Source organism: Cryptomeria japonica, chromosome 10 (genome assembly GCF_030272615.1).
Source record: "Cryptomeria japonica chromosome 10, Sugi_1.0, whole genome shotgun sequence".
Classification (NCBI taxonomy): Eukaryota; Viridiplantae; Streptophyta; class Pinopsida; order Cupressales; family Cupressaceae; genus Cryptomeria; species Cryptomeria japonica.
In genome coordinates, this window is record NC_081414.1 from 8,493,373 (window position 1) to 8,781,730 (window position 288,358).

Sequence of the window (288,358 nt, forward strand, 5' to 3'; positions counted from 1 at the left end):
TAGTCAATTTCATCTTTGACTCATCAATCAAATTAGTTAACTAATTAGTTGATCAAGGTAACTCTTAATCAAATTAGCTGATTAAACAATCAAATCAGTTGATTAATATTGGTAAACATATTTGTTACTGTAATAATGTGTAATCAAATGACTTGATTTATCCAACGACTAGTGACAATGTTAACAATAGTTGAATAAATTGTTATCAGCTTACAATCTTCCTTTACATTTGAGAAGGGTGGCTTCATCATAAAATATGTTCAGTTTTTCAAAGGGGTATATTTTTAACATGAAAGTAGGAAAGGTATACAAATCAAAACAAATACATATTTGAATAAATAGCCACTAGATATAGCTTTATCATAAGAAATTATATATATATATTGTGTGTGTGTGTGTGTGTGAGAGAGAGAGAGAGAGAGAGAGAGAGAGAGCTCTTTGTGACGCACCCTTCAATACCACGAGGAGTGGTGGGGAATGGACCTCTTGCCTGCAACAAAATATTGTAGTCAATTGATTTAGGATCCTTGTTGAATATTATACCATATAATTAAAACTAAGATTGTACCTTAAATATTTGTAATTTAATATACAAAAGAAAAATGGAATCTATTGGAATGTAAAGAAACTTTATATATGTAGTTGCAATTTAAAGTAAGAAATACATAATATAAAAGAATCAATGACCCAAAGTACATCTAGATCTTTATTACTCCAAAATTACTTGAGAGTTTAAAGTATCTCCCCTAAATTTCAATATAATGCTTGTAAAGGTATTTCTCAAGAAGAAGAAATAAAGGAGGGAAAACCCTTTCGTAAAGAAAAGACTAGAAACTAGTGGGAAAAAAAGAAGAGAGTTCCTTACATACATAATCATACAAAATATAACTAATCTTTGAGTGTAACTGCTTCTTGAAAAGACATTTTAAAAATAAACTCTATTCATATTTTCCTTTTGTTTCAATAAATCTACCTTTATATTTTATTATAAAGTAATAACAAAAGTTACTTAAAAAATATAAAGACAAAAATCAACAAAAATATTCTCATATGTTTATCTTTCTTCTAGTTGGGCACACTATCTTTGTCTTTTTTCTAAGTGTTGCATGTGCAAAAGAAAGTCTTGTTTTGTATCATATGAATTTCACTAAAATTGGGGGCAAAGCCATGTCATTAGGAATAGACACACTATTTAATTTTGATTTCCATGTCAACATGTCTTCTTATATTTCATCCAATTTTTTGTATAAACTAGAGAATTCTTTCTTGAAAGTGATCAAATTTGTTGACACACTTCTCAAATTTTTTATTGCATTACAATCAAAAGTATCTTTGTTACATAGTTCCTTTGATGCCATATCTTTGCAAGCTTTATTAACAACATTATCATATGACAAACTAGCTTCATTATCATTCATCATTTCAACATCAAACTATAAGAAATTGATTTTGATGTCACCTAGCAATCTTTTGTATTCTAAAATGGATTGTCTCAAGATCATATTGTCTATTGATGCTCTTTGACCAACTAGGAAAATCATTTTTTTTTAGATCATTAAAAGCCTATTCATTTGTCAAAATATTCACGTTTATTTTCATCATGTCTTGAATCTCTTTCAACAACAATGTATAGACACCATCTTCCTTCCTTGCAACTTGATATTAAATGTCATTTTCCATGTGTTTATTTTGAATTCTCTCACATAGTTTCATAGCTTCCTCAACATATAACAAGGCATTAAGAGTAATTTTCTTTGCCCAAGCTTTTGTTACTCTTCCATAATTTTGATACTTAGTGATGTTTTCAGTGATATTTGAGCTTATCCCAACATGAGACACATTGGGTGAGGTTGCTAGTAAAATATTAGGTGCTGGCACAAAAGTATCATAAAAGGTTTGATATATGAAGTAAGAGAATTTACTTGTTCTTCTAATTTTTTCCTTGGCTTCTTTTTCCTTCTCTACTCTTTTAATAAATTTTCCAAACGATAAATGGGAATTATGAATATCTCCCTTATGTGTAGATGGGTCTACTTCAACTCTAATAATATTAAAATATATATTTTTGTAATATCTTCTTCATTTTTGGTCCATTGCAGGTTCAACAATTTCAACAAGTTGATTTAAAGAGGAATCAAACATCAACTAAGAAGTCATATGAACCTTCTGTGGTTGAGGTTAGCTCTTAGCAATCTAGCCACTACATCAAAAATTGGGTCATCTACCTAAGAACACCTTCTTAGTACAATTTATTTAATTCAAGGGTAGAAAAATTATAATGTTTGGGTTCTTAAGTTCAAGGGAGGCAAAATAGTTCTAGGAACCAAATCAATATTAGTATTCAATGGTGGGGTAGATGAGGGAGGATTAGGAGTATGAGGACATGTGAATGGAGGAGAAGGATGTGAATGAGAAGAGGGTGAAGGGGTGAGGATATGAATTACCTATGGTTGTTCTTCAATATGAGCTTGAGAAGAATCCACCTCTTTCTACAGAAAAGGCCTCTTAATTTCCAATTTATTTCTTGGAGCCTAACTTTCTTCTTCACTTGATTTTTTGTAGATCAACTTCCCTCTTTGGATCATCATAACCACTTTCAACAATGTACCATACCTAGACTTGGTAGTTGTAATGGAGGAAATTCACTACCTCAAGGATGATGAATTATAGAGAACAAATCAACACTCTGATACCTCAATTAAACTAGCGCTAAGGGTGAGCCAGGGGATGAAAATAACAAACTGAATAAACTAACTGCAGTTCGAAGCTCTCAAATGACCCTAGCAAGCCTCTATCTAGAGGACGAGCGCGTAGGTCTAGGACACCAACATGACGCCCTATCATTTTGGATGAACAAGGTACAAAGATCGTACTCAAAATACCAAACGCGATTATAATGCAATAAAAACACATAAAACGATAAAACTAAGCTAATGAATACAAAATAAGAAATGACCAGGATAAAGTAAAAGGAGAAAAGATGAGAGAGACTCGCAACTAGTCCACAATAGGAGCCTCTCGCAAAGTGACTATTCTTCCACGATTATTCACCTACATACAGACAAGAGGGAAAATGTTGGGGGTTGTGTTTTGGAGCTTGCCTAAGTTAGACCCCCGTTTTGGTGTCTCCACTGCTACAAACAACCCAGGTTAAGCCATGGGGAAATAAATGATGAAGTTGATGGAAAGTCAATGCAAGATAAAAGAGTGTTAATGCATAAAATGAATGAAAAAGAGAATGAGTAAACTCCCCTTTCCAAAGTGCTATGAAGATGGTGCTGTGAGCTATCTGGAGAGCTGCAACAATGGTAGTCTTTGTGAGAAAAGCTATGAACACTGTCCAAAGAGATTGCCAAAAGATCCAACCTGCAAGAAGTGATATCAAAATGCCAAAAGATCCCCAAAATGCCATCAAACAGGAGAGATATAGGCTCTAGACCAAAAAACGACGTCAGTGGGCGCATGCAGGGGCATTAGGATTCCTTCCAAGTGTAGACGTAACGCTCAAACGACCACCTGTGAACTGTCATATTCCTAGGACGCTAGCGCACCACGTGGACGTCTCTGCGCTGCGCTATAGTCCTGAAAGTGACAAGTTAACAGAGTTAGTAAAGTTCTAGTTTGAAGCTGACGAAGCGATCCTGATGGACAAAATGACAAAGATGGCAGTAGATGACCTCCGATGACATGGAGGAAGGCGCCATTTGTCGCATTGAATTAAACAAGATGCAATTTTTGATATTACCTTTTTCCCCCACTTTAGTGAGCATGCCTTTGTTGAGAGATGCGAAGCTAAAGTAGAGGAAGATAAAGAGTTATGACGAGAAGGCAAAATTTCGTTGATTACACGACATTGCTCCCACCAAAATGAAGCTGAGATTTTGAAATAGATATTTTTATAACGGATGCATCGTAAACATGCTAGCTGCAGACTAACATGTCAGATGGTAAGATAAATGATAGATTTAGATGGATGATACGATAGCGTAATAGAAATGAACCTTGCTTTGGAGGAAAGCCCCTTATTACGAAAAAGATACAAGATAAGCGGCTGCTGTGATATGAGCTACGTCAATATGGATAACAAAGTGTGTTATGCTAGATAGCCATATGATAGGGCGATGATATATACCGATATGGGTAGCCATACGATAGGGTGGGATTTTGCTAGAGTGGGTTGCGATATGCTAGATAGCCATGTGATTGGGCTATCAAAGATAGATGATAAGTAGTAGATTGGCCCCTACCAAGGCAAACAAAAGAGATAGGTTAAATGGTTTGGCCCCCATCGAGGCAAAATAGATCAAGTGGTTTGGCCTCCACCTAGGCAAACATGATAAGGAAAAGATCAAGTGGTTTGGCCCCCACCTAGGCAAACATATAAAAGCAATCAACAAGAAAAATAAATGCAAGAAGCTAAAAGACAAAATGTAGATATTGCAGAAATGCAGATATGATGGCCCCCCCTTAGAATGATATGCATGAAAGGCATGTTATTTTAAGGAGAAGAGTAGTTGTGGCACATCAACATAGAAAGATGTTTCCGTGGAATGCCACCAATAGCTAGTGACACATAAATGTCCACTGCATAAAAAATGAAATGCAAGAGGATAGGGGGATCTGATAGTTTGGCATCATAACCCATAACATGTTAGGGGTCCCACAGATACTGAGAGGGGGGGTGAATTAGTATCTAACCGGTAATAAGAATTTCTTAAGTTAAAACATGTAGAACATAATATAACAGTGTACCGGTATGCAAGACATAATGCAATACACAGAATCAAGAATATCCACATGAAAAGTACACCATAACACAAGATGTTTAATGAGGAAACCCAATGTGGGAAAAACCTCGGTGGGATTTGTGACCCACAATACTCACTCATTGGCCAATAAGAGAATATTACTTACAATAGGGGCCTGCACATGTAGGAAGGCCAACTGCCTAGAGCTCACTGCTCAATGGGAAGTCACACTGACTTACAAATAAGGATTATACTAATCCAATAACTTGTACTACTTTACAATAGCATCTTCAATGCCAGATTCAGTACCGGTTCCTGCTTTGTTCTTTACATATACCATTTGACCTATATTTCACACATTAGGTCTGCCTAATATTTTCTTTATGCTCCTTACATCACTTTTTTAAATGTCTACAATGATCTCCGTTATATATAAGAGTCATTTTACAATTTGCCAAGTCGGCTTACAATAATAAACAAAATATTACAAAACAAAAATCCTATCGGCCTCTGTGCTGGTATACTTGTTTTCTTCTGTGCCGGTGCCAGTGTCTCGAGTGATCTGCTCTTGCCGATGTAATGCTTTGCCAGTATAATGTCTTGCCGGTGCCATAGGATTGCAAGGTTGCCATCAATGACAAAACCTTCAATCACATACAATGTCTCATTGGAGTGTGAATATGCCAACAATCTCCCCCTTTGGCATTGATGACAACACTCATGAGAAATTTCAAAAAGTATTCAAAAGTGTGCAGTCCAAAAAAAATGTTACCAAAAACGTGAGAGCTCCCCCTGAGCATATGATTCCCGTGTTTTGAACTTTCTCATCCCACTACTCCCCCTTTGGCATCAATGACAAAGGTTGTCAAGATGTCAGTAGAGTTTGTAGTTTCATCTATCCATAACCTCAACCTTGTAGCTGGGTAGTTATTATCTGAAAAAAATCTCCCAAAATTAAGTTTATACTATCCATAAACTTCTATCTTTTATTGCTGTCTCAGTTCTCTTCAGAGTATCGATGAGATGCTGCAAATGCTCTACCGGTGTTTTGCTGCCCTATGTTAGTGCCTCAGAAATTTCCTTCCGCAGAAATGCTAAATAGTCCAATCTTGGACTTAGTTTAGATCTCAAATGTTTTGTCTTATTTATTGTCCTTTCTTTCTCCCTTTCCAATTTGAGTAGTTCTTCCTCAAAATTTGCTATCTTCTCTTCAAAAACTGATAGTGAATCAGGTGAGTTGAGAAAGTTGTCTGCAAGTTTATTTATCTCATCCTGTGCCTTGCTTATTTTCTTGTCAATATCTACAGTCAAAAAGTTTGTTTTACATGTATCTTTATACATATTTTTGTATTCTTTCAACAAACTACATAGTTCTGGTAGAAGTGTGTCAAAAATTCTGTTACACTTCTTTATTTCCTCATTAAAGAATTTCTGTTTTTCAATTTCTACCTTATCCTTCACTGAATCTTCCTTTATTTTCTCAATATTTTCTGAAATGTATTTACACAATGTATCCAATTGTCCTAACGAATCTTTATTATCTATATTACACTTAGGTGCAATTGCCTTCAAAATTGGTATGGAATCATCAATTGCTTTATAAGCCTGTGAGTTGCAGTCAGTTATTTTCTTGATAGAGTCAAGTAATACCTCAGTCACATTTGTTGACTTGAATGTTGATGATGATCCAACAATCTGAGTACCGGTGGTAGTAACCATGCTTGTATTGACCTCTGGTAGGTCAGTTTGTGTCTGCATTTCTTTAAGCACTGGTTTTCCTACTTCACTAGTTACCAGTGACACTGTTTCCTTATGTACCTATTCCAGAGCCTTTAGCTTTGTTGGTTTCTCTGTATGTTCTGTTGTCTCTGTCAGTGACTCAGTTTCTACCTTTTTCTCTGTAACTTCTGCCGGTTTCTCTGTTTCCCCTACTATCGGAGGCTCATTAGCCATATCTGACTTTTCAGTTGTATCCTTGTCCACTATTATGTTGATCTTCTGAGTATCAACATTTACAGTATATAGGACTTCAGAATTAGGATTTCTATCCTCTACATTCATATTTTCTACTGCCGGTTGATCTTCAGTAGTTGTTGTTTTCACAGGTGGAGGTAGGTTGTCTTTAACTTTGATGCTTGGTGGTCCACCAACTTTGCCTTTCCCCTTGTCTCTATCTTTCTGATATACCTTTATAGGTTTAGGGTTCCTGTACTCTTCTTGTTTTTCTTTGTCAACTAGGAATATATCCCATCCATATTCTATTTCCTTTGTTACTTCATTGACTCTTCTTGCCATTAGTGAAATATGCCGGTGTGCAGTAGAGAATACTGACCGGTTTGCTTGAGCAATCAAGTCATCAATTTCCTTTGGAGAGTTTACCAGATATACAACAAGTAGTTTCTCAATTTTTATTTTCTTGTCTAATTCTATCACTACTTGTCTTCTGGCCTCAAGTCTTTTGAATAAATCATTAGGAATTTCATTTGCTACTTCCATCAAAAATTTCTTGTACATGTCCATATGCAATATAACACTATTCTCAACTTGCTCTTTCTCATCAGCTATTAGAGTGTCATAGATTTTCCCTATGTTCTTCAGTTTTCCTTCCTCTGTGATTTCATTTAGCAGTACATCAAGAGGTGCCAAGTCTTTGTTTGACCTTTTCTTCTTCTTAGGTGTCAGCTTCTTCTTAGGTGTGGCCTTTCTGACTGGAGATCTCACTGCTTGTTGCTTTTGCCTTGTTCTTCTAGGTGAAGGAGTGGTTGCCGGTAAGGGATCTCTTTTTCTTACAACTCTTTTAAAAGTTGCTGGCATGTCACCTTCCGAAGAGGTACCTATTGGTGATAGATGAGTTCAAGTTGTGGAGCTTCCAACTCATCCTCTGTTATGCCGGTTTTCTTTAATACATCTTCCTTAATGGCTTTTGCTTACCTGGATCCTTTCCTTAAAAATTCCTCAACCTTCTTTACTCTTTTCTTTGATTGTATTTGGCTTTCTATAGTCTCAACACTACCAAATACTTCTTCCTTAGGTTCATTGGGGGCTTCTAGAAGTGCTTTAGCGTATGTTTCAACTATGTGGTCATTTGTTTCATAGCCCATCTTAGTTACCCAAATTGTCCTTGGGATGACTGCTTCCATCCAGATTTCATCTTTCTTAATGACAAAGCATATATCATCTTTGTATTTGTCTACTATTTTCTGAGATAACCTTATTCTTTTCTTCATTTTGGTCTTTAATGCTTGAAAGAAGTCATTAATATTGTTCTCCTTGTTCTCACCCATGTTATTGAACAATTCAGTCAATTGCTTTCCTACCTGTATGTCATATCCAAGTTCTTTATAACCTATACTGGGAACCTGTTTTGTTATGTGTAGCATTAGGCATACTAACAGATTTCCAAATCTAAAAGTTTCTTTCTTGTCCTTCTTGATTTTTCCAAGGTTGTCAATTAGTTCATCCTTTAACCATTCACATATGTCGATTTTTGCATTGTCTGTTACCATATCATAAGCACTCTTAATGCATAAACTTGAAACTGAGTTAAGTCTATTAGCATGAGTGGCTTTATAACCTAATATCATACTGATGAATCTCACATTGACATCTTTTACATCATCAACCCTTAGAGATCTTTTGTCAAATGTTGCACCAGTTAGTTTTGTAACTAGGTCATTTGGAACCTTCTTGGTTTTATCTGGCCTCTTACCGGTGGTCGGTAACCTTGTGACAACTTTCACAGCTTCCTTGGTGATCTTATGGATTGCATCTAACCAGAAAAATTCTCCATGTACTCTGCTTAAAACTATCCTAATCACATCCTTAGGAAATTCAGGAATGCTAAGGATTTCTGTAAATCCTAGGGTTTCAATAATCTTGTGTTCATCTTTAACATTGTCGGTATCATCACATATCATGGTTTTATACATGGTTTTGATTTCCTCATCTCCTAACTCTTCAATGTTGCAGTGGATGTACATTATGGGGTCTTCAGCATATACAACTCCCTTAGGAATTTGAGAAAATGCACCTAAGGTATCATCCTTCTTGGCTATCTTGGGAACTAACTGAAATATGGGCCTAGGTCTTTTTATTACCTCAACAACAATAGGGTTTTCTATGTATTCAATTGCAGAGGTGGATGCCATGATTAAATACCTTTTACTGCCTTGGATCGATGATTGCTTGGAGTGTGCTTGCTTCTTGCTCGAAATGCCTTAGCTCAGAATCTTCGCGCTCTCTGAAAATTTGAAATCACCATGAAATGAAATGGAGCCAAAACCTTAACTTTATAATGTCTTTTCGCCATCTATCACACTAATTGCATGCCGATTAAGTATTCACTTAACATTGTCTACTAGTAATAAGTAATTTTCAACTTCTTATCTCTAACCAAGGGAATAATTAGCACATGTGTCATTAGATTGCCAAATCCTCAAGGAAATTTTCTTCAATTAGATGAAGAACTTCCTACCGGTGGAGCACTGCTCTGTCCTTCCGATGAAGTATCACTTTGTCCTATCGGTGAAGCATTGGTTGGTTCTACCGGTGGAGAAGTATTCCCAATATTTAGATCATCTTTTCTAATCCATTGTTTTGAGAATTCTTGCTTAACCTCTTCAACTTTCAAGCTAGCACTTTTGTTGTCTACCGGTGTCCCTTTACTTATACAAAATTTAGCAATATGCCCAATCTTGTTACATGCATAACAAGTTACATTATTCTTCTGAATAGCTTTCCCATAACCTATGCCGGTTTGTGTTCTACATTGATTTGATAAGTGTCCAAATCTTCCACAAACATAACATCTCACATTCATTCTGCAGTTTTCAGAGTTGTGACCAACTTTGTTGCATTTTGAACATTGACTGGTGGGTGTGTTGATATTTTGATAATTCCTAGATCTACATTCATTTTCTCTATGACCATACTTATTATAGTCAAAGCATTTTCCATTGAATTTATAAGCATTAGGTTGTCTTACCGGTTTGCTGTGATCCTGAGTATTTGTAGTATCGGAGCTTTCACCAACTTCAAAGCCAATTCTAGAAGTGTCACCTTTAGGTTTTTGATTCTTCAGCAAGGTACCAAGTTCTTTTGAGCTTTTCTTGAATTTTTCTTTATGTTGATTTGCAGTTTCCAGTTCTCTTTCCAAGATTTCTTTTTGTCTCATCAGTTCATTTGAGTCATTTTGAGTATGCATCAGATCTGTCTTCAACATGTCATTTTCATAGCTAAGTTTTGTGTTCTCATTTGTTGCATCACTTAGTCTTCTGGTCAATTCTTCTTCATTCTTCTTCCTATCCTCAATCTCTTTGCAAAATCTCATAGTCATATCCTTTCATTTTTTGTTGTCATGATCTCTTGTTTCAACTTGCTTATCATATCATTGAGCGATTCTTTTTCATCATTCTCATTTTGCAGTTTTTCACAAAGTTCTCTTCTCTTATTTCTTGCAACAGTAAAATTTTCTTGAAGTGCCTGAATGATATCCCGAGCTGCCCTTAAATCATCTTCTAATTTGATATTTTTCAATTTCTCTGCATCATAGTCTGTAAGAGCTCCTTCAAGTTGCTTCATCATATTTTCCATCTTTACCAGTGTCAAGATCTTCCTCAAGCTGTTAGGCTTCTGAAAATAGAGGACCAAGCTCTAATACCAATTGTTAGGGGTCCCATAGATACTGAGAGGGGGGGGGGGGGAGGGGGAGGGTGAATCAGTATCTAACTGGTAATAAGAATTTCTTAAGTTAAAACATGCAGAACATAATATAGCAGTGTACCGGTATGCAAGAAATAATGCAATAAACAGAATCAAGAATATCCACATGAAAAGTACACCATAACACAAGATGTTTAACGAGGAAACCTAGTGTGGGAAAAACTTCGGTGAGATTTGTGACCCACAATATTCACTCATTGGCCAATAAGAGAATATTACTTACAATAGGGGCCTGCACATGTAGGAAGGCCAACTGCCTAGAGCTCACTGCTCAATGGGAAGTCACACTAACTTACAAATAAGGATTATACTAATCCAATAACTTGTACTACTTTACAATAGCATCTTCAATGCCAGATTCAGTACTGGTTCCTGCTCTGTTCTTTACCTATACCCTTTGACCTATATTTTGCACATTAGGTCTGCCTAATATTTTCTTTATGCTCCTTACATCACTTTTTTAAATGTCTACAATGATCTCCTTTATATATAAGAGTCATTTTACAATTTGCCAAGTTGGCTTACAATAATAAACAAAATATTACAAAACAAAAATCTTGTCGACCTCTGTGCCAGTATACTTGTTTTCTTCTGTGCCGGTGCCGGTGTCCCGAGTGATCTGCTCTTTCCGGTGTAATGCTTTGCCGATATAATGTCTTGTCGGTGCCATATGATTGCAAGGTTTCCATCAATGAAAAAACCTTCAATCACATACAATGTCTCATTGGAGTGTGCATATGCCAACATAACAGTGAGAATAGATATGCATACAATTGTGAAATGCGTATATCATCATAGCACCAAAGTTATCAGATTTGAAAAAGAGAACACAAAGAGAAAGATAAAAATAAAAATTCGGGTTCAACATGGAAGAAGGCTCACAATGCCCCAACGCTTTGCATCATCCCCAATTTCAAAAAAGTAAGATACAATAGATAGAAGAAGTAGAGAGACAAATAGAAGAAGATGTACGACAAAAATTCTACCGTATTTGAGCACCTATGGAGTAACTCGGGTCCTTTGAGAGAGCGCAACAGATAAAGACAATCAACCTACCATATTGAGGTACCTAAAGAGTAACCTAGGTCCTCCGGGAGGGAACAAACATATAAAGCAAACATGAGGGAACATAATGAAACATGCACACACAAAAAGATGGAGGTAAGAGATAAATATCCTAAAGGTCATCCTGTAGGAGATCATCATCCTCCCAATCTATATTATAGGGAGAAGGGGGATGAGCTTAGAAAGGGACCACCGTAAGAGCTTCACCAAGTGCCTCACCAGCAACGAGGGCAAGGGACGAAGAAACAACATCTATGTCCACAGGCTCAAAGGAGGTAAGGGTCAACAATTGCATGAAGATCGTAGACAAGGTCGAGATATCATCCAAGGAGTTGAACAAGAAAGCCTCCATAGAGGAAGAAGGTGACTCACTCAAAGAGGATGAGATGATAACATGATTTCCAGCCTCTAGAAGAGTGGCAGTGACAAACTCAGGAGAAGGCGAGACCTTTGCGATCATGCACATAGAAACAGGCAAACTAACAAGCATTGAAACAGACATAGAAGAGGGTGAGGAACATACCTGCAAGGATTTCTGCTGTCAAAAATCTGGAATGGGGCCCTGCTCAAGCTTGTGTTTGGGTTGGACATGAGAAGTATGTCTCTGATCAATTGTAGCAGGCTGAAGGACTCTAGGAAATCTCTGATGCTGGAATGACTGCGAAACAGGGGGAGCAGACAAAGTTGCGCTAGGCACCACCTATGTATGCAACATATCAATGGGTCAGGACAATGGAGGTATGTCTGACAAAGAGGTGATGAGGGGTTGCTCCAAAGGAGCGATGAAAACCTGCACCCATTTAGGGAGACGCTTATCAACAGGCCTCAAAGCAATGAGAAGCAAAACTAAAGATGATGCTGGAACATGAGCACCTGATGAAACAAGAGTTGAGGAGATAGGACTGGGTGTTGAAGATGCACCAACAGAGTGTAAAGAAACCTCACGTTCATGGGATTTGGATCATCAAAAATGTTTACACTAACGTGCATGCTGATTACGACAGAGATGAGGGCCGCCTAGTGAATCCTGAGAGGATTTAGGAGCATCATGCTCCATGGGAGAGACCTCTAGAACTATGTCAAGGATAAGATGAGGCCCAATTGATGGAACAAGAGGTGCACCCAAAATAGGCACGACATTGATAACAACTAGCGCTTGACTCTGCTTCGCACGAGGAGCAATGGGAGGAACATACGGAGCCGATGTAGGCTGAGAAATAAGAGCGAGCAGAGACAGATGAACACTTCCCTTTCTCATAGAGAGAAGGTAGAGTGATGTTAGCCATGATCGAGGTCTTGAAGGAAGGGTGGGCCACACACTTTGACAGTGTGGGTGCCTTTCCCTTGTCTGCACTAGGCGCAATTGCAGGAATAGAAGACACCACCGGAGGCTATGCAGGCCTAGGCGGATGGGATGGTCTATTTGGAGGAATAGGCTTATCCTCGACCCTTGATGATGAGGGGACGTAGGGCACTACTTGCTCCAACATAGGAATAGATGGAGTAGAGGTTGATGCAGGAAGAGGCAATGAATAACTAGATTGAACAGACTTAGGGGCTAACTCCCTTGTCTTATATTGGTAATATGCACGATACATCAAATCACCACGAGGAAGCATGGGCTCCACTGGGGTAGGCCATAAATAGTCTAGTGAAAAATCCCCATGGGCTACCAGGGGTCAACATCCAGTATCCTGGATGACATACATCGAACTCTCATGAGATAACTTAATGCATTTATGAATTACTGAAGGAACTGCTTCCATAACAATCAACTAGATTTAGTTCAAAATAGGTCTGACTTAGGAATGATCACAAATGTAGAAGATACCGCCTTAGGTCCCACGAGGACCGTTAAGGCGATGCTACCCAAATGAGAGATAGAAAAACCATCATGTGTTCTTAGGATTGCCTGACATTCATCATATGCAGGTCTATGCTAACCATTCACGAATAGAGTTCCCTTCGTGAAAACATCAACTCTTCAGGATGGGTCAACGATCACACCCGTGACAATTTGACCGTTCAACTTAGTAGGCATGTATAAAGGAGTAGGCTCTCCATAGTACGAGGCATCTAGAGGGGTGAAAAAAATGTTAGACATCTTCTCCTTTTGGCTAGGAGGCAAACAAATGGGAGTGATGGTGATCATGTTCACAAATGAACCATCATCCAAAGAAGGATCCAATGTAGAAATGAAATTTGTTGAATGCGAGGGAAATGGATCAGTGTAGATCTACAAATCCTTGTTAGTTTGATCAACAAATTTGTTCGACTTATGTTTCTGTGCATCCACTTTAATTGCCCCACCATCAATGTGGTCTTGGATAATATTCTGAAGATGATAACATCACTCGGTGTCATGACCAGGCACATGATGCAAATGGCAAAATTTTGCCCCATCAAACTAGCACGGATAGAGTATTATTGGGCAACGGTCGAACCTCGGGAAGGGTAATCAGATTATCTTTTACTAATCATTACATAATGCTCAAGTAAGAATCATTCAATTTGGTGAAGGCTCTATTCTGTTGTGATCCTTGTGGGATAGCCACAATATTAGCGACAACCTTGTTCATTCTAGACCCTTTCGTATACATGCCTGCAAAAGACCCACCGCGAGAGTTTGAGGTAGAATCTCTAAATTGAGTCATGGTGTGCTAGTAGTCGGTAAGTGCAGAGCACATATTAGAAAAGTTATGGTAATGATTAAGAGATAGTTTCTCCCTCAATGCCAGCTCTAGATTGTCAATGAAAATCCTCTGTAGATCGCTATTTGGCAGGGTAAAGGGGATTCTAGTACAGATCGATTGATACCTTGAGATAAAATCTATGATCTTTTCATTAGGCTTCTGCTTACAGTGAAAAAGGTCAGTGATAGTGACCCTGCTGCCAATGTTACCCTGAAACCGTCTAAGAAACAAATCCATGAGCTGATCAAAGGTACACATATAATGATCCAATAAGGAGCTATACCATTCTAATGTGTTCCCTTAAGGGATCGTGAGAATGGTTTGAGCAACACAAAATCTAGGTTGTGATAGTCACTACACCTGGTCATGAAGGAACCTGGTCATGAAGGAATCGATGTGCACATTAGGGTCCCCATCACCATTGAATCTATCAAACTTTAATGTTTCTGCTGTAGGAGGAAGGATGGTGTTCATGATAGTGATATCAAGGGGACTCTTCCTATAATATGCAGACATAGACAATTGACTGTAAGCGGAGGTCAGGTTTGTGAGTTGCAACTGCAACTGTCCCATGTTTTGTAAGATGGTGTTCAAGACTGGATTAGTGGGCGGAGGAGGCGAAGGTGGGCCAGATGCGCCACCACCTCCACTGACACCACCAAGAGAAATAATTCCACTGATAGAGGTAGTACTAGTGCTGACCATATAGACCTGAGCTGCAACAGAGGCAAAGGTCAAACTACTAGACATACTTGTATACCCCAACGGAGTCGTCTAGGCATTGATGCTAGGGATGGTGGGCCCGGGGTTGACCATGTGCACTATCAAACTACGTATGTCAACACCCAATTGAGAACAACAAATGTCAAACTATACATCCTGTGGGGGCACATCTACCAATGGTACATGGTTTTTCACAATGATAGATAATGCCCTCAACATCTCTAAACCTTTCTTATCCGAGATAAGATTATCTCTCAAAGTATTAACTACACTTTCGACTTGAGAGAGGAAATTCTCTCAGTTGAGGAACCCTTCAAAATCTCTTAGGTTCTCCTCTAGAGACTAAATACAATCAAAGTCAATAATGACAATAGAATCATGGTCAACAACAAGAGGAGAAGGCGGCAAATAGTTCCTCGGGGAATTGTTCTAAGAACTAGTAGTTGATGAGCCTCCCATGAAAGGTATCAGGAGAGTATAAGAAGGGAAAGGCTTGCTGGAGTCAGGAAAAGCATTTTTGATCATCACGTTAGATAGAGGAGAAATGTAATGATCAGGAGGGAAACTACGTCTAGATGACCTCCTGACTACGACTCCTATGGCAGTTTGGGTCATAAAGCTCATAGACAAGCCTCACGACACTAAGACTACACTACAGGGACACAAAGGATCTTATCTTCTACTAAACCTTACTAATCAAAGAGATGAATAAAATAATGCAAATGCCAGGACAATGACAAAAACTATGTTTTAGATTTTAAAATTTTGGATTTTAAATGTATGCAATGAGCTATATGATAAAAACATGATGTAGACAAAAAATTGAGTTTCACGTTAGGTTCACCAAAATGTAACAAAGGAAATTTGCTACCTCAAGGATGATGAATCCTAGAGAACAAATCGACCCTTTGATACCTCACTTAAACTGGCGCTAAGGGTGAGCCAGGGGTTGTAAATAAAAAACTTAATAAACTAACCGCAATCCAAGGCTCTTAGACGACCCTGCCAAGCCTCTATCCAAAGGATGAGCGCACAAGTCTGGGACACCAGCCTAATGCGTTGTCATCCTGTATGGATTGTTGGATATTGCTACTGCTAGGATTTGTTGTTGTCATTGATGTCAACATATTCCTATGTTTTGGTGTTGCAGAGAATTGTTTTGGTGATTCGGTGATTGCAGTGAGTTGATTTGGTTGGTTTATCTGATTGGGATGCTGAATCAACTAGAGATACTTCATTCTTTATTTGTTTCATGATGCTATGTGATGATTTGGTCGAGTTGTGGATTCTGATATGGAGAATGGTTTTCTGTGTTCAGTGTTGCAGTATTCTGGTGTTTGATTTGTTGTGCTCCAGTATGATCATATCTTGTGTTGCGAATTTGGGAGAGTGTTTGGGATGCTTGTGTGTATCTTCATCTCAGATGGTTCATGATTTGGTGCACGAGAAGCTATCTTTCTTGTCCGAGTTGTTGCTCTTAAGAGTTCTTGAGTGTTGCATGTTGATCGATGAAGATTTGAATTAGTGGTGTTGGTGCAACTATTGCAGATGGTTCTAACGTGCTTGTTGATGTTTCCTAATCATGTCCTATTTGTTTTGGTGGTCTGCATTGATTATTGTGCGAGTTCTTGTTGATCTTCTTGGTCCAGTGATATTCTTTGTGTTATGCAGTATTTTGGTGGTGTAACGTGTTGTGGTTGATCTTGGCAAGATTTCCAGTGGTGTTGCATGTTTGAAGTGTTGGTTTAGGTCCATGTTATGATGTCTATGACATTGTATTGATCTGGTGGTTGATTTATGTATCTTGTGATGTAATTTTGTAATTAAGTGATATGGGTTTGGCCAACCTTGTAGTCAAGGTTGATAATTTGTATAAATGGGTGTAATATTCATGTAATTTGGTGTCAATGGTTGAGTCTGCATTATCAAAGAGTGGTGTATGTGTGATCCAGTGAATTCATCTTTTGGTGTGGTGTGTTGAGCAGAGATTGGTGAAGGGAAGGAATTTGAGCTTAACCAAAACTGTCATCAGGCATTAGCCGATGCTATTTTTGCAGTTCATTCTTTTTGGATTGTAGTCTAAATATTTTTGTAAGGTAGTGAACCTTCCCTGAGCATTGGAGCCTTATGGGTCATTGTAATTTGAGCAATGAGATCTATGAAGTGTTCCCGAATGTATGTGCATTCCCCATTGTAATATTTACACATACTACTGTAGAGTATCATCTCATTATGGGTAGGTTCCCATCGGGGTTTTTCCCTTAACCAGGTTTTCCACGTCAAAAATATTGGTGTTATGTGTGTTGTTGTTATTGCTGTTATCTTTTTGTTGTTGTTGCAATTGATCAGTTATGAGATTGTGCTTAATTGGTTTAATCCAGTAAAAACTGATTCACCCCCCCTCTCAGTTTTCCTTCCTTGTTGTTGCCAATAAGTGGTATCAGAGCTAGATCCTTCGGAAGAAGCTTAACCGCTTGAGGAGATCCGGGATGGCAACTTATGTGTTTAAGAAGGAGAGTCCTAGATTTGATGGAAATAATTATACTGTTTGGAAGAACTAGATGGAAGTTCATTTGAAGTATCTTGGAGAAGATTATTGGAAGATTACAAAGAATGTCTACAATGTTCCTTTGAATGGATCGATTACTGCTGATGAAATCAAGGAAGCTGAACATAAAATAAGGGCTACGGAAGAATCATTGAGTTGTTTGACCGATTCAGAGATGACTAATGTGATGGGACTCCAGACTGCATATGAGATATGGAAAAATCTAGAGGTCTTATATGAAGGTGATGCACAAGTTAAAGTTGCTAAGTTGTAGAGTTTGAAGGGAAAATATGAGACATTGAAGATGAGAGAAGATGAGAACATAACTTCCTTTATGGCTAAAGTAAATGAGCTTGTTATGAACATCAGATGTGCCAATGGAACTCTTGAAGAAGATGAGATTGTTGCTAAGGTGTTGAGATCTTTTCCTTCTACTTATAAAGCTAAATTTGCCGCTATTGATGAGATCTAGAGTGTGACTACTATGACTAGAGATATGTTGGTTGGTAAGCTAGATGTATTTGAGTTGAGCAAATTTGGAGAATCACATGGTAAATATGAGGCTGTATTTAAAGCCTATGTATTCGGGAAGCAATTGTATGATCTGGGAGAGAGTTCATCTAGGGTTTCAAGATATGAGAGAGAGATGAGAGAGATGGAAGAGAAGGAGAAAGAGTTGGATGAGCTTGAAGCACTTATTGCTTGGAGACTAGCTAAGGGAGCTGACAAGTATGATGGAAAGTTACCTTTGAAACGTTTCTATTGTAATAAGATAGGATATTTTGCTTCTAGGTGTCCTAAAACAATGTCTAGGTATAATAAGAATGAAATACATGATAGATTTGATAAGCATGATAGATATAAGAAGCATGATAAGCATGATAAGCCCTACAAGCCCTACCAGAAGTACAAAAATAAGAAGAGATTCTATTATGCTGCTGATGAATGTGTGACAAATGAGGAATCCGACAATGGGAATTCAAGAGATGAATTTGTATTTATTTCTATCAAAGAAGGTGATTTGGTACCACTGAATCCTACAAATTACATTGTGAGGAGAAAGATTTGGTTGCTAAGATTGAAAATAAAGATGAATGGGTAATTGAAAGCGGGTGTTCACATCATATGGGAAGTGATAAAAGTAAATTTGTGAATATGGAGAGGTATGATGGCGATATAGTAAGATTTGTAGATGATAAAGCTTGTGTGATTCATGGTAGAGGTTCTATATCTTTTGATGGTATGAATAATATTGATGATGTCTTATATCTTGAAGATTTAAAGCATAATCTTTTGAGTGTTGGACAAATGGTTGACAAGGGATATGATTTGCAATTCAATAATGGTAAATGCAATATTTTGAATGCCTCAGGTGTAGAGATTGCAATAGGGATTAAATAAAAAGGTAATATCTTTCACTTGAATGCCTATGAGAAAAGTTGTTCGATTGCTCAAATAGATGAAAGTTGGATGTGGCATAGGAGGATGTGTCATGTTAATTTTGACTGTATGATAAGGATAAGTTCTACTCAAGCTGTTAGAGATTTGCCTAAGATTGTGAAGCCTTCTAATCCAATATGTAAAGAATGTCAGTTGGGAAAACAAACAAGAACATCATTTAAAAGCAAGTTGTTATATCTAATGGGCTGTTAGATCTTGTGCATACTAACTTGTGTGGTCTTACAAGAGTGAGAAGCATTCAGGGTGCTACGTATTTCATGTTGTTTATTGATGACTACTCTAGAATGATGTGGGTGAATTTTCTAAGGGAGAAATCAAAAGCATTGGAGAAATTCAAGATATTCAAAACAAAGGTGGAGACTGTGATAGGGCTAAAGTTGAAGTGTCTGAGACTATAATGTACTATACACATACAGAAGCACAACCTTGTTGTACAATCAACAACCTCTACCCCGTACAGACAACACACCCACCACTGTATGATCAAATCAAGCTATACCATATGACCAACACTATACGACCCTCCACCATACACTCCACACAGCCTCCACCGTACGGTCCTCCACTCGTATGCTCCTTGCCTTTCGTATGGACAATTGACTCTCTTGTGCGAAACTAATAATCTCGGCCTCAGAAAGATGGTTCCATTATATGCAATATGTCAGACAATATAATTAGTTTAACATGATTTGGCACATGAATGAACACACCAAGCAAGTAGAAATTTAGATTTAATAATGTTAACACTTCATATTACAAAATCTCGGACTGAGGGCAGAGCAGAGTAGGGCGAGGAGTTACTCTCACCGAAATTGCGAATGCCAAGTAGGGACAATCTTCCACCTCCAAAATGGCAGATGACTAAACTCCAACATGAATTCACACATACCTACAACTAAGCCAAACTCGGCCATATAAATGGGCTCTAGGAAGTTTCCCAAAGGGTTACAAATGGGCCGACACCAAAAAGTTTATAACTAACTAATTAATAAAAAGGGCCCGAAAGATGTATTAAGTGCGGGGCCATACAATAAATTATTTAAATTGACTATTTAATTATATCAGGGATATTACAGTCCTCCCGACCCAAAGATTACTTGCCCTTGAGCATTCCATAACTATTTGCCATCTGACAAGCTCTAGGATCCTAGACCATGCATGAATGTTGGTAGTCATATCCGCTGAAAGCTTGACGCCACACCATGGCTATGAGAACCACCTGCAAATCCCCAATCAACTTGCACGACTCCACTCTGATATTAAAATTTCCTTACTCGGAGTTGAGGAATAACTCATCAAAATCCAACTTGCTTTCTTCATATAGACGCCACTCACAAGGAGAGATGACAATCATGCACGCCTCATGCCCAACCAAAGGGTAAATTTTGTATTCAGTGAACTGTAGAGATTGCTCCTATAAGGGATCATTGCTAGAGTTCACATCTCCATGAAGTTGATCAACCACTGTTAGCTTGACCAAATTCATACAAACATCTTCATCCTTGCAGTTGTCATGAAAGTTTAAGTGTTCTCCACTTGAAGGGACAATTGTTGTCTCTGGCTTGTCCATATCCTCCTGTCGCTGGAGTGAACATGTGAACTTGTCTTCTTCTTTCTTTGATTCCCATTGAGTTCCTAATTCAGGATCCAACTCCTCTTTTCTTTTCTTACATATAACCTATCAAAAGATTCAATAGCCTTGATCTCCTCAGGTTCACTTGAGTATTCATCAAAGATTCTGATAACCTCATCATGCATAGGTATACATTTTCCTATCAGAACTAGATATTCTTGAAATGTTAGAGAATTCTTCCTCTTTTGATATTTGTTATACTACTTGGAGATTTTATTGGTAGAAATTTCATTATCCCTTTCTTCCATTTATGTAGTCATCCCAAGCATTCCACAGGCTGATAGGATTTTGGCTTTGATACCACTGTAATGTCCTAACAGCATCCCAGTCGTACGACACCTCCCCCAAAGACTCTCACTTCGTAAGGTGGATAAGAACTCAGTATACAGTACTATACCATACTATACGACAAACCTAGGCTATGCTACTCCATAGGAAAACAATTCGCATAGTGACTACACTCAACATATAGGTCTGTACTGTGGCTAAACTCCACCCATACAGTGAATGGGTTCTAATACTTCACTCGTACGATGAAGTCTTATTGCACCTTCATACTGGGTACTATACAACTACCACTCCCGACCACGTATAGTATGCATCGTGCTCCATATGGTCACTTTTCCACCCATGCAACAATCTTTTCTGGAAGCACTTTTGAATTTGATGTCGAGTACAGAGATATACACAATATACTCTTCGGATATATATACATTTATATTAGTTTAGTGCATAGAATGAAAACTCTAGGAACCGATATTTCATCTATAATTTGATGACATATGTGTATTCAAATAAAAGCATTACAAATTCAGACCATAAGCATAATAGGGTGAGAAGGTACTCCCACCAAAACTGCAAATACAGAATATGGAGGATCTTGAACCTCCGAAATTGTAACAAAACCTAACTCCAACTGGAATTTGCAAATACAAAGAAAACATCAAATTCACCATGCCTACAACTATGCCAAACTCAGCCTTATAAATGGGCTTCAGGAAGTTTCTCGAAGGGTTACAAGTAGGCCAACAATAGTTTATTATTCTATTAATTTGAGCCCCTTTATTTAAAAATTAAATCAATTAATTAAATAAGTCCTTATGATATTATTTAAAATATAGGACCACTTAATTAATTAACTTAATATACCGTATGCATACGACATCACAACCTTCCCGTATAGTCAACAACCTCTGCTCCATACAAACAAAACACCGACCATCGTATGATCAACTCAAGTTGTACCATACGACCCTCCACCGTACGCTCCACACAGCCTCCACCGTATGGTTCTCCACTAGTATGCTCCTTGCCTTCCGTACACACAATTGACTCTCTTGTGTGAAACTAATAATTTGGGCCTCAGAAAGATGATTCCGTTATATGCAATATGTCAGACAATATAATTAGTTTAACATGATTTGGCACAGGAATGAACACACCAGGGAAGTACAAATTCAGATTCAATAATGTTAACACTTCAAATTACAAAATCTCGGATTGAGGGTAGAGTAGAGTAGGGTGAGGAGTTACTCCCCCTGAAACTATGGATGCCAAGTAGGGAGGATCTTCCACCTCCGAAATGGCAGATGGATAAACTCCAATAGGAATTCTCACATACAGAGCACAAATACCAAATTCACACATACCTACAACTAAGCCAAACTCGGCCATATAAATGGGCTCCAGGAAGTTTCCCGAAGGGTTACAAATGGGCCGACACCAAAAAGTTCATAACTAACTAACTAATAAAAAGGGCTTGAAAGATATTATTAAGTGCGGGGTACAATAAATTATTTAAATTGACTATTTAATTATATCGAGGACATTACAGAGACCTGAAAAAGTAGGAGAATTCATGTCCAATGAGTTTGATACATTCTGTGAAAGGAATGGAATTAGAAGACAAAAATATGCTCTTAGAACCCCTCAACAAAATGGAGTTGTTGAAAGGAAGAACAAAATAATCTTGGATGCTGCTATAACGATGTTGATTGAACGAAATGTTGCGCAAACCTTTTGGAAGGAAGTTGTTAGCACTGTTGTTTACATATTCAACTGGGTGCATATAAAGGTGATTCTGGTAAGACACCTTATGAGATATGGTTTGGTAATATTCCTACAGTTAGATATTTCAGAGTTTTTGGAAGCAAATGTTATATTAAAAGAGATGAGGATATAGGAAAGTTTGATGCAAGATGTTATGAAGGAATCTTCTTGGGATATTCTACTAAGAACAAGGCCTATCGGTGCTACAATAAGAGGTTGAAGAAGATAGTGGAAAGTAGAGATGTGAAGAATGATGAATGTTTTGAAAAGTAGATCAGAGCATGTGGATATGAGATTGATGATCATGATATTATTTCAAAGCCTGCACAAACTGAGATCTTGAAGCAGATTAATCTGGTAGAGACAATTAATCCGAATATTTCTACTACCAGTAAAGAAGTTCAAGAGCTTGAGAATCAGAATAATCCGAAGACTCTGAGGTATGTGAAATTGAGTCATTCTAAGAATCAGATTATTGGTAATAAGAAAAAGGGTGTGATGACTAGAAGAAGACTTGCTGCTGAAGAGATATGCCTGATTTTTAAGATTGAACTTCAAGATGTTGTTGAAGCATGTAAGGATGAGAATTGGATAAAATCTATGGAGGAAGAGTTGAATCGGTTTGTGAAGAATAACTCTTGGGAGTTTGTTTCGAGACCTAAAGACAAGAATGTGATTGGTACTAAATGGGTGTTTCAAAATAAACTGAATGAAGCTAGTGAAGTGGTAAGGAACAAAGAAAGATTGGTATGTAAGGGATGCTCTTAGATGGAAGGTATTGATTATGGAGAAACTTTTGCTCTTGTAGCTAGAATTGAAGCTGTTAGATTTCTGCTTGCATATACTGCTTACAAGAATTTCAAGGTTTATCAGATGGATGTCAAGTCAACCTTTTTGAATGGTGATCTTGAGGAGGAAGTCTACATTGAGCAACCAGAAGGATTTTCTTTATTAGATAAAGGAGACATGGTATTCAGATTGAAGAAAGCACTGTATGGACTGAAGAAAGCCCCTTGAGACTGGTATGCAAGGTTAGATAAGTATTGGATGAAGTTGGGATTTTGTAAAGGTATTGCTGATAGTAACTTATACTTTAAGGTTGAAAATGATAAATTTTGATTGTTGAAGTATTTGTGGATGACATTATTTTTGGAGGAGATGATGATTTGAGTATGAAGTTTGCTGATGATATGAAAATGGAATTTGAGATGTCTATGATAGGTGAGATGCAATTCTTCTTAGGATTGCAGATTACTCAGACTGGTAATGGTATTTTCATTTCTCAATCTAAGTATGTGAAGGAACTGTTAACGAAATTTGGGCAAGCTGATTCTAAACCAATTGGAACTCCTACAATGACTAGATGCAAGTTGTCTAAGAATGATGAATCTCATAAAGTTAATCAGACCTTGTATAGATCTATGGTTGGTGCACTGTTGTGCCCGACTCAAATTAGACTAGATATTATGCATGTTGTTTGTCTTTGTGCCAGATTTCAAGATGATGCTAAAGAGACTCATGTTATTGTAGTTAAAAGGATTTTTAGATATTTGAAGGGAACTGTTGATTATGGGTTGTGCTATCTGAAGAATGATGATTTCATGCTATGTGCTTATACTGATGCTGATTGGGTAGGTGATGTAGATGACCAGAAGAGGACTGCCAATGGAGCTTTCTTTTTAAGGAAGAAATTGGTTTTATGGGCAAGAAAGAAACAAGATGCTATATCTCTATCCACCGTTGAAGCTAAATACATTGCTGTTGCTAGCAACTGTACTCAGGTAGTTTGGATGAAGTAGATGTTGAAAGACATTAGAGTTGTGTATGATGAACCTACTATTATTTATTGTGACAATTCAAGTGCTATTAGTATTTTTAAAAATCCGATACTACACTCTAAAATGAAGCATATATCAATTAAGTATCGTTTCTTGAGGGAGAAAGTTAGTGATGAAGAAGTAAAACTGGAGTATGTATCTACAAAAGATCATATTGCAGCTATTTTCACTAAGAATTTTCTTGTAGATACATTTTGTTGACATTGCATGAAGATTTGATTGATGAAGTATAGTGTTGTCATTGATGTCAATAGTAACCGATAATGATGTTGTATTTGATAGGGAGAGGACCTCAAGGAGAGTTTCACCTTGCTCAATACGTAGTTGGGTGATATTTTAGTGGGCTCCTTTCACTCTTCACTTGTCTTTTAACAAACCAAAACACTCAAACTCTCTTGGAGTGCTCCCTATCAAGTTGTGCTCAATAGTTGCTTCAAACATGGTTGAGATTCACAAGGGTAAATCCAACCTTTAAACTATGAAATCCTCTAACATGTACTTGCAAGGGTTGTAATGGGTGTTCTAAAGGTTTTTCCATGCCATTCAACTGGTTCTTCAGGTGGCTTTCCATCATTTCTTCATTGTTCCCTCTTTCTCCTATTTTCTAGGCCTAGTAGCCCTAGAGCTCTAATTAGCCCTACCTTGCCGGTTTTTGGGCAATTATTCAGAAATCACTCAAAGAACCTTCCAACATATTTGGTGATTTGAGTACCCTTTTGGATGAAATTTTGGATCCACTAGATGAGATAGTTAGGTCTATCTGTACTGGTATGGATCCCAAGAATGACATTTATAGAGGGCTTAGAACTTAGCAGTCTTCTCCAATGGGTTTTGTTGTTTTCTCTATTCTGTCATACCTCCACCTTTTCACATAGAATCTTCCACACACCACTCTCTCATGCCAAAAACTTTACACCTTCACAACTGATCATCCCTACAAGCATATGCAATATTTCAATCATTTTCCTAACTGGGCCATGATTGAGCTTGCCTAGGAAATGATGACAAGTTACTTCCAAATGACTTCTAGGCCCTTATAAAGCATATATGCACTATAAAAGGGTTCCATAACTTGAGTCCCAAGGGTTATTGAGAAAAAATCAAGGGATTTTAAGTTGGAACCATGACTGGGCTCTTGAACCCTTGCTCAAGTCGAGAGCAAAGAAAATTTAAAAACACACTTCAAACCTGCACTAAAAGCAATTAAAAAAACCTTCTGAGCACTACAATTTCATTCACTAAAAAATCATGAAATAACAGTAGCAGGATCAATCCATTTGGTATAGACTGTTGCTCCAAAAATGATAAAATTACAAGGTATAATCTGGAAAGTGTCTTCTAAATCTATTCAAACTTGCTCAAGGATTTTTCCAACCCATGTACAATAATTCTTAGAGAATTTTATATGCCACATTGATCCTAACCAACTCTTTATCAGTTTCCTAACCACCTATTTGCTAAAAAATGCAAAGTTGCTCAAAAGTTGCAAAAAGTTGTCGAGCAACAATGACAACTTTTGCTCAAATGTGCATTTTTGCATTTTATGCATTGATACTCATCCTAAACCTCCTAGGATGACTACATAGCATTAATGAAATTCCTAAATCCCTAATGAGTCTTTACAAGACATTTTACATCAAAATGCAAATTTATGCCATTTTAGGCTTACAAGGGCTCACAGGCCAAATTTTGAGCAAACAAACAACCTAGGGGACAATCACCCTTCAAATGACTATCCAACACACATGTGGACCTCTGAGTAGTCCATTATTCACAAACCTAATCCAAAATAAGGACTATCACACCAAAATGGCTAGAAGCTAGGTGCTCTTGTACCATACTCCCCAAATAAAAAGGAAGTCAAGTGACTCCTTTAGGCAAAAAAGAAAGGGGAATTACAAGATTAGAAAATTTTTCTTTAGGTACCCAAGTAACCTCAGATGCTAGAAGGTGCTGCCATTTGATCAAATGCTCCATATAGGTGGTGTGCCTTGTCTTCTTGGGAATCCTAGAATCCCATACTTTCTTAGCTTGTGGCATGGTTGCAGGTAGTAAGGGCAGGTCTGAAGGTGCTTGAGAGACCTCCAAGACTCTACTACATTCCTCTAGAAGTGTGCCCTTATACTACACCATGTCTGCAACATTGAATATAGGAGATAAAGCCATGTCTCCAGGAAGGTCTAGTTTGTAGGCATTGTTTCCATACTTGGCCAAGACCTTACAAGGTCCAATCCTCCTCATCTGAAGTTTACTAAGGGCACCTTTGTGAAGCCTTTATTTGTTCAAATGGACCATGACTAAGTCCCCAACAACAAATTGTATATCCTTTCTCTTTTCATCCACTTTATCTTTGATCCTTTGAGAGGTGTCTAGTAAAGCTATCCTAACCTACTCATGAATCTCTTGCGTGGACCGAGCCATGTCCATAGCATATCCACTCTACTGTCCCATCTTCCCAACATCTCTGAGATCCAAAACACCTCTAGGATGAAGGTCGTAAACCATCTCAAAAGGGCTCTTATCGGTTGATCTATTCACACTGTCATTGTAGGCAAACTCAACTTGATGGATGATCTAATCACAAGCTTGTCCATACTCCTTTGTCAAACATCTGAAAAGGTTTCCAAGTGTTTTATTGACCACCTCTATTTGGCCATCCGTTTGGGGATGGTAGGCTGAACTGAAAGACAAATTAGTACCCAATCTCTGCCACAAAGTCTTCCAAAAATGACCAATAAACTTTGCATCTCTATCTGATACTATACTGATAGGTAAGCCATGAATCCTAATTACTTCCTAGAATAACAAATGATCAATATGACTAGCATCATGAGTCACCTTATATGGAATAAAATGGGCCATTTTTCTAAATCTATCTACCATAACATAGATGCTGTCAAATCCTAATTTGGTCTTAGGCAAACCAACAACAAAATCCATACTTACACAATCCCATGGACGGTTTGGGATAGATAAAGGCTGATAAAGACCAGCATTAGAAGAAGTACCCTTGGCTCTTTGGCAAACCACACATTGCTCCACATATTTCCTGATATCCCTTTGCATTTTAGGCCAATAGTAGAATCTTTGGACAAGTTCCAAAGTCTTGTTCTAGCCAAAATGTCCACTTAGGCAACCATTATGCTTCTCTTACATCAAATTTTCTCTCATAGACCCTTTAGGTACACAAAGTTGTTCTCCTTTAGAAAAACACCATCTTGTAAGGTGAAATATGTATATTCACTATGAAAATTATTTCTAAAGTCTTGACAAACCTTGTAGGCAATAGCAAAGTCTTCATCATCTTGATATAACCCCTTGAAACTTTCCACTCCAATACTTTTGAGCTCCACTTCTTCAACTGTTAGCAACCTTCTACTTAATGCATCAACAACTTTATTACATTGTCCCTTCTTGTGTTTAATGGTAAAGGTACATGACTGCAAATACTCTACCCATTTAATATGCCTATGATTCAACTTTTTTTGTGAATTGAGATAGCTAAGAGCTTGATTATCAGTATAAACCACAAATTCTTTGGGCAACAAATAATGCCTCCACTTCCTAAGAAATTGAACAAGTACATACAAATCCAAATCATAAGAGGAATAACTTTTCTTGGCATCATTGAGCTTATCACTGAAAAATGCAACCAGTCTATTGTCTTGACTTAATACTGCTCCAACTGCTATGTTGCTTGCATCACATTTAATGGTGAAGAGCTTGTCAAAGCTTGGAAGAACTAGTACCTGTTGAGTAGCCACCTTTATCTTCAAGAGATCAAATCCTCTTTGTGCTTCTTTTGTCCATTGGAACTTAGTCTTCACACCTCCTTAGATTGTGTAAAGCATGGGTACACATATCTCACTGAACCCTCTGATGAACTTCCTATAGAATTGTGCCAAGCCATGAAAACTCCTTACTTCACTTGTTGTCTTAGGTGTAGGCCAACTGATTATGGCTTCCACTTTAGAAGTATCCATCTTCAAATCACCTCTTGAGATTACAAAACTAAGATATATCAACTCCTGTTTCATGAACTCACATTTCTCCAAGTTGATGGTTAGTTGCTCATCACAAAGTTTGTTTAATACAACCTTTATATGCTTAAGATGTTCATCTTTACACTTGATAAAAATCAAGATGTCATCTAAGTAAACAACAACAAATTTACCAATGTAATCCTTGAGTACTTCATTCATGAGTCTCATGAATGTGATAGGGGCATTTGTGAGTCCAAATGGCATAACAAGCCATTCATAAAGTCCTTATGTGGTTTTGAATGTTGTCTTCCATTCATCTCCCTCCTTGATTCTGATTTGATGGCAACCACTCTTGAGGTCTATCTTGGTGAAGTACTCAGCACCTCCTAAGAAATCCATCAAATCTTCAATCCTTGGAATGGGAAATCTATACCTGATTGTAATCCGGTTGATAGCTCTAGAATTAGTGCAAAGTCTCCAAGTACCTCCCTTCTTTGGGGCCAAAACAGTGGGAACTGCACATGGGCCGATGCTCTTCCTTATCAGTCCAATATCCAAAATTTCTTGTATTTTCTTAACTACCTCTTTATTTTGCTCCAATGACATTTTATAAGCTACCTTATTAGGCAATGAGGCTCTTGGTATGAAGTCAATTTGGTGACATGGAACATTGAGGAGGTAAGGTTGTAGGTGTTCCATCACTGATAATATCTTTAAATTGATTTAGAATCTGTTGCACTTCATTGGGAATGCATTCTTTCTTATCCTTGCTTTCTTCTTTTGGTTTTACTACAAGTGCAAACCCCACTCCTTCTCCTTCCTTGAGTGTGTTAATGAACTCCTTCTCACCAAATAGAAACACATTAGGACCCTTAGATCTGCCCTCTTCTTGGTCTCCTATGGACTGAATTTTATAGGCGATCCCATCTTTTTGAAAAGTATAGGCATTCTTTTCCCCATGGTGTATTGCTTTTCTATCAAATTGCCAAGGCCTACCTAGGAGTAGGTGGCAAGCATACATTGGTAGGATGTCACACAATATTTTGTCCTTGTATCCTCCTATAGTGAACTCCACCCAAGTTTGTTCATTCACTAGAACATGCTACCCCTTGTTGAGCCAAGTAACCCTATAAGGATCACTATGTGGGATTCTTTGTAGGTTAAGCTTACTCACTGCTTCTTCTGATACTATGTTATCAGTGGAACCTGAATCCACCACCACTCTACATACTTTACCCATGATCTTTTATTTTATCCTAAACAAGGATATCCTTTGGTTATGTTCCTCCTTAACCGGTTCTTTAATCAAGACTCTTCTTATCATGAAATTCTCTCCAACCTCTAAATCTAAACTCAATTATGATGCCTTCATGTTTTCTGCATCTTCTTGAACATAACTTACTCTCCTCTCACCTCCTTGGGATGAAGAAGACTTCTTAGGACATCTATACGTAGGGTGTCCAAGTTGATGGCAATTGTATCACTTCATTGTGGCGAAATAGGATCCTCTTCCTGATCCACTAGACCTTCCTCTACTAGAGTTGCTAGATCCCCTTCCTCTATAGCTTCTCTTGCTATTGGAATCCCCACTTTTCCCTGCCAACTTGGATTCCCCTTGGGATCTTTGGTATACACTCCTTCCACCATAGCTACCTCTTTGACCTTTGCCATCTCTTCCCCTACCTCTACCTCTATTGCTTTGCTCTTGTTTCTTTTTTCTCTTCTCTTCCACCTTGAGTGCCAATTGATAGCACTTATGAATAGTAATAGGACACACCAAACTCAAATCTTCTTGTATATTCCATATCAAGCTATTCAAGTACCTGGCTACCTTGATGCTTTCATCTTCCACCACCTTGGATCTCAAACACAACTTCTGATATTCCTCAGTGTAGCTTCTCACATCTAGTTCTCTTTGTCTCAAGTTTTGTCTCCTCTTGTGCAATTGAATTTCATAGTCTTCAAGGATATATGCTTCTTTCACCTTGGCTAGCATTCCTTTCCAAGTGGCAATTGGGTTCTTACCTTCCTTTTTCTCTCCTCTTGGATGAACTTCCACTAAGTCAAGACTGCTCCTCTCAATCTAGATTTGGCTACCTTCACCTTTTGTACTTCACTAATCCTATCACATTTAAAGTGATTCTCCAATCCTTCAATCCATTCCATGACTACTTCTGGTTCAATTTTTCCACAAAAAAGTGGCACTCATTCTAAGGAATTTCCTCCTAAGGCTTTGATGGCTCTAAGGAAATGTTCTTCAGGTAGAATTGGATCTAGTTCTGGTGTGCTATCCTCTTCTACTACTTCTTTACCCTTTTGTTCATTGACTTTGATTGTCACCTTCTCAGTCTTGTCTTCAACTACGTCTAGTTTACTCTCCAATTGATGTAATCTTACCTCGAGGAGTCTATTCTCTTCCTCTTGGTCTTCTACCTTCTTGGATAACTCTACATTGGTCACCATCTTGAGACTATTTTCTCCTATTGACTCAGTTTCTGACATGAACTGGCTTCTTCCCAAATCTTAGGTGGCTCTGATACCACTTTGATAGGGAGAGGACCTCAAGGAGAGTTTCACCATGCTTAATAGGTAGTCGGGTGATTTTTTAGTGGGCTCCTTTCACTCTTCACTTGTCTTTTAACAAACCAAAACACTCAAACTCTCTTGGAGTGCTCCCTATCAAGTTGTGCTCAATAATTGCTTCAAACATGGTTGAGATTCACAAGGGTAAATCCAACCTTTAAACTATGCAATCCTCTAACATGTACTTGCAGGGGTTGTAATGGGTGTTCTAAAGGTGTTTCCATACCATTCAACTAGTTCTTCAATTGTCTTTCCATCATTTCTCCATCATTCCCTCTTTCTCCTATTTTCTAGGCCTAGTAGCCCTAGAGCCCCAATCAGCCCTACCTTGCCGGTTTTTGGGAAATTATTCAAAAATCACTCAAATAACCTTCCAACATCTTTGGTGATCTGAGTACCCTTTTGGATCCACTAGGTGAGACAGTCAGGTCTATCCATACTGGTATAGATCCCAAAATGGGCATTTATAGAGAGCTTAGGACTTAGCAGTCTTCTCCAATGGGTTTTATTATTTTATCTATTCTTTCACACCTCCACCTTTTCACATAGACTCTTCCACATACCACTCTCTCATTCCAAACACTTGGCACCTTTACAACTGATCATCCATGCAAGCATATGCAAGATTTCAATCATTTTCCTAACCGGGCTATGACTGAGCTCGCCTAGGAAATGATGACAAGTTGCTTCCAAATGACTTCTAGGCCCTTATAAAGAATATATACACTATACAAGGGTTCCGTAACTTGAGTCCCAAGGGTTATTGAGCAAAACTCAAGTGCTTTTAAGTTGGAACCATGACTAGGCTCTTGAACCCTTGCTTAGGCCGAGAGCAAAAAAAATTTGAAAACACACTTCAAACCTGGACTAAAAGAAATTACAAACACCTTCTGAGCACTAAAATGTCATGCACCAAACAATAATGAAAGAACAATAGCAGGATCAATCCATTTGGTACAGACTGCTGCTCCAAAAATGAGAAAATTACAAGGTAAAATCTGGAAAGTGTCTTCTAAATCTATTCAAACTTGCTCAAGGCTTTTTCCAATCCATGTACAATCATTCTTAGATCATTTTATATTCCATATTTATCCTAACCAACTCTTTATCGGTTGCCTAACCACCGATTTGCTCAAAAATGCAAAGTTGCTCAAAAGTTGCAAAAAGTTATCGAGTAACAATGATAACTTTTGCTCAAATGTGCATTTTTGCATTTTATACATTTCTACTCATCCTAAACCTCCTAAGATGACTACATAACATTAACATGACATGCCTAAATTCCTAATGAGGCTTTACAAGACATTTTACATCAAAATGCAAATTTATGCCATTTTAGGCTTTCAAGGGCTCATAGGCCAAATTTTGAGCAAACAAACAACCTAGGGGACAATCACCCTTCAAATGACTATCCAAAACACATGTGGACCTCTGAGTAGTCCATTATTCACAAACCTAATTCAAAATAAGGACTATCACACCAAAATCTGGAAAGTGCATCAACAAAATGGCTAGAAGCTAGGTGCTCCTGCACTAGTATTGTAACCGATAATGATGCAGCAAAGCAACCGATTGTAAAGCAGTGATGAAAACCGGTATTGGTATTTCAAGTAGAGTGATCAAATGGTAACCCTAACCATTTGATATGTAGAACCCTAACAGATGGAGCTTGGAGAATTGGTTGTGATGATCTATGATCGAATGATGATTGGAGATGAAGATGCCATGTATGCATGATGCACGTGATGAGTTTCAAAGTGGTTTTGGCACATGAAGATAACCGTTTATCTTGGGAATGAGAAAATGCATAGCATGAAGTAAAAAATGTGTGATGAGCTACAAGATCCAATGTGCGGTGATCCAGGAGTGATTCATGTTGTCTAGAACAATGTGTAGTTGATTGCTATGTAATCTAACGGTCATGATTGAACCAATATGTTTTTAATCTCTATGAGATTTGTAGTTTTTGTGATATGTTTTTAATCTCTATGAGATTTGTAGTTTTTGTGATGTGTTACCGACCTATTGTATTTGTATTTAAGGTCGATGAGTTGTTTGTAATTGTGTTGGCAATTTGCTTAAGTGTGGTAGTATGATTGTTGCCGATCAAAGATTGACTGCAGAATATTGTGAGGGCAAATAGGAGCAAAAAAGGATCTGACTAAGCAAGATAATGCTATTACCAGATCAAAAAAGACCCTGTTGTTCTCTAACCATTACAATAGTTAAATCCCCTAACCAGGTAAGCTTTAACAGGCTTGGTGTTGTTTAAATCCTCTAACCAAGTGATCCATTAGCTAGGTGTTATTTCTTTTATGCGTGGGTTTTTTCCTTTTCATCCGTGGATTATGTCGGGTGATTTCAATGCCATCTTAGAGTTGAGTGAGAAGAAGGGTGGTGTTATGCGGTTGGAGCCTTCTTCCTTCCTTCTTTAGGATAGTATATCAACCTTGAATCCAATTGACATCAAGCCTAGTAATGGTCTGTTCACTTGGAACAACAAGAGACTAGGGGAGTATTGGATTGCAGAGAGGCTAGATCTCTTTTTGGTTTCTAGTTTTTGGATTGGTGGGGGATGGTCCACATGCTCCGAGATTTTAGACTGGAAAGGTTTGGAGCATTGGCCCATCAAGTTGGTGTCCTCTTCTACTTGGGTCACTCACACTCTTTCATTCAAATTCAAGCTTATGTGGTTGCGATATTCTTCTTTGTGGGTTCATGTTGTAGAGTGGTGGAAGAAAGGGAGGCTAGCCTTTGGCACTGCCATGTACACTTTTGCCAAGCAGCTGAAATTTGTTAAGTTTTAGCTTAAGTGATGGAATTGTTAGTGTTTTGGTCATATCTTTCATGCCAAGACAACTGCTCAATTAGAGTTGAATGATATTACTAGAGAGATTAGAGAGCATGGATTGTCAGAAGCCTTGCTTAGGGAGGAAGTCAGGGCAATCAAGGTTTTAGAGGAATGGGAGCTTGGGGAGGAAATCTATTGGGAATAGAGAGATCGTATTGATTGGCTTCAAGCGGGGGATAAGAATACTACATTCTTTTTCAATTCGGTGAAAGTAAGAAGGCGTGGCAATTCCATCCCTATTCTTCTTAATGATAGAGGTGAGCAGTATTTATCCTTGCAGGAGATTTCTAGGGAGTCTTTGTAGTATTTTCAATCCCTTTTTAGTGAGGATTTTCAAGGGGAATCGGAAGAGGAAAATCAGGTTCTTGCTTGTATCCCTTCTCTAGTTACTAGGGAGATGAATGAGAAGCTTATGGGACCTATTTTGTTGGATGAACTTGAGAGGATTTTTTTTCACATGAAGAAGGGGAAAGTGCCTGGACCAAATGGGTTTCCGATTGAGTTCTATCAAGAATTCTGGGATATTATCAAATTGGTCTTATTGGAGGTGGTCCAAGAGTCCTAGAGGAGTAAGCAAATGCTTCAGGCTTTGATTGTGACTTTCATTGCGCTCATCCCCAAGTGTGATGGGGCTGACCGGTTAGGCGAGTTCAATCCTATTTCTCTTTGTAATGTGATTTATAAGATTATTTCTAAGCTGATAGTGGAAAGGTTGAAGAATTGACTTGGGAGGGTAATTTCTGAAGAGTAGAGTGGGTTTGTGCAGGGCCGCCAAATCTTGGATGGAGTGGTCATTGCTATTGAGACCATTCATTCTATGGCAGCTTCCAAGGAAAAAGCTATCTTTATCAAGCTGGACATGGCAAAGGCTTATGATAGAGTCTGATGGTTCTTTCTCCAAAAGATTCTTAGGGCTTTTGGTTTTGCTGATGAATGGATCCAATGGGTTATGAGTTGCATTTCATCTACCTCATTCTCTGTGCTAATTAATGGAGATCATATTGAGTTGTTTGGTGCGTCCAGGGGCCTTCGTCAAGGGGACCCTCTTTCCCCGTACTTATTCATTATTCTGGTTGAGGGTTTGGGGATATTGATTAAGTATAATGTGGGACTAGGTACTATTCATGGTTGGAGTTGGGGTAACGACATACCTCCTCAGTCCCATTTGCAGTTTGTGGATGATACGACCCTAATGGGACTTGCTAGGATCAGAGAAGCTATAAATCTACATAAAATCTTGGATGTCTATCTTGGGGCTTCTGGCCAGTTGATTAATGAGGAAAAATATCCCATTATCTTCTTCAACACAATTGGAACTATTCAATTGAGGATTGCTCATATATTGAGATTCCAGGTCGGGTCTCTTCCCTTGAATTACCTGGGTATTCCTATCTTTGTTGGTAATCCTCCCAGTGACTCTTGGCAGGGTATTCTGGACAAATTTCGTATGAAGGTTGAACATTAGACTCATAGATGGTTATCCTTTGTTGGGTGGGTTCAATTGATTCAGTCGGTGGTCCATGCTCTTTTGATTTATAGGTGTATGCTCCAAGTGGCCCCAAAGTGGCTTGTGAAGGAATTGGATTCTTTGGCAAGGCAATTATTATGGGTAGGCAACCTGTCCTACCATAAATGAAGTCTTGTCAAATGGGACTTGGTGTGTAGCTCGAAGTAGTTGGGTGGGCTTGGCTTAAGGCAGTCTTCTTTATTTGGGGAGGCTTTGGCAGCTAAATTGTACTGGAGGTGTTGTGTTGAATAGGATCGAGGTTGGGCTAGGATTTTGTCTTTCAAGTATATGCAGAGGATCCCGAAGGAAGAAATTACAAGATATCCACTTGCGGGAAAAGGCTCTACAATTTGGAGTACTCTTAAGAAAGGGGCTACACTGATAAAAGAAGGTCTTTTTTGGATCTATAAGAATGGAGAAGAGGTGCTTTTTTGGTTCGATTCTTGGGATGGCTATCCCCCCCATCATTGATCAGTTTCTTAATTTAGTGAATCTTTGCTAGAGGTTCCTGGAGGTAGGGTGGTCTAGAGTGAGTGACTTTAAGTCTGTTTATAGGCGTGGGCAACTCGAGATGGTGCAGTGGAAGGTTCCTAATGAATGACCGGTTGATGATATGGAGGAAGACTGCGTTGAGCTTCATGGTATTTTGGCTAGTAGACACTGTAGTTCCCTTAAAGGATAGGGATAGACTTGCTTGGTCCCCAAGTTGTTGTTCTGTCGTTTGTAGGGGAGGGAGGTGCACTGGTGGAAATATGTTTGGAACAATTTCTCTTGGCCGAACTGTAACTGTTTTGCTTGGAATTTGGCTTTGAATAAGTGTCTTACCTAGGACAATATTCGCAAGTGTGGGTTCCATGGGCCTTCCATCTATGTTTTGTGTGGTAATGGAGAGGAGGATTCCTCTCACCTTTTCTTCAGATGCTCTTTCTCGTTGCTACTCTGACATTACTGATGGGGGGTGTGGAAGCACTCCTGTGTTCACATGAATTCTTTGGTGGAGTTTTGGAGCAGTTTGGGCAAGCCTCCTATTTTGTCCTCTTTTCTCTAGACTGTCTGACACATTGGGCCCATTTTTATACTTTGGCAGATCTGGTTAGAGAGGAATAGGAGGATCTTTAGGGATGTCAGACTGTTGGTTCAACAAGTGTGGAATAGAATCATTGGCATGATCCAGGTGATGGTGGAAGGTAAATGTGAGGTGAATTTTCCTCTCGCTAGAGGAGAGGCTGATATTGTGAGTAGGTTGGGTTTGTAGGAGATGTCTCATGTCTCAACTTGTGTCAAGAGAGGTAGACATGCCAAGAAGAAGGTTCAAAGGGTGGGATCTTGGTTGCCCCCTCAGGATGATTTCATTAAGATTAACACCGATGTCTCCTCTCGGGGTAATTTGGGTCTTGCTGAGATTGGGGGGCTTGGTAGGGATTGTATGGGGGTTGTGTCTTCTTCTTTTTCAATTCATAAAGGGTAACAGTCTAATAATTTTATGGAGGGACTTGCAATTTTATATGCCCTGGAGCGTGCATATGAGCTAGGGTGGCGTAAGGTTATCTGTGAATCAAATTCACAGATTATTGTTAATCTATTGATTGAGTAGAAGGTGAGTGGGATTAACTGGCAGCTGGTAGGGATTGTGCACCAGATTTTGCAAATTAGTGTTATGATGGAGAGGGTGTCTTTCATCCACATTCCTCGTGAATGGCATAGAGCTACAGATTGTTTGGCTAAGTGGGGCTTCAGAACATGGTGATGTTTGGAAAGTTGAGGGTTGGGAGCATCTTTACCCAGATTACTACCAGGACTTACATAAGATCTTCGCCAAGGATATGGATAGTTATGAAGCTGGATGATTTCTGGTTGGGTATGTTGTTCTCTTCTAGAGCCTTGTGGCTCTGGCTTTCATGTGTAATGTTAGTTTCTGATTATTAATAAAGTTTTTACCCCTTTATTAAAAAAAAGGGATTAGTGTGCCTCAAATAGGTAAGAACATGGGTGGGTGCAAAAAGTTGGGTCCCAATTCTGCGGAAGTCCACGAGAAAAATAGTTTGCCACTAGAAACGAGCACATGTTTTTTAAGAAATGGACACCCGTTTAGCTTCGGGGCCTCGACCCATAAAAATAAAAGGGGCACACATTTTCAAAAATGGGTTCTTGTTTAGGATTGGACCACTGCAAAGAAATGGGTGCACGATTTTTAGAAATGGGCACACATTTCTAAAAATGGGCACACATTTCTTAAAATGCTACAAATTTCAAAACGGGTGCTCGTTTTTTGAATTTTAAATAATGGGCGCTGGTGGGACCAAGCCTATGTTTGGACCCCTAAAAAAATGGCTAAGGCACTAAAATACCAGATTTCCGCCTTGTTGTAATTTTTTGAAGGTCTTCTTGATCATATTTTTTGATGAAACGAAAACCCATTAGAGTTATCACTGTCCTGATTTCAAAAATGTAAATTTCATAGTGATATGATTATTTTTACTATTTTTGAATTATTTATTAATCAAAAGTGGTACCTAAATGTAAAATAGTGAGGTTCAGTAAAACTTTAATAACTTTTTGTTTTTTAGGTTTTTTGAAAAATAAATTATATGACATCAATCTAAATACAATTCTTTTGAAGATTAAAAAAAATAAAAATAAAAATATGAAATTTTCATCAAATTATGGTGGCCGTACACTAGATGTTTTGAAAATGTACTTTATAGTCAATTAAAAATTAATAAAAAATAAGAAAAAATATTTTCATCAATATTTGGTGTCTTAGGTATCTTTTCCCTGAAGGATTTGCAAAAAATTATTTATTTACATCAAAATATGGTGGTCGTGCACATGTGTGGTATGGTCCTGAAATAGGGATTTTGAAAAAGTGGTTTTTAAACATGCCAACTAAAAAACAATTTCTACGATGTGGGTATTGAAATAAATTACCTATTTGAAAATTAGACTTTGAGCACTACATTTTCTATTACTGAAGTTTTTTGAGATTCAATCTCTAAGTGCCTCAAATTTTGCAATCAATCGACAAAAAAATTGAAAAATAGGGAAAACAATTCCCCTTTTTGCCCAAAAGTGGGACTCAACTTCTTGGAGCCATCCATATATTAGAATAATTTAGGCATGGATATGTAATTGATGAAAATGCAATTACCTATTAGTCATGATAATTGATATATAGTAAGGATACACAATCCAACAATGATGGGTGGGATCAAATAGACGTGTCACACTAAAGCTCTCAAACCCCAATCAAGTTATGATCATGAAGCTAAACAATGGTAGATCTAAACCCTAATATAAACTAATATATTAGGAATGCAATGAGAAAAATTAGATGAAAATCCTAACTGGAAAGAAAGATACATCCTAGGTCATGTAGGCATGTAACTAGGTCAAATAAATAAAATAAATTTTTTTACTGTAATTTATTGATTAAAAAATAATTTAACAATAAATATTTATCTTAGAATTTAGAAGACCACATTCGTATCAAATAATAAATTAATGTTGTAATAAATAAATAATAATTAAATGTAAAATTACTTAACTCTAGATTTGATGTAGATATATGTGTACAAATATCAAAATTTCAATTGTTATGATATCAAAATAAAAAAAGCCTATAAACAATTATTGTTGATCTAGAAATTTAATTGGACACTATTTTCATTCATTTTCGTGAGTGTGAAAGTATCTTTGAAAATGCGTATTTGAAAATACTTGGAAGACTAAACTTCTTATTTTAATTGTACACTAATGAATTTAAATCAAGATAGTAAATAAAAATCTAGAGACGTTAATACTAAGATTTAAATATGATAACATATTTGTCAACTTTACACAAAAACCTAAAATCTTATAGACAAATCAATATGCATAAATAACAAACAAATGAGTATGGATAAGAAAGATAAGAAAAAGGTGCATAACTATGCAATTTTCATTCCATATCATAAGTTTTATAGTGTTTAGTTTGCTTTAAAAATAATGAACGTGTTAATTGTACATCAACTGCCTATTAAGATTCAGAATGTTGTTTCCCATTTTTCTGAGCTGCAGACGGAAAAGCTTCACCATCAATCCCGCTCAGAGTTGCAGAGGTTGATAATCTGGAAGATGTTGAGTTGGCAATGCACAAAAGTCAATTCATATGGGCCCAATTACAAACTTAAATTCAACAAACGATTACTTCAATCCTACTCATAAATTGGCTGTGAAGATTAATCCCACTCTGAAAATGAAATACAAGACCTTTGGATTTGAGTGTTGTAAACTCCATTGACAATGCTAAAAGCAACGTGAATTGCAAGTGCACCCCAATCCATATATCACGACGACAAATCCACTCCCATTCATACAAATGATAAGAAATCACTTTTCAAGATTGTATTTACTCTGCTGTTAGTTTTTGGATTTGATTGTGTAAGTTTTTTTTTTCGCATCAATGTTTTCCATCGCATTCCGTGATACATCATCAGAATGTTTGAGAGAGCATGAAATGTTGATGATGGATCATGGAGTGTGATCCAAAACGTTGATGCCAAAAAGCTTACACAATCAAATCCAGAAACTAACAACATAATATCTCTTAGATAGTGGAAACTTGATGATTTTGATTGCATTTATTCGTTTGTTTTCTTTGGGTCAAACTATTGCAATTCTGGACAAGGAGGGTCGTTAACAGAACTACTCATAATCACCACTATAGTCTATGCATGTTATTGGAGGTGTTGCTGCTACGATTAAAGTAAGAAATAATTTGGCATAGACAATACGTTCTAAGTATTGATTTGTTCAGATGATTCATTTGAAATCATACAAATTGATAGATTCTTTTGGAAAAACTAAAATAATTTCAAATGAACCACATAAATAAATTAAAACTTAAAATATGTAAAAACAATTCCCTCTTTCTAAAAAGTACAGTATTTGATCTTCTTTGATTTTCTTGCCGCTTAAGAATAGGATTTTGGCTATTGTTGTCCCATCATGTTGATTTTTATTGTTTTCATCAAAACATCATTTCAGATGAGTAGTAAATGTAAAAGAGAAGCATTCATTTTGGATTTCAGTCGTCACCATGCTGAATTTTCAAAATGTTGATAGAAGCCAATTGTTTAACTATCATTCGTTCAAGAATATAAAAAGCCTGAAAAGGGGGCTTTAAATGTGTGTTATCTTCTCAAGTCAAAAAATTCGGCCAGAAGATGCTTCTCAAGTCAAGACCAAAACTGATCCTTGAATTACATGAATGAGAACATTGAAAAATATTGAATATTATTAATTTGTTGTTATATATTCATTGCTTAGGAACCAAGTATCCAATATCCAAGAACAGTGACTTGCTACTCACAACTTTACTCTTCACATTATCCCCAAATTTTGTCGGAAATGAATTAATAATCCAATAATGATTCAATGGTGGAAAGTACTTGCATTTGGTCACGCAGGGATGGGTTATATTCGATGGTTGTATAATTGTATTGAGTTTCATTATAAAATACAGTTAGTTTTTTTTAGAAGTTTAGTTGAAATTTTGAAATCTCTATTTAATAGTTATTTTTTATTTAATCATCAATATAAATTATTTTAAATTTTCTCTCTTAATCATAGTTTATGATGTTTTAAAACTTCAACGATGATGTTAGATAAAGATGGTTGTTCAAATTTCACAAATATGACTATGATGATAGTCAAAGATACATTTCTTGAAAATTTCATGCGAAAGGTACTCTTCATTAATTTGACTTACACAATTATTATTAAAGAAACAATGAGAGTTTCAACACAAACACACATACATACATTCATATGTGTAGATATAGGTGTGTATATATATACACACATATATCTACACATATGTATGTATGTGTGTGTGCGCGTCTCTCTCTCTCTCTCTATATATATGTGTGTGTGTGTGTGTGGACACATGTATATGCATATATGTATATGTATATCTATGTATGTATGTATGTACACATGTATATGTATATATATATATGTATGTATGTATGTATGTATATATACATACATATACATACATACATACATATATGTATATATGTATATACATATTGTAAGGACCTGCTTGTCCTAACCTTAGTTTAACCATTATAGTAACTGAGAGTTAATTTAACATTAATGCATATGTGATGAACACGATAACTGGCATGCAAATATTAAGTGAAATTTTAATATTCATGCAATTAACATGCGAAACTCACATGTAGATCATGATTAATATGCAACTAAAATTCGACATAGCAAAAAAAAAAAAGAGTTTACATGCGCATGATGAATAAGTAACATGTATAAATTGTAAATATCAACGATATCGAATTAAGCATGTGCATGCGTAGAAGTAATTATGTGCATGAAATTATTGCAAGTTAAATTAACATGCAAAACACATAATTAAATCAACTAATTAAATATAACCATGCATGCATGCAGAAAAGTAAAACTAAACTAGTCTAAAGAAAGTAATCCATGCATGTTAGTGGGTTAGTATGTTAGTAGCTTTTTATCTTCTTTTTATCTTCTTTTGCTGAAATTTTCACAGAAATTATAAATCTTTGAAATTCAAAAACCTAGTAAATTTTCTTTAAACCCAGTTTCTATTTTTAAAGATACGTGCCACAGAATTAATAAGTCAAAGGAAGTTGTCTATAAATGTTGAATGCAACAATAAGAATTTCTATTTTGTCTTGAAATTTATGAACTTAAAAGGCATTGGATGGCAGGGAGAGCTTAATGTGGCTACAAAATTTCATTGCCCATCTTTCTCCAATTTGCTATTGTCTTCAAACCCAAACATATGGAGAAGGTGTGGTAGGGTGGAGGAGAGAAGAGGGATAGCAGCAGACCAGAAATTTATGGCAGACAAAGCATATTCTTATTCAGTCGCTACTCTTATATTCCTATGCTTCGACATACACTTAGAATTAAAGATTTGAGATCATGGCCCATCTTTCCCCAATTTGCTATTGTCTTCAAACCCAAACACATGGAGAAGGCGTGGTAGGGTGCACGAGAGAAGAGGGATAGTAGCAGACCAGAAATTTATGGCAGACAAAGCATATTCTAATTCAGTCGCTACTCTTATTTTCCTATGCTTCGACATACACTCAGAATTAAAGATTTGAGATTATGAAATCAATTAAGTTTATTTGCAGACATAAAGAAATAGTTAAATGAAGACTCTATTAAACATGTCAGAAAATAAAACCTGGATGAAAGAAGATGGGGAGAGATACACTCACAATTGGAAGACGTCCTTCTTCACACAATGGCTTCCAAAATTTGTAGAGAGAAATTGAGATTTCCAACCAACTTGATGTGGAATAAGAAAATCTTCCCTGTATTTATAAACATGTAGGCTAAGTTATGAAGGAATAAATTTTATTTTTTTTATACAATTATGATGCATGATTCCAGTTTTAAATAAAAGTTAAGTTCTAATCATAGAACTCTCAAAAATAAGATTCTAAATAAATCACAAATTCATGTCCATACCTCATGCATTTAGTTTTTCTAAATTTAACTAATTGTATTAAGTTTTTGAAAAATAGATTAATTTTATAAATTTAGGAAATACCAAATTTAACTAATTTTTAGAAGTCAAATGCATGACCATTGTATTCATAATTTATTTTAATTTAAAATCTAATTTAATTACTAAAATATATATTTAGCTCTCTAATTATGCATGTCTCCTTTTTTTTTATCTCTCAACTAATACTTTCTAATTTAACGGTAATTCTAATTTATTTACAAACTCAATTGCATGTTTTAATTATTCAAGATTTGGTCTTTCTTGAAACTCTACTAATTACGCATGATTAACTAATTTCATGCAACACCAATTTGCATGTCATTTATATTCTTAATAAATAATTTCTTCTAAATATTTATATTACGCATGTCAATATTAATATTTACTTTTTATCAATTTAATAAATTGATCACTTCTATTTAATTTATTTCTATTATAATTATTACTTTAATACTCATTTATTTTTATAAATTAAACCATTGAATATTCTCCTCAAGGAATTATTTTCTTTAATTTATCTCTTATTTATCATATTTTAATTAGTCCACTAATTTAATTACTCAATTAATTTCAATCTTTGATTATTTATTTTTGATTAATTATATTTTATTCATTTAATTCTCTAATCAATTTAAATTAATCATCTAATTAATATTTTTGCAAAAGGTTCCATTCCTTAGGTCATTGCCGATGAGTGAGAAAGCTCCTCCTCGGTCATATGTTCGCCTTCGACGGTTAACCTGCTACCAACTTATACTTGATAGAAGTTATTAGATCATAATATTATTATCATTTTCACATAAAAATCTAATAAAACATTTTCATCATTCAATACCGATATTAATCATAGCATCATCATAAATAACTAACCACCATTAATGTCATTAAATACCATCCAACATTATTAAAAAAACTAATCAAACCATCATGTGCAAATACCAACAGTAGCAGTGTCTGATACAACAAGTAAATCCAACTAGGGTTTGGATCGAGTCGTCAAACACACACACACACACACATGTATATGTGTATATGTTTATGTCTATGTCTATGTCTATGTCTATGTCTATGTCTATGTATATGTATATGTATATGTATACACACACAGACATGTATGTATATACGTATATATATACATTTATATTGTAGCGTCGTAAATTACATAACTTTGTATAATTTACACCATCTTTTGTGCCCCCACTTTAGTGTGACCCATCCTAGTTCTCCTTTAAGCTCGTTTTAGCCCATTTTTACCTCAAATTTGATGTCACTTGGTTGCACGAGTGGACCACATCTCAAAATTGTACCCTCCTAATTGATTGTTTGTTTGCCCTACTTTGGGAGGACAAGGGCGCTTGGGGAACCCATGTCTAGACTAGGAACCCTAAGTGCCATGGTCTTCCTTAAAAATTGCCAGGCTAATTCAAATGGGTTTGTGCACTTTCCCTCCTCTATTGTAATCAACATACTGAGATTCCTTTATTCATACAATTCTATTTCTAAAAGTGTACTACTGTATCTTTCCCTGTTGGAGTTAGCATCGGTGTGCAAGTCCTCTTACTATATCCTGCCCCAAGAGCAGTTAGCCTTAGGCTTGTATTTTCATTGGGCATCCAACCCAAAGGCTTGGATGCACTTCTTAGGCCTAAGACACATTTTCCAACAAACATTAAAAAATTTCTAACTTTTTTGTTTGTTCTCTTCGTCAGGTTTGCACGTGTTTCAATGCAAACAAAATAAAACACCATATAATTGTCAAGATCTCTCTTAGCTATCCAACCATATAACTCTTTTCAAATTTTGATAATGTTAAGGTCTTCATCTCTAATTTCTTTTTTTAGTGTGTTTGTATTTTGTCAAAAACCAACATGCCATATTTTGGGCATATTTTTTTACTCGTTTATCGATTTTTGTAACAATAACATTTTTAGAAACTAGACTCCATTCTACACAATTGTTTTTATTTAATCTGATTTTTTATTAGTTTTAATAAGTTTTTGAGGGGAGCATGCTCAAATTTCCATTTTTTAGGATGTGTCCACTTCAAAAATTTATAAAAATTCAAATATTCACCAAAAAATTAGCTAAAAAATTTGGCATAAACTTCAATGTGGTAGCTACTTTCTCACCAAAGCAATTTGCATAGTTCTAAAAAACGTTAATGTTTTAGGGGCACCACATTTGGTGCTATGTTATGTGTTTCTAAAAAAATGACCAATAAATGTGGTGTCTCTTTTTGAAACCCTAAATCTTCACCATTTAAAAAAAATAGCAGTTTAGAAAGTAGATTCAAAGAACTTCAACTTTTTTTCTTGTTGCATCTTTAAATTTTGAGTGCACCTATCTTCAATTTCTCGTCGAAGTTCAAACTTTGCTGATTTCTGAAAAAAGTGACATCTTCAGACCTCTATTTGGTACCCCTATTGGGTTCACTAGCTTATATGGGCAAACTAGGAAGCTTAGGCCTATTTTCACTTTAATTACACTAAGAGGGAGAATGTGTAGAACACAAGATATCACTGAGAGGGGGGTGAATCAGTGATTATAAACAATTTCAAACAATGTGTGCAAATAGTAGGATAATGAAAGAAATAACAAGCAACCACACATAAGAGAACATCACATAACACCGAATATACGAGGAAAAACCAATGTGGGAAAAACCTCGGTGAGAAATGCTGCTAGAGATTTACTTCTCTAATCCAGCCTCACAATGAAATAACAATTTTACAATGTTTAGGGCACCAACCCAAGGAGCACCAACCCCTAGAAATTTATGGGCACCTACCCAAAGGAGCACCAACCCCTATTCTATTCTAAGCACCAACTCAAGGAGCACCGATCCCTGCATCGAGCACCTACTCAGTAAAATACAATGCTATATAAAATTGATACAATGATAAACACCTAGTTACAAATGAGTTTTGTAACACTTAGAAACTATTTACTCTTCCAGTTAAACTCTTTTCTGTTACAGTGCTTCTCTTTCCTATCAGTCCTCTGTTCTTACTGTCTGAATCCTCTACAACTCAATTTCTACCTTGTCGGATCTTCTCTAAAACTCACTCTTCTCTCCTTCACTCTCTACTGCTATCTTACTGGTTCAGACACTGTCGGTTTAATAGACTATTATGCTCTGTAATGGTTTACCGGTTACCTTAAACCTTGCTGGTTAAGCCTTCCTCACCGATTCTTCAACTAACACTTAGTCACTTCAAGATTATGCTATCAACACTTAGACTGATCAACTTGGCAGAATCACACTTCATCCAACATTCTCTCTTTTCTACCAACAACTCAAGTCTTAGATTTGCAGATTTATATATAGGCTTTCTCGCCAAAATAAAACTCAAACTTCACGCACTTAGGATTTTATTCACCGACCTTGATCCGTATCAAATCGAATCTCATCTTCTTGAATCGATAACCTGCAATAGTTCAGAAACAAGCTCTATCCTCTTTTTATTCTTCCTATAAACATTTACTATATTTAGCAAACTAGTCTCTGTTCATCAGTCTTGATTTTGTCGATCACAATAAATGATCTAGCAGATTCCTTCTCCATGATCAGTAAGATGATCAGATATCCTACTTCGATCATAATGTCAAAGAATAAAATATTTTCCCTTCGATCTTCTTTGAGCCGCAATCCTCTGCAATCAATCCATGTTTTTCACAATCATCATTTAATATTGGCCTAGTGGTGCAGGAGCACCCTCCAAAGGGCTCCCACCATTTTCTTTTGTTTGTGTTCATGCTTCTTTAAGAAGCGATTGTATATAAAATAAAGAGCCATGTGCTCATTGGTCCTAGTTAGGGTCCTAGTTGAGGTCTTAGGGTCATAAGTCAAGATTGAGATTTTCTTGAAAATAGAGGGCATGTGTGTCTTTGAGGTGTTTAGGGGTCATTCTTAGCATGGTGGTGTCTGTAGGTTAGCCCAATGTGGGTCTAGGAGTCAAGAAAAGCAACATTGGGAAATTTGCTCAAAAGTTGCAAAAGTTGCATGACAACTTTTAAAAGTTGTCAAGCAACTTCCCCACCATGAGGTCAAAATATTTAATGTAGCATGGACAACCCTAATATGGGTACACAGACCAAGGAAAAGGTGCTATAAGTAATTTCAAACCCTAAGTTAATGGGTTGGATGTCAAATGTTGTACGACCCAAGCAAGTGACTTGACTGTGACTGCAACTTTGTTGCCAGTCGACACAAATGGAGTAAAGAAAGATCATTAATGGATCGATTTGCATGCAAAACTATGTGGAGTGTCTTCTATGGTGTAAATAATTTCATTTTGAGCATATAGATTAGGTTTTTGTTTGGCAAGTGTGGTGTGTTTGTAAATCTTTTGTAAAATTGCTTCTCACTGTCCAGTTTTGGACTAGTTTGTGTAAATGGATTCATAACTCCATTCACCATTGTGGAACCACCATGAAACCATGGGGAATGAGAGTGTATACCTTGTACTATAATTTAATGCAAGCAGGGCCCTTGAAGATGCAAGGAGGCCATTTAAAGACCCACTCCTAGGCGAGACTGGACAATGCCCGACTAGGAAGGGTTAAGTTGTAGAGGTCTTGGAGAGAAAGGAAGGTCAGAGGAGGAGGCACCCTTTGGAGGAGTTGTAGAGGGGTGAGTGAAGCACCATTAGTGTGAAGGAGGAGCTTCCACCAATCCAAACAAGGTGTCAAGAGCATCAAACCTACACTATGACCCTGGCAGACCTAAAACCCTCCTAAAAACCCTTAAAAACCTTAAAATCCACCTAAGGCAGTGTACGGACACTTGGAGACCTAAAACCTAAAAAATCCTTGAGTCCTTGCCAAATTAATGGCAGGTCTTTTGGGAGGTTTCACAAGAAAATGCATTGTTTGCAAGAGGGATCCCTAAAGGATCGGGTAGGAGGCCTAATTGGTCACAAATCCTTGTAGCCCTATTTTGCAGGCAAAAAGACCAAATTGTGAAATCGGTAAGGGGTAGGAAGCTTGAAACCTCTTGGGGGCACATCAATGGGTGGAAAAACCATGTATTAGACCTGACCTATCCTTGTTAAGACCTAGGAAGGTGTGGAACAAGCCTAACCCTTATTAGCTTAAGTAAGGGTTTCTTGAATCTCATGAGTAGGTGAGACCTTAGGAGTAGCTTTTCAACTTGTTGGTTGGTGGATTGGGTAGGGTCAGGGATTCCACAAGCAAGGGAAGTCCTAGAGACCCTAGGGTGTGGTTAGAGCACTTGGTGATCCAAGGAAAGGATTCAAGAGCACAAACTAGGCTAGTCTATCCCAAACCCCATCCCATCAGATTGGTATCAGAGCAAGTTAAAGGTTTGGAGGACCGTGTATGTCTCTGTATTCTAGTGAATCAGTAGGGGAAATCACAATGGTCACTAATGCAGAGCTGTGTAGGGAGGTAGAAGAGCAAAAGGAGAAGAATAGACTCCTTGAAGAAGCTATGAGTGAGATAAGGGATAAGCCGTAGGAAGTGGTGGATCAGAGGACACAAGGACCTTGGGGTGAAGACACGAAGGATAAAGGCAAGAAAACCAATGAAATAGATGACATTATACCTAAACTAGATCCCTTGTTCAATGAAGAACCTTTTGTAAAGGCTATTAAGGCTTTGAACACCAAAGCTTTTGAAGGATTGCCACATTTCAGTGGAAGGATGGACATTGACACTATCATGGAATGGATTAAGGGTATGGAGAACCACTTTGAGTGTGAGGGAGTGATAGAGGCTCAAAAGGTTAAGGTTGCCAAATCAAGATTAAGGGGAGCAACTTTAACATGGTGGATATACCTGCAAGAAGAGAGAGTTAGCATGGGGAAGCTACCTATTGCCAATTGGAAGGCCATGGTGAGTAAGATCAAGGAGAACTACTTGCCAGAGGATTATGAAGTCCAAATTCATAAGAAGAGACAAGGATTGAAGCAGAAAGACCTTGATGTAACCTCTTACACTGAAGAATTTCAAAAGCTTTGTCTTAGATCCAAAGTCCAAGAAGATGAATCTATCAAGGTGGCTAGGTATCTAAGCGGCCTAAAGTGGAACATTCAGGAGGAGATAAGCCTATGGACTCTTACTACTGTTCAAAAGTGTCATCAGCTTGCTACCAAGGTGGAAGAGAGGAACAAAAGGAAAGGAGACTCCAATAACAGGGGTAGAGGCAGAGGTAGAAAACAAATGAATCACCGAGGTGGTTACCAAAGCAAGGCAAATGAGCAGAGGAACCAAGGAGAAGCCAAGTTGACTGAGCACAACAGTGAAGCCAATCTTAGAGGGGGCCATTCTAGAGGAAGAGGTGCACAAGGTGGTCCAAGTAGGGGTAGAGGTACCGGTGGGGGTAACTCCTACTTTGCAACCATGAAATGTTACAATTGTGGTCAATTGGGACACCCAGCCTATAGATGCCCTAACAAGCCTACATCCTCAAACAATGGAAAGAGGGTTTCTTATGCACATGAAGACTCTTCTAGCAGCAAGACACCTAAGGTGGATCATATTGAATTAGAGATTGGAGAAAATCTGATGTTCAATAGGGTCTTGATAAGACAGCCAGTCAAGAATGAACCTAAGCATAGGAGAGCATTGTTTAGGGTGAGATTCAAGATCCTTGGTAAGGTTTGCAAGGTGATAGTTGATTCAGGGTCAACTGATAACATAATATCAGAGGAGGCAACTAAGAAGTTGAAACTCACAAGGATACCCCACACTAATCCATATAAGGTGACATGGTTGAATCATGAGCAGAGTGTGCTTGTCAATGAACAGACTTGGGTGGAGTTTTCTATTGGAGGATACAAGGATAAGATCCTTTGTGATGTGTTACCCATGGCTGCCTGTCACCTATTACTAGGTAGACCATAGAAATTTGATAGGAAGGCGATCTATGATGGAGAGGAGAACTCCATTTCCTTCAAGAAGGACAACAAGACCTTTAAGATTCAGTCTTTGACAGAGACTGAAGAGGGAACTTCAAGAACACCTAGTGTCTTATTGGCTACTGGTAAATAGTTCTTACACTTGCTACATGAGGAGGAGGTAGTGAAGTGTGCCATCTTTGTGAAGCCAGCTGCCAAAGGAGGAAGAAGACAAGTTGCAGGCAGAGGTACCCAAGGAGGTGAAGCAAATGTTGCAAGAGTATAAGGACACAGTGAGTGATGGAGCACCTACAACACTCCCACCAAGAAGGTCTATAAGCCATCAAATAGACTTTGTTCCTGGTGCATCCCTACCTAACAAAGCTGCATATAAGCTCACACCTGATCAAAACAAGGAGGTAGCAAGGCAAGTGCAGGAGTTATTGGAACTAGGACTGATTAAGAAGAGCATCAACCCATGTATAGTCCTGGTAGTGCTAGCATCAAACAAGGGAGGCAAGTGGAGACTTTGCACCAACTCAAGGGCAATCAATAGGATCACCATAAGGTATAGGTTTCCTATTCCTAGAATAGAGGATTTGATGGATTGTTTAGGAGGTGCTATGTATTTTACTAAGTTGGACCTTAAAAGTGGTTATCACCAGATTAGAATTAAGAAGGTAGATGAGTGGAAGACTGCTTTCAAGACCACAGAAGGATTGTATGAATGGCTTGTGATGCCATTTGGACTCACCAATGCCCCAAGCACCTTCATGAGATTGATGAATGAGGTGTTAAAAGACTTCACAGGAAGGTTTGTGGTGGTGTACCTAGATGACATTCTCATCTATAGCAGAACCAAAGAGGAGCACCTTGAGCATTTGAGGTTAGTCTTAGAGAGGTTGCATGAGGAGAAGTTATCCATCAACCTAGAGAAGTGTGACTTCTTGAAGCAAGAGCTGGTCTACTTAGGATTTGTGGTGTCTAAGGGAACCTTGAAGATGGATCGAAGCAAAGTGGAGGCAATCTTGAATTGGCCTGCACCTAGAACAGGGACTGAAGTTAGGAGTTTCCATGGTTTAGCCCAATTCTATAGGAAGTTTGTGAGGAACTTCAGTGGCATATGTGCACCAGTCCTTGACACCATAAAAGGAGGCCTTAAAACTAAGTTTAAATGGACTGAGCAGGCTGACAAAGCATTTCAATAATTGAAGCAAGAAGTAGCCACAAAACCTGTCCTTCTCCTACCTACTTTTGATAAGCTATTCACATTGGAGTGTGATGCAAGTGGAATTGCAGTAGGGGGTGTATTGAGTCAAGAGGGAAGACCTGTGGCATTTTTCAGTGAGAAGCTTAATGAAGCAAAGAAGAAGTACTCATCCTATGACCTAGAGTTGTATGCACTAGCGCAGTCTCTTAAAAAATGGAGGCATTACCTACTTCCAAAGGAATTTGTGGTGTTCACAGACAACCAAGATTTGAGTTACATTAACACTCAAGAGAAGCTTAGCAATAGGCATTTGAAATGGATGGAATACCTCCAATCCTTCACCTTCACCATCAAGCATAAGAAGGGGCAACTCAACAAGGTGGCAGATGCTTTAAGTAGGAAGTTGTTGATAGTTCAAGAACTACAGTTGCAGAGCATAGGAATAGAAGGTTTCAAGGACCTCTATGAAGGAGATGAAGACTTCTCATCAGCTTACAAGGTTTGCAAGGAGTTTGAGAACCATTTCCATGGTGAGTATGCATATTACACTCTCCAAAATGGTCTCTTGTTTAAAGGTAATCAGTTGTGTGTGCCTAGAGGATCCATGAGGGAAAACCTCATCCAAGAGAAACACAATGGTAGTTTAAGTGGATAGTTTGGAGTCAACAAAACCTTGGATTTAGTACAGAGGTACTACTATTGGCCAAAGTTGCTAAGAGATGTGAAAAGGTATGTAGAACAATTTGGTGTGTGTCAAAGAGAAAAAGGAGGATCAAGCAATGCTAGTCTCTATCAACCATTACCAGTCCCAAATAGGCATTGGGAATGTTTAAGCATGGACTTTGTAGTAGGACTTCCCAAGACAAAGACAGGTATGGACAACATCTATGTTGTAGTAGATAGATTTTCCAAGATGAGCCATTTCATTCCATGTAAAACTACACATGATGCTATCTATGTTGCACATCTCTTCTTTAAAGAGATTGTTAGGATTCATGGACTCCCTTTAAGCATTGTTTCCAATAGGGACAACAAGTTCATGGGCCATTTTTGGCAAACATTATGGAGGAGACTTGGAACTAATCTCTCATTTAGCTCAACTTACCATTCACAAACTGATGGTCAGACTGAAGTCATCAATAGGGTGCTAGGCAACTTGTTGAGGTGTTTAACTAAGGAGTATGGACATACATGGGACCTAATCATTCCTCAAGCAGAGTATGCATATAATGACAGTGTGAATATGACCACTGGAAAGAGTCCATTTGAGGTTGTCTATGGTAGACATCCAAGAGGAGTGTCGGAACTCAGGGAACTTAGTTCCATGGAGATGAAGAGTGGGAAAGTAGAGGACTTCACTCAAACCATCAAGGAAGTCCAAGAGAAAGTTAAGAAAGCCATCCTTGAATCCACTAAAAAACTGAAGGCCAAAATGGATGAGAAAAGGAGAGAGGTTCAGTTCAAGGTGGTTGACTATGTGATGGTCCATTTGAGCAAAGCTAGAATGCAAAGTGGCAAGCCTACTAAACTGCAAATGAAGAGGGTAGGACCTTGTAGAATTCTGGCAAAATATGGTGAGAATGAATATAAGGTTGAACTTCCTTCAGATTTAGCCATTTCACCAGTCTTCAATGTTGTTGATCTGATCTTGTACAAGGGTGAGATAGAAGGGCAGACTGAGAACAAAGGCAAGGTATTCCAAGACTTAGATGTGAATGCCTTACCCCAAGTGAAGCAGCCTATAGCAGAGGATATTTTGGAGTCAAGGGTGAAGAATTATACTAGACACTAGGTCTACATGGAGCATTTGGTGAAATGGGCAGACCAACCTGTATTTGAAGCTACTTGGGTGGAGGAGAGCAAGTTCAAGAAGCTTGGCATTGATCCGGCTCTTCTCACTCCCCTAGTTCCTTAGTTTGTTGAAGAGGGGGAGTATGGTGCTAGAGCACCCTTCAAAGGGCTCCCACCATTTTCTTTTGTTTGTGTTCATGCTTCTTTAAGAAGCTAGCCATTGTATATAAAATAAAGAACCATGTGCTCATTGGTCCTAGTTAGGGTCCTAGTTGAGGTCTTAGGGTCATAAGTCAAGACTGAGATTTTCTTGAAAATGGAGGGTATGTGTGTCTTTGAGGTGTTTAGGGATCCTTCTTATCATGGTGGTGTCCGTAGGTTATCCCAATGTGGGTCTAGGAGTCAAGAAAAGCAACATTGGGAAAGTTGCTCAAAAGTTGCAAAAGTTGCATGCCAACTTTTAAAAGTTGTCAAGCAACTTCTCCACCATGAGGTCAAAATATTTAATGTAGCATGGAAAAACATAATATGGGTACATATATTGAGGCAAAGGTGCTATAAGTAATTTCAAACCCTAAGTTAATGGGTTGGATGTCAAATGTTGTACGACCCAAGCAAGTGACTTGACTGTGACTGCAATTTTGTTGCCAGTTAGCACAAATGGAGTAAAGAAAGATCATTAATGGATCGATTTGCATGAAAAACTATGTGGAGTGTCTTCTATGGTGTAAATAATTTCATTTTTAGCATATTTATTAGGTTTTCTTTTGGCAAGTGTGGTGTGTTTGTAAATCTTTTGTAAAATTGCTTCTCACTGTCTAGTTTTGGACTGGTTTGTGTAAATGGATTCATAACGCCATTCCCCATTATGGAACCACCATGAAACTATGGGGAATGAGAGTGTAGACATTGGAATATAATTAAATGCAATCAGGGCCCTTGAATATTCAAGGAGGCCATTTAAAGACCCACTCCTAGGCGAGACTGGATAGTGCCTGACTAGGAAGGGTTAAGTTGCAGAGGTCTTGGAGAGCAAGTAAGGTTAGAGGAGGAGGCACCCTTTGGAGGAGTTGTAGAGGGGTTAGTGAAGCACCATTGGTGTGAAGGAGGAGCTTCCACCAATCCAAAAAAGGTGGAAAGAGCATCAAACCTACACTATGACCTTGGCAGGCCTAAAACCCTCCTAAAAACCCTTAAAAACCTTAAAATCCACCTAAGGCAGTGTACAGACACTTGGAGGCCTAAAACCTAAAAAATCCATGAGTCCTTGCCAAATTAATGGCAAGTATTTTGGGAGGTTTCACAAGCAAATGCATCATTTTCAAGAGGGAGCCCTAAAGGATCGGGTAGGAGGCCTAATTGGTCACAAATCCTTGTAGCCCTATTTTGTAGGCAAAAAGACCAAATTGTGAAATCGGTAAGGGGTAGGAAGCTTGAAACCTCTTGGGGGCACATAAATGGGTGGAAAAATCATGTATTAGACCTGACCTATCCTTTCTAAGACCTAGTAAGGTGTGGAACAAGCCTAACCCTTATTAGCCTAAGTAAGGGTTTCTTGAATCTCGTGAGTAAGTGAGACCTTAGGAGTAGCTTTTCAACTTGTTGGTGGGTGGATTGGGCAAGGTCAGGGGATTCCACAGGTAGGGGAATTCCTAGAGACCCTAGGGTGTGGTTAAAGCACTTGGTGATTCAAGGAAAGGATCCAAGAGCATAGACTAGGCTAGTCTATCCCAAACCCCATCCCATCACTTAGTCGGCAAACTACCTCACTGACGCACCATTCACCTACCATTGCATGTTCACCACTTGGAGTCCATGTGACATCTATATCAGCATCCAAATCACTTGATTATGTTTGTTCAAACTTAGTCATCGACCGAACATGCTATCCGTATACTCTAACTGGTTAACCTTCATATCATGCACTTCTCTGTTCTGTCGGTTAGAACAAGCTATCTTGAACCACACTTACCGAGTTTCTTGCTTATCGATTGTCAGACTTACCATTTGACATCCCATACTGGTTGACATCAACATGCCAACAACCTCCAATGTTGGTAACAACATCTTGCATATCGGTTGACATGCTTACCGGTTGACATCAATGACAATACAATGCCAACAATCTCCCCCTTTGGCATTAATGTCAACACCCATATTATCGGGTTAACCTCCACAACCTGGACTCACAATATGCACTATCTCCAACTATGTTCTTTCTCCCCCTTTGACAACAATGATAAAAGGCTCAAACAACAATTTTTGGTAGGCCAAACCACTCTACCCTGTCTCCTGAAAGGAAAATTTTGATTTTTGTACATAGACAAAGTGAATAGACAACTATAAAACTCATAAATGAGGATTGATGATTAATTCCCCCCCCCCTATGAAGATACTCTCGCGAACAAGCTGATGACAACTTTGGTAAATAAACAAATTGAATAGAAAACTTCCCAAAGCTCCAAACCAGTCAGTTCTGCCATACAAACATCTAATCTCCCCCTGTGTCTAGCATATGGTTCAAGAGTAAAAATGTATGGCAATGAACTCCCCCTGAACCACAGACCTCCAAACACATTTAAGTGTATAAAGCTAGTGAGAAAACACCTAACTTGTGTCTTAGATATTCAAATGTGTTTATCGGTAGAGTTTTTCTGAAGATATCAACAACTTGTTCACTTGTAGGAACATATTATACCTTCACTTCTTGTTCTGCAACCATCTCTCTAAGAAAGTGGTGTTTGATGGCAATGTGCTTTGTCCTTGAGTGCATAACCAAATTCTTTGAAATGTTGATTGCACTTGAGTTATCACATCGGATTGAAATAGGGTCAAATATTTCTATCTGAATGTCCTTGAGGGTCTACTTCATCCATAACACCTAAGAACAACATGTAGCAGCAACAATATATTCTGCTTTTAAAGTAGATAGGGAGACTGAATCTTGCTTCTTGTTGTGCCATGAAACTAACCGGTCACCTAAAATGAATGCGCCACTGCTTGTGCTTTTCTGATCATCAATGCAGCCTGCCCAATCAACATCAGTGCAGGCCTGTAAAGTGAAATATCCTTGCTTTGGATACCATAAGCCATAATAAAGTGTTCCTAGTAGGTACCTGGAGATTATTCTAACTGCATTGTCATGTGTCTGTTTAGGTGCAGCTTGAAATCTTGCCACCATACATACTACCTGCACTATATTCATTCTTGAGATAGTAAGGTATAACAGACTACCAATCATGGATCTATATAGGGTTTGATCAACTTCTGATTACTCATCAACCTTGCTCAACTTGTATCCGGTCACCATGGGGGTACTTACCAGTTGGTTGTCTTCCATCTGAAACTTCTTCAACATATCTCTGGCATACTTGGTTTGAGAGATAAATATTCTGTTATTTTGCTATGAAATTTGTAAACCAAGAAAATAAGACAACTCTCCAAGCATTGACATCTCAAACTTTGATTGCATCTAATCAACAAACACTTTACACAAGATATCCTTGTTGCCTCCAAATATTATATCATCGACATATACAACAACAATAATCAAGTGATTTACATCTACTTTGATGTACACATTACTATCTGCACTTCCCTTTCGGAAACCCTTCTTCTTAAGATACTTATCCAACTTTGAATACCGTGCTCTTGGAGCTTGCTTTAAACCATACAATGCTTTCTTCAATTGGCATACAAAAGTTTCATCATCATGCAACAAGAAACCTCTAGTTGTTCTATGTAGACTTTTTCTTCAAAATTTCCATTCAAGAAAGCAGAATTGACGTCCATTTGATATACCTTGTATCCTTTGAAGGCAAAGAATGAGCAAGAACATTCTAATAGGCTCAAGTCTTGCAACCAGTGCAAATATTTCTTCAAAATCAATTCCTTCTACTTGAGAAAACCCTTTGCACAATAACTTATAGGGAGGTTGCTAGGTAAGTGCTCAAAAGGCCAATTTGAGTCAAAAGGCCATAAAAGGAAACAAGAGGTATTGTTTATGTCTACTCCTTATGTTTGCCAATATCAAGTTTAGTTGCAATAGTCAAGTCTCTCTATGAGTCTTCACCAACAACCTCCTTTTTTGGTGATAGCTCACACCCATGCTCAAACATACTCTAACTACTCACCTCTCCCATCTACACTTTTCTCAATCCCTGATTCTCTTGACATTCAACTTATGTTTTTAGTGTGCATAGGGCAATTCCAACATGGACATGTAGGGGCAGCAAGGTTTTATTCAATTTTGACCACCAACTTAGTTTAAGGCTCATAGCCCTTAGCCTACTCAATTCACCAACTAAAGGTCAAAACCCCCAAATGAGGCTACACACTATCCAAGGTTCCAAATGTCACTTGTTTTACTATTTTAGAATGTTCTCGCTAAGTTTCATGAGCCCCAAACTCCTCCTTGCAATTGGTTTCTGAAAAGTGTGTGTTATGCAGTAAAAAAAAAGTCTACTAGCCCGTGGAGGGGTAATTGACACCTTTTTACTCACCCTGCCCAACAATGGGCTTCTCCTCCAACAAAATCAATTTTGATGGTGTTTTAGAGGTATTTGCTGATGGATTTTCATGGTTTAGGCCTCTGCTATTGAAAAATGAGGATTGTCTACTATTTGTGGCACTTTTGTAGGGTTTGGTAGGGTTTAGAACCAGTCACTTAGGAAAGTCATTGCAACTCTATTAATCAAGCTTCCAAAATGGCTTAGGACTTCTACCACACCAAATTAAACCTTCCCCTATTACTGCCCTACAAACATAATTCCAAACACTTGGCACACATCTGAGAAAGGAAGTGGAATACCACTCTCACTATCAAAATGTTGTCTTTTACCAGTCAGTTGCTGCCACCTCTTTAGACCTGCATAACAAGGGGATTGAACTAGAAGTACACCTCAATGAGGTCTGAAAAGCACTAATGAACTTCCCTATTACATATCCTTCATGGTTATAAGGCTTGGATTATGCTTTGAAGCATTCCTTGAGCATTTTGACAAACATAATTTACAAAAAATGTGAACTCACTGTTTTGTTTACAAAGTGAGAATGTTTAATAGGAACAAGATACTCTAACAAACCAAGGTGAAATTCAAAACCCTTGGCCATATATCCAGACCTCTGCCTCATACATTTGTTCACTCCAAATTTCTTTTGGGTGCAAATCTTGAGTTTTTGATCATGCTACTAGCCGAGTAATCAATACTTGCCTAGTATTCACTCAAGTCCTCCTTCCAAACATAATTTTGGCATAAAGTAAAACATATGTACACTATATACATGAGTGCCAACTTTAATAAATCCATTTTGTGGGATCCTAGACCTAGATTAGTGAAGTTGTGGCATTTTTCCACTCCAAACCCTTAACAGGGCAGTGAGCACACAAAAGTGAAAATAATTTTGTATAATCAAATCGCCAAAGGAAACTAGAACAAAAATCACCTAGAGAGAATTGTACAACTATTATGAACACTTTCCAAAGGTACATTATGGACTATGAAAGCTACAATATGAACTGTTACTCCAAGGAAGGAAAAACCAGTCATAAAATCCAAAATTTCCTAGTTTTTATTAGGAATATCTTGCTCATACAATCACCAAACTTTCTCTAGGAAAAGGGAGGCCTTTTTATAGAATTTATAATTATTTACCAAGCCCTGTAGGGACATGAGGCTTCCACAATTGCATTTTGCTAGAAAAACCCAAAAATGACAACTTTTACAAGCCCAAATGACAACATTTCTTTCTCCAAAAGACATTTTTGACAATATAACCTTATCAACTTGTCTAAACACCTTAAAAATGATTTAAAAAACTTATCAAACATGTTTCAATGCTTTGGAAAGCATTAGAAGACCTTTTTGGCAATTTTGCACATTTTTGTCAAAAATTGTCAACTCAAAGCTTGAAATGCAAAACTTGACCTCTTGAGCCCAAAATGAGATCAAAACCACTAAACAAGACACACAAAAACCTAAAAAAACATTATAAACTTGACACAAGACATTAAAAACATTAAAGCATTAAATACTCAAAAAGGAGAGTTTTGGTCAATTAGGTGCTCCTGCACCACTAACCTTGCTTTATGCCTAGCAATCTTACCTTCTTCATTCATCTTGTTCCGGTAGACCCATTTAGTACCAATGAAATTTTTATCTTCTTGTCTAGGAACTAATTCCCAAGTATTGTTCTTTTCAATCTTTTGTAGCTCTTCTTCCATAGCATCCATCCATTTATCACTTTTGCTGGCTTCATTGAATGTCTTGGGTTCCATTTCAGTCATGAGGTAGAAATTCACTTCTTCATTGTTCCAGATAAGTATTCTTCTTTTCTATACACCATCACTTTTATTTCCTATAATCTACTCTTCTGGGTGATTTTTTTGCACATATCTGTTAGTGGTCTTGTTGGGTGCCTCTCTTGGTTCATGTTCTGATTGAACTTCATCATCATCACATGAATCATTATACCAATTTACTTGTGCTTGTTTGCCTTTATGCAAATCTTCATTAACTCTTACATACACACTTTCAATGACTCTTCTCAGTCTTTTACTGTAGCGTTTGTATGCCTTGTTGTGAGTAAAGTAACCCAAGAAAACACCTTCATCACTCCTAGAATCAAAACCACCTAAACTATCTTCATCTCTCTTGATGGAGCATTTACTTCAAAACACTTTGAAATATTTAACTGATGGCTTTCGATTATACTACAATTCATAAGGTGTCATTCTGCTATTTGTTCTCAGCTGAACCCAGTTCAGTATATATACATGAGTATGAACTGCTTCCTTCCAGTACATATCCAGTATGTTTGCTTCTTTCAACATAGTTCTCGCCATCTCCTTGATAGTCTGATTTTTCCTTTCTACTGTTGGTTAATAGATTTGCCAAAAATCTTTGCACTTAAACACTTTGCAAGACTAATAGTAAACTAGTAAAATAGTTTAGCAAACAAACCGGTTAACACACATGCAAACCAAATAGCTAATAATGCATTCACCCACATAAGCAAAAACACCATAACACAAGAGATTTTAACGTGGAAAACCAAATGGGAAAAACACGGTGAGATGGAACTCACAAGTAACTATCTGCAGAATAGGAACCAGATCGATTAAGGTCTTACAATGTTCTTTACCAGAACAGATCCTGTTAGGAATCTCAATCTCTATTAGGAGATAAGTCTGATTAAAGACTACCTTGCTAGAGGATTTTAGATCCACAGATATGAATCATCTTGTTAGAGGATTTACAAAAGGCTTTTGGGCCTACCCGGTTAAGGGCTACAGACTTGTCAAAGATGTGAGTAATCAACAAGTGTTTGATCTAGCTAATAGCATAGACTGCTCGGTTAGATCCTTGATAGCTCCTTCCTAATGCACTCCAACATTACTTCACTCTTCTACACATTCATATTCTTTCCAACTCCTCAACCACCTTAAAACCTAGCAAAAACATAAACTTTTGCTACAACCACATCAACAACTAAAACCCTAGACATGATGTCCTTATAAAGGAATCTGATTTCATGTCGGTCCAATAGGATTACATTACAATTTCCTAGGTTCAATGAACCTGGACATACTTGGTAACATGACACAAAAAGCATCGATAATGTGTCGGCACCGTCAAACAATCGGTGGATGGTAACTCATCACAAAATGCCGGTTGGTAACTCATCATAGAGTATTACCGGTTCATACAAAATGCCGGTTGCCGGTTTGACAAAAATGAAGACTAGTAAAAATGTGTTATGCCACTTTAATCCCTCCTACCACTTGGTATCCATGAACCGCTTGGGGTCAACATGCCGCTTCAGACTGGGAAAGACATTCTGCAAAACATCAATAGTCTAAAGACTATAATACAACATACCGGTTGGAACAAATACCGGTTGTGCTTTAACTCATACATATAAATAGGATCTCAATGCAAGTGTGTGTCCATCAATGATAATCACAACATAAACATCAAAAATGACAACAATCTCCCCCTTTGGCATTGATGGCAACACTTAGGAAAATAAAATTTTGACATCTAAGTGTTTTACAACAAAATCATGCCATTAGCAAAATTGCTCCCCCTAAGCATATACATTATCCCTTTGGCAATACAATGTATGTCAATTTTGCATAAAGAGCATAAACATTGAGATATTTAGAGCATATATCAAAATTTTGATTACCAGATACTTCTCCCAAATAGAATTCTTCTCCCCCTTTGCCAACAATGACAAAGTACAACCCTGTTTCCATTTGATATTAAAATAATAAAAGTTTATGACAATAAGGAATGATACTTGTCAAAAACATATTTAAAGTCCCGCAAGAATTGTTTCAACGACAAAGACCAGGACTCAAGTAGGGAGGTGGCTACTTCTTTTTCTGTCTACATCTGGGAGACCTGTTCTTCCATGGCATCAATTATGCTCATCTCCTATGTAACTGTTAAGGCATCCAGGTTTAGATAGTACTTCTGAAGAATTTGCAATCATGGGAGTAGAACCATTTGTAGCTCCTGCAAATCTCTAGACCAGGTGCTGATCTCTTGCTCCATTTTTGCTGACTGGATGTGAAATCGATGAACGGTTTGCCCATAAGTTGTAAAGGAATCATAAGGTGGCTTGAATGTGCTCATGTAGTACTGCAAGTCCATTTGAAGTTTTTTCTTCTGAGCTAGCACATCATCATAGAACATATGGGGTTGGCAGATCTTGCTGAGTAGAAGATTCCCCTCATCCAGAGCATCCCTTATATCCTTTTGTTATTTCTTCAATTCAGACTGAAGCTCATTCAACTGTTACTACTTATCAAATTGCCATTAGTTTCATATCCAAAGTCATACTATATTCTAGTCAGTTAGTATTACCGATTCATGCAGTCGGTACACACAGAGAAGTCGGTATGGACAGTCTAGTCGGTTACTGAAGAAAGCAGTCACAAAACACAGTATTCACCAAGCTATTTATCGAGTAAAGGTTCATGGCCACCAAGTGGTATAATTAACTCACCGAGTTGATATTCACCGGGTAAAACGTCTTACTAGATACATTGAACCTAGACGTGCACATGAAAACATGTTACAAGATCGAGGCACATCTAACCATTTTTGTGTTGGAAATTGCACTAGGAGATTGTGTATGATTACAAGATCAATCTAACCTATGAGATATTTTGTTTAATCGAAGAATCTTTTTGTAAGATTGAAGCAATAAATCAGATCACCGCTGTAAGAGATCTATATATACAACATGATTATAGGGTTAGATATATGACACGATATGATGTGATAAGAGATGCAATGAGATAGCAGTGTGTATGCATGAAGGAATACTATTACAGAGACACAGAGAGGTCACCGAGAAGGTTATCAGTGAACAGTCGAAGAACAGAGTAAACATAAGGGTTTACCGAGTTTCATTATGGGTTATCGAGGTATGCTACAAGCTAGGTAATCTTATTCAGAGCACATAGAATCTGCTTTAGCATTTCAGATGTAAAGTTGCAGATATTTGTAATGAATATATTGTAATATTTTGAAGTTGTAAGAGAAACCTTTAATAGGGTAAAAGACTCTAACCAAGCCTATAAATTGTAAATCCTTTAACCATGCGCTACACTTATATAGTGTTGTATAAATCCTTTAGTAAGGTAGATCTAACTGATCTTAATACTCCTAACAGGGTAAGCTATCAGAAATAGCTAAATGTAGCTCTAACCGAGCATTCTTTATTATTGCAGTAGTGAAGTTGTTGGTGCCATCCCCATTGCAGTTTTTCTCTCTAACCAAAAGTTTCTGCGTGACCAAAATATATGTGTTATGGAGTGAATCATGTATGAATGTTATCTGTTGATTATAGTTTTGTTTTATATTACTGCACTATTCTATTTATGCATAACAGTAAGGTTATTACAAAAGAAAAGTTTTGGAATACTGAGTCACCCCTCCCCTCTTAGTACATTAGCTTTCTATATTGGGCCTAACAATTGGTATCAGAGCTTGAATCTTGGAAAAGGGTTTAACCACCTGAAGAGAAAGATCTTAGCAAAGGAAGGCTACAAACAATCTTGGAGGATTGTGCATCTTCAAGAAGAGCTGGATAATGCAAATCAAGTGATTGCAGACATGCAGAGGCAAATGCAAAAATCTCTGAAAGTAAGGAGAAGATTATCTGATGACTTGTAGGATTCTCAAGAGCTAGTGGAACAAATTGAGACATCATCTGAGAATAGTATATCTGAAGAAACTGAAGAAATGATTGGAATGTTGAAAGAAAAGAACAAAGCATTGGCTGATCAACTAAAAGCAATGAAAAGAGAACATGAACATTTCAGTACACAAATGACTGAAAATCTAGATGCATTAAGGAGAGTTGAGGATAAAGCAAGAGATCTACAAAGAGAGAAACAACAACTTGAAGCACTAGTATCTGATAAGGATGATGAAATCATAAGGTTAACTGGTATTCAACAAAATATGACAGATCAACTAGGTTATGCACATCATGAAGCAATTCTGAAGAATGATGAAAAACAATCTTTGAAACTTGAAGTATCAAGGTTGACTGGTGAACTTGAAATAGAAAAGAAATCCAAAGAATCATTGGAGAAGAGTTATGAAGCATCAAAGATGTTGGTTGAGCAACTGAATACAAGAAGACTCTACAAAGATGGAAGACTCAGTTATAAAGGAAATAATACTACCGAGAAAGGAGAATCATCAAAACAAGTTGAAAAAAGAAATAACATCAAAGGAAGAAGCCTATTCGCTACTACTGTGGAAATCAAGGTCATACTGCCAACATATGCCAGATCAGAAAAAGTAAGCAACCGAATATCTCTAAGTCCAATGGACATTGTTATAATTGCAATAAATATGGTCACATACCTAATCAATGTAGAACAAAGTATGTTAACAACCATCAGAAGGCAAAAATCAAAGGGTTTTGTAAAAACTGCAATAGATATGGACATAGTACCGAGAGATGCTGGTTTAAGCAAAAGAACAACATGAAGTATCCACACCAAGAAAACACTGGAGGTTACCGAATTTACACAGATTCTCATCGACAATATGCAGTAGTACCATGGGATTACAATATGAGGATATGGTGCGAATGTTGTGGAAGATATGGACATATAAGTGCAAACTATTTTATAAGGTTTGGAATGAACAACCGGAGATCATGGAGAAATCCCAGTATGGCATGTTTTCATTGTCACAAAATTGGACATTTAGCTGGAGATTGCAGAGATCAACCAAGAAGAGACACTGAGGAGATAAAAGAAAAATTCAAGATGATTTGGAAAAAGAAAGAAATTATGTCTAATGAAGAAAGCACCTTACCTACCGAGTTAGGTGCACCTATTTCAAATTAGCCAAGAAAAGGTATGAAGGGACTGCATTCTTTAAATGTTAAATCATAACAGTTCCTATTTTATTATGAACAAGAATTCAAAATTTGCATAGTTAAGATACAATTAGTCAGTTAGTATACTATACAGGAAACCTGTCAAGTCGGTGTATACAGGAAACCTGTCAAGTTGGCTATCAAAGCAAAGTTGAATACTCGGTGAAAATAGAAAATGAATTAAATCGGTAAAAGGTGAACCGAGTGCATTTAATACCATGACCTAACCTGCACGGAGCCCAATAAGGTATTTTTGAGTACTTAAAAGTATTTTTGCGGTCATTTTCATTCACCCAAGTTTTCGAGAAGCAGAGCAAAGTGAATCAAAGCGACCAAATTTCATTCAGAGTGAATTTTCAAGGTATTTACATCAATCTATTCACACTGTTTAGCTGGTTTCTAATCTAGTCAAATTGCTAGTGTCTACCAAGTGTGAAGAGTAAGCTACTTGTAAACCCTAAGGATAACCTGTCGAATTTTTACTCGATATCTACCATGGCGCCCAAGATCCAAGACCCTGTAGTTGTCCAAAATGTGGAGAAGCCATCTCTGAAGTATTCCCTAACTCCTAAAGTCGCCTCAGAACTGGATGATAAAATGACATTTTCACTCATCCTAGATCGAGTCTTATTGGTAGAAGATGTCAGATTCTTTACCAAGTGTCGTGTTGAGGAACTCGGTCATGTAGAGATTAGTAACACATATGATGAACTGTGCACTGACGACAAACTAGATAGTAAATTTGAACATATCAGAATCAAGGGATTAACTGAAGCCCTAGTCTATCCTCGTGTGTTCAAACCCCAATGGGTTAAGTTTGTACTGAGCAGAGTACTTGACGATTTCATGTGGCTACAAGAGCAACCATTCAAGATCATGAAGGAAGTCATTCACCTGATCATCGGATATCCCATCTACGATCATGCTCATGCACAGAAAATGATATCACAAAATGAGCTAATCAGTCTAACTGGAGTAGAATCTGATTACCAAGGACTGAAATTGAATAATGTCACTGATGCTGAATTGAAATTTGCAGTCAGAGTCATTGGTTACTGTTTCTTCCAATCTGCAAGGGAAAACAGTGTACCATGTGCTGTAGTGGACCTGGCCTACAAAATGGTAAAGAAGGGAATGAAAGTAGACTTGTGTGAAGTACTACTAAAGAACCTATTTGAGAACCTAAACACCATAAGGAAGCCGAAGAAGAACAACTCGACAAACAAACTCAAGTTCAGTTCACTACTTGTCTATATGTTTTTCTATGTTGAAAAGTTCTTTCCCTCAGTCGGTAAAGTAGTATGGGAGCTACACTGACCTATCACCCATCAGATCAATGATTACATCAAGAAGTTAGGAGATAAATTTAATGATGTCATGGATGATTACTGTAGCAAATTGCAAGAGAAAATACACAACAGGTACAAGATCCCACCACAACTGGTTGAAAAATACAAGGACAATATTTGTTTTGAAGTCGACACTGATTACGGCTATGTAAATGCTGTTGAACCAAGGATTCTGTCATTACAACCAATGGGTTATGAAATTGATTATGACATCATACAACAACAAATTTATGCCTACCTATCATTTCCAAGGCATGGAACTGAACTAAGGTATGGAACCTATGAAGAGGTAAAGGAGGAAGTAAAAATGAGCATTGTAGTTCCTAAGGCTACAAGGAAAGCAACAAAGATGATAAAAGCTTTGTCTGAGAAATTCAGAGAAGAATCTTCATCTACACCTGTCAAAGGCAATCTTGCCATTACTGAGGAAGAATCAAAAGCATAGGAGGCTGCAATAACATTGAGCATAGAGTTTCCAAAGGGAAAAGCTCTAAAAAGAAAGAAACGGGACATTACAAAGGCCCTACCGACTCCACCAACAAAGAGACCAAACACTAGAGCATCAGCTGCATCACCGAGCAAGAAACAAAAGACTGTTGCCGCTCCTAAGGTAACAAAGACTTACAAGAAATCTACTCGGAGACTCATTTTGGCAAAAGAGTTGAGTGATACAGAGTCTAATGATGCTAACAAATTCCAGATTGTGAAGAGCAAAAAGGAAAACATTCACAGTGTTGAAAACTTTTGTGCCAATCTTAAGGAATACGGTGGATTTGCAGGATTCAGATATGTTAAGTATGAGTCTAGGAACAATGATGAGAAATGACAGATTGAAGAAGCTGTCATATGTACACTTCTAAAGTTTCGGTTAGCACCATTGGAACTAGCAAAGTCACTTCCAAGTGAACTCTACTCACATATTGATAACAGATGGAAATATGCAATGGATTCAGAGAGATAAATAAGAGAAAGAAGTCTTGTCCACTTATTTCCTGACATGTCCGTAGCTGAAATCAAGGAGCATTTGTCCACATACAATTCAAAATTTCTTGTGAAACAGAGAGCCTTAAAATTGATGAATGGGCTATATATTGACATGGAGAACGAGACTAAGGCAAAGTGGCAAGAGATCTTCAAACAAAAGGATGTCAGTGAACAATCTCAAATTGAAATTGTTGATGCCACTGAGCAAGGTCCAGACCCGATTGACACAATACAAATTGATGAAGATGTAATGGATGAAGTCGCACCGGAGCAAGAAATGATTGAAGGCACCACTTATGCAAAACTTGTGTCTAGTGAATTAGTCTTAGAACAAGTTCAGCCTTATCCGCCGGTGAAGCCAATAGTACCAACTGAAGCCCCCAGGGACACCAAACAAGTTACCGAAGGTAACAAATCTGAAGCTACAGAAGATACAGGTAACAAGTCTGAAGCTGCAGTAGACACAACAAAAGATCAATCATCTCAGGGATAGACAAGCACAACAAATATTACAGCAGAGACCCCTAGTACCGAGCCATCCAAAGACACTGCAACTACTATAGGAACAGTGCAAAGTGTTGCATCTACCGAGCAACCTACCGAGGGACAGCAAGCCTCACAAGCACTTGTCTTAGTGCCCCAGACAAAAGGAAAAGAGAAAAAGGTGAGAAAGCATGGTTTTAAATTTGACATATCTAGACTGATCGTGTTGCCTAATGTTGACATCTCCAAATTAAAAGGGCAAGCACTCACTGAATTCGATGAACTATGCAAAGAAAAGGCTGAACAAGAGAAACAACTGGCAATACAGAAAAAGAACAAGGTACTTCAAAAGGTTAGAACACTGCTCACAGAAATGCTACCATCAACAATAGTGTCAACTGATGCAGCCATCCATATTCAATTGGATGAACTCCTTAATCAGATTGAAACATCTGGAGTTGATGCATCCAAATACCTAAGCAAGCTCAAGGATAAAGAGCTCACAACAAAAATGATAGAGGAAGTCCAAAAATCAATTGCTGTTGGCAAGGTAAAACTTGTCAAATTCATTACTGAGTTGACCCCTCAACTCAAGCACATTCTTTATTTATTCTAGAAATTGTGTACATTTTCTTTATTTATTAAAGACATCAAAAATAAAACTGATGCAATTGAGAAAGAGATCACTGATCTCTCCTCCAAGTTGACCACTGAGCCTAATTCAGTTCAGACCTTTTTCAAAAAGCTACAACAACTCATGGCTCAACAGTTAGAACTGAGGAATGAAGAGCATAAAATTAGGATGGATCTAATGACCCTTCAAACATTATTCCTTCCTCATCTCTCATCAATCCAAGAGCAACTTAACCGAGCTACAAGCTTATCAACTACCCAAGAGGGAAGCACTCTTGATGGCTTGATATCACTCTTATTTGATATTCAAGCACAAAACTCATTAATGGAAAGTCTCAAGGACTCACTCTCAGTCGCCCTCACTAACGCCTGGACCAAGTATAAAACTATTTTTGATCAGTTACCACCTCCAGATGCAAATTAAGTTTTTAATGTTTGTCAAAAAGGGGGAGTAATTTTATGTTACTACATAGGAGAGGAAAGCCCAGCAAAGGGGGAGTAATTCTACACTTGGAGACTAGTACAGTTTTGATAACACAATTTTGAGTATTATATACAAGGGGAGTCTACCGAGCAGAATATACAGAGCATTCAGCATACACAAGTACAGTATAGAACTAAACCGAACATGCAAATTCAAAGTTATGTACAGGATAATGATAAGGGGAGTATATCTACATATACTATTGACTATTGTACATATTGTCAAGTATAGTCATTTTGTCTAGAATTTTTTTTTAGTTATGACTTTGTAAGTAGTTTTTGTCAAACATCTCAACTAATGTCAAGAGGGGAGATTGTTACTACTTATCAAATTTCCATTAGTTTCATATCCAAAGTCATACTATATTCTAGTCGATTAGTATTACTGAATCATGCAATTGGTACACATAGAGAAGTTGGTATGGACAGTCTAGTCGGTTATTGAAGAAAGTAGTCACATAACACAATATTCACCGAGCTGTTTATTGAGTAAAGGTTCATGGCTACCCAGTGGTATAATTAACTCACTGAGTTGATATTCACCAAGTAAAACATCTTACTATATACATTGAACCTGGACATGCACATGAAAATGTGTTACAAGATCGAGGCACATCTAATTGTTTTTGTGTTGGAAATTGCACTAGGAGATTGTGTATGATTACAAGATCAATCTAACCTATGAGATATTTTGTTTAATCGAAGAATCTTTTTGTAAGATCGAAGCAATAAATCATATCACTACTGTAAGAGATCTATATATATAGCATGATTCTAGGGTTAGATATGTGACACGATATGATGTGATAAGAGATGCAATGAGATAGCAGTGTGTATGCATGAAGGAAGACTGTTACAGAGACACAAAGAGGTCATCGAGAAGGTTATCAATGAACAGTCAAAGAACAGAGTAAATAGAAGGGTTTACCGAGTTTCATTATGGGTTACCGAGGTATGCTAAAAGCTAGGTAATCTTATTCAGAGCACATAGAATCTGCTTTAGCATTTCAGATGTAAAGTTGCAGATATTTGTAATGATTATATTGTAATATTTTGAAGTTGTAAGAGAAAACTTTAATAGGGTAAAAGACTCTAACCAAGTCTATAAATTATAAATCCTTTAACCATGTGCTACACTTATATAGTTTTGTATAAATCCTTTAGTAAGGTAGATCTAACTGATCTTAATACTCCTAACAGGGTAAGCTATCAGAAATAGCTAAATGTAGCTCTAACCAAGCATTCTTTATTATTGTAGTAGTGAAGTTGTGGGTGCCATCCCCACCGCAGTTTTTCTCTCTAACCAAGAGTTTTTGCATGACCAAAATATGTGTTATGGAGTGAATCATGTATGAATGTTATCTGTTGATTATAGTTTTGTTTTATATTACTGCACTATTCTATTTATGCATAACAGTAAGGTTATTACAAAAGAAAAGTTTTGGAGTACTGATTCACCCCTCCCCTCTCAGTACATTAGCTTTCTATATTGGGCCTAACATCAACTTCTTCACCAGAGCTATATTAAGAGCTTTTTGATGCTCCTTCTTGACATTTGCCTCTGCTGCCTCTTTTAGGCTCTGCACTTGATCATCCACTACTGTGCATAGGAGCTTAAGTTTAGCTAGTGATGAATCGGTATTGGGAAGATTTGTACCGGGTATGAAATCGGTAAGAGTTTCCATAGCCGCTTGAATTACATCCTACTCCTTCGTCCTTCGAATGATTTCAAGGCGCTCTTGAGCAACCTTGATGCTCTGCATTAGCTCCGTTTCACTTGCAGACTGGAGATCGATAGGATTGGTGAGATCAGCTAGTTTGGCTTGACTCTCGGTTGCCTTCGGAGTCTCCATCCGGGTGCTCTTCTCTACTTCTCCTGCCTTGTCCTCTTTCGCTTTCTTCTTATCCGCTTCTCTCCTCTTCTCCGCTTCCTTATCCTCCTCTACTTTTTTTTTTTTCTGCTTCCTTCCGCTTCTCCTCTTCTTTCTCTTCCTCTTCCTTCTTCTTTTTCTTTGCTTCTCTCCTCTTTTCCTCTGCTTTGTCTTCCTCTGCCTTCTTCCTCTCTGCTTCCTTCTTTTTCTCCTATTCCTTATCATCCTCTTCTTTCTTTTTCTTTTCATCTTCTTGCTTCTTTTTCTCTTCTTCATCCTTCTTCTTCTTCTCCTCTTCATCTATGTTCTTCTTCTCCTCTTCATCCTTCTTCATCCTTTTTCTTCTTCTCTTCTTCATCCTTTTTCCTTTGTTCAGCCTGTTCCTTTGCCGCTTCCTGACTGTCCTCAGCTTGTTTGTCAACCTGTTCAACCTGTTGCTCCTATCTTGTTGCTGTAGATGGTGTTTCCTGAGTAACATCTTCTACATCTAGGGCATCGACATAAATAGTTTCGACCGGTTCATCAACTGGGTTTCCTTCATCATCAAATGCTTCATCCGGTTTTGTTATAACCAGTTCTTTCTCAACTTGCCGGTTGGCTTCAACCACTCAATGCATCTTCAGAGCTTGTAGAGAACGAGTGTGTGTATCCTCGAGCACTTCCTTACCCTTCCCTTCTAGTAACAAGAGTCTTTTTCTTCTCATGAAGAAAAGACCTTTGAATTTGTTCATTACATCGAACAATTCCAAATTTGATACATCAGGAAAATGTTCAGCAAAAACTTTTTCTCCCATTTCCTATTCCTGCTCTATGGCAATGCACTATTTATTGTCTAAGGACTTATACAAAGAATCTGGTGTTTTAGATCTAATTTCTGAAGGTGACAGGTCATTAACACATAAATACTGAATTATTTCCTTTTCGACCACTTCCTTTTCATCATTATTAAAGTCATCAAAATACTCAATTAAATCATGTAGCAATTTTCTCCTAATATTATTTATTGTTCTTTGATAATGTGTCAAAGGTTTATAGGAGGAGATATCAATATTTACCGGTGCAGATGATGCCGGTTCATTCTTTGTCTTCTTGCTTATCTGTCTCACCTTCTTGGGCTACTCCTCAGACACAGTTTCTTCTGAGTCCAGTGTATTGCTTTTAGTCTTCCTTTTTCTCTTGAAGACTTTAGCCGGTGCTGCTTCCGGTTTCTTCTTGGCTGGCGACTACTTGGTCACTTTTGGAGTTGCAGTAGTAACCGGTGTTGATGTTGCAGACGCTGCCTTTGCCTTCTTTACTACAAGTTCTTTTCCTTTCTTTGCAAAGGGTTCCTTGACCGGTGTAACCCTTTCCAGATAGGTTCTGGTCCTCTTTGCCTTAGGATCAAGAGGTGAGGCAATAAGGGTAGAGCCATACCCTTCCAACATATCGTACATGACCTCATAGCCCATTGGCTCCACTTCTTCCTATCTGGGCTCAACAACCTCCATTATGCATTGATCCACCTTGATGGTGAAACAAATATCGTCCTCATATTTCTTGATGATGTCACTTGATATTCTCATTCTTTGGCTCATTTTCCATCTGAACTCATCAAAATACTTGTTTAGAACATCTGGGTAACCGGTTCCAATTGCTTCAATGCTTTCCTTGATTTGCTTGGTCACCGATTGGTCAGCAGACCACTAGACATCTCCTACTCCTAGAAAGTAGCCTTGGAAATAGAAGAACAACCCAACCAGTAGTTGTCCAAACTTGAACCTTAGTGCATTATCCTATTTGATCGACTTCATATTCAATAGGAGTTGTCTCTACATACAGGTGCACAAGTCAAATGATGCATCCTCCTTTATCATCTGGTAAGTGGCATTTATCGCTACAACATATACAGAGTTAATTCTGCTGGCAGAGAATCTCCAGTAGCCTATCACCATGCAGGCATACTTAACTAGATTATCCTTGATAGAATTGACTGTCATGCCTCATGAGTCACTCACTGAACTGGTGAGCTTGGACATTTTAGTTTTGCTTACCATCCTTAGGGTTGGCACTTCCCCTATGTTGTAGAATCCAATGATTGTATGAATTACCTATGGCATGATATCATGTGTTCTTTCCAGGTACATCTTGTCACCATGGACTCTGTTCAGAATGATCCTTATATGATCCTTTGTGAAATCCTCCAAGAAGTAAACAACATTGTGGAGCTTCTTCTTCTCCAAAATATCATACTCCGGTTTGATCTTCTTATCCTTTCCACAAAATAAACCTAACTAGCAGTGGATGGCTAGAGACCCTAGGTCTTCAATCTTGCAATCTATGTAGTCAGAAATTCCCTCTTCTACTATCACACCAGCCGGGACTTGTGATAGGGCATTATACTTAGACTTTCATTGAATAAAACTTGCAGACTCGATAGATGCACTAGAACTGGTATGAGATGTGGAAGCCATGATAGAAATTTTAAGAAATCAAGAAATACCTTTTGAAACAAATGAATTTAGGGATTGCAAATTCTCCTTCATTTCACACTCTGTCGGTTGATGAATCACCACTTTGTGTTCTCCACTTGACCGTTTGTAGTTTGAATTTGAATCTCCTTCGTGGTTTCTCAATTTCTTAAAATCTCAGGTCAAATCGCCTTTTCATCGCTCTGCTCTTTGAAAAACTTTTCTTCGCTCGAAAACTGATAGTGAGAAATGATTTGAAAAATCCTTTTAAGCATATTTCTCACCTACCACAATTAATGCTCCTCTATTAGGGCGTAAACCCTAATTTTTCTTTTCACCATTTCTGGTCTTCTACCAAAGGATAGGTATCACATACCGGTTAAGGTCTTTTACCGGTGTAAACTGGGGGTTTGAAACATTTCGCCGTTTGCTCCCCCTAAGCTTTTCTAAAGCTTAGTTTGCTGGTTCCGTGATTTCCACACTAGGTGCAGAAATCGGTTCCTCTTGTAACACCGCTGGTTTCTTCTTCCAGGTTTTGTTCATGTCTGCTTAAATAGTGTCAACATCAATGTTTCCTTCTGGAGTGACTGGTATATCATCAGATATGTTCTTTACTGATCTACAAAATTTGGCAATGTGACCCAGTTTGTTGCAGTGATAGCAGACCAATCCAGGTGCTCTCCAAGGTCCATTGTTCATGTTTCCATTCTTCCTTCTACATGTTGCAGCAGTGTGACCATGACCATGATAGACCATACAGTTTGCTCTCCATCCGGTTGCCTCTTGATAGCCACCACTTCTTTGCCGATGATTGAAGGCGTTAAACTGGTTGTGATTCTGGTTCACAAAAGGTTCAGGACCAGCTCTTTGGGTCCTCTGAGGATATCTATCAATGTTGTTCATCACTGACTTGCATTCAGATGCTCTATGCCCATACTTGTTGCATGCATAACAGTTACCATTGAATCTAAAGGATCTAGGCTTATCATTTAGGAAATAAGGAAAATTGTTGTAAGCCTTACTCCTACACACATTTGCAGTATGTCCTTCTTTAAGACAGTTGAAGCAAACAGGTTTAAACTTTTGCTTACCTTTATCCTTTGATGCTAGTTGTTTCTTTGATGTTCCAACATTTGTACCAAAGGTCTCACCTTCCTCATGACCGGAATAACCAAGTCCATTGGTATTCTTGACCGGTTTAGCAAATTCAAGCTTTTGCTCTAGCTTGATAGTACTGTTATTGAACTTAGCAAGTATTTCCTTTAACTCAAAGAGTTCTTTGGAAATAGAAGCATTAGTTTCCAACAGGTTTTCATTCCCAGAGATGGCAATGTTCAGTTCTCCTTGCATGTCTTCCTTTTCCACTTTGCTTGCATGGAGTTGAGTAGTTAGGGCACTAATCTCTTGTTTCAGCTTGGAGATCTCATGATCTCTTTCTTTCACCAGACCTTCAGCTTTCCTCTGGTTCTCAAGCTCTTGACACATCTGGATAGTCAGTCCTTCCAATTCCTTTCTCAGGTTGGAGTTTGATTCATTCAACTTATTTACTTCTGAAATTAGGGCTTCCATGTCTACTTCATCTGAAGAACTATTTTCAAATAGCTCCATCAGTTTTTCTGCATATTCTCTCCTTTTTTCTTGAGATGCCTTGTATTTGACCATAAGATCATCATAGGCTTGCTCAGACTGAGTGAGCTAATCAGTAAGTTCCCTTATAGAGTATTCCCCCATATCTCTTTCCAAGTGGTTAAACTTATAGAAAGGTAGGCTTGATACCAATTGATGAATACTAAGAGGGGGGGGTGAATTAGTATGCCAAAAATCTTTGCACTTAAACACTTTGCAAGACTAATAGTAAACCGGTAAAACAATTTAGCAGACAAACCGGTTAACACACATGCAAACCAAATAGCTAATAATGCATTCACCCACAGAAGAAAAAACACCATAACACAAGAGATTTTGATGTGGAAACCCAAATGGGAAAAACCACGGTGAGATGGAACTCACAAGTAACTATTTGCAGAATAGGAACCAGACCGGTTAAGGTCAGACCGGTTAAGGTCTTACAATGTTCTTTACCAGAACAGATCCTATTAGGAATCTCAATCTCTATTAGGAGATAAGTTTGATTAAAGACTACCTTGCTAGAGGATTCTAGATCCACAGATGTGAATCACCTTGTTAGAGGATTTACAAAAGGCTTTTGGGCCTACCCGGTTAAGGGCTAAAGACTTGTCAAAGATGTGAGTAATCAACAAGTGTTTGATCTAGCTAATAGCACAGACTGTTTGATTAGATCCTTGATAGCTCATTCCTAATGCACTCCAACATTACTTCAGTCTTCTACACATTCATATTATTTCCAACTCCTCAACCACCTTAAACCCTAGCAACAACATAAACTTTCGCTACAACCACATCAACAACTAAAACCCTAGACATGATGTCCTTGTAAAGGAATCTGATTTCATGTCGGTCCAATAGGATTACATTACAATTTCCTAGGTTCAATGAACCTGGACATACTTGGTAACATGACACAAAAAACACCGTTAATGTGTTGGCACCGTCAAACAATCGGTGGATGGTAACTCATCTCAAAATGCCGGTTGGTAACTCATCACAGAGTATTACCGGTTTGACAAAAATGAAGACTGGTAAAAATGTGTTATGCCGCTTTAATCCCTCATACCACTTGGGATCCACAAACTGCTTGGGGTCAACATGCCGCTTCAGACTGAGAAACACATTCTGCAAAACATCAATAGTCTAAAGACTATAATACAACATACCGGTTGGAACAAATACCGGTTGTGCTTTAACTCATACATATAAATAGGATCTCAATGCAAGTGTCTGTCCATCAATGACAATCACAACATAAACATAAAAAATGCCAACATATACTACAAGTGGGCTTGTAAGGAGCTTTTGATTGCTCTTCTTACTATGAGATCTGGTAACACGAGAAAGGGAGGAGCTCAGAGAGGATTCTCCTAAGCTTGCAATCTTGATTTTCTCCATCCTCTATTTCTCATTACCTACAATATCAATAGCAATGTCAGAAGAGGGAAGAGATACTTGAGAATTTGCACGAGTTCGACCAACTTTTCTACTTTTAGGTGCAGGCATGGGGTGTTGTCCAAAATGATAGTCTTTTAAATATCTTTTTATCTGTCTAATTACATTGAAGGTTCGAGCTTGAATATTGTCATCCCCTTTTCTATCCCAATCAACTTCTCTAATAGGCTGCTCATGTATCTTCTTGTTGAACTCAGGATCAACAAATTCCTCGCCTTCGTCCTCTTGTATGTTAGAGATATTCATAGACAAACCCATTGACACAATCTGTTGAACTGTGAACCTTGACCACAATCTTCTTCTGACTTCAAATTCATCATCGTAGTTCTCCTAGTAATCTTCTCGCTGAGGTTCATGACAAAAATCATCATCAACATTTAAGTTCTCTATGGAAAACCTTCGGCTATCAAATTTATGTCTACCAACATATAACTGCAGATTGAACTTCTTGAATTCAACTTCAAGGTTCAAGGCATCTAAATGGATCTACAACTATAGTATCCTAGGTCCACTGGAAATACAGCTCCAGACTTTCCTCCACTTCTCTTATCAATATAAGCTATCTATCGACTGAATTCAATCAAAATATAGCTATCTAGAGCATACCCAGGTAACCTAAAAGGTTCACCCTGAAAGCTGCCAACTCTAATGTAGGTGAAATGAGAAAACTGGATGAAGAAACTATCATAAATACCTACAAATTCCATTTCTTCTATTGACAATATCCTATTTATGTTACCCTACAACTCATGAACCAATCTTCCCACAAAAATATCATTCCACCTCATGAATTTTTCTGCATATCTCTACAGCTGCAGGTAAGGATAGTATTCATAGACTCTTATCCCATCAATCCAGGGTTCATGGTGTAATCCATTCCAATCTCGAGTGTAGGAAAGCATATAAAACAGGTATGAGGACATATAAAAACCACTCATCCCTGCAAATTTTTTTAAACTCTCATGTAGTCTCTTTGCAGCAACTTGTCCCCAATCTAGGTACGCACTTCCATTCAACATGACTTGAATGTAGAAATAAATTCAGTCTTCCCAATAAAAGGCATGAGCATTTCCCTTCAATCTGTTTAACATATCAACAATATCACGTACTTCTATTATGAAATTCTCTTTGGTGAGTGGCCTTGGTAACCTGGAACCTCCTTTTTGAATTTTCAATAACCAATTTCTAGAAATTACGATTCTATAAGTGCTCTTCTTCTCAGAAAAGGAGTATGAAGTACAAATGGTCCAATATTCATATGACTCCTTATGAGGAATGCCCATGGCTGCCATTACAATCTCCCTGTCAATTTTCAATAGCACTTTACCATTGATGGCCCTAATACACCTATGTCCTGCATCATACCAGTTCATTTATTCTAAAACCAGCTCTGGGCATGGTGCAGTAACAGGAAATGCAACGGCCTCAACCAGACCACTTCTTACAATTTTCTCCATCATGGAATTTTGGGTTGAATTCTTAACTCTTTCAAGGAAATTAGAGAGGTTTGCTTGTGCTAGTGAAGTATCACCCATCTCTGGAAGTGAGCTAACCAAATAGAAAGTTTGCCCCAATTTCGACAGAGTCAGCCTCATGATGGCCCCTCTCATATTTATCAAATAATTTCAAGAATAAAATGAATTCCTCTACACAACAAAGGGAACATACAACAACTAGCTTCTGAACAAGTAAATAAAACAAAAGAAGAAATAATTGTAACTTACCTGATACCGATAGAAAATTCTCGAAAACCTTCTGAATGCAGATACAATACCTCTGACTTCCTTCACTTCGGGTACTGAGAAGGTACTAGAAAGATTGCTATCTTTTGCAAAAAAAATGGACAAAATCTCACTCAAATCCTAGCTAACTATACTAATTAAGTAAGCTTGTGTGAATTGACACCTAATTTGATGGATAACCGACATGCATTTAATATCGGGTCATTCCATCACACGACACACGAATTACCATGATTATTTGCCATAATTAGAAACTAACATTTTGAACTCCCCAGAATATTCCCCTTTCTCGCCGCCATTTCCCTCCATGATACACGCACCACTTTTATATGAAGCCTTAGACTATGAATTTCGAACTTCGAACCTTGAACCCAGACCTGAAAGGTTGAAAGGTTCAAGTTCAACTTTGAGAAAACATATAACATAATATAAAACAATCTTCGTGACATAACAACCAAAGGACAATGAACGAGCAAAGATATAACTGACACATGATCAACTTTGAACCTTGAACCTTGAACCGAATGGTTCAAAGGTTCAAGTTCAATATAAATTTTCAACAAAGTGTTTGCCTTTACCATGAAACAAAGTCGCGAAGACAACTATCTTTGAAGTGCGCTTTGAACTAAGGGAAGGTTTGATGACTTGAGTTCAAAGGGATGAAATATACAACCGAAAAGGGAAAATAAAATTAAAGGGCGACCTTCAAATTGAACTCTAAGAAAAGAAGGGAGGACTAACATCTACAACACCATTTTGTTGTGGTGTTTTTGGGGCTGAATACTGTCTTCTAATTCCATGTCTCTCACAGTAGTCTACAAGCTCATTTGATGTGAACTCACCACCGTAGTATGATCTCAGACACCTTAGCTTGCATCCACTTTCCCTCTCAACCATCTTTTGAAAGATCTTGAACCTCTCATATGCTTGTGATTTTTCATGTAGAAAGGTGACCCATGTCATTCTTGAAAAATCATCAATGAACATCATGAAGTATCTTTCACAAACTAAAGCTCTTGTTCTAGTTGGACCACACAGATCTATATGCATAAGTTTTAAGGGCCTTGAGGTATTATGTCCTTTGATCTTGAAGGTTACCTTAGTCTTCTTGCCTCTTAGACATTCATCACAAAAAATACTTGTCCGTTTGATAATTGGTGGTATATGTCTCACATAACCTTTCTTGCTCACCTTAACCAGATTATCAAAATTTATATGGCCTAATCTTATGTGCCACAACTAGCTTTCATCTACTTATCCCATCATGCATTGGGACTCAAAGCATTCCTTTAGATTGTACATATTTCCATATGTCTATTTACCTTCTGCAACAATATGTCCGGTACTATGCTTCCTTATCTGACAATCGGTAGAGTCAAATGTGAATTTGTATCCTTTATCACACTTCTGAATCACACTTAGAAAATTATGTTTTAGTCCTTCCACATAGTATACATCATGTGCTTTTAATTAAATGCCATCTATGTTCATAGTACCTTTTCCTTTTATCTTGATGGAAGAGTTGTCTCCGAACCTCACCGAACCTCCATTCTAATCATCAATCTTGATGAACTTCTTTTTGTCTCTGGTCATGTGATTGGAACATCCATCGTCTAAAACCCATAAATTTATTCTTTCTGCATGCAAGGAAGTCTGGACAATTAGACTTGATTCTTCTTTTTTCTCATCCTTCTCAACCCAAACTGAGTTGGCTTCCTTCTTCTTGTCAATTGCACTTATCTTCTTTGGTTTTGCTTCTGGTCTCTCATCTAGTATTGACTTATTTTGCTTAGAAGTCCTGAGTTTAAAGTTATTTTCAATGTGGCCAACACTTTGACAATGATAGCATGTCACATTGATATTGAAAGACAAACTTAAAAAATTATTGTAGGATACTAGATGACTTCTCCTACAATCATAACTCTTATGACCAAACTCATTGTTGGCATTTTTGATGATGATGTTGTGATTGTCATTGATGGACACACACTTTCTTTGAGATCACTTTTTGTATGTATGAGTTATGCTCAACCGATATTTGTTCCAACCGGTATTATGTATTATAGTCTTTAGACTATTAGTGTTTTGTAGAAAGTGTTTACCGATCTCAAGCAGTATGAAGACTCAAGCGGTTTGAGGATCCCAAAGTGGTACGAAGGAACAAAGCGGTTGTTATCATTTTTTCCAGTCTTAATTTTGACAAACCGGTAATTGGTAAAATGTGTGAACTGGTAATTGGTAAATGTATGAACCGGTATTACTCTGTGATGAGTTACCAACTGGTATTTTTGTGATGAGTTATCAATCACCGACACTTTGGTGGTGATTCTGTGTCGTGTTACCAAATGTGTCCAGATGCACTAAACCTAGAAACTTGCAATGTAATCCTATTGGACCGACATGAAATTAGATTCCTTTATAAAGACATCATGTCTAGGGTTTTAGTTGTTGTTAGGGTTTTTAGGTGGTTGATGATGTTTTTGTATGTGCGATCACAAAAGAAGTTTAGGTATGTTTGAAGAAACAGAGTGTGGAGATTTTGAAGACTGAAGTAATGCTGAAATGCATTAACAATGAGCTATCAAGGATCTAACCAAGCATACTGTGCTAGTATTTAGATCACTCACTTGTTGATTACTCACATCTTTGACAAGTCTGAAACCCTTAACTGGGTAGGCTTGGCAAAGCCTTTGTAAGTCCTTTGACAAGGTGGTTCACAACTGTGGATCTGAAATCCTCTCACAAGGTAGTCTTTAATCGGACTTATCTCGTGATAGAGATTGAGATTCCTAACAGGATTTGTTCTGGTGAAGAACGTTGTATGACCTTAACTGGTCTGGTTACTATTCTGCAGATAGTTACTTGTGAGTTTCATCTCACCGTGGTTTTTCCCATTTGGGTTTCCATGTCAAAATATCTTATGTTATGGTGATTGTGCTCTTGCGAGTGAATGCCTTATTTGTTGTTTGGTTTGCATTTGTCTTAACCGGTTTGTTAGTAAAATTGTTATACCGGTTTACTGCTAAACTGTTTAAGTGTTTGAGTTCAGTATTTTTTTGTATACTAATTCACCCCCCTCTTAGTATTCATCAATTGGTATCAGAGCCAACCTTTCTATAAGTTTAACCACTTGGAAGGAGATATGGGGAAATACACTGTGAGGGAACTTACTCATCATCTCACTCAGACCAAGAAAGCCTTTGATGAACTCAAAGTCAAATGTAAAGCCTCTCTAGTAAAGAGAAGAGAGCATGCTGAGAAATTGATGGAGCTTACTAAAAATAGTTCTTTTGATGAAGCAGACATGGAAGCCCTAGTTGAAGAAGTTGAAAAATTGAATGAATCTAATGCTAACCTAAGAAGGGAACTGGAAGGAATGACTATCATAATGTGTCAAGAGCTTGAGAACCAGAGGAAAGATGAAGATCTATTAAAAGACAAAGATCATGAGATCTCCAAGCTGAAGCAAGAAATCAGTGCACTTACCACTCATCTCCAAGAGAGTAAAGTGGAAAAAGAAGAAATGCAAGGTGAACTAAACATGGCTATTTCTGAGAATGCAACCTTGAAGGAATCTAATGCTTCTATTTCCAAAGAACTCATTGAGTCAAAGGAAATACTTGCCAAATTCAATAAGAGTACTGTTAAGCTAGAACAAAAGCTTGAATCAGCAAAACCGATAAAGAATACCACTGGACTTGGTTTTTCTGGTTATGAGGAAGGTGAGACCTTTGGAACAAAAGATGGAGCATCAAAGAAGCAACTGGAACCAAAGGATAAAGGTAAGCAAAAGTTCAAACCTGTTTGCTTTAATTGTCTCAAGGAAGGACACACTACCAATGTATGTATAAGTAAGGCTTACAATAATTTTCCCTACTTTCTAAACAATAAGCCTAGATCCAATAGATTCAATGGTAACTGTTATGCATGCAACAAGTTTGGGAATAGAGCATTTGAGTGTAGGTATATTATACACAACACTAGAAGATATCCTTAAAGGAGTCAAGGAGTTTTTCTTGAATCCTCTATGAACTGGAATCCAAACCAGTATAGTGCCTCTGACCATCAGTCAGGTGGTGGTGGCTATCAAGTGGCAACCGGTTGGAGAGCAACGTATTTGATTTGCCATGGTAGCGGTCACACTATTGCAACATGCAGGAGGAAGAATGGTAGAATGAACAATGGACCATGGAGAACACCTAGAGTGGTATGCTATCATTGCAACAAACCGAGACACCCTGCCAAAACCTGCAGAATGAGAAAGAACATATCAGATGATATACCGGTCACTCCTGAAGGAAAGATTGATTTTGAAATTGTTCAAGCAGATATGAAGACAACATAGAAGAAGAAACCTGAAGAAGTATCACAAGAAGAACCGGTTTCTGCACCTAGTGTGGAAGTCGCTAAACCGACAAACTAAGCTTCAGAAAAGCTTAGGGGGAGAAAATTGGTGAAATGTTTTGAACCCTCGGTTTATATCAGTAAAAGAACTTAACTAGTATGTGATACCTATCAATTGAAAGAAGACTGGAAAATGATAAAAGGAAAATTAGGGTTTATGCCCTAATGGTGGAGCATTTATTATGGTAGGTGAAGAATTCATTTAAATAGGATTTTCAAGTCATTTTCACTTATCAATTTGTGAGAGAAGAAACTTTCAAGTGCAAAGCGACAAAAGGCGATTTGTCTTGCGATTTAGAGATATTTCAAAACTTTGAAGAAGAATCCATAGATAATATCAATCAGTCAGGTGAAGAACACAAAGTGGTATTCCAACAACCAAAGTAGTGTGTGGCAAAGCTGAAGTTGCAAACCCTAAATTAAGGATTTTTGAAGGTATTTATCAAAATTCTTGTTTATCTATTTATCATGGCTTCTGCATCGCACTCCAGTTCTAGTGCACCTGTTGATTTAGTAGATTTCATCCAACAAAAGGCAAAATACAATGCCCTATCCTAGATACTAGTTGGTGTTATAATTGAGGAAGGTATTTCAGATTATATTGATTGCAAAATAGAAAACCTAGGATCTCTAGTGATCCATTCTCAGTTAAGCTTATTCTGCGGGAATGACAAGAAGATCAAACTGGTATACAACATCTTGGAAAGAAGGAAACTTCACAATGTAGTCTATTTTCTTGAAGAAGTTATAGAAGATCACATCCACATCATTCTAAGTAGAGTGCATAGTGACAAAATGTATCTTGAGCAGACACATGATATCACACCAGAAGCGATTCATGCCATCACCAGTTTCTATAACGTTAGAGAAGTGCCAGCCCTAAGGAAAGTGATTAAGACAGAGATGACCAAACTCACCGATTCTATGAGCGACCAACAGGGAATGACCGTTAACACCATCAAGGATGATCTGGTCAAGTATGCTTGTATGGTGATAGGTTACCAGATGTTCTATGCTAGCAGAATTAACTTTGTCTTTGCTGCAGTAGTAAATGCCACCTACGTGATGATCATGGAAGATGTCTCGTTTGATTTATGCACCTGTATGCAAAGGCAACTTCTGGTGAACCTGAAGTCTATTAAATAGGGCAATGCCTTAAGATTTAAATTTGGACAACTATTGGTAGGATTTTTTTTCTACTTTCAAGTCTATTTCCTAGGAGTCGGTGATATACAATGGTCTGCTAACCAATCAGTTACCAAGCAAATCAAAGAAAGCCTCCAAGTGGTAGGAACCGGTTATCCTGAAGTATTGAACAAATACTTTGATGAGTTTAAGTGGAAGATGAGCCAGCGGATGAGGATATCTGGCGATATTGTCCAGAAGTATGAAGAGGGCATCTGCTTTACCATCAGATTAGATGAGTGCATAATGGAGGTGGTTGAGCCTAGAAAAGAAAAGGTGGAACCCATGGGATATGAGGCAATGTATGACATGCTAGATGGGTATGCCTCTACCCTACTTGCCTCACCTCTTGATCCTAAGAAGAAGAGAACTGACACCTATCTGGAAAGGGTAACACCGGTTGAAAAACCTTTAGTAAAGAAGGGAAAGGTAGTGCCATCTGTATCGGCACTCGGTACCTCAGCAAGTCTTGAAGTGACCAAGCAGTCACCGACAAAGAAGAAACTGGAAGTTGCACCCGCCAATGTATTTGAGAGGAAGCGGAAGATCAAAGGCAACACACCAGACTCTGAGGACATAGAACCTAAAGAACTACCTAAGAAGACTAGGCAAACAAGGAAAAAGACAAAGACAACTAGCAATGAACCAACACCATCAGTAGTGGTAGATATAGACATTTCCTCCTACAAACCATGGACACATTGTTAAAGAACTATCAAGAATATTAGGAGAAAAGTGCTAAGTGATTTAATAGATCATTTTGATGATTTTAATGACAATGAAAAGGAGGAAGTTGAACAGGAAGTTATTCAATATTTATGTATTAATGACCAGTTGCCATCAGAAATTAGATCTGTGACACCAGATTATTTATACAATTCTTTAGATAACAAGTGGCACATTGCCATAGAAAAGGAACACGAAATAAGAGAGGTAATATTTGCTCAATATTTTCCTAATGTGTCAAATTCAGAACTTTATGAAGTTATGGAAAAGTACAAAGGCATCTTCTTCATGAGAAGAAGAAGACTCTTGTTATTGGAAGGAAAAGTCCCTGAAGTGGTAAAAGATACCCACTCACATGCCAAAGCCATTCTAAGATTGCACCAAGTATCAAAAGACAACAAGAAGGTTGAACAAGAACTGAAAACTAAAAAACTGGATGAGGTGTGTGACAGTGAAGGAGAACCGGTCACTGAACAAATGGACCCTATTGACATTGATGCTTTGGATGGTGAAAATGTCACTTGAGATACATCAAAGGAAAATACTGACAAAGATCAGGAAGAAGAGAGGAGGAAACAAGAAGAATAGGAGAAAAAGAAATAGGAGGAGGAGAAGAGAAAAGGAAATAGGAAGAGGAGAAAAAGAAACAGGAAGAGGAGAAGAGAAAAGAGGAAGAGAAAAGGAAATAGGAAGAGGAGAAGAAGAAAAAGGAAGAGGAGAAGAAGAAACATGAAGAGGAGAAGAAGAAAAAGGAAGAGGAGAAGAAGAAATAGGAAGAGGAGAAGAAGAAAGAAGAAGAGAAGCAGAAAGAAGAAGATAGAAAGAAGGAAGAAGAAAAGAGAAAGAAAGAAGCAGAGGAGAAAAAGAAGGCTGAAGAGGAAAAACAAAGAGCCAAAGAGAAAGAGGAAGAGGCAAAGAGCACACAAGTGGAGACCCCAAAGGCAACTGGTGGTCAAGATAAATCGGCTAACATCACTAGTCCCATTGACCTCCAATCTGTGAATGAATCAGAGCTACTACAAAGCATTAAGCTTTCCCAAGAGTGACTAGAAGCACTAAGGAGGAAGAAGGAGCAAGATGTTATTCAAAATGTAGTGGAAACTCTTACCAATTTGATTCCCGGTACCAACCTCCCCAGTACCGATTCCTCTCTGGCCTAACTGAAACTTTTATGCATAGTTGTAGAGGACGAGGTGCAATGCCTGGAAGATGTTGTTGAAGCCAATGCACAAAAGAAGCATCAAAAGGCACTGAACACTGCCTTAGTGAAGAAATTAAACAAGCTCCAGTCTAAACTTCAGAAAGCATAGAAGGACATAAGAGATGCTCTGGATGAGGGGAAAATACTACTCAGTAAGATATGCCAACCCCATCTATTTTGTGATGATGTGCTTGCACAAAAGGAAAAGCTACAATCTGACTTGCAGGAATATATAAGAACCTTCAAGATGCCCTATGATTCCTTCACCACATATGGGCAAACTATTCACTGGTTTCAACTCCAGACTGCCAGAATAGAGTTGGAGATCAGCAACCAGACCCGAGATTTGTATGAACTTTAATTGGTTCTACTACCTCGACTGCAAATACTTCAGAAATGCTATCTCAATCTGGATGCCTTAACGACCACTCAAGAGATGAGCACCATTGATGCCATGGAAGAACAAGTATCCCAGATGCAAATAGAAAGTGAGGTGGCTACCTAATTACTTGAATCATGGTCCTTATCCATGAAGACCTTCATGCAAGATTTTAAATTGGTTTTTGATAAGTTTCACTCATTATTGTCATAAAAATTTATTATTTTAATGATAATGAGAAACAAGGGTTATTCTACAACACTTTGTCATTGTTGGCAAAGGGGGAGTAGTATTTTGTATTTAAAGTTTTGGTGAATGCCATGTATGCTTTCATGTTATCTCTTTAAGGGACTAGTATACATTGTATTTTCTGCAAAAGGGATAGTGTATATGCTCAGGGGGAGTAATTTTTATTATGGCATGTTTTTGTTGTAAAACACTTAGACGTCAAAATTTTTCCTAAGTGTTGCCATCAATGCCAAAGGGGAGATTGTTGGCATTTTTTATGATGATGTTGTGATTGTCATTGATGGACACACACTTGCTTTGAGATCACCTTTTGTATGTATGAGTTATGCTCAACTGGTATTTGTTCCAACTGGTATTATGTATTATAGTCTTTAGACTATCGGTATTTTGTAGAAAGTGTTTACCGATCTCAAGTGGTATGAAGACTCAAGTAGTATGAAGACTCAAGCAGCTTGAGGATCCCAAAGTGGTACGAAGGAACAAAGTGGTTGTTATCATTTTTCCTAGTCTTCATTTTGACAAACCGGTAATTGGTAAAATGTGTGAACTGGTAATCGGTAAATGTATGAACCGGTATTACTCTGTGATGAGTTACCAACCGGTATTTTTGTGATGAGTTATCAATCACCGACACTTTGGTGGTGATTCTGTGTCGTGTTACCAAATATGTCCAGATGCACTAAACCTAGGAACTTGCAATGTAATCCTATTGGACCGACATGAAATCAAATTCCTTTATAAGGACATCATGTCTAGGGTTTTAGTTGTTGTTAGGGTTTTTAGGTGGTTGATGAGGTTTTTGTATGTGCGATCATAGAAGAAGTTTAGGTCTGTGTGAAGGAACAGAGTGTGGAGATTTTGAAGACTGAAGTAATGCTGGAATGCATTAACAATGAGCTATCAAGGATCTAACCAAGCATACTCTGCTAGTATTTAGATCACTCACTTGTTGATTACTCACATCTTTGACAAGTCTGAAACCCTTAATCGGGTAGGCCTGGCAAAGCCTTTGTAAATACTCTAACAAGGTGGTTCACAACTGTGGATCTGAAATCCTCTCACAAGGTAGTCTTTAATTAGACTTATCTCGTGATAGAGATTGAGATTCCTAACAGGATTTGTTCTAGTGAAGGAAAATTGTATGACCTTAACTGGTCTAGTTACTATTTTGCAGATAGTTACTTTTGAGTTTCATCTCACTGTGGTTTTTCCCATTTGGGTTTCCACATCAAAATCTCTTGTGTTATGGTGATTGTGTTCCTGTGGGTGAATGCCTTATTTGCTGTTTGGTTTGCATTTGTCTTAATTGGTTTGTTAGTAAAATTGTTATACCGGTTTACTGCTAAACTGTTTAAGTGTTTGAGTTCAGTATTTTTTTGTATACTAATTCACCCCCCCGCTCTTAGTATTCATCACTCATTACATTGATAAAAAATAACATTCCTCTCCTAGAGTGCAGCATATGAATTTCTACTTTCAATACTAGTAGGGGGCTTATGCATCAAGCTATAGTCAACAATTCTATGACCAAACTTATTACACTGGTAACAATAACCATGGAATTTGGGTACATACCAATCTTGTTACTTTGGAATGGAAAACCTTTGTCTCATCGAGTGTCTTCTACTCACATCATAGGGTCTAGTGAACCCTTCATTATCAGCCTTGGGCTTTCCTTTAGGATTTTCATTCTGGTACAAAGAGTGAGCCTTCCGGTTCAAGTTTTGAGCATTCTGGTTCACAGGCTGATTTCTTGTGCCTTCAGCATAGGTCTTTTTATTGGTAGCTTTGTTGATAGTAAAGTTTTGTTTTTCCTTACTTTCACTTGAAGAGATAAAATGTATTTACTTGTTGGATGTGTCTTTGCTATTTGAATTTTGTCCCTCTTCAAATCCTAAACCTTCAGTATCTTTTGAGTGCTTCTGATTACTCAACATCTTGTCCAAGGCTTGAGTGTTGCCCTCATACTTGCTCCTCATCTTCAACTCACCCTTTCTCTTTTCAATCTCCTTTCCGAGCCTTACAATTTCTTCTTCCAAATTATGATGATCCTTCTCCTTCTTCATCAAATCGAAGGATGTAACTTTACATATTCTCTTAGCCTCTTCCAATTGGAGTTTCAAATCAGAAATTGTTTTCTTGGACTCATCTAGGGATTGCTTCAAATGGTCTTGTTCTTCAGCAACATCACACTTAACTGTAGCGTCGTAAATTGTATGCACTTGCTAGGGTGGTACAATTTCACACCTAGTTTAGCACCCGCCTTGGTGCATTTTGCATCTTGCATTGCATTTCCCCTTTAGCACTTAATTAATTAAATTAATTAGGTCTAAGGTTCTATTTTATCATCTCCTATATCATAAAATTGGGCTCTTTTCATTAAAGTGTGCCCCTTTCATTTTATTCCTCCTATACATCATTTAATCAAAAACCCTAATTAAGTCCTATTTTGAACTTGGGGGCTTGATTTCGGGGGTCAAAACATCTTGAAATCACCTGTAACTTCGGGATTCTCTCTAAAATCATCATATCCGACGGCCCTGAAAATTTGGTGAAAAGTTGTCGGGACCATGGCGCCCGGAGTGCACATGGTCCCGGACATTTTTCCTGAAATTTTAGGAGCGCGATCCAATCATAAAATAAAGCTTAACCCCAAGAAATTGGCGGGATATTCAATCTCTAGGTCGGCCAAAAGTCGAAATTAAGACCTAGGGTTTCATACATAAGAGCTCTCTTTCTTCATTTGAAAGGATCCAATTTTTGATTTTCAGGACCTCATATGCAGTGAAAGAGCAGATCTTTGAAGACTTCAACAACATTCAACATCCATTCATCAAGAATTCATCAATTTCATTCATCCATTTAGGGCTTTGAAGACATTGAAGAGCAATAGGAGATTACCGACTGAAGATTGGCTTGTACTCCTCCCTTGAGGGTTGGGTATGATTTCATGTTGTTTTCATGTCTTTGCATAAGCTTCAATATATCCTTTATTCATGCTTTAGATCACTTTGCATCTTGATTTAGAGCCTTTACATTATCATTTACAAGCAATTAGGGTTTACTTTCTAGGTTGCTCTAGTTTGCTTTCTTGCATTTTAGGACCTTGCACACACACTAGGTCTGCACACACAATACATTTTACAAAACAACTTGGCTATTCGTGGAGGTGGAAATCACCGAAGCGGGGGTTTGACTAAGGCAAAACCCTATATAGCCACCCACAACACCTTTTCAGATATAAGTGCAGGTTTCGGAATTCGGACGACGCCGCAAGTTACAGATCCGGAAGAAGCAGACGGAGACCGAACTTCACACCAAATCTCAGAGCAAAAGACCAGGACAGGGGCGTGGGGTGCCCTGGTCCCTGGGACAGGGGCGCTGGGCGCCCTGGTCCTCCTGACAGACAGCATTTTCAGCATTTTTGACAGCTTTTCCAGGTTGCAAAACAGCAGTTTCCGGAGCAGTTTCAGGGGCAGAATCAGGACAGTGGCGCCCGCGCCCCCGTCCCGAACATTTTCACTCAGATTTTAACACTGGGTATGCATTTGCATTCTTTCCTTGTCCTTGTGTTTACAGCTTTCCATTGTTTAAGTTCAATTCTGCAATCTTGTTATTAGTTCATACTTGCACTTTGGGGTTAGGGATTGAACTTGCATCATTTCATCTTTCAATTGCAATAAAGGAATAGAAATCCTAATAGGTAGCCCGTGGCTCTCTCTTCCACAAGAAGAAGTAGCCAATTGTGTGATACCTCTAGGCTCTTTCGTATTCCACAAGTGTGTGGTTGAAAGTGAGATTAGGGTATGTTTGCTTAGTGTCACTTTTTCTCCCACACATTAACCTTCTTGAGATCTCTTCTTGTTTTACTCAACTCCTCAAGAGCACTTATGAGCTCACCTTCCATGTCCACTTCAGCTTCAATATCTTCATCTTCACTAGCTTCATCAACTGGTTCATCTAGTGCCATAAAGAGATTTGTTTCTCTTTAATCCTCACAACGGTCATTTTCTGAGACACTTTCTTCATATGTGGCATCATCTTCAAAAGTATACAAGCTATTATGTTTCTGGTATCTTGTTCTATCTTGTCGGTAGGCTTTGTTCTTTTTATCCTTACTTGAAGGTTTGCTGGTGCTTTGTTGATCCTCTCCAATATTCTCACCATAGGGACATTTTGAAGCAAAGTGTCCTATTTTACCATAGTTAAAACATTTGAGAGGTAATTTTCCTTTGTACTTACTAGATCCTCTTTGAAGATTCCTTACAAAGTTTTCTACCACTGTGTCCGAGTCTTCACTAGATTCTCCATGAGTAATTTCTTCCTTAACCTTTTTGATGGAGTTGAAAGTAGCATCTTTCTTTGAAGTTCCTTCACCGGTTGTTCTCATCTCATAAGCAAGTAGGGATCCAAATAACTCATCCATTGAAAATGTTTTCATATCCTTAGCTTCTTCTATTGCAAAGACCTTTCTATCATACTTAGATGTGAGAGATCTAAGCACCTTTTTAACAATGACTTCATCAGCTATATCTGTTATTTGTGAGGATTTGGTTATTACTGAGAGGGGGGGTGAATCAGTAATAACAATAAACTTTAAAAATTTAACAATCAGCAAAAACTTCTTTCAAAAAAATTCATAAACAATACCGGTAATAACTGAAATCATATTGTTGATCAGATTTATCAAACTACTCATTTAAGTGTTCATCAACATGCATGTAATAGAAAGATATCAATTTAACACATAAGAAATCAAGAAATACATGAACACCAGGATTTTCACATGGAAACCCAAATGGGAATTGGTACCCACAATATTTTGTACTCTTTCAGAATGCGCCCTGTTAGGAGCCTAGCCTGGTTAGAAGCTTACAATTATGCCTGATTAAGAGAAGCCCTCGTTAGGAGTCCCCTGATTAAGGGATTTACCTCAGCCCTGTTAGGAGCTTTAATTTGTTAGGAGTAACCTTGTGAAAGGATTTTAAACTCAAGATAATGAGTCACCCGGTGAAGGGATTTATACAATCAGGCCTGTCAGGACCTACCTGGTTAAGGGATTTTGAGTCTGTTGCAACTGTTAGGGAACAATAGATGTATGATCTAAAAATAGCACTCTCTTCTTGCTTGTACAGATCCTTTCCTGCTCCAATATACTTTTCCCTTGCAGACACACACACTTGTTCGGCCGCACACTCTTCTTTTGATCACCGACATAGTAAATCATCATAGACTTACCCTAAGTAGACTTTACAATTTAGTTGGTTACAAAACCCTAACCTCATACTAAGATTTACATCATAGATCATCACAAATATTTACAAATCATTACAAATCATCATATGGATCATTACAACAAATTACAAATCAATTATAGTCGTTGAATGATCACCGCACATCGATCTGATACAATTTCAAACCCTTAGCTCATTCTACTAAGTACTTCACTCATTCCCAAGAAATTTTCTCTTTGTACATGCCAAAACAACATCTTATCACTTCACACAGATTTAGCCACGTCATCACCATCTTACAAACATAATGTAATACATTGCCGAACTCAAAATCATTACCGGTTACAAGATTTGAATACTAGTTCTTAAACCCTACTAAAACCTTACAGAATATACATTAGTCAATCACAAACATGACTTCCAGTAGCCAAAACATGATGTGGTTCTAGGAATAGCCTCATTACAATGTTACAAACACATATTCCGAACCCCAACACCAAATTCCTCATCAATATCTATATCCAATTACTAAAGCATAACACAGTTTCACATTTACCGGTTAAAGTCCTATTTGTCAATTAACTGTCAAATCCATTCCATAGCTTTTCGATCAATCATAGATGACTTAGATAACATACTGATCCATAGGAAGTTTAACTGGTGGGATATCAGTGGTGATGGGATCTTTATAGATCCATTTCGTTAGGTCCTCATCTTGGGTTTCTTCCTCTTGACTCTTTCCAAGGATGAAAGGCATCAAAGCACATGCTGGCCTGATCAGTGGTGGCTAGAGTAACTGCTGTGGCTTACCATGTGTTCTAGGAGAAATGGGCATTTGTCCCACATAAAAGAGTTGACTCAAGTTGTATTCCCCAGGACCTTCCTCTACTACTTTCATCTTAAGCTTTTCTTGCTTTGGTATAGTGGTGTTTGAACTGGCAAGAGAGGCTAGACTTATATATGATGTGGAGGAAATGGCTTCTCTATTATTAGGAATGGTAATCTCTGGTTGATGGCTGATATTATGGCAATATGCAAAGGGATTTGTATCGCCCAGGATTGTGATCTCTACACCTTTATGTGGGAACTTGATACATTGATGGTAGGTAGATGGTACGGCTTGCATGGCATGTATCCAGGGTCTTCCTAATAATAGATTGTATGGCAGAGGAAGGTCCAGAACCTGACAGATGATGTGTTTTACCATAGGGCCCACTCAGATTGGGAGTACCATAGCTCCTTTGGATGAACGCTTTGCATCGTCATAGGCTTTGATTGTGATCTTCTTATGGGGATCCACTGATTCTATGGCATATCCCAATGTTGTGACCAATTGTAGTGTACAAATGTTCAGGCCTACTCCATTATCGATCAAGACTCGCTTGATCCTGTGTTGGTTGATAAAGCCTTCAATGTGTAGCGAAGCGTTATGAGGTTGCTGGAAGGAAGAGTTGTCACTTTCAGAAAAAGTGAGACAAGGTGATGACTTTAGACTTCCAACCATGGCTTGAAATTGGTCTGTATTCAGATTTGTAGGGATTGACGCCTCTTGGAGTGCTTGATCCAAGATAGTTTTATGAGGTGGTGATAGGCGCAATAGTTCTAGAATGGATATAAGCGCAGGCATTTTGTCTAATTGTTCCACAAGATTGTATTGCTTTGGGATGGAAGTGGTGCCTTGTGGAGCTGCCTTTATGGTGACCTTGCCACGACGTGTAACAACATTGCAATTTGAGTTGGGATTTTTGAAGGTTATAGTTGCAACTTGTTCACTAGCATCATACAAATGATTTACAGTGTAATTATATGCAGCCTATGTATAATCAGTGGTATCAGTGCCTTGCCTGGAAGTGGAAGGACCCCTTTGATCTTGTGATGGAAGTGGATTTTTGAACATCAGATGATCATTATTTGTTGTTTTTGGGTCATGGCCTTCAATTTCAATTTCTCCTCGGTCAATAAGATCCTAAATAAGATCTTTCAATCGATGACAATTACTTGTCTTGTGTCCTCTTCCTTGGTGGAAATCACAGATGCGGGTTTGACCTGAGGTTCATAGTTTGATGTTTTAGGGAAAGTGACCAAATTTTGAGAAATGAGTTGTCGCAATACTGTTTCAATGGGTTCCCCTAAATGAGTGTATGTGCGTTTTTGTTTTTGCTGACGAGGTCTAGGTTCAGCGTGAGATGTGATGCGACCTTGATTAGAAGGAACATTTGTGTTATTCTGAGGTGGAGGATTTTGTCTTGCAAACCGAACCACAGGTTGTGCATTTTGTATAGTCCTGGCATCCACAACCCCATCGTTGACGATATTCTTGTTTTTTTTCCAAAAGCTTGGTTTATCACTATTGAAGCGTGGGCGAGACCATCTTTTGGTTCATTAAAGATTTTGATGAGTGCCCGTTCACATTTTAAACCCTTGGTGATCATATCATTAAAAGAGTCTGTGTCTTTGACATCCAGGTGAAATTCCATTTCTTTGTTTAAGTTGGAAATAAATATTTCCACTAGTTCTCATTCAGGTAACTGAAGAGAACGTCTGCTAGACATTTGGCGCCATCATTGCAGGAATACTAAGAATAGTTCACCTGGTTTTTGTTTGGTGTTGCACAGATCAGCCATGGTAATGTCGCGTTCAATGTTATGAGAGTAATGAGCGAGGAATTTCTGGATAAGTTCCTCAAATGTTCTAATGCCCCCTGGTAGTCGGGAAAACCATGATGTGGTTGTTCCTCCCAAGCTTTGGGGAAAAAGACACATTAGGTATGTGTCTTCATATGCCACTTCAAGACAAGTAGAATGAAATTCTCTGACATGATCACGGGGATCTCCCTTTCCTCTATATTTTTCAAATTTGGGTGTTTCGAACCCGCGTGGAAAGGGTGGCATATAAATATTCCTATCAAAAGGATAGGGATAGATGTCATTGAGTGAGAATTGGTTAGTCTTGACACCACTATGAAGTTGTTGGGTGAGATTCTCGACTTGTTGCCGCAACATCTCCATTTCATTTGGAGGAGGAGGTGATGGGTTACCTCGAGGAATGTTATATCTAATGGGATCTCTACCTCTTTCCTCTTCATGGCGACTTTGTCTTTCTAATGCTTGTCTTAATTTGGCAAGATCAAAGTCAGAGGGGAGTTTTTCTCCTTCTTGAGTGAGCTTTAAGAAGTGAGCATCCACATTGCTCCTGAGTATTTCATCAAAAAGTCTGTTAAAGAGAGGGTTATGCTGGGCCCTTTCTATTGTTGCAGGAGTAGGAGTACTTGGGTTTTCGTCATTCGCATTTCCTCCAAGTGCTTCTTGAAATTCATTGAGATTTTCCTCTTCTTCTTCTTCTATTTCTATTTCTCGTTGCCTCGACTGTGATCGGGTTTGAGCCATTTTGCTTTATAATCTTTGTTGAAGTTGCGTGAAAATGATGATGAGTTATTGATGAAATGAAAGATTGATGGTTGGTGAATTGTGTTGCATGTGGATCTCTAGCACTTTTAAGGTAGATGTAACTGAAATTCCTTCTTTGAATTGCTTGTTTTTTTTGATAAGGTTGGATGTGATAAGGTGTAGAGAAATCTGAGATGTGTTACAGATTTAACTACCTAGTAATGAGATGATTCACTCATGAACTAGTTTTAACCTGTGTAGATGTGTCTCTTAGGATGAGCTTATCCTAGATGTAGAAACAATCTAAAAAGTGATGTGATGCATTTGATTCAAGCAATATCTAAAAAGAGAACTTGGAGCAAGAACCTCTTAATGTTTTGAGAGTTGGAACAGATTAATGATGAAGTGATGATGTATGAGTAAGATAATGGATGAAAATATTTTTAACTTCAATAAAAACTTTGTGTCACAAATGGGACAAACTCTACCTCTTCCCTTTCGGGTGTTGGTGGTATTTCTCGAGCTGTGTTGTATGTGATACAGACGTTTGGGAAAAAGTTGGGATTAATCTTACCTCCTTGGTTTTTGTGATAACTCAGAGCTCTATATTGCATAAAAGCTCTGCGGTTCAAAGTCTCTGAATCAAATTCGTTTGTTTTGCCTTGAAGGTAGAGACGCATGTGACGCAGAAAGACTCTATGTGAGACAAAGATTTGTCTATTTATATAGAAGAATTTCCTCCTTTTGATCAAAGCCTTTGAGCTTAATGGTCTTCTTTTCAAGTTGATATTTTGATGACGCTTCTTCTTTCACAAGATGTGAAGAATGGTCATAAAATTTGACTCTTTGTTTGTTTGTACTTTGTTTTTGATGTGTTTGGTTGGATGAATACTTTGTTTTGGAAAGTGATTTTCTTTTGGATGTTTCTTTGACAAGAAAACAAAGCAAGCACACAAACACAAGAATGTTGTCTCAAAGGCACAAATGAGTATGGGTCTAGATCAACCCAATCCTTGGACTTTTATATGACCCTTCTTTTAGATGTATTTTAAGGTGTATTTCCAAAGCCTGAAGTCGGCTCAATTTGTACTTGGTCTTTAAAATGAACACACTTCAAACACTTTTTTTCCCTAAGGTCAAATGGCTAGTTGTGATAGATTTAGCCCACATCTTAGTTGATCTTATGCAGGGGTACAACCCCTAATCTACCTCTGAGATATTCAAAGGCTGTCTTATGCAAAGGTTTAGTGAATATATCTGCTAGTTGCTCTTTGCTAGACACATATTTGTTACTACTGATCAAGTTGCCATTAGTTTTATGTCAAAGTTATTCTATATACTCTAGTCGGTTACTACTACCGAAATATTCAGTGGGTATGCACAGTCTAGTCAGTTATTGAAGAAAGTAGTCTCAGAGCATTGTTTACACCGAGCTGTCTACCGAGTATCATTTCATGTCTATTGAGCAGCAAAGATGACACACCAAGTTGATATACACCAAGTGAAACATGTTACCAGATTCATTGAACCTAGACATACATATGAAAACGTGTTACAAGATCAAGGAGCATCGAACCGTTATCACATTGGAAATTGCACTTAAAGATTGTGTATGACTTTAAGGTCATCTAACCAATGAAATATTTTGCATGGTTATTCATTCGATAAAACATGTTTGTAAGATTGAAGCAATGAAAGGATCACCGTCATAAGAGATCTATTTATACAACATGAATTAAGAATTAAAAAGTTGTATGCATGAGTGTAAGAAGACTGTTACAGAGACACAAAGGTCACCGAGAAGGTTTTAAGAGAATAGTCAAAAAATAGAGTAAACAAAAGGGTTTACCGAGTTACTATATGGGTTACCGAGGTATGCTATAAGCAAGGTAATCTTATTTTGAGCATATAGAATCTGCTATAACATTCCAGATGTGAAGTTACAGATATTTGTAATGATTTATTGTAATATTTTGAAGTTGTAAGAGAAACCTTTAACAGGGTAAAAGACTCTAATCAAGTCTATAAATTGTAAAGCCTCTAACCAGGTGTAGCATTTAGTTTAAGTGTTGTAAAATCCTTTAGCAAGGTAGATCTAACAAATCTTGTTACTCCTAATAGGGTAAGCTATCAGAAATAGCTAAAAAAGTAGCTCTAACCGAGCACTCTTTATTATTGTAGTAGTGAAGTTGTGGGTACCATCCCCACCGTAGTTTTTCTCTCTAACCAAGAGTTTCTGTGTAACCAAAATATACGTGTTATGGAGTGAATCATGTATGATTATTATCTAATTGTTTTAACTTTATATTATGTTACTGTACTATTCGGTTTATGCATAACAGTAAAGTTATTATTGAAGAAAAGTTTTGAAGTACTGATTCACCCCTCCCCTCTCAGTACATTAGCTTTCCATATTGGGCCTAACAATTGGTGATGCTCTGCAAAAAGGATTAGAAAATCTATTTGATGGCAACACACACAAGAGCACAAACGTTAGTGTAGCAACAAAAGATTATCCTAAACAGGCATATCAAGAGAGATATTAAGCATGAAATAGAAAGCATATAAACATAGAAGAAAATAGCTAATCAAGATGCTCATAGTTGCTCCTCCCTTGTTCCTCTCCTCTCCAAGTCCCAAATGAGTGTAGCTCTCAACTTTTAGCACTGGCCATGGATGCCATATGGAGATTCAAGATGGTTGAATATGATAAGAAAATGCTATGCAAGTGTAGATAGTCATGCTATGAGAAAGCTCTATGCTAATTCCAGTATAACAACAATACTCTAATGCTTCCTCTTTGCTTGAGGAGAAGGGTTCTATTTATAGAAGAAATGGGGAAATGAAGGGTTAAGATTGAGTAATCTTAACAAGGGTTAGGATTGAAAGATATTCAATCCATGTGAGACTTTCAACCCAATCCCATGTTGACAAGTGTCACCATGAGGAGGCTTGAGAGGAGAGATAAGGAGCATTAAATGCTTGAGGGGACATGATGGCTACCCTAGTCAAAGAAATAAATGCTTTGAAGAGACACATGGGTTACATGAGGGTTAAGTTAGGGGTCAAAGTCCTTAACCATGGGTGCAAGTGGAATTAACCATTAATGGTCATGTAAGAGCCATAAGTGGTTTGGAAGACTTTAGAGGTTAATTTGTTGAACACACAAATCATTAATTGCTTTTCAAAGACTTTGGAGTCTTTGAGAAGTGACTCCAATTTGCTTAGGAATGTGACAATATTTAGGGGATGGATTAGGTTAATTAGGAAGGGGTTTAGGCATGCAAGTGGATTTTGTAGGAAAATGCAAGTGGGAGAAATTTTGGTATTTTCAATTAAAATAAAATCATTTATTTCAATTAAATGGTGTAATTTGCATTTGGATAAATATTCAAATAAATATTAATTTATTTAAATGAGAAAAAGGAAGATAAAGCATTAAAATGCTTGAAGACATTGAGGGAAACCATTAAAGGCTTGAAGACTTTAAGAAAAACCATTAAAATCTTAAGAAGACTTTAAGGGAAGCCATTAAGTTTGAGGACTTTAAGGGAAACCATTAAAGGCTTAAGAAGACTATAGAAGGAAGCCATCAAGTTTGAAGACTTTAAAGCCATTAAGTTTGAAGACTTTAAAACCATCAAGTTTGAAGACTTTAAGGGAAACCATTAAAGGTTTCAAGTGGGTGAGGATAAATAGGATTTTAAATAAATAATTTATTTAAAATAGTTGTTCAACTTGCTTTTGTAGGAAAATACAAGTGGGTGGAAGATAAAGGTGATTTAAATAAATAATTTATTTAAAATAATTGTGCAACTTGCATTTGTAGGAAAATAGAAGTGGGTGGAGGATAAAGGTGATTTAAATAAATGTTAATTTATTTAAATGTGAGAGGTGGGATTTTGGGGGATTTAAATAAATATTAATTTATTTAAATGTGAGAGAATATTTAATTAAATAAATATGATTTATTTATTTAATTAATGGTTTGAATCTGGTTAAGTGAATTAAATCAAATAAATTGAATAGTTTATTTAATTAATAGGAGAAGAGGGTTAAGATGAATTAATTAAATATATTAATTTAATTAATTATTGATTGATGGTTAAATAATCAAATAAATACTAAATATTCATTTAATTAAGTGGACAGATTTATGTGACTACAATTGGTATCAGAGCTTGAATCTTGGAAAAATGTTTAACTGCCTAAAGAGAAAGATCTTATCAATGGAAGGCTATAAACAATCTTAGAGGATTGTGTATCTACAAGAAGAGCTGGATCATGCTAATCAAGTGATTGTAGACATGCCAAGGCAAATGCAAAAATCTCTGAAAGTGAGAAGAAGATTATCTGATGATTTGAGGGACTCTCAAGAGTTAGTGGAACAAATTGAGACATCATCTGAGAAGAGTATATCTAAAGAAACTGAAGAATGATTGGAGTATTGAGAGAAAAGAACAAAGCACTGTTTGATCAACTAAAAGCAATGAAAAGAGAACATGAACATTTCAGCACATAGATGACTGAAAATCTTGATGCATTAAGGACAACCGAGGATAAAGTAAGAGATCTACAAAGAGAGAAACAACAACTTGAAGTCTTAGTATCTAATAAGAATGATGAAATCACAAGGTTGATTGGAATTCAACAAAATCTGTCAAATCAACTAGCTAATGCACATCATGAAGCAATTCTAAAGAATGATGAGAATCAAGCATTGAAACTTGAAGTATCAAGGTTGATCGATGAATTTGGAATAGAGAAGAAATCCAAAGAAACACTGAAGAAGAGTTATGAAGCATCAAAGATGTTGGATGAGAAACTGAATACAAGATGACCCAACAAAGATGCAGGACTCGGTGACAAAGGAAAAGACTCTACTGAGAAGGGAATTCATACTATCGAGAGAGGAGAATCATCAAAGCAAGCTGGAAACAAGAAGAACATCAAAAGAAAGAAGCCTATTTGCAACTACTGTAGAAATCAAGGTCACACTGCCAACATGTGCCAAATGAGAAAAGGTAAGCAACCAAATGTCATTAAGTCCAAAGGTTATTGTTACAATTCCAATAAATATGGTCACACATCTAATCAATGTAGGACAAAGTCTGTTAACAATTATCAGAAGGAAAAATTCAAAGTGTTTTGTAAAAACTGCAATAGATATGGACATAGTACCAAGAAGTGTTGGGTTAAGCAAAAGAACTATATGTGGTATGCACACCGAGCAAATGCTAGAGGTTACCGAACTCACATAGATCCTTACCGACAATGTTCTGCAGTACCATGGGATTAAAATACAAGGATATGGTGTGAATCTTGTGGAAGATATGGACATATCAGTGCTAACTCTTTTATAAGGTTTGGGATGTACAACCGAAGATCATGGAGAAATCCTGGTATGGCATGTTTTCATTGTCACAAAGTTGGACACTTGGTTGGAGATTGCAGAGATCAACCTAGAAAAGACATTGAGGAAATAAAAGAAAAATTAAAGATGATTTGGAAAAAGAAGGAAATTGTGTCAAATGAAGAAAGCACCTTACCTACCGAGTTAGGTGCACCTATTCCAAAATAATTGGTAAAGGTATGAAGGGACTGCATTATCTCAAAGTTAAATCTTAACAGTTCCTATTTTATTATGTACTTAATTCAAAATCTACATAATTAAGATGTAATAGTAAGTTTGAAATTCTATCAAAGTCTTTTGAAGCACTATACAGGAAAACTGTCAAGTCGGTGAATGAAGGAAGTTTGGTTACTCGGTTAAAGCGGAAAAAGGAAAGAAAGTTAAGTGGAACCAAGTGCATTTAATGTTTTTGACCTAACCTGCATGAAGCCTGATAAGGTATAATGTGTACTTAAAAGCATTTTCACGGTCATTTTCAACTCACCAAGTTTTTGAGAGAGCAGAGAAAAGCGAATATAAGGTGATCAAACCTCCTACAAAGCAAATTCAAGGTATTTACATCAATCTCAACGCATTGTTAATCTGGTTTACCGATCTTATCAAGTTGCTATTATTTGCTATGTGTGAAGTGTCTGCCATTTGAAAATCCTGAAACCCTAAGGATCCTTTGTTAGCTTTTATCTAAAATCTAAAATGGCGCCTAAGATCCAAGATCCCATTGTTGTTAAGAATGTAGAGAAGTGCTCACTAAAATACTCTTTGACTCCCAAAGTTGCATCTGAACCAGATGACAAAACCACTTTTTCACTCATCCTAGATAGAGTGTTATCAGTCGAGGATGTGAGATTCTTCACCAAATGTCGTGTTGAAGAACTCGGTCATGTTGAAATTAAAGATACCTATGATGAATTATGCACAGATGGTAAATTGAATAGCATGTATGAGCACATTAAGATCAAGGGATTAACTGAAGCCCTAACCTATCCCCATGTGTTCAAACCCCAGTGGGTCAAGTTTGTTCTAAGCAGAGTTCATGATGATTTCATGTGGCTAGAAGAGCAACCATTTAAGATTACCAAGGAAATCATTCATCTGATTACTGGTTACCCTATTTATGATCATGCCCGAGCCCAAAAGATGATATCACAGAAGGAAATGATCAGTTTAACCGAAGTGGAATCAGATTGCAAAGGATTGAAATTGAATAATGTCATAGATGAAGAACTAAAATTTTCCATTAGAGTTATAGGTTACTATTTCTTCCAATTAGCAAGGGAAAATAGTGTACCCTGTGCAGCAGTAGACTTGGAATACAAAATTGTGAAAAAGGGAATGAAAATTGATCTATGTGAGGTGTTGTTGAAGAACCTTGTTTGAGAATCTGAACACCATCAGGAAGCTAAAGAAGAACAACTCGGCTAATACACTAAATTTTGGATCATTACTTGTATGCTTTTTTTTCTACTTTGAAAAATTCTTTCCATCAGTCTGTAAAGTTGTTTGGGAACTACACCGACCAATCACCCATCAGATCAATGAATTCATCAAGAAGTTAGCTAATTATTTCAATGATATTATGGATGATTACTTTAGTAAATTTCAAGAGAAAATGCATAACATATACCGGATTCCACCCCAGCTAGTGGAGAAATATAAAAATGACATATGTTTTGAAGTTGACACCAATTACTATTATGTGAATGCTGTGGAACCAAGAACCCAATCTTTGTCACCTATGGGTTACGAAATTGATTTTGACATCACACAACATCAAATTGGTGCATTTATTACATTTCCAAGGCATGCTACTGAGCTGAGGTATGGAACCTATGAAGAGGTGAAGGAAAAAGTAAAAATGAGCATTGTAGTACCCAAAGCTACAAGAAAGGAAACAAAGATGATAAAGGCATTTTTGGAGAAATTTGGAGAAGACTCCTCCTCTACACCTGTCAAAGGCACCATTGCCATTACCGAAGAGGAATGTGAAGCCCAAGAGGCAGCTATAACATTGAGCATCGAATTGCCTAAGGGAAAAGTGTTGAAGAGAAAGAAACAGGACACATTAACGGCCTCACTGACTCCACCTCCAAAGCGACCTAACACAAGAGCATCAACAGCTTCACCAAGTAAGAAAACAAAGAGTGTTACTGTTCCCAAGGTAACAAAGACCTACAAGAAATCTACTCGAAGACTCATTTTGGAAAAAGAGTCTAGTGATTCCGAATCAGAGGATGCAAGCAAATTTCAAATTGTCAAAAGCAAGAAGGTAAATGTACATAGTGTTGAAAACTTTTGTGCTAATCTAAAAGAATATGGAGGATTTGGATCATTTAGATATGTAAAGTATGAAACCAAAAATAATGATGAGAAGAGACAAATTGAAGAAGCTGTCATCTGCACACTTGTAAAATTCCGGTTAGCTCCATTGGAACTAGCTAAGTCACTTCCGAATGAACTTTATTTGCATATTGATAATAGGTGGAAGTATGCAATGGACTCAGAGAAATAAATCAGAGAAAGAAGTCTGGTTCATCTCTTTCCCGACATGTCAGTAGCTGAAATAAAAGAACATCTGACAACCTACAACTCAAAGTTTCTTGTCAAACAAAGAGCCTTAAAACTGATGAATGGGCTGTATATTGAAGTTGAAAATGAGACAAAAGCAAAGTGGCTGGAAATCTTTAAAATCAAGGATGCTGGTGAGCAAGCTATAGTTGAAATTGTTGATGTCACTGAGCAAGATCCTGATGTTACCGAGCAAGACCCTGCTGACACCATTCAAATAGATGAAGATGTCATGGATACAAAGGCACCAGAACAAGAAATGATAGAAGGCAATGCATAAGCAAAACTTGTATCCAGTGAATCAGTCTTGGAACAAGTTCAGCCTTATCCATTGGTCAAGCAACCTGTCTCAACCGACACCCCTCAGGATATAGATCAAGGAACTGAAGGTCACAAGTCTACAATAGGAGAAGGTGCTACTCAAGGACAGACATCTCAAGCACCTTTTAGCACTGAGAATGTTGCAACTGAGACACCAAGTACCGAGACAACAAAGGACTCTACAGAGGCTAAAGAAACTGATCAAAGTGTTGCCTCTACTGAGCAACCTACCGAGGGTCATCAATCCTCACAAGCCATTGTCTTAGTTCCATCAGTAAAAGGTAAAGAAAAGAAGATGAAAAAGCATAGTTTTAAAGTTGATTTGTCAAAACCAATAGTGTTGCCCAATATAGATATATCAAAATTAAAGGGGCAAGCACTCATTGATTTCAGATGCAAAGCAAAGGTTGAACAAGAGAAGCAAATGTCAATTCAAAAGAAAAATAAGGTACTTCAGAAGGTGAAAGCACTCTTAATAGATATGCTACCTGAAGCTACAGTGTCAACTAATGCAGCCATCCACATTCAACTAGAAGAACTCCTAAAAAAGATAGAGACATTTGGAGTAGATGCATCAGAGTATTTGAGCAAGCTAAAAGACAAAGAGCTCACTGCAAAAATGATAGAAGAGGTACAGAAAGCTATAGCTATTGGCAAAGTTAAACTTGTCAAATTTATTGCTAAGTTGACTCCTCAACTCAAGCACATTCTTTATTTATTTTAGAAACTCTGCACATTTTCTTTATTCATTAAAGACATTAAGAATAAAATAGAGGCAATTGAGAAAGAGATCACCGATCTCTCAAATAAGTTGACCACAGAGCCAAATTCAATTTAGAATTTTTATACAAAGCTACAACAGCTCATGGCTCAACAATTGGACCTAAGAAATGAAGAACACAAGATCAGGATGGACATCATGACACTTCAGACATTATTCCTTCCTCATCTTTCATCCGTCCAAGAATAGATCAACCGAGCCACCTCCTTATCTACTACACAAGAGGGAAGCACTCTAGATGGCTTAATATCATTATTGGCTGATATTCAAGTGCAAAATTCTTTAATGGACAGTGTAAAGAATGCACTTTGTGTCGCTCTCACCGAAGCATGGACCAAGTACAAATCCATTTTTGATCAGTTACCACCCCCGAATGGTAATTAAGTTTTGATGTTTGTCAAAAAGGGGGAGTGATACAGTATTGGGGGAGTGATATAGTATTCAGAGTATCAAACAAAAGGATTATAGTATACAGGGGGAGTATACCGAGTAGAGCAAGCAGAGTATCGAAGAGCAGTGAACTGAGTAGTGAATAGGATAGTAAGCAAAGATCAAGAGTAGCACACATAACATTGATCACCGAGCATGCAAAATCAGAGTTTTGTATAGTATATCGATAAGGGGAGTATATCTAGATATATTATTTCATTGACTATTGTATATACTGTCAGTATAGTCAAATTTTGCAAGTATATAGATTATTGAGTTATAACTTTGAATGTAGTTTTTGTCAAACATCTCAACTAATGTCAAAAGGGGAGATTGTTACTACTAATCAAGTTTCCATTAGTTTTATGTCAAAGTTATTCTATATACTCTAGTCGGTTACTACTACGGAAATATTCAGTCGGTATGCACAGTCTAGTCGGTTATTGAAGAAAGTAGTCTCAGAGTGTAGTTTACACCGAGCTGTCTACCGAGTATCATTTCATGTCTACCAAGAAGCAAAGATGACACACCAAGTTGATATACACTGAGTGAAATGTGTTACCAGATTCATTGAACCTAGACATACATATGAAAATGTGTTACAAGATCAAGGAACATCTAACCGTTATCACATTGGAAATTGCACTTAAAGATTGTGTATGACTTTGAGGTCATCTAACCAATGAAATATTTTGCATGGTTATTCATTCGATAAAACATGTTTGTAAGATCAAAGCAATGAAAGGATCACTGTCATAAGAGATCTATTTATACAACATTAGTTAAGAATTAAAAAGGTGTGTGCATGAGTGTAAGAAGACTGTTACAGAGACACAGAGGTCATCGAGAAGGTTTTTAGAGAGCAGTCAAAGAACAGAGTAAACAGAAGGGTTTACCGAGTTACTATATGGGTTACCGAGATATGCTATAAGCAAGGTAATCTTATTCTGAGCATATAGAATTTGCTATAACATTCTAGATGTAAAGTTGTAGATATTTGTAATGATTTATTGTAATATTTTGAAGTTGTAAGAGAAACCTTTAACAGGGTAAAAGACTCTAATCAAGTCTATAAATTGTAAAGCCTCTAACTGTAAGGAAGTTAAGTAGCGGAAACAACTTCCTACACTAACCTTGAGAGGAGGGTAATGCAAAACTTTTTCAGATCATTACAACAGTTACAGAAAATAGAAATAGATATAATAGCAATCATACCACAACACAGTGATTTACGTGGGGAAAACCCTTTCGGGAGAAAAACCCCACCCTCCAAAAGCAGCTCAATATTTTATTCAGCAATCAAAAATAGATTACAACATACTTGCAGAGCAAGCTCTTCGCAAGAGTACCACTAATCAGAGATTCAGAGGCAACTTAATAGCCATAAGACTCTTACACACAACCTCTATCTCACACACCTCATAAATAGGAGATACAATACAAGAAACCATCAAACGGTATTACAAAACCATGGGCTAAAACTACCCAATAAGGTGTAGCCGACCTTATCTCCCTTCTAGATGCCCTATGACATGTTAAATCACACATCAACACATGTCGCTCCCTTTTTACAGCTCATTTATGTATCCGATACAAATTATTTTTCCTATTTCAGGAGTACAAACTTTCGGAGGCCATAACTTGAGAACCGGGTGTCCGATTGACGAACCGTTTGAAGCGTCGGAAAGCTCGCGAAGTTCTCTATCACCTCGTAACCCGCTTCACCGGTTACGGAAACTTTTTAGGGCGTTTCAGAGCCTCTAAAGTCCCCAAAATTAAGTTTAAACATTTTATTGCACCCCTTCAAGACGAAAACTTTAATATCTTCAAAACTAGCTGTGACCTTGCGACGCAACTTTACCGGAATGCTTATCTAGCCAACTAGAAGCTTCAGGGAGAGTTTCGCACCATTTCGTGCTCAAATGAAAACTTACTATAAATAGTAACCTCGCATAAATGCAAGGTTGAGACACCATTTTTCTCAACAAATCTCCCACTTGTCGAACACCTTGCAGGAGCGGAAGGGAATGTCAACACAATGAATCAATTGCTAGGGGCCATAAGGCCCATAGACTCTGAACACCATCTGTACTTCTCTATGCTCACAGCCTTAGTTAAAGCATCTGCAACATTCATCAAGGTTTCCACCTAAACCAGCTTCACCCTACCATCTTCGACCATATCTCTAACAAAATGATACTGCACATCAATATGTTTGGTCCGGGCATGAAATGTTGGGTTCTTAGCTAGGCTAATTGCACTTTGACTGTCACAGTAAACTGTCACTGTACCTTGTTTTATTCCAATATCCGAACACAGTCTCTTAAGCCAAATGGCCTCTTTACAAGAATGAGTAGCTACCATATACTCTGCTTTAGTAGTGGATAGAGCAACCACAGCCTGTCGCTTACTCATCCAACTAATTGCACCACCAAACAAAGTAAACACATAAGCACTAGTGGATCTTCTGCTATCAATATCACCTGCCCAATCTGAATCCACATAACCATGGATATCAAGGGAAGTCATGTCTCCAACTGAATTACCATGATAACACAAATAATACTCTGAAGTACCCTTCAAATATCTGAAGACTCTTTTGACTGCATCCCAATGAACTCTACTAGGATTAGACATATATCTAGAAAGTACTCCCACTGCTTGGGCAATGTCTGGTCTAGTACAGACCATAGCATACATCAAGCTTCCAACCGCACTCTGGTAAGGTACTCTGCTCATGTCTTCCATCTCCAATGGGGATGTAGGACAATCTGAAATAGATAGTTTCATTCCGACTGTAAAAGGAACACTGAATGGTATACAATTCTGCATGTTGAACCTCTGTAACAGTGAATTCACATACTTACTCTGGCCTAGCCATAGCTTTCTGTTCACCCTATCTCTTCTAATTTCCATCCCAAGAATGTGCTTTGCTGCACCAAGATCTTTCATTTCAAATTTAGCAGCGAGCTGAGACTTCAGTTCTGAAATCATACCTTTCCCTTTACCAATGAATAACATATCATCAACATACAATGCAATGAATAAGAAATGATCACCATAAGATTTATAATAAACACAGTGATCTGATTTAGAACGTTCAAATCCCAAACTCAACACATATGTATCAAATTTCTGGTACCACATCCTAGGACTTTGTTTGAGGCCATACAAAGATTTCTTCAATTTACAGACCAAATTGCTTTTGCCTTTCACCACATAGTGCTCCGGCTGTGTCATATAAATATCTTCCTCTAAATCACCATGAAGGAAAGCAGTTTTCACATCCATTTGCTCAACCTCTAAATCATAAGCAGTAGCAATAGAAAGCAAAAATCTAATGGACGTCATTTTTGCAATAGGAGAAAGTATCTCACCGTAATCAACACCCTCAACCTGAGAGTAGCCTTTTGCAACTAACCTTGCTTTATACTTTTCAATGCTTCCATCTGAACCAATCTTTTTCTTGAACACCCATTTACAACCAACAGGTTTTTGTCCTTCAGGCAATGGTACAAGATCCCATGTATCATTCTTTTTCAAAGCTGCCATTTCTTCCTCCATAGCAATCTTCCAGGATTCTGCATCATTCATACCTAATGCCTCTTCTACAGATTTCGGTTCATCCACACTAGTATTCAGAGCAAAAATACATCTCCAATCATCAGGTGAATACCTTTCAGGTGGTTGTCTATGTCTTGTAGACCTTCGAACAAGCTGAGTTGGAGGTTCTTCCTCCTTTTCTGAAGATTCAGAGCTAGACGAGCTCTCCTCAAATTCTTGCCTATCTAGGGGTCTCGATTCAACTCTTTCAGGTGTAGAAGGAAGTTGAATCACATCTTCTTTTTTAGTCTGTTCTGGCTGCAATGTAATAGAAGGAGACTTAATTTCTCTAAAAATAACACTTCTACTGTGAATTACCTTTTGTGCAACAGGGTCCCAAAGCTTGTATCCTTTCACACCATAACTATACCCGATGAAGATACATTTCACAGCCTTGTTCTCCAACTTTGTTCGCATCTCCTTTGGCACATGTGCATATGCCTCACAACCAAAAACTCTAAGATGTCTCAATGAAGGCTTGTGACCTGACCATGCTTCCATAGGCGTTTTATCAACAAGAGCTGATGTAGGAGACCTGTTAATCAGGTAGCAAGCAGTGGCAACAGCTTCAGCCCAAAACTTTTGTTCGAGACCAGCACCACTCAACATACTCCTAGCCTTCTCCATCAGTGTCCTGTTCATTCTTTCTACAACTCCATTCTACTGTGGAGAATACGGAGTTGTCTTCTGCCTGTTAATTCCACAGTCTTTACAAAATCTATCAAAATCATTAGAGCAAAACTCACCGCCATTATCAGTTCTCAAACATTTTATTTTCTTTCCAGTCTGCAACTCAACCATTGCTTTAAATTCTTTAAAACGACTAAAAACATCAGATTTACTCTTTAGAAAATATACCCATGTCCTTCTACTAAAATCATCAATAAATGAAACATAATATGTGGATTTTCCAATCGAAGAGACATCTACTGGACCAAACACATCAGAATGGATAAGATCCAAAACACCACAAGTTTTATGAGAACTCGAGTAAAACTGAACGCGGTTTTGTTTTCCATAAATGCAATGCTCACAGAAATCAAAGTCAAGATTACAATCATTCAAACCTTCAACAAGGTTTTTATTTTTCAAGGTCCTTAGACCCTTTTCTCCAATGTGGCCAAGTCTCTGGTGCCATAACATAGTCTTCTCTGCAGGTAACTTTGCTTCAGACGAAAGAGCACCCTTAGGTACCCAAAAACCATTTCCATTTGCTGAAGGTGAAGCCTTCAAATCTTCCAGTGAAGTATCCACAGATTTACTTTTTACAGAAGTGCTATTACACTCAACAGTGTATGCTTCAAGCTTATACAAAGTGTCAAACCTGACACCTCTAGCAACTACCATAGCACCCTTAATCATCTTACATCCTGTTTCAGAAAAGACTACCTGCACACCTACATCTATTAGTTTTCTCATAGATAACAAGTTTCGTTTCAATCCAGGGATATGCAACACACCATTAATCCTTTTTATTCTACCATCAGAAAACCTGATTCTAACTTTACCTCGACCAACAATGTCTAGAGGTGAATCATCACCCAAGTACACCTTACCTCCATTAAATCCTTCATATTCAGAAAACCAATTTCTATTGGAAGTCATATGAAAAGATGCACCTGAGTCAATTAGCCAGGCATCATTACCTGCATGAGTCGCCAAAGCCGCAATAAATGCATCGCCATCTTCCTTGTCGGACTCAGAATCAGAATCGAACTTTTTCTTTTTCTTTTTCTTCTTTTCTTCTTTGCAGTCCTTATGGATGTGACCCAGTTTACCGCAATTCCAGCAAATGACTTTGGACTTTCCAGGAGATTTCGATCTCCCTTTGGATTTGGACTTGCCGCGCTTCTCATTCTTCTTGCCTTTCTCCTTAGGTCTTCCACGAACGGTTAGGGCTTCCTTTGAACTGATGGATACCTTCCTTCGCATCTCTTCACCAATTAGGGCACCCACCACGTCTTTAGATTTCAAAACAACAGAAGTACTACCGATAGCCATAACAAGAGAATCCCACGAATCAGGCAAAGAACAAAGCAAGATCTGACATTTCTCCTCCTCTTCCATCTTAACACCAACGGATACTAATTGAGCCACCAACATATTGAATGCTTCCAGGTGGTCTGCAATTCGTTCACCCTCTTCCATCTTCAAGGAATACAATTTCTTTCTTAAGAAAATTTGATTTAATAAAGATTTCACTTGATACATCTCACCAAGCTTAGTCCATGGCTTCTTTGCAGAGTTTTCTTCATGGACATTGATTAGAACAGAGTCTGTCAGGCACAGTCTAATTAGACCCTTGGCTTTCCGGTCCATAACATCATACTGAGCTGTCGCAGTAGGATCTGAGGGCCTTTGGACATTCCCATCAACAACATCCCAAAGATCTCGATCTATTAGCAGATCTTCCATCTTCAGCTTGCACATCTCAAAATTACTTCCATTAAATTTCTCCACCTCTATTCTCCTTGACGAACTCGCCATCTGAATATTCCTGCAACAAGATCAAAAAGTGTCTTCTGCACAAGCTCCCACTCAAATCTGGATTAGTTCAAAAAACCCAACTACCCACAATTGAAACCAAAGGTGATCAGGCTCTGATACCACTTGTAAGGAAGTTAAGTAGCGGAAACAACTTCCTACACTAACCTTGAGAGGAGGGTAATGCAAAATTTTTTCAGATCATTACAACAGTTACAGAAAATAGAAATAGATATAATAGCAATCATACCACAACACAGTGATTTACGTGGGGAAAACCCTTTCGGGAGAAAAACCCCACCCTCCAAAAGCAGCTGAATATTTTATTCAGCAATCAAAAATAGATTACAACATACTTGCAGAGCAAGCTCTTCATAGGAGTACCACTAATCAGAGATTCAGAGGCAACTTAATAGCCATAAGACTCTTACACACAACCTCTATCTCACACACCTCATAAATAGGAGATACGATACAAGAAACCATCAAACGGTATTACAAAACCATGGGCTAAAACTACCCAATAAGATGTAGCCGACTTTATCTCCCTTCTAGATGCCCTATGACATGTTAAATCACACATCAACACATGTCGCTCCCTTTTTACAGCTCATTTATGTATCCGATACAAATTATTTTTCCTATTTCAGGAGTACAAACTTTCGGAGGCCATAACTTGAGAACCGGGTGTCCGATTGACAAACCGTTTGAAGCGCCGGAAAGCTCGTGAAGTTCTCTATCACCTCGTAACTCACTTCACCAGTTACAGACACTTTTCAGGGCATTTCAGAGCCTCTAAAGTCCCCAAAATTAATTTTAAACATTTTATTGCACCCCTTCAAGACGAAAACTTTAATATCTTCAAAACTAGCTGTGACCTTGCGACGCAACTTTACTGGAATGCTTATCTAGCCAACTAGAAGCTTCAGGGAGAGTTTCGCACCATTTCATGCTCAAATGAAAACTTACTATAAATAGTAACCTTGCATAAATGCAAGGTTGAGACACCATTTTTCTCAACACTAACCAGGTGCAGCATTTAGTTTAAGTGTTGTAAAATCCTTTAGCAAGGTAGATCTAATAGATCTTGTTACTCCTAACAGGGTAAGCTATCAGAAATAGCTAAACATGTAGCTCTAATCGAGCACTCTTTATTATTGCAGTAGTGAAGTTGTGGGTACCATCCCCACCGCAGTTTTTCTCTCTAACCAAGAGTTTCTGCATGACCAAAATATATGTGTTATGGAGTGAATCATGTATGATTGTTATCTATTTGTTTTCGCTTTATATTATGTTACTGCACTATTCGATTTATGCATAACAGTAAAGTTATTATTGAAGAAAAGTTTTGAAGTACCGATTCACCCCTCCCCTCTCAGTACATTAGCTTTCCATATTGGGCCTAACAATATTCCATTTTTACTTTCTTCTCCTATACTCTTTCCCTTAGAAAGTGATACTTCAACTCAGTGTGCTTTGTTCTTTCATGGAATACATGATTTTTTTAAATATTAATAGCACTAGTGTTATCACAATGAATAGTCACCAGTTTAGACATGTCATCCTTAAAACCTTCCAAAATATATCTCATCCATATAGCTTGAGGACAATTAATTGATGTTGCCACATATTTTGCTTCAGATGTAGATTGTGAAATGCAAGATTGTTTCTTGCTTATCCAGGACACCAATATTTCTCCTAAAAAGAAAGCTCCACCGGTTGTTCTTTTTCGATCATCAACATTTCCAACCCAATCTGCATTTGTGAAAACTTTTAAAGAAAAATTATCATTGTAAGGATACCACAAACCATAATCAATTGTTCCTTTAAAATACCTAAATATCCTTTGTACCGCTACCATGTGTGTCTCCTTAGGATCTTTCTGAAATCTTGCAACCAATCCAACAACATGTACAATGTCCGGTCTACTGTGAACAACATAATGCAACTTTCCAATCATATACCTGTATTCTTTCTCATCCATAGATGATGAATAATCTTGTTTTCAATATTCCGTGCCAAAAATTTTTAAGACCTCTTTTACATACTTAGTCTGACAGACAAATATTCCATTATCTAGTTGTTGAATCTCTAAACCAATAAAGAATTTTATCTCACCGACAAGAGATATCTCAAATTCTTTCATTTCATCTGCAAAAGACATACACATGTCATCATTTCCACCAAATATTATATCATCAACAAAAACTTTAGCAATTAACATTTTGTCTCCATCAGTCTTCAAATATATGTTATTGTCTTCATTGGTTCTCTAGAATCCTATCTTGATCATATGTGCATGCAATCTTTCAAACCATGCTTTGGGAGCTTGCTTCAATCCATATAGTGCCTTGTGTAGTTTGCAAACCATTGTTTTATCTTCACTCAATGCAAAACCACCTGGTTGTTCTATATATACTTCTTCTTCCAAGATACCATTCAGAAAAGATGATTAAATGCCCATCTGATATACCTTAAACCCTTTAAAACCAGTAAAGGCAAGAAACATTCTAACACCTTCAAGTCTTGCCACTAGTGCAAAGGTTTCACCATAGTCTTTACCTTCTTCTTGGGCATACCTTTTGCAAACCAACCTTGCCTTGTTTCTAACAACTTCACCATCCTTATTAAGTTTGTTTTTGAATACCCAGTTTGTCTCAATAACATTTTTGTCTTCTAGTCTAGGAACAAGAGACCATGTATTGTTCTTCTCAATCTAGTTAAGTTCTTTATTCATTGCATTCAACCAGTCTTCATCTTTCAAAGCTTCTCTTATAGTATTTGGCTCAATAGTTGAAATCGGACAAGAATTCTCTTTGTTTTTTCTTCTTGTCTACACACCAGCATTCTTGTCACCTATAATCTAGTCTTCTGAATGATTTAGCCTTACATATCTTGGGATTAACATTTTCAATGCAATGGTTTCTACTTCATTTTCATCATCTTCTTCATCGCTTGCCGGTTGAGCTCCTATTTTTTCATTATTCTGCTCATCTTCCTTCTGCACTTCTGGTTCAATATACACAAGTTTTTCTTTATCATCAGCAAGCTCAGATTTGCTAGACCCATTAGGTTTGTCAAAAAATTCATCAATTTTAACATTCCTACTCTCAACTATTTTCTTTGTCCTTTTATTATAACATTTGAATGCTTTACTCTTGGTACAATATCCAATAAATATCCCTTCATCACTCTTTGCATCAAACTTTCTAGTAAAACCATCTCTCTTAATAAAACATCTACTACCAAAAACTTTAAAGTAGCTGACATTAGGAGTCTTACCATGTCAAAGTTCATAAGGTGTTTTATCATTAGCTTTCTTCACAAGAACTCGGTTCAAAGTATAAACAACAATGCTAACTGCTTCTCTCCAAAAAATTTTTGGAACATCTCCTTGTATCAACATTGTTCTAGAAGCTTCCACTATTGTTATGTTTCTCCTCTCTAGAATGCCATTCTACTATGGATTCCTAGGTGCTGACATCTGTCTCTTTATTCCATGTTCTTCACAATACCTAGTAAACTCATCAGAAGTAAATTTTCCACCCCAGTCATATCTTAAGCACTTCAGATTCTTGTCGGTTTCCTTTTCAACTAGGGCTTTAAAGATCTTGAATTTGTTGAATGCCTATGATCCTCCTTCAAGAAAGTTACCCACATTATCCTTGTAAAATCATCAGTGAAAATCATAAAATACTTATCACCATAAAAAATTCTAGTCCTCATAGGACCACATAGATCAATATGCACTAAATCAAGAATATTCTTTGAAGAAAAAGATTTACTCTTAAAAGATGTCGAAGTCATCTTACCCATATGACAATATTTGCATAACACATTATCCGGTTTAACAAGTTGGGGCATACCTCTCACCATACTTGATTTGTTGACCTTTATCAAATTATCAAAGTTGACATGACAAAACCTTTTGTGCCACAACTAGCTATCTTCAATTTTAGCCACCAAACAACTATTCACATTAGCATTCAGATGAAAAATATTACCTCTAGTATGTTTACCAGTAGCTATCAAATATCCATTTCATCCCATGATGCTTCACACTCCTTTTTTAAACTAAAGGTGATATCCTTTATCATTTAGTTGTCCAACACTCAACAAATTATGTTTTAAACCTTCAACCAAAGAAACACCATCTTCATTACTCTTACCATTTAGTGAAATAGATCCTTTACCTTTTACCATGCAAGGTGAGTTATTACCAACTTCAAGGGACATGAATTTGTTCTTATCACTGGTCATATGATGTGAACAACCACTGTCTATTATCCACTCATCACTAGAGTCAAACTGAGATACCAAGGCCAATTCATTGGTCAGATCTTCCTTCACAACAACACAGACAATCTCCTCATTGTCATTATCTTCAGATTCCTCATCCGTCACACCTTCATCAACTGAAACATAGCATTGTTTCTTCCCTTGTCCTTTTTATTTCCTAAACTTCTCCTTTCTATCACTGTTGGGGCAATTTGCAGCAATATGTCCAATCTTATTGCTGTTGGCAATATTACAAGGATATTGAGAAGGTTGTTGATGATTATGGACATAACTGATTAAAGATGTTTTACTGTCTGATATTATTATTTTATCATTGATGTCAAGAAATTGATTTTCTAATTTAGTATGATGTTGCCATATCTTAAGAAATATGATATGAAGATTATAAAGAAGTCGGTAAAGACACAAGAAAGAATATGATGAATAAAGGGATAAGTTATTCAATGGGCAACTCTACCGAGTTAGACAATGATGAGATCTTGATGTTTTAGATTGTTCTAACATCATACATATGTTGTAAAATGTAAAGGTTAATACTATACTATGTTATCAAGCAAAGAAAATAGTCGGTAAACCCTAAGGAACCTAGTCGGTAAACCCTAAGGTTATCGCAATCAGTTAATGAAGACAGAATGTCTACCGAGTAAAGTTTAGTATTCACCGAGTTGTAACCGAGCTATAACAGAATGCATTAAATGTTTACATGTGATATTTAATGAAAGATGCTAATGAGCTGGAGCGGTTCAATGATTGGCAAGCTGTAGAAAAAGTTTGTTAGTGAATCTAAGGCAATGGAAAGTCAGCAAGAAGATCTACAGCTCAGATTGAACCGCATTACCCTAACACAAGTTCCAAGATGAATGTGCAAGTTCTGAGGCAAGGTAAAACATTTTCAGATCGAAAGATACAATGAACCTGGACAAGATTGAAGATCTGATGGCTATGATTGATCATGGGAAATGTGATCAAGGAGATTAAGTGGTTAGAAGATTGTTTATAAATAAGGGACTGTTGATAAACAATGTATGCGAGCAAGTGCATGCACAGGGATGCTACATAGTTATTACCGAGCACAGAAGCTTGAAGACCTGTTAGAATAACACAGTATTGATGCTGAGTAGATAGACAAGATTAGTTCTATGTCTAGATTGTATTGAACAAATAGGAATTTGCTTTAGCATTTTAGATGTGAAGTTGCAGATAGATTGTATTACTGTTATTTTGTGAAAGTGACAGGAAATCTCTTAACCGAGTGGACTTAACAGTCTTATATGTAAATCCTCTAACAAGGTGACATTTTGATTAAGTGTTTGAAATCCTTTGACAAGGTCACTTCTAACAAAGTGAAGATCCTAACAGATCTGAGGGAAATCCCTTAACTGGGTCACATCTAGCTATGTGTTTTGTAATCTTTAACAGGATTGGCTTTTAACCGAGCATACTCTAGAAGAGTATATTTCTTAGTGGGTCCAAAATCCCACAGTGGTTTTTCCCTATTTGGGTTTCCACGTTAAATCTGGTGTTATGAGGTTTATATTGTTCATATGCTTTTGAGTTTGCATGTTTGACAGTTTTTTGTTATATGACTGATATATGTTACTGAGGTTGAATCTGATGTTTTTATGGATGAATAAGTTTGTATGATTGATCCCCCCTCCCTCTAATCTTGTTGGCTATTGGATCTGTACTTATATTAAGTATTAGATCTATCAATTGGTATCAGAGCTTTGGACTCCGAAAGGAAAGTTTAAAGGCACTTGAGTTAAAGATCCAAAGATGTATAAGAGGGATGCACCTAAGCTGAATAAGTCAAGTTCCTCTACATGGTAGAAAAGGATGAAGCTACATCCATTAGGAGTTGGAGAATATGCTTTATACTATCTGGAGAATGATTTTGTTGCACCAAGCACCTATCCATTGACTATGGAAGAGATAAAGGCAAAGCAAGAACAAATTCAAGCAATGATTGAAATAACATCTGCATTGACCGATTCTGAGTTTAATGATCTAGAAGGCTGCAATGATGCAAAGGCAATGTGGACTAAGCTCATATCTGTATATGGAGGAGATGAACACGTTCAAAGAGAAAAAGTTGATAGTCTAAGAGGACAACTTGAATCTATAAGGATGAATGAAGGTGAGAACATAACCTAGTACAGTACAAGACTAAAGGAGATTGTAAATCAAATCAAAGGAGCAAGAGGAACTATTGAAGAAAAGGATGTGACAAGTAAGTTGTTAAGAACCCTTCTACCTACCTATGCAATCCGACTCTCTGCAATCAACGAATTGAGGTCTGTACCTAATATGCCACTATTGGTAAGCTACATGCATTTGAGTTAAGTAATTTTTATAACAGTGAGTCATCGGTAAATAAAGTTGAATCTGCATTTAGTTCTTTTCATTTGAATGAATCTAATGATTACAATGAGAGAATGTATAAGTACTCTAAAGGAGATCACAATGGAGCAAGTGAAAGATTTCAGAAGAACATGGAGGAGGTACATAAACTGTATGAAGAAATCAAAAAGAAAGAAGAATTTGAAGCACTATTGGCCAAAAGGTTACCGAGAGGAAAAGGTAAGTATAAAGGAAAACTACCTTTGAAATGTTTCAATTGTGATAAGATTGGACATATGGTTTCTAACTATCCTGACAAAGATTTCACTGAAAAGAGAGATTATCGAGATGACAGACAAAAAGATAATCATTACAGAGGACACCGAGACTTCAGAAGAAGAGATAGAAAGACATGCTTAATTGTTGATGAGGAATTTGAAGATGATAAATCAGATGAGATTGATACAGAGGAAGTTGTTTATGTGGCTATCAAGGATGGATTAGATCAAGACAGGTATGAAGAAAAAGCCCTAATATCTCACATAAACACTAATGATTCTTGGATTATAGATAGTGGATGCTCACATCATATGATAGGAGATAAACACAAGTTTGTTATGTTAGAAGATTATGATGGAGGCTATGTTAGATTTGGTAATGATGCACCATGTCCGGTAAGAGGTAAAGGATCCATAACACTTCTTGATAAAGTAAGATGCAATGATGTTTATTGGGTTGAAGGTTTGAAATATAATTTGTTGAGTGTAGCACAACTAAACAACATAGGTTACCTAATAGAATTTCAGAAAGGAATTGTCAAAGTTCATGACAAGAATGTAAAGTTAGCTACTACCGGGACACAAACAAAAGGTAATACATTTCACCTTCACTCTACTCACAACAAGTGTTTGTATGCAAAGATTGATAATACCTGGTTATGGCATAAAAGGTTTTGTCATGTTAATTTTGATAATCTGATCAAGATAAGTAAGAAGCACAGAGTAAGAGGTCTACTGAGTCTTGAAAAACCTGAGAATGCTATGTGCCGAGGATGCCAGATGGGTAAGTTGACAAGATCTAGCTTTACAAGTAAGTCCTACACTTCTAAGGGAATTTTAGATCTTGTGCACACTGATCTTTGTGGTCTTATGAAAGTTCAAAGTTATTATGGTGATAAGTATTTCATATTATTTGTGGATGATTATTCAAGGATGATGTCAGTAATGTTTTTAAAAGAAAAGTTAGAAGCTTTTCAAATGTTTAAGTGGTACAAGGCTAGAGTTGAAAATGAAACAGGAAAACAACTGAAATGTCTTAGATCAGATAGAGGAGGAGAGTTCACATCTGATGATTTCAACCTATTTTGTAATGATCATGGTATTAAAAGACAAGTCTCTACACCAAGAACTCCACAGCAGAATGGAATAGCTGAAAGAAGAAATAGATCTATTGTGGATTTTGCTAGAACACTGATGATTGAGAAGAAGGTTCCACAAACATTTTGGAGAGAAGAAATAAGCACAATTGTTTACACCTTGAACCGAGTTCAATTGAAGAAAGGTACTTTGAAGACACCTTATGAAATCTGGTATGGCAAGAAACCTAATGTAAGTTATTTTGAGATCTTTGGAAGCAAATGCTATGTTCATAAAGATGATAGAAATGGTAAGTTTGATCAGAAAAGTGAAGAAGGAACATTTCTAGGATATTCTTCTAGAAGCAAAGCATTTAAATGTTTGATAAAATCATCTAACAAAATAGTAGAAAGTGCAAATGTGAAAATTGATGAATTTGTAGAAAGAACTGATGACAGGAATTCCAAAGAACTAGAAGACTATGATGAATTTGTCTATGTGCAACCGAGAAGTCCTACCGAGATAACTGTTGAAGGAAATGAGGAAGATATCCAATTACTGAGTGATGAAGAGTATCATACAGAGCCTACCAAGCTTGTATTAGCCAAATATGTTAGAAGACACCATGCACCGAGTCAGATTATAGGAGATAAGGATGATCTAGTGATGACAAGGAACAAACTGAGACAGAACACATGTTTGATATCTGAATTTGAACCGAGAATAGTGAAAGAAGCATTCAATAGTGAAGATTGGATAAATGCTATGACTAAAGAGATTGATCAAATAAAGAAGAATGACACATGGACACTGGTCCCAAGACCGAAGGACAAAAATGTAATCAGTACAAAGTGGATCTTCAGAAACAAGCTAAATGAGAAAGGTGAGGTCATTCGGAACAAAGCAAGATTGGTTTGCAAATGTTATGCCCAAGAAGAAGGAATTGATTATGGTGAGACTTTTGCACCTGTTGCTAGACTTGAAGGAGTTAGAACATTGTTGGCATATGCTGCTTTCAAGAACTTCAAGGTATATCAAATGCATGTAAAATCTACATTTCTGAATGGAATATTAGAAGAAGAAGTTTTCATTGAACAACCTAAAGGATTTGTTGAAGACAATAATAAAGATCAGGTATGTAAATTGAACAAAGCTTTATATGGTCTGAAACAAGCACCTAGAGCATGGTATGAAAGATTGCACTCTTATTTGATTAAGATTGGTTTTATAAGGACAAGTGAGAACAACAACATGCACATGAAGAATGATGAAAATGGAATACTAATCTCAACCATATTTGTTGATGATATTATATTTTGTGGAAATGACTCTTTATGCAAGAACTTTGGAAATGAAATGAGCAAAGAATTTGAGATGTCATTAATCGGTGAGATAAAGTATTTTATAGGCTTACAGATACTGCAAATGAAAAATGAAAATTTCATTACTCAATCCAAATACATAAAGGAAATCTTGAAGAAATTTGGAATGGAGGATTCAAAGCCAGTAAGTACTCCTATGACTACAAACTACAAACTATCAAAGAATGATGAATCTGCATCTATTGATGAGACACTCTACCAATCCATGATTGGAAAACTACAATATGTTGTTCACAGCAGGCCAGATATAGCACATGCAGTAGGTATTGTTACAAGATTCTCTACAGATCCTAAAGAAATACACATGACAGTAATCAAAAGAATTTTCAGATACTTGAAAGACATTGAAGATTATGGCTTAGTATATCAGAAAGGAAATGATTTTAATTTAAAAGTTTATACTGATGCTGATTGGGTAGGCAACATTGATGACAGAAAAAGCACAAGTGGAGGAGCTTTCTTCCTAGGAGAAAGACTAGTGAGTTGGCTTAGCAAGAAACAAGGATGTGTTTCTCAGTCAACAGCCAAAGCTGAATATGTTGCTGCAGCACTGAATTGTACCAACATTGCATGGATCAAACAATTGTTGGAAGGTATAAATGAGAAAGTTACCGAGCCAGTAACTATATTATGTGACAATATTAGTGCCATTAATATTTCAAAGAACCCTGTTATGCACTCTAAGAAAAAGCACATATCTATCAAATATCATTATCTTAGAGAAGAAGCTCAAGAGAAGAAAGTGGTGTTGGAATATGTTAACACAAAGGAACAAATAGCTAATATCTTCACCAAGCCACTACCAAAGGACACTTTTGAATATCTCAAAAGTAAGTTAGGGGTCCTACCCCTATCTTTTACTCACTGACCGAGATCGATGAAAGCATCACTTCAATGAATCTATTGAATATCTTTTAAGGAGTCGATGCTCGAGTGATACACTTTAGAATGTTTTTCTGAAAGTGTACTGGAAATGATACTGGGATAATACAAAAAAAGATATAGAATTGTAAACAAATGCTATGACTGAGAATCAGTTGATACACAACAGCATGAAATAACTTCTTACATCAAGAAATTATGTTTTAGTTCTATTCTTTTTGGCATTGTTGTCAAAGGAGGAGAAGACTAGGGAGAAGACCAAGGAGAAGACCAAGGAGAAGACCAAGAAGGAGAAGACCTACCCAGGGGGAGAAAACTGAGAAAAGACTACAGATTGAAATAAAGACTGAAAATAGAAGAGAAGTCTGATGTATGGGGGAGAGCATTTCAGCATTTCAGAATCACAACAATCCAAATTTTTAAAGGTCAAATCAATTGGTTTTGCAATCAATGCCAAAGGGGGAGATTGTTGGCAATATTACAAGGATATTGAGAAGGTTGTTGATGATTATGGACATAACTGATTAAAGATGTTTTACTGTCTTGATATTATTATTTTGTCATTGATGTCAAGAAATTGATTTTCTAATTTAGTATGATGTTGCCATATCTTAAGAAATATGATATGAAGATTATAAAGAAGTCGGTAAAGACATAGGAAAGAACATGATGAATAAAGGGATAAGTTATTCAATGGGCAACTCTACCGAGTTAGACAATGATGAGATCTTGATGTTTTAGATTGTTCTAACATCATACATATGTTGTAAAATGTAAAGGTTAATACTATACTATGTTATCAAGCAAAGAACCTAGTCGGTAAACCCTAAGGAACCTAGTTGGTAAACCCTAAGGTTATCGCAGTCAGTTAATGAAGACAAAATGTCTACTGAGTAAAGTTTAGTATTCACCGAGTTGTAACCGAGCTATAACAGAATGCATTAAATGTTTACATGTGATATTTAATGAAAGATGCTGATGAGCTGGAGTGGATCAATGATTGGCAAGCTGTAGAAAAAGTTTGTTAACGAATCTAAGGCAATGGAAAGCAATGGAAAGTTGGCAAGAAGATCTATAGCTCAGATTGAACTGCATTACCCTAACACAAGTTCCAAGATGAATGTGCAAGTTCTGAGGCAGGGTAAAACATTTTCAGATCGAAAGATACAATGAACCTGGACAAGATTGAAGATCTGATGGCTATGATTGATCATGGGAAATGTGATCAAGGAGATTAAGCGGTTAGAAGATTGTTTATAAATAAGGAACTGTTGATAAACAATGTATGCGGGCAAGTGTATGCACAGGGATGCTACATAGTTATTACCGAGCACATAAGCTTGAAGACCTGTTAGAATAACAGAGTATTGATGCCTAGCAGATAGACAAGATTAGTTCTATGTCTAGATTGTATTGAACAAATAGGAATCTGCTTTAGCATTTTAGATGTGAAGTTGTAGATAGATTGTATTACTATTATTTTGTGAAAGTGACAGGAAATCTCTTAACCGAGTGGACTTAACAGTCTTATATGTAAATCCTCTAACAAGGTGACATTCTGATTGAGTGTTTGAAATCCTTTGACAAGGTCACTTCTAACAAAGTGAAGATCCTAACAGATCTGATGGAAATCCCTTAACCAGGTCACATCTAGCAATGTGTTTTGTAATCTTTAACAGGATTGGCTTTTAACCGAGCATACTCTAGAAGAGTATATTTCTTAGTGGGTCCAAAATCCCACCATGGTTTTTCCCTATTTGGGTTTCCACATTAAATCTGGTGTTATGAGGTTTATATTGTTCATATGCTTTTGAGTTTGCATGTTTGACAGTTTTTGATTATATGACTGATATATGTTACCGAGGTTGAATCTGATGTTTTTATGGATGAATAAGTTTGTATGATTCACCCCCCCCTCTCATCTTGTTGGCTATTGGATCTATACTTATATTAAGTATCAGAACTATCAATTGCAAGAGAAACATTTAAGAGGTAGTTTACTTTTATATTTACCAGTGCCTCTTGGAAGTCTCTTAGCCAGAAGAGCTTCAAACTCCATCAGATGGTCTTCATCATCATTATCTCCTCTACTACTACCATGACTAGATCTGCAGTTATAACTGTGGCATACATATTTCCCTTTTCTCATAGGTGTACCTGTTATAGATGCTTTAAAAGCTATTTCAGATGCCTTAGAAATATTGTTATCAAAACCATTTAATTCAAATGCAGTTAGTTTACCAATAAGAGAATCAACAGTGACTTTATCACTACTTACTGACCTTAACTCTCGAATAGCAGAAACTCTTATAGCATAGGCAGGTAAAAGAGTTCTTAACATCTTACTTACAACAGTGTCATCTTCAATCTTACCTCCAACACTTTTAATACCACCAATGAACTCTTTAATCCTTTATCCATACTGAGCTATATTTTCACCTTCTACCATTCTCATATCATCAAATTTACCTCTAAGATTCTCTTCAATAGCTTCCAATGCTTGATTGTTTTCCTCCTGCTCCTTCAGTTGATCTGAAGTTAGAGGAAAACTAGGAGGTACATATCTAGTAGTAACATGTTGCCAAAATCGAGAACCCATACCTTTGATATAAATCTTCATTCCGTCTTTCCATATTGTGTACTCATCCTTAATAAAATTTGGACCCTCCTTCTTTATCATCTTTCTCCAGATCTTTTCCTCAAGAGGTTAAGCTTCTGCACACAGAGGACCAAGGCTCTGATACCAATTGTTATTTGTGAGGATCTGGTTATTACTGAGAGCGGGGGGGGGGGTGAACCAGTAATAACAATAAACTTTAAAACTTTAACAATCAGCAAAAACTTCTTTCAAAACAATTCATAAATAGTACTGGTAATAACTAAAATCATACTGCTGACCAGATTTATCAAACTACTCATTTAAGTGTTCATCAACATGCATGTAATAGAAAGATATGAACTTAACACATAAGAAAAAAAGCAACACATGAACACCAGGATTTGCATGTGGAAACCCATATGAGAAAAACCACGGTGGGAATTGGTACCCACAAGATTTTTGCACTCTTTCGGAATGCACCCTATTAGGAGCCTAGCCTAGTTAGGAACTTACAATTATGCCCAGTTAGGAGCAAACCCTATTAGGAGTCCTCCGGTTAAGGGATTTATCTCAACCCTATGGAAGAGGGGAAAATGGAATGAGAGGTTAAATGATCCAAAAACACAATGAAATGAGCAAGAAAACACTAAAACATCAAAACATCATTTTATACCTTGCTATTTTACCTGTCCCTCAGATTGAGCCTTCGGTGAAGTTTAATAGCACCTCTCTTCAACTTGATTGGATGGGCTCCTTCTTCATGCATGTGGAATGCTCTCCAAATGCTCAACAAGGTAAGTGGATTATTGGATTGGATTTGGATGGTGGATAGAAGGATTTGATAATGGAGGATTATGAGGACATGATAGAGGGATGATTAGAAGAGGATGAGAGGAGAAAAGAGTAGCATAAGAATGCCATATAAGATGATTATTGATTTGTGAGGAGAAGACACTCCAATTTATAGATTGGAGGAGGCCAATGGAGGGCCAAGATTGATTTGATCATGAAGGGTTGAGATTGATTTGAGATAGAAGGCATGGATCAAGGGTGCCTTGGGAAAATAAACAAGAATATAAAATTCCTTGGGAAAACGGGAGGAGAAATTTGAATTTAAAACATGAGGAATTAAAAATTCCAAAATAAGGATGCATTGAGGGATTCAAAGAAATTTGAATTTCTTTGAGAGACTCAATATTGATGTGACATAAGAGGGAATTAAAAATTGAGGGATAATGATAAGCATGATTATGAGAGATTATAGAAGGATTAATTAGGTTGAGTGGGATTAGGAAAAGTGATTTGTAGGAATCACATGACTAGGTTAATTAATTAAAATTAATTAATTGAGTGGGTTTAGAGGAAATAATTATTGGAGGGCACTTTAGAAGAATAGGGGAATAATTAATTTATTTGATAAATTAATTATTGGACAATAGTGATATTATTAATTAAATTAGATTTAATTAACACTGAGAAGAATAAGGATAACACAATTAAGTGAATTAATTATGTTGATGGGCTTCAATTAATTAAATATTAATTTTAGGTGTCTACATTTTGCCCCTCTTTGATATAGTGTTGTGAAATGATGTTATATCAAAAAAGAATAAAACATAGTGGAAGAAAAGGATAATGACTAGTAGCATGATGCCCCAGTCATGAGATGAGGAAGAATGATGAGGAGGAAGGATGATGAGGAAGTAGTTGCATGCCCCCTTGAGAGGACATGTGGGTTGGAAGAACACGGGTGTTCTCTCAAAAGGAATTAGAAGAATAAGTGATGAAAGGATGAAGATAATGAAAGAGGAAACTAGGATGGGTTGGAGTGTTGTGAATGAAATGAGACAAAGAAATGATAAATGGATTGGATTTCTTGTTGAGAAAGTATAGAGAGAAAACCTAGATTTGATATTGCCATGGATAGTCTACACCACTAATTATAAGAACTAGAATGGTATGAAGATCTGATGCATGGACTGATGCTCAGTCAAAAAGGAATGCCTTGTACACAATCATGCAAGTGTTCATAAACACTAATGCAGGGTTTCCAGTTCGAACAAGGATGACCTTGAAACACACCATGCCATGAAAACTATGCCCCATTATACACCAGCCAAGACATACCAAGATATAGGATGATCAAGGAAGTCCTAAACAAGTATGCTCCTGGGAAACACGATTAAAATTAAAGAGAAAATCTCCAGCATGCAAACAACATGCACATGGCCAACTAACATCTCTTACCAAGAGTAAGATACTAGTGCAGGAGCACCTAGTTGAGTAAAACTCTCATTTTTGAGTATTTAATGCTTTCATGTTTGTAAGGTCTTGTTTTAGGTTTTTAATGTTTTTTTAGGTTGTTATGTGTCTTGTTTAGTGGTTTTGATCTCATTTTGGGCTCAAGAGATCAAGTTTTGCCTTTCAGGCTTTGAGTTGACAATTTTTGGAAAAAATGTGCAAAATTTCCAAAAAGGTCTTCTAATGCTTTCCAAAGCATTGAAACATGTTTGATAAGTGTTTTTAGTAATATCAAAGTTGTTTAGACAAGTTGATAAGGTTAGAGTGTCAAAAATGTATTTTGGAGCAAGAAAAGTTGTCATTTGGGCTTGTAAAATTGTCAAAATTATCATTTTCTTGCAAAATGAAGTTATGGAAGCCTCATGTCCATACTAAGGATTGATAACCAATTGGAAAAAATATAAAAGGCCTCCCTTTTCCTTGGAAAGGGTTGGCGATTATATGAGCAAGAGCTTCTTAATAAAATCATGAAATTTTGGCTTTTATGACTGGTTTTTTCTTACTTTGTGCAATAGTCCATACTGTAGCTTCTTAGTCAGTACTGCACCTTTGGGAAAGTGTGAAAAATAGTTTTATAATTCTCTCCAAGTGATTTTAGTACTGGTTTCCTTTGGCAATTAGTTTGTACAAAATTATTCTACCTCTGTGTGCTCACTGCCCTGTCAAGGGTTTGAAGTTCCAAAATGCCACCACTTGACTGATCCAGATCTTGGATTCCACAAAATGGATTTAGTCAAGTTGGAATTCATGTATATATTGTACATATGCTTTTATTTATGTCAAAAGTGTGGTTGGAAGAAGGACTTGAGTGAATACTAGGCAAGTATTGGTTATTTGGCTAGTAGCATGAACAAAATCTCAAGATTTGCACCCAAAAGTAATTTGGAGTGAACAAATGAATGAGGCAGAGGTATGGGCATGTGGCCAAGGATGTTTAGCATCATCTTGAAGTGTTAGAGTATCTTTTTCCATTTAATCATTCTCATTTTGTAAACAAAACAGTGAGTTCACTATTTTTGTGAATTGTGTTACCAAAATGCTCAAGGAATGCTTCAAAGCATAATCCAAGCCTTGTAACTAAGAAGGAAATGTAATAGGAATAATCTCTAGTGTTTTTCAGACCTCATTGAGGTGTATTTCCAATTCAAACTCTTCATTATGTAGGTCAAAAATTGTAACAACTGTTGACTGGTAAAAAGGCAGCAAATTGACAGTGACAGTGGCAATTTTACTATTTTCTCACTTGTTTGCCAAGTGTTTGGCATTATGTGTGCAAGGAAGTAATAGGGAAAGGTTCTATTTGGTGTGGCAGAAGTCCTAAGCCATTTTGGAGGCTTGAAGAGTGGAGTTGGAGAGACTTTCCAATGTTTTTTGGTCTAAACCCTACCGAACCCCCCAAATATGCCTAAAATGGTGGACAGTCCTCTTGTTGCTCTAACAGTGGCCCAAACCATGAAAATCCATCAGAACATACCTCTAAAACACCTTCCAAAACAAGTTTATTGAAGGAGAAGCCCATCGTTGGGCAGGGTGAGTAAAAAGGTGGCAATTACCCCTCCACAGGCTAGTAGACCTTTGACTGCATAACACACAGTTTTTAGAAACCGATTGCAAGGAGGAGTTTGGGGCTCATGAGACTTTGTGTGGACATTCCAAAATAGTAAAGCAAGTGACATTTGGAACCTTGAACACTGTGTAGCCTCATTTGTGGGTTTTTGACTTTTGGTTGGTGAGTGAGTAAGCCAAAGACTATGGGTCTTAAACCAAGTATGGACATCAAACCTTGAGCAAATCTTGCTACTCTATATGTCCATATTGGAGTCTCCTAATGCACTCTAAAATAGTGGGTTGAATGCCAAAAGAATAGGGTTTAAGAATGTTTGGTTGGGTGGAGTGATCAATTAAAGTGAGTTTGAGCATGGGTGTGAGCTATCACCAAAAAGGGGAGTTTGTTAGGAAAGTGATACATGAAGTGCTTGGCACTATAACCACAAGAATGATTTTGTAAACACATACAACAAACTCAAATAAGTCTGTGGGAAGCAAATTGAACCTTTAGACTTAAACATCCTTATTGAGAACTTACCTAGCAAGCTCCCTATCATAGTGGTATCAGAGCCAACAAAAGATTCAGGAGGAAAGGAACATAAGGGAAAACATGGTGACTAATGCAGAGTTAGCCAAGAAGGTTGAGGACCAAGAAGAGGAAAATAGGGCACTCAGAGAAAGATTAGATCAACTAGCAATGAAACTAGCCGAAGTAGAAGTCAAAACTGAAGAAGTCCATGATAAGGTTGGAGATTAGGGTAAAATGATAACAATAGAGGATGAGGTCCCCATGCCTGACCTTGTCATTGAGCAAGAACCATTATTGAAAGCCTTGAGAGCTATGAGTAGTAAAACCTTAGAGGGAGTGGCTCTTTTTAGTTAGAAGATGGATCCAGATGCTCTTATAGAGTGGATTGAAGGTCTAGAAAACCATTTTGAATGTGATGGAGTAACTAAAGCACAAAAGGTTAAGTTAGAAAAATCAAGGCTGAGAGGGGAAACCTTAACTTGGTGGAAGTTCATCCAAGAGGAAAGGGTGAAAGGAGGTAAGCAACCAATAGCCACCTAGAAAGCAATGGTAGCCAAAATAAAAGAAACCTACCTTCCTGAAGACTATGCTTCACAGGAAAAGACAAAATTTTAGACAAAAAGACCTAGATGTCAGTAGCTACACTAAGGAGTTTCAAAAACTGTGCATGAGATCCAGAGTAGTAGAGGATGAGAGTATACAAGTGGCAAGGTACTTGAATGGGTTAAGATGGAACATCTAGGAAGAGATGAGCTTTTTATGCCCACAAACAGTACACGTGTGTTATCAACTAGCACTTAAGGTGGAAGAGAAAGGTATGAGAAATCAAGAACAAAATAACAGAGGAAGAGGTAGGGGAAGAGATGGTAGAGGCCATAGAGGCAGTTTTGGGGGAAAGATCATAGATCAACGATCCTAGGGAGAGTCTTAACTTCTAGAGAAAAGTGGGGATTCTCATAGCAGACCCAACTATAGGGGTAGGGGATCAAGCAACCTGAGTAAGGGTAGATCTAATGGACCAGGGAGAGGGTCCTACTTCTCAACCATGAAGTTCTGTAACTATCAAAAGTTGGGCCACCCTGCCTATAGATGCCCATAGAAGCCTAGTTCATCCTATGGTGGTGAGAAGAGGGTAAACTATCTTCAGGAAGATGGAGGTAATACCAGAACTCCAACATTGAATCACCTAGCTTCAGAAGATGGTGAGAGTTTAATGATCAAGAGAGTGTTAATGAAGAAGCCACATAGTACAGAGGTCTCACAGAGAAGAGAATTGTTCAGGATTAAGTGTAAAATCATGGGAAAGGTGTGTAAGGTTATCATAACTCAAGGTGCACAAATAACATCATATCAGAGGAAGCAGTGAGTAAATTGAAACTACCTAGGATACAACACAAGGAGCCATACAAATTCAAATGGTTAAATAAGGGACAACATGTGTTAGTAAATGAGCAAGCCTGAGTAGATTTCCACATAGGTGGATATATAGATAGGATCCTATGTGACATCCTTCCTATGGATGCTTGCCACCTACTGTTGGGTAGACTATGGTAGTTTGACCGAAAAGAACACCATGATGGGGAAAGAAAATCCTACTCATTTCAGAAAGATGGAGTAACCTATTAGATTCAATCCCTCATTCAAGAAGGAGAGAGAAGAAATAAAGTGTCTAACATCTTGTTAGTGAATGAGAAAGAGTATAAAAACACTAGAAGAAGGTGAAGGAGTAGGTTTTGCACTCATAGTGAAGCCCAAAGAAGAAAAGGTAGAAAAGAAAGTTGAGATACCATATGAGGTGCAGAAAATCCTTGATAACTTCAAAGCAATAATCAGTGATGGTACCCCTGCAGCTTTACCACCTCCTAGAGCCATTAACCATCAAATTGATTTCATACCTAGAGCCTCTTTACCAAATAAGGCAGCCTATAAGATGATCCCTGAACAAAATGAGGAGGTAGCAAGACAAATACAAGAACTCATAGACCAAGGGCTGATTAGGAAAAGCATTAGTCCTTGTGTAGTACCTACAGTGTTGGCACCTAAGAAGGGTGGAACATGGAGACTTTGTACAGATTCTATAGCCATAAACAAGATCACCATCAGATATAGATTTCCCATACCCAGGATAGAGGATTTGATGGATTGTTTGGGGGGTGCATAGTATTCCAACAAGATTGACTTGAAGAGTGGTTACCATTAGATAAGAATCAAAGAAGGGGATGAATGGAAAACAAATTTCAAAACAAATGAGGGTCTCTATGAGTGGCTTGTCATGCCTTTTGGACTCTCTAATGCTCCCAACACATTCATGAGACTCATGAATGAAGTTTTACATGATTTCATTGGCAAGTTTGTTGTTGTGTATTTAGATGATATTCTTATTTTCAGTAAGACTAAGGAAGAGCATTTGAAGCATTTAACTATTGTTTTGAGACAGTTATCTGATGAACAACTAACCATTAATCTAGAAAAATGTGATTTCTTGAAGCAAGAATCGGTCTATCTTGGTTTTGTTGTATCAGGAGGCAATCTGAAAATGGATCAATCTAAAGTTGTAGCAATAACCAATTGGCCAACTCCTAAGACAACCAGTGATGTCAGAAGCTTCCATGGTTGTGCTCCAATATTAGACACCATCAAAGGGGGTGTAAAGGTAAAGTTTCAGTGGACAAATGCAGCCAATAAGGGGTTTGAATTATTGAAAACTAAAGTAGCTACTCAACCAATGCTCATTTTACCTAGTTTTGATAAGCTTTTTACTATTGAATGTGATGCTAGTAATATTGCTGTAGGAGCTGTTTTAAGTCAAGAAAATAGACCAGTTGCAATCTTTAGTGAGAAGTTGAATGATGCCAAGAAAAATTACTCTTCCTATGATTTAGAACTCTATGCATTAGTACAGGCACTTAGGAAATGGAGACACTATCTTCTTCCTAAAGAATTTGTTGTATACACAGATAATCAAGCACTAAGTTTCTTGAACTCACAGGATAAACTGAATCATAGGCATGTTAAATGGGTAGAATACTTGCAAGCTTATACTTTTAATCTTAAGCATAAGAAGGGTCAGTTGAATAAAGTAGCAGATGCTTTGAGTAGAAGGTTGTTAACTATTCATGAGATTCAAGTTTAGAGCATTGGTATTGATAGTTTTAAAGAGATGTATCCTATTGATGATGATTTTGCTGAAGCTTATAAAGTTTGTCAAGATTTTTAGAATAATTTCCATGGTACACATGCTAATTTCACTTTGTAGGATGGTTTGTTATTTAGGGGTGGACAGTTGTGTGTTCCAAAGGGTTCTATGAGAGAGAACCTCATTCAAGAGAAGCACAATGGGTGCTTAAGTGGACATTTCGGTCTCAACAGGACCTTAGATTTGGTTCAAAGGTTCTATTATTGGCCTAAGATGTAGAGAGACATCAGGAGGTATGTTGAGAAGTTCTTGGTATGTCAGAAAGCAAAAGGTAATTCATCTAATGCTGGTTTATATCAGCCTCTTCCCATTCCACATAGGCCTTGGGATTGCATTAGTATGGATTTTGTGGTAGGATTACCTAGAACTCAAGAAGGGTTTGATAGCATCTTTGTAGTAGTTGACAAATTTAGAAAAATGGCTCATTTTATTCCTTGTAAGACAACACATGATGCAAGTCATATCGCTTACTTATTTTTCAAAGAAGTTGTTCGAATACATGGTTTGCCTACTAGCATTGTTTCAGATAGGGATGTTAAGTTTCTTGGTCATTTCTGGAAAACATTGTGGAAGAGATTGGGTACTAATCTCTCTTTTGGTTCAGCTTATCATCCACAAACGGATGGCCAAACCAAATTTGTGAATAGGTCTCTTGGCAACATGCTTAGGTGCTTGACAAAGGAATATGGGCAGAGTTGGGATCAGCTCATTCATCAAGCAAAATATGCCTACAATGATAGTGTTAACCAGTCTATAGGTAAAAGCCCTTTTGAAGTTGTTTATGGTATGCATCCAAGGGGTATAATGGAGTTGAGGAATATCACTAACTTGCAGCCTAAGAGTGGAACAGCAGATGACATGGCTCAATCCATGAAGGAGGTTCATGAGCAAGTGAGAAAAGCTCTTCAAGATACCTCCTAAAAAGTCAAGGCAAGAGTGGATGCTACAAAGAGAGATGTTCAATTTTCCATAGGTGATTATGTGATGGTTCATTTGAAAAAAGAAAGGATACAAAAGGGAGTTCCAAGAAAACTTCAGATGAGGAGAATAGGCCCTTCCAAGATCTTGGCTAAGTATGGGTCTAATGCTTACAAAGTTGATTTGCCTACTAATGTTTCTTTGTCTCCCATCTTTAATGTTGCAGATCTGTTTTCTTTCAAAGGGAAGACACCTGAGGAGATTCAAAGAGTTTTAAATGTTGCACAATCCCTTTCTGATCTATCTCTCCCTTCTCTTTCTATTCCCTAAGCAGAACAGGTTCTAGACTCCAAGATTCTCAAAAAAACAAGGAATCACACCTACATGGAGCATCTAATAAAATGGAAGGATGAGCCTATCTCAGAGGCCACATGGATACCTGAAGTTGACTTTCATAAGTTTGACATCTCTTCCTCTTTGCTGCCTCAAGGAGTCACATGACTTCTTTGTTTTTGGGGGAGTATGGTGCAGGAGCACCTAGCTGAGTAAAACTCCCATTTTTGAGTATTTAATGATTTCATGTTTGTAAGGTCTTGTTTTATGTTGTTAATGTTTTTTTAGGTTTTTATGTTTCTTTTTTAGTGTTTTTGATCTCATTTTGGGCTCAAGAGATCAAGTTTTGCCTTTCAAGCTTTAAGTTGACAAATTTTGGCAAAAATGGGCAAAATTGCCAAAAAGGTCTTCTAATGCTTTCCAAAGAATTGAAACATGTTTGATAAGTGTTTTTAGGCATATCAAAGTTGTTTAGACAAGTTGATAAGGTTATAGTGTCAAAAATCTCTTTTGGAGCAAGAAAAGTTGTCATTTGGGCTTGTAAAATTGTCAAAACTGTCATTTTCTTGCAAAATGAAGTTATGGAAGCCTCATGTTTGTACTAAGGCTTGATAGCCAACTAGAAAAACTATTAAATGCCTGCATTTTACTTGGAAAGGGTTGGTGATTGTATGATCAAGATCTTCTTAATAAAATCATGAATTTTGGCTTTTATGACTGGTTTTTTCTTCCTTTGTGCAATAGTCCGTACTGTAGCTTCTTAGTCCATACTGCACCTTTGAGAAAGTGTGAAAGATAATTTTATAATTCTCTCCAAGTGATTTTAGTACTGGTTTTCTTTGGCAATTAGTTTGTACAAATTTATATTAGTTTTGTGTGCTCACTGCCCTGTCAAGGGTTTGAAGTTCCAAAATGCCACCACTTGATTGATCCAGATTTGGGATTCCACAAAATGGATTTAGTAAAGTTGGCATTCATGTATATATTGTACATATGATTTTATTTATGCCAAAAGTGTGGTTGGAAGAAGGACTTGAGTGAATACTAGGCAAGTATTGGTTATTTGGCTAGTAACATGAACAAAAACTCAAGATATGCACCCAAAAGTAATTTGGAGTGAACAAATGAATGAGGCAGAGGTATGGGCATGTGGCCAAGGATGTTTAGAATCATCTTGAAGTGTTAGAGTAGCTTGTTCCATTTAATCATCCTCATTTTGTAAACAAAACAGTGAGTTCACTGTTTTTGTGAATTGTGTTACCAAAATGCTCAAGGAATGCTTCAAAGCATAATCCAAGCCTTGTAGCTGAGAAGGCAATGTAATAGGAAGAAACTCTAGTGTTTTTCAAACCTCATTGAGGTATATTTACAATTCAAACTCTTCATTATGCAGGTCAAAAAGTGTAACAACTATTGACTGGTAAAAGGGCAGCAAATTGACAATGACAGTGGCAATTTTACTATTTTCTCACTTGTTTGCCAAGTGTTTGGCATTATGTGTGCAGGGCAGTAATAGGGAAAGGTTCTATTTGGTGTGGCAGAAATCCTAAGATGTTTTGGAGGCTTGAAGAGTGCAGTTGGAGAGACTTTCCAATGTTTTTTGTTCTAAACCCTACCAAACCCCCCAAATATGCCTAAAATGGTGGGCAGTCCTCTTGTTGCTCTAACAGTGGCCCAAACCATGAAAATCCATCAGCACATACCTCTAAAACACCTTCCAAAACAAGTTTATTGAAGGAGAAGCCCATCATTGGGCAGGGTGAGTAAAAAGGTGACAATTACACCTCCAAGGGCTAGTAGCCCTTTGACTGCATAACACACAATTTTTAGAATCCGATTGCAAGGAGGAGTTCGGGGCTCATGAGACTTTGTGTGGACATTCCAAAATAGTAAAACAAGTGACATTTGGAAGCTTGGATAGTGTGTTGCCTCATTTGGGGGTTTTTGACTTTTGGTTGGTGAGTGAGTAAGCCAAAGACTATGGGTCTTAAACCAAGTATGGACATCAAACCTTGAGCAAATCTTGCTGCTCTATATGTCCATATTGGAGTCTCCTAATGCACTCTGAAATAGTGGGTTGAATGCCAAAAGAACAGGGTTTAAGAATTTTTGGTTGAGTGGAGTGAGCAATTAAAGTGAGTTTGAGCATGGGTGTGAGCTATCACCAAAAAGGGGAGTTTGCTAGGAAAGTGATACATGAAGTGCTTGGCACTATAACCACAAGAATGATTTTGTAAACACATACAACAGCCTCAAACAAGTCAGTGGGAAACAAATTGAACCTTCTAGACTTAAACATCCTTATTGAGCATTTACCTAGCAAGCTCCCTATCAGATACAGATTTGGATAAACTGCCGGACTAGGGAAGGACGCATCCCGATGGGCAGGGTGTGGATTTAGATGAACTTCTAGACATGGGAAGGATTCATCTCGATGGGCAGAGTATGGATAGATTTATGGATGACAAAAGACAAGTTGGATGTGAAAGGTCTAAAAATGAGAGGATTATTTCTTGGATTTGATTAACAAAGTATGGATGGGTGCTTGGATTAGGCACAAGTCAGTGCGAGATTAGTTTGATAGATTTGATAGGAATTGAAGAAGGATAAATGATTGATTAGATAGGATGGAAAAAGGGGATGGATGATTGAGTAGGATTGGATTGGGGATGGGATTATTGATTAAATTGGAATAGATGGAGAATGTGATTTGATGAGATAGGATTGGATTAGAAATTGGATAGGATGGGGTTGGATTGGTGGATATGATTTGATTGACTGGAACCAATGACAAGGGAGAACCAAGGATTGTTAAGAGGATGGATGAATGGAAGGAGGGATTTATTGTATGGATAGGAGACATATGGATGGAGTGGATGGATATGTATAGGATATGGAGGAATAAAATATGGAGGGTAAGATGGTGGAGACCCAAGGACTATGATGCAAAGGAGTGCAATGCCCCACACTAGAGGTATTGGAATTAAGGATGCAAGGATGGTGGATAAAGATGTATGAGGTGGAAGGATAATGTGTAATGGATATGGATGGTAGAGGATTAAGGCTTGAATGCTCCAATCATGCATGCATATACCTTATTTTGCCTTTATATGATCAAGACAAAAAATAGGAATGGAGGATTCATTTTGATAGGATGAGGGATATGAGATAGAGTATATGGATAGGATAGTCAAGATCAAAGATAGGAAAGGAGAATGGACTTAGATATGATGCAGATGGATGGGAGGATTGTGTGGGTGAAGCTTGCCCCCAAGTGTAGAGTGCAAGAGGATAGAATTACACATGACGCTTTTTTACCAAGTTTTTGTCATGGTACTTATCCAAGGCACCACTAGAAGTGGTTTTCACCATTGGATGAAATGATTTTCCTTTACTTTTTTCTGATTTTTTTTTTTTTTGAATTTTTGGAAATGTATAGGGATGAGGATGAGTGGATATGGAGGATAGTGAATGCATGGCAGAGGAGGGGAGGACTCAAGCATTGATTTTCATGGATAGTATCCCTTAAGGATGTGCTTCATTAAACCAAAATAGTTGGAGGTATGCTCATAGATGTTGGTGAATATAATTGGGGAGATGAAATGGATAGGGGATGAAAAATAAGGATTTGCAAAGGATTGGACTAACGGAGTGGGATTGTGAAAAAAGGATGGTGGATAATGGATGGGGTTTTGAAAAATTTGTGGAAGATAAACATTGGCACACACCTTGAAGGGTGGTGGAGTAGTCGGGGAGAGTTTTTTGAATTAGATGGGGGATAGAGTGTAGATTTTGGGAAATGACGACCCAAAGTAGAAGAAGGGGATGATGGAGTTGGGATGGTGGATTTTGGGACATAAGGACCCAAAATGGATTTTGAAGATGGAGGAATGTTAGATGGAGGATTAGAGGACTTTATGAATGGATGGAGCTTTTGGATTAGCAAGTTTGGATGCCAAATTTGATTTTTCTTTGGGATGTATTGCCTCTTTTGGGAATCCACATAGTTTTTTCTTTTTTCTTTTGGGGCCTTTGTGGCCTTTTTTATTTTTCTTTCTTTCAGATCAAATTTTTCTTTTGAGCATGTCATTTTGAGGGGACATGTTGATCCTTTGATTTTTGTGGATTTTGAGCTTTATGTTGTTTAGGTTGGGCATCCAAATTGCTTCCAATAGCAATGGGATGAGTGCATGAGGATGAATGACTTATCGATTTTATGGATGGTGGGATGATGGAAGGAGCGCGTTGGGAGGAATTCAATGATGTGTGCCTTTGTTGATATTGTTTTAGGATTATTTGAGGTGATAGGGTGGCATATGGAGGGATGTAAGGACCCAAAATGGATGGAAGGAATGGAGGATTTAGCTTTGGATTATAGGGTCCCAAAATGGATGTGGATGATGGGGGATAACATGATTTTGATTTGTACGAAGGAAATTTGGATTTAAGAGGAATAGAGGATGTACCAAAATCTTGAGCATTAGCTTGAGGACCCTTGTTATTTGGGAAATGAGATGCGAGTCCATTTTGAGGGGGATGAGATGTGAAAGCACTATTAGGATCTTTAGATGGATTGGGATTGTGACATGGAGATGAAGGGATACTTTTATCTTGACTAGGAGGGGTATCATGAGATAGAAGAGGATCATGCAATGGAGGGAGAGGGTTGGATAGAGGAATCATATGATCATGAGAAGAAGTGGAGGGGATGACATAATTAGATGGAGTAGAGGGAGATGCATCATGAGATGGAGAGTATTATATGCTATCATGCTTTGGAACAAGATTTTGGCATGTTTGGAGTTGTGGGGATTGTGTGATGGAGGAGGATATGGAAGCTTTGATGTGAGTAGATGGGGAAATGGGGGTATCATGAAGTGCGGGGGATTGGGATTTGTTTTGAGGTGGAGGTGATTGGGGTGGATGGAGGACTTGAGGAGACTTTGCCACTTTGATTTGAGGTGAGGATTGTGTCTCCTTTGCTAGCATGTCCTGGATAAGATTATGGATGATAGATTTGGAGGACGTGGATAATATGGATTATGGAGGATTAGGATTAGATGGAGAATTGGGATTAGATGGGGGATGAGGGTTGGGATTGGATGGAGGATTAGGATAATGGATTGGGGAATTAGGATTAATGCTTGGAGGAATATGGAGTAAATGATTTGGATGGGGAGTAGAGGTAATGAATGCATTATATAAGGATGGGGATTTGGATGTAGATGAGGGGGAGATGAAGGTATATATGCGAATGAGGGATAATATGGAGATACAGATGGGGAATAAGATGGATTTCCCTTGTTGAAGGTAGAGGAATGATAAGAGATATGGTATAGATTGGGATTAGGTGCAATGTGTTGAGGTGAGATGGATGAAGGTATGATAGGTGGATGACAGATTATGGGATTGACTTGGTAGGTAGGTTTGTGAACTTCCATGAGCATCTTCTCATACCAAGCTTTTAAATTTTGGGTAGTCATGTTAAGAGTGAAGGATTAGATTGGAATTGGACGAATATGTCTTTGGGGGAGAAAGATTATGAAGATGATGTTAAATGAAGATGTGGATTAGGACTTGGATTGGAATGATGATGGATTATATTTGATTAGATTTAGATTGGATTTGATGTGGATTGGAATTGGTTTGATTGGATTGGTCCTTAGATTAGGACTTGGCTTGATTGGATTGGTCCTTGGATTAAGACTTGATTTGATTGGAATGGGTCCTTGGATTAGGACTTGATTGGATTAGATTGGATTGGATTGAATTTGAATTGGATTGGATTGGATTGGATTAGATTGGATTGAATTGGATGATTGATTGATGAGGGATTGGATAACCGGATTAGAAAGATGGATTGATTTGATTGATTGAAATCTTGGAGATTTGATTGGATTAGAGGGAGAATGATTATGGAATAATAGATAAATAATAGGTAGAATAAAGGGGGAGGCTACCCGAAGTTAGATGAATGATTTGGACAAAAATATTGGTTGAGGACGGATTATTGTTTGAATGGATGAAAGTGGATTGGGGATTGGAGAATTTCTTGGATATATAGAAATGGATTAAAGATTTGATAATGACAAGAAGGAATTTCCTTGGCAAGAAATGTCAAGTAAAGAAAACACAATGGTCAAAAGAAGTTAGACTCAAAAGACACTCATGCTCCTTCACAACATATCCTATGGCGAGAAAAGACTATAGTCAATGGATCCCAATTGGTTTCTCGGCTACGCTTACCCAGAGTGGACACTTAGATGCTTGACCCCACTGGCTCCCCTCCATGCCACTCACTTCTCCAAGGAAGCCAAGCATCAATTCCCATGAAAACTCCTCACGGAGAACTATGTGTCTCTACTAAGGGCCGTAAAAATATGAGCGTCTTCGGAGGTCTGACCTCCTGCACCAATGACTAGAAGGTTTTTGGCCACTATGCACAAGGTGTTTAGTATGGCCTCCCATTAGGAGCTACACTTTGTAGTTGTGCAAGCGCAATTGAGGCCTATATCCCAATGAAGAACCAAGAACTTAGCAGTCACGCAAGCATGATTGAGATTTCTAGGATCCTACTAAGCACCCAATGTGAGAGTGAACTCTCATATAGCCCCAACCATTGAGTCTTTTGATCTCAATAGCCTATTTATTATAGTGAGTTGGGAACCCCAGGTCGGGGTGTACTCACTTGGGTCGTTCCCCTCTCAGTGGCTCTAAGAGAAACTCGAGAGGGCAGGCCCGTTAAGGGTAAACATGCAATAAACCTAGAAAAGACCAAAGGGGTCTAGATTTCTGATTGCCTAGATAGGAAAGAGCATACTCTCCTACCCTTTAACTCTCCAAGACAAGTAAAAAACAAGATTATTTTACCCCCTAATTAGATCTAGGTGCCTAATAAAAGAAACACAATGTTTGCTTGAACTTCCTAGGCAACCTGCAAAACCACCTAATTAGTAGTTTGAAAATGAAGTCTTCGACAAGCGTCCTGCAAAAGACAAAAAAATGAAAAAAAAAAATTTAAATTTTTTTTGGGAACGAGTAGAAAAACAAGAACAAAAACTTTTCTACTAAAGAAAAATGTGGATTTGGGTGAAAATTTGATGGGCAATTGGGGTTTGATTAGGTTTTTGACACTTTCCAAGGGATATGAAAGCATAAAATGGGGATTTTAGAAGCAAGGTGAAGGAATGGAAAAATTTATCCAAGAGGGACAAAGGAGCAAAAATTGGAGGTGATTGGATAAAACTAGAAGAAGTTATGGCAAACCCTAAAAATAGAGAAATGTGGGATTTTGGGCTTCAATAAGTAGAATTTGGGATAAGGGCCTCAAGGAAGGAAATGTGCAAAATGAAATTGCGGGGGATCTAGTGAAGTTTGGAGGGAAACGAAGTGAAGACAAGGAAGATATATGGTGAAAAAACAATAAATTTTACTTTTTTTTGTTTTTTGATTATTCCTGCGGCCGCGTTGATTAGTAGACAGTCGCGTTAATGCGCGAGCAGTCGTGCTAACAGACAAAGTATTAGCATAAAATAGATAGCCAAAAAAATTGTAGTTGCGCTGATCTAAGCGCTCACGCTATTGCGTGGGCGCTTGCGTCAAAACAACAGGAGTTAGCACCTGGAAATTCAAATTCAAATTTTCTCACAAAAACCTTGCACTAGTTGCAGAGCAGTCGCACTAAAGCGACAACTAAAAATAAAAACACAACTAATCTAGTGTATTTTTGGGATTTTTTTGATTAAATTCTATAAAACAGAGATAGAAGTGCGAAGAATGGAAAGAATGAAGAAGAGGAGTTAGATGTATTTTCAGGATGTGGGTCCCACTGGGCATGCTAGAATGAAGAGGGGAAAATGGAATGAGAGGTTAAATGATCCAAAAACACAATGAAATGAGCAAGAAAACACTAAAACATCAAAAGATCATTTTATACCTTGCTATTTTACCTCTCCCTTGGATTGAGCCTTCGGTGAAGTTGAATAACGCCTCTCTTCAACTTGATTGGATGGGTTCCTTCTTGATGGATGTGGAATGCTCTCCAAATGCTCAACAAGGTAAGGTAAGTGGATTATTGGATTGGATTTGGATGATGGATAGAATGATTTGATAACTGAGGATTATGAGGACATGATAGAGGGATGATTTTAAGAGGATGAGAGGAGAAAAGAGCAACATAAGAATGCCATAGAAGATGATGATTGATTTGTGAGGAGAAGAGGTTCCAATTTATAGCTTTGAGGCCAATGGAGGGATAAGATTGATTTGATCATGAAGGGTTGAGATTTATTAGAGATAGAAGGCATGGATCAAGGGTGCCTTGGGAAAATAAACAAGAATATTAAATTCCTTGGGAAAAAGGGGAGAGAAATTTGAATTTCAAACATGAGGAATTAAAAATTCCAAAATAAGGATGCATTGAGGGATTCAAAGAAATTTGAATTTCTTTGAGAGACTCAATGTTGATGTGATGTGAGTGGGAATTAAAATTTGAGGGATAATGATAAGCATTATTATGCGAGATTCTAGAAGGATTAATTAGGTTGAGTGGGATTAGGAAAAGTGATTTGTAGGAATTGATGAATAATGATGAACAGTAAATACCCAACAGATATTGAGAGGGTGGGGGTGAATCAGTATAGACAAAAACTTCTTTAACAACTTAAACTGCAAAGACCGCACTAATTGGTAAACAACATCACCGATCTAAATCAAGGCAATACCGTTAAAACACAGTGACTGTAAAAGTCATAAACCGGTAACAATTAGATCTTCACAAAACCTAATATCTCATTTCCACTTCACCCATATGCTTAAACAAGTAATACATCAGAAATATAATGACCACTGGATCAGCTTGCATTACCGCTTAACAGAAAACACTAAAACATCACATGAAAAAGAATCACACATGACACACTTATTTTTCACCTGGAAACCCAACTGGGAAAAACCACGGTGGGGATGAATACCCACAAGTTGTTCTTGAACTCTTCTGAAGTTCACTCTGTTAGGAGCCTAGTCCGGTTAAAGACTTTACAACAGGTTCTACTAGGAACTGATCCTGCTTGGGATCACCCGGTTAGAGGTTAAAACCCTGTTAAAGGTTACCTTGTAAGAGGATTTTAAGAACTCAATGAGTTTGAGTCACCCTGTTAAAGGATTTACAAAAATCTTGTTAAAGCTACCCGGTAAAGGGATTTTCCAACTGCTAAAATGGTTAGAAGTCAACAGGTAATACACTGATCTGATAACAACACTTAATGCCAAGGCAGATCCACTTTCGTTCCTTTACATCTGCAATTACCCTCTGCAGGTATCTACTCACTTATCTGGTCTGGCAAGAATCACCTCACAGACAATCATTTGCCAACAACTTCAAATAAAAATCATCATCGACCTTATAGACAACAATTCAGTTGGTAGCCAAAACCTAAAACCCTAAGCATCTAGGTTAACAATACAGTCGGTCCAATCTTGGTCATTTAAACACATTACATAGGGTAGAACAATCTTGAACAAATCTCAAGATGTTCTCCATTGTCCGTTCTTCACTGCTTCTGGAAGCTGATAACCCATCACGTGCTCTCCACTGTTTACTAAGATTTTGCTCATTCCCGAGGTGGATAAAATCAATCTTCTTCATGCAAGATCCTCAAGAAGATCCTTCACGCACACAAGGCTAACATGGCAACGCAATCTAATCTTCATTTCAATGCTAACTCATCATAGGATGTTGTCGATCGAATCACACAAACTTGGAATGCATCAACCAGAAACCCTGAAGCTGACAATACCAACCGATAGTCATATCAAATGAAACCCCGATACAAACTTTCCATTTACCAGTTCACACTCCAACATATCGGTTCACTTTTTGTATATACTGGTTCATACCATCATACTAATTCACTTGCCAGTTTGCTTACTTCAATATACCGGTTCATACTCCAACATATTGACATCAATGACAACATACAATCCGAGAATGTCATCAAACTCTACACATATGCCAACAGGAATCACATGACTAGGTTAATTAATTAAAATTAATTAACTGAGTGGGTTTAGAGGAAATAATTATTGGAGAGGACTTTAGAAGAATAGGGGAATAATTAATTTAGTTGATAAATTAATTATTGGACAATAGCGATATAATTCATTAAAGTAGATTTAATTAACAGTGAGAAGAATAAGGATAACACAATTAAGTCAATTAATTATGTTGACAGGCTTAAATTAGTTAAATATTAATTTTAGGTGTCTACACTTGTTAGGAGCTTTACTCTATTAGGAGTAACCTTGTGAAAGGATTTAGAACCCAAGCTAATGAGTCACCCAGTGAAGGGATTTATACAATCAGGCCTATCAGGACCTACTCAGTGAAGGGATTTTGAGTTTGCTGCAACTATTAGGGAACAAAAGATGTATGATATGAAAATAGCACTCTCTGCTTGCTTGTACAAATCCTTTCATGCTCCAATCTGCTTCTCTCTTGCAAACACACACACTTATTTAGCCACACTCTTCTTTTGATCACCGACACAGTAAATTATCACAGACTTACCCTAAATAGACTTTACAACTTAGTCGGTTACAAAAACCTAACCTCATACTAAGATTTACATCATAGATCATCACGGATCTTTACAAATCATTACAGATCATCATATGGATCATTACAACAAATTACAAATCTATTACACTCATTGAATGATCACCGCACATCGATCTGATACACTTTCAAACCCTTAGCTCATTCTACTAAGCACTTTTCTCATTCCCAAGAAATTCACTCTTTGTACACACCAAAACATCTTATCACTTCACGCGGATTCAGCCACGTCATCACCATCTTACAAACATAATGTAATACACCGCCGAACTCAAAATCATTACCAGTTATAAGATTTGGATATTGGTTCTTAAACCCTACTAAAACCTTACAAAAAATACATCAGTCAATCACAAACATGACTTCCGGTAGCCAAAACATGATGCGGTTCCAGTCATAACCTCATTACAGTGTTATAAACACATATTCCAAACCACAACACCAAATTCCTCATCAATATCTAGATCCAATTACTAAAGCATAACATAGTTTCACATTTATCAGTTAAAGTCCTATTTGCCAATTAAATGTCAAATCCATTCCATAGCTTTCCGATCAATCATAGATGACTTAGATAACATGATAAAGAAATGTAACCATAGTTTCCATCAAACAAAATCTCAACAATATCATCACCAACAACCCTTATACAGATTCATCAATATCATCAACAATTATGCCAATATGCCAACAATATGCTCTCCAAGTCCTCTAATAGTGTTCACCATTTCATCAGTTCTTTGAAGATAGTCAACAATCTTCTCTTCATCTTTCATCTTCAAGCCTTCAAACTGACCTCTTAGTGTTTGCAGTTCAGTCTCCTTGACCTTGACATCGCCTTCAAAAAACTTTTCTTATCCCAAGTTTCCTTGGCGGATGAGTAGTGCATAACCTTAACAAACTCATTATTAGACAATCCACTGAGAATAGCATGCTTGGACTTGGCATTGTTTTCATACTCCTTAGCATCTGGATCTGTAGGAGTAGAATTAGGGACATTATACCCATTGTTCACAGACATCCAAACATCAAAACCTAGGGAGGACATATAGATTTCCATTCCTCTTCTCCAGAAGGCATAGTTGGTACCATCAAACATGAGACCTTTGGAGGAGAAGGATTCATTCCTTGCCATTGTGTTCTTACACCATAATCTACCCAAGCTAGAGAAATCTTTGACCAACTAGGAACCTAGGGATCTGATACCAATTGTAGAACACAAGATATCACTGAGAGGGGGGGGGGTGTGAATAAGTGATTATAAACAATTTCAAGCAATGTGTGCAACTGGTAGGATAAGGAAAGAACTAACAAGCAACCACACATACTAGAACATCACATAACACTAGATATATGAGGACAACCCAATATGGGAAAAACCTGGATCAGAAATGCTGGTGGGGATCTACTGCTCCAATCCAGCCTCACAATGAAATAATAGTTTTAAAATGTTTAGGGCACCAACCCAAGGAGCACCAACCCCTAGCAATTTATGGGAACCTACCCAAAGGAGCACTGACCCCTGCACCGAGAACCTACTCAGTGAAATACAATGAGATAGAAAATCAATACAATGATAAACACCTGGTTACAAATGAGTTTTGTAACACCTGGAAACTATTTACTTTGTCGGTTAAACTCTTTTATGTTACACTGCTTCTCTTTTCTACCGGTCCTCTGTTCTTACTGTCTGAATCCTCTACAAGTTAGTTTCTACCTTGTCAGATCTTCTCTGAAACTCACTCTACTCTCCTTCACTCTCTACTGCTATCTTACCAGTTCAAACACTGTCGGTTTAACAGACTGTTATACTCTATAACAGTTTACCGGTTACCTTAAACCTTGTCGGTTAAACCTTCCTCACCGGTTCTTCAACTAACACTCAGTCACTTCAAGATTATGTTATCAACACTCAGACTGATCAACTTGGCAGAATCACACTTCATCCAACATTCTATCTCTTTTCTGCCAACAACTCAAGTCTTAGACTTGCATATTTATATACATGCTTTCCCACCAAAACAAAACTCAAACTTCACGCACTTAGGGTTTTCTTCACTGACCTTGATCCATATCAAATCGGATCTCATCTTCTTGAATCGATAACCTGCAAGAATTGAACAAAAATCTTTGTCCTCTTTTTATTCTTCCTATAAACGTTTACTATATTTAGCAAACTGGACTCTGTTCATTAGTCTTGATTTTGTCAATCGCAATAAATGATCTAGCAGATTCCTTCTCCATGATTAGCAAGACGATTAGATATCTTGCTTCGATAATAATGTCAAAGAATAAAATCTCTGCCCTTCGATCTGCTTTGAGCCACAATCCTCTGCAACATATAGTGTTTTTCGCAATCGTCATTTAATATCGGCCTAGTCGGAAAACTACCTCGCCGACGCACCATTCACCTACCACTACATGTTTTCCATCCGGAGTCCACGTGACATCTCTGTCAGCATCCAACTTATTGATTTTGTCGGTTCAAACTCAATCACCGACCGAACATGCTACTGGTATACTATAACCGATTAACCTTCATATCATGCACTTCCATGTTCTGTCAGTTAGAACATGCTATCTCGGACCACACTTACTGAGTTGCTTGCCAGTTGACAAACTCCCCAGTTGACATCAACATGCCAACAACCTCCAATGTCGGTAACAACATCTTGCATACCATTTGGCATCAACATGCCAACAACCTCCAATGTCGGTAACAACATCTTGCATACCGATTGACATGCTTACCGATTGACATTAATGACAACACAATGCCAACAAAATGATCCACTTGTCCCAAGATGTTCTTAGGCACTTGACGTGAATTGAGTGGCCCCTTGTGGGGGAGTTTAAAGGTGAATCTACAATTTAGAAAGAAGGATGTAAGATGGGGTCAAAAAATGACTTTTTGTGTGCACTAAAAACAACATACTAACGAACATTCCAGAAGAAGATATAACATAACAGATTGAGACTAACCTGCATAACGACTTTCAGGCAAAAGTAGAGGGACTGAGTCATCCATCTCGACCTTCTACCAATTTTAGCTCTAAAAAATTGCAGACTATAGATCTCTTCACTATTTTGTACCTGTTTTCATGGGTCCATCACATGTTTGTGCACACAGAAAAGATGGAAAATGTTGGGTAGAAAGGGATTTGCATGTCAAACCTCAATTTAAGAATTAACCTTTAAATTTAATTGAAAGATATGTTTGAACACTTGATGTTATAACACTTGATATAGAAATCTTTTTTTCTATGCATACAATAGTACCTTAGCACTCCATGTGCCCTATTATGTTGGTCCTTACCCTATGACATTGATAGTTTATCTTTATTGGGGGCTCTTTGTCATGTGTGGTTGTACAATTTAAGTTACAATCATACTTGGAGAGTAGCATAATATTCATTATTCCTTGTCTCCATGCTTTGGGGCAAGAATAATATCTCGATTCTCTATCTTTTTCAAAAATTGCCTTTTCCTTTGAGTTGCATTTTTCATAAGTTGAGGTCCTTTCTTACATAGAGTGGTCTTCCATGCGAGTATATATATGTCTCTTGGTTGGACATGATATTTTTTTGAGATGGCACATATTTTTATGAACAATATCTCCTTAGTAAATGTGTGCAATCTTTCACTAAGAGTCTACTTTTTTCTAGCGATAGCTCGAAGGTGTGCATTCTAATTCTCCTTCCCCTATCAAAGACATTATCTTTATCAAAGACCCCCTCTGTTTTTGGAGGTCAATATCTTTGCATAAATATATCTTCCTTCGTGAATCCCACAAAAAGATCCATTTACACTTGTTGTAAGATATCTCATTTACAACTATCTTTTTCTTGCTTATAAGAGTTATATTTCTTTAGCTTGGAGTTAAATGCATAGTATTTCCTAAAGGATATCTCCTTCATGATGAAGGTTTGTATCCTTATTTCTATTTTTTCTTTAAGACATAAACATAGGGCTATGTTGACATCTTAAGGGGTTTTATACATCATGACCTCTTTGTAACATATGTTCAATGCAAATTATAGATTTATTTACATGATGCCTTGCTTGGTTATCCTAGTGAAATTGAAAATTACGGTTTTCTTTACAAACAACATGCTTTGTTGGGTTAACCTTATGTCTTAGATGGGATATACATACTTGAAACCAGACCAAAGTCCTAGACGAGATGTTTCATTATTGAAACAACATTTTCAATTGCATGACTTATATACAGGTTGTTGTATGCTCAAAACCAGATCAAAGTCTTAGACAAGATACTTAAATCCAAGAATTGGACAACGATATATATAGTAGGATGAGTTGACTGGCATAACACAACTTTCTAGACCTTTCAACTCTTCATTTTTTCAACTTCAGGTTGTTGAATGCTCAAAACCATATCAAAGCCTTAGATAAGATGCCTAACTCTAGGAATTGGACAACAATATTTATAGTAGGATGAGTTGAATAGCATAACACAAATTTCTAGACCTTTCAACTCTTCTTTTTTTCAACTTCTTTAAGGTAGGTTTACTAGCTTAAAACATCTTGCTAAACCTTTCAACCCTCCTTGTGATACATTTTTAGGACGAGTAGAACTAGCATAACACAACTTGGTAGACTTTTCTAACTCTTCCTTCCTACATAGATCACACAACATAACACAACTTCTCCCATGAAAATTCATGTTTTTGTGAATAATCTAGCATAATACATCTTTCTAGTTTGTGGAATCCACATTCTCTTTTTCTCTCTCTCATGGATCACCTAGAATTACACAACTTGCTAGGCTATGGAGTCCATGTTTTGTTCTTTCTTCTCCCCATGAGATCATAGCTTTGCTAGTTGTTGGATCATGGTTTATCACTTGATGCATGCTCTAATTCTTTCCATGCGACCACTTATGTTCTTGTAATAGCATTCTGAGAATGAGATTAGTAGCTAAGACATTTTGACTATTGAGGTCTCTTCAACTAGTTGACTTGGAGCCTTTTCTTTTAGTACTAACCCCTCTATTATGTGTCTTTTGACTTTGTTTGTCTTTGTTTTGATTTTTTGTCTATGTATTGTTTTGTGTATCCTTGCATGTGAATGTGGGAGTTAAGATGCTAAGATTAGGGGATTGATTCCTCAAAATTAGTGTTGTCTTATTTCTTTGTGATCTCACTCCTAGTTGCTCATAGACCTATCCCTCTCTCTTCCTCATCTTTTTACTTTGCTGTGAGTATTTGCATAGGCTCATACTCCCATAAAGTGGGGGCTAAATTTAGTGTTGTAAATTGGTAGCCTTGTACAATTTACACCACCTTTTGTGCCTCTACTTTAGCATGGCCCATCTTAGTACTCCCCTAGGTTCGTTTTGGACCCTTTTTACCTCAAATCTGATGTCACCTAGTTGCATGACTGAGTGGACCCCATCTTGGGACTGTACCCTCCTAATTTCCTACTTGTTTACCCTATTTTGAGAGGACTAGGGCACTTCGAGTGCCCTTGTCTGGACCAAGGCACCTTGAGCACCATGGCTCTCGTTAAACATGCACTAATTCAAATGGGTCAGTGCACTTTTCCTCCCTAATGGATTTTGCCCCCCCTAATTACCCTAGAAACCCTATATAAGAACATTCTTCCTATTTATTTTTAAATAACAACACAACCGAAGCTAAGCATTTTATTCTTCTTAATATACATTAAGTGGTTTTTAGATCTAGATATTAACTAAGTTGAAATTGCATAACACTGATTCATCCCCCCCCCCTCTTAGTGTTCCTTGGATCCTTGATTCCAACACTAGGAACCATGGCAAGAAAATTTGACAAAGTAGATGACGACAATCAAATCTAGCTTGTGAAGGCTTGAAAAGTGGATGATCAGGTCAGCCCACACCTCCGACAAGATATTATGTGTGTCATTTTGATTCAAAAAAGATTCAGTTTGTCTGTAGCTGCCATTTGGAGGATCTGGTCGGTGCACACCTCCTAGTCCCGACAACTCAACCCAAATTTTTTTGTCATAGGTTCTGATATGTTTCTCATCCTCGGATTGAATTTTATAGCTCTACATGACATGTGGAACTTACTATTACTATTATTTTAAAAAATACACATGAAACAAAACATATTTTTCAGGTGTTGCAAGATTGCATGACTCTTGAGATCATGCTATTGCATCAATAGGGAATGAGAATTTGATTTCAAATACAACATCTTAACATAGAAGTTAGCAGTTATTGGACACTATCGTTGGTTCCTAACAACTAATTGGAAGGAATTAGTGAGGGCACAAATTTTATTTAAATTTTGAATGTTCAATAATCATTTTTTTGTACTTACATATCAAACTTGGATTACTTTTGTGTACTTAGATCCATCCTAAAATCAAGAATGAATAATGAATATCAAGACTGGTCAATAAAGATATGCAGAAATGAAATCAAACAAAATTCAAATTATTTGCCAACTTTTAGACAAAAATATACAACTAATAAATACATAAATATAATCATATCAAAATAACTTAAAATAAAGAAAGAAAGAAAGAACCTATCAATTATAGCCAAAACATAACATTTCTTACTTTTGAACTTTAAAAAAGAAAACCATAAATAAAAACACTTATCTCAATATAAAAACAAAAAATTCTTTATAATTAAATCTTTATTTAATTAAAATTAAACTTCTTCCTTTTTTTGAGAATAAAAAGTCCTGTTGTTGATAGAATAATACCCCTCAAACACGTCCCACACGTTGAAAAATGTCAAAACTGTGCCGTAATAGATGGACAAAATTGAAAGGCCGAATTGATGTCAGTCAAACATTTGCCATTTTCTTACACTCTCTTCACACGGCCAACACGTTTTCTTACTTTACTTATCTTCCTCATACGCGCCTTTGGACGTTGGCATTCCATGGGAAGCTTCGCATGCAATAAATTCTCTCCCTTTCCTCCCTTAGATTTTCTTGAAAAGGTTGGAATTGTCGGCATTCCAGATTAAAAAAGACGGCAAAAAAATTCCATCTACGCGTAGACCACACTGCAATTCCTCGAAGCCTGGAAACCTGTTTCATAATCGAATGTCTTCTATATAGATCCATTTCATGCTTATGAACTCTGCAACAAATTTATATATTATATTCTGGTGCTTCTATTTAAGTTATAGATTATAAAAATGAGACAATACGTGCACTCTGAAATCCCTCGTCTTCGCTGGACTTCAGACCTTCATCGATCTTTTATCAATGCAATTCACAGCGTTGGGGGAGAAAAAAGTGAGTGCTCGCCCAACTGGTATTTTACAGTAGATTTTTCTTGTATGGGATGAACTCTTTTGTGTTTAAGTTTTATTTATTCTTTCGCTGTGTACAGAGGCCACACCAAAGCTTATTGTGGAGCTAATGGGTGTAAATGGAGTCGGGATTTCCCATGTCAAAAGCCATCTTCAGGTGCCATTCTCAACATACCATTGTTTATAATTTTTTAGTCAAAATCCATAGTAAAAAAGTGTTTTTGTTTGCTTCTTCTATGTTTGTTTATCATTTCTTTAATTCAGACTTGGCAGCTTAATTTGAAATGTGTGATCTGTGATCTGTGATAACACCATTAGCAATCAGGTGTTTGGCCGAGTAAGAATTTAAAAGAGTCTTCAAATTGTCTGAAAAGGTAGCCTCTCTAAGATGTCTGATCTGTTGATCTGTTTTTATTTACAGATGTATCGAAATAGGAACAAAAGTGAAAATTGTCAAGGTAAGCGAATTGTCACACTGTAATTACAATAAATTATTCTCGTGTTCTTCCAGTTTTATTCAATTTATCTTTAAGATTTTATGATTTATTTATTATTTCGATGATGAATCATAAAATATGATCTGAAATATCATACAATCAAATTCCGAAATTCTACAATCTCCCATCTGCACTCAACCTACCTCTTCTCTCCTCCTTTTCTTCTTTTATCCTGTGTCTTACAATCCTCGAGCTTCTAGGAATTCTTTCTACCTCTTCTCTTACAATCCTCCAGCTTTCTGGAATTCTTTCTACCCTCCAGCTTCTAGGAATTCTTTCTACCTCTTCCTGCTCCTACAATCTCCTGTCTCCTCACATAGGGTATTCCATTCCTCTTCTTACAAAAAGAATCAATATTTTATAGGAAAAATACTGTACATAATTGAAGTTTCTATAGTTCATGAAGATCAATAGTAATTTTGTAGATTTTTCTGTTGATAATTATAATTTTAGAATATTTGGAAGATTTTTTAAAAAATATGTTAAAGTATTGACGTTATTGTTTTGATTTCACATGGAACCCAAATCAGGAAACCACCATGTTGAGAAACATGAGAATAGCAGAAAGCGTTCGAGACATGCAGATGGCAATGCCCGATTAGCAAATTTGGACCAAGAGTTAGAGAAGTATAGGTCCTCCATATACTCACACAAAAGGTAATAAATCAAAATATTTGAGGCTCCTACTGAATATCTTTGTGGGTATTTTTACTATTTTCATTTTCCTAACTGGGTATGTTTCCTGTTTCTGGAAAATGCAGATTGAGGGCATGCAAAGTTCAATCTTCCTTCCCAAAAGAAGAAGCTCTACAACTAAATGATAGAACTTGTGGGCCTTACACTCAAATGACTTCATATAATCAGCAATCTCGGAATCAAAACGATCAAGTGAAGAGAAAATTTTGTGCACAATGGCGTGACAGTAAAAAATATTGCAGACATCCCACATCAGATTCAGTGGTAAATTATCACATTTTCTGTCATTCTTATTTTGTGGGTTATTTATACGGTTTCTCTTTTGATTGTCCTGGTGATTTTGGTTGATGGATCCATTTATATTTCTTCAGAAAAGTGGCATGGAAGATCTAGGGGAACTCTGTCTCAGTCAATACCAATGTTCTCAGAAGATGGAGGAACAAGAAAGACTAATCCCTCTTGAACTGCAATTAAAAGACAGCTTATGTTACCAGCATGGAAAATTTACTTGTGGTACAACCTCCATTTATAACAACAAACAGGAAAGTAGAGCAAGTCCAGAAGAAAAAGACATTTCATGTAGCACCAGCAATGATGCACAATCCGTTTTGATTGATAATGTTTGGAGAGTTGAATCAAAGGACCAAGATGACGCCAGATCTGATAAAAAACCAATGCTTCGAGAGGATGACATCCGATTAGAGTTATCAATTTCAATATCTTGATTGTAATCAGAGTTTCTAGATTGTATCAAAGATAGACTTCGGTTGTAATCAGAGTTTCTAGATTGTATCAAAGATAGACTTCGATTGTAGTCAGAGTTTTTAGTTTTAGTAAACGCTTTAACATGTTAAAATGATGGAGGGTTTAAATCACACACTAAGCTTTGATTTCTAGGCTTAAAAGCATTAAACACTTAAAATTGACTGATATTTTTTATGCTAATATGTTGCTTAGTGTGAATGGTTATATGAATGATTGATTAATTGTGTCTTCAATTTCAATGTCTTAAATTTTTTTTTATGTTCAATAGGTCTGTCTTATTTATTTCTTTTTTCTGTTGATATTCTGAACTCTGATTCCAAACGTCCAAGAAAAAACTCAAACTATTGAACCCAAAACATCTCATGTTAAATAATATTAAATATTAACCTGCTCAACCTTAATGAATCATTTCAGTTAATTTATAGTGATTGAGTATACTATTTTAATTTGTTTATTGACGTCATTTTTCAAATATCATATACATATATGACAATGTTTTAAGAATTCTGGATCATGAGCTCCTAAACAATGTAATGTAATATTTAGCCCTCCATACACTGTTTGCAAAAAGAAATTATTTAGCACAAAACATGTTTCCATACATGCGTGACTAATTTGATGATCTTCATTGCCCTTACATGTAATTGTAAAGCTTTTGATTTGAAATCGTACGAGACTTCTCCCTATACCCACATTTATTTCTGTTTTATGGAAGGAAGTTTTGGGCCTATTTCCCCAAGCAAAAGGGTGAAGGTTTTTGGCAAATTTGAAGTGTTCAAGGAATTTGTGAAAAGTGAAAGTGGGAATAAGATAAAGAGGGTTAGAACATTTACAGTGGGAGAATATATACATATTCAATTCAAATATTTCTTTGAACAATATGGCATTAAGAGAAAAAAGAGTCAATCAATATATACCTTAGTAAAATGGTGTTGTCCAGAACAAGAATAAGATCTTAGTGGTGATAGCATGATGTATCTTATAATCCAAGAATATTCTTTTATTTATTTGGGATGAAGTAGTTAATACAATAGTTCATTTTTTAATAGATTTTCTACAACTTGTTTACAAAATATCATTTCTAATAGAAACTAGGAAAAGTAAGAGACTAAATTAAGCATGTCAGATTATTTGGATGTGAATAGTTTGTGAGGTTTGAGAGAATAAATTTGATAAGAGAAGTTCTAAGTGCATCTTCATTAACTATAATGATTAAAAGAAAGGATACAAATTGTATGATTTTAACTTCGACATGTGTTCACAAGTAGGGATGTTAATTTTAATGATGAGTTGATGGGATGGCAAATTTTCTATAAATATTATCCCACAAATGACAATAAACAATGATGTGTCATATAGTACCTTTGAAACTATTGAAATTTCAAATTTGATTTCAAATGTAGATGAAAAATATAGTCCTCCAATAACATGTTTATTTTCATCAAGACTCCTTTAGTTAATGTTTTTTTTGTTAATTTTGTGATATTGTTGCTCTCGGGCTAGAAAAAACACTTCTCACTTTGCTTTATTATTCATTCTAATTTGAAAGAATAGGGAAACTCTATAATGCAAACATCCTTTAAATGATCTTAGGACAAAACATTCTGCTAAATTTGGGTTCCTTGTAAAAACCCTATCAAAATTTAATTTGGCATAGTCTTTTTTGTATAGTTCTATATTCTAAATATAAATAGTGTTTTAGTTCAAATTCAAATTCTATTTTATATAAATGTCATCCATTAAATTTGAAAACTTTAAAAAGTAATATTTAAATATGTTATGTGATCGTGTATGTAAAAACTAAAATATAGTCACATATATTTTCTTTAAATTAATACAAAGTTAAATAGGATATATTCATCAAAACAAATGCTTCTAATACCAAACAAAAAAAAAGCTTCTAAAGTAATAAAAAATTACTCTTAAATAAATAAAATATATATACACTTGTCAAAGTAAAAGTAAAACAAAATAATCAATAATAAAATGAATAATAAATTTTGAAACAGAAATTTAAAAGTTACATACTTAATATAGTTATTTAAGTCCATAGATTTTTGGTTTGTTGATCAAGTTGAATGGTTCTTAACTAACTCATAGAAATCAAACCTTGCTAATATAATAAAATAAACTAAAATAATTCTTAAGTAAAATAGATACCAACTTTTTTCAATCCATGTACTTTATCCATTCATATATCTACAATAATTTTAATAAATAGTGAATAAAAATAAAATAATTCTTCAAACACTTTTATCTTGCTTGAATTATAAATTTAATATAAACATTTCTATTAAAAAATATATTTATGATATCTATACCAGATATTTAATGCTTAAAATATTTTCTAATTGTTAAAAAAAATTATTTATAAATAAAACATAAAATAGAACACATTGAAAATGTTTAATAGTCAACAAATATTTATTTAAAGACCATAACAATTTGAAATTCCACACCTGTTCACATCATCACAGTCACAAAAATTGTTTGAAATTTGTGCAGGAGCAAGTAGGGATATAATTTAATATATTGGTCTTCTGCTTCTTAACGCTTTCTGTCGGTTTAGATTGTTCATTCTTTCAACAGCGCTGAAATTCAGAACAGACAATATTAGCGATAAGCCTGCGCAGCCACAAAATGGCATTATTCTCACTATAATAAGTTTCAATACGTAAGTAGACCCAGATCTGAAAATTGATGGAATTCTATTCAGATTATATATGTGTAAAAATCAACCTCTGGAAAGCAATAGCATATTTTCCGATGGAGTTGGTAGGGTTTGGAAGATCGTAACCTAACTCTATGCCCACGCCCCACCTCTCTTTGCTTTTCTTTTCGTTGAACAATATCCTCGAAATTTCTGCTGTGAGAAAAGCAACGGAAGTCTCCATATATACTTCCAAAGATCGTACAAAGATTTTTGTTTTGTTTTTGGAATTACTTGAAAATTTATTAGGGAAACAAATTTTGTTATTGTAATGGTTTTTTAGCAACAAAACTTATTGTAGCGGTGTGTGTTAAGGGGTCTGGTTGGGTTAATTCAGCATCAAAAGAGTCAATTGAGGTTGCCTGAGAAAAACTGATGGAGGGATGGTGGAAAATTAATTTTGATGAAGCATCTAAAGGGAACCCTCGGTCGTTAGGTGCGGGTTTCATTGTTCGAGATTGGAATGGGGATGTGTTGGCTCTGGGGGCAAAGAAGTTGGACAAAGGTACTAACATTGTAGTCGAAGCTTTAGTAGCATTAACAACTATTAGAGTACATTTAGAGGGTGACTCCCTAATAATCATTCACGCAATTATGAAGGGGAGAATCGATGCATGGCATCTCCAAAACCCAATTGCCAAAATAATAGAAGAATTAGCATCTTTCGAAGATTTCCGAGTTAGCCATGTCAGGAGATTTGGGAATACGGAAGTTGACACCTTATCTAAATGGGCTCTATTGTTTGGAGGGGTTGGCGAATTAAGGATTGAAGATTTTTTACATATTTCTTTACAGGAGTTTCGTGATTGATTTGGTGGTAGTTTGCACCATTTATTGAGCAAACTTTAAAGACAAACCATAATGACAACATTGTTCAGAGAAGTGATGTGAAGGAGGGTGACGAAGTTAAGAGGACATTCTGCATTTATGGCCGAAATTGTAGTGGCAGTTATTTTTAAATTTTGCATGCCCTCTTTTTTATATGTTTTGATAGACCTTTTCGTATTGGAGAAGCTTGTGAGAAGGTGTGGAGCAGGGTGGTGGCACTATGGCAACAAACAAATCATGGAGGCAAATTTCACTCTGAAGACAAACAAGCAATTATGCCCGTTCTTTTGGGAGGTGATTGAAAGGAGATTGAAGGGAATGCCTATTTTTAAATATGGCAGACTGGTTAAATGTGTGCAGTTGATCTTGGGTAAGGTGTTTGGTGATTTGAGACATAGGTATTGAACAAACATGGATATTTATTCATTAATCATGGCATGGGGACTGGATTTGGGTGAGTCGGAGTGAACGGTGTAATGGGTTATGGAGTCAATTGTGCACAAAGATTTTCTAGAAGGAATGGACTCAATTTTGGAGTGGGCGATTCCGGGTGAAGGGTTTGATGTTCGTGAGGGAATAGAAAATGTTTACCATGAGTGTTTTGAGAAATGCATTCCCTTTGTACGCTAGATGAAGGGGTATTTCAAAGCACATTGTAGAGAGGAAGCCAAACATGGGTGGGAAGCACTGAAAGTCTTGTACAATTGATGGAAGTGGATGCATTGATTGAGCAAGCAAAGGCAGAAGCAGAGGGTTTGGGTCACAAAGAGCTTCGACAATGGAAGAGGAAGAGGGTGAGCGAGTAGACAAATGACGTAGAACCGGGGAGCTTGCATGGTGCAATTTAATGCTTCTCCCTACCCTGCAATGAAATTTTCAGAGTTTTGTTGTTGTTTCTTGCATCTTGGGGGCTAAGCCCTATTTTGTTTCTAGTTTTAGTTTTTAGTCTACTAGTGTAGGATGATGATTAATAGCTCTTTGCTTTTGTAAAAAACTGCAAATTGTTTCCTGAAGCAATTTTTTGAGCTCAACAAAGATGTAATGGGTTTTGGCATGGGATGTGCTTGTTTGATGGCCAAACATGGACAGATGGTGTTGTTTTTGGTGGTTTCTAGGTGGTTCTCGATGATTCGAAGGATATCTTAATATTCTAATGTATTTTATTTTTGAAAATGAATAAAATGAAATCTAATTACTGAGCAAACAAAAAAACTTATTGTAACGGTGAATTTTCTTTTCATTTCAATTTTTTAGGTTTTTTAAAATATTGAACACAGTAAATAATTAATACAATAGAGAAAGCTATCAAAGCTACTTGGAGATGACTGTCCAATCAAACATCAGTCGCAAGGTTGTAAGAAAGAACCTAAGCTGAATAAAACTCTTAAAATGACTTAGCTAGTTGAACAAATATATAATCAAAATTCAACCACAAGACTACTAGAAAGAATCAGAAGTTACATAAGTTGTGTAAAACTTTTACAATGGATTTTATTGTTATCAAGCTGAAACTTGATTATGTTAGACAATTCAAATAACTGGAAGACAACTGAGAGGGGAGGGGGGGTTGAATCAGTCGTCATCAAATTACTAGAACCTTAAGTAAGTAATTAAAACTTTAATACCGAAACCCAAAAGATCAATACCGGAATTTACATAAACCAAATACCGAAATAGCAGCTATATCAATTAAGCACAAGCAATAATCAGAGAATAAATACCATCCATATGACACCAAGATTTATACATGGAAAACCCAGTACAGGGAAAAACCACGATGGGAAGCCTACCCACAGTCAAATAATATTTCTGCAGTAAGTATGTGATTACAATTGAGGGGCTTGCACTTGCAGGAAGGCCAACAACCTAGAGCCTAGAGCACACTGCTCGTCACAAAAGGAGTCTCACTGGCTACATAGAAATATAGACTACAATCTAAAAGAATGAATGAACAACAAAGATAGTATCTCCCATTCCTAAGTACAGTTCCAGTTAAGCTCAATATCGGAGGACTAAATCCTCTTACATAAACCCAACTCGATCACCAATGATCGGCCAAATCCTCTGCCTGAATAATAATTACATTATTCGCTCCTATTACATATCCATAATCTTTTCCTATATTCCCATACCATATCATATGATCTACAATGAGATCTTACATCATATATATACAAACCCTCGACCACAAACAAATAAGGTTGGCCACCAGACAATAAAACAATTACATAATTACAAAACATGTCGTCCTAAGACCATACAAATAATATCCAACCCATAAGACATCTTGGAAACACATCGAGAAGTCCAATCCACACGTTACATTAAGCCGGTCCATAACCTCAATAAACCGGGACCCAATTTAGGTCCACACACGCTAAAGCAATAATCCCAATCAACTAAGTCTCGAGCTTGATCACCATCAGCATCCTGAATCTCCACTAGAAGCCACACCAACACCACTTATGCATAACATCGAAGATCTTCAATAAAGCTCTGCCAGTGAAACCCTCGCCAGAACAACAAACCAATCTTAATAGCATACAGGATAGCATCGGATCGCCAAATCAAAACCAACTAACTGAACATGAATTTGAGTAGCATGAATAAGCCAGTTCCAAAACCAAAACATATCGGATCATACCGGATCCAATCCAACCAGAAACCAAACAACCTACCTAGACCAGAAGGATGTCGGTAAACAACCAAAACAACTAGTGTTGACATCGATGACAAAACATCAATGCAACACATAATCATTTCCTCTAAATGGCCAATAGATTAATTGCTCTCTAATTTGTTATAGTTGGACCATAACCTTCATATTCCACTTACATAAGGCTTGACTCTGTGAAAAAAGAAAAATTGCCCAAAGAAATATGCCAAAGTAAAGCCTTAAACAACAAACTACAAGTTACCTTTTGTAAGCTGTTAGAAAATATATCAACACATCTATTCTTCATACATTGTCATGAGATATGGGTTTGTATGAATCATTACTTAGGATATTTGACTAAAAATTTATTGTCACCAAAGATGGTTTTGTATGAATCATTACTTGAAATATTTGACTAAAAAATTTTATTGTCATGAGAGATAGGTTTGTATGAACCATTACTTCATATTTTGACTAACAATTTTATTGTCATGAGAAATGAGTTGCTATGAGTCATTTCTTGAAATATTTAACTAAAAAACTTTATTGTCATGGAGATGGATTTGCATGACTCATGAAATATTTGACTAAATATTATATAGTTGACCTCCCATAGAAAATTATAGCAATTCTTTCATATTGTTCATCTACATATACAAATTTTTACACATTTACATCATGCATTATTCATATACATCCACATTGTAACATTTTCACTTCTATTAACTCGATGAAATTTCAAAGTTTAAACTCAAATTTTGGTCAATTTCTACTTATTCATTTTTTATCTAGTGTAGACATCTAGAAATGACCAACACATTTCTATCTTCTTATTTCATCATTTTCTCATGAGTTATTCCATGAATAATAATTAAATAATTAATTATTTAATGATGCTAACATGTTTCTTTTCATCAATAATAACTAAATATTTTTTACTATTTAATTAAATTTATTTTTATTATATCCATATTAGTTAAATATTTTTTTTATTTATTCAATTAATTCATTATTTTTCCTCCATTTTAATTATTTAATTTATTTGCACATTATTTCTTTTGGTCCATAACAAATAAATATTATTTTAAAATTATCTAATCAGCTAAAACTTCTCTAATGATTAGAGCAATTTATTTAATATATCATTTTATACAAAAATAAATAAACTAATAATTTATTTATTTATTAGATTAATTAGAATGCTTTATCTAATTATTTATTTATTAGGTCCTTTAATTTCTTTCTCACTTAAGCTAAACTTAGGTGCTTTTTCCTTTTATTAAATTAGGCTAATAATAGCCAAAGTTGTCTCATTCATTATGATTGTGGCACTTGGTGCATGCTAATTTTATCTATCATTAGGGTTTTACATCTAGGGTTTAATTCCTTATTTTATAAAGATTCATTCATTCATTGTAATTGTATCTCCAATATTGTGTGTGCAATCAATAGAAGATTCTCAGGTTGTTATTGAACATATTATCTTTGCTTGATCTCTTTTGTTCGACAGGTGTTTTTTTCTTGTGGATGATTATTGATTCCTATGGTTGTAATCATCAACTTCTACATGGTTTTAGAGCATCAAATATGTCAAGTTCCTATCAACATGCTTAAGGGATTCAACCTTGAGTGATATTTCTCTGCACATTGGGCTCAAACAGAGGTTGTCATTATGTTCACAATGTCCCAAAATCCTAAGATCGATTATCATTTACACCTGTGTTGGCCTGTACCTGCATTGAAAAAAATCCCAAAAAAATCATTTGAATTTTTTAGATTTATCTCACATTCATTTAAAAAACATTGCAAAATATTTTTTTATTGCAAAAAAAGGGGTTTTAAAAAATTGGTCAAAGGTTTTATTAAGCTTGCGTAGGTGTTGTACTTATGTACCTTAATAGGTTGTCCCTTGTATTTACACAGGGACCAAGGAAATATTCCCTTAGCATATTCAAGCAACCCCCTTTTTTTTAGTTTTTTATTAACCAAAATATTTTGACAATCAAAAAGCATATTTCCTGCTCTTTTTTAGGCAAGAGTGCAATTTTTTTTTCTAGTGAAAGGAATATTTCTAGTATACGCTACTAACATCATGTTGACATCATCATATAGATGCCACCTAAGCACCCTTCTTGTCTTCAGTTGTCAAATTGACCTACCTTCGGTTTTTTGGCCATAAGTTCATCATATGAGCTCAAAATCACACAAACAAGATATCGTTAGAAAGTTGGTTCTAGCACCAATCCAGATTTGTAGGTAGTTTTTTCAATTTTTTCTTTAATTTCTTAGCAGGACTCCAAATTCATCCTTCATTTTTACACCTCTGGGGTCATATCTTGCACATCTAAACTTCATTTTTCAAAAAATACACTACAAAATCCTATATTGTACTCCCTTACAATTTGGACCATATTTGGGTCCTCACATTAGCGTTTGTGCCCCTAGGCCTGATGAGGACTTGATTCTACTCATGTCATGCAAATTTGACTTCATATTGATCTCATGCATCATTCAAATCCTTTATCCTAGCCCTAAAATTGTGTAGGATCAGGGCATGGCACCTTGGTCCCCAATAGGACCAGAGCATGGAACCCTGGTCCTCCCAATTAGGACCCTACTTTGAGCCCCTTGGCTATTTCAAAAATTGAGTGGAAAATCCAGCCTCGTGTCGCTTGCGCGAGAAAATTAATATGTTTTTTGACTAGCAAGTATAAAAGGAGGCTTTTCGCTCTCATTTTGAGGAGAGACATTCAATCTGGCAATCATATTGGTCAATCAATTCAACTAATAAAGCATTCAAATTCAAGTGACCAAGCAATCAGTCTTCCTTCAAGCATTGGAGCAGTAATAAGGTCAAGATTCAAGCATTGGAGTTGACATTCATGTTCCATGTTGTTGAAGACTTTATGAAACCCTAATTCCATGTGGAGACAAACAAAACTTCACAAGGAGGTATATCATTTGTGTTTTCAGACATTATTCAACATCTCTCTCAAAAGGAATATTTCCATTATTGCAATTTAATTATCTTTCATTTCTATTTCACGATTAATTCAAAATTGGGGTTTGACTTAGGCAAATCCCCATTCCCAACCTATTTCCCCTTCTTTTTGTGTGCAGGAAAAAAGTATGGAGCTGCGATCTTTAGAATAAGCATTATTTATAGTGACGAATCCATCCTCCATTGGAGTGCGAAAATTTTGGAGGACCAGGGCGACCGACACCACGGTGCCAACATTTTAGGGACTCTTTCAAGAAGAAGATCCAAATCTTCTTACATTTCTCAGATCTAGGTTTGTGGCTCAATCCTGCAACTGTAGCTCATTGTTTATGCATTTTTACTTCAATTTCCAGCACTTTTACCCTAATTTTAGTAATTCAATTTACAAAAGAGGGTTTATTAATTCACATCATAAAAAACCCCAATCCAATCAAAATTCTTAGTCCTAATCCTTATTGGTTTGTGACAAGATCTATTGGATTGGAACCCTCTTTTAAATGTGATGGTCCCTAAGCAATAAAATTAGCTATTCCTTCCTTCTATGGTGGGAACCCTAATTTTTCACCATTACATAGACATCATTGAAAAGCTGAAGGAATTCTCTATCTAGATCTCAGTTCTATATTTTTTTAGGCAAAAGTGGCAAGCCACTAGAATATATATATATATATATATATATATATATATATTACAAAAACCTAGTTCAGAAGAGCATATCGACCAGAAAGAACCAAGAAGAAAACCTCCTGTTATAGGTCAAAAATATAATATGATCAGCTTTACTATATCATCGTATGGAATTTTACAACATTACAATAAACAACATATGAGGAGCATGTTCAAACAAAAGTTTGTAAGTTCCATGCTTGCCAGAAAGAGCCAACATGGAACCACATCCTCAGTATGCATTATTCCCATTAGGTCAACATGGGTCAGCTTCAGTCTATGCCCAATGGATACTTTTCAGGTTACTAATCTTTTCGGGCTCCAAGTTTTTTATTAGGTTGACCGGTCGTGGTGGTCAAATCACTTAAGTTATACTAGCATGAGGGTTCCCTGTCATTGGCGGGTCGGTCTCCATGTTTGTTTTTATTGGCTGGCAGTGTTCCTTATCGCATTGTCGCATCAAAAAGGAACACTTCTATTCTTTATTTCCCCATTCTAACTATTCCACTTTCGTGTGATTGTGTGATAAGCGATGCTTCTAGTTGAAGGCCCTTTCTTTTTTATCGCTTTGTCACACTAAACCAGAACACTTTCTCTTTTGTTCCCTATTTCTATCTTCCATTTTCGTGTGACTGTGATATGCGATGGTGAGAGGGGATGAGATCCCGTGGTTGGGAGATTTCGACTTTTGTTCCTTTTGGTGACTATTCCATTTTCGCGTGACTACGCGATATGCGATGGTGGGACCCGGCCTGCGGATAAGTGAAGAAGGTCCTTTACAGTAAGGTTTTCAATGGCGACATGAAGGAAAAGGGTATCTTGGAGAAATGCCATGTCTTTCCGAAAGGGGCATTGAGGGTATCGCATGACACATCTAAGACAAAAAAGGGAGTCACACCTAAAACTCCCAAACATAAAGATTTTTGCATTTTTCAATCTTCAACCAACATAGGTCAAACCCGATGGATGAAACACACTATGAGATCAATGTAAATAACTATCATGATTATCTTCCATCCGATGAATGATGTGCCTTTCAACTTATATTAATTTTTCCATGTTGGGATAATTTTCAAATTTAAAGTTGTCATCCAATGTGTCTATTTCCTTATTATCTCCCCCAAGGAGATCAACACGCTTGTTTCCATCTCTATATGTATGGGATAAAATGTACCCTTCAAACATATAAAAAATATCCCATGTCTATTGTAAAATATATTTGATGTGCAAGTTACAACTTCTCCTATTTCTACATGCATTGATTATGATAAATGAATCTCCTTCTACATGTAGTTTTCTATAGCCCATTTTTTTAGCTATTAGTATACCTTGCAATAATGCACATGATTCGGCTATGTTGTTAGTCCCATGTGGAAGAGAGAATGATTTCCCTGATAGTAATTCATGTGATTGATCCCTTACGGAACTACCTACACCAAAATCTTATGGGTTTCCTCTTGACACTCCATCAAAATTCATTTTGACAAATTGACCCGACAGAGGATGCCACATAATTTGGTTCCCATCAATTTTTTTCTTAAAAGGAAGATGTTGACTGTCATTGAATGGTAACAAAATTGATGTCCAATTTTTCATAATAAGATCATCCCATGAAGTAAAAAAGGAGTTGCAATACTTATTCTTTTGGACATATGAGTTCACAACTTCAGAGATAGACTTATCAATAATATCTTGTACTTTCTCAATAGGCAAGGCTTCTTTTCTAAAAATTTATTTGTTTCATTCCCATCAAAGTGACCATAACACCATCGCCGGAGTTATCCTCCATATACAGGTAAAGAGTGCAGCCTTATACAAGAAAGGTCGGGATTGTAACCATTCCCAAAGTGAGTTGGTAATCGGTGTAAACAAATTAAGCTTTGCCATGACATAGTTCCAACACTTTATAGAAAATGGACATTGGATGAAGAGATGGTCCACTGCCTCAAATTCATTTTCACAACGCATACATTTGAATTGTTCAGCAATATTAAGCTTTAACATCCTATCACTGGTGAGGATTCTATTTTGGAGGGATAGCCATGGAAAGATCCCTGCTTTAGGCATGATCATATTGTTCCAGCAAAATGAATAAGCCTTTTCTGAAGGCTGTCAATTCCATGTACTCTGAATGGACATATATCCCTGCTTTACTAAAAAGAACTTGTCCTTGGATGGAGTCCAAATGATCGCATCTGATTTGTTTTTGATGTAAACTAGTCTTTGTGAAAGTAACTGTTTGAACAACTTTTTTTGATCTTTGAATTTGGACAACTAATGGGTCTTTCTAGATTCCTTTCCCTGAGATACATTCAATATCAACTATATAATCTATTACTCTAGTTCCCAAAGCATCAAAGAGGAGTGTGATTGCTTATTTTAACTCATGTATTTCCCTTAGTGGAATGTGCCATCATTACAAAAATGAATACTTTCTCCATTGTGAACTTCCCATGAAATATAATTTGTGATTGTGTCCCTGGATGCCAGCATGAAGTTACACATCATCGATCCCTCGGGAGGATCCAAGATAGTGAAAACTCTAATTGGATTTGGATTTTCTAAGTATTTTGCCTACATAATTTGACACCAAATTGCAGACGGTTTGATGTACATTTTCCAAATCAGTTTTCCACCAAAAGCCTGATTACATTTACATAGTTGATGCATGCCCACTCCTCTCGAATATTTATCCAATGTCATGTTGTCTAGAGAGACGAGTGGAGTTTTTTTAACGTTAGATTTAAGTTTCCTTTCCAAAGGAAATTCCTGATGAGCTTCTCAATTTTCATTACAATTGAATTGGGGGGTTTTACGACAACAATAAAATATTTAGGTATTGTTGTTGAGACTAACTTTATGAGAAGTATATGCCCATAAAGAGACAACCACCTTGCTTTCCAAGAAGTTAATCTTGATCTGATTCTTTCAATGATTGTATTCTAGTATGTTTCTTTGTTTGTCCCCATGAAAAAAGGAGTGCCTAAATAAATTCCTGGGAGCTCATCTGATTGAAAGTGAAAAAATTGTAGAATCCTTCTTTTTACCATTTGTCTTGTATTAAAAAAAATAGATTTTGGATTTGTGTTAATTAATTCTTTGTCTCGATACAACAGTGTGTGCGGGAAAAGTGGGGGGATGAAACGGAAAATGTGATTTCAAAACTAGTCCACACACCAATGGGACTCTTGGTGCAAGTTATGGAGTTATATTGAATAACTCAACTTCCCAAGGGATGTTCCATTGTTCTCTATCTCACAAGACACCTCAAGCCAATGCCTTTTCTCTCAGATCACTGAGCAAAGTGACTTAGGGATGACAACCACGAGAACGTGGGATATTGATCAATCTAGCATGGATGCATTCCTAGTTATGCATGATACTAAATCTAACATGATTTAAACTAGCATGGATATGATGATAAGATAAAATGGTTAGTAAAAACTATCCTAACATGCTATGCGAGTCTAATATGATAATGCTATGGTAATTAGAAATGCTTCTAAAGATGTTTATGTAGATGATTTCTATTCAAAGAGAGGCTAAATGCTTGATAAGAATGATTTAGATTAGATGCTTAGTAAAATGTCTATAAGTTTGATACTAAAGACTTGGATCTCTTTTGAAGAAGGAATGGGCTCTATTTATAGAAAAAACAGGGCAATGAATGGTCAAGATTGGATAATCCTATCAAGGGCCAAGATTGAAAGTTATCAATCCATGTTTACAATTCCCACCAATGAAATGGTGACAATTGTCAACAAGAGACTGCTTGAGAGGAGATGTAAGATGCATTAAATGCTTGAGAAGTCCTCATGGTTACCTTATGAGGTAAGGGTTAAGGTTAGGTTAAGGATTACCCATTGGATAAAGCTTTTACCCAAAGGATAAACTCTTGTGCAAGGGTTAAAGGAATAACCATGGTCAAAGCAATGAATGCTTGATGAAACCCTTGGGTTAGATGAGAGTTGAGTTAGAGAGAAAGTCTCTAATCATACAAGAAGTTTAAGTTAATCATTAATGGTTAGGAAGACCTTCAAGGTTAACTTGTTGAGGACATAAATCCTTTAATGGTTTTCAAAGACTTTGAGGGTTTGAGAAGTGACTTCCCTTTGTTTAGGGATGTGACAATATTTAGGAGATGGGTTAGGCTTAATTGGAAGGGATTAGAAGAATCTAGAAGGGGGTTTAGGGAGGCAAGTGGGATATGTAGGAGAATGCAAGTGGATGGAGGGTAATTTTAATTAAAATAAATTACTTTATTTCAACTAAAATAGATGCAACTTGCATAAATACAAGTGGGAGATTTAAATAAATAAATTAGATTTATTTATTTGCAATGAACAATTTAATTAAATGTAAATTTAATTAAAAGGGGAGAAAGGAGAATTAATTAAATAAAGTGATTTATTTAATTAAAGGCTATGAGAGAGTTAGGTGAATTTAATTAAATAAATTGAATAACTTATTTAATCAAATAGATGAATGTGAATAATTTAATTAAACAAAATTTAATTAAATAGAGGAATGAGGTTAAAATGAATATTAAATATTCACTTAGGAAAGTGGTCATTTTTATACGCCTACATTTTGCCCCTCTTTGAAGTGACGTGTGTGCACATGTTGATTCAAGGAAAAATTGCCAGATATGATTTGTTTTTGTGTCGAGATGTCAATATGATGATGTCGTACCCCAGATTTGATAGATGATATTGATGATGAATCGATATGAAAATTTGATATGAGACTGATGTCGATATGAAATTGATGTCGAGATTTGATACGATAATGCCCCCTCGGGAGATCGTTCGTGCACTAAAGGCATGAATGATCTCTCGAAAGAAGAAGAATGCTATTTGAAATATAGAAGAGTGGATAGTGATGACATGCATGGGTTTCATAAGATTGATTAGATTGAGATCATGTCTGGTTTTAGGTATGACACCTCTTGTATAAGACATGGATGATCGAGCATCTTGTTTTAGGAATGATACCGCATGTATAAGACAAAGATGATCGAAGCATCTGGTTTCAGGAAGGATACCACCTGTATAAGATATGGATGATTGAAGTGTCTGGTTTCAAGAATGATATATCCTGTATAAGAGTTGATCAAAACGCCTGGTTTCAGGAATGATATATCATGTATAAGAGCTCATCAAAACGTCTAGTTTCAGGAATGATATATCCTGTATAAGAGCTTATCAAAACATCTGGTTTCAGGAAAGATACATCCCGTATAAGACATGGTAGATGATAGTTGGAAGAATGATGAAGATATGGAAGTGAAGAAAGATTCCATGATGATGCAATAGATATGCATGTGAGAGTTTTAATGATGAATGTGACTAGATGATGATGATGAGATGTATCTTGAAAATGAGAAGTACGATAACGGTAATGAAATGATACTAATGCAAGATTAAAAATGATATGCAACCTAATGCAAGATTAAGATGATAATGATGTGATGTGAGATGTATCTTGAAAATGAGATGTATGATAATGATGTGATGTGAGATGTAAGATTTAAAAATGATATGCAACTAAATGTAAGTTTAAAATGATATGCAACTAAATGCAAGTGTAAAATGATATGCAGCTAATTGATCACCCTCTTTTTCTTGTTGTCATTTCTGTTTAGTCACTTGTTTTTGCTCTATTTTTGTTTGTGATCATTGATCTTTTGATATGTTGGAATTTTATACAAGAATAATGGTATAATTGAGCCATAATGACCTGAGTAAAACGTACATGGATTTTGATATTGCAAGGTGGCACAAGTGTCGAGGTATAATTAAACCAAGACAACCTGAGGGTTGCTTGCGTATAAATAGACAAGATTGAACCATTTGTATGCACAAAGTGGAACAATGTCTTTAGTGATGTGTTTATAATCACATCCCAAGACAGATTTTGCATAGTACAAGTGATCGCCTCATAGACAAAAAACCAAATAAAAAAGTATTAGACTCCCCTGTGACTTTCTCTAGATCGATGCATCGTTGAGAAATGAAGGAGATCCAATGATTCAAAAAGTTGAAGTGAAAAATAGTCAAAAATTCATGCGAGATGTAAACAAATTATATTTCAGAAAATCATCCATCATGTGTGTGTTGAAGTTGTTAATTGGATCAGTGTTTTGTTTTCTCGGTTGCTGAGTTGTTGTTGACAGGATTTTCTTGGCATGTTGTGATTCGTGTTTTCTTTTTGTTGAAATATTTGAAGTCAAAGGAATGCCGCCCCTAGCTATAGATACTGATTGATGTGGATATTCATAGTGATTGCCAAGCCATGGTGGGATATAATGAACTGATCTTCAGATAAGCAAGGACAGTGACTATGCTAAGTATGTTCGGGATAATGTTGTGTATAAAGTGTTGGGCGATGGCCATTAGCTTTTACTTTTGATGCAAAATATATGAGTAATGATAGATAGAGGATTTGTTCCCTCACAAATAATGCCTATTGCCAAGTTTTTACCACTTGTTTTTATTGCACCTTTTTGTTGTTTTTGATTTTTTTTATTTTTCAATTTTTTTGTATTTTTCACTTTTTCCATGCATTAGGCCACTCAACTGTAGAATTTCTTCAGATGGATGTTATTGGTTGGTTCATCAAGCACATCGCCCTCTGAATTTGTAAGTTGATAGGTGCCTGATCCATAGGCTAATATGATAACATAGGGACCAAACCAGTCAGGTTCAAACTTTCCCTTCTTTTCTCGATCCTGTTGATTTATAGGATTTTCTTTGAGTACGAGATCGCTGACTTTAAAAATCCTAGGGATGACTTTGTGGTTGTAGCTTCTGCACATGCGCTGCTGGCATGCTTTGAGGTTATTATAGGCATGTTGTCGTTTTTCATCCAGGAGCTCTAGTTCTTGCAATTTGTCTACCCGATACTCCTCATCTGGAATGAGGCCTTTTAAAGATACTTTGAGTGGTGGAATTTCTACCTCAAGAGGTAAAATTGCTTCTGACCCCTACACCAATGAATATGGCGTAGCTCTTGTAGGTGTTTGGATGCTATTCCTGTATGCCCAGAGTGCCAAATTGAGTTGTACATGCCAATCCTTACCTGCATCATTTACTGTCTTCTTTAGGATTTTCAAGATTGTTTTATTTGATGTCTCTGCTTGACCATTCCCCTGTGGGCAGTAAGGTGTAGAGAAACGATGTTGGATCTTGAATCGTTCACATAATTCTCACACATCCTGATTTTTGAAGGGACGCCTGTTATCTGTGATAATAGAATTAGGAATGTCATATCTGCAAATTAGATAATTGAGAATAAATGAGGCAATTTTTTTTCTAGTTACAGTGGTCATTGGGACTGCTTCAATCCATTTTGTAAAATACTCTGTGGCAGTGATAATGAACTTATGTTCATTTGAAGATGAACGATGGATTTTCCCTACTAAATCAAGTCCCCACTTATAGAAAGTCCAAGATGTTGTAAATGGCTGCAACTCCTATGCTGGTGCATTGATAAGATTTCCATGGATTTGGCACTAAGGACATTTCTTTGCAAATTGATAAGAGTCTTTCTCCATTGTCGGCCAATAATATCCCATTCTCGGAAGTTTTTTAGCGAGAGTAGGACCACTTGAATGCATGCCACAAATACCCTCGTGAAGCTCGTGTAAAGTATATTCAAATTCATTACGATCAAGGCAATGAAGAAGAGTACCATCTAGACCTTGACGGTAAAGGGTATCAGCAGTTAAGGTATAATGGGCAGCTTGCCGGATAAAGTTACATTTTTTATTATGAGATAGGTCAATGGGTAGGGTATTGGTTTTAAGATATTCATAGATTGTCCTATATAAAGGAGAGTCTGAACCAGTTAAGGCATAGATAACATGGGATGCAGAATTTATTGGCAAATGCACACTCCAATGAGAAATTGTAGGTTATTGAAGGTATTGTCATTGATGGTAACCTTGCAATCCTATGATACCGGCAAGCACCAGTACATAGATCACCCACACCATGGATGACAGGAATTTTGTTTAAATGTATTTTGTATTTAATTGTAAAATCTTTTGTAAGCCGACTTGGCAGATTGTAATATGACTCATATAAGTATGAGATCATTGTAGATAATTTAAATATAGAAGATGAAGGAATTAATGTAGACCTAATGTGTGAATTGTAAGGTAGATATTGGATAAGGGTTTATGTATATTGTAAAGCTTAAACCAATACTAAATCTGGCATAGTAGATGCTAATCTGAAGCAGTACAAGACATTGGATTTGTATAATCCAATTTTGTAAGTCAGTGTGACTTCTTTTGTAACTGAGATGTGAGCTCTAGGCACTTGGCCTTCCTGCATGTGCAGACCCCTATTGTAAACAATATTATTCCCTTATTGGCTAGTAAGTGAATATTGTGGGTCACAAATCCCACCGAAGTTTTTTCCCACACCGCGTTTCCTCGTTAAAATATTGTGTTATGGTGTGTCTCTTATGTTATGGTTATTATTCTTCTTTACTACATTATTTTTAGTTTATCGATACACAGTTTTGATATGCTTTTCATGTTATAATTCAAATAAATTCTTTTACCGGTCAGATACTGATTCACCCCCCCCTCTCTGTATCTTTGGGAATCCTAACAATTGGTATCAGAGCTTGGTCCTCTATTTTCAAAAGCCTAACAACTTGAGGAATATCTTGACACCGACAGAGATGGAAAACTTAAGAAAGTAATTGGAAACAACTCTTTTAGACTATGATGCAGAAAAAGTAAAGAACATCAAACTTGAAGATGATCTGAAGGCTACACAGGATATTATTCGAGGACTTCAAGAAAATTTCACTATAGAAAGGAATAAGAGAAGAGAACTTTGTGAAAATATGTAGAATGATGAAGATGAAAAAGAAACTCTTAATGATCTGGTAAACAAATTGAGACAAGAAAACAATACAATGAAGAATGAAATGCAAGATATGACTATGAGATTTTGTAAAGAAATTGAAGATAGGAAGAAGAATGAAGAGGGCTTGGTTAGAAGACTAAATGATGTTGGAAATGAAAACACAAGACTTAGTCATGAAAATGATATGTTGAAGACAGGCTTGATGCATACACAAAATGACACAAATGAACTCATGAGACAAAAAGGAATCTCGGAGAGTGAATTGGCTGCTGCAAATCAACACAAGGAGAAATTCAAGAAAAGTTCAGAGGAACTTGTTGACATGTTGAAGAATCAGAAACCTAATGGTGATACAAATGGCCTTGGCTTTTAAGTTGGTGAAAGCTCTGGTACTGCAAACAATCATGATCATAGTAAACTGGTAAGACAACCTAATGCTTACAAATTTAATGGGAAATGCTTCAACTGTAACAAGTATGGTCATAGAGAAAATCAGTGTAGATCTAGAAATTATCAGAACACTAATGTACCCACCAGTCAATGTTCCAAATGCAACAAAGTTGGTCATAATTCAGAAAATTCCAGAATGAATGTAATATGTTATGTTTGTGGAAGATTTGGACATCTATCTAATCAATGCAGAACACAAACCAACATAGGATATGGGAAAGCTATTCAGAAAAATAATGTGACTTGTTATGCTTGTAACAAAATTGGACATATTGAAAATTTTTGTAGAAGGCATCACTGACAAATAACAAAGGTTCTAGCTTGAAAGGTAAAGAAAAGGTTGAAGAGGTAAAGCAAGAATTCTCAAAGCAATGGATCTAAAAGTCAGATTAGAATATTGATGGGAATACTCCTCCACCAACAAAACAGAGTATCACTCCACCGACAGGAGACTCGTCATCTAACTGAAGGAAGATCCTTTGAGGGTTTAGCAACAAATTGAAAAACATGCTATTATGCCCTCGATTGATAGTGAGAAGTTGGATTACTTCCTTACCGATAGATGAGTTAAGTTGTGACTTAACCGGCAAGCATTAAATGTGGTAGTTGGAGAAAATAACATTATAAAGCAAGTGTTTTGGCTCTTTTTTCATTCACCAAGCATTCAAATCTTCGAGAGCGCGAAAATTCCCGAGCGAAGGCATCCTTAGCGAAAAAGTGAAGCAGTTCATCCAAGCACTCATCCTTAAGGAAGATTGAGGTATTTATAACTATGGCTTCCTCATCCACACCTGAATTTATTTCAAACCCTACTATGATTGAAGTTATCAAGCACTCTAGACCCGTATTCAAACTTGTTCCCGAAATAGCGAAGAAAGATGATACCCTAGGTGCATTTTCTCAAATTCCTAAAGGAGTAGTTTATGCAGAAGATCCTAGGATATACATACATTGTCATATAGAGGAACTAGGAGATGATGAAATCAAGAACATGTATAGGACTATGATTTCTGATGAAAATGGCAATATCAAACCGGAACACAAGGTAGTAGAAACCCTAGGTTTTGTGGATATTCTTAGCATTCCCGATTTTCCTGAAGATGTGATAAGAATAGTCCTAAGAAGAGTCCATGGTGAATTCTTTTGGTTGGATTCAATTCATAAGATCACTAAAGAAGCCGTTAAGGCAGTAATAGGGTCACCTTCCACCGGTAGAAGACCTGACAGAACTAAAAGGGTCTCAAATGACACAGTGATTGACCTAACCGGTGCAACATTTGACAAAAGGTCTCTAAGGATAAATGATGTGAAGGACATCAATGTCAGATTTGTCAGTATGATTTTTGGCTACAAAGATACACGTGCAAATAGGTTAAACTCAGTATCTAGCCTATGTATTAAAAGTGCATATGACATGGTTAATGATAATGCTAGAATAGATGTGTGTGAATGGCTCAAAGATGAATTGATAGACAATCTGAAAAAGATCAAAGGAGATAAGAAAGGAACTTTTAGATTTGGAAATTTGCTTGTATGTTTAATGTTGTACATTACTAAGAAAGTACCCAGTATTGGTAGGAGAGATTTTGGCTTTGATATACCGGTAGGAAAGCAACTATTGGATTTATTAAACAACATGGGAGAAAACAAAGAGAAAAATATAAATGAATATTTTCAAGCACTAAAGGCTCAAATGAAGACAAGAATTAGGTTGTCTCAGGAAATTGTGGATAAATATCAAAAGGAAATATGCTTTGTAATCAAGAAAGATGAAATTTGGATGGAGGCAATTGTCCCTAGAACTATCTGGGTAACTAAAATGGGATATGAAATAGATGATAACATCATTGAAACTTATGCAAAAGCCCTCCTTGAAGCATCAAAGGAACCCTTTGAGAAAGTCTTTGGCAATGTAGAAACAATTGAGAGTGGCATTCAGTCTAGGAAAAGAGTTAAGAAAGTTGAACAAACAGTAAGGAAAGGCACTAGACAAGCAAAAGAAATTAAGGAAGATGTATTGAAGCAAACTGGTATCAAAGAAAGTGAGTTGGAAGGACTTCAATCGAAAACTCGTCTTTCACCAGTTGTAACTTCCTCCAAGAGTGATATATCGGCGGTATTCAAAAGGGTAGAAAGGAAAACAAAGCCCTCATTGGCACCCTCACCTACACCTAAGAGAACAAGACAAAAGCAATAGGCAGTGAGGCCCCCAATTAAGAAGTTAACTCCAAAGAAGAAGAAGGTAAAACAAGATATTGCTCCATTGGATAAACTCCTTAGTGAAATAATAGAGGATGGAAAGTTGAAAAACATTAGCAAACTTTATAACACACTTTCCGCTGATGACAAAGAAAGCATAGAAAATAGTGTAATTTTACACTTGGATATATACAAGAAATGTTTGATGGAAATTGTTGATGAAATACCCACTGATCTCTATAGAATACTTGAAGCTAGAAGGGTAGCTATTGTTGAGCTGGATAAGAAAATAAAAATTGAGAAATTACTTGCAGTTCTCCCAGTGAACTCAGCTAAAGAGATTGATCAATTAATTAGTGAGGCCAACCGGACAGTATTTTCAACCACTCACCTACATGTAGCACTGATGGCAGGAAGAATGAATGAAATTTTAGAAGAGACTGCAGACCAATGGGACATATTCTTTGTTGAAAAGGAGAAACAAGAAGAACTTAAAAGACCTAAGACTATCAGAGTCTATCAAAAGGATAAGGATAAGGGGAAAGGTAAGGTAGGTGGACCTCCTAACCTAAAATAACAAACAACTTACCCCCACCTCTTTCTGATACTCCACCGGTAGAAACAATTGACACTCAACCAGCTACAGAGAGTATGGAGACTCCTCAAGAGGATACAAATCCTGAGTCTGAAGTTTTGTACACTATGAATATTGACGGCCAAGAGGTGAATATTGTGGTAGATAAAAAACCACTGAGGATAAGAAGGAATATGTGGCTATTGAGCCATTGGCTATAGATGTTGAGGTTAAGACTGTAAATATAAGCACGTATACAGAGAAACTGACAGAGGACACCATTGAGAAACCATCTGAAGCACCAGTAAATGAAACTGAAAAACAATTAGAGGTAAATACAGTGAAACCGAAAGTGCATGCAGAGACTACATCTGAGAAATTGGCAGTTGAGAGCTCAAAGAAACCTTCTGAGACACAGATGGACAAACCGGAACAAAAACAACTTGAGACACAAGTTCAGACCGAGACAATGCCACCGGCAAAAGCTGAAAAGCCTAAACCTTTGCTAATAGAAATGCAAACACAAACTGACCTACTAGAGGTCAAAACAAGGAAGGTTATTACTACAACCAACAGCATGGAAATTGTAAAAACAGTTGGGCAAACATCTGGTACTTCAATGATAGAGTTCAGACCAACAAATGTAACAGAAGTATTATTGGATTCTATTAAGAAAATAACTGAGTGTAATGCACAAGCCTATAAGGCTATTGATGACACAATTCCCATTCTTACATTGATAGCACCCAATTGCATTGTGGATAATAAAGATTCTCTAGGTCAACTAGACACATTGTCTAAATTCATCACCGGTAACATTTTGACAGTTGATCAAATCAATAAGGACACATTCAATGAGAAAATGAATAAGGAGAAAGGAAAATTCTTTGAGGAAATAGTAAAGAAGAATAAGGAACAAACAGAAACCTTATTACCGACACTAGGAGAAAAAATTTTGGATTTCAAGAAACTGTACAGGGATACATGCAAAACCGACATCTTGACAGAGGACATAGATTCAAAGATCAACAAAACACAAATTGAGATTAACAATATAGCTGACAATCTAATAGGCACATCAGATTCATTTTTGGAAATAGAAAAGAAAATTGCAGATCTTGAAGAGAAAATTGAGAAGTTAGAAAAGGATAAAGAGAAAATAAAGCATAAGGCAAAGAGCTTAAAATGCAAACTAGGTCCTAAACTAGATTACCTCATTTCTTTGAGAAAAAACTTTCTGAGGGTCTAGTCCCCTAACTCCAGACACCAGAAGAGAAAATGCACATACTCACCGGTATAGTTCAGAGAACACAAGTGGCATTAACAGATAGCAAAAGATTCAGCGACAATTTAAATTTGGTTTTGGCAGATCTTTTCCAGATTGTAACCCACCGGTTACAAGAATCTAGGAAGGAACCACACTCGATTGACAATGAATGACAACCTTTGTCATTGATATCAAAGGGTGAGTGGTGAGATGAGAAAAATGATCAAAACGTGACATCATCAGCTTAGGGGGAGCATACATTTTGTTGACAATCAATTTTGGTAAGATACTTTGGCAGATTCTTTTTGGACATCATTTTGGACACTTTTTTATTTTTCTCATGAGTGTTGCCATCAATGCCAAAGGGGGAGATTGTTGGCAAATGCACACTCCAATGAGAAATTGTAGGTGATTGAAGGTATTGTCATTGATGGCAACCTTGCAATCCTATGATACCAGCAGGAACCAACACTGACAAACTCAACACTGGCACACAGATCACTGACACCAAAAGATTGATCACCGGCACCATGGCCGACAAGAATTCTGTTTAAATGTATTTTGTATTTAATTGTAAAATCTTTTGTAAGCCGACTTGGTGGATTGTATTATGACTCATATAAGTATGAGATCATTGTAGATAATTTAAATATAGAAGATGAAGGAATTAATGTAGACCTAATGTGCGAATTGTAAGCAGATATTGGATAAGGGTTTATGTATATTGCAGAGCTTAAACTGGTACTGAATCTAGCATAGTAGATGTTGTTCTGAAGTAGTACAAGACATTGGATTTGTATAATCCAATTTTGTAAGTCAGTGTGACTTCTTTTGTAACTGAGTAGTGAGCTCTAAGCACTTGGCCTTCCTGCACGTGTAGGCCCCTATTGTAAACAATAATATTCCCTTATTGGCCAGTAAGCGAATATTGTGGGTCACAAATCCCATCGAGGTTTTTTCCCACATTGGGTTTCCTCGTTAAAATATTGTGTTATGGTGTGTCTCTTATGTTGTGGTTATTATTCTTCTTTACTGCATTATTTTTAGTTTACCGGTACACAGTTTTGATATGCTTTTCATGTTATAATTCAAATAAATTTTTATACCAGTCAGATACTGATTCATCCCCCCTCTCAGTATCTTTGGGAATCCTAATAGAATTTTCATAGGCTGGGGAAAATAGTTGTTGTACCAGAAACTCATAATAACTCTGTTGCTCCAAAATTTGTAGTAGTGAAGCGATAGTAGCCATTGCATCGGCCACTCTGTTATCTAACCTTGGTATTTTCTCGAAGGTGATGTGTACAAAATACTATTTGAAGTCATCCACCATTCTTTTGTATGGCAGTAGCTTGTCATCCTTTGTTTGATATTCATTGTTGATCTCATTTATAACCAGTTGGGAATCTCCATAGACTTTCAATTTCGTGATTCTCCATTCTATGACCATTTTGATTCCTATGACCAGTTCTTCATATTTAGTGATGTTATTGGTGCTTGGAAACATGAGTCTATATGATCTTGGAATGGTGTGCTCTTCAGGAGTGATGAACAAGATGCTGGCACCTGAGCCATGTTGAGTGTAGGAATCATCAAAGTACAGGGTCCATTGCTTGAGTGTAACAGTAAGGACATCCCTGTCTGGAAATTCTACCTTCAATGGTTGCTTATCTGGTAGTGGTGCTTCAGCTAATTGATCTGCAATTATTGGTCCCTTGATAGCCCAACGCTCTATGTATTGGATATCAAACTCATTGAGAATCATGACCCATTTAGCCAGTCGGTTGGTGAGAGCTTCTTTGCTGAGTAAATACTTGAGAGGATCAATTTTTTCTACTAGCTTGATTGTGTGAGCTAGCATGTAATGTCAGAACTTTTGAGAGGCGAATACCATAGCTAAACAAGCCTTCTCAATAAATGTGTAATTCAACTCATATCCATTTAATGTTTTGTTGATGTAATAGATAGCTCATTCCTTACCTTCTTGATCTTCTTATGCTAACAGTGCCCCCAATGATATGTTCATTGTTGATATGTAGATAATAAGTGGCTTCCCTGCTATTGGTGGTACCAGAACTGGTGGATTCATTAGATATTGCTTGATTTGATAGAATGATTCTGCACACTTGGCTTCCCATCTGAATGGTATGTTCTTATGTAGAAAATGAATGAATGGTAAACTTTTCTCTGCTAATTGGGCTATGAATCACCCGATAGACTATAGCCATCCTTGTAGAGATCTGATTTGGCTAATGTTCTTGGGAGGTGGAATCTCCATGATGTCCTGTATTTTCACTGGATCTACTTTAATGCCCTTTGCTGACACAATGTAGCCTAATAATTTGCTTGATGTTACCCCAAAGACACATTTCTTAGGGTTTATCATGACTTGGAATTTCTCCAATCTTTGAAATATTTTATCTAATATGCCTAGATATTTTGCCCGGGTGAATAACTTAGCCAGTAAATCATCCACATAGTCATCCATGAAGGTATGCATCATATCATGAAATATTGTCGTCATTGCTTTTGATAAGTTGCCCCAGCATTCTTTATGCCAAAATTAATGACATTCCAACAATACGTTCCCCAAGGACAGATGAACATTGTTTTATCTTGATTTGATTATAGCCAAAGAAACCATCCATTAATGATAGCATTTCATGGCCCACTATGAGGTCTACAATTATGTCTATGCTGGGCAAACGAAAGTCATCCTTTGGACAACCTTTGTTAACATCTCTAAAATATGTGCATATTCTGATGCTTCCATCTGGTTTTGAAACTGGCACGATGTTTGAAATCTATTCAACATAGTCTATAGGTTGAATGAATCCGACGTCTAATAACTTCTTTAGTGCAGCTTTGACCATTAATGCTACATGCGGATTCATCTTTCTTAACTTTTGCTTGACTGGCTTAGCTCTTGGAGCAATAGATAAATGATGCATGATTAAGTTTGGATCTATTCTGGGAATATCAATATAGAACCAAGAAAAATTGATTTTCTTTTCTTTGAAGAATCTGATAAACTCTGGTTTTTCCTCTTCTATCAGTGATTTGGCTAGGTGTATGTTTTTAGTTGCTTCTTTTGTACCGATGTTGATTGATTGAGTGGTCTCAATAAATATGGGTGATCACTCCTGATAGTGTTCAGGAAGAGTGTCAAGTCTCCCATCCTTAGGTGCCTTAAAAAGGTTTTCACCCTCACATACATCCTTTGTCTTGACTTTTTTGTCATCTAGTGCTGCCATTGACTCATTTTCAGCATTAGATCCTTTATTTATTTCATTTTTGTGACTGAGAGACTTGGCATCCTCCCGAATGCAGATATCATTATTTTGTTCGCTTGTAGAGCCTATTTTTGGGTTGACTGTACATAGGTAGTGGACAATGAATTCATCATCTGGGAAAATAGGTATGTCATGGTGTTCAAGTTCATCCCAATCTATGAGATCAGGAAATACAAGTGGTAAAGAGCGATTTGGTGGGTCGAGGTCGGCTGCGGTAAGTGTCATTATAGAGGTATCATTAAGGTTGTCTAGGATATTGGTTAAGTTAATGATATTTTCAAGGTCTTCGATGGTATCATCTTCTGTGTAGACTTTCTCGTAGTGTCGTTGCTCATTTTCCTTAGCTTCGTAGATATGTTGTGGACTGAATTCAAGTAATCTAGACTTTGTTCCTTGTTCTTCCTGAGAAAGGGGTGTATGAATAGCACCTTTAGGGACATCTTCAGTAACATTTGAATAGTTGCCCCATTCATAGTCATTAGAATCAATTTCATAAGTATTGTCCCAAAGTCTTTCAGTGCTATTGACAGGTATGTTGTAGAGTGAAAAGAGATCCTTGATAATTGATACCAGTCTTGTAGTTTTTGTGGATTCGCAATCAAAGCCTGCTTGTATTCTTTGCATTTGTTCATATACTGTTTCACCTTGGGGAGTAGTGATTTCTTCAGGAGGTGATTCTACCTTGTTTTGAATAGGTTCCTGAACATGGTGCAATTCCTCATAAGATATTTCTTCTTTTTGAATGATTAGCACATCTTGTCGTTTCTCTTTTTCCTGGTGTTCTCGCTCTTTCCTTATTGTTTCTGCTGTTTGATGTAGTGCTTCTTTCCATGAGTCCTTGTTGTATTTCTTTTTTTCTTTCCACTGAGGTTTTTGATAATTATTTTGCTTCTGTCTTGGGGGTAGGTTGTGTCTATATCCCAATCCTGTTTTGTCTCGAGAAAATTGTGAAGGAGGGTCTAGCGGTTTTGTGATGCCTTCCTGACGCTTGCCTATAGGTCCTTTGTCATTGTATCTCATCTGTGACATGATTAGGAATCCTTTTCCACACTATTGTGTTGGTATGGATACCTCCAAAGTAGCATCTCTGACTTCTTCCTCATCCTTGTATAGCCAACTGAGGATGTCTTTCTCTTCTGATTCATGTGCTAGTGTGCCCAGTTGGATAAATTTGCCATCAAACTTAGTGATGGGTTGGGTTGCTTGATGCATCAATGCAGAAGGTTGTCCATGAGATTTTGGTGATGCTAGCAATTTGGATAGACACATGGGTTCAAAAGAGTATTCTCCCATTCCTTGCTCTTTGATTTTCATCTTTTGTTTATAATCTATTGATAAAGATTTGAGCTTTTCTTGATGATGATCTGGTGTTGAGGAAGATTTGGCTTCCTTGTTGTGTGGAACCAGGCTGTCTTGGGCTACTCCCATAGCATTGCAATGTTGAAAGGGGTTATTATCGGTAGATATAGAAATCTCTAGTCCATTATATGGGAATTTGACACACTGATGGTAGGTTGATGGTACTACTTGCATTTCATGTATCCAAGGATGACCCAATAAAATATTGTATGTTAAGTCTATATCTAAGACTTGGCACATAGTGTCTCTTTGTATCAGTCCTACCTGAATAGGTAGTATCACTGTTCCCTTAGATGATCTTTCTTCATCATCATATTCCTTGATGGTGATCTTTTTGTGTGGATCAATAGAATGCTCAGAGAATCCTAATGCATGAATAAGTTTTGAGGTACAAATATTAAGACCAGCTCCTCCATCTATTAATACTCTTTTAACTCTATGTTTGTAGACTAAGACTTCAATATGAAGGGGAGTATTATGTGGATGACTCAAAGAGATATTATCATGTTCAGAAAAGGTGAGATTATGAAGCCCTATCATGTGAGCCACCATGGCCTAAAATTTGTCAATATCCAGATCTTGAGGTACATTTGTTTCAACTAGTGCTTTTTCCAAGACGTCCTTATGTTTTGGCAAGAGTTCGAGTAACTCGAGTATGGATATCTGAGCAGGAGTTCTCCGTAGTTGGTTTACCAAATCATATTGAGTTTTGGGGATAGTGGTCGATGTTGATGTATGCCCTTTCAAGACATGTTTTTGAGCTTGAGTTGTCACATTGATTGATGTATGGTCTTGGTTGTCTTTGATCTTTATGATGTTTATCTAATTATCCTCTGTTTATATGTGATTGATAGTGTTGTTGTATAGATGATTTATGCAAGCTCCCCATGTATCATTTGATGATGAAGCTCCTTCCTTGTTGTAATTTGGAAGAGGTTTTTTAAAGGCGTCATGATCACCATTTGTTTTGAGACCATCAACCGTTAAATCACCTCTATCGATCATGTCTTGAGCGATTTTTTTAAGCCTCATGCAATCATTTGTGTGATAGCCTTTGTTTCGATGAAAATCATAGAAGTGCAAGTCATTCCACCAAGGTGGTTTGATCTGGGGTTCGGAATTGTTTATGGCTGGCAATGTGATAATCTTGTTTGCCAGGAGTTCTCAGAATGTTGATTCTAAGGATTGCCCCAATGGTGTGTAGATGCATCTATTTGGGAAATTGTTGGTGTTATTCCTTTGATTTAGATTAGTTCCTTGATTAGTGTTGTTGCCTTGGGTATTCTTGGTATTTGCATTTGAAGGTCCTTGATTGGTATTTGGCGGATAAGTGTTAGTGTTTTGGTTAACACTCTTTTGATTTTTGTTAGCTTGTGGATTACTTGATAAAGCCAATACTGGTTTTTGGACTTCATATCATTAGAATCAGTTCCTCCCTCATTAACAATGTTTTTGTTTCTAGTCCAGAATCTAGATTTGTCTAAAGTGTTGTTGTTGTTTTGGTTGTTAAAGGAGTGAATGTTGGATGAGTTAGTTCCTTCCTTAAAGAACTTCAATGTTCCTTTCTTAATGCAGGATTCTTCTACTTGGATTCCGTTTTTGATTAACTTGGCAAAAGATGGTATGCACTGGAGCTTGAGTAGATAACTCATCTCACTATTAAGATTGTCGATGAAGATTTCCATCTTTTTTTTTTTCATGCACATCTCGAGGCTATCTCAAAACCATACATCTCCAACGGTGAAGAAACACCATGAAAGTTTCATTGTTTCTATTTGGTAATACATACATCCAACATGGTGATTGCGTGTTGAATATTATAGGAGTATTATGTGATAAATTTGTTTACCAACTCATCAAAGGATCTGATGGGAGGTGTTATTTTAGACAACCACTCCATTGTTTGCCCTCCCAAACTTCTTGGGAACAACCTCATCAAGTAAGTGTCATCATGAGCAAATTCAAGGCTTATGGTACAAAATTCCCAAACATGATCGTGGGGATCGCTTTTTCTATAATACTTGTCATATTTTGGTATATCTGAATTCGGGGGAAAAGTTATCATGTTTAATGTCCTATCAAAGGGGTAAGGACAAATTTCATTTAAGGAGTATTGTACTATGGTCCCCTGTTGCATGTCCTACATTTTTCTTCGCAGCATTTGAATTTGTTGTGTAAGAGAAACAATGGGTGCATTTGTTTGTCAAGGGAAAGCTTCTTCCCTTTCATTATCCCTAGTTCGAGCATGATTGTGTTTAGGTATGTTATGTTGTCCAGGATCATGGATTTCTTCCTCTCGCTTTTTCTCTTGATAGGCATAATTTTGAGACCTTGTCCTAAAAATTTGTTCATCTACATTCCCTAAGTTTTCAGTACCGAAATATTCAGGAAGTCTAACTCCTTTTCTAGTTAGCATGAGCATATATTTTTCTTTATCAGCTTCAATGAGTCTTTCCATGAGCCTCTGGAATGAAGGGTTTTCTTTCCATTCTTGGAGAAGTTCCTCAGTGATTTCGGTATCTCCAAGATTAGTATAATTGAAAGGGTTTGATAGTCTACAACCCATACTTGACTCTGGTTGTGGTTCGCTTTGCTTGTTTCTTTCAGAGTGAGTGACAATGGGCATCTAATAGAAACTTTCCATGACCAAGGGGAAAAACTCCTCTTCTTGTCGTCATTCGGGGGTTGGTGGTTCAAATCGAGCTATGTTATAAGTGATGCATACTTCTGGGAAGAAAGCGGGGTTGATATTTCCTCCACTATTTAAGCATTGACTGAATGTTGATTTTTGGCAAAAGGCTCTACTTTTCAATGGTTCTTCATCAAATTCGTTTTGATTTGATTTGAAGAGTTGACGATTTATGTAGAGAAACTTGTTCTATTTGGCAAGTGTTTTGGAACTAGGTTGTCGTTTCTTCAACTTAGTTTTGTGATGAAGACTTTTTCTTCTCAAAATATGAGGAGTGGTCATACACGAGTGATCAATGGTTTCCTTAGATTGTTTGGATTGAGATAATTCATTTGAAAAATTTAGCCTACTTTATCGAGTAGAGGTTTAGATTCGCCTCCACGAAAGTGCATCAAATGATATGGATAAGAGTCTCCCGATATAGAGACTCGATTTGACGACTTAAGTTTAAACTAGGTATGTTTGGTTGATATAATCCATTTAGATGGAAGACCTTTTGATCAATGTGATGGTACTACCTGATTTTGTTTGGATAAAGTCTTATCTCTAGCTAGTTTTAGATTTGACAATTTTGTTCTAAGAATACTTTCTTGATTGTTGGAATATTTTCTCTGATGTTTTGGTTCAAATTTTGATTGGTGAGTTTGACTAAGGATCCAAAAGGGTATTTAAGATTGATGATAATTTTTTTTTTCAAAACTACATGGTTTACTCCCTATTTTTATAAGTTTTACCCATGTGCTAAGACAGAGACAGGATGCGCTAATGTATGATCTAGATGCGCTATTTAAAGTCTTCTATGCACTAAGCTGCCTGTGCTACACGCTAACTCAGATCTTTGAAATTTTTTTTGACTGGGAATATTAAGCGCTATTATGTCCTCAATACGTGCTAAAGTTTAGACTCAACGGGCTAAGGTTTGCCCCCAATGCGCTAGACTGATGTTTGAAAGCGCTAATATGGTATCCATAAGCGCTAGTGAAATGTTTATCAGGAAGATAAGTGTTATGCGCTAGCTTGATGAATAAAAGCGCTAAGGTTGGGTTGGTATGCGCTAGATAATGTTTCAGATGCACTAAGAAATTGCTCTTATGTACTAAACTGCCCTCATTGCTCTGTTTTTGGTCTTTTTGGAAATTTTCAACACTTGTTTTGATTTTGATGGATGATTTTTTGAAAATATAAATTGAAGACATAGCATGAAAGAGAACCAATTTTTCCTACGCTAAACAGATAGTGTATGTTCTGTGAGGATGTGTTCAAATCCCCATTGTTTTCACAGGTTTGGATACAAAGAAGACAAATAGACATACTCTTTATTCAAGGGTCATCAATAATATCATAGCCCACTAGTCTCGATACTCCGTCAGCTCAAACAATCATGTCACCCCGTAGGGGGCACCCTTTTTTTGCCTTTTTCTAGAAATTAACCCAAAGTGAATTTCTTCTTAATTGGGTAGTTATCTTGGGAGATATATGGTGAGTAATCTTGGGGGCAAATTCTTCCCCACCCTTGCACTATCATATTGAAGATGTCTGGATACTGACTCGACTTAAGGTTTCTATTGCTAAAGTTCGTAATCAAGCTTCTTGTTTGGTCTTCAGTGATAAATTCCCTCGAGAGGCTACCCAACCTTTAGAACAAAGGCTTTATGTATCGTAAAGATACTGGGGGAAGGCTAATTGTTGAGAAAAACCATTGAAGGGACTTTTGTCAACCTCCACTTTTGATTATAGTGGGTTGGAACTCTTGGCGATAAAGTTGTTTCCCACTTAGGTCATTCCCCTCTCACCGACCATTTAAATGGTGCTCTAAGAGAAACTCAGGAGGGCAGGCCTACTAAAGGATTTAAGTACTTAAAATACAGAAAGCATAAGAGTGGTGTGGCTTTTTGGTCACCCAGTTAAGGGGAGAGGATATACCTTCCACTTTCAAGACAAAACAATCAAGCTCTTTTTAACCCTCAAGGCAATGATTTTCTAACTTCTACTTGGAGATGTTGCTCCAAAAAGGCATGGTGTTCATTTTAAATCCCCATAGAAAAGTGTGTAAAATGAATTCTTGAATCTAACCTGGTCAACAAAGCAAATTTGCGATTTTGGTCAACAAAATGAAAATTCAAAAGGGGAAAGATTTCCCTCTTTTTGCTTTGTCTAGAAATTGAAAGTGAGGTTCTTTTACTTTTGCAAACTAAAGTGGATCCTTTTAAACACCAAAGGATGGTCAGGTTCATTTTAAACTTTGCAAGAAAGAAAATTTTGTCTTGTTATTTTTAGAGTCTAAAATGAAGTGTTTTCTCCCTAAGAAAGCAAGAAAATGATTTTTTTTGTTGGTCTTTTTAAGTAACACCAAAGGAAAATGAGTTCATTCTTTTTACCAACAAGGAAAATGAAATATTTCTAATAACTAACTTAGAAAAAGTTAGAAACAAGAAATTAATCAAATGCTTTAAAATCAAAATCATTCAATCTTGCAAAATAGAGATTACTAACCTGCAACAAAACACTAGTTAGTGAAATATTCAAATTTTAATGTGAGCTTATACAAGCCTAACTTTTTGTCTCAGTTACAAATTGTGTTTTTCTCTCTGTTTCTGATATGTGCTAATCTACAGAACCTACGCGCTACAGAAAATCACCAATGTGCTAACAGACGACCCTAATGCGTTAAGTTGTTGCTTGGATGCGTTGAACTGATGCTTCAATGTGCTGAGGTTATCAATTATCAGAAGAAATGTTATGCGCTAATCTGACTGTAGGATGTGCTAAGTTTTAGGTCTGGCACGCTAAACAATAAGCAAGATGCGCTGACAGACAACCTGAATGTGCTAAAGGAAGGCACCAACATGCTAGCTCATCTTTTCTATGTACCAACAATGTTAGTCCTGCTTTACAAATGATATCATTTATGGGGTTAAGCCCCATGGTGGGTGGCAAAAATATGTGTGGGAAAAGTCGGGAGATGAAACAGAAAATGTGATTTCAAAACTAGTCCACACACTAATGGGACTCTTGGTGCAAGTTATGGATTTATATTGAATAACTCAACTTCCCAAGGGATGTTCCATTGTTCTCTATCACACAAGACCCCTCAAGCCAATGCCTTTGCTCTCAGATCACTGAGCAAAGTGACTTAGGGATGACAACGATGAGAATGAGGGATATTGATCAATCTAGCATGGATGCATTCCTAGTTATGCATGATACTAAATCTAACATGATTTAAACTAGCATGGATATGATGACAAGATAAAATGGTTAGTAAAAACTATCCTAACATGCTATGTTAGTATAATATGATAATGCTATGGTAATTATAAATGCTTCTAAAGATGTTTATTTAGATGATTTCTATTCAAAGAGAGGCTAAATGCTTGATAAAAATGATTTAGATTAGATGCTTAGTAAAATGTCTATAAGTTTGATACTAAAGACTTGGATCTCTTTTGAAGAAGGAATGGACTCTATTTATAGAAAAAAAAGGGCAATGAATGGTCAAGATTGGATAATCCTATCAAGGGCCAGGATTGAAAGTTATCAATCCATGTTTACAATTCCCACCAATGAAATGGTGACAATTGTCAACAAGAGACTTCTTGAGAGGAGATGTAAGATGCATTAAATGCTTGAGAAGACCTCATGGTTACCTTAGGAGGTAATGGTTAAGGTTAGGTTAAGGATTACCCATTGGATAAAGCTTTTACCCAAAGGATAAACTCTTGTGCAAGGGTTAAAGGAATAACCATGGTCAAAGCAATGAATGCTTGATGAGACCCTTGGGTTAGATGAGAGTTGACTTAGAGAGAAAGTCTCTAATCATGCAAGAAGGTTGAGTTAACCATTAATGGTTAGGAAGACTTTCAAGGTTAACTTGTTGAAGACATAAATCCTTTAATGGTTTTCAAAGACTTTGAGGGTTTGAGAAGTGACTTCCCTTTGTTTAGGGATGTGACAATATTTAGGAGATGGGTTAGGCTAAATTGGAAGGGATTAGAAGAATCTAGAAGGGGGCTTAGGGAGGCAAGTGGGATATGTAGGAGAATGCAAGTGGATGGAGGGTAATTTTAATTAAAATAAATTACTTTATTTCAACTAAAATAGATGCAACTTGCATAAATACAAGTGGGAGATTTAAATAAATAAATTAGATTTATTTATTTGCAATGAACAATTTAATTAAATAGAAATTTGATTAAAAGGGGAGAAAGGGGAATTAAATAAATAAAGTGATTTATTTAATTAAAGGCTATGAGAGAGTTAGGTGAATTTAGTTAAATAAATTGAATAACTTACTTAATCAAATAGATGAATGTGAATAATTTAATTAAATAAAATTTAATTAAATAGAGGAATGAGGTTAAAATGAATATTAAATATTCACTTAGGAAAGTGGTCATTTTTATACGTCTACAAGAAGTATACACACCCAACATCTTTTTGATTTCTTGAGCCTCTTTTATGCTTGATTTTCCATATAACAATGTGTCATCAACAAACAAGGTGTGTGTGACTAAGATGCTTGTTTTGGAATATGTATGTCTTGCCACAATCCTAGTTCACTTTTGTGCTTGATGCTTCTACTAAGGGATTTAGCCGTGATGATAAATAAAACCAAAGAAAGTGGATCACCTTGTCTTAGTCCTTTTGTAGCATTAAAGAATCTCGAAGGTGTGCCATTAATGATGACTTAGAAACAAGCACCTGATAAGAATGAGTGGATCTATTTGCACCACTTCTCCAAGAATCCAAATTTTCTTATTAATACCTTAAGGAGGAAAACCTAATTCACCTTGTCATATGCTTTCATCATATCTAATTTGACAATGAATGAAGAGAGTTTGAATTTATGGATAGAATGAAGAACTTTATGTGCTACTAAAGCCCCTTTCACTATTTCTCGACCTAGAAAAAATCATCATTTCTCTAGAGAAATGATTTTTGAAATTGGAGATTGAAGCCTGAGATATATTGCCTTGGTGATAATCTTGTAAATTGAGTTACATAGTGAGATGGGCCTGAAATATACAAATGTTTTTGGTTCCTTTGTTTTTGGAAATACTGCAATGTTAGTCACATTGAATGATTTCAAGATTGATCCACTCCTCCTTGATTCTTCCAATACTTGTAACAAATCAAAACCAATGACTTCCCAACATTTTTGATAGAAAAGAGTTGTGAATCCATTTGAACCTGGGGCTTTGTCTGGTGCCATGGAGAATACTACACTGTGTACTTCTTCTAAAGAGAAGGATCTCATTAAGGTGTCATTTTATTGTTGGTGTATAATTGTTGGTAGACCTCCTAGAATTTCTTTCTCTTGCTGCAGATACTGACCATAAATTAGTTGTGGGGGAGCCAAAAGATTTGTATAGAAACAAACCCCTTTTTCTTGTATTATTGATGCATTTGTCAAAGGCTCACCTGTGGTAGCATTCTAAATAGTAAAAATGGTTTGTGTTGCTCTTTTTGTCTTTGTTGAAGCATGAAAAAAATGTGTTCTGATCCACATCTTTTAACCAAAGTTCTCTTGATTTTTGCCTCAAGTAAACTTCTTCCCTTTTTCTTAACTCCACCCATGGTTCTTGGAGTTGTTTCTGTTTATAATAAGTATTTGTATCCAAGCCTTGTTGGATAATGTGCTCATGAACCTCTGATAACTCTTTAGCCACTTGTTCTTCCTAAATAAATATATTTTTGAATACATGTACATTCCAGTTTTTTAATATGGGACTTCACATGTTATAACTTCTTTTGGAATTGGAACATTTTGGTTCCTTTATAATAAGGGGCACTTACCCACCATTTTCTTAGTAAAGGAAGAAAGTGGGGATATCTAAACCACATCCTTTCAAATTTGAATGATGGCTTGTGCAAGAATACAGTGTTATCTTTTGTTACTTGCAATTTGATGGCATAATGATCTGAACAAATCAGTGGTAAATTTTTAAATTGCATAGTATAATTGTCTATATCCCAACTATTTGTTACTAGAAATCTATCAAATCTCCCAGCCATCTGCAAGAAGTCTTTCCTTTTGTTAGTCCATAAAAAATTCCTTGTTTGGGAATGAATGTCTTGTAGATCGTTGTCCATTATGAAATGTTTGAAGTCCTCAATAGTTTTATGTGGAGAGAGAATCCCACCTTTCTTTTCTTGTGTGGATACAATAGCATTAAAATCTCCACCCAAAATTATTTTAAGATCTGCCTCTTTATTGAATATGTGCAATGAGAGTATCCCAAAGTCTCTTTTTCTCATTAGTCAATGTAGGCCCATAGATATTAATAATGATGAAACTGAGATCAAAGTTTTTTGCCTTCATAGCTTGCCAATTAGAGCCCAAAGTATCCATTTCAATGACCATGGTTTTAGAATACCAAAGCGTGATGAGGCCCCCTGAAGCGCCTATTGCTGGAGTATGAATAGATTTCCAAATTGCCCATATATTCACTATATTGTCAAAGTTTGTTGAGAAGACTTGGTTTCTTGGAGTAAGATTATGTCTGCCCCAGATGCATCCAACTGATGCTTAATCTGAGATCTTTTGTCAGGGGAGTTAAGGCCTTTTACATTCCATGAAAGGAGCTTCATTGAACAAGAGGAGAGAAGCATTCTCTCCTCAATATTTTAGATGTTGAAATCTTTCCATCCAAAGTTAACTAGATTCCTGCATTGATTTCCTCTTTTAACTTGGCCAATTTTGATTTCCTTCCTCTTTTCTTTGGCAAAGGTTTTGTTGGACTATGTGAAGACAAGGTTTGAGAGATTGAGAGGGTCGTAAGTAACCATAGTCTAAATATGGAAAATCCTCCATCTATGGTTATGGCTCTGTTTCTACAATTAGTGTTTCAAATTGATCATTTATAGACTTTAAGTGAACTCGGATCTGAGATGATGTTATATTTTCAATGCTCAATTTGTCTTCTTTATCAAAAACTTCTTATGCGATGTGATCTATCAATTCTAAGCCTACAAAGTATAACAAATTGTTACCTCGTCATTCATCCTTCATAACAGGAGTAAATCACCCTATAAAATTTTATTTGAAGTCCTTATCTTTCTTGGAGTTCCTCGGTTCAATCCTTAATCCATTTGTAGATTGTCTTTTAATCTAAAATGCCATGTTTTAATGAGCAGTTTGAACCCCGTGAACTCATTGAACCTTTTTGAAGCAAGTTCATAACGTTCATTTAGGTTCCATAGGTTCTTAGGTGTCTAGGAGGTTTTCATACTAACATTCACTCAAAGTGTTTTGTAGCAGTTCTTTAATGGTCGTGTTCGGTGATGTGTTATATCATCTCTCTCCAGGCTGTGAACTCTTTGAACCTAGTTCAAATGGTTTAGGGGTGTTCAATGCGGTTCAAAGGGTCAACATCACTTAACATAGTTATCCTTTCAGAAGAGAATTTTCTTGGCACAGTGTATGCCTTGAACTACTTGAAATCTGGTGAAGTCAGTTCAGATTGTTCATGCATGTTAAAATCAGGTGGGTCCCATGAGATAAAAGACATGATGGTGCACTTATTACCAAGTATGATGAAGATTGAACCATATCTCGGGTGACATCAACTGTTTGAGTTTTCAAGGCAAGTAATCATTTTGGGAACTGGCAGTTACTCCAAAAATGTCGCCATGCATTCAATGCATGTGTGCGATGTCCAATCCTAAATCTTAGCACATTTAAACTGATGATTGGAATTAATGCACTTAATAAGTACGTATCACTTCTTTTGCTATAAGGCATGAAGGGATTAATTTTCTGAAAATTTGTTCCTCATTGCTGCGGAGTTACTTTTCTTGGATAGAAGGTTTGTTTGCTGGTAGTCGTCTGATTGCTCTCAACTGTGAAGGTGAGTTTGTTTCCTATCCTCTCTAGTGATTTTTACCTGCTTTTCCTCTCTCATAATAAGATTTGCTGAGAAAATAAGGCTTGTTATTTATGAATTATGAAGTCCACATTACACCTTTTCGGGAACATTTTTAGTCTTGCATGTACAAAGCCTATAGTCAGTGATACAGACTTAAAAGGGGAAAATCTGGAAGTTTTAAAGGAAAGGGTGTTCAAGGGAATTGATAGTTCCTTTGGTGTAGAAATTTTGAGTAGTGGTCTCATAGAAGCGGCAACCTTCCCCCCAGCTATCCCTTGCCCAGTACTGGTTAGAGAGTGTATTGCTAGGTATGATCCAATTTTTGAGACCATCATAAGAAATAATGGTGAAACTCTCCTTGCCATTAACCGTGAAGTAATTTCCTCCATTTTCAAACTACTTGATTACCAGTTCTCAAACTTTTCTCCTGCCCAATCAATTATTGAGTTAAACGCAGATAGAACCGGGCACCAGAATAATGTAGCGAAATATTGGTTGAAGGTTCCCCAAAGGGGTGGCTCCAGGCTGCCCAAGAATCCCAACAAGAACCATATGCTTCCCCACATTCATGATGTCATGTTACTATTGCACCAAGTCAAAGGCTCTGCGGAGGCCTACAATTTCGACGACTGGATTTATTGCTATGTACAACTGGTACTAGAAGGAAAGCAATACCTCGATTGGGCAAAGTTGACTGCCGATTCCATGAGGGAGCAGCTGAGTATGGCCAAACAGTTCAAGCAAAATTTCTTCATGTCCTCATATCTGATATATTGCTTGGCGTGTGTTAAGAAGATAGTGGAAATACCTAGGCAGCTCACTGAGGGAGAGGTCTCTGTATATGATTTTTACCCTATGTTACAAAAGGATAATACTTTGCAAGAATTTAGGAGGGTACATAATGCCTTTCTAGGAGATTTGTGTTATGAATTAAAGAACATGAAAACTAAGAGGATGTTTGAGGATGCACAGGCATTAGTGAAGAGATTTGGTAGTTTATTTATCTAATTCCCTCACTTTTTCTACGTAAGAGTAGGCGGTTTTGAGGAAGAGCCCTTCAAGCTTCCTCATTTTTGTTCAGATTGTTTTGTTTTGGCAGAGATTTGTAGGCAGTTGGCTACCATGGTTAAGAAGGTTCGACCCAGGGATAAATGGGAGGATCATTTTCCTATTTAGTTGGGTATTTTATCCTGCAGTTCAATATCAGATGCTTTGAGCATTGGAGAAGACTTGAAAAACTTCAATTTTCCACTGTACCATGAAAGAAAAGGCTTTGACAATAAAGGTTTCTCATGAAGTCTTGGTCTGATGTCGTACCTCCCAGTTCCACATCTAGAGGAATTCTGGGAAGATTGTAGTGATGAGCTCAAGGTGTTTAAGAGGGCAAACATGAGAATGGTGTTGGAGCAAGTAATTTCACTGCAGGTGAAGCTTGACATAAATGGGCTTGAAGAAGATTATCTGGAGCTGTTTGAACCCGGATACTTAGACCAAGTTGAAACCAAAGTGTCCTGCATCAACTGGGATGTGGAAGAAGAGGACGATATACAGCTAAAAACAAAAAGGGTTTTGGAGAGAACCGCAGAATGGGTTGGTAGGAAGAGAGTAGTGAGATTAGGCGCCAAGTCTAACTCTGCGAGAAATAGTGAGGTTACTCTGCATTCACTAGAGCATTTTTCTAATCACACTTCTATGCCTGTTCATGCAGGTAAGGATAAAAATCCATCTCACATTAGGCACAAGCCTAATCCGTCTCTGGACTTCTCTGCTCCTCGACATACAAGGTCACGAAGTGCTGCAGAGAAAAGAATGGACCAAACCAAAGATACAGAGGCAAAGGATAAAATTATTGATGCTCAGATATTTGAAGTTGAAGATCTTGACAGTGACATTGTCAACACCATGGATTCCCATGCGGTAACTGTAGCCATGACACCACCCCCTAAGGTGATTGGAGGAACAACCAATTTGAGTGCAACTCCTAAGTGGCTAACCACTTCAGGAAGCAAAAAATGGAGTTTCATCCCTATGACCATCCCAATTAAGGACATGGTAGTTAAGTACATAGTGAAAGGCCCCAAGCAAAAGAAGTTGAAAACAACTGCCAGAGTGGACAATGATGAAGGAACTCGAAAGTGGGTTGCTGAGATTGCCTCTTACAAGCCAAAAGAAGAAGATAAGGAAGTCAGTGCAGAGGACTTTGAGATCACCAAGGTGGAGCTCGGGAACATGAGTAGGGATTCGGATAATCATTTCTTCTAGGTATTAGCTAAGAAAATGCTCACTAGGTTGGAAAAAGATGGGCAGGAGAAGAGAGAGGTAAAGCAACATATAAACATTCTCGCTCAATTCATTGATAACATCGATTTCTTTGGAGCACTTCCCATATCCCATGCTACAGAGATCTTTGACCCTACTTCACTAGAGAATAAAAAGCTAATGAGTCAGGTTCAACGAGCTAAAAGCATTGCTGAGGCTATGGAGAGATGGATTGAAGGAGTAATTAAAGATGATGAAAAGTATATCGCAAGCTCCAGAAAGTTATGCGATGAGATGCAGAGCCTCATTGCAGAAATTCAAAACCAGATTTTGTCATGGGAGAAAGACGAACATAAATGGGAAAATGTCTTGCCTATGCTCACCAAAATAGAAGAGTACGGAGCCACCAAATTCCTGACAGAACATTCAATCAAGTTGGTAACCGATGAATGCCAACTCTTCGTATTGAAAAAGACCATAATGTGGCAGGTACTCACATTCAAGTCTGTGATTTCCGATGCCAAGACTTCTGTTTATGAACTTCAAGACCTCCAATGCAGCTTAGTTAATGACAACAAAGTGGTTAATCTGGACCACAATTGGCAGCTGGGGATTTGTGGACTAAACACGCAGGACTCGATAAAGGCTTTCAGGCTATACATGGAGAAAGTTAAAGCTAAAGGAAATTTCACCCCTGAAGATATAACACAAGTCACCCAGATCGAGTCCATGATGTTTATTGGTAACGATCAGTTACCGAAGCATGCCGAGAAAATGGTGAAGCACAGATGGGACAAAGAAGCCACAAAGGCAAAAATCAATGCTATGAAGAATCCGAGCCAATCTATAATCTAGGAACTTGCAACTACCCACGATGCCCAGGAAAGAAGAGGAGAAGATGATGATGGAAAAGGAGCATAACGTGTTGATAATGCTATGTTTTTATTTTATGTATTTTTCATGATCTTGCAAATGACTTCAGGACATCTGTCTCAAATATACTCTGTTGGTTTTCATAACTGATTCAGAGGAGGTCGAGTTTTCAGGGAGACCTCCTCTATTCTAAAGACTATAAATTAGATTAAGATAGATAGAATAAGGGTTAAATTTTGGTTAGAATTTTGTTAGTTTTTACTTAGTTTTTCTGGTTTTTAGAAGTTCTTTTTTGTTGAAGGAAGTCATCAGACTTTAAAAATATGGAATTGAAAATAATTTATACATGTATTGTTGTGTCTTTGTCACATAAGATATATATATATATATATATATATATATATATATATATATATATATATATATATATATATATATATATATATAACGATCATATTGTTTTTGGGAGAAGGAAAACCTTTGAGTTTTGAATCTGTGTAGTGATATATCCTTGCATATATTGATCTAATCAAACGATAGTGATCGCCTTTCTGATGCAGAATATTATTATTATTCTGCGACTCCTTCCTGTGAGATTTTAAAAGATATGTGCTTGAAAAGTGATTTTATTTCTCTTATCTGTTTTGTGAACTGTCAAACTGGTGTTCTGAACTTTGTTTTGATCACTTCCATTTCTAATGTTGAAGCATTTTGAAGAATAAATTTTCTCTGAAATATGTGTAAATCATTAGCCTCTCATCTAAGAATGAAGTAGGTAGCCTTATGTGCTTTCAGGTTAAAAGCATACCAATTAAATTTAATTAGATTATTCCCTAAGTAACTAATGGAGGGAGCTGTACCTATCAAAAATTCAGAGGGAAGTAGTATATGTTACACTTACCCAACTATTTAGTTGAACTTTTGTCTTTTAAAGAAGGCGACAGAGTTTGAAATTAATTAATTTAAAGAAAGGCAAAAATCTATTCACTAGCACAAATCTTCTGCCATCTTTTGAAGGGTAACCTCCACTATTACTTTCTTAGAAGATTGAACTAGAGCCATGACATGAGTTTGGATGCTCTAAGAAGAAAATGCATTTGTATTCTAGATACTTTGTTGAGTATTCTGAAGAGATAGAACACTTGTGGTTTTCCCCCTAGGAAGTTGAATTTGGAAGTCATTACAGATTTCTTTTGGGATGAAGACTTTTATAAACACTTGGGTGGAAAGAGGAGATTCCAAACCCCTTGAGACCCTATCTGAGCTTAAAATAATATTAAGAGCCAACCTATCTAACCCCTCCAAATATGTATAGCAAGGACATAGAATTTCAGAATTAGCGTACGCTCCTAACATGGGGGTTATATGATCGAAGAATCCCACCATCTGATGGCTTCCTCATCAATCATTTGACCAAATGCTTTGATCAATTGTGTCTTGCAAGTGCTATCTAATTCTCCTAAAAGTAAAACATATTTAAAGTCCATAAAAAATTCCTTATTGATTTCCGGGACTAAAGGATGGCAAGGGGTTGCCAACAACGGACAATGAGTAATTATTTTTGTTTTACCAAAGGGAAATAGATCACACAACCAGATCCAATACAATAAATTATGAAACCACTGAACATTGAAGGCATTGGGAGTGTTAATAACTTCAACATATTGATCTACATCCTGAAGGGAAGTGTTGTTAAAGGAGGCTGAGGAAGCCCTACACAAAAGAGGATCAGCCGAGTGATCCTCACAAACTTTAACTTCATCTTGAATATTGTCTAAACACTGAAGAAAAGTGCCCAACTGATTTGAAAATTTGCTAAATGTGAGTGAATCATCCTTGACTATTTCTTGAGTATAGGTCCCAAACTTTGAGGTAATAGATAATTGTTTTGGGAACAGTTTGGCTAGATCTACCAAGAGGCAAACTCTAACAGCGAAATCAATGTATTCAAATGGAATTAGTTCATGTTTAATAAAAATTACCATCTGTTTGGCAAAGGTTTCAATCAGATCAATGTCTCTTAATTCCAGTGACAAGGCGGGAAAGGAAACCTAGATGGGAGTAAATTTTAATTTTGTTAATCTTGAGTTAAAGTTTGGAACCCAAGGAAGAGTTGTGAAGCCTTCCCCTTCACAAAACTAGTCTTTCTAGCTATGTACTCTATCTCTATGAAATTTTGAAGAAAACATGGCAATTAAAAACCCTTCCCCTTTATCAATTTAGAAAATATTGTTGATTCTTTGCCAACTTTGAAAATCCCATTTTCTCAAAATTGAAATTTGGAAGTACTTATTGTAGAACTTACCAATGAGAGTTTTGTCTCTACAAGTAGATATTTGATCATTCAAGGTCGAATCCAGTAAGGTAATCTTGTAGCAGCCTACCTTGTCTCCTCTGCCCCCATTTGCAAGGGTCTAGTAGGGTTTTGGAGTAGTGTGAATGGGAACTTTCTTTCGAACCCAAGTTTTGAATGAATCTATACCTTGTTGTGACGTCTTCGCTTTGAGTTGCGCATTGAGGGCTTTTATCGAATCATCCTAGGCCTCAGAAGGAGTGATTGGGTTTGAGGAGATTCCTAAAGGAATGTTATTTGGGAATGAGATAAAACCACTATCTCCTTTCCTTTGAAAATTTCCTCGACCATAGTGATTTTATGGAGAGTGTAGAGGAATGTTATTTGGAAATGTGGGAAAATCCTTTCCTCCTTTATGATAATTTCCCGCCCTGGTTGAAAGCTATGAACAATGAAAGGGCATATTATTAGGGAAGCTTAAAAATTATCCATCCTTTGAACCGAGCCTTAACCCTTAAGTGAATCCTTGATGATGGGAGCTTGATTTTGACTTTTGGGCAGGTGGGTTTTTGTCATCTTCATAAATATTGAAGATTGCATGTTTGTCTTTGATCAACCGCTTAGGCCAATGAGAGGGAATTTTTTTGTGTTTCTAGTAACCATGGTCTTCCTACCTTAAGAGATGTTTGTTGCTACCATAATAGCCAGAAGAACTATTGAATTGTCGCAGACTGTGCCCATTTTGGCCCACTTCAAGCTTTAGAGAAGAGCTTGAAGGTTTGAGTGGGCAAGTTGCAAAGTGCAACATTTCAAAATTGGCAAATTTTATATCTTAGGTCTATTTTTATAGATTTTTCTTCATGTATATTTTATTAAAATTTCTATTTTTTCACTATCTAGTTAATTATTTGGCTTTTTGGCACTTGGGGATGGGTCTATTTGCTGGAGAGGGTTGCATTTGATGTTCCCGACATGTATTGGGATAGTCAAGGTTTGATTATTTCATTTGAGGAGGTATCATGAGTTTTTATGTTAATCTCTATATTATTCTACTAGCAAAGGGCAATTATGAGTCTTAGCATCATGGCATCCTAAGACATCTCAAGTGGTCACATATTTTGTCTTATTTGTATGAACTCATACCTTAACGAGTCACTCTAGGAGGTAGATCAACTTGGGGTAATATCATAGACCATGTTGTAGCAGTGATTTTGTCTAGTATTGATTATGACACTATGTGTGTTATATCAGACCTTGAGTTTCCTTACACAATTTGAACTCAACTTTAGGAGATGAATTGAGACCCTCATATCTCTCCATTCCTAGAGGATCCTACAACAAATGGTCTTTTTCTCCTTAGAAACATATATTTTATACCTTTTGATGATGATACTTAAGAAGAGCTTGAGTATATTAGAGGTCTTGCATGTTCTAATGGATCAGAGGCCTTTCTTCATTTTCCTTCTCTTCACATTGATATCCCATCTCAATCATCTTCATCTTTTGTTATGTTAGATTAGATTGTAATAGGCTTGTGCTTAGCCTGTTACTACTTATCAAATTGCCATTAGTTTTATATACAAAGTCATTCTATATTCTATTCGGTTAGTATTACCGAATCATGCAGTCGGTACACACAGAGAAGTCGATATGAACAACCTAGTTGATTACAGAAGGAAAACAGTCACAAAGCCCAGTATACACCAAGCTATCTACCGAGTGTTATTTCACTGAGCAGTAAAGATAATACACCGAGTTGATATACACCGAGTGGAAACATGTTACCAGATTCATTGAACCTGGACACACATATGAAAACATGTTACAAGATCGAGGCACATAGAACCGTTATTACATTGGAAATTGTACATACAGATTTTGTATAATTTTGAGGTCATCTAACCAATGAAATATTTTGCATGGTTATTTATTCGAGAAATCATGTTTGTAAGATCGAAGCAATGAATCAAATCACCAACATAAGAAGTCTATTTATACAGCATGAATTTAGGGTTAGAAAGATGTGTGAATGTGAGAAATGTGTGTGCATATGTGTATGAAGTAAGACTTAAGTGATACATGAGAAATCACAGAGTATTATGACTATTACAGAGACACAGAGGTCATCGAGAAGGTTATCAGAGAACAGTCGAGGAACAGAGTAAACATAAAGGTTTACCGAGTTACTTTATGAGTTACCGAGGTATTCTATAGGCAAGGTAATCTTATTTTGAGCACATAGAATCTGCTACAACATTTCAGATGTAAAGTTGCAGATATTTGTAATGATTCTATTGTAATATTTTGAAGTTATAAGAGAAACCTTTAACAGGGTAAAAGACTCTAACCAAGTCTATAAATTGTAAATCCTTTAACCAGGTGCTACACTTATATAGTGTTGTATAAATCCTTTGGTAAGGTAGATCTAACTGATCTTAATACTCCTAACAAGGTAAGCTATCAAAAATAGCTAAATGTAGCTCTAACCGAGCACTCTTTATTATTGCAGTAGTGAAGTTATGGGTGCCATCCCCACCGCAGTTTTTCTCTCTTACCAAGAGTTTCTGCGTGACCAAAATATATGTGTTATGGAGTGAATCATGTATGAATGTTATCTATTGATTATAGTTTTGTTTTTTGTTACTGCACTATTCTGTTTATGCATAACACTAAGGTTATTACAAAAGAAAAGTTTTGGAGTACCGATTCACCCCTCCCCTCTTAGTACATTAGCTTTCCATATTGGGCCTAACAATTGGTATCAGAGCTTGAATCTTGGAAAAGGGTTTAACTGCCTAAAGAGAAAGATCTTATCAATGGAAGGATATAAACAATCTTGAAGGATTATGTATCTACAAGAAGAGCTGGATAATGAAAATCAAGTGATTGCAGACATGCAAAGGCAAATGCAAAAATATTTGAAAGTAAGGAGAAGATTATATGATGACTTGCAGGATTCTCAAGAGTTAGTGGAACAAATCGAGACATCATCTGACAATAGTATATCTGAAGAGATTGAAAAAATGATTGGAATGTTGAAAGAAAAGAACAAAGCATTGGTTGATCAACTAAAAGCAATGAAAAGGGAACATGAACATTTCAGCACATAGACGACTGAAAATCTAGATGCATTAAGGATAGCGAAGGATAAAGCAAGATATCTACAAAGAGAGAAATAACAACTTGAAGTCTTAGTATCTGATAAGAATGATGAAATCATAAGGCTAACTGGTATTCAACAAAATCTGATAGATCAACTAGGTTATACACATCATGAAGCAAATTTGAAAGATGATGAGAATCAAGCATTGAAACTTGAAGTATCAAGGTTGAGCAATGAACTTGAAACAGAGAAGAAATCCAAGGAAACACTGAAGAAGAGTTATGAAGCATCAAAGATGTTGGATGAGCAACTGAACACAAGATGACCCTACAAAGAAGGAGGACTCAGCTACAAAGGAAAAGAATCTACCGAGAAGGGAATTTACACTACCGAGAGAGGAGAATCATCAAAACAAGCTGGAAAAAGGAATAACATCAAAAGGAAGAAGCCTATTTGCTACTGCTGTAGAAATCAAGGTCATACTGCCAACATGTGTCAAATCAGACAAGGTAAGCAACCGAATAGCTCTAAGTCCAATGGATATTGTTATAATTGCAATAAATATGGACACACATCTAATCAATGTAGGACAAAGTCTGTTAACAATTATTAGAAGGCAAAATTCAAAGGGTTTTGTAAAAACTACAATAGATATGGACATAGTACCGAGAATTGTTGGTTTAAGCAAAAGGACCACATGTATTCTACAAGCTGAGCAAATACTAGAGGTTATCGAACTCACACAGATCCTTACCGACAATATTCTATAGTACCATGGGATTACAATACAAGGATATGGTGTGAATGTTGTGGAAGATATGGACATATAAGTGCAAACTACTTTATAAGGTTTGGAATGAATAACCGAAGATCATGGAGAAATCCTGGTATGGCATGTTTTCATTGTCACAAAGCTGGACATTTAGCTGGAGATTGCAGATATCAACCTAGAGAAGACACTGAGGAAATAAAAGAGAAATTAAAGATGATTTGGAGAAAGAAGGAAATTGTGTCAAATAAAGAAAGCACCTTACCTACTAAGTTAGGTGCTCCCACTCCAAATTAATCGGTAAAGGTATGAAGGGACCGCATTCTCACAAGATTAAATCTTAAATAGTCCCTATTTTAGTATGTACTGAATTCAAAATCTGCATAGTAAGATGTAGTAGTAAGTTTGAAATTCTATCAAAGTCTTTTGGAGCACTTTACAAGAAAACTGTTAAGTCGGTGAATTCAGGAAGCCTGTCAAGTCGGTATATGAAGGAAATCTAGTTACTCGGTTAAAGCACAAAAAAAGGGAAAGAAAGTTAAGTGAACCAAGTGCATTTAATGTCTTCGACCTAACTTGCACAGAGCTCGATAAGGTATTTTTGAGTACTTAAAAGGTTTTTCATGGTCATTTTCATTCACCAAGTTTTTGAGAAGTAGAGTAGAGCGAATCAAGGCAATCAAACCATCTTCAAAGCAAAATCTAAGGTATTTACATCGAATCTCATCGCATTGCTAAGTTGGTTTACCGAACTCATTAAGTTGTTATCTACTGAGTGTGAAGCATCTGTCATTTGTTTAGTTCTCAAACCCTAAGGTTCCTGTGTCAATTTTTATCTGAAATCAAAATGGCATCTAAGATCCAAGACCCCATTGTTGTCACAAATGTAGAAAAGCCCTCACTAAAATACTCTATGACTCCCAAAATTGCATCTGAACCGAATGACAAAATTTCTTTCTCACTCATCCCGGATCGAGTCTTGTTAGTCGAGGATGTGAGATTCTTCACAAAATGTCATGTTGAAGAACTCGGTCATGTCGAGATCAAGGATGCATATGATGAATTGTGCACAGATGGTAAAATGGATAGCAAGTATGAGCATATCAAAATCAAGGGATTGATTGAAGCCCTAACCTATCCTCGTATGTTCAAACCCCAGTGGGTCAAGTTTGTACTAAGCCGAGTGCATGATTATTTCATGTGGCTACAAGAGAAACCATTTAAGATCACTAAAGAAATCATTCATCTGATCACCGGTTACCCTATCTATGATCATGCCCAAGCATAGAAAATGATATCACAAAAGGAATTGATTAGTTTGACTGGAGTTGAATCGGATTACAGAGGTCTGAAGTTGAACAATGTTATTGATCCTGAACTCAAATTTGCCATTAGAGTAATTGGTTACTATTTCTTCCAATCGGCAAGGGAAAACAGTGTACCCTGTGCAGCAGTGGACTTAGCATACAAAATTGTTAAAAAAGGCATGAAAGTTGACTTGTGTGAAGTATTGTTGAAGAACTTGTATGAAAATCTGAACACAATCAGGAAGCCGAAGAAGAACAACACGACAAACACTCTAAAATTTGGATCACTACTTGTGTGTATGTTTTTCTACTTTGAGAAGTTTTTTCCAACAGTCAGTAAATTTGTTTGGGAGCTACACCGACCAATCACCCATCAGATCAATGACTTCATCAAGAAGTTAGGTGATAACTTTAATGATATAATGGATGATTACTTTAGCAAGTTCCAAGAAAAAATGCATAACAGGTACCGGATTCCACCACAGCTGGTAGAAAAATACAGAGATGAAATATGTTTTGAGGTAGACACAGATTACTGTTATGTGAATGTTGTGGAACTAAGGACACAATCTTTGTCACCCATGGGTTACGAGATTGATTTTCATATCACACAACAACAAATTGATGCCTATCTATCATTGCCAAGGCATACTACCGAGCTAAGGTATGGAACCTATGAAGAAAGGAAAGAAAAAGTAAAAATGAGCATTGTAGTACCTAAGGCTACACGAAAAGCTACAAAGATGATTAAGGCATTAACTAAGAAATTTGGAGAAGAGTCTTCCTCCACACCTGTCAAAGGAGTTCTAGCCATCACCGAAGAGGAGACAGAAGCCCAAGAAATAGCCATAACACTTAGCACCGAATTGCCTAAGGGAAAAGTGTTGAGGAGAAAGAAACAGGACACCTCAATGGTCCTACCGACCCCTCCAACAAAGAGACCTAACACAAGGGCATCTGCTGCATCACTGAGTAAGAAACAAAAGACTGTTGCCATTCCTAAGGTAACTAGAACTTACAAGAAATCTACTTGGAAACTCATTTTGCCAAAAGAGTCGAGTGATACCGAATCTGAAGATGCAAATAAATTTCAGATTGTGAAAAGCAAGAAGGTAGATGTACATAGTGTAGAAATTTTTTGTAATAATCTCAAGGAATATGGTGGATTTGGTGGATTCAGATTTGTTAAATATGAATCCAGATCAGCTGATGAAAAGAGGCAAATTGAAGAAGCTGTCATTTGTACACTTCTCAAATTCCGAGTGGTACCATTAGAAGTATGTAATTTTATTCCTAAGGAATTATATGCACATATTGAAACCAGATGGCAATATGCCCTAGACTCGGAGAAACAAATCAGAGAAAGAAGTTTGGTGCATCTCTTTCTTGATATGTCGATTGATGAAATAAAAGAAGATCTGACAAACAGCCAAACTCAATTTACAGTAAAACAAAAGGCCTTGAAATTGATGAATGGCCTATATATAGAAGTGGAGAAGGAAACAAAAGAGCAATGGAAGACCATCTTTCGAAGAAAGAATGCTGGTGAACAATCTACAGTAGAAATAGTTGATGTCATTGACTAAGAGCCTGATGTCACCAAGCAAGACCCTACAGACACCATTCAAATAGATGAAGATATCATGGATGCAGAGGCACCTGAATAAGAAATGATAGAAGGCAATGCTTATGCAAAACTTGTCTCTAGTGAATTTGTTTTGGAACAAGTTTAGCCTTACCCACTGATCAATCAACCTACTACAACTGAAGCTCCTCAAGCTATAGGTGAAGGCATCGAAGGTCAAAAGTCTACAGCAGAAGGTACTTCACAAGAACAAACCTCTCAAGCACCTTCTAGCACGGAAAATGTTACAGCTGAGACACCAAGCACCGAGACACCGAAGGACACTACCGAGGCTAAAGAAACTGACAAAAGTGTTGTCTCTACCGAGCAACCTACCGAGGGTCCTCAAGCCTCGCAAGCTATTGTAGTGGTTCACCCGGTGAAAGGTAAAGAAAAGAAGTTGAAAAATCATAGTTTCAAAATTGATTTATCAAAACTGATAGTGTTGCCCAATGTAGACATCTCCAAATTGAAAGGGCAAGCACTCAATGAATTCGGTGAACTATGCAAAGCAAAGGCTGAACAGGAGAAGCAACTGGCCATACAGAGGAAGAATAAAGTACTTCAGAAGGTAAAGACCTTACTATCAGATATGCTACCTTCAGCTACAGTATCAACCGATGCAGCCATCCATATTCAATTGGATGAACTCCTAAATCAGATTGAGACATCTGGAGTAGATGCATCCGAATACATGAGCAAACTAAAAGACAAGGAGCTAACTACTAAAATGATAGAGGAAGTATAGAGATCAATTGCTGTTGGCAAGGTAAAACTTGTCAAATTTATTGCTGAGTTGTCCCCTCAACTCAAGCACATTCTTTCATTATTTCAGAAACTCTACACATTTTTTTATTTCTTAAAGATATTAAGAATAAAACAGAAGCAATTGAGAAAGAGATCACCGATCTCTCACATAAGTTGACCCCCGAGCCCAATTCAGTTCAAAATTTTTATACTAAGCTACAACAGCTCATGGCTCAACAATTGGAACCGAGGAATGAAGAACACAAGATCAGGATGGACATAATGACACTTCAAACATTATTCCTTCCTCATCTTTCATCCATTCAAGAATAGCGTAACTGAGCCACTTCTCTCTCTACTACACAAGAAGGAAGCACTTTAGATGGCTTAATTTCATTATTTGCTGATATTAATGCATAGAATTCTTTAATGGATAGTGTAAAGGATGCACTCTCTGTCGCTCTCACCGAAGCCAAGACAAAGTACAAATCCATTTTTGATCAGTTGCCACCTCCCAATGGTAACTAAATTTTGATGTTTGTCAAAAAGGGGGAGTATATCAGAGTATATCAGAGTATGAGTATATCAGAGTATATCATCAAGAGTGTATAGTATTCAAAGTATCACACAATCAGAGTGTAGTATACAGGGGGAGTATACCGAGCAGAGCATCCAAGAGCAGTGAACCGAGCAATGAACAGAGGAAAGAACAGTGATCACAGAGTTGTGTACAGCATATTGATAAGGGGAGTATATTTGTTATACTATTTCAATGACTAATGTATATAATGCATGTTGAGTCAAATTTTGTAAAGTATACAGATTTTTGAGTAATGACTTTGAAAGTAGTTTTGTCAAACATCTCAACTAATGTCAAATGGGGAGATTGTTACTACTTATCAAATTGCCATTAGTTTTATATACAAATTCATTCTATATTCTAGTCGGTTAGTATTACCGAATCATGCAGTCGGTACACATAGAGAAGTCGGTATGAATAGCCTAGTCGGTTACAGAAGGAAAACAGTCACAAAGCCCAGTATACACCGAGCTGTGTACCGAGTGTTATTTCACCGAGCAGTAAAGATAATACATCGAGTGGAAACATGTTACCAGATTCATTGAACCTGGACACACATATGAAAACGTGTTACAAGATCGAGGCACACAGAACCGTTATTACATTGGAAATTGCACATACAGATTTTGTATAATTTTGAGGTCATCTAACCAATGAAATATTTTGCATGGTTATTTATTCGAGAAATCATGTTTGTAAGATCGAAGCAATGAATCAGATCACCGACATAAGAAGTCTATTTATATAGCATGAATTTAGGGTTAGAAAGATGTGTGAATGTGAGAAATGTGTGTGCATATGTGTATGAAGCAAGACTTATGTGATACATGAGAAATCACAAAGTATTATGACTATTACAGAGACACAGAGGTCACCGAGAAGGTTATCAGAGAACAATTGAGGAACAGAGTAAACAGAAGGGTTTACCGAGTTACTTTATGAGTTACCGAGGTATGCTATAGGCAAGGTAATCTTATTTTGAGCACATAGAATCTGCTACAACATTTCAGATGTAAAGTTGCAGATATTTGTAATGATTCTATTGTAATATTTTGAAGTTATAAGAGAAACCTTTAACAGGGTAAAAGACTCTAACCAAGTCTATAAATTGTAAATCCTTTAACCAGGTGCTACACTTATATAGTGTTGTATAAATACTTTAGTAAGGTAGATCTAATTGATCTTAATACTCCTAACAGGGTAAGCTATCAGAAATAGCTAAATGTAGCTCTAACCGAGCACTCTTTATTATTGCAGTAGTGAAGTTGTGGGTGCCATCCCCACCGCAATTTTTCTCTCTAACCAAGAGTTTCTGCGTGACCAAAATATATGTGTTATGGAGTGAATCATGTATGAATGTTATCTGTTGATTATAGTTTTGTTTTTTGTTACTGTACTATTCTGTTTATGCATAATAGTAAGGTTATTACAAAAGAAAAGTTTTGGAGTACTGATTCACCCCTCCCCTCTCAGTACATTAGCTTTCCATATTGGGCCTAACATAGCCCCCATTGATTTATTAGAGAAAGACATTGTTCTTCTATACATGGTTACATGGGATATGTATCTTGCAAACATATCATCCTTGTTTGTGGAATCTCATATTGCAGATTTGCAGGATTATTTTGAGGACATTCATCTCCTCTTTAATGACAACCACATTAGTGTTGTCAACCCATCTCCATTGCCCATGGAGCTTGTTCTTCATGATTTTTGCAAAGGTTTGATTTATCACCTCCTACATTGATTGGGCATGTACCTAATTGGTTTGTGTCATCATCATCAATCATGTGGACATGACAGCTTATGAGTAGTTTTCAGAGGTACACGGTTTGGATTTAGATGAGATACTTCTTATAGTCTATGGGAGTTGCTTCTCATATCTCCAATAGATTTCTTTCAAGAACTCCTAAGGGGAGAAACATTATTTATAGGAAAAGGATCATGTTGTGTCTCCAGGAATTCATCATTAGCATAGGAGATACTTCTTCATTGGGGGGATTCCTATCATCATTTTCTTTGTCTTATTGGGGGGATGTTCATTGTACTGTTACGACATAAGCAATCATTGGGGGGTCAAAATGATTCTTCCTTCTTTCCTTCCTTTACTAGTATAGTTATTTCATTTCCTCTTTTTTAGAGAGGATTTTTGTCCCACTGGGTTTTCTTTCTTTCTCCAATAGTGAGAGTTACATTGATTTTCATTAGTTTCTACATGAGTACACCTTATTAGGCCTAGTTATCAAGACTCATTCATGCATACATTTTGTATTCATCTTTAGCTCTTTAGCTTATCCCTAAGTTAATCTTAAGGGGGGTGTTGAAGTAATTAAGAAACTTTAATATCTAATTATTTATTAATTAGGTCCTTTAATTACCTTTTCACTTAAGATAAACTTAGGTGATTTTTCCTTTTATTAAATTAGCCTAATAATAGATTAAGATGTCTCATTCATTATGATTGTGACATTTGGTGCATGCTAATTTAATTTAGTATTAAGGTTTTACATGTATAGTTTCATTCATCCTTTTATAAAGATTCATTCATTCATTATAATTATATCTCCAATATTGTATGTGCAATCAATATAGAATTCTCAAGTTGTTATTGAGCATATTATCTTTGCTTGATCTCTATTCTATGATAGGTATTTTTCTTGTAGATGATTCTTGGCTCCTCTCGTTGTATCATCAACTTATACAAATAAAATTAGTATTTCATTTATTTATATAATTCCTTCAACTAATTCACTTTATCAATCCATTTACTAATTTTAGCTCTTAACCTTTCTCAAATTTTCTTATCCATTGATTCTTCTAATTTATCTTCATTGTTGATCAAATTCCAAGTGAAGCATATAACTAAAAAAATTTATCTAGATCACATTTTATACAAATATCTACACAAGCAAGATTTTAGATTTATCTACTATCTTTGAGCATCCATCATTGAACACTATCTCATGCTATCACACTATTATTATGTTATCACAATTATGCTACTTTAAAAATAAATTCATCTTATTGGTGTAAATAAGACATTTTACCTTGGTTATTTCTCACCTAGGTCCTCATTATACTTTAATTAAGCTTAATTAGAGAACTACATAGGAGTTGTTGGAGAATTTTCACTTTAGATTGACTTCTTATCTTGTCTCTTTATCACATCTGCCTTTTGTGGTTGCAGATTTCCATCTTTGGTGGATGATCTACCTTTAATGGTGTTATCACGCTATCACTTTTCAACTTTAGGTGGGATGATATATTTTCATTTAGGTTGTCATGTCATGGGATTCCCTCCTTTGTACTCATCTCGGCTATATAACCAAGGGATCTCCTATGTACATGTATTGGAGTCCATTGTATCATTGATAGGAATATAATTTATTCTTGTCATATTCTATCTCTCTTGTTGTTGTGCTTTCCATTTGGGCCATATATATTGGGTGGCTACCTCCATATCCAATTATTACATGGTATTAGAGCCATTAGGGTGCCACTAGTTTTCCATTTGAGAGAATTTTTGTGCAATTTGGGATTTTGTATTTCGTGGCTTTCTATTGTAGGTAAAAATCAAATATTGTTGAGTCAAATATAAGGCCACCATTGGATTGAGGAGGTTCAAGAAAGTTAAAATTTCATTTTTTTTCATCCAAATCTGACTCTAGAGGACAAATCTAGAGCCATTTGAAGTTTGGAGGTGGTTGCCAAATCCGAGAGGTACTTGCAATTTTGGAGCACTTTGGGTTAAATCTGACCTCATTATCAGGCTCAAAAGGCTCAAGAACCTAATGATCGCTTGTCAATTCGCCAAAATCTAAGTAGTTGACCTAGAGCTAAGGAATGTTTTTGCCCCGCCTTGTTGTTTGGCAATACCAATGCACATCAGGGTGAGTACAATTTTTATAAAAAAATTGAAAGTTTATTTTTCTTTCCATTTTTTTAATTAAATTTGGAATTAAAAATATTTATTAAAAATTTGAATTAAATCAAAGGGGGTATTTTTTATTTTGATTTAAAAAAATCGTAATTTTTTTTGCAAGGGTAACACCCTATAAGTACCCAACAAAGTACCTATGTACCTTGTCTACACAGGTACTCTATGATATGTAGGCCTTTTCAAGCTCTGTATCCTACAAGACTACATGCCCATGGTCATGATCTATTTCTTCCTAATGAGGAGGAATGTTATTCCACATCATTGGACCATATTTGCAGTAGATTCTAAATTAAGGGGGGACTTCATGGTCTTTCTTCTTCTCTCTTATGGGGAGGGGGGGGATTTTCCCTTACATGGGGTTTTGTCCTTCTCATTCTTCTTTGAGAGTTGTATTGTGTTTTCATCTCTCTTTTGAGGGGGAGTTTTTCTTAGTGGGTTTTCTCCATTCTTTGTTTGTGAAAGATTTCATTGCATTTGTACATGGATACCTAACATGGCCTAATTTCTAGGACCCATCTTGTATTGTTATCTTTTGTGTACATTCTCCCTAATTTTCACTTAAGGGGGTGTTAGTGTGATTAAGGCATTAACCTTGGTTATTTATCACCTTGTTCATAATTACACTTTACTTAAGCTTACTTAGAGAGCTTACATAGGAGTTGTGGAGCATTTCCATTATAGGTGGACTTATCATGTTATCTCTTTATCACATCCACTTTTCATGGTTGCAATTTCCACCTTCAGATGGTGATCCACCTTTTGTGGTGTTATCACACTATCACTTTTTCACTCTAGGTGGGATGATAACTTTTCATTTAGGTATCATGTCATGAGATAATGACACTTATTGTTATCCCATTCACTCATTTGGACTCACCTTGGCTATATAACCAATGGGTCTCCCATGTAGATATATTGGATTCTATTGTATCATTGATAGGAATACAATTTATTCTTTTTGTTGATGACTGCTTTGACACACCTGCCAATAGTCAGGTAGCCAATGTAAACACTCACCACCTCTCCTGAAAAGTAATAAGATTTGGAGGACTCACTACTCCAAGGTCTCTATAGTCAGGTCACAACGGTGATGGGTAGCCCAATGGTTGATGTAGATATACCTATTAAGGGGCCTGTTGGTTGAAACTAATCCTGTTGGTTATTAATGGTCAAACTTCCCTTTTTTGTATTTAAAAATTTAGGATTCTCTGGAAAATAAACTGCAAAAGATAGATCGGGGAAACAAGAAAATAACAATGAAACCAATACAATAACAACTTAATGAACTACTTAGTTAGTTCCCTGCAATCCAAGAAATTATCAAATATTATCCAAGTTAGCATTCAACAACGGACCCCAAGTAAACCTGCAAAATTATCAATTTTACAGACCTATGGAAATAAAATCATCAACAATACGGCCTATCACAATAATTCTCATACACCACTGACGTGCGCAATATGATTCATAAAGTAATAAACAAAAAGATCAAACCACATTGCTAACTCCAAATAATAGACATTACCAGATTACATAAAACAATTTCGTAGAATATAGTAGTAGATCGGGCAATCTACAAGCTACTTCTTGTATTAATCTCAAAGAATAAAGAATAACTGAAAAGTATCATAATATGAAAATATAATCTAAAAAATCTTCTAAGTGGGCCACAAATCATCAATTTGGGGACCCTTACAAATGAATCCAAATTCTCAATTTATAGAAGTCTTTTGCCCTAATATCTAGGAAATAAATCTAACCTAAATTAAGAACTCAAACTAGGAGTCACAGTTAACTTGCAAGTTTCTACCTTTAAACTCTAGTTAACAACTATGAAATGGGGGTTGCATGAGAACTACAAAGACCATGCTAGGTGAGCCACATTTTTGTAGTTATGCAAAATTTTTCTCAAATTCGGAACCTAAGTTGGAGCTGCAGTTGAAAATACAAAATTGGGGGTCATGCAAAAACCTTGCTATCTTTAGCAATCGTATGTTCATCCTTCACTTTTTAATGAAATCTCTATAATTATCAATTATGCATACGACTGGTTGGACAAGAGGATCAGCTATGTGTTTAATTCTAAATTTATACTTCTTCAAAACTCCATCTGCATACTTCTTTCCTTCCTCCAACTCTTTTACTGTATCGACTACCTCTTGACACTAAGTGATCAAGTATGTGTAAATGTCCATGAGCGTGACATCGAACAGGGTTGGAGGTCCTAAATGTTGGGCCTCGTATGCATCCCACTAATTCAAAACTTGTTGTTTCTCCATTATTCTGGTATTAGTTAATCCTAAACCGAAGGCTCCAAGCATATATTTTACAAAATTCTCATATTTCAAAATTTCTCTGAGGAGAGGAACCCGAATCTCTATCATATCCTTCATATACTGCTAAAACATTTCAATCTTCACCTCCAAAAAGTACACATAGTACTGCAAGTTTTCACAACTATCTCCTCCTAAGAGGTCTTCCTCCATTATTTTCTCTTCCCCTAACCACAATACTTTATTCAAAATTCAGAACTGTTTATTAAAAAAGTTTACCTTTCATTCCCACTACGTAGAACAAGAAGATAAAGCTTCACCTGCTTGTACTGCCTCTCAGTATATCCCCATGGTATCTTGCAAAAATAATCTAATTTTTGCTGCATTTATTTGGGCCCATGATTTAGTTGAAGCGGCCACTCGTCTCAACTCCACTAGTGCCTTCACTTCTCCCTTTGGCAGTGATGAGGTCGAAGGTAGGTTGTCAGCCCTATAGGAGTCTAGAGGTTTTCTCATCTCAATAAACAATTGCTTGTATTGCTCTAATTGCACTTTAAATTCTAAATTCAAAGTGTCTTCCTTCTCTACGTGCCCCCTTACAACACTTGTGGCTAGCTCCAAAGTATCTAGCTCTCCCCACTTGGTTTGTTTACCTAAATTTACGTGGGATATTTGATACTTAGGGGAAGCTTGTCCCTCAGCTTGGAGTAGAACTTCCACATCTGCAATCACTTCACCGAAGCCCATTTTTTATAGATGATATGCAATTTTTGGCTTCTTAACCTTTGGTGGCTCCTCGGTGATTAATTGTTGCAAAGTGACCTTAGGAAGCTCTTCTTTTCTCTTTTTCTTTTCAAAAGTGAACATGAGCCATTGTGGTATATCTTCATCCTTGTCACCTTGATGTGACACTATATCTGTAGTTATAACATGAACCTTCACCTGCTCCTCTGCTTCATCTCTTTCCCCTACCTTTGTTTGCCTGGGGTCTTGAGGTGGGACAACTTGGCGGGCTAGATTGGTTTGGAGAGCCTGTTGCTTGTATAATTCTCCCAACTTGCCACTGACCTCTTCATTGAATTTCATCTCTTCCTCATCTGCCTCTATTTCACTTTTCTTGGCTACTATGTCCTTGAGGAGCTCCTCTTAATCTTGAGGGGTTAGAACTATTTTTTCACTCAATAGGTCCTCCGCCTCATCCCCTTCTTTCTCGCCTCCTAGCGGTTGATGTTGCTAAAGATCCTCTTCCTCCTGATCTAAATTAGGTTCAATGTATCTAACTCTTATTCCTTTGGTGCTAGACTTGAAACCTTGCACTCCCAGCTACCCTATGATTATATTGACTGGTGATGGTACAAGGGCATTGGTATCTAGAACCTATGCCGCAGTTGTTGAAGGTGGTTAAGTAGGTATACGTTCAGTAATTTCTATTTCTTCCTCCTACTCCTAGGTACCCTCTTCGGTAGTCTGCCCTATAGTTGTCCTTGGTGGAAGGACTTTGGCTAGTGGTACTACTCCTAATCCATTTGTCACTCTGAGGTTTGTCGCCTTCTTTAATAGCTCAAACTCCCTCATCTTCTCACTAAGATTTCTCATTAAGTCCTCATTGCTATCTTGGGGTCCCACTTCTTCATTGGGGTCAGTAGATGTATTCTTTCTTGAGTTTGATCTTGTTTTCCAAGCATACTTCTTATAACCCCTTGACTAAGGTACTCCTGAGGCAGACTCCTTTTGTTTTCCCTTTGAGGCACTGAGCCCGACCCTTTGACCGCTATTGTTTGGTCCTATTGATGACCACTTGAGAAATATTTTTCTATATTCACGTCCTCATTTGTAGACCACCTTATTGGGGAGAGGCTTCTTATCAATTTCTAATCCTTTATAAGTCTCATCGAGCATGTCTCCATCATCCCTGAGGTCTTTAGGGAGATTGGTCTCAATTTCAAAATCTCTTATCTGTGGCATAGATAACCTATTATAGTTTTTCTCTTTGACCTCAAACTCCTGGAGGTTGGCCCAAAAATCCTCCAGTCTCGGCTTGTGTCCCTCATATGCCTTGGGTATAGCTTGTTTGAGCTTCTTGTAGGGATCATAAAATTCCCTAGCATAATCATACTCTTTCAAGTTCAAATATTGAAACTCTGGCTCTGCTAGCTTTGCAACCTATATCTTTAAGCATGAGAAGTATCCAATAGATACTAAAAAATCAATGTCTATTTTATGCTTTGATGATAAGAGAGATTGGAGGCCCAATAGTTGCCTTACATATTCCAATAAAATTACTCTAGCATTGCAGTATCTGGGAAGCAACATTGGGTTCCCTGTGAATCCGCTGACCCTAATGTAAGTAGAGCATGGTTTTTGGATAAACCAACATGCCCACTCTCAGATAATAGCCATGGCCTCCAGGCTAATCTGGTATCCTGTGTCTCCTGTTAATTTAATTATTATCGAAAAAATGAAGGCATCATTAATTCTTTTGAAATGAGCTTTTGCATTGACTAGGGGGAGTTGGGAATAATATTCCCATACCTTCTTTTATCCTTCCTCATCCCCTAACTGACCCTCTACTTGTAGTCTCAAAAACTTTCTAGCTCTGGCAGCCACCCAGATGACATAAGATGTGAAAAAGAATTTTTGGGTATGGTGGACTTCCTTCATTTGTTTGCAGATGTTGTCAGGGAGGATCTGTGGCCAATCAAAATATTGTTTTCCTGTTAGGAAAGTGGTCATAAACTAGGACATCCATGGATGGAAATGTTTACAATTAGGCTTGCCAAAGGCCCTCCTCAGCATAATAATCAAGTCTCTTTGGGGCTCCTTGAAGTCTTCCCTCAGGATCTCTGTTGCCTTGAGACTTGTTTTTCTCTCTTCCTCCAACCAGTTTTCATTCATGTGCCTTTTGTTTGTTGCAAATTTGTCATTCCATACCTTTAAGGCCTCCTCTTCAGTTGAGAGGAATATCTCCTCTCTTGTTGGGATACCGAACATGAATCCCAGCATGTCAGGAGACAAGTCTATAACTGTATTTCCCTGTGCATCAGTGCACTGTCTAGTATCCGGGTCATAGAACTGAGCAATTATCATTATAAATTTTGGTGCTTGCACTGATTGCGGAAAGATAGTTGTCTCCACTAGGCCTGATCTTTTAATTCTCCTATGTAGGGTCTCCAATCTTGGCTTATCTAGGTGGGTTATGATATCTTCAATTTCAATATGGCCAATTTTCATGTCAGTGACCCATTTGACTTGATCACCCAACTTTGAGGAGTAGACTTGTCCTTGATAGTGGTATTTCATGGTAGCTTGAAGTTTGTCAATATCTTTGCTTCTTTTGCTAGAAGATGAGTCCATCTAACTACCTAAACCTATAAGAAGAAAACAAGGATCAGTTCCTTATCAAAAATATAACAAGTTCATTAACTTCGGGATGTTAGGCCCAACAATGAAAGCTAATGTACTGAGAGGGGAGGGGTGAATCAGTACTTCAAAACTTTTCTTCAAAAACAATCTTACTGATAAACATAAATTGTAAATTGCTGATCTCATAATATAAAGCTAACACATAATTATAGAAATAACATTCATACACATTTCACTCCATAACACAAATGTTTTGGTTACGCAGAAACTCTTTGTTAGAGAGAAAAACTGCAGTGGGGATGGCACCCACAACTTCACTACTGCAATAATAAAGGTTGCTCGGTTAGAGCTACATGTTTAGCTATTTCTGATAGCTTACCCTTTTAGGAGTATCAAGATCTTTAGATCTACCTTGCTAAAGGATTTTACAACACTTATACAAAATGTTGCACCTGGTTAAAGGCTTTACAATTTATAGACTTTGTTAGAGTCTTTTACCATGTTAAAGGTTTCTATTACAACTCAAATGATTCAATAAAATCTTTACAAATATCTGCAACTTTACATCTGAAATGTTAAAGCAGATTCTATGTGCTCAATATGAAATTACCTTGCTCATAGCATACCTCGGTAATTGATAAATCAACTCGGTAAACCCTTCTGTTTACTCTGTCCCTTAAATTTTTCTCTGAAGACTTTCTCGGTGACCTCTGAATATCTCTGTCATTTGTAGCAGTCACAACTCAATGTGTCCTCTTATGATTTACCTTCTTCTATCACACATGTCTCTCTATTTGATTCTCAAATCACTCTATATAAATATATCTCTGGGATGGTGATTTGTTCATGCTTCAATCTTACAAACAAGATTCATCGAATGAATAAACATAAAAATTATTTCATTGGATAAACTTCCTCAAAATCATACAAAATCTTGAAGTGCAATTTCCTATGTGATAACAGTTCCCTGTTCCTCGATTCTTGTAACAATTTTCCACATATGTGTCCAGGTTCATAGAATGTGGTAACATGTTTCTACTCGGTTCAGATTACTCGGTATAGATTCTTTGCTGCTCGGTAGACATAGAATGTTACTCGATAGACAACTCAGTGTATGCTTAACTCTGTGACTCCTTTCTTCTGTAACCAACTGCTTTAGTGCGTACCGATTGATTATTTCGGTAGTATTAACCAACTAGAGTATATAGGATGACTTTGGACATAAAAATAATGACAACTTAGTAAATAATAACAATCTCCCCTTTTGACATTAGTTTGGTATGTTTGACAAAACTCCTTTCAAAGTCATAACTCAAAATCTATATACTTACAAAATTTGACTAAAATGACAGTATATAAAATTGTCAATGAATAGTAACATATTCCAATATATACTCCCCTTATCAATATATTGTACATAACTTAATTTGCATGCTCCCGTGATCAATGTTCGGTGTTCATTGGTTTGTGTTCTATGCTCCCCTTGTCAAATTCAACTATGCATTCGGATACTCTATTCTGTGCTCAGTAAACTCCCTCTTATACACGGTAAATGCTCGGTATACTCCCCCTTTTTGACAAACATCAAAAATAGTTACCATTAGGTGGAGGCAACTGGTCAAAAATAGATTTATACTTTGTACTGGCGTCAGTGAGAGCAATGGAGAGTGCATCCTTGACACTGTCCATTAGGGAATTTTGAGCTGTAATATCAGCTAATAGTGAAATCAAACCATCTAAAGTGTTTCCCTCTTGTTGAGTAGATAAGTGGGTAGCCCAGTTGATCTGCTCTTGGACTGATGATAAGTGGGGAATAAATAAGGTCTGAAGAGTCATGATATCCATCCTTATTTTGTGCTCTTCATTCCGAAGTTCTAGCTATTGAGCCATAAGAGTTTGCAGTTTGGTATAGAACTTTTGAACAGAATTTGGCTTGATGGTCAACTTATTGGAGAGATTGGTAATCTCTTGTTCAATAACTTTGGTCTTATGCTTGATATCCTTAATAAATAATGAAAATGTACAGAGCTTCTGAAATAAATAAAGAATATGTTTGAGTTGAGGGGACAACTCAGCAATGAGTCTAACAAGCTTGACTTTACCTATGGCAATTGCTTTCTGCACTTCTTGAATCATTTTGGCAGTTAGCTCTTTGTCCTTCAACTTGCTGAGGTATTTTGATGTGTCTACTCCTGATGCTTCTAATTTAGTGAGTAGTTCATCCATTTGCATATGGATGGCAGCATCTTTATTCATGGTAGCTTTAGGTAGCATGTCTGTCAATAATGCTTTAACCTTCTGAAGTACTCGGTTCTTCTTCTAAATAGCCATTTGTCTTTCTTGTTCAGCTTTGGCTTTACATAGTTCTCTGAATTCAATAAGTGCTTGCCCTTTCAGTTTTGAAATTTCAATAGTTGGCAACACAATAGGCTTTGATAGATCTACCTTGAAGCTATGCTTATTCACTTTCTTTTCTTTGGATGATGAAGCTTTCACCGGTTGAATGAGTACAATGGCTTTGGAGGCTTGTTCACCCTCGGTAGGTTGCTCGGTAGAGGCAACACTTTTGTCAGTTTCCTTAGCCTCTGATGTGTCCTTCAGTGATTCCGTGCTTGGGGTCTCAGTGGCAACAGTTTTAGTGCATGCAGGTGCTTGAGAAGTCTATTCCCCAATGGCCTGAGAAGTAGATTCTCCTTTTGTAGACTGTTGACCCTCTTTGCCTTGATCAGTGTCCTGAGGTTTTTCAGTTGAAACTCGCTGAGTTACCAGAGGATAGGACTTGACTTGTTCCAAAACTGATTCACTTGATACCAGTTTGGCAAAGGCATTTCCTTCTATCATCTCTTGTTCGAGTACCTTAGTGTCCATGGCATCCTCATCTTGTTGAATAGTTGAAGTAGGATCTTGCTCGGTAATGTCAACTATTTCAACTTCACCTTGAGTTTCTTCAGTCTGAATTCTGAAGATTTCTTGCCATTTTTCTTTTGTTTCCTTCTCGACTTCAAGATAGAGTCCATTCATCATTTTCAAGGCTCTATGCTTGACTTGAAAATTTGTCTGGTAGTTTTTCAAATGATTTCTAATATCATCTACCAACATGTCTGGAAAGAGATGCACTAAAACTCTTTCTCTTATCTGCTTCTCAGAGTCCATTACTATTTCCATCTGTTGTCAATATGAGAGTATAATGCATTTGGAAGAAAATTACTTACTTCCAATGGAATTACTCAGAATTTTAGAAGTGTACAAACAACTGACTCTTCTATTTGTCTCTTTTCTTCTTATGTTCGGGAGTCATATTTTACATACCTGAATGACCCAAATCCTCCATATTGTTTCAATTTGGCACAAAAGTTGTCAACACTATGTACATCTTCCTTTGTGCTTTTAACAAGCTGAAATTTGTTTTTGTCTTCAGATTCTGTGTCACTTGACTCCTTACTCAAAATGAGTCTCCTTGTTGACTTTCTATAAGTCTTTGTAACTTTAGGTAATTCAACCTTTTTCTACCTCTTACCGGGTGCAACTGCAAATGATCTAGTGTTAGGGTGCTTCATTGATGGATTCGGTGATACCTTAGGTGTATCCTAATTCTTTCTTTTCAATATTTTTCTCTTTGGCAACTTGGTGCTCAGAGTGATTGCTACTTCTTGAGCCTCAGATTCTTCCTCAATTGAAAGTTGATCACTCTTGATAGAAGTGGAGGTAGAACCTTCTCCAAATTTCTCGGTTAGCGCCTTGATCATTTTAGTGGCTTTTCTTGTAGCCTTCGGTACAACTATGCTCATTTTTACTTTTTCTTTGACCTCTTCATAGGTACCATACCTGGTCTCAGTAGCATGCCTTGAAAGTGACAGAAAGGCATCTATTTGTTGTTGAGAAATATCAAGATCCATCTCATAACCCATGGACGGTAGAGATTGAGTTCTTGGATCTACTGCATTGACATAACAGTAGTCAGTGTCCACTTAAAAACATATATCATCCTTATATTTTTCCACTAATTGAGGTGGGATTTTGTACCTGTTATGCATCTTTTCTTGAAATTTTCTGAAGTAATCATCCATTATCTCATTGAAATTATCACCTAACTAATTGATAAAGTCATTTATTTGATGGGTGATTGGTTGGTGTAACTCCCAAACTTTGTTACCAACTGATGGGAAGAATTTATGAAAATAGAAAAACATGCACACTAAGAGTGATCCAAACTTTAGTGTGTTTGCCGAGTTGTTCTTCTTAGGTTTCCTTATAGTGTTGAGATTTTCAAATAGGTTTTTCAACAACACTTCACATAGATCAATCTTCATACCCTTTTTTCACAATCTTGTAGGCTAAATCTACAGCTGCACATGGTACACTATTTTCTCTTGCCGATTGAAAGAAACAATAACCGATGACTCTAATTGCAAACTTTAGCTCTGCATCTGTAACATTATTCAATTTAAGACCTCTGCAATCAGATTCAACTCCAGTTAAAGTTATCAATTCCTTCTGTGAAATCATTTTCTGTGCTTGGGCATGGTCGTATATAGGGTATCCGGTTATTATGTGAATGATCTCCTTGGTGATTTTGAACAGTTGCTCCTCTAACCATATAAAGTCATCATGAACTCTGCTCAAAACAAATTTAACCCATTGGGGTTTGAAAACTCTAGGGTAGGTTAGGGCTTTGGTCAATCCCTTGACTTTGATATGCTCATATTTGCTATCTAGGATTCCATCGGTGCATAACTCATCATACATGTCCTTGATGTCGGTATGACCTATCTCTTCAACATGGCACTTAGTGTATAATCTGACATCTTCTACCAATAGAACCCTATCCGGAATAAGAGAAAATGTAGTTTTCTCATTGGGTTTAGATGCAACTTTGGGAGGTAAGGAATACTTCAGTGAGGGCTTCTCAATATTCTCAACTACAATAGGTTTCTGCAAGTTAGGAGCCATTTCAAACTTGGATTTCTACTAACGAAAGAGCTTAGGGTTTTAACTAACCAAAAAATGATTTTGACTTAGTAAATATAACGCAGATGCTCACAACTGATATTGACCGGTTAACTGGCTTGAAAATGCATTTGAGATTGTTGTATAAATACTTTGAAATTCACTCGGGAGTTGATTGAATGCCTTTGAATCACTTCGCTCTGTTCTTGATAACTGGTAAGTGTAAAATGACCGCACGAAGAACTTTAAGTACACATATTACCTTATCGGGCTTTGTGCAGTTAGGTAAGAAAACATTAAATGCACTTGATTCCACTAAACCAATTAACTTCCTTTTATGCTTTTACCGACTAGACAGGTTGCCTGCACTTATCGACTTCTCTGGTGCTCCAAAAGACTAGACAAAATTTTAAACTTGTTGATGCATCTTAGCTATGCAGATTTTGAAGTTAAATACATGATAAAATAGGAACTGTTAAGATCTAACCTTGAGAGAATGCAGTCCCTTCATACCTTTACTGATTAATTTGAAGTAGATGCACCTAACTCGGTAGGTAAGGTGCTTTCTTCATTTTTTGACTCAATTTCCTTCTTTTTCCAAATTTTCTGTAGTTTGATTTTTATATCTTCAGTATCTCCTCTGGGTTGATCTCTGCAATCTTTAGCCAAGTGTCCAAATTTATGACAATGAAAGCATGCCATACCAAGATTTCTCCATGATATTTGGTGGTTCATTCCAAACCTTATCATGCAGTTGGCACTTATATGTCCATATCTTCCACAAAATTCACACCATATCCTTGTATTGTAATCCCATGGTACTGCAGTATACTGTCGGTTAGGATTTGTGTGAGTTCGGTAGCTTCTAGTATTTGCTCGGTGTGAAGACCTCATATAGTTTTTCTACTTAAACCAACACTTCTCGGTACTGTGTCCATATCTATTGCAGTTTTTGCAAAACCCCTTAAATTTTGCCTTCTGAAAATTTCTAGCAGGCTTTGTCCTACATTGTTTAGATGCATGACCATACTTATTGCAATTGTAACAATAACCATCAGACATAGTGACATTCGATTGCTTACCTTTTCTGATTTGGCACATGTTGGCAGTATGTCCTTGTTTTCCACAGTAGTTGCAGATAGGCTTCTTTCCTTTGATTTTCTTCTTGTTTCCAGCTTGCTTTGATGATTCCCCTCTCTCAGTGGTGTTGATCCCTTTCTCGGTAGAGTATTTTCTTTTGTAACCGAGTCCTGCATCTTTGTTGGGTCTTCTTATATTTAGTTGCTCATCCAACATCCTTGATGCTTCATAACTTTTTTTCAGCGTTTCTTTTGATTTCTTCTCTGTTTCAAGTTCATTGGTTAATCTTGATAATTCAAGTTTCAATGCTTGATTCTCATTTTCTTTTACATTTGCTTCATGATGTGCATAACCCAATTGATCAGAAAGATTATGTTGAATTCCAGTCATTCTTGTGATTTCATCATTCTTTTCAAACACCAATGCTTCTAGCTATTGTTTTTCCCTTTCCATGTCTCTTATCTTATCCTCAGCTGTTCTTAATGCATCAAGATTTTCAGTCATCTGTGTGCTGAAATGTTCATGTTCTCTTTTCATTTCTTTCAGTTGTTCAGTCAATGCTTTGTTCTTTTCTTTCAGTTCTCCAATCATTTCTTCAGTCTCTTCTGATATACTATTCTCAGATGATGTTTCAATTTGTTCTACCAACTCTTGTGAGTCTTGTAAATCATCAGACAACCTTCTTCTGACTTTCAGTGATCTTTGCATTTGTCTCTAGATATCTGCAATCACTTGGTTAGCATGATCCAATTCTTCTTGAAGATTCACAATTCTCCGAGATTGTTTGTAGCCTTCCATTGATAAGATCTTTCTCTTTAAGCTGTTAAACCCTTTTCCAAGATTAAAGCTCTGATACCAATTGTTAGGTCCAACAATGAAAGCTAATGTACTGAGAGGGGAGGAGTGAATCAGTACTTCAAAACTTTTCTTCAAAAACAATCTTACTGATAAACATAAATTGTAAATTGCTGATCTCATAATATAAAGCTAACACATAATTATAGAAATAACATTCATACACATTTCACTCCATAACACAAATGTTTTGGTAACGCAGAAACTCTTTGTTAGAGAGAAAAACTGCAGTGGGGATGGCACCCACAACTTCACTACTACAATAATAAAGGTTGCTCGGTTAGAGCTACATGTTTAGCTATTTCTGATAGCTTACCCTTTTAGGAGTATCAAGATCTTTAGATCTACCTTGCTAAAGGATTTTACAACACTTATACAAAATGTTGCACCTGGTTAAAGGCTTTACAATTTATAGACTTTGTTAGAGTCTTTTACCCTATTAAAGGTTTATATTACAACTCAAATGATTCAATAAAATCTTTACAAATATCTGCAACTTTACATCTGAAATATTATCACATATTCTATGTGCTCAATATGAAATTACCTTGCTCATAGCGTACCTCAGTAATTGATAAATCAACTCGGTAAACCCTTCTGTTTACTCTGTCCCTTAAACTGTTCTCTGAAGACTTTCTTGGTGACCTCTGAATATCTCTGTCAGTTGTAGCAGTCACAACTCAATGTGTCCTCTTATGATTTACCTTCTTCTATCATGCATGTCTCTCTATTTGATTCTCAAATCACTCTATATAAATATATCTCTGGGACGGTGATCTATTCATGCTTCGATCTTACAAACAAGATTCATCGAATGAGTAAACATATAAATTATTTCATTGGATAAACTTCCTCAAAATCATACAAAATCTTGAAGTGCAATTTCCTATGTGATAACGGTTCCCTGTTCCTCGATTCTTGTAACAAGTTTCCACATATGTGTCCAGGTTCATTGAATCTGGTAACACGTTTCTACTTGGTTCAGATTACTCGGTATACCTTCTTTGCTGCTCGGTAGACATAGAACATTACTCGGTAGATAGCTCAGTGTATACTTAACTCTGTGACTCCTTTCTTTTGTAACCGACTGCTTTAGTGCTTACTGACTAATTATTTCGGTAGTATTAACCGACTAGAGTATATAGGATGACTTTGGACATAAAACTAATGACAACTTAGTAAATAATAACACGGGACTTCGGGGTTCCAGAGTCCTGGGGTAGGGATTTTTTTCCTTTTAAAACAGGGTCTGGAACTCCGGGGTTCCGGGCTAGGTACTCATGGATGAAGCTCGGAACTTCAGGGTTTCGGACTAGGTAGATAACAAATGATTTTGGAACTCCGAGGTTCCAGGGTAGGTAATTTAGGCTCATCTTGGGATCCTGTGGTCCCAAGACAAATAAAAAGATAGCCAATATGACTTTTACCAAGAGGACTTAGAAAAGGTAGACCTCAAAATTCTAGGGTTCTAGGCTAGGTGATAGCACTTTCTCGCAAAAAGGAATAATCCGGAACTCTGGGTTTTTGGGTTCATCAAAGGCAAGCTCAACAAAATCTTGGAACTCTAGGGTTACAAGGTAGGGAAGAGAAAATAATCCGGAACTCTGGGGGTCTGGGGTAGGAACTAGGGCACGCGGGGATACGCAAGAAAACACAAAAAATGAGAAAAGAAAAAAAATAAAAAACCCACAACAAAGAGAAAAAAAAAAGATCTAACCTAGAAATGACCAAAACAGAAAGAAAAATCACCTACCTGGTGAATCAAAATGCCCAAGAATGCAAAAGGAAGCTCGGCAGTTTGGAGGCTTGCAATTAGGAGGCAAGGAATCAAGAGCTCTGAATGCACAAATGAACTTTAAAAGTTAATTATTCATATTTATACCCCCTCCCAAACTTGTCCATACGAGTGCTTTAAACAGGACCTCGGTAGAAAGACACAAGAAAAAACACTTCACCTTGGGGTTTCGGGGTGAAGAAAAGAAAAGCCAGAATAGAAGGATCAACCTCGGGACTCCAGAGTTCCGGGGTTCTGGGGTTTTGAGGTAGAATTAGTTAGCCAATTAAATAAACATTTAATTGTTACAAGAAGACTTAGGATAAATAAATAAATTATTTAACCTAGAGGGAGAAATGACAAACAAGGTTAAATGAATAAATCATGAAACCCTAGAAGATGAATTAGATATGCAAGGATGACAATTAGGTCTTGATTGAAGGATCAATTTGATCATGATTCTGACTTGATAAAAGATCAATGCTGATAAATGATTTTATTGATAAATGCGCCAATTGACGAGGAACAATGACTAATTGATCCAAATTGACATGATTGAGAAAGACGACGATCGATGACAAATCGATCGCAAAATGACAAAATTGACAAGAAGACAAGGATCGATGAAAAAATAGATTGCAAAATGACAAGATTGAAAACGACCACGATCGATGACAAATCGATCGCAAGACAACAAGATTGAAAATGACAACAATCGATGACATATCGATCGCAAGATGACAAGATTGAAAATGACAATGATCGATGACAAATTGATCGCAAGATGACAAGATTGATAAGAGGACAAACCCCTAATTAGGATTGATGATGTCCAAAATGAAATCGAATTGACAATGTCAAAATATGACAAATGAGCATGCACATTGATGCGACAGGATAAGATCGATCAAAATCATGACTGAAGATTGTTATCGACAAGACCAAATTCGAAAGCGAGACAAATGAAGAATGTAGAAGAAGGACTCGATGCTCGCAAATGATAAAGACCAAGTGCAAATCATAGGAGAAATGTTAATGCGACGCAAAAACCCTAAAATAAGGCAATGTGCAAATGTTAAAGTACGACTCCACAAGCATTGACCATTTTTAGACGTCTACATTTTTCCCCTCTTTGAGACAATGCGATATTAAGCGTTGTTTCAAAGAACAATAATGAAAATGCCCCAGACAATGACAATGACATATGCATGCCCCCTCGAGGAATTGGCCGGAAACATCTAGAAAAGAGGCCAATTGATCGATAATAATGATAGAACATGATAGGAGCAAACAGACTGACAATCGGAGACCAGATGCATGAAGGACAAGCAATTGAAGGTGCAAAAGACCACAACCAGCATGAGATGGAGAGAGTGCACGTACATCTATGCACTGACAAAGATCTATAAATGAGACAAAGAGAGTGAAAAGTGCTCATTTGCACTAGCCAAAGAGGAGGATTTGTTGCTCTGGAAAAGGACACTTGTAGAGAGATGGCAAACATTCCAATGGCAGATCACCTTGGGGAATGTGTACATGCCTACAGATGATCGAACAACGTGGGAGCAGTGGTATGTATCTCAAAAACCCATATTGTCAATTTCATGAATTTGACTTGCTTGCGGGACATTACAGGGCCCACAGAAAATGCAGAAAGTGACTTCTACACCTGTGTGAGCGCATCCTGTGCTGGTGTAGGGTATCCTGCACTTGTGTAGGGTATAGAGGTGCAAGTTGATGCAACACAGGCACAGGATACAGCACACAAGCGCAGTTGTGCACTGGGAGCTCAAATTTGGTCAAAAATAGCATGTGAAGGGTCCGAAAAGGGGGATAAGGGTAGGATAGATCAAAATAGATTAGAAACACCCTGATTTGGACATGAAACAAGGAAATGCAACCCGTAGGAGCAAACCCTAAAACTAACAAAGTGTGCCCCAATTGTGATGCAGAGTCGACAGTATCCATTGATCACGCGGGAGAACCGACCTGACTGCTTCATGTTACGACATAGACTCAGGAGCACAGATAGAGATACATTAGCAGGACTTGGAATATACTATATCACATTCATGCCCGAGATTAGGGCAAACACAGGACTACTCACTGCATTGGCAGAGCGATGGCATTCAGAGACCTCCTCATTCCATCTGGCGATTGGAGAGGCGACTGTGACACTAGAGGATGTATGGCGTATCCTTCACATTTTGATTCATGGAGAGATGATAGAGTATGAACCAGTGACAGGGATAGATGCTTTGTGTAGATTATTTGAGTGCAACGCTTATGATCTGGATATCGTAGAGAGGGAGATTGGCTGGGAGACCATGGCATCAAAGTATGATCGACGATATGTGGTGATAGCACGCCTACTAGCAGGGGACAAATGAGGACATGGATTCCCTATTGGATGGGGAAGAGTGCTAGAGCGGATGGTGACAGAGGGGATGGTGTATGCATGGGGACCATGTGTACTTGCTATGCTATAGTTTCAGTTGCATTAGATAGCATATCAGGGAGTGCAGACATTGAGCTGTGGAGTCACACTGCTACAGGTATGGGCATTTGAGCACATAGCCATATGTCGACCGATTGCAGAGAGATAGGTAGTACCACACCGACCATATGTGTACTGTTATAGGGGAGCACTGAGACAGGGTCCTTTCGGATACATACTATATTGGCAACATGAGTTAGACAGATTGAGAGAGTTTACATGGAGGCCATATCTTGATTGCCCTGCATGGTCAGATGATAGTGATGAGCTACCATATTGCAGACAGGAGAGATACCTGATTGGGCGACCAGTGAATCACCAAAGAGTGATTGAGATGTACCTGCCGGAGAGAGTCAGACGACAGTTTGGAGAGAGGCAGGATGTACCGAGAGGGACTGCACACTTTGCCCGATCTCACAAAGAGACAAGTCAGTGGGGGAGAATGATTTAGCCACACATAGCATATGTTGACTTCACACAGCTACAGCAGAGATAGTGGGATTGGAGATCAGATGTGGTGGCCATCGGGATGACAAAGGAGTATGAGTGATGGTTTGCACAACGACGGCCAACGCCATTGACAGATCCTGATATCCCGGTACCAAGGAGACGAGGACTTCCCACTCGCTGGAGAGGATGAGGACAAAGATGAGGATGAGGAGGATGAGGGTGGTGATGAGGATGAGGGTAGTGATGAGGATGGAGATGATGAGGAGGATGACGACTATGAGCCAAATTCAACCGATTAGGAGTCATTGCAGGATATACCCATAGAGCCGGAGACAGCTAGGATAGAGGAGATGGAGATGTGCAGGGCGACCATAGCAAGTCAGCATGATCACATTGCGACATTAGAGAGACATAATGCCATCTTGAGGATAGAGAATGATCAATTCAAAGCAGAGATAGCCAGACTTACAGTGGCTCGAGATACAGCAATAGCCCAGGCACAACGAGAAGAACAGAGAGTCACTGAGTATATTGGGTCGATTAGGGATGCCAGTGCACGTGAGATGGCATAGATGTTGGTAGAGACTAGAGAGGAGATATGCCATTGGAGGACACTATATGAGAGTGCAGTTCCACCAGAGCAGAGAGCAGTGTCATATCGGGCATGATTGAGGGCAGAGAGAAGACCATGCTCTCGGAGGTCAGTGAGCAGCATGGGGGTGAGTGGACCTATGAGACCACCACAGCTAGGACCTGGGGCAGGAGGGACATCATCCTTGAGACATGGCAGGGATGAGGAGGATAGAGGGAGCACCCAATGACAGAGGCACGTGCTCCTTATGACAGATAGTTGGCATTATGTAGTGTGACATTATGTAGTCAGCCTGCAGGCCATACTTAGGACAGACAATCCAATTTTGTACTCCGATATTATTTTGGCATATGATATGATATGCATCGATATGATGGGATGCAATGCGTTATGACTTATAGTTGTTTTCCATGTATGGATGACTTATGCACCATTGATGTACCATTGTGGAACATGTATGGATATATTTTTTATGTGTTTTTGATGCATTTATAATATGAAATGGATAAAATGCTTGATGTGATGCTTGATGTGATGTTTGATATAATGCAAATGTACTAGCCAATGAATGCAGGATGCAGCATATGTGTTTGGGGAAATTGGAGCACTAGACTGAACTGACTATTTGAACTGACAGAAGAAATGTTAGTAAGAAGAAATGAGACAGAGGACAATTAGAGATGAAGAAAAACTTGCTTTCAATAATGCACTTTGTAGGTGAGAACCTTTATTTAATGTAGCAAAACGGATGCGTAGCATCATGGCATTAAAGGCTAGAGCTGAAATGGAACCCTTTTTGCAAAAGACAGACACATCGCAGACAAACAGCAATCACAACAAAAAAGAAAGGGACCATGAACCATCCCGGTCACTCTAAATCACTCAGTGACATCATCGAGCAACATAGGAACATGATCGAAGATAAATCAATAAATGATAAGACTCACTAATTCCAACAAGTCAAACAAACATCTTGATCTTCATTGTCAAAAGTTGAAAGTGTTGATAGGATGATCATGCTGTCTGGTTTCAGGACATGCGGCACCCCGTTTAAGATAGGACACAGTCTGGTTTCGAGCATACCATGCCCTGTATAAGACCCATGATAGTGTGCCAAGGAAGAACAATATTAATGTTAATGTTTGATTGAGAAGACAATTTTGATCAGTTTGAATGTCTGGTTTGATGGAAAAAAGTTCATATGTGAATACGTGATTGCATTAAAGCACAATGTTTGATTAATTGCGTGTTGTTGGAGGGATGCTCAGTGATCTGTCTTATGCACAAAGGGGATTTTTTTTTTTTGTTATGCTTTTCAAGTTTTTACAATTTTTTTGTGTTGTTTTTTAGGACTTTATTTGATTTTTTAGGGATTTTTTCAGGACATTTTATGAATGTTTTTGGGATTATTTCAGGACATTTTTTCAATTTTTTTCTTGGATTATTTCAGGACATTATTTGATTTTTTTTGGATTTATTTCAGGACATTATTTGATTTTTTTTGGATTTATTTCAGAACATTTTTCAGTTTTTTCTTGGATTATTTCAGGACATTATTTGATTTTTTTTGGATTTATTTCAGAACATTATTTGATTTTTTAAGGATTTTTTCAGGACATTTTTCAATTTTTATGATTTTTTGCCCCCAGTGTCTAGCAAGGCAAGGAATATGACAGGTGAATAAATAGGCTTTTTGAAATGTTGGTGGATGGAGGGAAGACAAAGGCCTTTTATCATGGAGACAATACAGATGCAATTTTCAAGGGCTATGGTGTGATGGGACAAGAGACTGGATATGACAATGTAAAGCAGTGACATGGCATGAGGGACATGTCAAGAGGTTTTTGAAACCATGTTTAAATTTTGCATCCTTATGTCAGATCAAGATCAAGGAACAGAAAGAGTGTATGGATAGTGATAAGATATGGATAGGATAAGCAAGACCAAGAATGGATAAGGGACATGGACTGAAGGTCGGGGTAGGATACGAGATAGTGGTAGAAAGTTGCAATAAGCTAGGGAATATGGATGAAAGGTTGTAATAAGCAAATGGATAAAGACCAAAAGCTATGATAGACTAAAAGCTGCAAACAAGATGCATGATGCTCATAACGATCCTCAGCCTTGTCAAGATCAATGGTGGAAAGAAGAAATGGACATGAGGGACAATAGGATATGAAGGGTAATGACAGGGGTTCGATAGGATAATGGAACAATGAAGGACAAAAGTATATGATAGGATAAGACTTGTCCCCAAGTACGGTATGCAAGAAGTTCATAGATTACACATGACGCTTGTTTGCCAGGTTTTCATCATGGTACTTGCCCAAGGCGCCTGTTTGCCAGGTTTTCACCAATGGACGAATTATTTTTGCTTTACTTTTTTTCTTTTGTCTTTTTCTTTTTTTTCTCACTTTTCTTTTTTGTTTTGACTTTTTTTTTTTCTCACTTTTTTTATTTTATTTTGACTTTTTCAATAGAAGATGGACATATGATAGGGAATGGAAAAAGGACTCAAGCGTTTGTTTTTGGATAATAGCCTTGAAAAAAATGGACCATGACCTTTAAAAGTATGCTCAAAGACATTGGTAGGATAAGGACATGGAAAATGAGATGAAATTAAGGCAAGGATTTATGTAAAGGATTGGATCAAAGGGATCAAAGTATGGAAAATATGCATTGGATAATGGATATGGTATTAGAAGAACTGTGCTTCAATGGATGGAAATGTTGGCAAGATCGACATTGGCACACACCTTGAGGGGTGATGGACTGATGGAGGAAAGACGTATTTTGGATATTGAGATTTTGAGGAAGGAAAGGCTATGGATTTTGGGACATAAGTGCCCAAAATGGATGAAGAAGGTGATGGAGGAACAAATTTGAGAGGGTTGGATGGAGGAATAGAAACTTTGAATGCCAAGTTGGATGTTTCTTTAGGCTTTTATGCTTCAAGGAGCCACTTAGGGATCCACATGGTTTTTTATTTTTCATGCTTTTGTGGTTCCTTGGAGTGCATTGCTTGCACAAGGAATTTAGGAACCCATATATATTTTGACTTTGCTTTATTTTGCTCAGTGGGCCTTTGTGGCCTTTTGGATATATTTTTTTCTTTATAGATCATATTGTTCTTTGTTTTGACATGTTGATTATATTGGACATGTTGATCCTTGAATACATGTGGATTGCTAGACTTATGACATTTATACTTGGCATCCAAATTGCTTGGAGGGGGAAAGGAATGCATGGATGGATATGAATGAAATGGACTTCTTTTGGATTGATGAAATTTACTCAAGGATGTGTGCCTTTGCTGACCTTGCATAAAGGATGAAGGGATATAAGGACCTAAGATGGATGGAAAGTATGATGGGGAAGGTGTATGTTTTGATTTTGATGGAGGGATACCAACATATTGAGAGTGAGTTGTGTAGACATGAGCCTTAATATCTTCTTTGATATGGAGAGATTCTTGCTTATGGAGATCTACTCCTTTGCCTTTATGAATATCTTGACTTGTAGGATACTCTTTTCTTTGAGAAGAAGACGCGAGTCCATTATGAGGTGGATATGATATGAGAGAAATAATGAGATCCTGAAGTGGATCAGATTGCACCAAAGTGGAAGAACCCATTATGCATGTCGAGGGTTCATGAACATCTTGCACTGACACGTTAGAATCATGAGGGGGACTAGGATCATGAGGGGGACTAGGATTGTGTAGTGGACATGGTTCAATGACAGGCTCTTCAAGAGATGGAATGGGAGAAATAATGGGATCCTCAAAAGAAATGCGATCTTGGAGTGTATATGGAGCATTAAGACAAGGAGATGGAGGAACAAAAAGATCTTGTGGAGGATTTAAAGGAATAATTTGATCTTGACAAGCAGGAAGATCATTGGAATCCTCTTTAAAGGTGCTTTTCTCTTGACGTTCAATGGGATCATCATAAAGGATGGAAAAGATATCTTGATCTTTCTTAGGAAGTGTAATGTCAATGGGATTTGAAAGGGAATTGTGTTCACGAAATGGAAGGGGATCATTTGGGATTGGATGAACTGGGATATCTTGATCTTGTTTGGGGAATGGAGTGTCAATGGGATTTGAAAGGACATTGTTTTCTTGGATAGAATTGAAATAAGTGAATCATTGCGAGTGTCTGGGGAAATGGGATCCTGGTCAACAATTGGATGGGATGATAAGGTTTTAGGATCTTGATCTTGATTTTCTTTAGGACTCATTTCTTCGTGCTCTAAATTATCCTCTTGACATGGGATTGGACTTTGGATATGCATGGGGGATTCTGATAAGGAATCAATGTTTTGGCATGAAGGAAATGCACTTTGAACATTTGTGATTGATTCTGGCAAGGAATCAATGCTTGAACATGAGGAAGAAGGACTTCAAATGGGGTCCTCTAAAATAGGTAATGGCAATAAAGTGCATGGTGGCATTGGGTCTTGTATTTCTAAAACATGACAAGGATGTGCATCATGAATTGGATTATCTTGGCAATCAATTATGGATAGCCCTTGGATAATTTCATCCTTGGGTGTATTATTTGATGAGGACAATATGGAAGGTTCCCGTGAAACTTCTAAAGGTGTAGGGATAGATGCCACTGGAGAGTCAATTTGTTTGTGGGGGGATGAGGCATTGCTAGACATAAGTGTATTATTTTGATCTTCCTCAAAGAACTCACTTGGTAATTTCCTTAAGAGAATTGCAATAAAGCCACCTTTCTTTCAAGGTTTTGACATAGTTGTATCTGGAATTTGAACTTGTTTGGAAAGGAGTTGGTTTTGGTTCGATGTCATGTTTTGATTTCGAACTAGATGTTGATCAAATTGGTTTGACATGTTCAAAATTTGGCTTGGTGCATGTTGCAAGTTTTGTTTTTGAATTTTTGGTTGTGGTTGTTGACATTGATATGTTGATTGAACTTGTTGATATTCCACCATTGGTTGAACTATTTGTTGACATTGTATAGTTGGTTGGACATATTGTTGAAATTGGACCATTGGTTGTGTTGGTTGTATATGTTGGACAATTGGTTGAACCATTGGTTGTATTGGTTGAAAATCTGATTGATAGTAAACACCTTCTTGTTCTTGTTGTGGAGGCACATAATGTTGAAATTGTTTCATCATCTCTATTTGGGAGAGGAGAGCTGGTATGTCTGATCATTCAAGAAGAGATCTTACATCAATTGGCTCAATCTTTGGATTTCAACCTAGAAATTTTTGAAACATTTTGGACATTTGTGATCTATTCTTCTCAATGTTTTTCACTCTTTGTTCCAATATCTCCTCTTCTTGAGCTAGTTTCTCCTCTAGTTTTTGTATTTGGACATTTACATCATCATGATAAGTTTGATCCAAGTTCTGAGACATGTAGAGATTGGATTGACATGATTGATTGCTCAATTGTGATGACAGGGCTTCGTAAGAAGGTTGAGACCTCATTTAAACAAACATGTCACTATGCAAATGCAATATTTTTGGATTTTTTTTTTTTCAAGGATGATGTATGATATGCAACTAAATGCAAACTAAACAGACAGAAATGCAATCTATGGCAAGAATGAAACCTATGTTTTTGGTTGTTTTTCAAAATTTTGACAAACTTTTTGGAATGCAAATCTAAAAAAGAGACCCTTAGGAAATTGAAATGATGTCTAGACCTCAAAAGACAAAAGGACCAAGTGACAAAAGGACAAAATGACAATGTCTCCCCTATATGCTTGGATACTAAGCTAGGTTTGACCAAATGACATTGATGAAAAAAGACAAAAGTTTGATAAGGTCTAGACTTCTTAACAATGACTTAGGGTTGTATCAAAGATTTGCATTACTCAAGTATGACAAAACCTATTTTTGACACTATATGCTAAGGGACAATTACTATGCAAATGACCCTAAATGATATGATAATGACCTAAACTTAATGAAGGGACCTAGGGTATGCAAATGCAAATGTATGACAATGTCAATCTAAGTTTGAATTATGAAATGGTATTACTCTAATGCAAGAGGACACATGCAAATGGATGACCCTTATTGATATGCAAAGGAGTATGACTTAGGTGAAACCTAACCTTGGTAATTGACAATGAATTTGCAAAATGCAAACCTAAGATGAACCTAAATCTAAGTGACATGAATGTTGAGACAAGATTTTGAAAAATGTTTGACAACCATGTTTGCAGGTGTCTTGAACCTTGTTGGATGAAATGACTCTTGGGTTTAACCTTGTTTTGAATCAATTTGTCTTGTTTTTGAAATGAAACACAACTCAACTTTTGACAAGTAAAGAAGACAAGATATTTCAACTTAGACTCAAGATAATCATGCTCATTCACACATTTCTTATGGTAGGTAAGGACAATAGGTACTTGAGAGGTAGACTCATTATGAGATTCAAGGAGAATACATAGATGCTTGACCCCACGGGCTCCACTCCACGGCACTCACTTCTCAGGGAAGCCAAGCGTCATTCCTCATGGAAATCTCCCCATGGCGAACTTAGTATCTCTTCCAAGTATCCGAACTTGTCCTTCTCAAGCAACTAGAAGGATTTTTGGCCTCTAAATACAAGGTGTTTAGTAAGGATTTCTGTTAAGCATTACTCCTTGGTGTCATGCAAGCGTGATTGAGACATTAAGCCCACCAAGATACCAAAAAAATGTAGTCGTGCAAGCATGATTTAGACTGTGAGGTCCTACTTAGATGTTGATATGAGAAAGAGTTCAAGGGTCATCACTTCCCAAGTAACTCCAATTCCCACTTTACCCTTCCTTCAAAGCTTTCGCCCATCAGGTATTTATTTATAGTGAGTTAGAATGCCAAAGTACTCTGGCTGTGCTCACTTTGGGTCATTCCCTTCTCATGATTGTCACTTGCTTGATAAAGAAAGCAAATGGTCGAGAAGGCAGGCCCTCTAAAGGTAACAAACAATCTGAGCCATGAGAATGGTATCGAAGATCTGGATTTCTGATCACCTTAAGAAGGATGAGAGAATACTCTCCTACTCCAATGTCAAACTCAACAATCAAAGCAAACACATGTCCATTCTATCCTACTTAGCAATCATACTAGGTGCCTAATTATGAATTACAAACACAAAGTTTAGTTGGAGTATAAGGCAACCTGCAAAATCACCAAGTCAGAAGTTTAATTTGTTTAGTCTTTGACTAGCGAACCTGCATAAAATGTGTTAGTAGTTTCATTTTTTGTCTTTGTCATGCATAATGCCAAGGTGCTGCACAGAGAATCAGTACCAAAGAAAAACCAAAAAGCAGAAACAGAATGCAAAACAAAGCAATTTGCAAGTAAAAACACTGCTTTTTACCTTTGTTTCTGGCCTTACATAGGCGCATAATGTCTCACACAGGCGCAGAATGCAGTAACACATGCGCAGAATGCAGTAACACAGGCACAAATCCCTTTGACATAGGCACAGAAGTCCTTGACATAGGTGCAAATTGCTTGACACATGCACCGATTGCTCCTACACAGGCACAGAAGCTCTCAGAAAGCCCTGCATTACCCTGTTTCTTGGGTTTTTTACCTTCAAATCATCTCAAAAGCACTCAAAAGCATGGTTAGGGGGTTATTTCACATCAGGTTCACCAATTAATGTAGATGGGGAATGTGGAAATCATCACAAGCAATAGCAAATTGGACTAGTTCAATCACGAAAACTCAATTGCAATGACCAATCCTAAAAACACTCAATAAAGACATGAAAACAAGACATCAGTTCAAACGCAAACCATTGCAAACTTGAATGTCTCCGTCATGTGACTCCATTGTCCTTCTTTCTCCTTCAAATAGCTTTGTTTGTGGATCTCACCTACTAGTGCATAAGCATGATGTGAAAGCAAGTAGACAAGATGATAGCGCAAGAATACTAGAAGCGTGATTGATTCGACCAGGGACTTTGATTGAAGAAATTCATCCAATTTATAGACAAATTGGAGAAAAGATCAGATTAGCATGAATTTGATTTGAATGGAAATTGCAAATCAAGAATGAAAAACATGACAAATTATGACAAATTTGCACTTTCTATGCAAAATTGATTGATTGATAATTTTGACAAAATTATGACAAATTTCTATGTCAAAATTGATTGATTGACAATTATGACAAATTATGACAAATTTGCTATGTCATTCCCATGAAATTAGGAGAAATATAGGAAAAAATTGAAATTAGATGAATTAGAAATTAGGAAATTAGAAAATTGATGAAATTAGGAATTAAGAAATTTAGAAAATGAGGAAATTAGGAATTAAGTGAATTAATTAACAATTTTTCATTTATTAATTAATTCACAAAGAGGGATGAATTAGTTAGCCAATTAAATAAACATTTAATTGTGACAAGAAGACTTAGGATAAATAAATAAATTATTTAACCTAGAGGGAGAAATGACAAACAAGGTTAAATGAATAAATCATGAAACCCTAGAAGATGAATTAGAAATGCAAGGATGACAATTAGGTCTTGATTGAAGGATCGATTTGATCATGATTCTGACTTGATAAAAGACCAATGCTGATAAATGATTTGATTGATAAATGCACCAATTGACGAGGAACAATGACTAATTGATCCAAATTGACACGATTGAGAAAGACGACGATCGATGACAAATCGATTGCAAAATGACAAAATTGACAAGAAGACAAGGATCGATGAAAAAATAGATTGCAAAACGACAAGATTGAAAACGACCACGATCGATGACAAATCGTTCACAAGACGACAAGATTGAAAATGACAACGATCGATGACAAATCGATCGCAAGATGACAAGATTGAAAATGACAATGATCGATGACAAATCGATCGCAAGATGACAAGATTGATAAGAGGACAAAACCCTAATTAGGATTGACAATGTCCAAAATGAAATCGATTTGACGATGTCAAAATATGACAAATGAGCACGCACATTGATGCGACAGGATAAGATCGATCAAAATCATGACTGAAGATTGTTATCGACAAGACCAAATTTGAAAGCAAGACAAATGAAGAATGCAGAAGAAGGACTCGATGCTCGCAAATGATAAAGACCAAGTGCAAATCATAGGAGAAATGTTAATGCGACGCAAAAACCCTAAAATAAGGCAATGCGCAAATGTTAAAGTACGACTCCGCAAGCATTGACCATTTTTAGACATCTACAGTTGTGAATTTAGTTCTTTCATTGTATAGTTTCTATTTACTTTGATCCATATTTAGATGTTTCACATTGTGGCGTGCTTGGTGGACTCACATCCTTGATTTTATCAATATATTTTGCAAAAAAATTGGTTTCGAACTATTGCAAGTTAAAATATGTATATTTGATATGATTTGTGATGCAATTGAGGTAACTTGCAATGCACTTGATTAGATCCATAGTACTTATGAGATGACTTGCAATGCATTTGAACTTATATATATGACACAATTGATATATATTACAAGTGCATTCGACTTGCAAGAAGTATTTCATATAAAATCATAGATATGTACTCTTGATGCAATCGAATATGCTTTTGAAATATTTTATTATGCTTTTGAAATGACTTGTTATGCTTCTAACACATTTTGATGCACTTTTAATATATCGCATTTCACATCTAAGCAGGTTGGTTGTGCTTTTGAAGTGACTTTTTAGTCATCTAATAAATGTCATGACACATTTTCTCAGTGGATAATGAGAAATTGAGATTTGATTTTAATTGATTCCTAAATATGAATTTTTGACATCTTATCTAAATATAAATATCTTTGATCTTCATCAAACCCCAACCCAAGTTATCATTAATTTATAGGCTTGTATATTGTTCTTTGTGTGTAGAAATTAAATTTTAAAAGTTTTGAAAAGAAAGCTTGGAACTCTTCATTCTAGATCAAGGGCTTTTTTGGATTCAACATCATAAATTGGGTACATTCATTTTGAGACTCATCTCTTTTAAATTTTTCTTATAGCTTTTATCAATCATTATATTTCTTTAGAATATCATTGTTTGATATAGATAATCTATCTTAGTGTGCTTTCCTCACATTGGAATTTGGGTTTAAAATCAATATTTTACATTTGTATTTAGGATCTAAAACAAATCAATAATTTATCTCCAAGACATACTTATGTATGTACTATCCTCTTACAACTTAGAGTGATCTTGAGGATAAAAATAACTAATCTTCTTTTCTATTTTAGATGGCCTACCTAGGATTTCATCAACCTAAGGGACAACCTCAAATCTCATTTTGCAAAAAAGTATAAAGAGTGAGAGGTGAATTGAAAGATATGCGTCTTGAAGTGAAGTATTGTCAATATGGGGTAAGCCTCTAAGAATTTTATACATTAAAGAAGTGAAAGTGAAGAGTCGGTTACCTTTCCTCTTAGCAATTTTGGAGTATTCATTTTCATCTGTAGATTAGGCCTCATGTACCCTTGTAGTTTATAGATGACACCCATAGTTAATCTTGTGAATCCTATTTAAAATATTTTGGCCATCTTTTCTTGTGATGCCTTATACCTACAAGGATTGATAAACCTGTAGTCACATAAATCTGTCCATTTTAATTAAATGAATATTTTGTATTTATTTGATTAAAAATCCACTAGCCATCAATTAATTAAATTAATGTTTAATTAATTCATCCCCAAACATTCTTCTATTAATTAAATAAATTATTCAATTTATTTTAATTAATTCATTAAATCAAATTCCCATCAATTAAATAAATAAAATCAATTTATTTAATTAAATCCCCCTTTTCCTCTTTTAAATAAATTAACATTTATTTAAATCATTTTAAAACCCCCCCCACTTGCATTTTCCTACAAATGCAACTTGCACACATTTATTGAAATAAATGAATTTTTATTTTAATAAAATCCTATTTTCCCTCACCCACCAAATCCACTTGCAAAATCTAATCCCCTTCTAGATTCTTCTAACCCCTTCCTGATTAGCCTAATCCATCCCCTAATTATTGTCACATTCCTAAGCAAAATGGAGTCACTTCTCAAAGACTCCAAAGTCTTTGAAAAGCATTTAATGCTTTCTGTGTTCAACCAATTAACCCCCCAAAGTCTTCCAAGACCACTAATGGCTCTTACATGACCATTTATGTCTCTTACATAACCATTTATGGTTATTTCAAACTTGTCTCCCCAAACATTTATTGTTTTGACCATATTCATCCATTTCACATTTGCACAAGAGTTTATCCATTAAATAAAAGCTTTATTCTTTGAATAAAGAGTTTATTCATTCAACCAACCTTGACTCTAAAATCCCAGAGTCATGTCAGGCATTTAATGCTTATTCCCTCTCCTCTCAACCTATCTCACATTGACACTTGTCATCCTGGGATTGGGTTGAAAGCCCTCACATGGATTTGAAATCATTCAATCCTGACCCTTGTTGAGATTACTCAATCTCAACCATCCATTGCTCCATTTTTCCTATAAATAGAGCTCATTCCTTCATAATCCAGATCCTGAAAACTTGTGTGCATCTAAGCTATAGACATTTTAGAGAGCATTTTAGCATAAACAATCTAATCTTTTGTCTTTTGGTTAAAATATATCATTTTAGCATTAAGATAGCTTTTTATTTCACATTTAGAGCTATTCTATAAATCTCAATCCTCCATAAGCATCCATAGTGCAAAAAGCTGCTGAGAGCTACACTATTTTGGAACTTGGAGAGGAGAGGAACAAGGGAGAAGAAGCTAGGAGTATGTTAGGAGGTATTTGGAGATGCCTCATCATGTTTGCTTTGATAGTTAAATATGCTTGCATGCTTATAGTCTCTCTCTTGGTATGCCTTTTTAGATTAGTTTTCGATTGATTAACACTAATGGTTTGTGTGTTTTTGTATTGATTAATCTTGGACTAACCTTGTGCCATTTAGGAGGGCATCATTTGGTGAACCCGACGTGAATCGAACACGCAACCTTCTGATTGTTGTTTTTGAAAATTAACATTTTTGCTTGTTGAAACTGCCACACAGGTCGCGCTTCGGCGCTATTGAACACGTTCTAGCGCTATTGCAACATTTTCTTTTAGCGCTATTGTCCATATAATAGCGCTAATGAAAAAGTTTTAGCGCTATTGATTCCATTCTGGCGCCTTTGTCACAGTTCTAGCGCTATTGCAACTATTTTAGCGCTTTTGACTTTCCGGATTTTTCTATTATTTCAGCGCTACTGTGTAAAATAGCGCTTCTGCGACCGCAGACTAGCGCTATTGTATTAATTAGCGCTTTTGCAAAAAAAGCAGAATAGCGCTATTGCGACAGAGTGTTGTCCAATTCGCTTTGTAACCCAAAATCAGCATTTAGGCTTGTGTAAGCCCACACTAACGCTTTGACTATTGACCAGGTGCAGGTTCTAATCTTTTTGTGTGCAGGGAAAGGAGTTAGTAGATGCTCTAAAAAAATCTTTCTTTTTACTTTCTTTAAAAAGTTGGCTAAAAAGAATTCATTTTTCCCTTATTGCATAAGTTAAAATAAACCTCACATCTCATTTTGGAGTGCATAAAATGAACCTCAAATTTGTTTTTGGTGCTTAAAACAAATTCATCTTTCTTTATTTGCAAGGTAAAAAGAACAACAAAATTCAAACATTTGTTTTCTTGCAAGTTAGGAAACACACTTTATTTGGTGCTTAAAACCAAACAATTCCATTTTCTTGCATCAAATCTAAAAATCACAAGCCACACTTCAAATTTTGGTGCAAATAAAATACACAATCCACTTGTCTTCATTTTGGCAAAAACAAATTTTCCTTCATGCAATCGTGTTTTTCATTAAGTTGACCAGGACTTTCAACTTCTAGATTACAAAACATATTGCTTTGAAGTTAAAAAGAACACCATGGCTGTTGGAGCAACATCTCCAAATAGTTAGATCACATTTGCAAATCCTGGATTAAAAGGAACAAGTGTTTTACGTGTTTGGCACGCTTGTGCACAAAAAGTCAGTCGAGTGGTCCTACTTCTAACACACAATATCCTCTCCCTTGGCTCTCGTGGTCCTAGGTGCAAGAGAAAAGTGTTAGTAACGCTCAAAATTTTATCTTTTTAAGAGAGGCCTGCCAAGGGATCGATACTCTTGGGAACGACCTCGAGCGGTAAATCCTTCGAGCCGCTATAGAAATCAGGTGAGAGCGAAAGCTGTAGCCTTGGGTATAGCTGTTCCTACAGTGTAACTGGCCGAAAGGACAAATGGGCCCCACCACCAGTTACAAGGCTCTTAAGTGAGTCACTGCAGAATGAACTTATGTCCAAAGCCATCGAACATGACTAAACACTTTTAAGTAGTAGCCCACCTGTTCTATTGATTGAGAATATTTGAGGTATAATTTAGTGCAAGAGCATAGAAGGTTTTGCTCCCAAGATACTCACCATACATATTTCCTTGAGTAGAAACATAGCTTTTTGAAAAGTCACTTGTGGCTTGATAAAAGTGGTGACTCCCCCATCATAGGGATCATCTATTTGTTATGCTCGTGCAAGACTTAGTATATCACATCCTTACCTGCCACGGCGGGATTCATAAGGTATGTAGTACCAAAGTCGAAGAAATATCAAGATGTGGGCTAAATTTATCACAACTGGCCATTTGACCATAGGGATAAAGAGTGTTTGAAGTGTGTTCATTTTACAGACCTAGTGCAGATTGAGCCGACTTCAGGCTTTGGAGTTACACCTTAAAATAAATCTAAAGGAAGGGTCAAAAACAAGTCCAAGGATTGGGTTGATCTAGACCCATACTCATTTGTGCCTTTGAGGCTACAATCTTGTGTTTGTGTGCTTGCTTTGTTTTCTTGTCAAAGAAAAAAATCAGAAAATCAATCCCAAAAACAAAGTATTCATCCAACATCTGTCAACACAACCAAAAATACCAAAAACAAAGTGCAAACAAACAAAAAGTCAAAAATTTATGACCATTCTTCACATCTTGCGAAAGAAGAAGTGTCATCAAAATATTACCTTGAAAAGAAGACCATTAAGCTCAAAGGCTTTAATCAAAAGGAGGAAATTCTTCTATCTCAATAGACAAATCTTTGTCTCACATAGAGTCTTTCTACATCGCATGTGTCTATACCTTCAAGGTAAAACAAACGAATTTGATTCTGAATCATTAAACCGCAGAGCTTTTATGCAATATAGAGCTCTGAGTTATCACAAAAATCAAGGAGGAAAGATTAATCCCAATTTCTTCCCAAACATCTGTATCACCTACAACACAGCTCGAGAAGTGCCACCAACCCCTGAAAGAGAAGAAACAGAGTTTGTCCCATTTCTGACACAGAGTTTTTATTGAAGTTGAAAACATTTTCATCCATCATCTCACTCATACATCATCACTTCATCATCAATCCATCCCAAAAACTCTCAAAACATTCAGAGGTTCTTGTCCCAAGATCCCTTTTTAGATATTGCTTGAAATCAAACACATCACATCACTTTTAGATTGTTTCTACATCTAGGATAAGCTCATCCTAAGAGACACATCTACGCAGGTTAAAACTAGTTCATGAGTGAATCCTCTCATTGCTAGGTAGTCAAAATCTGTAACACATCTCAGATTTCTCTACACCTTATCACATCCAAACTTATCAAACAAACAAGCAATTCAAAGAAAGGAATTTCGGTTACATCTACCTTAACACAAATCACCAACCAATCAATCTTGCATTTCATCACCACTCATCATCATCTTTAATCAACTTCAAACAAAACTTGTAAACAAAATGGCTCAAACCCGATCACGATCAAGGCAACGAGAAATGGAAATTGAGGAAGAAGAGGACAACCTCAATGAATTTCAAGAAGCACTTGGAGGAACTGGGAATGATGAAAACCCAAGTACACCCACTCCTTCAACAATCGAAAGGGTTCAGCATAACCCTCATTTTAACAGATTATTCGATGAAATACTAAGGAGCAATGCGGATGCTCACTTTTTAAGACTCGCTCAAGAAGGAGCCAAACTCCCCTCAGATTTTGATCTTGCCCAATTAAGACAAGCCTCAGAAAGACAAAGTCGCCATGAGGAGGAAAGGCGTAGAGATCACATCAGATATAACATCCCTCGAGGTAACCCACCACCTCCTCCTCCAAATGAAATAGAGATGTTGCGGCAACAAGTTGAGAATCTCACCCAACAACTTCATAGTGGTGTTAAGACCAATCAATTCTCACTCAACGACATCTGTCCCTATCCGTTTGATAGGAATATTTATATGCCACCTTTTCCACGCGGGTTCGAAACACCAAAATTTGAAAAATATAGAGGAAAGGGAGATCCCCGCGATCATGTCCGAGAATTTCATTCCGCTTGTCTCGAAGTCGCATATGAAGACACATACTTAATGCGCCTTTTTCCCCAAAGCTTGGGAGGAACAACCACATCATGGTTTTCCCGACTACCAGGTGGCATAAGAACATTTGAGGAACTCATCCAGAAGTTCCTATCTCATTACTCTTATAATATTGAACGCGACATCACCATGGCTGATCTATGCAACACCAAACAAAAACCAGGTGAATTATTCTCAGTATTCCTACAACGATGGCGTCAAATGTCTAGCAGACGTTCTCTTCAGTTACCTGAACGAGAACTAGTGGAAATTTTCATTTCCAACTTAAACGAAGAAATGGAATTTCACCTGGATGTCAAAGACACCGATTCTTTTAACGATATGATCACCAAGGGTATAAAATGTGAGCGGGCACTCATCAAAAAAGGACTCATCAAAATCTTTAATGAACCCAAAGATGGTCCTCGCCCGCGCTTCAATAGCGATAAACCGAACTTCTGGAACAAGAATAAGAATATCGTCAATGATGGGGTTGTGGATGCTCGGACTGTCCAAAATGCACAACCTGTGGTTCAGTTTGCAGGACAAAATCCTCCACCTCAAAATAACATAAATGTTCTTCCTAATCAAGGTCGCATCACATCTCAGGATGAACCAAGACCTCGTCCACAAAAACAAAAACGCACATACACTCCCCTAGGGGAACCCATTGAAACAGTGATGCGACAACTCATTTCTCAGAATTTGATCACTCTACCTAAGCTATCCAATTATGAGCCTCAAGTTAAACCGGCATGGTGGAGAGATACTGAACACTGTGAGTTCCATCAAGGAAGAGGACACAAGACAAGTAATTGTCACCGATTGAAAGATCTCATTCAGGATCTTATTGACCGAGGAGAAATTGAAATTGAAGGACATGACCCAAAAACAACCAATAATGATCAGTAGATGTTCAAGAATCCACTTCCATCGCAAGATCAAAGGGGTCCTTCCACGTCCAGACGAGGTCCTGATACCACTGATTATACGCAAGCTGCGTATAATTACACTGTCAATCACCTTTATGATGCCAGTGAACAAATTGCAACTATTACCTTCAAAAATCCCACCTCAAATTGCAATGTTGTTACACGTCGTGGCAAGGTCACCATCAAGGCAGCTCCACAAGGCACCACCTCCATCCCAAAGCAGTACAATCTTGTGGAACAATTAGACAAAACCCCTGCGCTTATATCCATCTTGGAGCTTTTGCGTCTGTCACCCTCTCATAAAACAATCTTGGATCAAGCACTCCAAGAGGCGTCAGTCCCTGCAAACCTGAACACGGACCAATTTCAAGCCATGGTTGGAAATCTAAAGTCATCACCTTGTCTCACTTTTTCTGAAAGTGACAACTCTTCCTTCCAGCAACCTCATAACGCCTCACTCCACATTGAAGGCTTTGTCAACCAACACAGGATCAAGCGAGTCTTGATTGATAATGGAGCAGGCCTAAACATTTGTACACTACAGTTGGTCACAGCATTGGGCTATGCAGTAGAATCAGTGGATCCTCGCAAGAAGATCACCATCAAGGCCTATGATGATGCAGAGCGTTCATCCAAAGGAGCTGTGGTACTACCAATCCGAGTAGGCCCTGTGGTAAAGCACATCATTTGTCAGGTTCTGGACCTTCCTCTGCCATATAATCTATTATTAGGGAGACCTTGGATACATGCCATGCAAGCCGTTCCATCTACCTACCATCAATGTATCAAGTTCCCACATAATGGTGCAGAGATCACAATCTTGGGTGATGCAAATCCCTTTGCTTTTTGCCATAATATCAGCCATCAACCAGAGATTACAGTTCCTAATAATAGGGAAGCCATTTCCTCCACATCATATGTAAATCCCGCCTCTCTGGCCAGTTTGAACACCCCTATACCCAAGCAAGAAAAGCTTAAGATGAAAGTCGCAGAGGAAGGTCCTGGAGAATACAACTTGAGTCAGCTCTTTTGTGTGGGACAAATGCCCACTTCTCCTAGAACGCATGGTAAACCACAACAGTTGCTCCAGCAACCACTAATCACGCCAGCATGTGCCTTAACGCCTTTCATCCTTGGAAAAAGTCAAGAAGAAGAAACACAAGATGAGGACCTAGCGGACTGGATCTATAAGGATCCCATCACCACCGACATACCGCGAGTTACACTTCCTACAGAACAGTATGGCAAAGGCCTCCTCATTATGCAAAGAATGGGATATGATGGTCAGAGTGCTTTGGGATACTGCAAACAAGGACGACATGAACCGCTACTGCCAGAGTTCAAGCCCAAAGGTAATACAGGCCTAGGCTTTGAAAAAGAAGTCCGTCCTAAACTCAGATTTAAAGGAAAACCTAGCAAACCATTTTGCCCACCTACTGCAAAGAGGACACCTTTCATAATCAAAGCACCATCAAACACCATCCCCACTGCCCCATCGAGGCTCACAAACCCACCGCAACCATCACCAGTGCCAAACATACCACCAATCGCACCAGTAATCCCATCAATAACACCAATAGCAGCAGCAACTGTATCAGAATCCGCAGCAGCATCTATGGCACCAGTAGTTCCAACAGAAGCCATTGAGGCAACACTACCAATACTTCCAGTGACAAATCCTTTAAACCCCATCATGGTTCCTGCAGCACCGATCACTACAAAGATACATAAACCAATCACACCTGCAGTATTCAACTCCAGTAACATCCCAATATGGTATAGCAATCGGATGCTGGAGAGTGATTCAGAGACCGACTCACATGAGTGGGAATTCGATTCAGTGCAACTTAACACTTCAGATGAGGAAGACACATCACCACCTCCGCCACGCAAAGACATTCCTGTTTACGGAGAAGCACAGATAAAGACCACTTGGGTACCTGAGCTGGAAACATCTTCCACAGACCCTACGTCTCATCCTACGCCTGATTCTGACAGGGAAAGTACCATCAACGACCTTCACCATAACGTCTTAACCCTCATTGATACCTCTAACGAACTTAACTTAATCGATGAAGTAATGCCCATTATCCACCCTGAACTCATTGAATGGAACCAACCAAATCCCCCATGTCTTGACCTCTTCCAGAACGATGAGGCTATCATCGACTTTTTGGAATTAAGGGATAATCTACCAAGCGGGGATCACAAAGCTGGATTCGCCATTCAACTTAATAGCGCAGCATATTTCGGAGCGGATGCCAAACCCTTCAGCTGCAAAAATAGAACAATAAACCATGGATCTTCCAGTGAAAACCACACTGTGGCACTGTTTGATCCAACAAAAGTAAAAAGAAAGAGCGTATCCAATGGTGAAAACCTCTCTGAGGCGCCTGAGAATGAAGGGTTTGACATTCTCCCTGGTAGTACACAATAGGAACAATCAACGATCCTCATTGAGGAGACCAAAGAATACAATGTGGGGACTCCTGAAAACCCTCATATCATACATCTGGCATCTCTTCTCACTCCAGAGGAACAGCCTCAATTCATAGAATTCTTCCAGCAGCGTCAGATCAACTTTGCATGGTCATATGCAGACATGCCTGGGCTTGATCCTGATTTAGTCATGCATCATCTCACAGTAGCAAAAGGAGCCAAACCTGTCAAGCAGAAGCTTCGTAAGATGCATCCTCAGATTGCCGTGCTAGTCAAAACAGAACTCAAGAAACTCCTGGATGTTGGTTTTGTTAGACCAATTGATTATGCAGAATGGATCTCCAACATCGTACCAGTTGGCAAACCAAAAGGAGGCATCCGCATATGTACTGACTTTAGAGATCTAAATAAGGCATGTCCTAAGGATGACTTCCCTCTTCCAAATATTGACATCATAGTGGATCTAACAGCAGGACATGCCATGCTTTCACTCATGGATGGATTTTCAGGATATAATCAAATAAAGATCGCACCAGAGGATCAACATAAGACAGCCTTCACATGTCCATGGGGCACATACTGCTGGAATGTAATGCCTTTCGGTCTAAAGAATGCAGGAGCAACCTATCAAAGAGCAATGACCACCATCTTCCATGACATGATGCATACTATGATGGAAGATTATGTGGATGATTTACTAGCAAAATCACTCACAAGAGAAGGACATCTTCATATCTTAGATCAAATCTTTGATAGACTGGAACAATATCATGTTCGACTCAACCCAAAGAAATGTGTCTTTGGAGTGACCTCCGGGAAGCTTCTAGGATACATTGTCTCAAGCAAAGGTATTGAGGTCGACCCAGCAAAGGTAAAAGCAATCATGGACATGCCACCTCCAAAGAATCTCAGTCAGCTAAGGACACTACAAGGACGGCTTCAATCCATCCGAAGATTCATTGCACAATTGGCCGATAAGTGTCACCCATTCACACACTTGCTACACAAGAACATCCACTTTCAGTGGGATGACAAATGCTAGCAAGCATTTTAGGCACTTAAAGACTATCTCATGAATCCACCATCGCTGATGCCACCAGATACAAGTCGACCATTATTGCTCTATATCTCAGCAACAAGTACAGCACTGGGTGTGCTACTGGCACAACATAATGCAGAAGGTAAAGAGTGTGCTATTTACTATATCTCTCGCACACTGGTGGGCTATGAACTCAATTACACGCCTATTGAGCGAGCTTGCCTAGCAGTAATCTTGGCAGCCACTAAATTGCGACACTATCTGTTAACACACAAGGTACAACTCATTGCAAAGATTGATCCACTCAAGTACTTACTCAGCAAAGCAGCATTGACAGGTCGTTTGGCCAAATGGGTAATGATTCTAAGTGAATTCGACATTGAGTATGTGGACCGTAAAGCTATCAAAGGTCAGGTTATTGCAGATCAGTTGGCCGATGCACCTCTCATAGGCGATCATCCTCTCATTTCCAATTTTCCAAATGAAGAGATATTCATGATTACAACAGCACAGCCATGGAAACTATATTTTGATGGTTCATACACTAGGCATGGCTCGGGGGCAGGCATTCTGTTTATCACACCTCAAGGTGATAGCATCCCGAAGTCTTACAGGCTCACATTTCCATGCACAAACAACATAGCAGAGTATGAGGCTTTGATCACAGGACTCAGGCTAGCCATACAATGGAAATTACAAGAACTGCAAGTATATGGCGACTCACAACTGGTCATTCGACAAGCAACTGATGAATATCAAACCAAAGATGATAAACTCATGCCATACAAGCAAATGGTGGACACTCTAAAGACATCATTTACTACTATCACCTTTGAGCAGATACCAAGAGATCAGAATCGAGCTGCTGACGCTATGGCTACTATCGCATCTCTCCTAGATCTTCCACAGAATTCAACACGCTACGAGTTCTTGGTAGAACAGCTTTGGATTCCCGCTTATGATATCCCTGAATCTGAAATGATATGTCGCCTTGTTGGTTCTGAATCCCCATGGTACGGTGAGTTCTACACCTATCTTCGCGATCATACCCTTCCTCCCAACCAATCGAATAACCAACGAAAAACCTTCATTCGCCAAACTGCTCGATATACCATTATTGCCGAAACCCTATACCGACGTAGTCTTGATGGTACTCTCCTTCGATGTCTGGAACAAGATGAGATAACAAAGGCTTTGGAAGAGGTACATGAAGGAATTTGCGGGACTCACTCAAGTGGTCCATCACTAGCCAAGAAGATCATGCGAGCTGGATACTATTGGCCATCTATGGAAAAGGATTCCTACTACTTTGTCAGAAAATGCAAGAAATGTCAAGTTCACGGCGACCTGATACACGCACCGGCCCAGGAACTGCAACCAATCATGACACCATGGCCTTTTTGTCAATGGGGCCTTGACCTTGTGGGTAAGATTCATCCATCTTCATCCAATGGCCATAAATTCATTATTACCGCCACTGAATATTTCACCAAGTGGATCGAAGCTGTTCCACTTACCCAAGTCACCGGAAAGCAGATCGCCTCATTCATCCTCAACTACATCATCTACCGGTATGGTGTGCCCATGTCCATCGTCACAGATAACGGTCTTCCTTTCAAAAATCAGGATGTCCGTGAGCTTTGTGAGAAATTTCATATCCAACACCGCTTTTCCACTCCCTATTACCCACAAGGCAATGGTCAGGCCGAAGCATCCAATAAAAACATATTGAGGATCCTAAAGAAGATAGTCAATGATGTCGGTCGTGATTGGCATGTTCAATTGAATCCAGCATTATGGGCATATCGCACTAGCATTCGAACCCCTACAGGTGCAACTCCTTATTCATTGGTCTATGGTGTTGAAGCTATCTTACCTATTGAGGTTGAGATACCATCCTTACGAGTTTCATTGCACAATCTCATCGATGATGAAGCATACATAGTATCCTGTCTTCAGGACTTAGAGTTACTAGATGAGAAGCGACAACCTGCATACAATCACCTCAAAGCCTATCAGCAGCGCATGAGTAGAAGCTACAATCACCGAGTTAGATCTCGTACATTTGAGGTAGGTGATCTCGTTCTTCAAGAAAATCCTCGCAACCAACCAAACAGAGAACATCAAGGCAAGTTTGAATCAAACTGGTTGAGCCCATATGTTGTCACTGCTGTGTTCGGGTCCGGGGCATATCAGTTGGCTACATCAGAAGGAGAACCGCTTGCAGATCCAATCAATAGCATGCACCTCAAAAGGTTTTATACCTAAGGTATACAGAGCATCAGGCTCCCCTACATATCAGAAAAATACCAAAAACATTCAGAAAATGTCCTGAAGAAAATACAAAAACATTCAAAAAAAGTAAAGAAAAATCATGCATCCAAACGGTGAACAACCACTCCGGTGGCACCTTGGGTAAGTACGATGGTGAAAACCTGGCAAACAGGCGCCACTCGTAAAGGCAATGGCTCCAGTATCTTTCAGGCTCGTTGCGATCACATTCATGCACACATACATCTAGCATTCCACCTTTTCATAGTCAGGTCTACAAACTGGGGGCAATACCCTTACCCTAGTGATGGAAGTGGATTCTACATTGTCTTATATATCATTACGCTCTTCATTTAGGCAATCATCAGAAAATATCAAAAACATTCAAAAATGACTCTCGAAAATATCAAAAACATTCAAAAATGTCTCGCAAAATCCAAAAACATTCAAAAATGATTCACAAAAATCCAAAAAACATCGGAAAAACCATCGAAAATCACACAAAAACATGGCAGCACCTTGTACATATTTATCCAATCAGATACAAAACCAACATTAACACAGTACTCACACAATGACCATTTATCACTCGACCACTCAATCCACATCCAACAAATCACAAACTGTCTTTTCAACAAGGATGCATCCTTCCTTACCAAAACAAAGACAAGATGACATTTTCTTTGACAAGAAAATTCTGTTAAGCTATCAAATACTTGGTTGATTTGTGAGTTCAATTGTTTGTTTATCTGTATCGGAATCTTTTAGCATTGTTTTGTATCGTTTGTGCATTATTTCCGATGAAGTTCTGGGGCATGTACTAATGGTGTCTACGTGGGAAGTTCACCAAGCTACGTGATCTTATGCAAAATGCAGTCATAGATCACTACGGCTTGCTGACTACAGCGTATACCTCGACCATATGAACATGAACCATTACCAAGGATCCATATTCTTTATTCTTTATGTATATATACTGTTTGGTTGCAGGTACAATGCTCATCCTTTGATTCCTCTTCCTCCAAATTGGATAAAGGTTTTATTTTTTAGTACGGTATGTACTTGTCTCAGGATCTGATCAAGCCTAAGATCCAGGAGGACGATCCAAGTCATGCACGAAAGGAGATAATCCTTGTCTGTTCCGCAAGCAATACTCTGGTCGACTTGACCCTTATATCAAGTCGTTTGTATTAACTTGCTATATTAAAATCCATGAAAGAAATACTCAGGTCATCTTGAATCATTGTGTCAAGATGCTTGTATTCTCTTCCAACATTTTAAAGCTCAATGATGAAAATAGAGCACTATGGATCGTCATTTCACCTCATCTATTTATATCTTGCATTCCGTTGCATATCACCCATCCATTCATTCATATATAGGCTTTTACATGTAAAAATGATTAATAAAAGCTGGTCTTGGATACAATCACGACCGAGTACTCTGATACATCATCAATGCATTATGCAAAGTCTTAAAACAACCTTGCATAATCATATCATCCTTGCATATAGGTGCATCTTGCATTGCGACCATTCATGTCATTTTTAAACTTAAACATTGCATATAGTTCATTGTTGCCATTAGTTTTCATTAAACAAAATCATTTTCATCATTGCACCAATCATAAATAATTAGATTCATTCATGGGATCAAATTGTCTTTGATTGTTTTAAATCATTTACTAAACATTTCATCCAGTGTAAATTATCCATTATCATCTTATCAACTTATTATTACACACATCCATTTATCCATTTTAGATACACAGTGCATTCATTCATTCATTAATAAGCATCTTATTATGTTCATTTTAGAATTCATTCACATTGCATTTATTATCATTACATTAAGGTGCAGTTATTATCCCCATTAGTTATCATATCATCCCATTTTGCACTTACCAACATATTTAAAACGCATTTAGAAACATTCATTTAGGCATTATCATATAAACATTTGTACTTTACATTTGTTTATTCATCTACATTCATTTTAATATCATCATATAAACACTTGTACCTTACATTTGTTTATTCATCTACATTCATTTTAATATCATCATATAAACACTTGCACTTTACATTTGTTTATCCATCTGCATTCATTTCGACATCATCATCATATCAACATTTGAACTTAACCTTTTGTTTATCCATATGCATTCACTTAACATTTTGTTTATCCATATTACATTCATCTAAACACATCTAGATGCATATCCATACATAGAATCATTCATCTAACCATTGCATTGACATCATCACATAAATCAGCTCATCATTACATCGCAAAAGGAAACATCATACAATCTTGTTCATCCATCAAAAACATAAGCATATATCATCCTAGTATATTTATACATAATATCATTTATTCAACCATTGCAATAAATCAGCTCATCATTACATTGCAATAGGAAACATCATCAAATCCTGTTCATAAAATCCAGCATAAGCATATATCATCATAGCATTCCATACATGAAGCATTACATAACTCATCATAAAAACCTGCATTCATATAGCAGTATCTCAGATCATAACTCATCATAAAAACCTGCATTCATATGTCAGTATCTAACATCATAAAAACATGCATAAAAGAAACATCTCATCAAATGCATACATGTACACATATACATCTAAGTCATAAATCATCATCATGCATAAACATCCATACATCATCACATGCATATCATCACAAAATGGGATCTCCTCATATATATCATCTCATATATCAGAGTACAATGAAGTCTACAAAATCGGCTACCAAGAGCCATCCAAGATACAGTCCAAAACATAGACAATGATACAACACATGTATGCAAAAATGCTCTCTCAGATGCCGCTCTGGCCAGATGTTGTACCTGCCCCACCCCTACCTGCTCCACCGCTGGTACCGGCCCCACCTGATCCATCTCTCCGTGGAGGCCTCATCGAACCCCCACTCCCTCCTGCATCCCCTGATCTCTCCTGCCGTAAAGGACCCATCACTCCCCCACTGCTCTGCATCCTCTGTGATCGCTCGGATCTGGCCTGCCGCATCTGGGTATAGCTGAGAGCTCGCTGGCTAATCGGTACCACCTGGTCATATAACCCACGCCAGTACTCTATCTCCGCCTGTGCTCGCCGTATCTCTCTCATAATCTCCCCTGACGGCCCCTGCGCACCAGTCCGGACTCTCTCCTGCAGCTCCGCTAAACTCTCCACTGCAGTATCTCTCTCCCGCAGCACCACTGTCAGCTCTGACTCACGTGCAAAAAGCTGCACATCTCTAGCTGCTACCTTCGCCTCTAATCTCTCTACCCGGGTCTGCAAGTAACCTATCATATGCTCCCGCAGATCCCCTGCACCACACTCCCCTATATCCATGGCTGCTGCACCTGTATCACCCCCTCCACTAGGTCCCTCCCCAGTAGCTCCCTCCCCTATATCCATGGCTGCTGCACCTGTATCACCCCCTCCACTAGGTCCCTCCCCTGCACCACACTCCCCTGCACCACCCTCTCCTGCACCTGTATCCATCGGGATCTCTCTCTCCATCCCCCTCCCACTCAGCTGCACTCCTCCCTGCATCAATGGTCCCTGTGATATCTGCAGAGGTAGTCCACCTCTCCCTCTCTGCTGCCTCGGCATCCCCAAACCTCCTCCACCTCCACCTCCTCCTCCTCCACCTCCTCCTCCACCTCCTCCACCTCCTCCTCCTCCTCCTCCTACTCCACCTCCTCCTCCACCACCACCACCTCCTCGCCCTCCTCTCCGTCCCCGTCCCCTCTCATCCTCAAACGCTGGGATCGGCTCCGCTGGATCTGATATCCGTCGGATCGGGTGCGCCGCCCGATACTGGGTATACTCTGCTGTAACCCCTGCATCAACGACCCTCGGTCGTAGATCCCATGGCCTCGCCTGCAATGTCCGGAACTCTGCCAATGCCTGATCATACGGTAGCACTGGACCCCATGCATACCGCTCTCGAATCACTCGAGCATACTCTCCCGATCCGCTCGGCAGACCCTGCTGCCGTCCAAACTGCCTCATAACCCGTCCTGGCACCTGTCTCTCTACGTGATAAGAGGTCCTCCCAATGAGGAATCGGGTCATGAAGACATAAGGTAGTGCCTCTGCATCATCCTCCCATGGCTCACACTCCAAGTATGGCCGCCAAATCACTGCATCTAGGTCATCTAATGCTCGCCTCCACCACTCTAGCTTCCCCAAGTGGGGCTGGCTCATCATACCACTATACATGAACATATAGGGCTGGTCCACGGCTCGGAATCTCAGACTCACTGGTCGAGTCACTGGTAGATGCTCCCATGCCCACACATGCAGCAGCGTCATGCCTACTGCAAGCGAACCTCTCCCCCGGTACACTACCTCGTGTAACTCCTGGTACATGTGCGCTAGCACGCACGGCCCCCAGGCATATCGGGTCCCCTCTGTCACCATCATCTCAATAACCTGTCCCCATCCGACCGCCAATCCATGTGACCGCTTGTCCGGACACAGAAGCCCTCCCACGATCCCTGACAATACTGCTGGAAGGGGCTCATATAGTGTCGCTATATCCTCCCAGGAAATCGACCCATCATCAATGAATACGTCCTCATCAAAAATCCTCTGGCAAGACACTGTCCCCCAGGATCGATCATACGTCACCAGCTGCCCTCAAATCGGAATCCGAAGAATACGCGACACGTCCTCCAAAGTCACCGTCATCTCGCCCTGAGCCAGATGGAACGTGCATGTCTCACTATGCCATCGCTCTGCTAAAGCTGTAATCAGGCCGTGATTCATCCGAATCACGGGCATATGCATCACCTCATAGAGCCCAGTAGCCGCAATACAATCTATCTCGATCTGAGTCAAACGATCTCGCAACCCCTGTGTCGTAGGGTGGCGCTCGCGTAACTGCAACACGCGTAGATCCTCCTGCACATAGACGTTCATCCAAACACCATCAGTTGTTTTGTTATCAAACTTTCTTAAGTTTAAACCTAGACTATCATCAGATACTTTGATCAAGTATCTTCAGGTCTCAATAGGTAAGCAATCATGGAAGCCTAGACTTCAACAGGCATTTATCCTAACCAATGACCTAAGTCTCATCGGGCTGCTATGGTTCAAAACAACTCCCACTTCACCTCACCATTCATCAATCGTTAGGCATCCGGAGTTTTATTTTGTCCGAAACTGGGGCATCTTGTATCCTAAAGCAAAAGCGCTATTTAACCTACAAAAGCGCTCATTCTGAACAATAGCACTACAACAACATCAATAGCGCTCAAAAAGCCCCACAATAGCGCTATTAAAACAAAAGCGCTAAAAAAGCTACACAATAGCGCTATTCAGGTCAATAGCGCTCAATTAGCTACACCATAGCGCTACAAAAACAAAGGCGCTAAAACCACTCTACAATAGCGCTATTACGAGACAATAGCGCTCAATTGACCCTACAGTAGCGCTAATTTATCAAAAGCGCTCAAACTTTCTTGCAAAAGCGCTAAAACTAGCCTACAAAAGCGCTATTGCGGCACAATAGCGCTAATTCATGGAGCAAAAGCGCTAAAAACCTAGTTCCAGCGCTCTTGCTCCGACTTGACTTGGACTTAGCTAAAAACATACCAAAAATGCATAAAAAGTGAGTTTTCGAATTTGTGTACCGCTGGTCCATAGTCGGCTGGGCGCTGGTACCGGCGGACTCGCTCAAATCGGTGCTCGGTGATCGGAAACGGCATCGTCGCTCCTCCTTGCTCCTCCAAATGTCACTGTCAGAGCTATAGTTTTCAACTGGTCGCGGTCACAAATGATCCTATTTTACCCCCTTTCACCACATTTATACCCCCCGCCGTCACCATAACTTCGCCCCGCTCATCGCCGTGGTCCCCGTGAACTTCCCGAGCCCTCCATTTCTCCATGTTTCCCCCGATTTCTTCTATTTTTAACCAGTATACCTAACTTCTTCTCTTCTATCACCTCACCAATTTTCATTCTTTTTCAAGAGATCGCCCGATTTTTCAAAAATTTTCGGCCCATCTCTCGAGGGGGCATACCACCCATTAAATTTACATTTTATGGGGCATTTCTTCACACCAGTTTTTCTTTCTTTGAAACGATGCGATAAACTGCACCGTCTCAAAGAGGGGCAAATGTAGTCACATAAATCTGTCCATTTTAATTAAATGAATATTTTGTATTTATTTGATTAAAAATCCACTAGCCATCAATTAATTAAATTAATGTTTAATTAATTCATCCCCAAACATTCTTCTATTAATTAAATAAATTATTCAATTTATTTTAATTAATTCATTAAATCAAATTCCCATCAATTAAATAAATAAAATCAATTTATTTAATTAAATCCCCCTTTTCCTCTTTTAAATAAATTAACATTTATTTAAATCATTTTAAAACCCCCCCCACTTGCATTTTCCTACAAATGCAACTTGCACATATTTATTGAAATAAATAAATTTTTATTTTAATAAAATCCTATTTTCCCTCACCCACCAAATCCACTTGCAAAATCTAATCCCCTTCTAGATTCTTCTAACCCCTTCCTGATTAGCCTAATCCATCCCCTAATTATTGTCACATTCCTAAGCAAAATGGAGTCACTTCTCAAAGACTCCAAAGTCTTTGAAAAGCATTTAATGCTTTCTGTGTTCAACCAATTAACCCCCCAAAGTCTTCCAAGACCACTAATGGCTCTTACATGACCATTTATGTCTCTTACATAACCATTTATGGTTATTTCAAACTTGTCTCCCCAAACATTTATTGTTTTGACCATATTCATCCATTTCACATTTGCACAAGAGTTTATCCATTAAATAAAAGCTTTATTCTTTGAATAAAGAGTTTATTCATTCAACCAACCTTGACTCTAAAATCCCAGAGTCATGTCAGGCATTTAATGCTTATTCCCTCTCCTCTCAACCTATCTCACATTGACACTTGTCATCCTGGGATTGGGTTGAAAGCCCTCACATGGATTTGAAATCATTCAATCCTGACCCTTGTTGAGATTACTCAATCTCAACCATCCATTGCTCCATTTTTCCTATAAATAGAGCTCATTCCTTCATAATCCAGATCCTGAAAACTTGTGTGCATCTAAGCTATAGACATTTTAGAGAGCATTTTAGCATAAACAATCTAATCTTTTGTCTTTTGGTTAAAATATATCATTTTAGCATTAAGATAGCTTTTTATTTCACATTTAGAGCTATTCTATAAATCTCAATCCTCCATAAGCATCCATAGTGCAAAAAGCTGCTGAGAGCTACACTATTTTGGAACTTGGAGAGGAGAGGAACAAGGGAGAAGAAGCTAGGAGTATGTTAGGAGGTATTTGGAGATGCCTCATCATGTTTTCTTTGATAGTTAAATATGCTTGCATGCTTATAGTCTCTCTCTTGGTATGCCTTTTTAGATTAGTTTTCGATTGATTAACACTAATGGTTTGTGTGTTTTTGTATTGATTAATCTTGGACTAATCTTGTGCCATTTAGGAGGGCATCAAAACCTATTTGAGTGTGCTTGTTCATGTGTCTTGTATAATTGAGTGTTTAGATTTTCTTTCCTACTTGAAACCAAAAGGGTACACTTATCCAAATTGAACTATAGGAATTATTTATGTGTGTTTTAAATTTAATGAAAAATATAAAAAAATAGTGTATGATACCAACATTTCAAGTTTGGAAAGATAAGCATGTCTACTTCTTAACACTTTCTATCAGTTGCAGTGATCACCCTCAACATCAATGGTTATGCAGCCTCTATTAGTCTTTCAACAACACTGAAATCCAAAATAGACAATATTAAAGATAAATTTGCGCAAAAATAAAATGTCATTTGTCATGTGCCTCAAAATGCCATTATGCTCGCAATAATAAGTTGTTAGGGTTTGGATGTCTTGTCTAAGTGTTGCATAAAATGTAGAGGATGATCGTAACTCTGAGCCTAGGCACCACATGTCTTTATTTTCCTTTTCGTTAAACAATATCTTTGAAAGTTCCATTGTGGGAAAAACAACTAAATTCTCCATATATACTTGCGTAGATTATACTCTAAGATTTTTTAAAGGAATTGCTTGAAAATTTATTAGGGAATTTTTTTTTTGTTATTTGAATGGTTTTTAACAACAAAACTCAGTGTAATGATGAATTTTCATTTCCTTTCAATTTTTATTTAGTTTCTTATTCATTTTGTATGAAGTTATTTTTTCTTAGTATAATGAGTGTCAAGTGGATCATTTATTATCATAGGAGATGGGTTTGTATAAATCATTACTCATGAACTATATGACTAAAAAACTATGTAGTTAAACTCTATAGAAATATTATAATTATTATTTCATACTATTGTTCATCCACATATACAAATATCTACACATTTATTAATATGAATTATTCATATGAATCCACATTCTAACATTTTCACTTCGATTAGCTTGGTGAAATTTCAAATTTCAACTCAATTTTTGGCCAACTTTTACCTATTCATTTTTTATCTAGTGTAGACATCTAAAAATGACCAATGCATTTCTATCTTCTCATCATTTTCTCATGAGTTCTTTTATCAATAATTAATTATTTAATTATGCTGACATTTTTTCATTTCATTGATAATAATTAAATATTTTTTTATTATTTAATTATAATAATTTTTAGTATATCCATATTAATTAAATATATTTTTGTTTGTTTATTTAATTAACTATTTTTATTCCATTTTAATTATTTAATTTAGTTGCGCCTGTTAATGGGCTTCGTTGGGTTGATCTGAAGGGTTGGGATGAGCCCAAAGTGGAATGGATGAAACTAAACCAGGAATGGATAAAAATAAACATTCATGGTGCATCAAAAGGGAATTTGGCCCATCAGTATCTAGATATGTGTCTCAAAATTGGAAGGGTGATATTCTAGTTTTTGGCACAATATGGCTTCTAATAGGGACAAATAACAAAGCTGAGGTCCAAGAGACACTGTGGGGTGTAAGGATTAAAAGGATGCCCTATGTTGTTCCCCTTTCCAAAGAAAGGAAGTAAAGACTACAAGCGAAGGCATTAAGGAGTTGGTGAGCTGGCACATAAGGGTCAATATGGAGGTGAATTTCACTCTTTCATTGTCAAAACAATAATTAGCCTTTGTGGGCAAGATTTCTAAGAAGCAATTGTGTGGCATCTTCAAGCATGAGGAGCCCATTTTCATCCAAATTCTAGACTTACTATTGGGGAAAGATTATATGAAATCAGAATTTAGGTTCCAAACCAATGTAGATGTTGTGTTCATGGTGGTTGCATGGCGTTTTGAATTGGGCACCAAGGAGGAGGTTGAGTGGGGGCTTTGAGCCTGTGTACCAGAGGTTTATCTCTTCAGGCTAAAATATTTTCTTGTGAGAGAAGTCAAGTCCCTGAGAAAGGTTTGCAAAGGAGTGTGAGTGAAGGCATCTGTACCAATGAAGAGAGTGAGGATTTCAAGCCCTTCATTATATGGAAGGATGGTGAGAATAGATATGAACAGTGGGAGGAGGCCCTAATTGGATGGGAGGGCTTGAGATAATTCGTGCGGGAGAAGGAGATTGAGTGACAAAGAGTTCTAAGAGGAGAAAAAAAAATAGGGTGGGCAAGGTCTGAACTTCAATAAGGAGAAACCAAAGTTGTAGGGCTCTAGGGGAAGACCATCAAAGTGGGCATGGAGGTAGTTTTTTTGTTTATCCTTGGCATTTTTTTTTTCCCACAATTTTGTATTGTATGCAGGGTTTTTTGAAAAAATCCTTGTTTTTATCTAGTTGGGTGGTTTGGTGGCGATATTTTATATAGTTTTGAAGTATTGGGCGATCTTTTGGCTCAGGGTTTGGTGTTAATGGCAGAATTGGTTTACAACTATTCTTTTTGTTCTGATAAAATGTATATGGTATAGGGGGTCTAGGAAGGTGGTGGGCATGTAGGGTGAGTCTTTATTTTAGAATGGGCAGATATTGGATGGATACTTTTGAATTTATATGTAATACTTTAATTTTATAGTTAATAAATCACATATACTGATAAAAAAATTATTTAATTTATTCACACATTATTTCTTTTGGTTCATTATAATTAAATAACATTTTAAATTATCTAATTAGCTAACACTTGTCCCATAATTAAATAATTAGAATAATTTATTTAATTTTTTATTTTATCCATTTATTTATTTATTGATTGAAATAAGTAAAATTAATATTTTATTTATTTATTTAATTCCTTTAACTAATCCACCTTATCAATCCATTTACTAATTTTAGCTCTTGCCCTTTCTCAATTTTTCTTATCATCTTTTAATTTATCTTCATTGTTGATCAAATATCAATTAAAGCATATAAATAAATTAAAATTATCAATTCATTATCTACTAGCACTTTATATGGAGCACATGTCATACAAATCTCTCTACCACACAAGCAAGCTTTCATATTTATCTACTACCTTTGAGCATCTATCATTGTATATTGTGTCATGCTATCACAATATAACTTTGTTATCATGATTATGGTGCTTTAATAAAAAATAATCCATATATCAAGCATTAAAACAAATATCAAAGAAATAATTAAACAAACCAAGGTCTTTGCTATGGTATAGTTGTTCATTATTATTTTGTTTATACATTTATCTTAGTCTTTATTGTGTGAGTGTAGATGTGAATTTGGTTCTTGTGTTGTATAATTACTATTTGTACTTTGATCCACATTTTCATCTTTCATACTTTGGCATTCTTGTTGGGACTCACATTCTTGATTTTAATAATATATTTTTCAAAAAAAATGTTTTTTAACTATTACAAACTCAAATATGGTTATTTGATATCATTTGTGATGCAACTGAGGTGAATCGCATTGCATTTGATTAGATCCATGATTCCTAAGAGCTAACTTTCAATGGATTTGAAATCATACAAGACACAATTGATATATATTACAAGTGCATCTGACTTGTAGGAAATATTTCATATTCAGTCATGGATATGCACTTCTAATATAATCTAATATTCTTTTGAGATGATTTGCTATTTTTTGAAACAATTTGTTTTTACTTTTGAGGTTATATTTTGCATCGTTGAGGTGACTTTATTGCACATATGTTGTCATTGATGTCAAAGGAGTGTTAATGAAGTGTCAACAAGTTGTAGTTACTGATGCCAAGGTATCTTTACTTGTCATGTCATATCAGACCTATCTATGGTGCATTTTGAGTTGCATTTGTTTAGTGGAGAGCTATTGTGATGGATTTAGTTGATGAATGTTTGTAATATCATGTTGCATCTATTCTTGTCGATGGAAGTGATCCAAAAGTCTAATCTAGAATGTTTGAGGTTAGTCATGCAGTGAGATTTTTTGGGTAACTTGTTGTGATATGTATTACTTATTTTCTAAGAGTTATGTCCTATAGTTTGAAAGGAGAGCATGTCTACAAATGGTTTATCATGTTCCAGAGTTTCCAAAATTCATGTTCATCAAGCGGAAAATTTAAAGTGACAGAAGGGTCACTGTGTTGGTTAATTAACCAAGCTATTGTTTCAATTTGATGCAGCAGAGGGTTGTGGCATCTTCTCTCTTGAGGAAGTGTGCAGATGACCATTGAGACCAGATGGGGCCACATTGGGAGTTGTATGGTGCATTATGTGTGTGTGTGTGTGTGTGTGTGTGTGTGTGTGTTTGTGTGTGTGTGTGTGTGTGTATGTATGTGTGTGTGTGTGTGCATGTGTATCTTATATATATGTATGTATCTATGTATACATATATGTACACATATATACATATATATTTATATATATGTATGTATATATACACACATATACATACATACATACATACATACATATATATATATATACATATATACATACATATATATATATACATATATACATACATATATATATATATACATATATACATACATATATATATTTACTTGAAATTGACCATGTTTGCCCGAAGTACAGTGACAATCGTGCCAACAGTTGGAGAGATTGTGGTGAGGCCACAATATTCTTATGTGTTTGGGAGGGGAAGATCCCTCATATGATAGGGGTATTTGTGATTTTTGTGTACTTTTGACCTGAAAGTACAAAAAGGAAGGAAAACACAAAACTAAAGAAAGTAGATAACAGAAACCCCAATGGAAGACACATGGATACACTGAGATTCCACAATTGATAATAGGGGGTTTAAGCATAAGATGGGTTTAAAATATGAAATGATGATGAAAGAAGCACAACAACACTCAACATACGAAGAGATAGGCTATACTAGCATAGACGAGTCAAGATACCAAGAAATGGCATGTTTCATCAAGTCAGTTACATAGATTATTAAACTGAAAACCAATAGATTCCACCAATACACAAAGGGATTATCAATTTAACATATGAGAAATTAGTAATAGTAAATCATGAATACATTCAATGCATATGAACTCAATGCATTTTTCATTATTCTTTTGAAAATATACAAGTCCCAAATCTTTGTGTACAACATGTGAAAACCAAAAGTTCTCAAAAAGTTTCTCTACAAAATTCTCTAGAGTTTCCCCTTTGTAAGAGTCCCCCTTTACAAATGAATTGGCCTTGTATTTATAGGCTTTCTAAATAACTACCTCATAACTACTTTGTGTAACTACTTAGCATAACCAAGTAGGATAATTACTTAGAACAACTACTTAGAATAACTACCTAAATAGCTACTTAGGATAACTACCATAAACTAACACTTAGACTAACTATCCTTTTGAAGACAAGTTAGGATTTACCTAACTTTTATAAACATTAGATCCAAATTCTAACTTTAGTTACATTAACTGACATAAGTCACTTTTACAAAATGAGAACTTGAAACATGTGACTTTGGAGGAGATGAGATTTTTCATCTTGTCGAGGTAGTTTGCAATCTTCGTGTATTTTGCCTCTAATACTTTTGGAGACCTCCTTGAAATTGACCATTGTCTGCACTTTTCCTCTTTGTTGCACAACACAAAACTGGTGAACATTTCACTTTAAATTTCAAATCCTACAACCTTTGACATAGCCAATGCTCTTTGCCTTTCCAGCATGTGTAATGTCATTTCATCATGAATCTCAATAACTTTACATCAACATACACATTAGAATACTTAGTTTTGAGATATCTTCACTGAATAACAAACCCATATCCCTCACTACTTTCAAATGGTAAAGTTGAAAAATAAACCCTTAGGCTTTGATGGATGTCCACGCCTTGTACCAGAAGTTAATGTCTCTAGAAGCCGCCCTGGGAAGACAAAAGAGGTGGAGTCTAGATATACACTAATCAACCATGTATGCATGAATGTTTCTAAAGCCTTTTCACCAAATCTATTATATGCATAGCCATCGGTGTAGTTTAAGAGAATATCGACAAAGATCATAGCATACCGCTTCAAATCCTGCAAATTGCACTTAAACATTTCTAAAGCCATTTCAACAACTCCATTTGGCACATATCATCACATTTCACACGATGACCTCTCTTTGAGGCACTCTGTCAAATATTTCACATGTCTTGTTTTATCCTTCCATATTTTACATGCATGTATCCAAAACCAATTTGGGAACTTCCAATTTTGTGCTGGCAGATAGAATGTTGGAAAAGGTTGTTGCATGGTGGTTTTACCCCTGTGACTTTGTATTTGCATCTGATTGAGAGTTTCAAAAGTGTTTTCACCGAGTTCATTTAGTGCATGTTCTATTTCAAGGCTTCGAACACCATCAAACCATATGCCTTATCTATTAGTTTGTTAGTTTGTTAGCTTGGACAGTTGTTTGTCCATTTGCTAAATAATTAGTAAATAATTGTTTGCTAACAAATGTAGTTAGAGTTCAAACAATTTTTATTCATTATTTGACTCTTTTTAGAAACGTCTAGCAACCAATTTGGTTAGGGCTATTTAGTTGTTTTTAATCTCAGTCGTTGATTGAGAATTAATCTCGGTTGTTGGTTTTCCAACGAGAGTAGTATATAAGGGGGTCAAGGGGCATTTGGAAAACAATGAATGAATGAATTGTGTGAAGAACTTGCAGTGTTAGCAAGGGCATAGTGATAGTGTTGGGATAGTAGCGGGGTGGAATCTCAGCAGGAGAAATTGGGAGGTCGTCGAAGCTCTGCCAGTAATAGGCAAGCAGTATTTGTATCTCTTGATTTGCTATAGTTAATATATATTCCTCATCTGCAGTACTGGTTTTCCCTTCGGGGTTTTTCCAGGGACAATTGTCTGAAAATATTGTGTTCATTGTGCTGTGCATTTTTATGAGTTTGTGAAATTGCAGTTGTGTTATTTTCCAATATTTGTTGCTCAAATAATATATCAAAGATAGGAGGATAATAATCAATAACTGTAATAGATTTTTCATATGGTATCAGAGCTAAGTTAAGGGTAGAAGAGATTTACCCTAGGCGAAGGAAACTGAGGGTTTATAAAACCTAGTTTAACCTCTTTAGAATTTTTATTTTCTTTAACCATTGAGATGGCCTTAGTTGGTTTAAGAGATCGAGACAGATTGGATGGAGCCTCTAATTTTGGTGTCTGGAAAGCCAGAATTTCTTTATTGCTAGAAGAGAATGGCATCAAGGAATATGTTACCACTGTTGTGACTGTACCTTCAGATGCAACACAGCTTGCAGCATACAAGAAGGATGATTCCAAGGTGAGGAGGCTAATCCTTGATGGTGTCAAGGACAATATAGTTCCACATATTGCAGAGTTAGATGCTGCAAAGAAGATGTGGGATGCCATTTTGAATCTGTACCAGAATGCTACCACTAATCAAAAGCTGATTCTCAAAGAAAAACTGAGGAATACCCGAATGAATAAGGGAGAAGACGTGACGAGTTACCTCACTAGACTCAGACTTGTCAAGGATGAGTTAGCGGTTGTTGGAGATAAACCAAGTGATGATGAGCTGGTATGGATAGCCCTAAATGGGTTTTCTAAGCAATGGGATGTCTTTGTTCAAGTTGTGAATGGATGAGACACCTTACCAAGTTGGGATTGACTTTGGAGTGACTTCACTCAGGAGGAGCTTAGACTAAGCCTTGTCAATGGAGCCAACAATAAGAGTAAAAAAAGTGAGGCAGAACAGGAGAACGTTGCCCTAGCGGGTAAAGGAAAAGCAAAGAAGGGGTCCAACAAAGGATCAAATCCACAAGGTGAGAAGAAGAAGAAAGACTTGTTGAAGATCAAGTGCTACAGCTGTCACGAGTTTGGCCACTATGTCAGCAATTGGCCAGAAACGAAGAAGAATGACAAGAAAGGCAAGAAGCAAGTTGCAGCTTCAGCAAGTGTAGATGAGCTCTCAAATAGAATGGAAGATGAGTTTGCACTCATAGCGTGTATGGTTAGCTCAACCTCACAGAGTGTTTGGTACATAGATAGTGGGGCATCATTTCATATGACAAGAGTTATAGAATACTTCTCTAGTTATAAGGAGGAGAGCACCAGAATCTAGATCTCTATGGGAAACATGTCCAAACTCAACTCAGTTGGGAAAGGGATTGTTCGGTTTCAGAGGGAGAATGGTAAGATGATTCCTTTTCATGATGTGTTGCATGTTCTAGGCTTAGGGATGAATTTGATTTCTGTATCTGTCCTTCAGGACAAAGGGTACAATGTACTCTTTAGAGGGGCACATGTATTGATTAAGCATAAGGATTGGAAATCACCCATTACTATTGGAGCTAGGAGTGGTCGACTTTATAGGTTGTAGTTTGATACTCCTAAGGAACTCATGAACAGCAGTAATCCAAGAGATCTTGGAGAGCTATGTCATAGGAGGATGGGCCATATACATCATGGAGCACTTAAATTGCTTCATGAGACTACGGCAGGTGTTCTAGAGGTGAGCACAGAGCATGATGATGTATGTAAGGGATGTGTGTTGGGGAAGTTTGTAAAAGCATCTTTTCCAAGGAGTGACACTTGATCTGAGAGTATTCTTGATCTAGTACATTTAGATGTATGTGGACCAATGTCGACGAACTCTCTTAGAGGATACGAGTACTATATTACTTTTATTGATGATTTCTCCAGGAAGACCTGGATATACTTCTTGAAGACCAAGGATGAGGTTTTTAGTCACTTCCAAGAGTTCAAGGCTCTTGTGGAGAACTTGACAGGAAGAAAGATAAAGGTTCTTTGGTCAGACAATGGAGGCGAGTACAAAGGGAATGAATTCCAAGAGTTTTGTACTAGGGAAGGAATCAAGAGAGAGTGGATTGTTCCTTGCAACCCACAATAGAATGGGGTTGCTGAGAGGAAAAATCGGTCCATATCGGAGGCAGCAAGGGTATGATACATGATCAGGACCTGCCCCATTACTTATGGGCAGAAGCATGTAGTACGACAGTATACATACAGAATAGGGTTCCACATAAGGTGCTAGGGAAGATGACACTAGAGGAAGCATTCGCTGGGAAGAAGCCAGATGTTAGTCACTTCAAGATCTTTGGGAGTTTGGCATATTATCACATTCCAAAGGATACACATACCAAGTTAGATCAGACTGCAGAAAGAGGGTACTTTGTGGGGTACAATGAAACCTCAAAGGCATATCGGATATTCATTCTAGGGACCAGGTGGATTATAGTCAGGCATGATGTCAAGTTCATGGAGGAAAAAGCCTTTAGAAGGTCCAGAGATTTGTCAACAGATGATTAGAGTGAGAAACTGACAGAAGCTCCAAGGATAGCTCAATCGAGTCAAGGGCATCAAAGCTCAAGTACAGTTACTAGTACAAGCATAGGCTCAGGTAGTGAGAGTTCGCAGAGTATGGAGCAACTGGTGCAGTAGGAGATGCATCAAGAAGACATGGAGGTTGATGTTTCATCCTCTACAGTTGGCAATAGGAATCATGAGGTTCAACCGACACAAAAGAATACTCAGGAGTTAGTGGGTACTCCTAAGAGGAGTAGTAGACAATGGAAACAACCAGCCAGGTATGATGACTATGTAGCATTAGTTAGGCAGTTGGTAGATAGTGAACCTTCTAGCTATCAGGAGGCTGCACAACATCAAGTGTGGCAAGATGCCATGGTTGAGGAGTATATTTCAATTATGTTGAATGATGTTTGGGAGGTAGTGCCTAGACCAATGGATAGAGTTGTGGTTGGATCACGTTGGATTTATAAGATCAAGCATGGTGCAGATGGTAGCATTGAGAAATACAAGGCAAGGTTTGTGGCAAAAGGGTTCTCTTAGAAGGAGGGAATAGACTATGAGGAGACATTTTCTCCAGTTGCCAGGTATACTTCTATACGAGCTGTAATCTCAATTTCAGCACAAATGGGATGGCAGATCCATCAAATGGATGTCAAGACAACATTCCTCAATGGTGAGTTGAAAGAGGAGGTATACATAGAACAACTAGAAGGCTTTGTAGCACATAGCAAAGAGACCCACGTGTGTAGATTAAAGAGAGCTTTGTACGAACTCAAGCAGGCTCCCAGAGCATGGTATGAATGCATTGATAGTTACTTACAGGAAATGGGCTTTGTGAAGAGTGAGGCAAATGCTAATCTCTACTACTTGGTGGTTGGGGGTGAGATTCTCATTCTTGTTCTATATGTGGATGACTTGTTTCTAACAGGTTCACTAGGGCTCATAGAAGAGTGAAAGAGGGACCTTGCAGTAGAGTTCAAGATGAAGGATTTGGGACTTATGCACTACTTTCTAGGCATGGAGGTATGGTAGACAGATGGAGAGATTTTCCTTGGACAAGGGAAATATTGCATTGAAATCTTGAAAAGGTTCAGGATGGAAGATTGCAAAGCCATGTCTACACCTATGATCATGAATTGGAGGAAGGTAGATACATCCAGGGAGAAGGATGTAGATCCCACCTTATATAGGCAGTTGATTGGTTCTCTCATGTATTTGGTCAATACCAGGCCAGATATAGCTTTTGCAGTTAACTCTCTTAGTCAGTTCATGGTTGAACCAAAGGGAGTGCATTGGACAATGGCAAAGCATGTACTGTGTTATTTGTGAGGTACAATTGAGTATGGGATTAGATATGCTCAAGGTGAAGGAATCAGGTTGATGGGCTATACTGATGCAGATTGGGCTGGCAGTACAATAGACAAGAGGAGCACTTCAAGGTGTTGTTTCAGTCTGGGATCAGGAGTTGTCTCTTGGTTCACCAGGAAGCAGAAGTCTGTGGCTCTGAGTTCTGCAGAGTCGGAATACATAGCATCTAGCATGGCGACATGTGAAGCTATATGGCTTTGGAAGTTGCTAGTAGTCTTGTTTGGTCAGAAGGTTGAGACTACAATGATACACTATGACAATCAGAGTTGCATTAAGTTGACTGAGAATCCGATGTTTCATGATAGGTCGAAACATATAGACATCAGGTATCACTTCATCAGAGATTGTGTATAGCATGGAGTTGTTCAGCTACAATTTATACCTACAGATCAGCAGGTAGCAGACATTCTGACAAAGGCATTGGGGAAGGTGAAATTCATCTTCTTCAGAGAGAAGTTGGGTGTCATGTAGAACAACTTCCTCGCTAAGAGGGAGTGTTAGTTTGTTAGTTTGTTAGCTTGGACAGTTGTTTGTCCATTTGCTAAATAATTAGTAAATAATTGTTTGCTAACAAATGTAGTTAGAGTTCAAACAATTCTTATTAATTATTTGACTCTTTTTAGAAACTTCTAGCAACCAATTTGGTTAGGGTTGTTTAGTTGTTTTTAATCTTAGTCATTGATTGAGAATTAATCTCGGCCATTGGTTTTCCAACGAGAGTAGTATATAAGGGGGTCAGGGGGCATTTGGAAAACAATGAATGAATGAATTGTGTGAAGAACTTGCAGTGTTAGCAAGGGCGCAGTGATAACGTTGAGATAGTAGTGGGGTGGAATCTCAGCAGGAGAAATTGGGAGGTCGTCGAAGCTCTGCCAGTAACAGGCAAGCAGTATTTGTATCTCTTGATTTGTTGTAGTTAATATATATTCCTCATCTGCAGTACTGGTTTTCCCTACAGGGTTTTTCCAGAGACAATTGTCCGAAAATATTGTGTTCATTGTGTTGCACATTTTTATGAGTTTGTGAAATTACAGTTGTGTTATTTTCCAATATTTGTTGCTCAAATAATATATCAAAGATAGGAGGATAATAATTAGTAACTGTAATAGATTTTTCACATTATCTACGCTTTCACATTTTCCATTCATGTTGACGATGGAAATTGGAACTCTAATATGTGACAGAAGTTTTCATCATTATGCTTCAATACATGTTCATATTCTATTCAAAGCTTCCATAATTCAGTTTTACATCTACCATCTGCACTTGTTTGAGGGTCTCTAAAGCCATTTTCAACACACAAATTTTGATTATTTCTTGCAATCATTTCTTTTTAGGAGATGACGTCTCTTTGTGGCAAGTTGGCAAATAGTTTATGCACTTTATCTGTGCTTCTTCATTATGCGTGTATATCGAGCAAGGGAATTAAAAATGACAACCTCATACCCAAATCCTCATATGTTGTTACAAAGCTTCTTTGATATCGTAGGAAGAGAGGACAAGGAATTTGGCTTTGGGATTTCAATGTACGCTTGCCACTTGCATTCACCCAATAGTTTCTAAAGACTCTTCACCAAATGAACCAAGCAAATGAAGTTTCAAAGTAGTTTTTGGAATTAGTTATAATAACTAACTTCTTTTTGAAGAATGCATCGATAACCAATGAAATAACTAACTCTTTTATAGTGAGAATGCATCAGTGTCTTTCAAAAGTAAAACAGCTCACCAACAAGTGACGAGTTAAGCTGAAGGCGCCCTCTACAACTTATCGACTTCTTTCTAAATTTGGCCAACTCACCGATCATGACTTTCTCACTCCAAAGTGTTTGAACAAACCAACAACTTACCCAATATCAAAGAAATAGCCGATTCAAAAAAGGCTTCATTGGCATTGTGAATGACTTCATTTCTATTGGTGATTTGAGTAGATTTGAAAAATATGCGGAAAGACCAATTAGTATGCTTCTATAGTGTCTTGAGTGATATTACAAACTTACTCAAAGGCACTGAATAATACCTTCTCCTACGGCCAAGAAAATGAAAGTTATAAAAATAGTTTCTCCTATAACCACTGAAGCAGTTGAGGAGTTAGCTACAAGAAGTAGTCCTGCAGCCGCTAAAGAGAAATCTCGAAGAAGTAGTGGTAGGCTCCAGAAAAAGCTTAAAAATCAAGATCAATCAGCAAAGCCAAATGTTACCATTCTGGTTGATTCTCCAGAACAAGAGCCACACAATCCACCTCACAATGATGTTCCTCCTTCTCCACCAAGGGAACTCCAAAGGGAACAAGAACCGTAGCTGCATGAAGAGGAAGAACTGTAGAACATTGAGCAGCCATAGGAAGAAGTAGGTTTTTAAAGGCTAGATACCTTAGCATCTGTTGTAGAATAGGTTATTGAAGCAAGGAGCAAAGTTGAAAAGATGAAACCTAGGGCACCTATTCATAGACCACTTACTTCCCTTACCAGTCATGCAGTGGCACTTGCCCTTTACTAGGAGTGGGAATCGGAAAAGGTAAAAATACAGATGATAATCGACCAATAGAAGAAAATTGTTAAACAAAAGGATGAGGAAATTGCTCAGCTTAAAACTAGGGTGGAAACGGTAGCCACTATGGTACCATAGCTAATGCAATATCGAGCACCTCCTCGTGTTTACTCTTTGTATTTAAAAGAACATCATATCAATTTCTAGATGATGAGAATTGTCAAGGATCTAAGTCCCTCATTGCAAACACCTGAGGAATTCTACAATGTTTATCAAACATCTCCTACAGCCATTAAGAATCTACTCTGTGAATTTTATTTACATAACTATGTTGTTCCAGATGATGTTGATTGGAACCCTCTCCTCTACATTGGAGATATCCAATGGAGAGCTCTCATGTCATGGATGCAGAATGAAATAACAAGAGGAGAACAGTTTCAGGTACATAGAAAGGAAGAACTTGACCTTTCACTGCCATTAAGGGCTGAATCAAGAGAGCCTAGAAGACTTTATTTTGACTGGCAAAAGATTGTATATGAGCCAGATTTTGCAAAAGATATTCTACCCTTAAGAGAGGAGGTGTATAAAGAATATGAATAAATGGCTCGAAGGGAAGGAAAAGTAGCAATAGGACATTTGGTCCAATGTTGGAATAGCCTGCTAGATGACTTGAGGCAATCTGAGCCACACTCCATTCAAAACTACCATGCAACACTAAAGAGGGCACCCAAATATATGCACTTGGGAAGAACAAAGGGAAGACATTGGTTGCCTCTCATTTTTTAGCCTCCAATCCTCCTATGGCCACTAATGGGATGTAGGGATAATGATCCACCATACAATGAAGCAACAAAACATTCGAGGTGGACAAGATTGGAGAAAATGATAGGATTCTACTTGAGTTTGTCTCCAGGAGGTTCCAGGCAGGTTATTCCTGGCAATTTCAAAATCAATGCCCGAATTCAGAATTTTCCTGTTGCTGGAGGATCGACAAGAAGTTAGGTTAGGGGGAGATGATGAGCCTAAATAATGGCTCTATTTTGATAGATTTTTGTTATAATACTCCTGCCTAGGTCTTGTGATTAGATGACATTTGGATCAGGATACTCTCCTAGTTGATACCTTTTAAGTGTTTCTAAAGCTGATTTGGCTTATACTTAAGGTTGTCATATAATGGTTTTTAAATAATTTATCTATGCAAATATCTGAAATCAATCTTAAGTATGGTTTAAATTATATCATGTTAGCATTAGTATATACACATGTTTGTTGTGCACATTAATATCATGATGTAGGATCAGCAAAGGAGAGTGAAAGACTAAGTGGCGGTTTAAAGAAGCACCAAGTATATAGCCACAATGCAGACCTAGTCAAAGAAAAGCAGTAATAAGGGAGATCAAAGCCACTTGACTAGTTCTTCAGAAGAATGATTTATGGAACATTTATAATTGTTCTTAGTGGAGCTTAGATCTAGGAAGCATGTCATGCTATATTTTCTCAGCTACAGGACAAATGTTGTTTTGTTTTCCTGCGTTGACTTCTTCTTCTTTTGTTTAATGAATCTTGTTCGCCTATTCTGTAGGAATGTGGTTGATCAGTTAGGAATCTGTTATAAGCTTCCTTATAAATAAAGGGGTCTTTCTCTCCTCTCAAGGGGATAGTAGAGAATGATCATCATATTTGTAATACTCAGTCTTCTGGTATTTTATGTATTTTCACAGTCAAAATGGAATAAAGAGATTGATGTGATTTTAAAAGCTTAACAGTTGTAATCTGAAAGTTCTGGATATGATCACTCAAGGGGGCCCACTTGGTGATTAATCCTTCATGCTTTCCAGTTAGTTTTCATTCTTCAGTAGTAGTTGTTTCGGCAATTGTTTGTTCTTACAGCCATTGGAAACAGTTCATGTGTCTATTCCTGCAGCCACAACGGCAGAGTAGTTCCTATCCGCTTGCTAGAACATTATCATTTAGTAGTAATTGTTTGAGTGATTTCCAGTTGTGAATTTGGATTAAATATTAGTTCATTGAGATTTTGCATGTTTACTTCAAAGAATTTTCTTTCCTGCAGTAATATAGAATGGTTGTGATATGAACTTGGTGCACATACAATGTTGGCCCATTTTAAGTTTACGTTCCTGGTCGATAAGTAAATGAGCCTTTTCTATAGGAAAGCTAGCTATTCAAAAATACCCAATCTTTGAATTGTGTTTTATTACCTAGTTGTCATTCCAGTTGTCAAGACCAATAGTTAGGCCACCAAGGTTCTCTTGAAAAATTCATAGGTTCTAGAGACAACTCAACATTACATGTAAAATTATTCAAAGAGAGTGGAGAGAGGATTGAACCATTAATACAAATTTGCATGTCACCATAAAAATTACAAATATCCTTCTAGGAAATGACAAGGAATGTTTATTCAACTCAGAGATTTGGGTGAAGAGAAAGGCCCTTCATTTCATTGTAGATTACAAAGAAATTAGTGGTTAATATGGTTAAATCAAGTGGAAAGAGAGTTGTAGAGAAACCATGATGGATAGGTGGCACACCTTTAAGTTTTTAGGGTTTGATATTTATGAAGCAATGCTTAAGGTCAAATCCCAAATGAAAAGTATGAATGTCATCTAGCCACATGTCCAAGCTTTGATAAATAAACTAACACCTTATAATTGCCAAACCCCAGAGCCATCTCAAAGTGACTATGGCCAAATAGCTAATTATGTTCAATAATATTATTTAGCGAGAGTTTAAAGAAGATTGTACATAATCATCTTTGCAAGATTTATGCTATCATAATTATGAATGATGGTGATAATTATTGCAATCGATTTAGGTAATGATGATTTGGTATGAGAATGTTGTGAAAGAACAATGGGATTACTTTTGTTAATATTTAGCAAGGAAAAATTCATTTATGTCTCATCTTTCTTGATGCTAAGAATGAATAAATGGGTAGGCAATTGAAGTGTGAACTAGTAGAAATGATTCTTCTACAATAATTCACAAGTGGTGCAAGGGGAATGGATTTTAAATCAACATATATATCAAGAAAAGAAATTAAGGTTATGGAGTGTCACAGACTAGTTTTAGATTTATTTATTTTGCTAGACACTGATATTATTGATGATATTTGATTTTATGATGCTAATAAATGTTCTTGACATTATGTTATTTAATGCCATTAGCGACAATATTTTTAAATGATTAATGTGATTATTCTATATCATGATGATCTGACGTTTTGGTTGGATATGAGGTGGATACAGGGTTGGCCATCAAAGGCAAGCATATGAGCAAGGAGGGGTCTCCTAGCTCGTTGGTAGAAACCCAAGGAATATGAACCTATGTACACACACAAATAATAATAATAATAATTAAATAGATTAATTAATTTAAATATTACAAAACATTTTAAAGGTTTATAAAAAAATTATTAATACACAAATTATAATAATAATTAAATTCAAATTTATGATTTTCAAAAAATTAAAATTATTTAAATTTTAAATTTAATCATGTTTTAAAATTCTCACATGAGTTAAAATTGGAACATAGAGTCGAACTCCCTATGACTCCAGTCCAACTCTTGATTTTGCTTAAGTTTTGTATTCATTACCTTCCCATGACTGGCTAATCCAATTCAATTTTTCTCAATTCAACTCCCCATTCACTCATGTTTTTATCAATTTAGATCCATGCTTCATGGATCGATTCCTTAGCCAAGGAAATTTTAAAATAAGCTGAAATATTCAATTGACAGACAAGAGGAATTAGGGAAATTGAATTTTATTGGGTGAATATATTTTTGCAAGGAAGTTGATACTTGGGGGACTATCTTATCGCTTCCCCCTCTCCATCGACTCTCTCTCTGTGATTTGAATTTGGCCTACGAAAGTGGTTGGGGAAGGTCTATCTGTTTGAGAAAGGACAAGGAAGTCAAGCCAAGTGAGCAGATCGCTTCCCTCCCTCTCTCCATTTCCACCTCAACAACTTTATCGACCTGTAGGGAGACTTGGGGAGATTGTCTGACCTACAAGAAGTCTACATCTATCTCCTTCTCTCCTTACCACGTGTTTTGCTAAATATTTCTGGTAAATATGGTTACCATTTTAGTATTTTTTTGTAGACCGTGGCATATTAGATAAGCATTTTTTTTTGAATTTTTTTTATTTATGAGGTTTTGAATTGTTTTCTAGCTCCCAAATCGATCTCAGTCGATTCATGGTGAGCATATCACACTTCTAATTTTCCTTATTCCATTACAGCATTGACCCATGACAGCGTTCCAGATCACAAAAGCTAGTAGTTGATCTCCTTTTGGAATCGATTAGACTAATCGACTCCTATGGGGTTTAGAGTATATCACTCCTGTCACATTTTCCTAAGTTCGAACCTCACTTAAATTGCCTTGGGTTTGTTTGAATGCAAAAAGAAAATCTTTTTATTATGAGTAAAGTCAGTTTTCCCTCCTTGTATTGCTACATCGTAGGCATAGCCGAAACCCATGTGGATAAAATCACCCACTCCAATCTACTTTCTCTATTATTTCTTTTAGAACCACCTCTCCCTTCATTTATTATATTTATTGTTTACTTTACTTATCTCTGCTGATTATTTCTGCAACTTACTTCTTGGGTCAAATATTGATTTGGTTTTGGTTGGATGCAGAGTTGGTTTAACGCTGACTTCTTCTGAGGAAATGGCAATATACATTAATCATTAGTTAGGGTGGAATCCGATATTGAAATCATATTGTGTTTATTTAATCATTCACATAATTTAATTATGGTAGTTAAATGAATTCCATAAATGGGTAGGAAATAAGAATAAATTTTGGAATATTAATAATAATCAAGTTTAGCTGAGAAGGGTAATTTTACAATCTATGATTGGTGTATATTGGAAAGATGTGCTTGTTTATGGGATAAAACAGTTCTCACCTACTCCAAAAGGGTTAAAAATTTGGCCAAATAACTTAATTAATTTCTCCCTACCATAACACATGTAGCTAAGTTCAACAGTTCAGTTGTTAGATACTACATGCACGTACAAGTTCCATTCCTGATAGTTGGTTTTGGTTTGCTAGGAAACTCTGTCGTGAGGGACGGGAGCTTATTATGAGCACCATGAAGCATAAGATTCAATTGGTTGGGTGGATAAAATATCTGGGTCATATGTCCATCTTCCAGTTTGCAGATGGAGGTGATTCTGATGGCAATGGAAACTCTACATCCGGAGATATAGAGATTCATATTTATGGTATTGTAAAGTCATATGGACTAATGTATATTGTATTGTAGCATTATTGTAATTGAACGGTATGGTCTCATAAGTTATATGAGCTATGTATATGACCTATGTGGTCCCATGAATAAGTTATGTAGAGGGCCTATGCGGTCTACCATCAAAAATGTGACAGGAAGTCACCATGTAAGATGTAACTAACTAGTAGTAAGGAAAAACCACTAATCCACTAACCTACTAACACGTGCCATCATGTGCATGACTTTTTTCTTATGTGTCTTCATGGTTTAGTTTTTTTTTTTTCATTTCATAAATGCTTAGGATGATTGGTTATGATTGATGCTTATTTAAGTTTTCTAAGTTTACTCTAACCATATGCTCACTAACTATGGGTTTGCAATAATCATCCAATTTTCATGTTATTTTCTTATTTTTTACATGCACGTTGACATCTAGTTTATCTTTACTTCATTATTATCCTTCTTATGTATGCATGTTAATTATCTTATGCTAAAATCTTGTGCTTGTATTAATGATAATTTATATACATTTCTATAAATGTATGTTAGACTTTAATAGGATTTAATTGTGATAGTTTAATTAAGGTTAGGACTAGCGGGTCCTTACATGGAGTGAAAAGAAGAGATATTAAAGATAAAAGGGCTAATATAGAGTTGTTAGAATTAATATTTTCTTAGTCTTTAAAGTTCTAGTTGTTAAGCCCTCCAATCATAGGGTAAATTTATTTGTTTTGTTTTATTTATGTATGATTTTTTTCCATATTTGAGGAGGTTTTGTTCTTAGTGTGGCAACTAAGATTTTCATTATTTTTTATTTATTAACTTATTTCTTCTTAGAATTATGTTGGTTCCCAAATAAATAGATTCTAAATCCTATAGGAATAGCCACTAACTCATCAACAAACTCGGAACAGGTTTTGGCCAACAAATGAGTTTCAACCTCAGGACTAAACACTCCTGCACTTTTGGCTCTGCAAGACCAAGGTGGGTAGACCTTAACAATGCCTTAAGATACTAAACACACACATTTATTTACATTGTTATGATAATGATTCAAGAGCATCCCCAGTTCATAGCGATCTTGCATCAACCAAAAATATTTTCTTTATGTTTTCAATTTCAGCACTTCTTTTTGTGTGTCCCAGATTTGGCTCACCGGAACCTATGGAGTTGGATTTTACTTGGAGATTTGATCATCTTACTTATTCCCAAACCATCGAGTATTTGGACCATTTTTCGAAAAGTTATTGCTACTAGTTTCCGAGATAGTTTCCTGTTACCGATTGACAGTTTCTGTTACTGGTTGCTTGGACCTATTTGCATTGGTGATCTACCAAATTCCCTTTCATAGCTTATGGAGCCCTGAACATTAATTCTGATGTTCCTTCGCATGTGGCCAACCTTTTCCCATGATCTACTCTTTATCCTTTGGATTTTTCGGTGGAATTTATTTGGCAGAGGTCGACCTTGTTGGTTTTGCATGTTAGGTCTTGTTCTTTGGGTTTTGATCCCTTTTGGGCTGACCGGATCCCCTTGGATCATATAAATAATTGTAATAGAGTATTAGAATGTAACCAAGAAGTTAGACTGAACATAGAAGATAGATCTTAAGATTTGAGGTCCCGATTGTGACCTATTTTGTATTTTGAGCATGTTTTAGTAGGTCTGTGAGCCAATTTTTTGTAACCCGGTTGTTACCGACTGGTTGTAATCAGTTTTCATTTTATAATTCAAACTGTTATGCATTACCTCCATCATGTCCTTATGTTTCCGTTGTGTTTACTCTTGCTGATTGGTCCAGATTGATCTCTTTGAAGTCCCTCCTAGTCGGTGACTACTTCAAGTGGTATCAAAGCAAGCTTTCGTTCCATAGTTTGCATTGTCCTAAGTATTTTGTTGTAGGGTGGTGGTCTATGGATACGACCTGCAGCTGCAAAGGACTAGAGTAAAGATGGCGTGAAGAGGAACTATGAATGGTGGAGTGTGTGAGAATGCAGACCCTTCTGTGATGTAAATGTTGCAAGGAATAGCAGCCCAGTTGGAAGCCGTGGAGACATCCCAAAGAAGAGGCCAACACATTGAAGATATAAGTGAAGATGAAGGAGAAGAAGCCCCGACAAAATAAGTAAACCCACTGGCGGTTGATCTGGATGAGGAAAGGTTTTTGAGGTTTTTGAGTAGGGCGAATACTAAACCTCATTTTACCCCACCAGAATATGATGGAAAGTTAGATTTAGATGAGTTGATGGATGTGATCTCAAAGATGGAGAAATATTTTGATTTTAAAAACACTATAGAAGAAAGGAAGGTGAAATATGCCTATACCTGGTTGAAAGGTCATGCATCTCTTTGTTGGGAGCATTTGCAGGTTGATAGATAGATAAGAGGTAAAGAGAAGATCAAGACATGGGATTGGATGATTGCTAAGTTGAAATCAAAATTTATGCTAGCTGATTATCAAGTGATTTGTTCTGAAAGTTGCAGAATTTGAGATAAAAGGAATCTAGTGTGAAGGAATACACCGAAGCATTTTACAAGTTGAATATCATATCTAAACATGTTGATGATGAGGTTGAACAAGTTGCAAGATATTTGAATGGATTTTGGGTGTCTATATAAGATGAACTCGGTTTAATCAAATTACAAAGTGTTGAAGAGACTTACCAGTATGCTCCGAAGGCAGAAGAGAAACTAAACAAAAGACATGAGCAGAGGCAGAGAAGCAGAGGTGGAAGGTTTTCTAGAGGAAGATTTAATGGAGGAAGAGGATATACCAGAGGTACAAGAACCTGTACAAATTAGAACAAGGGCAAGGAAGTGAACAAAGAAGGTAATTCATATTGGAAAGATGATATAAATGTCTATCGGAGGAGAGAACTAGATGGCTACCAAAATGAGAATTTTGGAAGAGAAGATAGGAGAGTGTTTAGAGGAACATGATATAAGTGTGGAGGAGAAGGACATCATTCTTTCGAGTGTAAGAAGATAGAGAATATCGGAAGAGCAACAGTGGTGGAAGAAAACCCAACCAGATCTGATAATAAATCAGAAGATGGAGAACTATTAATGATGAGGAGAGCTTTGTGTCATATCGAGAGAGGTGAAGAGCCCTTGCAGAGAAAGAATTTGTTCAAGATGAGATGTAAGGTATCCAGTAAGTGTTGTAAAGTTGTTATTGATAGTGGTAGTTTAGATAATCTTTTTTCAGAAGAGATGGTGAATAAGTTGAATTTGGAAAGATTGAAACACCCTAAGTCTTATCAAATAGCATGGATTCAAGATGAACATAAGTTGTTAGCAAGTGAGAAATATTTGGTGAAATTAAAAATTGGGAGTTATCATGATGAAGTCTTGTGTGATATTATGTCTATAAATATTTGTCATCTTTTGTTGGGTATACCTTGGCAATTTGATAGATAGGCAATACACGATGGGAGAAAGAATACATACACTATTGTGGCCAATGGGATGAAGTGAACCTTGTTTCCCTTGGAGGAACCTTTGAAGAGTGAAGTTTGTATGAATGCTAGAATCTGTTTGGTGGATGGAAGGAAATTCCTGGATGGATTGAGAGATGAGAATGTGTGTTTTTCCTTAATTCCTAAGAAGACTGAGAATCTGGAGCATGAAGAGGAACAACCAGAAGAGATAAAATATTTGCTAACAGAATATGAAGACATCATTTAAGATAATGTGCCTAATGGATTGCCACGTGTGAGAAGTATCAATCGTTGCATGGACCTGGTTCCCGGAGCTAGTTTGCCTAACAAAGTCGCACACCGAATGACATTGACATAGAATAAAGAACTAAATAGACAAGTGCAGGCGCTTTTGAAGAAAGGTTTGATCAGAGAAAGTCTGAGCCCTTGTGCAGTATCAACAGTATTAGCACCTAAGAAGAATGGAGAGTGGAGAATGTGTATCGATTCCAGAGCAATAAACAAGATCACAGTGAAATACCGGTTTCCTTTGCCTGTGATGGATGACATAATGGACTGTTTGAGTGGAGCCAAATACTTTACAAAGATAGATTTCAAGAGTGAATATCATCAGACCATGATCAGAGAAGGAGATGAGTGGAAGACAACATTCAAGACAAATGAAGGACAGTATGAATGGTTAGTGATGCCTTTTGGGTTAACTAATGCACCAAGTACTTTCATGAGGCTGATGAATGAGGTATTGAAGAAATTATTGGGTAAGTTTGTTATTGTATATTTGGATGACATTTTGATTTTCAGCAAGACAAAAGAGGAGCATTTGTTGTATTTGAGACAAGTTTTGCAAAGGTTAAGAGAAGAAAAGTTGCTAATAAATATTAAGAAGTGCATTTTCATGAAGGATGAGTTAGTCTATTTGGGATTTGTGATATATGAGGATGATTTGAAGATGGACCCTAAGAAAGTAAAAGAAATTATTGAGTGGACTACACTAGAAAGCATTGGAGAGGTAGATCATTTCATGGATTGGCTAGTTTCTACTGGAAGTTCATCAGAAATTTCAGTTCAGTTTGTAACCCTATGACTGAGACCATGAGGGGAGATTAGAAGGAATTAAATTGGACCACTGGAGAAAACAAAAGCTTTGAGTTGTTGAAATGGAAAGTGACTAAGCAACCTGTTTTAGCTTTACCAGATTTCAATAAAGTATAAGTGGATTGTGATGCAAGTGGGACAACAATAGGAGTAATCTTGAGTTAGGAAGGGAGAGCAGTAGATTATTTCAGTGAAAAATTGAATGATGCCTAAAGGAGATATTCAATGTATGATCAGGAGTTTTATGTCATAGTTCAAGCCTTGAAGAAGTGGAGACATTACCTGTTGCCTAAGGAGTTTGTGTTGTATACAGATCATCAAGCTTTGCAGCATTTGAACAATCAAAGTAAGTTGAATCAGAGACATGTGCAATGGGTAAATTTTTTGTAGAGTTACACCTTTTGTGTTGAAGCATAGAAGTGGGAAATCTAACAAAGTTACTGATGCACTGAGTAGGAGAAGGAATTTGCTGATAGAGATGAGAGTGCTAGTATTAGGATTTGAGGAATTGAAGACCTTTTATGATGATAACCCAGATTTTGTAGAACCTTGGAGAGCATGTAGAGAATCGATTATGATAGATAGAAGCGAGTGCTTAGATTACTTCATTCATTCAGAGGAGTTCAGTTGTGCATACCTAAGAGTTCTATGAGGGAGAATCTGATAAAGGAGAAACACGGTGGAGGATTAGCCGAACATTTTGGTATTGACAAAATAGTAGCATTGGTGAGTGAGCATTACTTTTGGCCCTGAATTCATAAGGATGTTAGGAAATATGTGCAAAGTTGTAGAGTTTGTCAAGTTGCAAAGGGTAGTAGTCAGAATGTGGGATTGTATAAACATTTCACAGTACCAGTAAGACCTTGGGAGGATATAAGCTTGGATTTTATACTTGGATTGCGTAAAACACCGAGAGGGAATGATTCTATATTTGTGATAGTGCATAGATTCTAGAAGATGACTCATTTCATACCTTGTCCGAAGACATCAGATGCATTTTCAAGGAAGTAGTGAGATTGCATGGATTACCTAAGAGCATAGTTTTAGATAGATACACTAATTTTGTTGGCTATTTTTGGAGAACAATTTGGAAGAAGATGAAAACAGACTTGAAGTTTGATTCTACTTTTCATCCACAAACTGATGGACAGACAAAAGTAGTTAACCAAAGCTTGGGAAATTTGTTAAGATGTTTAGTTGGAGATAAAACCAGAAGTTGGGATTTGATTCTTGCACAAGTAGAGTTTGCCTATAATAATTTAGTAAACAGTAGTACTGGAAGAACACCTTTTGAGATTGTTACTGGAGCACATCCTAGAGGTATATCAAAATTAAGAGATGTTAGCAGTGAAGACCAAAGAAGTTCAAAAGTAGAAGAATTTGCAGATCACCTGAGGGACTTACATATTCAATTTAAGAAACATTTGGAGGACATAAATAACAAGTATAAGGAGAAGGTAGATGAGAAGGGGAGACATAAGGAATTTGAAGATGGTGATGAAGTGATGGTATATATGAGAAAAGAAAGATTCCCAATTGGAACTTATAACAAATTACAGATGAGAAAGTTTGGACCTTGCAGGATCTTGAGAAAGTTCAGTTCTAGGAATGCATATGAAGTGGACTTACTAGATAGTCTGAGTATTTCACCTGTGTTTAATATTGCACATCTTCATCAGTATCATGAACCAAAATTCAGTGAGGATAGTATTGCAGACTTGGAGAAATAGTTGCCCTGGAAGGAACTGAATCAGATTGAAGACATTTTGGACAGTAGGATTGGGCGTAGTACCCAGAGTAGTTAGTATAAGGATTATCTTGTGAAGTGGGAGGATAGACCAAATGAAGATTCATCTTGGATTTCCCAGGAAGAGGTAGAGCACCTTGGTTTTCCTCTGACCCCAACAAAGTGAGAGACTCACTTTTTCAACAACCCCAGATGTTTGACGCAGGAGAATCCCTAGTTCATGGCAATCTTGCATCTCACTTTTTCAACAACCCCAGATGTTTGACGTAGGAGAATCCTTGGTTCATGGCAATCTTGCATCAACCAAAAATATTTCCTTTTTGTTTTGCTTTATGTTTGCAGTTTCAGCAATTCTTTTTGTGTGTCCCAGATTCTGCTCACTGGAACCTGTGGTGTTGGATTTTACTTGGAGACTTGATCATCTTCCTTATTCCCAAACCGTGGAGCATTTGGATAGTTTTCCAGCAAGTTATCGCTACCGATTTCTGAGATAGTTTCCTGTTATTGGTTGACAGGTTTTGTTACCGGTTGCCTAGACCTATTTGTATTGGTGATCTACCAGATTCCCTTTCGTATCTCGCCGAGCCTTGAGCATTGATTCCGATATTCCTTGGCATGTGGCCAACCTTTTTCTATGATCTACTCTTCATCCTTTGGATTTTCTCGAGAAATTTCTTTGGCAAAGGCCGACCTTGTTGGTTTTGCACGTTAGGTCTTGTTCTTTGGGTTTTGATCCCTTTTGGGCCGAACAGATCCCCTTGGATCATATAAATCATTGTAATAGAGCATTAGCATGTAACCAAGAAGTCAGATTGAGCATAGAAGATAGATCTTAAGATCTGAGGTCCTGGTTGTGACCTATCTTGTACTTTGAGCATGTTTTAGCAAGCTTGTGAGCCAGTTTCTGTAACTTGGTTGTTACTGGTTGGTTGTAATCAATTTTCATGTTATAATTCAATCTATTTTGCATTGCCTCCATCATGTCCTTGTGTTTCCATTATGTTTACTCTTACTGACTGGTCCGGATTGATCTCTTTGAGGTCCCTCCTAGTCGGTGACTGCTTCAAATAAGATGTCTCAGTGAAAATATACCAAGGAAAGCATGAACACATTAGAATTTGGCTATAATATTGGTTTACTAAATTTCACTCAACAATTAAGACTAGTTCAAGATTATTTCTACTCCTACTCCTACTCCTATAAATACAAATAAACAAATTGAACATAAATGAACAATATTTAAAAAATAGATGATTTTGAACAACCTTGAGAAGAAGGGTCAGTGCTTATCTTAAGGCAAACAGAGTCCAAACTATAGATAATTTGCCACAATATACATTTCTTTAGCTACACTTAGACATTCTATGTGTAATGCCCTGCTAGGAACCCCGAAGGAAAAACCCACAACAAGGTGAAACAATTTTATTTTTTAAAGTATAAACATCATAACTGCATTTGCACAACATACATGATAACACAAGCGGAAGACTTACACCAGAATTCCTTAAGGGTTACCAACGAAGAATTAACTTCAAGAATAACTTCCACAAAACCATAAATTCCACATATGCATCGTAACTCAATGATCACAAGAATCCATAAGTAAATAAAGATTCATCATAGAAAGATTGAAAGGATACAACATAATCTCCACTTCTATAAGCATTTACTATCGTCATCAAGGAACTGATAAAAAAAACATCTAAACATAGGATTACATTGCTCTTCCAATACATAGCTTCTCAATAAACATAAAGGATAGATCTCATCCAATTACAAGGTTACATAAGATCAATATTACAATGATACAATGACCACATAGGTCTACAAATACCAATAATCTCCAAAACATGAGATGAAGCATGAGTCACGAACCACAGGAACACCTGCGAAGCCAATCCTCGCATGAAGGCACAAATTCAAACATCCGATGGGAAGTGGCACTACCACCTGACCATGTAATTCCCAAATGGAATCACCCCACCGTACTAAAAGATAGCTGAGGACCCTCAAACAAGCATAAACATGACATGATCGACAAAACAATACGACTCCATGACAACGCAATAAGACTCCACAAGAATCTAGGTGACTCACCTTCACAAACACAAGTGAACTGACATCACAAAGCACAAGTGAACCAAATGAGAGAGTGTCATCACATAGCTTAATATGGTTACCCTGGTAGGCCCTCATAGGTCCTGACTCTCTTTCCTGGTAACCTCTCCCGAACCTTCAGCTCCAAATAAGTCTCATGCGGACCCTACTAGCCTTTTGTGAAGACAAGGTGGTTGGTTTGTCATTCCAGGCCTTATTGAAACATTATGAGCCCTGTACTACCACTCACCTATGCACGAGGTACAATTATCTTTATTAATGTTATGATACTACCCACCTAATCAGTTCATTAGATTACTAGTTATTATCTGACTTTCGCTGGGTCCTAATGCCTACCACTTTGGGTGCAACCCCCAAGCGAAAGCCACTCTCTCAAAGGACACTACACAAGCATAGTCACTCCTCGAGGACCCTATGGCAAAGCAGACAACAATAACACCACTATCAAAAAAACAAGTGGTCAAACAAGGACATACTGACTCTTGACTAACCATAAGGTAAATACACTACATGGTTAAGACAATGGAGCCTACATATATCACTTGGTCAAAGGTACCAATTACACCACCACAGGATGACTGAACCACAGACCAAAATATCACAATACACACTTGCAAGGACAACAAAATACATCAAATCCACACTCAGACAATCTTTTGAAAATATCAGCATCATAAACACTTGCAACATCATTGATTGAAAATTAAATAAACACTCATTTCCAGCAGTCACATCTTAATCAATTTCCAAATCAATAATTCAAATCTACCCATTTGAATCTCTAATTCACGCCTTAATTTTCATTGATAAATTCGTTAACCACATAATAAAATTCACATGAAAATCACATTACATCACACAATACCTCTTCGAACAAGAACAAGTAATTTACCTCTTCAAACAAGAACAGGTAATTTACCTCTTCCAACAAGAACAGGTAATTTTACCTCTTCAAACAGGAACAGGTAATTTACCTCTTCAAATAGGAACAGGTAATTTTACCTCTTCAAACAGGAACTAGTAATTTTACCTCTTCAAATAAGAACAGGTAATTTTACCTCTTCAAACAGGAACAGGTAATTTACCTCTTCAAACAGGAACAAATAATTTACCTCTTCAAACAGGAATAGGTAATTTTTTTCTCTTCAAACAGGAACAGGTAATTTTACCTCTTCAAACAGGAATAGGTCATTTTACCTCTTCAAACAGGAACAGGTAATTTACCTCTTCAAATAGGAACAAGTAATTTTACCTCTTCAAACAGGAGCAGGTAATTTTACCTCTTCAAACAGGAACAAGTAATTTTACCTCTTCAAATAGAAACAGGTAATTTACCTCTTCAAATAGGAACCGATAAAACTTACTTCTTCGAACAGGTAATTTACCTCTTCTATCCGGTGACACTTACCTCTTTGAACAGGTAATTTACCTATTCGAACCGGTGACACTTACCTCTTCGAACAGGTAATACTACATTTCCAGAATTATTTCACGGGCTCACACATACAGTGCCAATTTCCAAAATTTTAAGGAAGAGTTTACTAGCAAGGTAAATGGTGAAATAAACATACTGGAAATAATGACTAACCAAATCATGACAAAATAGAAACAAAGATGCACCCACCAAGTCCAATCTAAAATTCTTTCTTCTCAAAGAAGAGGTAAATCAATAAATTGATTTCCAAGAACAAAACACACATCAGATAGAGAAATGAATCATTTCTTTCCTGAATGCAACCATATGATATAGATTTCACAAAACCAGCAGTAGTAAACAATAATTCTTTCATTTCAATCATTCCACAAACATCTATAGAAAGATTGAATAAATTTCCATGCACAGGAAGCAAACTGAAAATTACAAAACAAATTCAAAACAAGAAGGGAACCTCCAACCTTGATGCAATTAGCAAGCAAAAGGAATGAAGAAAATATATTCTTGCAACCAGGACAAATTTCCAGCTCCTCCAGGAAGTTTTTCCAGAATTTTCTCTCCAAAAATCCTCTTCTTCTACTGTCGTGAATTTTTTTTTGAATGGATGCCCAGAAATATCTTTTAACCCAAGCTTCTAGGTTAAAGGTTTTTTTCATCCAATCAAATTTAAATATTTTAAAACTAAAAGGCAATCAGATTTATTTATTTTCCAAAAAAAATAATAATTCTTTCCAATAACTAAAATGAAAAAGAAAAAGTCAAAAGGAAAGCTTTTATTAATTTATTTTTCCAAATTACTTTCTTCCAACATACGCATTTTACCTTTTTAAATGGCTAGGCAATTTATTTATTTCACAAAAATATCAATGCAACTATACACAATAAATTAAGTCATTTTAACCATTTAATCTAGCAATCATTAATTTAAATAAACAATAATCACAAAGCATATTAATTAAATGATTACACTAACATAAGATAGCATCATCCATTTAAATAATAGAAACACTTCAAACCAAGACAGATCAAATGACGACTCTCAAATGACCAAACCAAGGCACCATGACATGCATAACAACCAGATGGGGAAACACAACCGACTGACAACACTCACACGAGTGTAACTATGGTCAAGCTAGGGTACAGCAACTATCTCCTCCACTCCCATTGGATATATAAGGCATGCTCAGACCTGCGAAACCAAGTGGAGTCAATACCTCGTACCTTCCTAGTACTAGTACCTGCAATGTCCTGCACCAAAGAACCACACGTGCATATAGACCAATATATATATATACAGACACGGTAAACACACCGATGAAGGAGAATCGTGACATTCCTTATCTCACCGGAGTGAGTGAAGGAAAATCATCCCCTCGCATCCCAATACACTTACAAACATGCAACATATAAATGATGCATTGCAATAGAAGGGAAAAGTGTCAGTCCATGATAATGATCCATAAAATAACATTAATCATAAGCACTGAAATACTGCATAAAATCATACACCATAAATCCAGATAAAGCATGAAATAACATCGCATAATACCTGAATCAAAATACAATAATGTTCCACAGAACAGTCACTAAAGTAACTCAAAATATACAAAAGAGGCTGATCAAGGAGGGGTACTACATCCTCCCCCCCAAGCCTAGGCTTACTCCTAGAAGCCTAAAACAGATAAGAATAAAGCTCTCTCATCTTCGTTGCATCTTCCCAAGTCACAGAGGACTCATCACTGGGGTCCCATAGGACCCTTACCTGCTCGGTGGTGCGACCCCTGAGGGTCAAATCCCGATGCTGAAGGATGCGCACGGGCTCCATGGATAGTTGCCCGTCCTCGACCTACAAAGTGTTCCAATAAAGAACATGGGTCACATCACAATGATAAGGATGAAGAACAGAAACATGAAAGACATCATGGATGCGAGATAGACTCGGTGGCAAGGCAAGACGGTAGCAAACCGGTCCTATCCTCTCAAGGATCTCAAAAGGGCCTACAAAATGAGGTGCTGACTTAGAACCCTTTCCATAATGGATCAGACTCTTTCATGGATGCACTCTCAAGAACACTTGATCACCAACCGAAAATTGGCAATCGACTCTATGAGCATCGACATACTTCTTCTGCCTATCCTGGGCAGCAACCAAATACCCACGAATTTGCTCAACCTGTTGCTCCATCTCCCGAAGTAAATCCGGGGCTAAACACACCCTATCCTTCAACCAATCCCAACTCAAAGGAGTATGGAAAGGATGACCATACAATGCCTGGAAGGGCGACATGCCTATAGAGTTGTGATATCCATTATTATAAGAAAACTCCACAAGGCAAAGATATTCCTCCCAGCATGACTGCTGATCCATAACATACATGCGAAGCATGTCCTCCAAGACCTGATTCAAACACTCAGTCTGTCCATCGGTCTCTAGGTGATTAGCCAAATTGAAGTTCAATTGGGTCCCCAAAGCATGCTGAAGTGAGGTCCACAAGGCTGATGTAAAGACAAGGTCTCTATCAGAAATGATCCGCCTTGGGATCCCATGCAACCTCACCACATCTTCCAAGAAGACTCATGCCACCATTGCTACGGTATAAGAAGATCGAATAGGAACAAAATGAGCAAATTTGTTCAATCTATCCACAATGACCATGATGGCATCATGACGCCACGAAGAAACAGGCAACCCTACTATGAAATCCATGGAAATGATATCCCATTTCCAATCCAGTATCGAATTCGACTGTAAAAGCCCTGCAGCATGTTGATGCTCCACCTTCACCCGCTGACATTCCAAACACTTGGACACAAAATCAGCAATGTCACATTTCATACCAACCCAATGATATATCTATCTAAGATCTACGTGCATCTTCTTGACACCAGGGTGTGCCGAGTAAGGTGCACGATGGGCCTCAGTCATGATCAAAATGCGAATGCCCTCCAAAGGAGGTACATAGATCCGTCCAAGATGTCTAAGAACACCATCTGACTCAAGAGTATATCTAGAAAATCTACCCTCCAACGGTCTTCCAAACTCCACCACGGCTCTAACATCCTCATACCAAGTGTCCTGAGGAAGAACTCCAAGAATTCTCTCACTCAAGTCCACACCAAGGGACAATGTTGCAACCTCATGCCACCTACGGCTCAAAGCATCTGCCACCACATTCTCTTTCCCCTGGATATAATGAACCTCAAAATCATACTCGCAGAGGAATTCCATCCATCTTCGTTGTTGAGCATTCAAGTTCCGTTGCGTGAAAATATACAGCAAACTGCGGTGATCACTATGCAGCTTACACCGACACCCCAACAGGAAATGTCTCCAACGAACCAATGCATGCACTATAGCTACCAACTCCAAGTCATGAACTAGATAGTTTAACTCATGATCCTTGAGTTTGCGAGACTCATAGGCAACCAGATGTCCATCCTGCATAAGCACCGCACCTATACCCTCCAAAGAGGCATCTGTGCATACCATGAAATCTCTGGATGGGTCAGGAATTGCAAAAATCAAAGCACTAATGAGGAGTTTCTTCAAGGTATGAAAAGCCAATTCGCACTTCTCTGTCCAAACAAACTTCTTACCTTTCGTCTGAAGAGAAGTAATCGGATGGCCTATCCGAGAAAAGCTCTGAACAAAGCGACGGTAATATCCAGCCAAACCCATGAAACTATGAACTTCAGAAACATTGGTCAGTGTTGGCCAATCAACAATGGCTTGGATCTTAGAAGGATCCATAGATCCACCTTCTCCCAAAACTATATGACCAAGATAGCCCACCTCTAACTAGAAGAAATCACACTTTGCCAGATTCGCAAAAAGTTGATTCTCCCTCAAGCACTGCAATACCTGATGCAAGTGACCCTCATGCTCTTCCCTGGATCTAGAATAAATCAATATTTCATCCAAGAAGACAAGAACAAAGTGGTCAAGGTAGGTGTGAAAAACCCCATTCATAAGACTCATGAACACTGAAGGCGCATTCGTCAACCCAAATGGCACCACAGTGAACTCATAGTGACCATAATGAGTACGAAACACTATCTTATGAATGTCGGCATCATGAATGTGCAACTGATGATACCCAAACTTTAGGTCTATCTTAGAGAACACCCTGGCTCCCTTCACCTGATCAAAGAGATCATCAATCTGAGGCAATGGGTATCAATTCCGGATGGTTACCTTATTCAACTGTCGATAATCAATGCATAATCGAAGAGAACCATCCTTCTTCTTAACGAAGATAGCCGGCGCACCCCAAGGAGAAACACTAGGGGGAATGAATCCTTGGCCAACAACTCCTCAACTTGCAACTTCAACTCACTCAACTCCTGAGTAGTCATCTGATATGGTGCTCTTGAAATAGGTTCCACTCCTGGAACCAAGTCAATGCAAAAATCTATGTCTCGTTTCGGAGGCATACCGGGAATATCCAAAGGAAACACATCCGCATACTCTTGAAGAATAGGGTGACCATCAAGAGTGATTTCTCGACTCTCTCCCTCATCCACATCCTCAAGAGAAACTACAAAAAGTTGACACCCTTGACGCATGCACCACCTAAATTGCATCGTGGAAATCATACGTAAGGATATCGATCGTTGAACTCCAACAATCCCCACTCTCCTACCATGGTCATCTACACACTCTACTGTCTTCTGACAACAATCTACATGAGAACTATGAGATGATAACCAATCCATCCCTAACACAACTCCATACGACCCCAAAGGAATGACTCGAAGGTCCACTAAAGTGACAAAGGGTCCTAAGTCCAACTCACAGCTGGGAACGAAGGCATCTACATACATTCGCACACCGGTAGCCAACTCTACTTGCCACCTATCTGCCTGCTTAGCAGACATGAGCCCGCACCGCTCCACAATGGAAGAAGAAATAAAAGAATCTGAAGCACCGGAATCAAAAAGTACAGAGATAGGGGTTCCATGTAACACACCTGTGGTTTCAATCAGAGTACTCTGATGCTCACCCTAGCGGTCATCCACCGCTGCAAAAACTCTATGGGATCTACCTGTATCCCCCACTATCGGCTCTGATGCGGCTGGCCTCTGACTAACTGACTGATGCGAACATCGAGGACACTGAGCGGCCTTGTGGCCAAACTGACCACAAGTAAAGAAATCTCCACTGCTAGGTCCTCTACTCACAGATGGTCCACTAGACTGCTGAAAGCTCTACCCACTAGGGGCCTGAGATGCTCCTTGAGAAGACTATCCTATAAAGGTTTGCCTACCCCTTAGCCATCTCTTGCTCTTCTGGGACTGAGGGATGCCACCCTATTGGCCCTGAGGCTGCTTCGGTCTCGACGGCTGTTGCTACTGATGTCCACCCTTGGCGGGTATCTGAGGACCCCTAAAAGGTGCAGCAGTCTGGGACTGATTCCCTCTACCTCTAGACCCACTAAAAGGATCACTCCCAATCTAAACTCCAAACTGGCCACCATGAGCACAGCTAAGGTTCTGCTCTACCAACCTAGCTTTCGCCATGGCTACTTCTACTGAGGCAGGCTCAAAAACTCTCACTCTTCCACTGATGTGGTCATTAAGACCCCTCAAGAAGTGCTACACAAGCATAGCCTCATCATTGTCGATCCCAACATATTGTTTGAGCT

At 37.2% G+C, this 288,358-nt stretch overlaps 1 protein-coding gene across 1 annotated transcript; it reads left to right on the forward strand.

Annotated features, from left to right (window-relative positions):
- Positions 1-148,998: 148,998 nt before the first annotated feature.
- Positions 148,999-151,434, forward strand: LOC131069387 (two-component response regulator ORR26). Its single transcript, XM_058004776.2, has 6 exons — positions 148,999-149,226; positions 149,324-149,400; positions 149,665-149,701; positions 150,271-150,397; positions 150,502-150,700; positions 150,808-151,434. The coding sequence occupies exons 1-6, from the start codon at positions 149,127-149,129 to the stop codon at positions 151,159-151,161; spliced, it is 894 nt and encodes a 297-aa protein (XP_057860759.2). The 5' UTR covers positions 148,999-149,126; the 3' UTR covers positions 151,162-151,434.
- The last annotated feature ends 136,924 nt before the right edge of the window (positions 151,435-288,358 follow it).

Excerpts from the sequence above, each read along its gene's own strand:
- LOC131069387 (XM_058004776.2), top strand. The coding sequence starts at position 149,127 with ATGAGACAATACGTGCACTCTGAAATCCCTCGTCTTCGCTGGACTTCA. Across the intron at positions 149,401-149,664 it reads ATGTCAAAAGCCATCTTCAG|ATGTATCGAAATAGGAACAA; the intron begins GTGCCATTCTCA and ends TTTTATTTACAG. Across the intron at positions 150,701-150,807 it reads ATCCCACATCAGATTCAGTG|AAAAGTGGCATGGAAGATCT; the intron begins GTAAATTATCAC and ends ATATTTCTTCAG.